Genomic DNA, 273,632 nt, shown 5'->3' on the forward strand with positions numbered 1-273,632 from the left:
GGCCCCCGCCCAGCGCGCCCAGGGGCGGGGCCCGCCCGGGAGCGGGGTGCGGATCGCGGGGTGGGGGGAGCGTGGCGGCCGGGGCAGCCCCCGCGCAGTGCCCGCTCCCGAGCCGGGACACAGCCCCGCGTCCCCCCACAACACCCGGCCGGGGAGCGGGCGGCGGGGCCTCGCTGCGCGGCGCAGGCCTGCCCCGGGGCGCCCGCCGCCGCCGACCCCGCCCCTCGGCCGCCTCCCCCGCCTCCCCCGCCTCCGCCTCCTCGCGGCCCGGGACGCGCCCGGCCGGCCACCGAGCGGCGGGGACTGCGTCCGGCGCGCTCACTTCCGCGTCCCGCCGCCCTCCGGCCCGCGCGCGCCCGGTCGCCGCCGCCATCGGACAATAGGCCGCCCGCCGCGGCCGCCGTGGACTTCCTGCCCGGCCCGGGCCGGCCGGTGCGCCGCTCCCCGCGCCCCTCTCCGCGCCGGTCGGGGAGCCGCGAGCGCCCGGCGCCCGGGACGTGCCTGCGCCTCCGGCCGCCGCGCCTCTGCCGCGGCCGGTCCGGCGGCCTCCACCCTCTCCCGCCGAGCCGGCTTCACTCCGGCTCCCTCCAGAGGCTGCGCTCTCGTCCCGTTTCCGACTTTGATTGCTTACGGAGGGGATTTGTGTTTTTCTATTTCTTTTTCCTTTTACGATTTGAAAAGGAGAAAAGAACGCACGGCAAGCTGGGACGGTGAAGCGCCACCAGCTGCCCCCACGTGGACACCTCCGAGGCGAAAGGGAGTTGGACGCACACTTGGGCCGGCCGGCCTTGAGGCCTCCACTTCGGCCGGACTCCCAGGCCTGGGGTCATGACTCTCAGGCCCGGCAGGTGGAAGGCGTTGACTGTCCTGGGCTGGACCTGAGCCCCGGCCCCCGCTGCAACAACCCGCACCCCCGCCCCGAGCTCACCGACACACCGGCCACCTGGGCTAGGCTCTGACTCGCGCCTGCGACATGGATAAGTACGGCGACCTGGGCCTGGAGGCCAGCAAATTCATTGAGGACCTGAACATGTACGAGGCCTCCAAGGATGGACTCTTCCGAGTGGACAAGGGGGCAGGCAACAACCCTGAGTTTGAGGAAACGCGCAGGGTGTTTGCCACCAAGATGGCCAAGATCCACCGCCAGCAGCAGCAACAGCTTCTGCAGGAGGAGACCTTGCCCAGAGGGGGCAGAGGTCCGGTCAACGGCGGGGGCCCCCCAGGCCCACAGGTCCGACGGGATGCCGCTGGGGGCCACAAGCTGACCCCGGATGGTGCTACCAAGCCCCCTCTCGCTGCCTCGACAGCGGGTCCTGGGACGGCCAGCGCCGTCGCCTCTGGGCAGCCCTTGTATCCACCCCAGGACCAGAGGGCCAGGCCGTATGTCCGCAGCGGAAGCCACGGCAGCCAGGACTGTGGCTCCAGGGAGAGCCTGGCACGCTGGGAGATGTCTGCTTTCCGCCAGCCCGGCCCCTGCGAGGATCCTTCCTGCCTCACCCACGGAGACTATTATGACAACCTCTCTTTGGCGAGCCCAAAGTGGGCTGATGAACCGGGAGTGTCCCCCAGCATCAGGGTGGGTGTCGGGAGTGGGTGGCCTGGCACCCCAGGGACTACTGAAGCACCACTGTCCAAACCCTCCGGGGACCATCCCCTGTACCAGCCTCAGCTGGCCCCAAGCTCCAGCCAGTCGTCAGAGACCGGCCAGGATGGCGGTGTTGGTGGCCGCGGCTGCGAGAAGCCAGCCGGGCTTTGGACTACCGCCTCTTCCCAGCGGGTGAGCCCCGGCCTTTCTTCCCCCGGCCCGGAGAACGGGGCCCTCAGGGGGCCCACTCAGCCCAGGACCCCTTCTTTTTTGGCACCCTTGGCCCAGAGCTGCCCCAGCCAAGGAGCTCTTCCCAGAACAAACTTGGGCGTGGGGAGCGAGGTATCGGGCACCACGCCCAAACCCACTGTGGACCCTCAAGCCTGGTTCCAAGATGGACCCAAGTCTTACCTTTCTAGTTCCGCCCCATCATCCTCACCAGCCAGCGCGGACGGCTTGCCGTCGGGTGCGGCCCCTGGACTGGGTCCCAAGCCTGTCTGCACGGACCCTGGCGTTGGTCCCAAGCTCAGCCCCACCAGCCTTGTCCATCCGGTGATGTCCACCCCGCCTGAGTTATCTTGTAAAGAAGGCCCTTCCGGCTGGTCATCTGATGGCAGCCTGGGGCCTGGGCTCCGGGAGAGCCCCAGTCCCCCCAGGGTGAGGCTGCCCTGCCAGACCCTCATCCCGGGCCCCGAGCTTGGGCCCTCCGCCGCTGAACTGAAGTTAGAAGCCCTCACTCAGCGTCTGGAGCGTGAGATGGATGGTCACCCGAAGGCCGATTACTTTGGTGAGTGAGAGATTGGTGGCATTGCCCACCTGGGGTGATAAGGTCCTGCGTTTGGGGGAGGGGCTCCCCGTCGGGGATGCCGTCGCTCTCCTTGAGTGGCACTCTTTTTTTGGGGGGGGGTGTGGCTTCCTCTCTCAGCTGCATCTCCTGATTCAGAAACTTGAAAGCATCCCTGAACAGAAAGCGGATCTTGCAGCTGAGGCGTTACGCACGTGCAAAAGGCGAAGCGGGGCGGGGTTGCCCACGACCGCTCTCAAAAAAGGGAAATGCCGGGACGTCGGATTTCAGAGCCTCTTGGCAGTGACTGGCTCACGCAGGACTTGAATGGACAAGCGTCTGGGGGCCCGTGCTTCTGGGCCAGGCTGGTCTGGCTATTTGAAGACCAGTGGTTGGGCAGGGGCTCTCTCTGGCCGTGTGTGTGTGTGTGTGTGTGTGTGCACGCGCAGTTGCACTACTAACACAGAAGACTGTTCTCGAGCCGTGGTTCTCAAAGTGTAGTCCCCGGACCAGCCGGACCCCTTCACTTGGGGACTGGTTAGAAATGCAAACGATACAGGGCCCCACCCCACACCTGCTGAAACTTGGAGGGGGGACGGGGCGCGGGGGAGAAGGGGCCGGACACCTGTGCGCTAGGTGTCTCCTAACTCAGCCCCCACCCGAGGTTCCAGCCCCGCAGCCAGGCGACATCCACAGCCACGGCGCCCAGTGGGGTGGAAGACGCTCCTTACTGGTTTTTACTCACAGTTTCTGGTTTTGTTTTATTCTCTTTTTGGAATCTCAAACTCTCGGAGACTGCGGGCTTCAGCTTTTTCTTTTTCTCTGTGCAGGGTTTGGAGGCAGCTGTCTTGCCCTGTGGGGTAACGACGTCGTGGTCTCATGGGAGAACTAACTAGAAAGCCTGTTTTTAGAAGAGTCTGAGGGTTGTTTTTGTCTTTTTTTTTTTCTTCCGTTTTTGAGCTCTGAATAATTGGGGTCTTGATTTCCCCATCTGAGGGCTGAGAGCCTTGGGAAGCTGAGTCCCGTGAGGGTGGCCGCTGTGCCCCACGGAGGAGGGCAGGGCACTGGGAAAGGCCTACCTGTTTTTAGCCTGCCCTGTTCTCCGTGAATGACCGGCTCTGGCCTAGGGTGCCTGGAGGGACGGGGTCCCAGGGGCCCATGGGTGCACTGTGCTCCTTATCCTCCTGAAGGCTCATGGGACCAGCTCTCATGACACAGTGGGCGCTCGGAAACTGGGGTGACTTCTTTGGTTTATGTTTCAGAGCGCATGGCACTGTCTTACGGCTCTCTTCCTTTGCAGATTCCCCCCTTGGGAAATAATACTTAGCTGGAAACACTGGTTTTTAAATGTAAACTTATGCTTAATTAAAAAAAAAATTGTTTTTAATCTTTATTTTTGAGAGAGGGAGAGAGACAGAGCGGGAGAGAGAGAGGGAGACACAGAATCCGAAGCAGGCTCCAGGCTCTGAGCTGTCAGCACAGAGCCCGATGCGGGGCTCAAACACATGAACCATGAGATTGTGACCTGAGCTGAAGTCAGATGCTCAACCGACTGAGCCATCCAGGCACCTCGCTTAGGTTTAATTTTTATTTTCAAGGTCGTTAGACAACAAAACAGCAGTTTTATTTTGTCAGGGAGGTAGGCTTACACACCGGGTCGGGACCAAGGTATTCGCTAACACCAGTCATTCAACATGTATTTACTGATCACCTGCCTCGGGATGTGCTCTGTTCGAGGCCTTGGCCTACATAATGAACAGGACAGACGGTGCAGTGGAAGGAGACAGGAGATGGACCAAATAAGTAATCAAGCCCTGGGGAGAGACAGGGGTGGAGAAGGAGACGGAACCCCGGGGCGGGTGTTGGCAGGGCGGTTTCCGGTTTTAACTCAGGGGGTCAAGGAACGCCCCATCAGGAAGGTGGCATTTGAGGAAAGGCCTGAAGGAGCAGCATTTGTCCCAGGAAAGGGCGTTCTCGCTGGGCAGATGGCAGGGGCAAAGGCCCTGGGGCCAGTCTGTGCTGCGCCCTGTGCTGGACGCTTGCCTTCTACCATTTTATTTACTGGTTGAAAGCACCCTGGGAAGCAGGTTCTGTCATTACGCCTGTCTCACCAACTAGGACGGTAAAGCTCAGGGAAGTTAGATTACTTAACCGAGGCCTCCCAGGTGACGCCGGGTGGGGCTGGCAGTTGAGCCCTGCAGTTCAGCCGTGATGCCCATGCCTCTAACCAGCGTTGCCAAGCTGCCTCCCAAGCACAGATGGGGAAAACTGTTTTATGTCGGTACTTATTTACTCGTCTGCCCTTGTTTTTGTTTTTGTTTTTAAATTGCAGCTAATGTCACTGTAAAATTAACCATTTTAAAGTACACGGTTCAGCGGCATTTGGTACACTCACGGTGTTTTCCAAACACCAACTCTGATAGTTTTCAAAACCTTTTTGTCACCCCGAAAGGACACCCCATCCCCCCACGAAGCAATTAATTGCTCCTCACTCTCCGCCCCTCCCAGCCCCCGGCAACCGCCAATATGCGTCCTGTGTCTATGGGTTTACCTATCCTGGATCATTCACATAAGCGGGATCGTAGTTTCCTTTTGGACGAAGCGTCACATTTGTGTGTAGAAAATTCAAAAGACACAAAAACACGCACAGTGAAAAATTCGTATGCTTCCTACCTGGGCTTCTGGTTGAGCGTCCTGGGTGTAATGAGTGTGTGTGTGTGTGTGTGTGTGTGTGTGTGTGTGTGTGTGGGAGAGAGAGAGAGAGAGACTGAGCCGTGGTGCTCCGTGCTGTCCATCTGCTCTCTGTCTTTGCCACTGAAACCGTGCATCTTGGCAGCTGTCATACATCGGCACGTGTGGAGTTGGCTCAGCATCACCACTGTAGAGACGTGCCCCGGGTCACGTAAACGGTCCCCTCTGGTGGCCTGTGAGACGGGCCCGTGTGTAGGACGCAGGCCCAGCTTTGGGATAAACTCCCCGGGGGGTGGGGTTGCAGGGCTGGGGCCTTGGGCCCTTTCTGTGTTGCCTGGCTGCTGTCTGCAGAGATTGTGCGGGGAGCACAGTGTCCCCCACCCGGGGGGAGGGGCCCCGCACTTGCTTTGACAACTGGGGTGCCACTCGCTCTTCCGTGACCAGCCGTGTGGCCGAGGAGGAAGTCTCTCACCGGAGCCTCTGGCGGTCAGTTCTTGGTCCAGCCCTGCCACGTGACCTTGAACAAACTCGGTTCCCTTCCAGGCCTCACCGCTTCATCCGTAGCGCGAACCAGCTGAGGGGCTCACCACACGGATGCCTCCCCTTCCTTAGATCTGGTGTTATTTGGAAGATTGTGTCTGCCCCACATGCGGCATTTCTTACGTTACGATGCACTTTTATTTGCAAATAGAAGAATATCTTTCGAGACGGGGCTCTCGCCAGAGACTCAGGGTAATGTAACCATTACCATCAGAGTGGATGTGGTTCCAGCCGGAAGCCAAGCAAAGTAGATGTTTGGGTTGGTTACTTAGGCCGTTTCCTGGGTCTCACAAAGGCATCCCTTTGGGCGTTTACACTGTGGGAAGGGCTCGTGAATCCCTGCTGTTGCCTTTGAGAACACTTAGGTCTGAAGACACCTCAGTTTCCAGTAATTGGTCAACTCCTCTCCAAGGACGCTTCTGGCACTTTCCTTGGCCGTCTTTGTGGGCTTGGTACGACGTGGTCCTAGCCACTGCTTCTCCCTGCTCTTTCTTCTGTGTTCCTCGGTGGCCCCTTTGTGTCTTTCCGTCTGTGCAGAGAGAGGCAAGGACGGACGGACTCTCGACGCTGCTTGGAGAGTGTTAGTGGTTTGCCCGGTGCAGTGTGGCTCCTGTTTTAACACCGCTGTTTATACGGCAGAGGAAGAGAAGAGGTCACCGTGCCTTTTGTTGGCTCTTCCTGGCCTCTTCCTCCATGGTATCCAGTGTCTTCCTCACACTGGTTCCCTCCCCACTTCCCAAGGAAAAAGGGTACAAATAAGCCACCTGTCACAGCCTGGGTTTCCCAGGAAGCTGACTCAGACAGTTTAGAGGACAGGGGGCTCCCCAGGGGGTGCCCTTGGAAGGAGGGGAAGGATGCAGGCGTGGGTAGAGGAGGGCTTCAGCTGCAGTGCGGGCCTGACAGGCCTGGGCCCACCCCGCAGGGAGCTCGGGAGCTGGAAAAGCCCTTCAGAGCTGTCCCGAGTTGGGGCAAGATCGCCAGGCCTTCACGCTCCCCCGTAGATCAGTCATCCATGGTGGGCCGCCCTGGGAAGCACTTGAACTTGGGCGAGGCGGCCCCTTGTGGCTCGGACAGAGCCCGAGGGGTGGACAGGCGAGGCCTCCCTCCGGCTGCACCCCCGGCAGCCAGGCCACAGCCCCTTCGGTGAAGGGGGATCTGGGCAGCCCAGGGCCACCGCAAGCCCCCGGCATCAGGCAGACCAGACCCCTTTTACAGTGACTTTGGGCCCCGTGGTTCTAATCCTAGCGACCGTCCGTCGAGTGCCCGTGACGCAGCTGTCGTTGGGTATGTGCTCTGTGTTGACTTTCACAGACGCCGGTAGTCTCTGTTCGCAGTTGGGAAACTGAGGCTCGGGACTTGCTCAGGACCACACAGGCGTCAGTGGTGGTGCTTCCACCCCGTTTGGGCTCTGACGGCTCCCCTGGTGGGACCGGGCCGTCTCTTAGCTCTGTGTTTGTCGCTCCGTCGCCCTCTCCAGATTCACTCCCCACCCAGCTGCTGCGGGGGCATCAGTTGCCTCTGGGCCTGTAGACCCCCCCCCTCCGCCGCCATGCTTTCCCTCCCGGTGGTGGGTCTGGGGGTCAGAGAGAAGCCCACTGAAGCCCTGCAGGGGAAGGGGCTCTGCCAGACTCGGTCAGGCACCAGGGGCTGCAGAGGCAAGAAGAGGTTCGTGGTAGGGTCTCCAACACCCAGTGAATGGATGGAGCCCCCCCGCCCTGCCCCGCATGGATACAGAGAAGAGGCCGGCTCTGCCCTGAGTTTTCCAGTCTCCCCTGGACCCTCCTTTTCTTTTTTTATTGTTTTTTTTTTAACGTTTATTTATTTTTGAGAGACAGCAGGAGCGAGGGAGGGAGACACGGAATCCGAAGGAGGCTCCAGGCTCCGAGCTGTCAGCACAGAGCCCAACGCAGGTCTTGAACTCACGAGCCGTGAGATCATGACCTGAGCCGAAGTCGGCTGCTCAACCGACTGAGCCACCCAGGCGTCCCATCCTGTGGACCTTCCTGATGCAGCGGCCAACCCGCCTTTGCCCAGGAGCCTATAACCAGCCTACAACCTCCTCCCGAGAATGGCCCTGCCTGCGTGCCTGGTCTTTAGTAGACCAGGTAACCTTCTCAAAATCAGGAAGGCACGTGTATTTTGAAAAAAATGTTTACTTATTTATTTTGAGGGAGAGAGAGAGAGCATGAGCAAGGTAGGGGCAGAGAGAGAGAGAGAGAGGATCCTAAGCAGGCTCCGACGTGGGGCTCGAACCCACGAACCTTGAGATCACGACCTGAGCCGAAATCAGGAGTCGGATACTTAATGGACTGAGCCTCCCAGGTGCCCCAGGAAGGCATATGTTTTGTAACTTTTTATCGACGTGTAGTATACACATAGGGTAGGTGCCCACAAAGTGAACGCACCCGCGTGAGCACCCGCGTGACCAGATCGAGGCAAGAACGTGAGTGGCGGTGACAGCACACGGCTTGCACTGTAGCCATCGGGCCCACACTCGGGCTCTGCCCTGCCGTACTGTGCTCACCAGCCCCATCACACCGGCCTCGCTGCTGGTCCCCGAGCTCCTGGAACTCCTCCCTCACAGGGTCCCTGTCCTCAGGGACTTCCCCAGCCGGCGCCCTTGTGGCACACAGAGCTGCCTGCCCCTGTGACCCTACTCAGGGAGGGGGTCTCCAGCTGAGCCCTGATGAACCCTGACGAGCCCTGACCTTGGTTTCCCACAGCGTGTGCCGTGACCCTCTGCGGTCCTCCCTCTTTGGGATAGTATGTTTCTCCTCTATTCCTCTGTGGCCAGGAAGGAATGTCTTGTTTTTTCCATTAATAGTTGACAGCATGGGAGCACTTGGGTGGCTCAGTCGGTTGAGCGCCCAACTTCGGCTCAGGTCGTGGTCTCGCAGTCCGTGAGTTCAAGCCCCGCGTCGGGCTCTGTGCTGACAGCTCAGAGCCTGGAGCCTGCTTCGGATTCTGTGTCTCCCTCTCTCTCTCTGCCCTCTCCCTGGCGCTCTCTCTCTCTCTCTCTCTCAAAAATAAACATTAAAAAAAAAAAAACTTAAAAAAAACGAATCCACAGCATGAAATGGACCTTACGATGTGGCACTTGTTGCCGGAGTGTTTTGGTTTTTTTTTTTTTTTTAAGTTATATTTCTTTACGTTTTTTGGCTTATGACTCCCAACCAGGACGCAGAACTGGGCAAGAGAGGCCCAATCTGGGAAGTGAGGAAAGCGGGCGTCCCGCGCCTGATTTACCAGTGGCCCCGGGTGGGACACCGGGCACGCCGCTCTCCCTCAGCGCGGAGACAAAGCTGACCTCGGAGGGCTCGTCCCGGCCCGAAGGGCTGTGGCTGTGGCTTTGGGGGCCCTCGGGTGCCTGGATTTTAGCGGACCGAGTAACCGGGCACAGCACTGTCAGCGGTGGTGGGAGCCCAGCCAGCCTGGCGTGCCCCGCCCCGTCCGGGCCTCTGGGGAAGCAGAGTGCTTCCGTGTCTTAAGTTACGCTTGCGTTTGCTACGGCGAATGGTAATCGTTTTCATTTTAGGGGATCTGGAAAATACATCCAGTGGAAACGGGAGCCGTAAATCCCTGCCATGCCGGCCACCCTTGGAATAATCGGCGTTACAATTTTCTGCAGAGGTTCCGGTGCACGGTCGTGGCTAGAGCCCGCCGCGATTCGGGGCGCGTCACGTGCTGTCATTCTTGGCTCCTGGGCCGGACGCAGAAGCCTTCGCTTGGCTGGAGGTCCCTTTGCTCCGCAGAGTGCAGCTGAGGAGAGTGAGATTCGGAAGGAAAGGTCTCTAGGAGGGCGAGCCACTGGTGTCACACCGGTCGCCCACCCTGAGGCCTTTTGAGGCTCTCACTCTAATTAAAAACTCGGGGTCCTCAACTTAGGGGGACAGTAAGTAGCACTGGCTGCAGGGTTCGCTGACCTTGTTTTTGCTGGCGTGGCCCAGGCTTCCTCCCTGGACTCCTGTGATGTCCTTGGTGGTGCTGGGTCATCGGACACTGGAGAGTGGCCTCAGGGCCCGGCACTGTCAGGGCCCCACAAAGTGGGTGCTCGGTGGCCGTCTGCTGGAGGAGTGGAGGGCCTTCCGCTGGGGTGTGAAGGGAGCAGGGAAGGGATTTGTAGCTGGGGTTATGGCCTTGAGATGGTTTTGCTAAAGCGTATTGCCCTGTGCCAGGCACTTTTCCGTCATCTTACGTGCGTCGGCTTGTTCGACCCTTCCGATAACTGTATTTCACTAGCCCCGTTTTATAGGTGGGCAAACTGAGGTCAGGTACCCTGCTGAATACATTTGTTGAGGAGCGTGGCTGACGGAGGGCTGGTTCACCTGCTTCAGGTGAGCTCGAGCCCCACTTTGGGTGAGCCCTGCTTCCCTCTCTCTCTGTCTCTCTCTCTGTGCCTCTTTCTCTCTCCCTCTGCCTCTCCTGGGATTCTGTCTCTCTTTGCCCCTTGCTCACTTGCACCCCCCCTCAAAAAAATAATAAATAAAGAAGGATCAGTGTCAACCCCAGACTGTGTGTGATGCTTAGAAGCAAACGTTGGACGAAATGATGCTTCGGGCCCATCGGGCAAACTGAACAGAAACCTTTCCCGAAAACAAAGCAGGCCTCCAAAATTCCCAAGGCCCATCAATGGCAGGGGTTGTACTTGCCAGCAAATATTTATATCTGCTTCAGGTTTTGTTTTTCACTTGTCCCCTCCCAGGGAAGCCAGCTGGACACGGAATGTCAGGGTCACGTTGGAAGGCTGGAGACTTTCTGCTCGAATGTTTCAAAGGGAATACTTTAGGGTCCACAGCCGGGCTATTTTTAAGTTTTGAGAGCCATGAGTTTAGACTTGGCCAAGTTCCCTCCTCATCTTTCTTGGTCTGTGACTCAACTCTGCCCCAGGAGAGCGAGGACTGGTTACTCCCGGTTACTGGAAGTCTGTTGGGAGCATATCAGGGACCTTCATCTTTTCTCCCCCACGCACGTATCCGCAGCATATAAAAGGTTCTGGAAGCCTGCCCTGCCGCTGTCACTGGAGAGGAGGGGCCTCGAGTTCAGTGTGCGTCTGCCCTTCAGCCAACCCTGGGAAATGTAAAGACCCAGGTAATTTGAGGATGGGTGGCTGAGGCAGCCCGCTAATAATGCAGGCCCTGAGTCTGGGGGCGCACACACATCCCAGCGGGCTTTGGCCCTGACAGCATGTGACGGTCATTTCGGCATGCACACGGTAGCACGCTTGCTTGCCTTTTGCTGACCAAAGTCCCTCTGACCATAATAGCAGCCTCCCTGTTCTCTCGAGCCCCCCTTCCGGCAGGGTGGGACCAAGTTGTGGCCGTGTTTGCTCACACGATGGTCAGGGCTCGCCCAGGGCATCCGGGTGGAGCTCTCGCGTCTGCTGAAACATCGCCCGGCCCGTTCTCTCTCCCCCCTCTGTGCCTTGCGTCGCTTCCTGATGAGGCAGGGAGGTGGCGAATTTGGAAAGATGGGCTCGGGGGGCAGCCCCGCTGACCGCTGGCCACGGTGGACTCCAGGGCGTCTGCTGACAGAGTCCCCATCACCGTCAACGTGCTGGCGGCCGGCCTGCCTGTGCCACTCACCGACGGTGCCAGTTTGGGCATCTGGCTTCTCGTTTTTTGCCCTCGGTTTCCTCACCTCATGGGGACTGGATGTCCTGTGCTCTTTATCATTCTGTTCCCCTCCCCGTGCCGCGAGCCAGTGACAGGTTCAGGGCTCTTGGCAGAGAAGCCCGGGATGGAGAGCGCGTGAAAAAAACGTGTGTGTGAGCGCACACTCCCTGGGCAGCAGGTGAGTGGTTGGTGACGGCAGGCACTTCTTTGAGTTGGTCCTGCTGGGTCCCTCCTCCAGGTCACTGTCCCCAACCCGGGGGACCCTGAAATGCCCTTCTCCCACTAATAATGCTCTTAACTGACTTCACTCATGAGATCAAAACCACATTCTTGGGGGAAAAACACTTAAGCTCATACAAAGTGGCACTTGAGAATAATAAGGAAAATGAGGAAGTAAAATCCAACACCGAATTAATGATAAGACTCGAAGTACAAAACACAGGGCCTGGTGTGTAGAAGAATAAAAAGTTAAGACGTCTCGGGGGCGCCTGGGTGGCTCAGCTGGTGAAGCGTCCGACTTCGGCTCAGGTCATGATCTCGAGGTCTTGGGTGCGAGCCCCGCGTCGGACTCTGTGCTGACAGCTCGGAGCCTGGAGCCTGCTTCGGATTCTGTGTCTCCCCCTCTGTCTGCCCCTAACCCACTCGCTCGCATGTTTTCTCTCTCGATCTCTCTCTCTCTCTCAAAAATAAATAAAAACTTAGAGACGTTAAGATCTTTCAGTCACAAATCCACCGTTGGCTCAGCAGCAGTGGACTGGGAAACCGTGGAGGCCACAATGCCATTGCTCTGTCCCCTTGTGCCCGGCGGCGGTTGTGACGCTCTGACAGCCGATCAGGGCGGAAGGCTGAGCTGCTCGGGCCGGGACTTGGGTGCGCCACGCGTCTGAACCTTGGAGGTGCTGAACCCCCGGTGCCTTCTAAACTTGGGAGACGCTCTGGACCTTGGGGTGGACTTGACACTTGGCCACGTTTTGAGAAGGGAATTTCAGCCAGAGAGCACGAAACCGGGGTGAGTCTCTGGACCGCTCTTGCCTTAGCTTGGCCGGGTGGGGCTCTGGAGTCCTGAGGCTAGGCTTGTGGGCGTTACCGTGACCCCCCCCCCCAGCGACCGGGTCACTGGCTCTCCTGCTGGGTCCCCGGGGCTCTCGGCTGCCCCTCCCCCACCTCTGTCCGTCACCACATCCAGTTCCAGGCCCAGATGACATACTCCCTCCACGGTCATTAGGGAACACCTACTGTATACAGGAGGCGGAATTAGGATTTGCGGGGCTTGCTTTGTGCCCAGACCTGTTGCTTAGCTCCACTTGCTGGGATGTGGGCTCCATGAGCGGGGGCGGGGGGCGTCCCTTCTGTTCGTCCTTGTGTGCCGGGGCCCAGGGCAGTGGCTGGCACCCGGCAGGCGTGCGGCAAAGACTTGCTGAAATCAATGAATGAACACCGTGGCCAGCAGAGGGATGAGGAGAGTCCCCGACTCCCTCCCAAGTGCCGGCCCTTTGAGTGGGGACGTTCCTGCTGTGGTGCACGCACACCCCGGGGCCCCTCCACACCCCACGTGCACATGCCAGGGCGTGCGTGGGAGGCAGGCACACCTCACCCTGACCCGGAGGCACCCGGACAAGGTGCTGCCCGGGTAGAAGATGCTCCGGGTGGCCCAGGACCGGAGTGGCCGGAAGAGGCTGGGATGCCGCGGTCCGGGTGGCGGAACTGCGGGGCCCAGAGTCCCGGGGAAGTTTGGACAGGAGCAGGGGGAGGTGCCGGCAGGCAGATGTGTGTGTTCTTATCTGAGAGGGCGTTCATCTTCTCCTGAAATCAGAATTTGCGGAACTGCTTGTGGCTCTCGATCGGCCCCGGGCCGACTCTTCGAAGGCCTTTTGTGCCTCAGTTTCCCCGTCAGCAAAGCGCGGGCATGGCTGGTGGGAAGACTTAATTAATTAACGTAGATCTGCACCGCCCAGCAGCTGGGAAGGACTTCAGAGTGTGCCGGTCCCCGTGAGATGTGCTCTAAGGGTGAGATCTCCTCTGGGCCAGACTTGATATGGTGAAAAAAATGTCAAACAGCTCATCAATATTTTTACATTAGTTCTGTGTTTAGTGTTTGTTACTTTGTTTGTTTGTTTGTTTATATTTGAGAGTGCAAGCGGGGACAGGCAGAGGGAGAGGGGGGACAGAGGATCCCAAGCAGGCTCTGCACTGACAGGAGAGAGCCCGATGCGGGGCTCCAACTCACGGACCGCGAGATCATGACCCGAGCCAAAGTGAGATGCTCAACCCACTGAACCACCCAGGCGCCCCAAGCCCACAGGTGCTTAAGATGTAGTCTGTCCGGTCGCCACCGCCCCGACACGAGCGCACTGAGGCCGTGTGCCCGCCGCAGAAGGAGACGAGACGGCCCTCACAGCCCCTTGAAGCATGTCTGTTCTGATGGAGGAAGAAGGTACTCTGCGATCTGAGCAGGTGGTCCTCGTAGCTGAGCCAACGTTCCAGGACCTTAAAAACACACTCAGTTTCGCGAGGACAGGAGGGACATCCAGGGGGACTGCACGTCCCCTCGCTGTCCTTCGAGAAAGGAAAGATGGTGTTTCTAGTAAGAGAGGTGGCAGAAGGCCCCCCGGGACTGGGCTCCTCTGGGCCCCGGCCAACAGGGGCCCGCACCCCGCGCCTCTGGCTGGGCTGTGGAGGCCTCGCCTGGGTGGTGTAGGGAGGGGAGCCGAGATGGGTGGCTTTCCCAAGGAGCCTCCAAAGGCCCGATTGTCTGCGGCCTGTTCCGGCGTGGCCGATGCCGTCCTCTCTGGCGGTGGGGCTTAGACAGAGGCCCTTTGGTGGCTGGCCTCGGAGGTCAGTGCAGTGTTAGAGCCAGCCCTCCCTCCTCGGCCTGTGGCCCCCGGCTGCCACCCCTCGGTGTCAGTGGCTGTGTGGGTGTGGGGCGAGGCAGCCCTGCCCTAGTTTAGAGCCAGAGAGCAAAGGAAGGGAAGGGGGAGGGCAGCAGGAAGAAGGGATCCGATGCTGAGTAAGCCAGTGGGGCCTCAGCCCAGCTGTGTGCTTTGTTTGTGGGGTTTCAGTCTCCGCACTGGGTATTGGAGGGCAGGCCCGGGCCTTTCTGCCGCGTGGCCTTTTCTGACCCAGCCCTGGTAGTGGCTTTGTGTCACTTCTGCTGCACACCGTTGGCGAAAGCAGTCACCTGTGCCTGAATGGGGGAGGGGTGGCAGACTCCCCACCTGTGGATGGAAGGAGCGTCGAGGAATTTGTGTCTGTGTTTTTATTTTATTTTATTTTATATTTTATATTTTATTTTATTTTATTTTATTTTATTTTATTTTATTTTATTTTATTTTATTTTATTTTATTTTATTTTATTTTAATTTTATATTTTAAAGTCCACTTATTTATTTTTGAGAGAGAGAGAGCGTGCGCCTGAGTTGGGGAGGGGCAGAGGGAGAGAATCCCAAGCAGGCTCCGCACTGTCGGTGTGGAGCCCAACGTGGGGCTCAAACTCAAGAACCGCGAGGTCATGACCTGAGCCGAAACCAAGAGCCGGACGCTTAACCGGCTGAGCCACCCACGCGCCCCGGGTGGCTGTGATTTTAAAAAGTTACACGTAAGCACAGCCTGGAATGTGTCGTTGGGTGAGTTGTAACAGATGCTGGCGCCCGTGTAGCCCGCCCTCCTGTCAAGGTATAGTAGAGTTCCAGCCCCAGGAAGTTCCCTCCTGCCTCTTCCAGTCCGTGCCCACCCCCCCGCCGAGCACTTTTCTCATTTTTTTCATCGTTTCTTAGTTTCGCCTGCCCTAAAACACAGCATAAATGGATTCGTGCGGTGTTCGTATTCAGCCAATATCCTCACTATTCACGGATTCTGTATTTGCGAGTTTGCCTAATTGCTAAGATTTATTTGTCACGCCAGAATCGACTCGTAGCGCTTTGGCGGTCATTTGGGGACACGTGCGGAGGGATGAAAAATGTGAGTGGCCCCCCACACACATTCCCCGCTGAGGGTGAGCGGGGCGTTGCTCTGCCTGCTTGTTTTAGCTCTCACACTGTAAACAAGTGTCTTTTTTGTGGTCGTTTTAGTGCCATGGTTTTTGCATTTTTGTGCTCTTGGTGATTTTTCTGTATAAAATGTTCCTCAGGGACAGTGCTGAAGTGCTGGGTGATATTGGTAAACTCGAGAAGGCTGTGATGTGCTTTAACAGAGAAAATACCTGTGTTTGATAAGTTTCGTTCAGGCATATGTCCTGATGCTGTTGGACGTGAGTTCAGTGTTAATGAAGTCAACAATATATGTTAAATAAGTCATCTTTAGGGGCGCCTGGGTGGCTCAGTCAGTTGAGTGTCCGACTTTGGCTCAGGTCATGATCTCATAGTTTGTGGGTTCGAGCCCCTCATCGGGCTCTGTGCTGACAGCTCAGAGCCTGGAGCCTGCTTCGGATTCTGTGTCTCCCTCTCTCCGTGTCCCTCCCCTGCTTGTTCGTGCATTGTCTCTCTCCTTCTCTTCCTCTTTCTCACTCTCTCTCAAAAATAAACATTAAACAATTTTAAATAAGGTGTCTTTAAACAGAAACACAGATAAAGCGAGGTTATGTACTGACTGGTTGATGCCAGTGTTACGACCAGAGGCTGGCGGGAACCTAACCCTGTATTTCCTCCAGGGGGGGCGATGTTCACTATTCGATAATTCGGCATTTGCGGTGACTTCACGGAACATTATGCCGCGAATATCGAGCATCGACTGTAGTACTCTTTTGTCTGGCACCGTTCACGCAGAGAATGTCTGTGAAATTCATCTCTGTTGCTTCTGTGTGTCAGGTGTTTGTCTTTTTTTCTTTTTCTTTTTTTTTTTTTAACCAAGTAGCATTCCATTCGGTGAGTACACCACACTTTATTTTTCCATTTCCCTATTGAGGAACGTTTGTCTTTCCTTCTGGGGCCGAAGGAGAAGTCGGCTATGGTCATTTGTGTCGAGATACGCTTTCACTTCTGCTGGGTAAATACCTAGGAGGGGAGTTGCTGGCTCATAGAGTAGGAGTGTGTTTAACTTTTTCAGCAGCTGCCAAAAAGTTTTCTGAAGGGACTGGGCCATTTAGCCTTCCCCCAAACAGTATGTGAGAGCCCCTGCCCCCTTTCCTTCTTGATGCGCTGTTTCGGGGGTTTCTTTGGGCTCCGCTGGCTACTTTCTAAACTGGCTCCTCTGTGAGGAGGGCACTTGGCTGACACCCTTCTAATTCCTTCTGTTAAAATAACTGTCTTCACAGCCGATTTTTCAACCCTTTTTTGGTAGTTACTATGGTCTCAGCAGGGTTGTTTTTTTTTTTTCCCACCAGCTTTCACTAACGCGGAACACTTGCATGGTTTTGCCATTTCCAAAAACTCACGCGCAACTGACTGTGGGAAAGTCAGAAACTCTGTGCCGACAAAAATGATGTACAAGGGACCGATCGTTCCACTTGGGGGTAATCACTGTTAAGAGAGACTTTTGTTCTGACACACAGCTGTTTAATTTTTAGGCATCTGAGGGAACGAGAGTGAACTTTGTTGGAGCAGTGAGTCCCTGGTGAGAATTATACTGGTGAAGGGCCCCAGGGGAGGACACACAGCTAGAACTCAGAAGCCAACGAATGAAGCCTTTTCCTCTTGAGTTGCTTGTTTCTGGTTCTTGCTGGGAGACTTCGTGTCACCCTGGTGGCTTGATTTTTTTGAAGGCCGGCCAGAGTTTAATTTTTTGCAGGTGATCATAGGGTCAGAATGGAGAGCTGGGGGCCCCTCCTCCCCCTGGGCCTCGGGAAGCTCTTCTCCAGGCCCTCCGAACAACCCCTCTTTGTTCCTCTGGGGAACCAGCAGTGGGAGGGGGCTCTCTCTCAGGGGCAGCCAGAGTGGGAGATCGCTTCTGGTGGTTAGAGAGTCTTTCCTTCTGGGGGCACCTGAGTGGCTCCGTCGGCTCAGGTCATGAGCTCACGGTTCATGAGTTCAAGCCTCGCATCGTGCTCTGTGCTGACAGCGTGGAGCCTGCTTGGGGTTCTCTCGCTCCCTCTTTCTCTGCTTCTCCCCTGCTTGCTCTCACTCTCTCCCTCTCTTTTTCTCAAAATAAATAAAAAACCTAAAAGAAAAAAAAAAAAGAATTTTCTTCTGTCTGGCCAGCAAGCAGTCTAATTTAGGATCTGATCCCGTCAGCAGCTGGGACGATCCCGTGAAAACAAAACCAGGTCCTGTCACTCCTGAGCCCAGAAGGAATCCTCATGCCCTTCTTCCCGTTCCTCACTCAGCAAAATCACGTCTGTGTCTGTACTGCAGATGGCTGGCCTACTCTGCAGATTCTAAACGACATAGTCTTCAGAAGCAATGTTTGTGTCTTTGATCAGAAAGGGGAATTGACGATGTGCCCCGTCTTAGCCTCTCGGTCAAGCAGCAGACAGGTGCGAAGGCCCCTGGTTTGTGGCGGGGACTCGGACCCAGTCCCCCCACGTTGTTCCCACGCAAGGCGTGGGGCCGGTTACGGAAGGAGGGCTGTGCCCGGCGCTTTACCAGCACCATCTCACGTTTCCGGCGGCCCGCAGAACGCCCAGTATTGTTTCCTGATTCGAAGATGGGGACAGAGCAAGGAGGTCACTCATCCAAGGCCGTGCATGGGGTTAGCTGCAGAATCGAGAGAAGCGTGCTTCCAGACGCTGTGTTTGTCCCAGGGGCAAAGTGTGGCTGGTGGTACCTCCCAGCTGGCACGGGAGGGGGAGACCCTCCCCAGCCCGCGGTCTCCTGCTCCTGACTCCCTGGGGCAGCGGGCGGAAGAGAAGGAGCCAGGGCTCTGGAAATTGGAGAGCACCGACATCCCTCCCAGCTTGAAGTTTCCACCACCTTCGTGTTCTTTTCCTTCTCTGTGACACCCTTTTTCCTTCTTTGGTGAATGCGTATTTAAAGCATCTCTAAATCAGCCTTGTGTTCATCTAAAATCTTTTTTTTTTAAGTGTTTGCTTATGTATTTATTTTAAAAATTTTTAATGTTTATTTATTTTTGAGAGAGACAGGGTGAGTGGGGGAGGGGCAGAGAGAGAGGGAGACACAGAATCCAAAGCAGGGTCCGGGCTCTGAGCTGTCGGCACAGAGCCCGACGCGGGGCTCGAACCCACGAACCGTGAGATCACGACCTGAGCCGAAGTCGGACACTCAATCGACTGAGCCACCCAGGCGCCCCCAGCCTTGTGTTACAATGAAAAAAGTTTAGGATTTTATTTTTCCTTAAAAAAAAAAAAAAAAAAAAAAAAGTCTTTTCTTTCTGGTTCCACTTGGATAGCTGTGGCTGTGGCATTGGGCTATTGTCTGAGGTGGGGGTGTCTCGCTCTGGAGTGAACTTACGTCAAAGCCTCTCTGTGCCTCAGTATCCCTTCTGAACCCAGTGTGCATCCTGCACTCAGCCTTGCTCTGTCGTCTGTGGTTGGGGTGTGGGATGGGATCCTGGTCCAGATAAAAGGACATTAGTGGGACAGTTGGTAAAATTTGTAAGATTTGAATGAGGTCTGTAGATTAATACATATACGCATATCCATATATGTGTGTATGCACACATACATGTATAGGCAGGTATGGGTTTTATCAGCGTTAATTTTCTGAATTTTGGTGATTGGAATCATATAAATACTAACATTTGGGAAATCTGGATAAAGGGTATATAGGAAGCTTTTGCAGTACTTAAAAAAATTTTTTTTGTAAGTCTGAAATCACATGAGAAGACCCTGGAAGGTGAACAGTCTTGGGGGTGGCGGGGTGGGTGTGGGGTCAGCAACTCCATGCATAGGCTGGCTGTGAGGCCACAGGGTGCTCTGAGGACTTTGAACTCTTCCCGTAGGTGTCAGAGACTGAGCATTTTTGAGCAGGAATATGATGTGGTGAATACATATTAAATTTAAAACATTCTTTAAGTCTTAAAAAAAAAATCCCACCACTATTTCTGAATATGAAGGTACTATATCTTCATTGTAGAATGTTCTAAAAAATGCGTAAGAGCTTAGGAAAAAGGGGTGCGTGGTGGCTCAGTCAGTTAAGCATCCAACTCTTGATTTAGGCTCAGGTCATGATCTCACGGTTCGGGAGTTCGAGCCCCGCGTCGGGCTCTGTGCCAACAGCTCAGAGGCTGGAGCCTGCTTCGGGTTCTGTGTCTCCCTCTCTCTCTGCCCCTTCCCTGCTCATGCTCTGTCTCTCTCTGTCTCTCAAAATAAAACGTTAAAAAAAATTAAAAAATAAAATAAAATAAAAACCACTCATAACCGCTCTTCATAGCGTATCTGCATGTGTAAATATATTAAAGAAAAAGAAAAGAAAGCAACCTATTACGTACTGGGTGGTGGTCTCCTCTCCCTTTGTTTCATTTAACATTGTATGACGAACATTTTTCACGTCTTAAGATGAATTGGGCGGGACTGTGTTGTCCGCCACATGGGGCTATTTAAAATTAAGTTTAAGTTAATCAAGATTAAATGTAAATTAATTAAAATGAAATGAAATTACAGATTCAGTGACTTATGTGTCCTAGCCACATTGCTCAGTAGCTGCCAGAGCTGCCATCGTAGACAGTGCGGATAGAACATTCTCATCACCGCGGAAAAGGCCCTATTGGACGGTGCTGCTCTCGAATAGTTAAAACTTCTAGAATACGTAAAAGTTGCCCAGCGTTTCTTTAGCTCTACCTCTGCATTTGGGGTTTTATATTCTTTTCTGGTTGGCACACTTCGGCGTCTTAATAACATTTTCGTGAGCTTGCTTGTTTCTTTCCCAACAGCTTCGTGGAGATGTAATTCACATCCCATAACCCACCCTTTGAAAGTCGACAACTTAGCGGTTTTTAGGATGGTCAGAGTTGTGCGGCCGTCCCCAGTATCTGATTTTAGAACACCTTTATCGCCCCCAAAAGCAAGACCCCACCATTAACAGATGTCTCCCTGCTCCCACTCCCCCCATGCCAGGCAGCTGCTAAGCTACTCACCGCCCCTGTGCACGCCCATCTTTGGCCGCATGTTTTTTTTTTTTTTTTTTTTTGCTTAGGAAAAATCGTCTTAAATTGCTGGGTCAAGTGGTGTGAAGGTTTTTTAAGGCTTTGGGTACGTTGTGCCGCCCTGCCCTCCGGAAGGTGTTGTCCACATGCAGACTTGCCCCCGCAGCGAACAGAGATGCCCTTTTCTCGGCATGCTGGGCGACACCGTCGTTCTCATTGCTTTTCCTCTTTGCCGGTGGCCCAGTGCACGTGGCTCCTGACAAGGTAGAACACGGTTTCCTGTGCTGAGTGGCCGTTACGCATCAGATCAGATTTGGGAAAGGTTGCTGGGGGGTGTGTCTTGAACCCTGTGTACCCCTGGGGAGCGGAGGGCAGGGAAGGTTGGAGGCCAGAGAGTGGGGGGTGCCCTGGGGCAGGCGCGAACCCGCAGGCAGTCTGGCAAGGCTCGCTCTAGTCTGCAGTGATTGGGAAGCTGATGGAAACTTCCTTCCCCACCGCGATGCAGCGAAGCCATCGCTGGTTTTGAGCAGCTTTCGGAGTGAAGAAAGCGGACTGGCGCAATGACCCCGTAGCCCAGAGTGGCCTTAAATACTTCCTTTGTGGCTTGGGGGGAGTTCCCTCCGCCTGACCCTGGAGCTTCGGGGTGCATGGGAGAGAAGGCAGAGGCAGGAGAGGCCCGGGAGCCTGGTGGAATGCAGTTGGTTGTGTTACCTGCATCCATGGCTCTTGACCTTGGCTGTTCCCTTAGACTCATCTGAGGTGCTTTGGCCACGCCCCCAGACTGGCACCAGAGTCTCAGAGGTCATGGTGGGCATCTGCACTGAGCGGCATAGCCAGACTAGAGAAGTGACCGTCTGCACGGGCCAGAGGACCCCGCACCCACTGCCTCTGGGGGTTTTTGTGAGCTTACGTGGGGCCAGGAGGGAGACTGTTGCCGGGGTCATTGGTCCAGCTCTGCCCCAAAAGCTTGGCCCCTCTTCCAGAACCTGTTGACTCCCAGAGCCACCCAGGTCCACAGGCTGCAACCTTCGGCTGAAGACAAGACCTTGCTCGACTTGTGTCCAGAGTAACTTGTTCAGATGTGCCCCCAGGGAGACCTGCCCCCTCCCTGCCAACCCCCAAGCTTTGATCGGATGCCCTGACCCTTGCCTGGATCCCTTTCCAGCACTGTAGGTGGTTCGTGGCTGTGCGATCCCACATGACACGCAGCATCCGGGTGGAGTAGAGAGGATGTCCTGTGATGGCCACAGCGGGGTCGGGCGGCTCCCAGACGCGTCCCTTCCTAACTGAGAGAGGGGTACTCACCGGGATGGGACGAGGCCCAGGTGTGAGCTGGGGGGGTGCCTTCCCCATGGGCTAGCCCGGTGGAGCCTTCTTATTTCAAACCTTATCATAACAACAAAAGGTGCCAACCTGGTCATCACCCGGGTTGGCTGTGCGTTCAGGTAAGGGAAGGCTGCGGGGTCCTCTGTCTGGCTGTCCGTAGGAAGGAGGCAGGAATCCTGTTGCCAAACCTCGCGCTAAGGCTGCTTTGCTGGCCTCCTTGTTTGTGAATCCAGCCTCTGCAAGGAGTGGGGAAGGTGCCGTGGCCCTAAACCTGGTTTGTCTTTTGGCTGTGGGTGCGCGAGAGATCAGTCAATACCAGTTTGGAATAACCCACTTCGCGTGGAGCACTGCCCAGGCTGGGTGGTGTCTGTATTCGGTCAGTTATCCTGTGTAATTGGTTCTCAAATAGCCTTCCTGGAACTTGTGGACAGGGGCTGAAACGTTCCAGGAGGCAGAGGGAGAGTAGGCCCTGTCCCACCCAGACCAGAGTGGTTTTCCTAGTGTCTGTTATATGTAGTTGAGTTTCCACTGTGTTTTTTTGTTTTTTTTGTTTGTCTCTTTTTTTTTGAGAAAAGTTTCTCCTGCTTTAAGCATTTTGAGAACCACTGCTGTGCGCACAGAGAGGCCAGCCTGAATTGTGTTTCTCCAGTGCCGGTAACCTGCGGCTAAAACAACGGCAGTGGTGGTAATGGTAATAATAAAATGTCAAATTGCTGTAGTAGTAAAACTTGTTTGTTTCCTTCTGGAGAGTTGGAAAGCTCTTAGGAAGGCCTGTTTTATTGCTTTGGCTTCTTAAGGACATCACGATCCGTCATAGCGTTAGTAGGGGTTGTCGCTGGTGCCCGGTTTTTCCGCTGATCACCTGGAAGACCGGAGAGAAAGCTCTGGACGAGGGCTCAGTCGGTTAAGCATCTGATTCTCGGTTTCGGCTCAGGTCACCATCTCGTGGTTCGTGAGTTCAAGCCCCACGTCGGGCTCTGTGCTGGCAGCACGGAGCCTGCTGGGGATTCTCACTTTCCCCTTCTCTCTCTGCCCCTCCCCCCCAAAATAAATAAATAAACTTAAAAAATTAAAAAAAAAAAAAAAAGAGAAAGCTCTGGACAACCGCCCAAGGCCCTGGCCCGCCCACTATGGCCTCCCGGATGACAGCCGGGCTAGCCTGGGAGGGGCAGATCCTGTGTCGAGGTAGGGGCCCTGTCTTCCAGGAGGTTCTGGTGGGGAAGTGGCTCAGGACGTCTGAGCCACATGGGTCCGTGACCGTCTTGGAGCCTCCATGGAGGAAACCTTGGCCCCTTGCAGCCCCTGGTGAATCCTGCCTCCTACCTTAGGTGTGCAGAGTATCCTCCTTCTCCAACACCACACACACCTCCTGGGTCAGAACTTCACTTCCTGTCACTTCCCATGTCCCAGGGGGCCCTCCGGGAGTTTCCCTGCGTCCTGTCCCCGCCTCCGGGCCCTGCTGGCTCGTTGCCCATTAATCATCCCACAGTTGTGCGCGTGTCTCTGGCTTTCCTGTTTCTGCGCCTTCTCTTACCTTTTCCTGAACCTGGCTCACCCTCCCCTCCCCTCCCCTGCCTCTGCCGTTTGAATGCATTCAGCGTTTATCTGGCACCTGCCGTGTATGGGGCACTCTGCTGTCCTTGTGTTTGTGGGGATGCTAAAGTAGAAAGCCAGGCCTCTGCCCTCAGCAGGCTTATTTTCCAATAGGTAAGAGGAGACGTATACTGCAAGCCCTACCTGGGCCACAGGCCACAACAGACGGGCGGATGAAGTGCTTGAATAATCCTCGGTGGCTCTTTGCCTCCCGTTGTACATCATTTAAAACAGGAAACTGTCCCTAGTCCTTGCCCTTTCCTGTGGGAATATTATGATCTTTAAAAGAATCCCATACAGCCACTTTGGAAGACAGTTGGATGGTTCGTTTTTTTTTTTTTTTTTAAACCAAACTAAACATATTCTTACCATACAACCCAACAGTCTTGCTCCGTGGTATTTCTCCAAATGAACTGAAACTTACGTCCACGCCAGCATCCGCTACGTGAATATTAATAGCAGCTGTATTCGTAATTGGCCAAGCTTGAAGGTGACCCAGATGTCCTTCAGGGGGTGAACGGACGGTCCATCCTTGGCCCTTGGAAGGATGGAGGTCCATGGAACTGTGGTCCATCCAGACAATGGAATCTTATTCGGCGCTGAACAGAAATGAGCTATCAAACCGTGGGAAAACATGGAGGAACCGTAAATGCGCATTACCGAGCAAGAGATACCGATCTGAAAAGGCTACATACTGTACGATTCCACTCCCATGACGTTCTGGAAAAGTAAAACTATGGGGGCAGTGAGAAGATCGGTGGCTGCCAGGGGTTGGGGGAGGGAGGGAGCACTAGGTGGAACACGGAAGATGTTTAGGGCAGCGAGACTCTCCTGTATGATGCTGTAATGGTGGTTACGTGTCATTCTCCTTTTGTCCAAACCCACTGGATGGTCAACACCTCCTGTAAACTACGGACTTTGGGTGATGATGTGTCAGCGTAGGTCCATCAGTTGGAACCAATGTAGCGCTGTGGTGGGGGGATGGTGATAGTGGGGGAGGCCGAGCATGTGAGGGGGGCAGGAAAATATGGAGACTCTCTGTACCTTCTGCTCAATTTTATTTTTATTTTTATTAAAAAAAAAAGTTTTAATGTTTACTTATGTTTGAGAGAGAGAGACAGACAGAGCGTGAGCAGGGGAGGGGCAGAGAGGGAGACACAGAATCCAAAGCAGGCTCCAGGCCCTGAGCTGTCAGCACAGAGCCCAGTGCAGGCTTCGAACCCACGAATCGGGAGATCACGACCTGAGCCGAAGTCGGACGCTTAACCAACTGAGCCTCCCAGGCGCGCCCCCTTCTGCTCAATTTTAATGTGAACCTAAAACTGGTCTCACAAATAAATTCTATTAACAAAAGTGCCAGAAACAAATAAGCCAAACTGATAAATGTCATGTTAAAAAAAAATCACCCCGATCTATTGTTTTTTTTTTTTAAGATTTGTTTTAGGTTTATTTATTTTGAGAGAGGGCAAGCATGAGCAGGGGAGGGGCAGAGAGAGAGGAGAGAGAGAGAGAGAGAGAGAGAGAGAGAGAGAGAGAGAGAGAGAAAGAGAATCCCAAGCAGGCTCCATACTGCCAGCACAGAGCTGACTCTGGGCTTGAACCCACGAACTGTGAGACCATGACCTGAGATGAAACCAAGAGTCAGACGCTTAACCGACTGAGCCCCCCGGGCGTCCCCAGGGTGGTGATTTTTGAGAGACGGGAAGGAAATGAGACGAGCCCTCTGGTTGTTGCAGCGTGCTGGCTTGAGAGAGTGTCCACACTGCACACAGGGAGGGAGAAGTTGAGGCAGAGCCCGGTGAACTCCGTGTGTTGAAATGCAGCTGACAGTCTGAGGAGACAAAGGCAGCGACAGTTCATAGGACTCTAGCAAAATCTTTACCAGGCGTGTGTCTGATAAAGGGCTCATAGCCCCATTATAAAGGGAATCTTCACAGCTCAACAAAAAGAAGAAAAATGGGCCAAAGATTGGGACAGAGCCTTCACCAGAGAAGGTGCAGGATGGTAAATCAACACACGCAGAGGTGCTCAGGTGCGACACCGTTAGTCAGTAGGAAAAAGAAAATGAAACCACAAGGAGACAGCACTATGGACCTCTTAGAATGGATGAAATTAAAAAGACTGTCATTCCAAGTGTTGGCAAGGATGCAGAGAAATTAGAACTCTAACAAGCTGCTGGTGGGGCTGTAAGATGTTAGAATTTCTCTGGAAAAACAGTCTGGCGTCTTCTTGAGAGGTTAAACATACGCTTATCGTAAGACCCAGCCGTTCCACTCCTAGGTCTTTCTTTACCCGAGAAAAAAAGGAAATACATTTCTATACAGACACTTGTATACAAGCAGCTTTTTTTGTAACAGCCCCCAACTGGAGACGCCACAGACCTCTGTCATCAGGGGAGCGGATAAACAGGCCGTGGTATATCCAGGTAATGGAATACTACTCAGCGCCGAGAAAGAATGAACTCTTCGTGTGACGACACGGGTGAATCTCAAAATAATTATGCCGAGTGAAGGAAACCGGATAAGAAAAGAGTACATATTCTAGAGTCCACTTGTAGAACCTCTAGAAAACACAAACTGAGGGGCGCCTGGGTGGCTCAGTCGGTTAAGCGGCCGACTTCGGCTCAGGTCATGATCTCACGGTCCGTGAGTTCGAGCCCCGTGTCGGGCTCTGTGCTGACAGCTCGGAGCCTGGAGCCCATCGGATTCTGTGTCTCCCTCTCTCTCTGCCCCCTCCCCACCCACCACTCGCACTCAGTCTCTCTCTGTCTCTCAAAAATAAACATTAAAATTTTTTTTTAATCTTATCAACTTGTACACTTTAGATGTGTGACATTTATGATATGTAACTGCTACCTCCTGAAAGCTGTTTTCAAAGAGGTCCCTCCGGCCATGGTTTGGGGAACGGGTTTCAGGCAGTAAAGTCTAACTGCAGGGGGAGAAATGCATATCCCTTCCTCTCTTCTAAATATTTGGTTCCTTCTTTCCCTCCCTTTCTTCCTAGTTGACGCGCTCCGATGATGATAGTGACACCTGATGACATTTTCTTTTGTTGTTGTTGTTGTTGTTGGACATTTCTCTAAAATCCTATAGCTGAGGGGCCACGTGAAAGCAGAGGGGTCTGGTGGCCTTTCTTCTTGCTGAGCCCTGCTTTGTAAGAACTCACTTGCGTTTCTTCCCTCTACCTGCTGCCACTCATACTCGTGACGCCGGCACATCAGGTCTGGGGACCCTTCCCACCCCGACCCGCTGGCCGTCGCAAGATTCCTTTCAATTCTGACACCATCTACCTGTCGGTAATAAATCCGAGTCCCCACGGCCCCCTCCTCAGGTTTGATCATTCGCTAGCACAGCTCACAGAACTCAGGGAAGCATGCCTGCCAGTTTATTTTATAATAACATGCATGATAAAGGATACGGATGAACAGTGGGATGAAGGGATACATAAGGCGGGGTCCGGGAGGGGCCCGAGCCCAGGAGCCCCTGCCCTGTGGAGTCAGCCCAGAAGCTCTCTGAACCCCGTGCTTTGGGGAATTTTATGGCAGCTTCACGTAGGCAGGATGGATCGTTAACTCGTTTTCCAGCCCCTCTGTCCTCTCTGAAGGATGGGGCTGGGGCAGAAAGTTCCGAGCTTCTTATCACGGCTCGGTCTTTCCAGTGACCAGCCCCCATCCAGGAGCCCACCGAGAGTTGCCTGGTTAGAACAAAAGACGTTCCCGCCACCCAAGAAACTCCAAGGGATTTAGGGGCTCTGTGTCAGGAACTGGGGTCATAGACCCAGTGTTAGAAGGAACGGGGACAGAGACCAGTATATATATATATATATATATATATATGTATATATATATATACGTATGTATACACATACGTGTGTGTATATATATATATATATATGTGTGTGTATATATATATACATGTATATATATACACACACATATATATACGTGTGTGTATATGTATATATATACGTATATGTACACACATATATATACGTGTATATATACATATATACATATACACACACGTATATATATACGTGTGCGTATACATATATATATATATATATCTGATACGTATCTGATACATATACACACGTATATATATATGTATACATATGTATATATGTATCTGATTTATATATACATGATTTATATATATATATGATATATATGTATATATACGTATATCTGATTTCATGAGCTGGAGCCTGTCCCCAGCCCTGGGCACTTAGTGAACTCACAGTGCAGGACCGTAGGTGGGATTGGTCAGCTCAGCTATCAGAGGTGGCACATTCTGGTTCCCCGCATCCCTGGGTGACGGCTCCCTGAGGACTGTCACCTTGCTCACTGTCATCTTGCCGGCATCTAGCGGGAGCCTGGTTCTGAGTGAGTGACAGAGAAGTATCTGTGGGCTGAATGCTTCGGTGGCAGTGTCCCTCCAGGAGGGCAGGAGGAGCTAAGTGAGGGTCTGCACTGCAAAGGGAGGCGGCGGGGGGTGGGGGTGGGGGGGCTGTGGCTGGGGTCCCAGGCGGGAAGACAGCCTGGGCACTTGGGGATAGGGCAGAATGAGTGGTGGGCCAGGGTGGTCAGTGGGAGCTCCGGGGCCGGGCTGGGCTTGGGGCCGCATCCCGGAGCATGTGGTTTGTTGAGGGTGAGGAAGGAGCCCTCTTTTTTTCTGAGTGTGGCAGGAACCCCCACAGCCTCCAACGCGGCAGGGATAATGGGACCTTTGAGTTAGAACGTGGGCTCATGTCACATCTCCCAGACCGTGTGCTCTTCTGCAAGTTACAGCACTTTTCTAGAACTTGGCTTTGAGAAAGGGATGAAAACTCCCAGCGCAGGGTCTGGTAGGTACATTATTCCCTAGAATATGAAATTTACTTTTTTGCCCCTCGCGAAGGAAGACTAGATCTATTTCCTGCCCGTGAAGTACTTTTTTATTTTCTTTTTTTTTCCCCCTCTCTTTCTTTTTACATTTTCTTTATTTTTGAGAGAGAGCGAGCAGGGAGAGGAACAGAGGGAGGGGGCAGAGGATCCAAAGCAGGCTCTGTGCTGACAGCGGTGAGCCCGACGTGGGGCTCCAACTCACCAACCGGGAGATCATGAGCTGAGCCGAGGTCGGCGCTCACCGGGCTGAGCCACCCAGGCGCCCCCGTGAAGTACTTTTCTGTGCATTTACCACAAGGCACGAGGATGAAATGCTTTCCCACCTGCCTGGCTTCTTATGGGCTCTTCCTCGCTCTGTGACTGACGGCTTGGAGCATCAACGCCTTCCTTCCTTGCTTTGTGTCGGTGCTGGATGATCCGAGTGGCGGGAAAGGAGGTCAGCAGCCCGGAGGACGCGGGCTGCTGGAGTAAGACAAAGTTCCCGGGAAGCAGAAGTCAGTAGGTCAGAGCCCTCGGGCGAAGAGGAAACCAGAGGAGAGCGTTGCTGTGCCGGCTTCGGGGAGCGAGAAAGACCTGAGCCACCGTGATAAAGTAGCAGGAAACCCCCGGGTGGCCCGTGCACCTGTTCTTGTCCACTCGATGACGCTGTCCTCCTGCCATTGGCTTTACGAGCAGGGGTGGGAGAGGGCATCTGATCCCATTCCCCAGATCCAAACAAGATGAGCTCACGTCCTCGATGGGAGGCTGGCCTCTTCCCGCGTCCGCCCCGTGCACAGGTAGAAGGGCTGCCCACACCGCTGCGTCTCACCCTCCTCCGCTCTCTGCATCGCTACGGTGGCTTAAGCCACGAGGTCACCGTGGTTGACGGGGAAGAAGTGATGCTGCCTCGGCCGTGGTTTTGTTCCGTGTTTGTGAACAGAGTTATAGTCCCGGGGCTTTGACCCTTCCATCCGGTCCGTGGATGGTCTGCTTTGACTGTGCTTTCGCGGCTGCCTGACGCACCAGCCTTTGTTGCTTGTCGTAGCGAGCTCCGGTCAGGTCGGTCAGCGGGCTTGGGACACTTGTCTGGAAGTGGATCGCGGGATCACCGAGTGGTATAGTTAATACCATCCCGTGGCCTGATATTTGATGGTTTTTTTTTTTTTTTTTAGAGAGCGTTTCTTCTTCAGGATCACATTTGCTGAAGATGGACGGGAAGGGCACTGGGGAGTTTGCGAGGGTGTTGGAAATATTCTGTATCTTGGCCGGGGCTTGCCTGATGTAGGTCATTTGTCAAAACTCATTGGACGGTAGACTTTCCGTTTGTGCATTTCGCTGTTTGTGAATTTTCTCTTGAAAAAAAACCAAAAAACAACTGTCAGCAAATAATGAAGTCTTCTTAATGGTTTGCAGGCTGACATGTTTGGGGCCGAGGCGGACTGCTCTCTGCACCTTACTTCGACATGCATCAAAAATAAGAAGGGTTGTTGGGCTGACTGACAGCAGAATGATCACACCCGGAGAATTGGGGTGGTGGGCGTATGGGTGTTTCCCCCACGATTCTTTCAGCTTTTCTGCGTGGTTGAAAATTTCATAATAAAGTGGCGGAACAGAAGAACCGTAGGTAACTACTACTTGTGTTCTCCAGCCCTTTCCATAAACAACTTCCCGCCAACAGCTACTTTTCCTGGCTGTTCCTACAAACGGCCTCGCCTACTTCTTGAAGGCAGTGTTGGTGAAGTGAGTTGAGGGCCCTGGGCTTGGTGAGCCCTCTGTGAACCTGGTGTGTGTGCTTTCACAAAGCATGTGTTAGCTTTGAGGTCGACACAGTTCGTCAACTTGAATCGATAGGGCTCTGAAACACAGGGTTTTCCATCCTGTAGGCGGAAGGCTGGGCATTTGCAGCCTGAGAACTGCCCGACACCAGCATTAGGAAAGGGTGCTTGAGCCCCCGCCGACCGAGAACACAGGCTGGTTGCCAGCTGGACACTGGGGAAGCTCCGCATGTGTATGTGTTCAAAATTTTAAGGTTATACCATATATTTAAACATATGCAGACGGCTTTGACACTAGACCTTTTCTAGTCTAGAGAGAGCACTTGCTCTTGTAAGACCTTTTTTAATGTTTATATTTGAGACAGACAGAGAGAGAGAGAGAGAGAGAGAGAGACAGAGTGCAAGTGGGGGAGGGGCAGAGAGAGAGGGAGACACAGAATCCGAAGCAGGCTCCAGGCTCCGAGCTGTCAGCACAGAGCCCGACGCGGGGCTCGAACTCACAAGCCGTGAGATCATGACCTGAGCCCAAGTCAGATGCTTAACCGACTGAGCCACACAGGCGCCCCAGATCTGTTTTTAATTGAGAAGATGCAAGAAGTAAAACCAACAATAATTTTATAAGAAACCACTCTTTTTTTAAAAATCTTTTTTAGGGGCGCCTGGGTGGCTCAGTTGGTTAAGCGTCCGACTTTGGCTCACGTCATGATCTCACAGTCCGTGAGTTCGAGCCCCGCGTCGGGCTCTGTGCTGACAGCTCAGAGCCTGGAGCCTGCTTCAGATTCTGTGTCTCCCCCTCTCTCTGACCCTCCCCCATTCATGCTCTGTCTCTCTCTGTCTCAAAAATAAATAAACATTAAAAAAAATAAATTAAAAAAATAAAAAACTTTTTTTAATGTTTATTCTTGAGAGAGAGAGAGAGAACGAGTGCAAGTGGGGGAGGGGCAGAGAGAGAGAAAAACAGAGTCGGAAGCAGGCTCCAGGCTCCGAGCTGTCAGCACAGAGCCCGACGCGGGGCTCGAACTCACAAACCGTAAGATCACGACCAGAGGCGAAGTCGGACACTCAACCGACTGAGCCACCCAGGCGCCCCAAGCAATCCCTCTTTGTATTTTGGCATATTTACTCCCTGAATTTTTGTTTTAATTTCATGCATCATTTACATAACTGATGTTTTTCATTCGCCTGCAATGAAGTTCTTTGAAAAGGAAGCCCCAGCAACTCCTTTATGTGGACTGGCCCAGAGCCTGGGCTACAGCCGCAGAGATTCTGGGTTGGTCTAGACAGAGAGACTTCCCGCTTACTCACAGAGTACGATCCTGGGACGACTGGAACTTCTTAAAGAGCCCGTTTGACGTGGAAGCAACTTTTTGCTGAACACAGTAGCGTTATTGCATCCTTGTTACGTGTGTGCCTGGCCATTGAACGTCTGCCAAGTGGAGGGTGCTGTACCAGGTACTCTTGGCGTGTCCTCTCCCCGTAAACCTGCCAGGGGCTGCCATCATCCCACCCTACGGGTGAAACCCCAGACGGCGGGGAGTTCAAATGATCTGCCCTAGTCACATAGTGCATGGATTGTGGGGTTCTAGTTCGGGAGCGGGCTCGATAGACAGCTTTGTAGCTGAGGCAGGACCAACTCCAGTGAACTTGGTGGTTTGCAGAGTGGCCTTTACAGCCGTCGGCCACTCCTGGGAACACGCAGGTGTTCCTAATTGAGAAGTGATGCTCCCAGAAGTTTCCAGGTTAACTCACGCCGCGTGGGAATCGAGTGGGCGGGGAGGCTAAAGGTTAGAGGCTAATTTCTGTTTCATCACGTTGCCGTCAGAGCCGGAGAGGGGAGAGGGAGGGAGGCCTGGGGACTTGAAAGGACAAAGGGTGGGTGTAGGGTGCCCGGCAGGGGAGCCTGTAAGCAAAGGCTGGGAGCTGGGACCCTGGGGGGAGCTTGTTTGGAGGTGAGGGGCAGGGAAGGGCCATGGCCTTGCGGCCTGCCAGACATGGGGCTGGTGGCCTGATACGTCTGCAAAAAGTGAGGCTCATCAGGGCACCTGGGTGGCTCAGTAGTGTCTGACTCATGATTTCAGCTCAGGTCATGATCTCACAGTTCATAAGTTCGAGCCCCACGCCGGGCTCTGTGCCGGCAGAGCCTGCTTGGGATTCTCTGTCTCCTTCTCAAAATACATGAATATACTTAAAAAAAAAAAAAAAAAAAAAAAGTGAGGATTGTCAACCTTAGTTGGTTCCCATTGAGAATTGAAGGAAAGGATTTTGTTGAAATCGCCCGACCCGCATGCTTGGCAGGTTATGATCGTGGTGCGGTGTTTTTGGATGCATCTGATAAACAGTGGGGGCCTTTGAAAGCTTTGGGCTGGGGCGTAGATCGGCAAAGCAGAGATTTTTCTGAATATCAGCACGCCATTATGGAGGTCGGCATGGGGCTCGGGAGTGGGGTTCTGAAGGCCAGCTCCTGGAGTTGAAAAGCTGATGGAGAGAGAGAGAGAGAGAGCGATCTCAAGGGAGTAATCCACTGGATTTGGTGATGGTCCGGTTATGGGGAGGGACAGGCATCTCGCTTTGTTCATTGGCTTTTCTATGACTCAGTTTACTCTGTCTCTCGCCCTGACTCACTGGCGTGTTCTTACTTTGCAGGAGCCTGTGTAAAATGCAGCAAAGGGGTGTTCGGGGCCGGCCAGGCCTGCCAGGCCATGGGGAACCTCTACCACGATGCGTGCTTCACCTGTGCGGCCTGCAGTAAGTGTGGGGCACGTGGGGGGACAGGGACCATGGGGACCAAGAAAGGGAGGACAGGGGAGAGCATCCATCCTCGAGACACTTGACCCAGGCCTTCCACAGTGCCACAGAAGGGCAGGTCGGGGGCCTCGGGAGCCCCCAGCACAGGGCCCATCGGAGGGAGGAGATGTGCCAACGATTGCCCGGGGCCGGCCTTGGTGAAGCGATGAGTGGGTTCCAAGCAATCTGTGATAACGTCAGGTTTGTAACACCTATCAGAGGTCTCAGAAGGGTTGAGGGGGAAAGCGTTGGGATCGTCCATCATCTGCCCCATTGTCCGTCACCTCCCCCACCGTGGGACCAGCCCATCGAAAGTCCGTCAGTTACTCCAGTGGGAGGCGGGCCCTTTTATAATTCTGGGACCCCACTCTTTGATTTGGAGGCTCCTCTGTGGGTGTGAAGTGTGAGCGTGTGCGTGAATGCCCGTGTGTGCACCAAGGCGTCAGTGCCTGTGAGCGCACACGCCTAAAGGCCTCTCCACTCCGTACACGCAAATTAGGAGACCAGGCCTGTGCTCAGCCCCGCGGACTGCTCATTGGGTTGATGGCAAGCGCAGTGGAAGATTCTAGCACATTCGGGATGTTTGCCAAGTCTGACCAGGTCAGGAATTGTGCTTGTTTTATGGTCTCTACCGAAGGTTAATTTTGAGGAGGATTTTTTAGAAAACGCCCCGCTGATGTTCTCTGGTCCTATGCTGAGGCTAGCGGCTATCAATGACAAGGAAACAGTACAATAAAGCCAGAGCGTCTGGGACAAAGGGGTCTTGTTATCTGGCCCAGTGGTTCTCAATCCTGGCTCTTCACCTGAATCCCCTAGGAGATTTTCTTTCTTTTTCTTTTTTTTAAAGTTTATTTATTTATTTTTGAGAGAGAGAGAAAGAGAGATAGCGAGCACACAGGGGAGGGGCAGGGAGAAAGGAGAGAGAATCCCAAAAAGGCTCCATGATGCCAGCCCAGAGCCTGATGGGGGGCTCAAACTCATGAACCATGAGATCATGACCTGACCTGAGATCAAGAGTTGGACTGAGCCACCCAGGTGCCCCTCCCCTAGGGGCTTAAAAAAATTTTTTTTTAATGTTTATTTGTTTTTGAGAGAAAGAGAGAAAGAGAATGAGCCAGGGAGGGGCAGAGAGAGGGGGAGACACAGAATCCAAAACAGGCTCCAGGCTCTGAGCTGTCAGCCCAGAGCCTGACGTGGGGCCCCAACCCATGAACTGTGAGACCATGTCCTGAGCCGAGATCAAGAATCCGACACTTCACTGACTGAGGCACCCAGGCGCCCCTCCCCAGGGGATTTTAAAAGCCAGTGATGCACCAGTCCCATGCTGAGCAGCAAAATCAGGAGCCGTGGGGGTGGAGTTTCTAGAATGGGCAAGAGTGCTCTTCCTGTCTCCTCAGGCGACTCCGGGGTGTGGTCAGGCCTGAGTGTCTGGATTAGTGCCAGCGGAGAAAGGAGGGGGAGAGATTTGCTCTTGGCTGGTTTGCGGCACCCTGAGAGCCTCCTGCTTCCCACTCTAAAGTCAGCCAGCTGGGTACGGACCCGGCTCCCAGCCTGCCAAGCTGTGATGATGGCTAGGCACACGCCCGGGTTCGAAACCTCATACGTGCGTCCTCACTGCGGTTTCCCCTAAGATGCGTGCCGGAGAGGCCACGGTTTGTGCGTTGATGAGTATTCCCCTTTGCGGGGAAAACGTGAAAGCCTTGGAGGTGAGTCGGAATTCTGCTGAGCATCTGCAGTGGAAATGTGGGCGTCGTCCGGGGATCGGTTTCCCTGGGCCCCTGGCTTCTCCTTGTCTTTGAGCCACACCACACCGTGTAAGTTGTAGAATCCTGGTGGCGACCACGATTCTTGTCCCTAACGATGCAGACTGTGTCTGGTGGAGGGTGCAATTGCCAGTCGCCCTGTGGAGGTTGGTTTCCCTTCTGCTGAAGCAAGTGTATTTCAGCACTTCTGATGGCCACGTAGCCGGCGTTCTCTGCGCTATCCCAGATGTAACGTCTTCCTGCTGCCCGCGTTAACTGATCAGTTAAATTAAATCTTTGGCCATGTGTTTGGGTCTTATCTGTACAAGAGTTGGGGTCCTGCCTCTTGCTAAAAAAATTATCTTTGGGGCGCCTGAGTGACTCAGTCGGTTGAGCGTCCGACTTCGGCTCGGGTCACGATCTCACGGTTCATGGGTTCGAGCCCCGCGTCGGGCTCTGTGCTGACAGCTCGGAGCCTGGAGCCTGCTTCGGATTCTGTGCCTCCCTCTCTCTCTTTGCCAGTCCCCTGCTTGTGCACTCACTCACTCTCTCTCTCTCTCAAAAATAAATAAACATAAAAAAAAATTATCTTTGCCTTTTGGCTCCTACAACTGGTTCTCAATATTTGCTGTTTTCCGGGGAAAAAAGAAAATATTAAGTGGAAGCTGTCTTTCGTCTCAAGCAATTGCCATTTGAACAAAGAAAGGTTCTCGGGGGTCAGGGGTGGGCACCGAAAAGTCAGTGGGTGCCACTTGTGGCTGCCTGACCACCTGTCGGTTCCATGACGGGTTGAATTTATCGTCAGATGATGGCAGGAGCAAACACTTCAGGCAAACACAGCTGGTTGGGGATTTTCTTGGTGTAGCCTCTAAGGCCCTTGTGGTCTGCTCTCTGGCTTAATGCTTCCCGTAATTTATCACAAACTGAACTCTCTTTTCTACTTCCTTCTCCCTGATCACACTGCCCCCTAGGTCTGCTCTCCCCACTCACTTCATACATGTAAATTCTGTCCAGCCGTTAGAGCAGCCACCTCAAAGGCTGCCTCTTCCAGGAAGTCTTCCCCGTTCCCCTAGCAGGAAGAAACCGTCCTCCCCCCACCCCCCTTGAACTTGAACTTGGCACGCCCTGCTTTCTGACTGGTGCCGTCCTGTAGACCGTGAGGTCGCTCTCTGTGACTTTGGAGCCGGCAGGCCAGGCCCTGGAACAGAGTCGTTGAAGAGGTGAGGACAGGACTCCTTCAGAAAGCGAGTGCCAACATTCCTGTTGGCCAAGGGCCTGCACGCTCCTGTGGTGCGTGAACAGACAGCTTCCCCTGCGCCCGCCGGGAGCGGTTGGAGACCCAGGCATGCGTCTGAGCGGCGTCTCTTGGGCACTAGAGGTGATTTGCCCTTGTGCGGTTGACTTATCGCCACCCTGTGACTATTTTCAGCAGCAGGAGTCACCTGGGTGCTCCGTGTCCTGGCCCTGCCAGTCCTCAGGTGCATCTCTGGGAACACCGGCCCTGCGCAGATGGCTCGGCCGGGGCTGGGCCCGGTCCCCCCCACCCCCCCCACCCCCCCGTCGCTGGTAGAAGAGAACATGGGGGCCCAGAGAGGGGAAGAGAATTTCTCAAGATTGAAGACCTACCAACAGAGCTGGCACCGGAATCCAGGGCTCCTGGATCTAATTAGCTTTGCATATCCCACTTTCTCTGGTCGGTTAGTGTATATGTTAGTGAGTATACAGGTGTGTGTTTTCTGTCTTCCCATTTCATTATGAAGATGATCTAGCTTGGGGCACCTGGGTGGCTCATTTGGGTAAGCATCCCACTCTTTTTTTTTTTTTAATTTTGAGAGAGACAGACATTGTGAGTGGGGGAGGGGCAGAGAGCAAGAGCGAGAGAGCGAGCAAGAGAGGGAGAATTCCAAGCAGGCTCCATACTGTCAGCACAGAGCCCCATGCGGGGCTTGAACTCACGAAACCGTAAGATCATGGTCTGAAACTGAGTCGGACGCTTAACCGACTGAGCCACCCAGGCACTCGCCCCCCCCCCCCCCCCCTGAGAATTTCAAGGGCAGAGACCTGGGTGTGTGATTCTAGCACAGGTGTTTTTACTCGTATGTTTTCCCTTCCAGGTTTTGCCCAGAGGTATACTCGGCTTGTAGACCTGTGATCATAGCATATAAGTCATGCTCTGTCCTTTGTGATCGAACGTGCCGTGGACCCATCCGCGTCTCTGCAGTCTGGATCACGATGATTTTAACAGTCGCAGAGCAATCGGCTGCGTTGTGCCGTAGGTCTATGGCACTCAGCTCGTGTGGGGTTCGCCGGTTGTTCTGCAGAGCCCGCCCCCTGCCTGCACCCCCTTTTTCCTCTGCTGAATTGTTTCCTTGGTGTCCTGCCCGGAAGCAAGCATTCAGGGTGCGGCGTGTGGACCTTTGTGTGGTCTGCTCAAGCCCCTCCTTTCTCAACTGCTCCTCCGGGGGCAGGGGGGGCCAGTGTGTGTGGTTGCCATGGCGATGTGGGGCGTCTCCCTTCTCCCCGCCTCGGGTCCTGCTCTCAAGTGGCTGTGCCCTCAGCGGGATGCCCCGAGAAAGCCATTGGCACAGCGTGGAGCAGGAGGAGGGTCAGCGCAGGGGGCAGGCATGGCCTTGGCCAGCGGCCACGCCGTGTCTGACGCCGGGTGTCGAGTGGCCCGAGGAGAAGCTGGCGCCCGGCTGTGGCTGAGAGAGGTAGAATGAGGCGGAAGGAAAGGTGTGGGTCTGGACGTGTGGGTCAAGAGGGGCTCTCCAGAGTGGGGCTCTGGCACCTTCCAGAACAGACGGTGAGGGAGAAGGAAGGCAAGGCTCTGTGTCCTTGCTGCAGGCGGTTTTAGATCTAAAACGTCAGCTTTTGTTGTTCCTAGACAGCCCCCATCCTGGAGTCCAGGTGAAGCCTGTTGGCCATGTGCAAGTTCGTGTCTGCTCTGATGTTTCGTCTGTACCGGCTGGAAATGAGAGATCAGATAGGAGATTCCATGCGTGTTCTCTCCCTCCCTCGGGCCCAGAGAACACGAGGGCCCAGGCCTGGGCGTGGGATGGGGGGGCAGGTCCAGGTGGACAGAAACTGTTGCCCACATAGGCCTGGGCTCAGAGAAGGACCCCTGTGAGTCAACGGCGTCCACTCAGGGGACAGTGTTGGGATGTGCAAGTCACGGCCAGAACAGGTGGCTTTCAGTGCCATATCTAGTGCTTCTACCCTGGGGGGGGGGGGGGGGCGTGCACGGTGACCTGCCCGTCATGCCTCGGGGAAAGCACACCGTAAAGTGAGGACCGTATGCCGTTGCCCGTCCCACCTTCCAAAAACCAAACACTGGTGGAGGTTAAAGATTGCGAGTGAATTTCATAGTGAACTCTTACCCCTTTAGACCCAGTCATGGGAGTCTGAGTTACGAAAAATCTGTATCTAGAAGTCTAAAAAAAGCACCTCGTCATTACTGCAGGTAAGGAAAACAGCCAGAATTAAGCCCAGCGTCGTGGAACAGGGGTTCTTGAGTAAGTCGGTGTTTGGTGATTGGTGGTCCATCATCCAGTAGGTTCTAGAATTGGGAGGGTGCTCGTCAGCTATTTAGTTTTCTTAGGAAGTTTAAATGCTGCCTCTGAGATCATGGGTACTTTCTTTTTTTGATGTTTTCATATTTATTTTTGGGAGAGAGAGAGAGCCCGAGTGGCAGCGGGCAGACAGAGAGCAGAGAGGAAGACAGAGGATCCCAAACGGGCTCTGTGCTATCAGCACAGAGCCCGACGTGGGGCTCGAACTCACGCTGTGAGATCATGACCTGAGCCAAAGTCGGACGCTCAACCGACTGAGCCACCCAGGCGCCCCATGTTTCCTTTCTTTGTTGACTTTGTATGCAACCTCATCCACCCAGCGTTTGAAAACGCTCACAGATTCTGAAATAGCGGAGCCAGCACTAGGGAGGTCTTGCTTTAATTCACAGCTGGACTGCTTCCTTAAACCAGTAATCACAATATTTATAAGTAGCTTGTAGATGAGCTGCCCAGCTTGCTGTTGACCTGCCCCCACACCAAGCCTTCCACCCACGGGAGCTCGCTAAATCTGGAACAGTCCAGTGAGTTCAGCATTATTATCGGCCTCCTTTTACAGGCAGGCAGACAGGGGCTTGGGAGTGTAGTTTGCTTGTGGCTGGTGACCTTGCTGTTAAGTAGCGTGCTCCGCGCCCGAGCCCAGGACGGTGTGGACCCACAGCCTTTGCTCCTGCCACCGCGTTAGTGTCAGATTACCCCTTGCTCGGAGAGAACGCGTGTCAGAGACAGGACGCTGGCCGCGCATTGCACTCTTGTGTTGGGGGCTGTGCGATGGCAAAAGCTGGGTTTTCAGAGATTCTCTGGTTGTGAACGCAGGAGAACAGCCTGAGGCTTGGAAGAGGGGAGATACGAGAGACCTGGATTAAAGGCTTTGATGCCTGAATTTCTGAGCCGTTGACTCACGCCAGTGTTTCTCGCCACATTCAGCAGTTGTGAGTAAGCCGCATGAGTCAGCTGGATCCAAGGAAAGCGCCGGGGATCAAGAATGTGAGAAAGGAAGAGTAGGCACGGGCTCAAGGAAGCCAGTGGGCGAGGAAGAAGTCAGGAAGCAGCCAAAGGGCTGTGTGGGTCGGCAGAGGGCAGAGGGGCAACATCGACTTGGTGCGTTGTTACAAGGGTCTCTTGTGTTCGTCTCTAGCAAAGCCGGTTCTGCCGAGGCCCCTGACTCGGGGCCAGACTTGGTTTCCCAGATCAAACTTTGTGGGTCCAGAGGCCGTGAGGTCCCTGACATTGGAAAACATCAGATTCTTCGTGCCTGTGACATTAGCAGGGTCTGGGGTATTGGAGCCCTGTACTGTAGGGGGTGACTCCTGCGTAACCCACGCCTACTTGCGACACGTATGTTCCAGGTGCGTGACAGCACACACACACGGTTTGGGTGGGTGTTCCGGTACGTGGGGGGGGCACCGCGCCCTAATTAGCATGAAGACATTGTACCCGGTGCCTCATCTCTGAGCCAGAATTCTGGGTTTGGGGAATAAGGTCTTTTTTGGAGGTCTGAACTTTACTCTGGCACCATAGACGCTACTTGGGTCTCTGGCTCTCTTGCCAAGAGTGTCTGTGCTTTGCTTTCTTAAATGTTCTGTCTCTCAAATATTCTCTTAAATTTCTGTCCCCAACCCTGGCCCCGTGGTGGTGAATTCAGTGTGTCGGCTGGAATGGGCCACAGGTGCCCGGGCGTTTGGTCAAACATTATTCTGAGTATGTCTGTGAGGATGTTTCTGGAGGAGAGTAACAATTGGTAGGCCGAGTGAGTGAAGCAGATTTTTTTTCCCCCCTGACACGGGTGGTCCTTGCCCAATCGGTTGAAGGCCCGCACGGAACCAGAAAAGCTGACCTTCCCACAAGTCAGGGATTTCTTCGTGCCTGACTGTCTTGAGCACGGACATCCATTCTCCCTGCTTTCGGACTGGAATGACACCATCAGCTCTTCCAGGGCCTGTGGCTTGCCTACTGCTGATCTTGGTGCCCTTGTCAGCCTCCATAATCATGTGACCCAGTTCCTTTTTTTTCTTTTTTTAATTTTTTTTAAGTGTTTATTTATATTTGAGAGAGAGAGAGAGAGACCAAAACAGAGCATGAGCAGGAAAGGGGCAGAGAGAGAGGGAGACACAGAATCCGAGGCAGGCTCCAGGCTCTGAGCTGTCAGCACAGAGCCCGATGTGGGGATCAAACTCACGAACCACGAGATCATGACCTGAGCCGAAGTCGGACGCTTAACCGACCGAGCCACCCAGACACCCCTGAACCAATTCCTTTTAATAAATCTCTCTGTTTCTGTCTGTACATATACACATGGGCACGTGCATACACATGCATGCACACACATATGCATATACCCTCCAGGTTCCATGCCTCTGCAGACCCCTGGCTAATAAGGACCCTTTCGTATTTCCTCTGCATTGTCTTCCCTTCCCTCCCTACTTTCTCCCTCCTTTGTGTCCCCTCACTGACGATTTCTTTGCACCCACAGCCTTCATCATGGAGTCCATGGGGCTTCTGTGCTCCTGTACGATGCAGACCCTTGACTGCACCTGCACGGATCCTGCTTCCGAGGCCTGTGTGCATGTGCATGATGGACATCCCGGGGGATCTGCCACAGTCACCTGGGAATGTGTCTGTGTTTGCCTCACCACCCACCCCCCTTTACCTTCCTTTGGCCTGTAGCTCCCTATCTCCTGAACTCTAGATTCGAAGCATCCACTGTGGCAGCCAATGGCCACACGTGACTTTTGAGCACTTGAAATGTGGCCAGTGTGACTGAGGAATCGAATATCGTATTTTATTTTGTTTTCTCTTGAGAAAATTGTTTAATGTTTATTTATTTTTGAGAGAGAGAGAGAGGCCGATGCAAGGGGCGGGGAGGGGCAGAGAGAGAGGGAGACACAGAATCTGAAGCAGGCTTCACCAGCGCGGGGCTTGAACTCCCGCAGCCTGAGATCATGACCTGAGCTGAAGTCGGACGCTTAACCCACTGAGCCACCCAGGCGCCCCTACATCATATTTTGTTTTAATTGAAGTTTTTTTTTTTTTTTTTTAATTTTTTTCAACGTTTTTATTTATTTTTGGGACAGAGAGAGACAGAGCATGAACGGGCGAGGGGCAGAGAGAGAGGGAGACACAGAATCGGAAACAGGCTCCAGGCTCCGAGCCATCAGCCCAGAGCCTGACGCGGGGCTCGAACTCACGGACCGCGAGATCGTGACCTGGCTGAAGTCGGACGCTTAACCGACTGCGCCACCCAGGCGCCCCGTGTTTTAATTGAAGTTTTAAATGTAAATAGCCACATGTGGCCAGTGGCTACCATATCGCACAGTGCAGGTAAAGTCTCTCATTCCTAAACCTTATTAATTCCCTTATGGATATGAGATGATCAGTGAAGCTTATTATGTTTCGTACTTTATACATCGCAAAGGTAACATAGTCACACGGAAAAAGAAAATACATACGGGAGAAGAAAGTTACCTATCGCCAAATACCGAAACAAGACCAAAACACGTCTGCCGTGCCCGCAGAGCTGTGCCCGAGCTCGTTGCTGTCTCCCTGTGTTCACTCTGCTGCCCCGCTTTTTCCATTTAGAAGTATATACATCCTATGCCTTCTTCCTCATTGTTCTGCGTGCTGCATAAGATCCTGTTGCCTTTGATGAGTCAAAATCAGCACAGCCTTCCTGCCCGTTGAGTTCAAAGGGGAGGAGAACCCTCACCACGTGGCTGCCAGACTCTGTTCCGAGAAGGCACCAAGGCTGGGTGGCGATCCCGTGGCCCGGTTTTCAAGGACCGGATGCACCTCCAGGGCACCGACCGGCCTGGGAATCCGGCAGGTGCGGTGCTGGAGCAGAGAGTGCAGGCTTCCCTGTGATCAGGGCAGTGGGGACAGCTGTGCCCAAGCAGAGCAGCACAGCCACCGTTGTTGGGTTGAACGATGCCAGCAGGGTCCCGGGAGGCCCCATTTGGGGAAGACCCTTCTGGTTCTTATGTGGATCCCTGCTGATCCCTCCCGACTGTCTTGGGTCCTGTTCGCTGGCCTGCCATCTCCATCCACACAGCCGGCCTTTGAGCACAGCTTTGTGGGGACCAGTCCCCGGCTCGGAGGCCTCCACCACTTCCTGCCTTAACAGCACAGTCCAGTTCCTTCGCTTAGCATTGAACCCATTCCTTAAGCCAGCTCCGACTCCTTGCCTGTCTTCCGTCTCGCCGCTGCCCCCTCCACCCGCCATCCCGCAGAGCCTCCTGGCCCCACGGAACACGCCCGCCCTTCCTGGTGCCCGTCACCCTCACCTTTCAGCCCCACCTTGGTGAATGCCGCTCTCCAAGGTGCTGTCCTCCTGTGTTTAATTTTTTGAGGAATTGTTTCGCAAAGTGGCTGCAGCATTTTGCATTCCTACCAGCAGTGTGTGAGGATTTCGGTATCCCCACATCCTTGCCAACACTTGTGATTATCTGACCCTTTGATTCTTAACCATCCTAATGTGAAGTTGAATCTCAGTGCGGTTTCGTTTGCGTTTCTCTGCCTAATGATGTTGAGTACCTTTCTTTAAAACATTTATGTTTTGGGAGAGTGCAGGTAGAGGAGGGGCAGAGAGGGGGGGGACAGAGGATCTGAAACAGGCTCTGTGCTGACAGCAGCGAGCTGGTGCGGGGCTCGAACTCACAAACCGTGAGATCATGACCTGAGCCCAAGTCAGACGCTCAACTGAGCCACTCAGGTGCCCTGATGTTGAGCATCTTTTCATGGACTGATTTGCATGTCTTATTTGGAGAAATGTCTGTTCAGATCCTTTACCCATTTTTTCATTGGGTTTTTAATCTCTTTATTTTTGAGTTTTGACAGATTTTATATGTGTTGCATATGAGTCTCTAGTATATGATTTGTAAATATTTTCTCTCCTTCTATGCACTGTCATTTCCCTTTCTTGATGTTCTTATTTGCAGCACAAAAGTTTTAAATTTTGATGCAGTCTAATTTATCTATTTTTTTTCTTTTGTTTCTTGTGTTTTTGGTGCTTTGTATAAGAAAACAGTGCCCAACCCAAGGTCATGAAGACTCATGCCCATATTTTCTTCTGAATGTTATAGTCTTAGCTCTTAAGTTGAAGTCTTTAATCTATTTTGAGTTGGTTTTTATATGGTTTGAGGTAGGGGTTCCACTTCATTCTTTTGCACATGGATATGAAGTGTTCCCAGCATTGTTTGTTGAAGAGACCACTATTGGGACATCGGGGTGACTCAGTCGGTTAAGCATCTGATTCTTGGTTTCAGCTTACGTCATGATCTCACAGTTCCATGAGATCAGTGCACAGCCTGCGTGGGGTTCTCTCTCTCCTCTGTCTCTGCCCCTCCCCACTTGTGTGCCCACCCTCGCGCTCTCTCTCTCAAAATAAATAAACATGAAAAAACAAAGAAAAAGAAAAGACTACTCTTTCTCCATTGGATTGTCTTGGCAAATGTGTCCAAAATGAATTGACCCTAAAAGTAAGGGTTAGTTTCTGGTCCCTCAATTGTTTTTTTTCCATTGCTCTAGTCAATTATCTTTGAAAGAGATTTAACTAATAAGAAAAAAATCTCATTTATCCATGCAGTTGTTGCTATTTCTGGTCGTTTTCATTTCTTGTTTAGATCCAGATTTTCATCTGGTACCATTTTCCTTCTGCTTAAAGGCCTTCAACTTTTTTTTTTTTTTAATAGTGCAGATCTGCTGGTAATGAATCCTTTCAGCTTTTGTATGTCTGAATTCATCTTTATTTCATTTTTGAGTTTCAAGAACATTTTTTCTGGGGCTAGAGAATTCTAGGTTGATAATTTTTTCTTCTACTTCTTTAAAGATATTGTTCCAGGGGCGCCTGGGTGGCTCAGTCGGTTAAGCAGCCGACTTTGGCTCAGGTCATAATCTCACGGTCCGTGAGTTCAAGCCCCGCGTCGGGCTCTGTGATGGCAGCTCGGAGCCTGGAGCCTGCTTCGAGTTCTGTGTCTCCCTCTCTTTCTGCCCCTCCCCTGCTCATGCTCTGTCTCTCTCTCTCTCTCTCAAAAATAAATAAACGTTAAAAAAAATTTTTTTTTAATTTCTAAAGATATCGTTCCATGAGGCACCTAGGTGCTCAGTTGGTTAAGCGGCCGACTTCGGCTCAGGTCATGATCTCATGGTTCATGAGTTTGAGCCCCACATCGGGCTCTGTGCTGACAGCTCGGAGCCCGGAGCCTACTTCAGATTCTGTGTCTCCCTCTCTCTCTGCTCCCCCCTGCTCACACTCTCTCTCTCAAAGGTAAATAAACATTTAAAAAAAAATAAAATAAAGATATTGTTTCATTGTTTTCATCAGAAATCCGATGTCCACTTTATCTCTGTTTCTCTATAGGTAACATTCTTCTTTCTCTGTCTGCTTTTAAGTTTTCTGTCATTGATTTTGAGAAATTTGATCATGATGTCTCTTGGTGTCTTTTGTATGTTTCCCATGCTTGGGGTTTGTTGAGCTTTTTGGATGTGTGAGTTTATAGTCTTTGCCAATCGCTTCTCGGCCTTTTGGCTAAGATCAAGTGTAAAGTCTTTGCCAAATCCGGAACATTTCTGGTCGCTGCTTCTTCACGTTTTTCTGCCGCGCCTTCCCCCTGCCCTCTCCTCTCCTTCAGGGACTATGTTACCCCTTTTGACGACTCTTTGTTAAATTTAATAAATTGGCCTGTAAATTAAATCTTAATTAAGGTTGTCTCACAACTCCCTTATGTTCTTCTTATTCTTAAAATTCTTTTACATTTTGAGGAAGAATGTTTCATTCTCAAACGAATGTTTCATTTTGGCCATTGAGCAGCCAGTTTTTATTATTATTAAGCCTTTAGATCCACGTATCTTTTCCCTTGTAGTGTGCAGTGTCCTAATCCCATCCAGAGTGTTTTTCATCTCCGATACTTTAGTTTTCATCTTTGGCCACTCAATTTGGGCATTTTTAAAGATTTTCCATGTCGCTATTTAACTTTTTGGACATATGAAATACGGTAACAATAACTTGTGTCTCTTTTTCTAGTGACGCTAAGATTTGTGTCTGATCTGCCTTGATTTCCGTAGATTGACTGTTTTCTTAATTATGGGTTGTCTGTCTTGCCTTTCTGTGTGCCCGGTAATCTTTGACTGGATGCCAGACATTGTGAATTTCACCTTGTTGAGTCCTGGGTATTTTTGTATTCCTTTGAATCTTCTTGAGCTTTTCAGGGATGCAGGTAAGTTATTTGGAGACAACGATGTTTCTGGAGCAGAGGGCTCCAGGGCAAAACCTTCTTGAGCATTTCAGTCAATACCCAGTACTCACGGATTACGAGTTTTCCCACTCTGGCTGGTGGGAATAGGCACTGTTTTCGGCCCTTGTGGGTGGCTTTCTCCCCCGGGCTTGGTTAGTTTCTTCACAGGCATGTGCTGATCCAAGACCTGCTGAATAGTCAAAGGAGACCCTCTGCAGGTCTCCAGGATTTTTTCTCCGTACAGCGTTCTCTGATCCAGATGATCATTGTCTGGAGTAGTAGGAATGGAAAACAAAAGAGAGATGGGTTTGTAAAACTGTAAGGAAAAAAAAAAAAGACTTGGGAACAGCCAGTGAGAAGAGAATTGGGTTGTGGAGCGGGTCTACTCGTAGCGTGGTCTCCGACAGTGTGGTCAGTAAGGCGAGAAGCGCAGAAATTGTGACCATTTAGAAACGTTTGCAACAATTTGACGGAGTAGATTGGAGCTTGGTTTTGGTGTTTCATTTTCCCACACTGTTGTATTTTCCAAGAAAAGAAGTCTGACAGATGGCAATGAAAAACAAAACAAAAACCTGGCCCTTTACCGCAGGTAAACTGAGAAAGAAGGGGCGACCCGGAGGGTTTGGGCAGAGAGAGATGGGGGCGGATGAGATTTTTAGCTCATGTAGGTTTCTGGTGAGGAAACTGAAGGTCTTGATGGGATCCTGGCAACAGTAACTTTCGCTAAACACTTAGTATGAGCAAGCACCGCATTGGGCTCCCTACTGTGAACCCCCTGCTTTCTCCCTCTCCACAGCACCCTCTACCAAGGAACCCCCAGGGTCAGGTGACCGGCCAACCTCTGGTTTCTGGGAAAGTGGCAAAGTCAAGGACCCTCCCCCGTGTGCTTTTCTGTTTTCCACCTTCTGCCCGGTTCCTCGCCCCCTGAGGCTGCGCGAGCCTAGGAAATCCAGGTTGATCGGTTCATTTGCACTGAACCAATTTGACTGGCTTTTCACTTGGTTGGTATTAGGAGTTCATTAAGGGTTAACCTGTTCTGGACGAAGCTGTTTGAAGAGGCAGATCGGGGAGAATTTTGTGTGATAAAGCAAAAATGTTCCCTAGCTGCCCTGGTCACGAGTGGCCACTGGCTACTTGAAATGTTCTCGTTCAAGTCCTTGAACTGAATGTTAAGTGTTATTTTATTTTTAATTCACTTAGATTTACATAGGAATGGCTACCTAGGGCTGGGGACCAAGGCGACCAAGCTGGTAGAAGTGACCGTCTTGGGACAGCACAATAAAAATAAAATCTAAACAGTTGCTAATTTTTACAATAAAAACGGAATCTAAACAGTTGCTAATGTGTACTTCCTTTCTGCAGGGAACTCCTCTCATTGTCCGGAAAACCTTGCATTTTTACTTTTCTTCGGGAAGGTATTCTGGACACTGAAATTTGTGATGAAGTCTTCCAGCCAAAGGCCAATTACTTTTCCAGAGTAGACAAGCCGTTTCTATTTCTAGAAGGAAAGGAGAACGTTAGGTTTTATTTGTCAGGTCAGACGGCCGCCCTCTCTTTGCGACACCTGTAACTGTTGTCACAGCTACGCTGGCTTCATCCACATTTTTCTCTTTTCAGCTGAAGGGGGCCCTGAAGGCAAATATAAAATAGCCACTTGCTGTCCGTAGGAGGTGGCTTTTTGACGAGTTTGTACACTTATTTGTCAATATTTTGTAAACTGTTGTTGTGATGGAAAAATAAATAGCAACTATGACTCTTCCAGAGCTCTGGGAAAACTGTTTATTTGGTATGGTTTTGGTGTGCACGTGACTAGGTGTTTGACCAGGAGGAATCACGTTAAACGGGAATGCTGGTTCAGAGAGCAGCCCGGGGCAGCCCCTATCGGAGCGGTTCTCAAAGTGTGGTCCGCGGACCAGCGCCTGCAGCGTCACGTGGGAAGGGGCACGTTCTCAGGCCCCTCCCAGACCTGCTACGTCAGAGTCTCCGGGGATGGGGCTCGGCAGGTGGTTCTGAGGCATGGAACTAAGCCCCTCGACCCTTCCATTTTGTCCTCTGTATGAGCACTGACACAGCCACGGCCGGCTCCCTGGTGTCGTGCCTCTAGGCGGGTGCCGCTGTAGGAAGTGAGTGAGGACCGCGGAGCTCATCCCAATGGAGGGCAGTGGAGTGAGGAGGAGGTTTGGTCGGTAAGGCCAGGAGATCCGCCTTTCCCCTGCCTAGTTGACAGATACTCCTTTGGGTTTGTTTGTTTGATTGATTTAATTAAAAAAAATTCATTTATTTTTGAGAGAGAGAGAGAGAGAGAATGAGTGGGGCTGGGGGGGGGGGGCAGACAGCGAGGGAAACACAGAATCCAAAGCAGGTTCCAGGCTCTGACCTATCAGCACGGAGCCCGACGCGGGGCTTGAACCCACAAACTATGAGATCATGATCTGAGCCACGCAGGTGCCCCACTTTTTAAATTTTTTTTTAAACATTTACTTTTTTTTCTCTTCTTTTTTTTTTATATATATATGAAATTTATTGACAAATTGGTTTCCATACAACACCCAGTGCTCATCCGAAAAGGTGCCCTCCTCAATACCCATAACATTTACTTATTTTTTTTTTTTAATTTTTTTTTCAACGTTTATTTATTTTTGGGACAGAGAGAGACAGAGCATGAACGGGGGAGGGGCAGAGAGAGAGGGAGACACAGAATCGGAAACAGGCTCCAGGCTCTGAGCCATCAGCCCAGAGCCTGACGCGGGGCTCGAACTCACGGACCGCGAGATCGTGACCTGGCTGAAGTCGGACGCTTAACCGACTGCGCCACCCAGGCGCCCCACATTTACTTATTTTTGAGAGAGAGAGAGAGCGTGCACATAGGGGAGGGGCAGAGAGCGGGAGAAGGAGGATCCCAGGCAGGCTCTGCGGTGTGACCACGGCACTCGTTGTGGGGCTCGAACTCACGAACCGTAAGATCATGACCTGAGCCTAAATCAAGACTCACCCAGGCGCCCCGAGAGATACTCCTTTGGGGACAAAGAGGGTCTAGTGTGGTGGGAAGTGTGCTTGCTGACTTCGCTCCAGAGAGCCGCGTTCAAGTCCCATCTCTCCTACCTCCTTGTAGCCACAGTAGGTGTTTGCCTGACTGACTTGGCTGTTGCATGAACAGGGTAGGTGGCGCTAAACTGCCTCAAGTACAGGTCACGTTGTTGCAGATGAGTGCGCGACAACGACCCGAGCCAGCTGGCTGCCTCCGCCAGCACCAGCCTGGAGTCCGTGCGCTGTGGGGTCCCACCTGTGCTGGTGCTGGCTGTGGTTTGGTGCCACCTAGTGGTGGTTGGCTGCTCCCAGCGTGTACGTCCGTGGGTTCCGGATCCGGCACCTCAATGGAATTTTGAGGACGGTGAGGGATTCCAGGAATTCTCAGGTTACTTGGTGTCTGTGTCATTGGCCAGATCTGGAGTGAATCAGCCTCAAGAATACTTTTCCTGCCTGGCCCCACCTTCCCCTCGTTGTGCCTGCACTGGAAGATGGGAGCCAGTCACCAAACACATTACAGCCTCGTGAGGGCCGTCACAAGGGACTTTTATAGAATTGTCAAGCCAATGAAGTGAGATACAATGTAAAGTGCCCAGTACATAGAAAGTGCTTTAATATAAGGGTTTTTTTTAATGCTTATTTTTGAGACAGAGAGAGAGAGAGAGAGACAGAGAGAACATGAGTGGGGGAAGGGCAGAGAGAGAGGGAGACACAGAATCCGAAGCAGGCTCTAGGCTCTGAGCTGTCAGCACAGAGCCCAACCCGGGGCTTGAACTCATGAACCGTGAGATCATGGCCTGAACTGAAGTTGGACGCTTAACTGACTATGCCACCCAGGTGGTCCTGTATCACATTTTTATGAAGAGAAAAGGAGGGGCGCCTGGGTGGCTTAGTCAGTTAAGCGTCCGACTCTTGGTTTTGGCTCAGGTCATGATCTCACAGTTCGTGAGTTCAAGCCCTACATCGGGCTCCGTGTTGTTAGCTTGGAGCTTGCTTGGGATTCTCTCTCCTCCTCTCTCTCTGCCCCTCCCCTGCTTGTGCGTGTGCGCATGCTCTCTCTCTCTCTCTCTCTCAAAATAAATTAATAAGCGTTAAAAAGAAAAGGAAACCCAGAAAGTTCGGAGTGGTCCTGGGGTGTCATTTCCAGCGATTCCCAAGGATAATTAATTCCTGTGTATGTGCCCTGCTCCATGATACTGACGCGGGAGTGTTATTTTTGCCTCATTCTGCGCAAATGCCTTCCATGCTTGCTGCAGCCTGCAGGGGGCGGTCGTGCACTTCTCCATAGAAGGCACATGGTAGGACAACGGCAGAAAGGGGGGTGATGATGCCGTGACATGTGGCAATGTTAACGTTTCTTAAACTTGTTAATATAGAGAAGTTCTAAATACGGTACTTGAAACCCAGAAGGCAATCAACAGATGTTAGGTTTGTTTGTGTTTTCTCCTGCTGATAAAATACTACCAAATGTGGTGTGGGACCCAGTTTCTGAACTTAGATGGTCTTTTAAGACTGAGCTAAAAAGTGGAGTTTGAGTCCTTCAGAGCACGCCCACCGTTTTCCTGTGGGGAGCCCTCAGTTATTTTAAGATTTTTTTTTTAAAGTTGATTTTGAGAGAGAGAGAAAGAGAGAGAGAGAGAGTCCCAAGCAGGCTCTGTGCTGTCAGCACAGAGCCCGACGTGGGGCTCAAGCTCTCCCAAACCGTGAGACCATGACCAGAGAAGAAATCAAGAGTCAGACGCTTGGACGCTTAACCGACTGAGCCACCCAGGTGCCCCCTCGATAATAATAATATAAATTATATATTAATAACATAATTGATATATAATTATTATTATATTAATAATATATTATATAATATATGTTAATATATAATTGATATATTAATGTTATTGTATATTAATAATATAATATATTGCATATTAACAATACAATATATTATATATAAGTATATATTATAATGTATTATATTATAATATATATTTTATTTTATTATTATTATTATTATTATTATTATTACTTTTACTACTACTACTATTATTTTGGAATAAAGGAAAAGCAGATGTAGCCTTTAAGCCCTTCCTTTGGCCCCTGGGGTCTGGACACAGGACTTCTCAGCTCTGGGGATTGGCAGCCACACTATTTGTCTAGCCAGCTGGGCAGTTTTGTAAAGGATGATTAGAGTCCTACCTGCTCATTCTTAAAAGTTTGGGGAAGCACAGGAGAGTCTAAAGAAGCAAACAATTAGCAAATACCTTCCTCCTCCCCGCAACCATGCAGTTACCCTGTATGTCCACCAGAGGCACTATTGGTCTTGGGCAGATTTTTTTTTTTCCAGTCTTTTTTTTTTTTTTCTTTGAATTTCTTCTTTACGTAGTTGAAAGACACAGTTTTTAGATCTTGCTTTCTTACTTTTCATGTTATTACTTCAGGGGTTTCTTTCAACAATTACCGTATTCTTTTTCAAATTCCTGAATACAGAATTCCAGAGAAACATGCTATAAGAGCGTATAAAAGCAAACAGTGAAATTCTAATACCATCTACTGGTGTCCCTGATACTAGAAAAAACTTTTCAAATGTTGAAATGTCTAAAGCAGTAAGAGAAATTCCCCTTAATGCAACATACCAGTGCTGCATTTGCTAGGCAGTTTTAAATAATTATCCTCTTGAAAGCACACATGGGGGCGCCTGGGTGGCTCAGTCCACTGAACCACCAACTCTTGGTTTCGGCTCAGGTCATGATCCCACAGTTTGTGGGTTTGAACCCCACATCTGGCCCCGTGCTGGCAGCACAGAGCCTGCTTGGGATTCTCTGTCTCTCTGCCCCGCCCCTGCTTGTGCTGTCTCTGTCTGGTATTTTGAGTAACCTTGTATAGTAAAAGCATTTGCAGCATCACTATAGCAGTTATATGAACCGTATTTTATTTTATTTTTTTTAATTTTTTTTTTAACGTTTATTTATTTTTGAGACAGGGAGAGACAGAGCATGAACGGGGGAGGGTCAGAGAGAGGGAGACACAGAATCTGAAACAGGCTCCAGGCTCTGAGCTGTCAGCACAGAGCCCGACGCGGGGCTCGAACGCATGGACCCCGAGATCATGACCTGAGCTGAAGTCGGCTGCTCAACCGACTGAGCCACCCAGGCGCCCCATTGAACGGTATTTTAAATGAGACATAATATTGCATCATTTAGAGGTACTGTTTTATATAATCATTTCTCCTCAGGTTTCCAATTTGGACCTACGTAAATATTTATCCACATTTCTGATCCTTTCCTGAAGCGAAGTCCCAGACAGCCACAGTGAGTCAGAGAGAAACATTTTAGAGTTGCTTCCCCGGGGGGGCAGTTTATCATTTTACATGCTCATTAAGTAGCTTACAGAAATACGCAGGGACAGCAGTCATAAACGACTGCGGTCATCTGAAAAAATCTTTGTTGATGTTATAAGTGAAAAAGCTCTTGTTTGATTTGTGTTTCTTAGACCACTAGAGCACTCAGTGCTCTGGCGTGTTTAATAATCTTCCTCTATGATTTTGGAACAGAGGTAACATGCCCTCTATTAACACACAAAAAAGTTAATTCCCAGCTCAGGCTCCTTAGAACTTCCTGGACCCTGTTCCTGGAATCAGAGCTCAGTGTTCTCAGCATTGGACCAGAGGCCTCATCTCTGTCTAGGAAGTCCTGTGCTGTTTCCAGATGGCCCACTGCTCTCTTCAGTGGCCGCGTTGGAACCTGCAGCTTCGGCTCTTTTCCTCTCAGAACCCAGGGGCAGCAAAACAAGGGAGCCCCGCTTACCGGGCTGGACTTGGACTTTACTTGTGGTCAGACAGTGTGGGCATCGTCTTCCTTCGTGGTGGTCTCTTTGTGTCCTTGTCGCCTTGGTTGCCAGGGAGGGACTGGAGGCTCTCACCCAGGTGCGTAGTGGGGACAAAGAGTGGAGAGGGGATGCTCTAGTTGGTTATCATTTTCCTTTGTAAAACTTTGAATTCTCTAGAATGTTCCCATAGAGGGGAAAGTTATAAGTAAGTAAAATGATTAAAATGAACTTTCATGGCTATAAAGGGGGTTCTGTTAGTGAACCCTGAAATCACTTAGCTGTAAGTGCTCATTCTTATTACCCTAGTTTCGCAGAGTCAGGAAACACTTGTGAAGGTTCTAGAACCTTCTAGAAGTGAGGGTAACTAGCTTGAGGGAAGGACAGGAGAAAAGGTTTGGAGAACCAGAGACTTGCATTGTGGCCTTCTAGCGTATGTCCCATTGCACGGTATTTTTAACCTTTGCCAGTCTGACAGACAAAGCATTGTATATTCTTTTTTTCTTTAAAAAAATTTTTTTAACGTTTATTTATTTTTGAGAGAGAGAGAAACAGAGCATGGGCAGGGGAGGGGCGGAGAGAAAGGGAGACACAGAATCCGAAACAGGCTCCAGATTCTGAGCTGTCTGCACAGAGCCTGATGCAGGGCTTGAACTCATGGACCAAGAGGTCATGACCTGAGCCGAAGTCAGACGCTCAACCGACTGAGCCACCCAGGGGCCCCATGGAGTGAGTTGTTTTGTGTCCGACTATGCAGACGTTTTCTCTGGTTTGTCATTTGCCTTTTGGTTTATAGTATTTCACCTAAAGAAGGGGTGTGTGTGTGTGTGTGTGTGTGTGTGTGTGTGTGTTTGTATACAGTTTCAAAACTACAGTAGGAAATAACTTATATTTACCTACCATCCAGAATGCACAGACATTTCTGTGTTGTCGTTTTGGCTTATTTCTTATAAAGGAAGTAGGATGTTACAGATGAATTGGAATCGTCCTGACTCCCCTTCCTGTATTCCGTTTCCCCCTCCCCCAGGGCAGCTGCTGTCAAGAATGGAGCGTGTGGATCCTTCTGGTTCCAGTTTGTCTTCTGTTATCACACCTATCAATATCATAAAGGGTCCACAGTACTAGTTTGTGGGTGCAAATGTGTGTTCATGCTTTAACTTGTATGTATATCATGTTAATGCGTCGTTGAGCAATCTGCCTCATTTGCACAGCGGTGTGTTTAGTTCGATGCATAGTGACGTATACAAATCTAGTTCATTCATTTTGACTGCCGTGTAGCGTTGCATCCATTGACTATAACTTCCACAGTGTTGTTTTTTTTTTTAATGTTTACTTATTTTTGAGAGAGAGGATGACAGAGCGGGTCACCGGCAGAGAGAGAGGGAGACACAGAATCCGAAGCAGGCTCCGGGCTCCGAGCTGTCAGCACAGACCCTGACGTGGGGCTTGAACCCATGAACCGCGAGATCATGACCTGAGCCGAAGTCGGACGCTTAACCGACCGAGCCACCCACGTGCCCCTCTTCCTCAATGTGTTTTATCAGTTTTTCTATACGGGTGGACGGGGACGTGGATGGATGCTGCTGGCTGTCTAGGTTTTCACTGCAGTGCTGTAGTGAACAACTGTACATGTCCCTTGGGACATCTTCTCAAGGGGCGTCCTTAGGAGTATGTGGCAGGTAATGTGGATTTTCAGCGATATGGGCTCTTGCCAAATTTTTGCCAAAAGGCTCATGCCAATTGGCACTCCCACCAGCAGCGTGAAAGGCTTTCTGTTGTCCCCACACCTTCATCAAGACTCTGTACTGTCAGGGGGCGCCTGGGTCAGTTAAGCGTCCGACTCTTGATCTCCGCTCAGGTCATGATCTTGTGGTTTGTGGGTTCGAACCCTGCATCCGGCTCTGCGCTGACGGTGCAGAGCCTGCTTAGGATTCTCTCTGTCTGTCTGTCTGTCTCTCTCTCTCTCTCTCTGCCCCTCCCCCACTCGTATGCACGTGCGTGCTCTCTCTCAAAATAAATAAACATTAAAAAAAAAAAGACTCAGGGGGCGCCTGGGTGGCTCCGTCAGTTGAGCGTCAGACTCCGGCTCAGGTCATGATTTCTCAGTCCGTGAGTTCGAGCCCTGCGTCGGGCTCTGTGCTGACAGCTCGGAGCCCGGAGCCTGCTTCGGATTCTGTGTCTCTCCATCTCTCGGTCCCTCCCCTGCTCATGCTCTGTCTCTCTCTCCTTCAAAAATAAATAAACATTAAAAAAAAAAAAAAGACTCAGTACTGTCAGGCTTAGTGATTTTAGCCCATCTGGGAATGAGATAGCATCTCATGGTTTGAATTTGCATATCCTGATTGCTGGTGGGCTTGAACATCTTTTAAAATAGTTACTGCCTAGAGTTTAACAGATTTTCTCTTCTCTGCACCTTGGCTGCTTCTCCTCTGCTCATTTTTTCCGTTGGGTTGTCTTGGTGGGTTGGTGTTCTTTATGTTTTAGATGCCAGTGCCTTGTTACATGTATTGTAGCCATCTTCTGGCTCCCAGCCGGGCTTTCCTTTTCTCTCTTCAACGAAAGCATTCATTGCCTTCCGTTAGACCAGTTGGTAAACCCTCCTCATACGAGGCTCAGTTGAAACTACATTATATCCCCAAGAAGTGCAGCATTAAAATTCAGAGCATTAAAAAGTTCTTTAAAAAAATTTTTTTTTCAATGTTTATTTGTATTTGAGAGACAGAGACAGAACATAAGCGGGGGAGAGGCAGAGCAAGGGAGACACAGAATCCGAAGCAGGCTCCAGGCTTCGAGCTGTCAGCACAGAGCCCGACGCAGGGCTCGAACCCACGGACTGTGAGATCATGACTTGAGCCGAAGTTGGACACTTAACCAACTGAGCCACCCAGGCACCCCACGTTTTCTTACGATACTTTTCCTTTTTTACACTGAGGTCTGTAATCCATCTGGAGGTTTCTTTGCTTTTGTAGTTAAATGCATTTCCTTTTTTGTGACTTTGCCTCTGCACTGATACTCCCCAAGTCCTCTATAAGCTCCAACAGGTCGACATCACCAGGCTTTTCTCCATCACCTGGTGCTCTTTGCTTGCTCTGGGAGTCCCAGGTGAGGCACTCAGTAGTTTATCAAGGTCACGTCTCTGTCTCAAGCACTGTCAGTGTTTGTGACGTTGATGACTTTGCTTTCACGTTGTGGACCCTGGCTCCAAGGGGCGTCATTTCACCAGTGTAGACTTCATTCAGTTTTTGAAACTTCCACGTGTGTGCTTTGTGCCTGGCTCTGGCAGTATTCTCAGATCTGAGAATGCTGCTTGCTGGGTCACAGCCCCAGGGTCTCCCGTAAAAACGCTCCTGCTTCACCTTAAACATGTGACCCTGTATTTTTTCATAAGGGGTCAATGGAATTGATAAAGTATGCTGTTCTTGTCAGCGTCCTAGCTTTACGGAAACTATAAAGCGACATCTAAGGAGCCCAGGGTGCTTTGTATTTTTCCCACTCCTTTTTGCCCCATTTAGATCAGGAGGAAACAGGAAAAGTCATTATCCGTCCAACAATGTGTATTTTCCGTGGTTGAAAAGATGAAAAGATACATGAAAGTAAGGAGAATAAAGTTGAGCTGTTGGGGCGCCTGGGCGGCTCCGTCGGTTAAACATCCAACTTCAGCTCCAGTCATGATCTCGTGGTTCGTGAGTTCGAGGCCCGCGTCGGGCTCTCTGCCCCTCCCCTGCTCGCACGTTCTTTCTCTCAAAAAATATGTAAGCGTTAAAAAAAAAAAAAAGGTAACCAATTTACAGGACTTTCCTGATAGGTTGTCACCAATGTCCCCTGGAGAACCTGTCAAAGATAACGTCCCAAATACCTGTGGGAAACGGCTCCCCAACGGACTATAGCCCGTACCCCCACTGAGTGCACCTCTGTCGTCCTGTCACCAAATGTCTCACTGGTTTCCTCCTCAGCAGAGTAGAAGTGAGGGAAGAGGGTGTGGGATGAGTCCCAAGGCAGTGCTGGGGTCCCCTGCCACACGGCACCCGCCAGGGGCCTGGTCTCCCGGCCTCAGCCTGCCCATCGCCACGGCCACGGCCACGGCCACCGGCGGCTTTCAGCAATCACGGACCGTTATTGACAGTTGACATTTGTTTTGCACGTTTGTTTCTGCTTAAAAACATTTTACCTTTGTTCCTCCTTTTTTCACCTCGTATCAACATTGCGTTTTCTCCTCAGGCCGGAAGCTGAGAGGAAAAGCCTTTTACTTTGTCAACGGCAAAGTGTTTTGCGAGGAGGACTTCCTGGTGAGTTCGTCCCCGGACTTGCCCTGCCCTGAGTCGGGACCGGAGTCAGGGGGAGACTGTGGGGAGGCCCAGGCCGGGTACAACAGTGTGGTTTCTCTCTGGGGTTTCCTGTGCTGGTGGAGAGCGGAGCGCTGCCGGAGAAAGGGGGTCCCGACTTTCCTTCTGAGGATGCCCGGGGTGGTGCTTGTTCCCGAAGTAAAGGACAGACCCCAGAGCTTTGTGCTTGGGAGGGACTCAGGCTCGCTTGGCCTGTCCTCCTGTGCTCTGCTCATTTCCGCCTCCCCCACCGCTCTCTCTTAAACCTGTGCCCTGGGGTTCGGGCCTGCGTTACCTTGTACCCTGTCTGCTGTCTGCGGGCATCCGGCCTCTGTCACGCTTCAGAAGTCCACCCACGGGCCAGGGACTCCCAGACCTGAGCTCCAGCCCTGCCAGCACCTGCCGGCCAGCTGCTGACACCTCAGTGGCCCGAACGGTCCCCCAGCCTTTCCATAACCACTTGTCTGAAGCAGAAACACCAGGTTGCCTTGGGTCCTCATCCCTGAGATCTGTGTCCTAGGTTCGTCCTCGGCCCCTCCTCCTTCCCACCTCTCCCACAACGTGGCCAAGCATTGACCCTTGTGCCACCGTGGCCTCCCTGGGCCCCGCTTAGCTTCCCAAAGTCAGTGTGGCTCAGCCACGCTACCTGTGTGTCAAGCCAGCCCGCCCAGGCCCCACGTCTCCAGGGCTCGAAGCCTGTGCAGAAGCTGTCTGTGGTCCAGAGCCTACCTGGTGTCTCTCGCGTTCCACTGTTTATAGTTGTATGTGCCTGTGTGTTTTGGTAAAGTAAGGTAGAGAGTCTTTACCGAGTTTCTTTGAAACTGAAGGCATTGGCTAACCAGAGCCAGACTTGAATTTGAATCGTATCCTTACCCCTAATAGGCTGTGTGACCTTGTGCAGGTCGCTTACCCTCTCTGAGCTTCCCTTGTTTCCATCTGAGAAATAGTACGGTACATACCTTGTATTAAGAATTGTCTTAAGGGGCGCCTGGGTGGCTCAGTCAGTTAAGTGTCCGACTTCGGCTCAGGTCACGATCTCGCGGCTCGTGAGTTCGAGCCCCGCGTCGGGCCCTGTGCCGACAGCTCGGAGCCTGGAGCCCGCTTCGGATTCTGTGTCTCCTTCTCTCTCTGCCCCTCCTCCACTCACATTCTGTCTCTGTCTCTCTGTCCTTCTCAAAAATAAATAAAACATTAAAAACATAAAAAATGGGTTTAAGGACTAGAGTGCTGGTGTCAGGCTTAAGCCTGTGTCAGAGTCCCCTGCAAGGCTTTGTGAACACGCGGATCACCGGGTCCCACCCCAGAGTTTCCCAGTCAGTGGGTCCGGGATGGAGCCCAAATGTGCATTTCTCACAAGTTCCCAGGTGATTCCGGGGGACTCCTCTTTGAGAACCACTGGCCTAGAGACAGAGCCTGGCATGTCGTGGGTGCCCAGACGCAGCTGTTGTCAGGGCGAGTGGCATCAGCGTTAGCAATGGCTCTGTGGCACGGGATATTTCGTGATTCATCCCACAACCCACATCCCACAACCTGTGTTCTGAGAAATGACAGATTCCGGCCTAGAGGGACACATCTCTCTGCCAAGGTGTCGTCCTCGTGACTGGCGGGCAAGTGGCCGGGCCATCTGTGCCCTGACGGGTTTACCTTTGCTTTCTTTCTCCTCCACAGTACTCCGGGTTCCAGCAATCTGCCGACAGGTGTTTCCTTTGTGGACATCTGATCATGGATATGGTGAGTCAGTCGGGTCACCAAGCGAGATTATGGCAGCGGGGGGAGGGGGGGAGGCGGTCACAGAAAAGAAGAAATCGGTAGTTGAGAACTGTGTTTCCTACCCTTGTTTGTGGTCGCATCTGGTTTCATTAAGAAAAGACCCTGTGTGACACAGGTCTGCTTGTCCTCGGAGAAACCCCGTTGTTGGCTTTGAGCGGCCTCAGCATCCTTAGCCGTGTAGTCCCCACAATGCTGTGTTTCTGATGATGTTCTCTCCTCTGGGCTGTTGGGACCACGCCGGCCTCCCTCTCATTTGCTGTGGTCCTCATGGTGTCCCGGGTGAGACGCCAGATGCCAGACGTCATCTACCTCGGAGTTGGGTACAGAAAGTCGGGTAAACACAGTTCTTGGTCCCCCACGTTCTGCCTGGCTCCGTCTGTTCCTAAGATGAGTTTGGGGGACAGGGGCGGCTGTCTTTAGTTCTGAGACAGCAGAGCAAGAAGCAGCTGGCTCTCTGAGCTTGTCTGGGGCCTCAGTGCGTTTCTCTCTCCAGCGGGGACGGTTTTTCTTTCCTGGTCTCCTTATTGGGTAAGGTTGTGAGGTTAACAGACACAGAATACTTAGTCTGTCTGAGGGATCAAATTGTCCAGCACCGGGGATCAGGCCTTAAGAATTTCTTTAACGCACTAGTCGAAGAAAATCATTGTACGATACTCTTTTTAAAGTTTCTTTGATTTAAAACATTTTTTTTTTTTATTTGAGCAAGAGAGAGAGAATCTTAAGCAGGCTCCGTGGAGCCCGATGCTGGGCTCGATCCCAAGACCCTGGTATCATGATCTGAGCCGGAATCAAGAGTTGAGCCACCCAGGCACCCCTATAATCTTCTTTTAGTTGGAAAGAATTCAGTCTCTCTCTAACCTGACCCATTCATTCCATTCTGGAGAAGGGAATTGCTAATTGTTGCTGTTTTTTCCTTTTACCTTTTTGTTAAGAAACAGCTCACAGAATAAAGGGTGTATGTTTTAAGCGTCCAGGTGAATGAAGTTTTACAGGTGCATATACCTGTGTAACCACCACCCAGGTCAAAATACGGATGTTTCCCACATCCCACACCCCAGAAAGCTCCTTCTTGTCTTCCTCCCAGTCCAGACCCCCTCCTCCAAAGGTCCCCTCTCTTGCTCCAGATTCGTTTTGCTGGTCCTGGAACTTCATATAAATGGAATCATACAGTACCGAGTCCTTTGGGTCTGCGTTTTCTCCCTTAGAAAATGTTTTTGATTGTGGGGAGGGGGGGGGGGCAGGAGCCTGGGTGGCTCAGTCGGTTGAGCATCTGACTCTCGATTTCAGCTCAGGTCGCGATCTCATGGTTTGTGAGTTTGAGCCCCGCATTGGGCTCTGCACTGACAGTGTGGAGCCTGCTTGGGATTCTCGCTCTCTCTCTCTCTCTCTCTCTCTCGCTCTCGCTCTCTCTCTGCCCCTCCCTCACTTGTGCACACATACCTGCGCTCTCACTCTCTCAAAATAAATAAATACACTTAAAAAAAAAAAAAAAAGAAAACGTTTTTGAGGTTCACGCATGTTGTTGCCCGTGTCCGTAGTTCATTTATTTTCATCGCTAGATAAACTCCCATTGTATGGATACAGCAGTTTGGGGCCTATTATCCAGCCGGTGGGGATTTGGATGGTTTCCAGTTTGAAGGCTGTTTATGAATAAAGCTGCTGGGAACACTCTTGGGCGTATTGTTGGACACAAGCGCTCGTTTCTGCCGGCTCTGTGCTAACATGTATAACACAGAGGTGAACTGAGCCCTCCCTGTTCACGAGAAGAAGCCTACCATTGTCCCGGGTCTGACACACGACAGTGGAGCTCAGCCCCTGTGAGAGCTGGGTCCTCGTTAGTAGCCAAGACCTCCCTGGGGAGCATGGCTCTCCACCCACTTCCCCAGGGGAGGCAGCCCACACCCTCACCCCTACCTTCCACGGATGCCAGCCAGTCTCCATAGGGATCTATTTCGTTAGGAGAATTTGTCCTTGATTTTCGAGTCCTTCTAACAAACCCTCTACATACGAGGTCAACAGTGTCCAAAGTTATGAATGCGATTATACCCTATTCTTACTTCTGGGTATCCTAAGCCTTCTTTGGGCCTCAGAGCACCTCATTTACCTATTGCTGCATAGTAAACCACCCCATGATGTGGTGGTTTCAAACAACAGTGATTTGGGGCGCCTGGGTGGCTCAGTGGGTTAAGTGTTGACTTCAGCTCAGGTCACGATCTCATGGTTTATGGGTTTGAGCCCCGCAGGGGGCTCTGTGCTGACAGCTCAGAGCCTGGAGCCTGCTTCGGGTTCTGTGTCTCCCTCTCTCTCTGCCTCTCCCCCGCTCCCACGCACGCTCTCTCTCAAAAATAAACATTAAAAAATTTTTTTAAACTCCAGTGATTTATTTATCGTGATTCACGGAATTAAGTCAGGGCTCAGCGGGATAATTCTTCTGCTCCGTGTGGCGTCGGCTGGGGTCACTCACTCAGCTGCGGTCAGCTGGTGTCACAGTTGAGTGCCAGAGATGGCCTCTCCCCTCCAGGCCTTTCTCTCCGAGGCTGCTGACCTCATTCAGTAGTCTAGCCTGGACAACTTCCCTTCTAGAGAGAGGAAGGGAAGCTGTCAGGCTTCTCAAGTCCTCAGCTCAGAAATTTCTGAACATCATTTCTTCCCCATTCTGTTAATCAAAGAACATCACAAGGCCAGTCTCAATTCACGAGATGGGAAGATCTCCTCCACTTTTTTTTTCTTTTTAAGTTTATTTATTTATTTTAAGAGAAGGGGAGGGAGAGAGCAGGGGAGGGGCAGAGAGAGAGGAGAGAGAGAGAATCCCAAGCAGGCCGTCAGCACAGACAATGTGGGAGCTTGAACCCACGAACCTCGAGATCATGACCTGAGCAGAAACCAAGAGTCGGACACTTCACCGACTGAGCCTCCCAGGCACCCCTCTTCAAAAATTTTTTAACATTTATTTTATTTTTGAGAGAGAGAGAGAGACAGAGTGTGAGCAGGGGAGGGGCAGAGAGAGAGAAAGAGAGACAGAATCTGAAATAGGTTCCAGGCTCCAAGCTGTCAGCACAGAGCCTGACGTGGGGCTCAAAGTCGGGAACGGTGAGATCATGACCTGAGTTGAAGTCGGATGCCTCACCGACTGAGCCATCCAGGCGCCCCTCTCCTCTTCCACTTCTTGAAGTGAGGGCCAGCCTTGCATACAGGAAGGGAAAGAATGAAGCTTTGGAACCATCTCTACCACACGAGGATAATGTGAAGTTGGACCTGGGCCCTTGCCGGTCTTCTCTAGGACTTGGAAACTTTTGGCAAATGCCTGCCCGGTAGTGACCCCCTCTTTTAAAACCAGAACCCTTCACGTGTGCCTGGGTGGCTCAGTCGGTCGAGCGTCCGACTTCGGCTCAGGTCATGATCTCGCAGTTCGTGACTTCGAGCCCCGCATCGGGCTCTGTGCTGATGGCTCAGAGCCTGGAGCCTGCTTCCTATTCGGTGTCTCCCTCCCTCTCTGCCCCTCCCTGCTCATGCTCTGTCTCTCTCTCTCTCAAAAATATATAAACAGTTAAAAAAAATTAAACCAGAACCCTTCACTGTTGCCAAGAGTTTTTACAATGCAGAGAAAGATCCCTTCCAAACCATTCTTGGTTCTCCAAGAGAACCAATCAGTTGTCCAATTCTCTGTATAAACCATCTGTGCCCCTCACCTGCCCCCTTAGTAGAGTGGAATACTCCTAGCCTGCAGGCTGAAACTGGGCATTTTCCCACAGTAAAACGAAAGATCACAGTGAGTCAGAGTGCACTTTAGGCACGTTGGGGGTTAAGTTAATTTCAGGGTCCCTTCTGCCAAGACAGCATTAGCCTGGGAGCAGAATGCATTCCAAGGTCCGGATTGCCAAGTGGACTTTGGAAGCCCGGCTGGTGGTTCTTCCCACTTTGGCAGCTTCCTGCAGATTGAAAGGGGCCCCGAAGGTTAGTGCCACACCGGAGGGAATGAGGAAGCTGGAAAGCTGAGCCTTCAGAGCACACGAAGCCCCCAGCTCGCCCCCTTGGCTGCGGCGTGCGAGGTGTGGCGTTGGCCTTGGCGGGGGAAGCGTCGGGCTCTGGAGCACACCCTTCCTGCAGGTGTCACATGCACCAACAAGGTTTTCCTCAGTCGCAAGCCCCCTTCCTGCTGCCTAGTTGAAAGCATTCTGTGTGGCCCCCCTCCGGGGCGCTGCTAACTGTCTGTGCGTTCCTCGCACCCGGGCATTTTAGCGACATCCTTGCGGGTGTTGACCCCGTAGTTCAGCTGTTCGTGCTACGTTTCGTGGCACGGGTGATCACAGAAGTGAATCTCCTATTGAGTCGGTGAAAATGCTTTCAGCTGCAAATTACAGAAAAACCCAGACTTGTTGGAACGCAGACCAGTGGCTCTCAGACTTTCGCACGCGTTGGAATCATGGTACGAAAACACTACGTGCCAGGGGTTACCCTGGAACTTCTGATTCTGGAGAGCCGGGCTGGGGCCTGGGAATGGACGTTTTTTAACACGTTCCCGGAGGGTGTGGATACTGCGGGTCCAGGGACCACGCTGTGAGATGCGCCGACTTGATAGGAAAGCTGTATTACGTCACCCAGCAACGGGCTTGGAGGCAGGCAGTGCCGCCGGGAGGTAATTTGCTCACCGGCTGACCTCACCAAGGGTGTTCTTCACATCTCTTCTCTCTCCTACCTTGTGTCGGCTCTGTCCTGGTTCCAGGACTGCCTCTTACCTCTCCAGGCATCACAACCAGATCAAATGGCACTAAGGCTTGTGGAGCCTTCTGTCCGTGTCGGGTTTAAAAACAACAGCAACCAAAGAGGCTTTGCTCAGGCTTGGATTTGAAGTCATCCGTGGTCGAGTCACCGTTCATGGATTATCCCGCTGCGGAATGAAAGACGCTTAGAAGGGGCACCTGGGAGGCAGACGCGAAGGGGCTCGGGATGGAGCCCTCCGTGGCCCTGCTTCGCATCCTTTCCTGCAGAGAACTGCGGAAGAGCCCCCTGAATTCTCCCCTGGAGGGTTACGCACGGGAGAAGGATCCTGTCTGACTTCCTCCTGTGGATGCACTTACCTAGATTTGCCTTCCCCGCCCTGCCATCTCTTGACCTTGATCCAAGTGACTCTGGGATGGGCGTGTGCCGTGCAGCGTGATTGCGCCTGCGGTCCCTCGGCCGGCCCGACGCGTTCCTCTCCTTCCCGCCGTCCACGCCTTCTCCAAAATCCCCGCCGAGCCCTGGCCTCTCTTGCCTTCTGCCCTCAGATCCTGCAGGCCCTCGGGAAGTCCTACCACCCCGGCTGCTTCCGCTGCGTCATCTGCAACGAGTGCCTGGACGGGGTGCCCTTCACCGTGGACTCCGAGAACAAGATCTACTGCGTCCGAGATTACCACAAGTGAGGAGGGGTGGGGCGGAGAGGGGCCGCGCGTGCGGGCCACGCTGATCTCACGCAGTCGGGAGGTCGGCTGATGCCGGTGCAGACAGGAGGTGGTTACAGAACCACGTTTACTGGAAAACACAGAGCCCCAAAGCCCTGTGATCAGATCCCCTCGAAGCTCGGGAGGCATCTGTCAGGCCCGGTGGCTCCAGCTTTAACTTCCAAAGGCAGCGATTCGGCGCTGGGCACCGCCACCCTCGATCTGCCTGGGCCTGTGCCGGGCACCCGGAGGGAAGCAAACAGGGCCGTCTCCATCCCTAGTAGGTTGTGGGGAGAGGGTCCGGGTATGCTTGTTGCCGCCGGGGAGCGATCCCGCGGCACGACTGAAACACCTCCCAGAGAATGAGCCGGGCTGCCTGGATGCGAGGGCTGGAGGGGTTCGCCTGACGAGCGATGGGTGGGAGGCCGGCCCGGAGGAAGGCTCCGGGGTCTTGCCTCCCAGAGACAGCACAACACTCCCTTTACTGCTTCTGCGTTTCTCTCGGCAGGGTGCTGGCCCCCAAGTGTGCAGCCTGTGGGCTTCCCATCCTTCCACCCGAGGTAAGGCGCTCTCTCACACCTGCTCCTGGCGGCTCCCTGACGTGAATACGTCCCTCGGGTCGCTTACAAAGATCTGTGTCCTGTCCTTCTACCTTCTAGAAAGTCCTTCTGGGGCGCCTGGGTGGCTCAGTCAGTTCAGCTCGGTCGTGACCTCACAACCTCGGCTCGGGTCGTGATCTCCCAGTTCACGGGTTCGAGCCCCGGGTCGGGCTCTGTGCTGACAGCTCGGAGCCGGGAGCCCGCTTCGGATTCCGTGTCTCCCTCTCTCTCTCTCTCTCTGCCCCTCCCCTGCTTGTACTTGTGCCTGTGCACGCTCTCTCTCACCCTCTCAGAAATAAATAAATAGGGGCGCCTGGGTGGCTCAGTCGGTTGAGCATCCGACTCTTGACTTCGTCTCAGGTCACGATCCCAGGATCACGGGATCGAGCCCCAGGTCGGGTTTCACACGGAGCGTGGAGCCTGCTTGTGATTCTCTCTCTCCCTCTGCTCCTCCCTCTCTCTCTCTCTCTTTCGCTCTCTTTCTCCAAAGTAAATGAATAACTAAAATATTTAAATAAATAAATAAGTAAACATTAAAAAAAAAAAATCAGAAAATCCTTCTGCAATCTCACCTCTGACCCTAATAGTGTCCTCACCAAGAAGGCCCTTTCGTATTAACTGGCTTCCCCAGCCCAGTGCCCTTCTTGTGGCCCATCCGTCCCTACAGTCGTCCAACTGCCTGACTTGATAGTGACTCCTAGATTAGAAGGATGAGCAGAAAGCCTGCCTTTCGTTCATTTTCTCTTTTAAAACCTCACTCTCCATGTCGGTGGTTTTCTCAGGGTTGACCCTGACGTTGCAGAAGGTGTGGCTGCTGTCCCTCCGACTTCCTCTCTCATCGGTTCAAGGTGTCCTTTTTCCAGCCGGTGTGGGACTTCACTACAGAGCTGTGCTCTTCCGAGGCCACCTACTTGTCGCCTTGGGAATCTCACGGGTCCCCCAACCGGCCTCTTGTTCTTACTTTCCTTCCGTCCAGGGCTCAGATGAGACCATCCGCGTCGTGTCCATGGACAGAGACTTCCACGTGGAGTGCTACCACTGCGAGGTAGGCGCCTCCCTGCCCGGACTCCCCAGGCCCGTTTCAACAGTACAAGAGGAAGGCATCCTGGGTCGACTGGGGCCTGAGGTGGTCAGCAGGGTGTGGTCGAGGGCTGCCCTCCAGAGCTGCCCTCCAGGTCAAGGGGTGCAGCCTGATTTGTGGGGGAGGTTGGAGGAGATGCAGGTGTCGGGGACAGGGGGGTCTTTGCTGCCTTCCCCGCATTTGTTAACAGCCGAGTCCGGAAGCCACCGCAGCTGAGCGGTGGGGGGGGGGGGGGGCGCGTGGGGTTTCACGTGCCACATTGTCAGGCAGCTGAGTGACTTGGGGGAATAGACGCCCTCCCCTCCAGCTTGTAGGCTGGTCTGTCTGCCAAGAGCCCGTTTCTGAGCTGAGCCCTGGAGATCACGAAGAATCCCACCCGTCCTTGGAAACAGGCACGTCCCTGGTTGGCGTGGAGTGCGTGCGTGTGGGGCCCATCTGCCCCCTCTCTTAGCTCGTGTCACGCCCGGGCTAAAGAAGCCACGGGCACCCCGTGACCGTCAGGCAGGCCAGGGCTCGCCCCCTCGCCAGCCCTTGTGAAGGGTGCAAACGCTTGAAGCGCCCGCGGAGGTTCAGCCAGGATTAAGCGGATTCAGCCATGGGAGGAGAGGAGAGTTAGCGTGTGACGCCGTGGGTGGGGTGAACGGGAAGCGGGTGAGGTGACAGCGGGAGGCTCCAGTTCACTGCCAGCCCTGGGGACATTTGCTCATCGTCCTCTCCACACGTTCAGTGCCATGCTGTCCCGTAGGAACCCGGGAGCCCCAAATTCAAGTCGTGTGTGTACTTTCGTTTTCTAGTAGCCGCCTTAAAAAAGTAAAAAGGGGGCGCCTGGGTGGCTCAGTCGGTTGAGCGTCTGACTCTTGATTTGGGGTCAGGCCCTGATCCCGGGGTCGTGGGATCGAGCCCCGCATCAGGCTCCGTGCTGAGCGTGTGGATCCTGCTTGAGATTCTCTCCCTCTCCCTCTGCCCTACTCCCCCACTTTCTCTCTCTCTCAAATTAAAAAAGAAGAAAAAAGAAACAGGTGGGATTCATTCTTGCAATATTGTATTCAACCAGTGTATCCAAAACGTTATTTCAATGTGTAATCGATACAAGGGTTTTTCATGAACTGCCTTACATTCAGGTCCTGCCCTAAGTCTTGGGAGTGCGGGGTATGCATTTGCAGACGCCCTTCTTGGTTCTGACCGCCCCGTTTCAAGTGCTCCATAGCGACCTGCCGCACCTCCCCTCTGCTGGACCGCACGACCACGCAGCGCCCTCTGCTGGTTCCCCGGGGCCGCTGGCCTTGGGGTCGGTCTTGCAATCCTTTTGTTCTGTTCTGCTACCCCCTGGACATTTTTGCCTCCCCCCCATCCCCCCAGGACTGCGGCCTGGAACTCAACGACGAAGACGGCCACCGCTGCTACCCCCTGGAAGACCACCTGTTCTGTCACTCCTGCCACGTCAAGAGACTGGAGAAGAGCCCCGCCCCTGCAGCTCTCCACCAGCACCGCTTCTAGCCGGAGCCTCTTCCAGACCTCGCGTTGGCGACCAGAAGCCAGCGTCGCAAAGCCAGACATCTGCCTGCTAATTCCAGTGGCCCCACGGGGTGGTCGCGGGGGTAGGGGGGTGGGGAGGGGGGCCAGGCAGGTAAGTTTCTGTATACGCGTGGGGCGCGGCTCCTTCAACCTCCCTGTCTGGTAGGTGTTACTTTCCAAGTGCCTTTCTCCGCCGCCCCGCCCTCATCGGATTACTCAGGAAGATAACTCTAGCAGGTGCATGGCATGTGACACCCCAAGGAGCCCTCCGGGCCCCTCTGGGAACAGCTCATGCTTTAGAGGGAAAAGTTTGCGCTGAGCGTACTTCTCGGTGTCCTCTGAGGAGGGCTCAGCTGCCGATACCTTCAGCCCCTCCCTGTCCCTTTAGGAAAGCACCCGCATCAGACATTACCCCCGGTGGCCCCCCGCCCCCCCCCCGCCGCCACGCACACGACATGATTTGAGACTGCACCCTCGACACGCACACGCAGCGTTATGGGAGACGTCTCTCCGCCCCAGAGACTCCGCTCTTCTGTCGGATGGCTGCAGATTTTAACCGCATTGTGGCAAGAGGGGAGCTGTGCCCGTGCTCTGTGTCCGAGGAAGAACTGCTTGGTAAACCGGAGCCGAGTTGTGGACTGAGCGAGCCGGGGTTTCCTCCTCGTACGCTGACAACGTCTTGCCTGTTCCTGCAAATCTTCACTCCCTGACAGGCAGCTGGGAGCCCGGGCGGAGGTTTGCCCCGTTCGATAGCGAGGCGTGTTTGGGACGAGAACTTGGGTGCGGGCACCAGGCGTCCTTTGCCCTCCTGTTTGCACCGTCCTCCTCTGGGGCTCTCGAGAGTCTGGGACTTTGGAGTCGCTCCCACAGAGGCAAGTCTCAGGATCCCGTGTGGGGACATCTCTGTGCCTGTCGTAGCTTATCTAACCACGGGCTTTGGGGAAGCCTTGCCCATGTGCTGAGAGCTGGCGCATACACGAGGAGACTGTGTGTGTGTGTGTGTGTGTGTGTGTGTGTGTGTGTGTGTGAGACAGTGACATCTCCAGCCAGCACGAGACGGAGAGCCTCAGGAAAAATCACCATGTTCGTTTTCCACCGTGTCTCGTCTGTCTCTGGCCCAGTGCTTGGCTCGGGCGTGGCCTGCGAAGAAACCCGCAGAAGGTACACTGCTTTGGTCTGTTTCTTTTCTTGTTTTTCGTTGTTTTCCTCCGCTTGCGGTCTTCCACGCGCACAAAGATACCTCACAGGTCAGGGCTTCACCAAATCGTACGTCGGGAGGAACTCGGCCGTCACGCTGAACTCAGAGATGCCTCCGTGGGTGCGTGAGGGGTCTCGGCCTCCACGCGGGCCAGACTCCCGCGGGTCAGGGCGCTGTGATATCAGCTGAAGGTCAGCTGAGAGTGGATCCAGTTGAACGTGGGTGCTGTCGCCTGACGTGTTTCATCATGTCGGTTCCCCAGGGTGGCGAGGGGCTAAGGGAGGGCCGCACCCAGGCAGGATTTCAGGGCCACCTGTGCGCGGACGTGTCACACTTCTGAGGCCAGACGTCAGTACGCCCGGTATTTCAATGAAGAGGCGGTGTAAAAGACTTAAAAAAGGAGGTTGCCTGCCGTTCGCCCTCTCGGCCCGTGGGGAGGGCCCCCTGGCCTCCGTGTTGTTGCCGGAGGTCGGGGGTCACGTCACTGCTGCCAGCTGGTCTGGGAGTATCGCCCTGGCACCCGCTCACCACCGCCTCCCCGCCTCGCACCCAGGGCAGCAGGGGCCACGGAGGGCGGTCACCGGAGCCCGAGGCCCACGGGACTCGCAGACTTTACGGTGGGCCCGGCTCCAGTTCTGCGCCGTGTTTTGACCCGTTTCGGGGGCAGTTGCTACAGGAGGCACAGAATGGGCACCGTGAGTTGCCTCCTATGTTTATTCGGTTCGTTCTGCTAGAATCCTTTGGCCAGATGTCCCTTCAGCCCAGGCTGCGTGCTCTCATCGATCCCATCCCACAGGCCAAACCTCCAGAAGCCTGGCGCCGCGTGGGGCCGGGGGTGGGGAGAGAACCCCTCTCTTCCCAGCTGGGCCCAGGAAGCCAGCCGATGTGTCTCGTCTTTGCCAACCGAGGAACGTCTCTGGCCTTGCTGACACCCCTTTGCTCTGATTGCAAGTCGGGCAGAAAGTGAAGAAAACTGCCTGAGAGCAACTGTCAAAAGCAGATTTGTGTGCAAAGTGGGTAACTAGGTTAGTTTAAAAAAAAAGTCTCGGGATTAAATTTTTTAATTGGGATGTTTTAAGTGGCCTTGATGGACGTGATTGGGACATCTGCCAAAACGGGGTTTTATAGTGTTAAGGAAGGACAGTAAGAGAATTTCCAGGTACCCTAGAAGTCCGAGCAGCAAGTTCTCTTGTGGTCCGGGGCCCCGGGGTGGGGGGGGGGGGGCGCGGGTAGGAATCTCGCACCAGTTCCGCTTCTCGGACTCTTGCGCGAGAGCCGTGAAGAGATGGTCGCCTAGGCGGTTATCTCTACGTTCTGTAAGCTGTTAGCCAAACAGAGTTGTAATGGGGTTGTATTTATAGGCACCTAGAAAGAAGACACAAGCACCTGGTAAACCAGGATGAATCCATTCGTTTGAACAGGTAGAGCGCGTAGCCCTTCCTGAGTTCCCTAGATAGCTCTTGGGCTTCAGATAAACCAGGAGAATTAAGGTTTGATCCCAGACCCCAAAGCCAGCCTCCGGCCTCCTCCCCTGCCTCATTTTGCCATTAGTTGTTTTCTTCCCCACCCCCTGCCCCTTCCCCAGCGAGGGCCATTCAGAAACCGCCAGGGTGCTCCGAGAAAAGCCAAGAACGTAGTTTGGCCTGCTGTTCCCCCTCGCGGTTACTCTCCCACCTGTCGGTGGGTGAAGAGTGCTTTGTTCCTCCCTCATCGCGGAAGCGCGTCTCATCCCGTCTGGGTAATCGCCTGTACGCGGCAGCGGGGTGTCCCCCTTTCTCCGAGGGCAGTGCTCCGGTGCAAACCTCGCTCAGCCGAATCCACCGAGGTTGTGCTGTTGAGTCCTGGGCGGCGAATGCAGTAAGGAGTTCTGATCGCCGTCACCCGCCGCCATCGCCCTGTGGCCGTGGGCTGCAGCCACGCTCACACGAGGAAAAATGTCAGGACCTGAGAGAATGACTTGGAACCCCCCCATGCTTGGCAGGCTGGTTGGGGCGGGCCATTTCCCGTGCGTGGGGAAGTCTGGCAGCCGTGATGCCTGCCGGTTCCCTCGAAACCACGTGTGCAAGACTTGACCCCAAATCCGCCTTGTTGCTGGATGCGCCTGTCGCGGCTCTGTCCGCCTTTGTGCCAGGAATACGTTCTAACTTCCAGGTGATTTGAAGTCAGTCTTAAAAGTAATAGGCTAAAATGAGTAAAATACAGTAGCTATTTGTTCTGAGCCGGAGCTGGACAGGTGTGGGAAATTTCCGTATAGCGTATGAAAATTTCACCGTGCGGGGAAATGATTTTCCACTGTATCTCGTCTTCTACGATGAAAAAAAAAAAAAATTCTTCAAAATTGTACTGTTGCTGTAAGATGATTCAAAATATTGTTACTGCAGAATCTTTCTTCAAAATTGTACCGTTACTGTAAAATGATTCAAAATATCATGACAATAAACTGCATCAATTTGTAGCCTATTAAAGTGCCCTCCAACATGATGGTGGTTAACGGGTTTTCTTTTGTGTGTGTGGAGTGTGCAGACAGTGCTTTCCGCAAACTGGGTTTGGTCTTCTTTTGGAGCTCTGGCTCCTTAAAGGAACGTATGTGTCAAAACTATGAAAGGTCCAAAAGCTAATAAGGTAGCATGACATGCGGTGATGTCAGGGATCCTGCTGGAAGTTACGAGACTCCTAGGTCAGAGACAAACGACAGGTTAATTCAGCACCAGCAGGAGCGTTTTTTGTTTGTTTTTTTGTTTTTGTTTTTTTTTTTGAGAGAGAGAGTGTAAGTGAACAGGGAAAAGGGTCAGAGAGAGAATCTTTTTTCATTAATTTATTTATTTAGAGAGAGAGAGAGCATGAGCAGGGGAGGGACAGAGAGAGAGGGAGAGAGAGAATCTTCAGCAGGCTCTGCGCCTTCAGCACAGAGCCCAACGCGGGGCTTGAACTCACGAACTGTGAGATCGTGACCTGAGCCGAAACCAAGAGTCAGATGTTTAACCAACTGAGCCACCCCAGGTGCCGAGAGACAGAGAGAGAGAGAGAGAGAGAGAGAGAGAGAGAGAGAGAGAGAGAATCTTAAGCAGGCTCTACGCTCAGTGTGGAGCCCAACACAGGGCTGCATCCCAAGACCCTGGGATCATGACCTGAGCCGAAATCAAGAGTGAGACGCTTAACTGACTGAGCCACCCAGGTGCCCCAGTGGCATTTTACTTTATCGGCATTTACGCGGACTCCCTGGGCCCTCGTACCTCTAGGGCCCCATGAAGAGGGCCAGGTGGTCCCTGCACGGGCAGCAGGCTGCATTGCAAGAGGAAACCCAGGCTCAGGAAACCTGAGTCTTACGATGACTGGTAAGCCTGCCTGACTTTGGCTCCAAAGAGAGACACTGTGTCTACCACCCAAGACCATTTACCACACCAACATCCTTGAAAAGACATCTGGAATTGAGGGCGTGCCTAGCTCACAGGAGGTACTGGAATCCAAGCGACCCTTGGAGAATGAAGAATTGGCAGTTTCTTTACCTGGGTCCTTAGTCTTGAGACTGGATGTCGTGGTGCAGTGGTGGTGACTTTGTCTCCTGTGAATGTTTCTTTCGGAGGAGGTACTGATCAAAGCATCCCAGAGGTGAGTGGCCCTCTGGGTGTGAGGCAAGCTTGCAACAGGAAGCACAGGAAGGCAGAGTGAAGGGCTGCGTGTGCGCCTGTAGTCCTTGGGGTGGGAGAGACGGCCCTGGACTTGCCTTTCATGGCTCAGTTCCCGGGCTGCTTCAGGCTTCGGGTGAGTTCTCGTGGCCACCAGGTCTGATGTGCCGGGGACACGGGGAGGCTGAGAACGAGTGCTGACTGTCCTGGTGTCTTACTGGGAAATAAAACCCCTTTTTACGTGATGAGAGAGCACGTATACTGATTTTACAAACACGGGCTGCCATTTTCTTATGACCCTGATGCTACAAGGGATGAAACTATCATCAGGGAACAAGGTGGTTTGGGCCAAGGTGTGCCGGTGCCCCAGCCGTGGGGATTTGTGGTGTTTGATTTGTGGGGGTTTCTGGTTTCTGTGCTGTCCAGACTCCCCGTCACGGCCAAGTTCAGGCTATCAACATGACATCCCTGCCTCTGGAGTTGGGAGGCGATGGCAAGGTCATGAACAAATGACTCCGGCCTCCTGGGCCACGTGGGGCTGAAGCGCTGGGGAAATCTGGCTCGGTTTTCGGTTCTGTGATCAAAGCAGTAACAACAGGAACAGCTGACATTTATCGTGTGCTCGCCATGTACTAGGTGCTGTTCCAAGGACCGTATTCTTTATAACCTTCCCGTTTTATGGACAAGGCAACGGAGTCACGGAAGGGTGAAGTAACTCTCCAGACGTGAAGTACCCAGAAAACTGAGGCAAGACTTCACCCCAGGCCGAGTCTCACCCAGCGGGAGCTGTTGCATCACTGTGGCCGCTGGGAGCAAGAACTTGCCTTTCAGTGGCTTTGTTCAGGAGAGCCACTTGGCCGGAAGCACTCATTGTGAGGGGCAGGAGGGGCCTGCCGCTGCTCTCTGCTGGAGTCTGTATGGGTTTCTTATTGTTCTGGAATAACCAAACGTAGCGGCCTAAAACAACACAAATCTGGGGGCGTCTGGGTGGCTCAGTTGGTTAAGTGTCTGATTCTTGATCTCGGCTCGGGTCACAATCTCACGGTTGGTGAGGTCGAGCCCCGCATTGGGCTCTGCACTGACAGGGAGGAACCTGCTTGGGATTCTCTCTCTCTCTCTGCCCCTCTCCTGCTTGTGCGCACACATGCTCTTTCTCTCCCTTGAGTGTAAGAAAACACACACACACACAAATCCATCATCCTACGGTTCAGGAGAAATGGGCTTTATGGAGCTCAAATCAGGGTGTCAGCAGAGCCGAGTTCCTTCCAGAGGCGCTAGGGGAGAATCTTGCCCCTTGCCCTTCTTCAGCTTCTAGAGGCCGCCCACACTCCTTGGCTTGTGGCTCCGTTCTCTGAAGTCTGTTGTCACACCTCCTCTCTCCCCACCCCTCCCTACTTCTTTCTTGTTCGGCCCCATGTAGGATTACACTGGGCACGCCCATGGGGTGTAGGATAATCCCCTCGTCTGGAGACCCTTCACCACATCTGCAAAGCTTCTTCTGCTTATAGGATAAACTATTCATAGGTTCTGGGGATTAGGCCATGGACATCTTGGTGGGGGAAGCACGACTCAGCTTACTACAGAGCCCAACAAACTTTTCAGATGGAATGACAATATCAGGGGATCATTAGGTGCGGTTTCTTCAAGCATTGCTAAAAGTGGGCTTTGCATTTCCCCTGGATTGAAAACGGAAGTGCTTCATATATAAAAACGACGTGGCCAGGGCGCCTGGGTGGCTCAGTCAGTTGAGCATCTGACTGCGGCTTAGGTCATGATCTCGCAGTTTGTGAGTTCGAGCCCCGCGTCGGGCCCTGTGCCGACAGCTCGGAGCCTGGAGCCTGCTTCGGGTTCCGGGTCTCCCTCTCTCTGCCCCTTCCCCACTCATGCTCTGTCTCTGTCTCTGAAAAATGAATAAACATTTAAAAAAAGTGACGTGGCCCACGGATCCTGGGTGTAGAAACACACCAGAATTGGTCGTACTCTGTGGGAGAAAAGTAAGTCAGTGGTCCGGGCCAGGAGAAGTCCCAGGTCTGTGACACTTGTAGGAGAAGCCCTGGTTACCTGGATGGTCCCGGCAGCCTGAGGCACTTCCATCACTTGGTTATATTCATGCCCCTCCAACTGATCCCGGCCCTCGAGGACAGGCGGCTGTGGGCCCCGAGTTGCCCACGGGACCTTTGCGTTTACACATATAATCTCACTACGGGCAAAACTTAGCTGAAGACGTCAATTTATATTATTTATCCTTGCCTGATTTCTTATTCTGAACATGGTTCTCTCTAGAATCTGATTTGGGCCGGTTAGGCATTTAAAACCCCCAGAAGAAAGTGTTTCTGCCTGGATTCGTTTCCATTTTCCATCCTCGCCGAGTGTTCATAAAGGCCTTGGCTTGTCTTATACAACTGGCAAAGAAAGGCCGACCTTTGTGTCTGTGTTCTGTGGTGAACGGAACTTCCAGCGATGATGTGTTTCGGGTCCAGGGAGGAGCTGTCTGCGGGGCGATGGCTGTTCCTTCTTTTCGTGGAGCCTGAAGAGGTAGGCTGCCGATAGGCTCACAGCTGGCGAGAGGAAGCGTCATCAGGATTAGAGACGAGATCTGACTGCTAACTACCAAGGGAGAAAGGCTGGGGTGCATACGTGATCGCCATTTCATGCCCAGATAGGGAATGACCCTGAGTCCACGCATGTAGTAGCCCTCTGGTGCATAGTAAGCGCAAGGCCAGGATGGCTTTGGGGTCAAGAGCCCAGACCCAAGTTCTAACTCGGGCTCCACCACTTAATTGCCCAATGACCTCCCGCACACGTAAAAATGGGGATCACGACTGAACTTGCCTTATAGGCTTGTTGCAGGATTGATCGAATTAGTCCGAGTAAAGAGCTTAGAGCTTTTAGTTGCTAATAAGGGTGAGAGGCTTTAGGACTTAGTTGATCTTTCCATCGGGAAGAGCGAAAAATAAATTACAAATGGATTAAATGGAAAAAAACAATACAAACATAAAAGAAGGTGAAAAGGCCACGTATGCAATAAAAAAGCCATAAAGTAAAATATTGGTAAATTCGAATATACAGTAGTGGATTTACAGTACTTTAGGTTCAAAAACAGTATAAGGAAAAGGTAAATGATAAACTGGAAGTTTGCAATGTGTTTGAGAGGGAAAGAATATCCTTCATATATTAAAAAGTCTAAAAACACAATGCATACATCAAGAGAAAATAGATATATCAAGTAATGCATGTAAAAGGAAGTTCTGTTTTTTTCTTACAAAGATTGCAAAGAAATCTTAGTGAAATCTGTAATATTTAGTGTTGGTTAGCAAACAAGAAAACTTGCTATTAATGGAAGTGTGTTGGTTTAATTTTTTTGGAGGCAATTTGAAAATATGTTCCAAGTATCATTCCACATCCAGAAACTTAGAAGACATATGAGAAATAACACAGCATTATCTCTAAAAAGCGCTAAGGCTGGGGCGCCTGGGTGGCGCAGTCGGTTAAGCGTCCGACTTCAGCCAGGTCACGATCTCGCGGTCCGTGAGTTCGAGCCCCGCGTCGGGCTCTGGGCTGATGGCTCGGAGCCTGGAGCCTGTTTCCGATTCTGTGTCTCCCTCTCTCTCTGCCCCTCCCCCGTTCATGCTCTCTCTATGTCCCAAAAATAAATAAACGTTGAAAAAAACAATAAAAATAAAAAATAAAAAGCGCTAAGGTGATAATCCAAATTCCCAACTAGAGGGTAATGCTTAAAATTATCTAGTTCTTGGATGGGATAGCTTCCAAGTGTATTTAATGACCTTAAACCTCAGAAAGCTAAGGGGCCCAAACGGGAACACAAAGACATACCTAGTACACGCTCAAATTTGGAAAAATACATGGGTAGGTATATCCATATTAAAAAGCATGGAAAAAAAACCATCTAAAAGGAAAAAATCATATTAACAGTAATGATCTTGGGATGGGAATTATTTTTATTCCAAAATAGTTTTCTGTATTTCACAAATTTTCTGTAACTTCTTCAAAAGGGGGAAAAAAGTGATATTGGAGAGCTTTCATTGATCGATGTCCTATGTCTTGGCCAGTCCACTGGTTCGGGTCCGCTTTCCTCCACAGAGATTTCCAGACCTCAGGTCTTTAAGGCAGGCATAATACTGCACTCTGCTAGGTCACCTGGGGTCATCTCACTGTAAAAACACGCCTGCCTCGGGGCTTCCCGGGGGAATCTGATGGCAGGTGGCCTGTGCACGCGGACCGCTGCGTGGTCAGCGCGCTGCGGCCCGCGCGCAGCCGCACTACAAGCGTCCCGTCCCCCGGCGTGAGAGCGCCGGAGCCCAAGCGGGCCCGTTTCCCACGTCACTTCGGGGCTCTCCGCCCCGGGGAGAGAGGCCAGAACCGTGCCTCGAATGCGCTTTGGTGTCATCAGGTGGCTAACCTCCGGCCACAGCGCGCCCCCCACTCCAAGCTGCCACCTTTCCAGGTGTATCTTCCTTTATGTACCCCTTTTCCAGGGGCTCCTGCATCACCAATGGGAAGCCGTGCACTTTACAAACCACCTCGACTCCTGGTTCCCAACACGGCTGAAAAGATGACGTTTCGGGCAAAGTGGCGGTAAAAGTCAAGATATTTACCCTCACACTCTAGCCAGGGACCTTTGTAGGGACACCCTGTAACTTGATCAAGCCCAAAAGGGGCAAAAAGTGCACCTCGAGCCAGCCAGGAGTCGAACCTAGAATCTTCTGATCCGTAGTCAGACGCGTTATCCATTGCGCCACTGGCCCTGTAGCAGCCCAACCCTCCCTGTGATGTAGATCACCCCTTGCGCAGCTTCCACAGGTTCCCCAGCACTGGCGCAGCATTTCCGCCCCCGGGGACGCGGCGCCCGCCCACGGCTCTCACCGCGCCTCCTTTCCCCAGCAAGCGCCCTCCGCCAATCCACAGCCGCAACGTCACGGCGCTCTCCGGCGCGCTCCAATCCGCGCGCCGTACAGCTTCTCTAGCGGGCGCGGGCGTGCGCACAAGTTTGTCCGCGGCCGCCTCCCGTCCGCTCGGGTCGAATGGGGCGGGGAAAGGGGTGGGGCGAGCCGGGCGCTGCGGCCGCGGAGCTGGGTGAACGGTAGCGCGGTGGAAGAGGCGGCGGCGCGGGGCGGAGCGGGCGGAAAGAGGAAGAAGGAGCTAGTGGTGCGCGATGGCGGCGACGACCTACGAGCGGCTGAAGCTGTGAGTCCCGCGGACCGAAGGGGCCTGAGGGGTGGCGGGCGGGGCGGCAGGTGCGGGCCGCCGCCTCGGGCAGGGCTCCGGAGTCCCGGGGCTGCGGGCCGGGTGTGGGAGCCCCTGGCACCCCTCGCCTTCCCTGCCCGGCGCGGCCCGTCCTGGAGCTTGTAGCTTGCGGCCGCCCGAAGGCCCCGCTGGAGTCGCCACAGGCCCGGGAGCCCGAGGATGACAGTCTCGCCGGCCTTTCTTCGCCCCGCTCGGCCTCAGCGCCCACGGCGGGAGGGCGAAGCTGCAGACCGGCTTCCAGCGAGCCCGGGTCGGCGTTGTGATGCGACAAGCTCGGGGCGTGCTGCACCCCACCCACTTTGTTTGTGGGAGCGGTGGCGGCTAAATTTATCTTTATCGCTTAGTAGAGGAAGAGAGAAGTTTTTTGTGTTGTTTTTTTTTTTTTTTCCTTGTTTAATGGACCCATGACAGCACGTTAGAGTCCACACGCAAATGGACAAACCTTTAACTGGGCATCAAAGCCCGCCCGACCAGCCTTCAGGATGCAGGAAAAAAAGAACCGTCAAATACTCTTGAGATCCTAAAGGGTTTACCTGGTTTCAGCTATTATGCAACTCAAGCACGAAGCAGGTTAAGTTCGTGTTGACAACCAAAGGCTGTTCTCGAGAATTTTGGCAGTGCAGGTGGACTTTTCCGTAAAGCCAAGTTCTTGAGGCTTTGAGAAATAGGCTCTGGTTGTTAAGGTTGTAAATTAAGTGTTTGTAGGTTCTTTTGGCTTGTCCTGGACAAATAAAAACACATTTCCCTTAGCATTACCGTGAGCTCTTTGGTTCTCTTGCGTCTGAATAACTTTCTTCTACTTTGTGTTTCATGCTTTCCCTCTAGACTGAAAGTCCACTTACCCTAGTGTGAGAATGTCCTTGGCCTCAGAAGCTAATGCCATTTTGAGGAAGCTTACCTATCCCTAAATGAGTTAAAATACCTTGGGACTTAGGCAGAGGTATCACATTTCCTTTGTAGGGATAGGAAGACCTCCAAATGTGGTTTGGGCACTTCCTCTGCTCCCTGGAACCTCAAACTCACATAACTTTCTGGAAGGTTCAGTTTAAAGTTAGGGATACAAAAGTGGGAGTGAGGTCATCTACTCGACATGAGGTATTTTGCAGAAAAGGTGATTCCTTTCTCCTCAGCCCGCTCCCTTTGCCCCTTTTGTGTACTGTAATTCTCTTTGAAAACCTCAGCTGCACACTTCCCTCCACATTCTCCTTGCCAGGTTTCCTTATTCTCTCCCAGTTGCCCCTTTGCAAGGTGATCACCTTGCTGGTGAATGAATCCAGCGAAATGTCTGAAATGTCTTTGACTCCGGTACTGGCTGGGCGGGTGTCACGTGTTCTCGGCTGGCTAACTAGGCTATTGTTGACTATCTGAAAGTCACTAAAGGTTTAATATGATCCTACAGCAGGTCTCAAATGTGTTCAAGCAATAGGGAGCCTTGGCTTGTTGCAGCTCAGGGTTAGGTCAGGGAATGCAGTTGAGTTTGTGGCAAAGATTGAATGGGACGGAGAGCTGGAGAACTCTGATGATTGCTTATGTGTTGTCAAGGAGGCACTAAAGTCACCAGTACGATCTTCAAAAAAAAAAAAAAGGCTCTATATCCATAAAAGAGAAAGGAAATTTGGCCCTTAAGTGGTGGGGATGGTGCTTTTGTATTGATTTTTATAGAAGTGGAAACTATGAATTTGAGTGAAAAAGTAAATCTGGGGTTATGTGAAAGTCACTCCTTGATCTGTTGGACCTCAATGTTATACCTCCCTCCCCCCCAACAAAAGTTTTGAGCGCTTGTGTCAATGTGAGGCCACCATTTTTTGTGTGTGTGATTTTTGCATTTCTTACCAAGAAGTTCGTGAGTTGGAGTCTTTCCTCTTCATCCTTCTTTTTGGCCCTTTCTGCTCCAAGGCATGCTGTTCAGGGTTTTTAAATGTGGCCTCTGACCTAAGGGATGGTTTTTTTTAGATGCATTTGGGAGTGGCATTAGTTTCTGACCCATGTAAGAATTAGTAGAACATAATAGCCATTTTTATTTAAAAATTAATTTTTTTAATGTTTATTTAAAAAAAATTTTTTTTAATGTTTGTTTATTTTCGAGACAGAGAGAGACGGAGCGTGAACGGGGGAGGGTCAGAGAGAGAGGGAGACACAGAATCCGAAGCAGGCTCCAGGCTCTGAGCTGTCAGCACAGAGCCCCACGCGGGGCTCGAACTCACGGACCGTGAGATCATGACCTGAGCTGAAGTCGGACACTTAACCGACAGAGCCACCCAGGCGCCCCTAATGTTTATTTTTGAGAGAGAGAGAGAACACAAGCAGGGGAGGGGACAGAAAGAGGGAGGCACAGAATCCGAGGCAGGCTCCAGGCTCCAAGCTGTCAGCACAGAGCTGGATGCAGGGCTTGAACCCATGAACAGTGAGATCATGACCTGAGCCGAAGTCGCAGGCTTAACCGACTGAGCCACCCAGGCATCCCAGACATAATAGCCATTTTTAAAAACATACCTATAGATGTTTCAAGAAAGATCCGTACAAGAGGTGGTTTGATTATTTATTACAAAACTGCTGTTACTGCTCAGTCTGTTACAGTATTGAAGTGCTGGGGATTTTAAATAATAATTTGTTCTGCAAGTATCTCACCCGTTTGCAGTCTGTCTCTGTCCTGCTATGACGTTCACCTTGCCCTGATTTTATCCTCTGCTCCCCTGCTTACAGTCTCCAGTTCCATCTTGCCTATAGGGCTGAGCCCACATTTCCTAGTCATCTGGGTCTGGTCTCTTCCCAAGCTGTCCCTTAACCTTATGTCCCCTGATTGCCCAATGCATTTTTCCCCCTTCCACCACACTTGGCCACCCTCGTTTAGCCTCAGGGTTGGGCTTATTTATTTTAATCCTTCTACCCAAATGCCTTCTTCCTCTCTCCCCTCTTTCCATGCTGATCACATCCATGGGCCCATGGTAGGGCTGAGAGATGGCAGACGGTGTTAGAAGAGACTGAGAATCAGATGCTGACCTTGTTCACATGCTTTATGTTATGGCCACGTTACTTAATCTCTGGATCAGTTTTTCATCTGTAAAATGAGCACAGAACTACCTCACAGGATTATCATAAAGACTGAAAGAGTGTAAATGTAATTAACAGAGACTCACTTTCTCTGAGAAGGCTTTCCCCACGTCTTCCCCTTCACGGAGCTCCCATGACAGTCTGCTGTCATGGAGACCGGACGCCAAATGTGCATCTGGTTTGCACCTTCTACCTGTTAGGATTGACAAGCGGTATATTATTATCTCACGGACGGGAGGGCTGAAAGTAGCATAAGTCTGTCGCGCTGTTTGAACCTCTCACTGCCACCTGGAAATGATGAAATCACTATAGTGCATATTCTTTGTTGCAAATAGCTAGAACATATTAGAAATGCCTTAACGTTGATTCTTGGCTAGTCCTCGGTACCAAGCATAAAGCCTTGTGCAGAGAGACCCTCCTTGAATCACCTGAGTACATGAACTTGGCAGTGTAGAGTGTAGATGTAAGAGTAGACGTACGATGTAAGAGGGAGACGTCACCAGCATTCAAAAAGAACCCAGCCTGGGGTAATTTGGGATGTGTTCTGTTGAAGTAGCAGCAGCTGAGGTCATTCCATGTATATGATGGTCTTTCCAGTGCCTCTGAAGTCATAGGTTGATGTATATCCTCTGTCATCGTTGGAGATGGAGATCATTGCCCTTGGCGAGCCATGCCACGGCAGAACTGGCCTTGGAACACAGCAGGCTCAGAGTCCAGAGATCTTTCCATTACACTGCATTATTCAAATTACCTTTTTTTCTTATCAGATTGCTTTCACTTTAGTCCTTGGATGTGCCTGGTACAGAAGCGAGTCACTTAGGTTTGAAAACAGCTGACGTGTCCATTTGGATTTTTAATATAGAAAACAGAATGTTGATATATTCAGAATTTAAAATTCTTTTTTTAAATGTTATTAATTAAAACAAATTTTTTTAATGTTTATTTTTGAGAGAGAGAGAGAGAGAGAGAGAGAGAGTGCAAGCGGGGAAGGGACAAAGAGAGAGAGGGAGGTACAGAATCCAAAGCAGGCTCCAAGTTCTGAACTGTCAGCATAGAGCCCAACGCGGGCCTCAAACCCACAAACTGTGAGATCATGACCTGAGCCGAAGTTGGACACCCAACCGGCTGATCACCCAGGTGCCCCTTTTAATGTTATTTTTGAGAGAGAGAGAGAGACAGAGAGAGAGAGAGAGAGAGCGAGCAAGCCAGGGAGGAGCAGAGGGAGCAGGGGGCAGAGGATCTGAAGCAGGCTCCGTGCTGACAGCAGAGAGCTGGATGTGGGGCTTGAATTCTTGTTGAACTGTGAGATCATGACCTGAGCCAAATTCGGGTACCCTTGAAACCTGAGCCAGATTAGGACCCTTAACCGACTGAGCCACCCAGGCACCCCTAAAATTCTTTTTAAACATCCAGGCCATTCTAAATAATCTACCTTGTGACTCCTTTTTCTTTTCAAGTTACTGGTGTGAACATGAGTAACGTCAAGCAATGAAAAATGTGAAATTACGACATGATTACAACAGAAATCCACTCTTGGAAACATTTAAGGCACTCCCTGCCCCCCGCCCTTTAAGAGGTCAACTGAAACAGGTGTAAGACAGGAAATCCTTTAGAAAGTGAATTCGGCTGCAGCTTGCCTCTGGAGAAACACTGTTGCCTTGGTTAGCAGGTCCCCTTTCTTCTGACAAGTTGGCCACGGTTGTGAGGTCAGTGGGGCAGATGTGATGCAACCGTGAACAGATATGAACTAAGCTGCACGGCGACGAAGACACAGGCGGTCTGTGCAATACAAGGAACCATCAGCATATTCACACATCTTTTTGTAAGGAGGGATGGAGGGAAGGGAAGGTTATAAATTTGGGCACGGGTAAGCGGAGTTTCTTTCCAAGGTATTAGTTGGGTTGGGGTTCAGGCTAGAGTGTCTAAGTTAGTGCTAGGCTGCGTCAGATCACTTGCTGCTTGTTTTAACTGCCTATTTCAGAGCCTCACATCGAGCCTACTGAGTGAAAACTCTCTGAATGTGGGGTCTGGGAATCTGCGTGTTTAACTAGCTGTCCCAGTGGTTCTTACGCACACTACAGGGTATTTTGGGGCCGTGTGAAGCAGAGTGAGAACTAAAGCATACCGGTTGGTGAGTAGAACAGCATTCTTTGGGAGGCTTGGGGCCCTGGAAGATTTTGCTGTAGATCAGAGCTTTGCAGTAGATTAGAGCTTCAGATTAGGCGGCAGTTAGACCTGGGCCTGTGAAGGAGTCCAGTTTGGGGAGATAATGGGTTTTAGGATGTGCAGAAAATAGGAGGGACCTCAAGGTTCTGAGGAAGAAGATGGAACTAAAATGAATTAGCTTCCTGGAAATATCAACTCTTTGGGATCGTGTTGGGCTCCTGGGTTGTCTGGGATGAACCTGGGTTCTAAGAGAGGTCCTGAGCAGTGGCTCAGTGAGGAGGAAACCCCGGGGCCAAAGGGCAGATGGATGAGGGGTGGTGGGAACACCTTCTGGGTGTATGTGTAGTGGGCTCAGAGGACCGACCCTCTTTACTGTCTGAGTTCTTACTTCTTGCCAGCCAGATCTAGTAAAATGTTACTCGTGTATGTTTGGAACGAGAGATGGGGTAATTTTGATTATGAGGATTTTGATTTCTTTATATACGATTTTTGAGAATATGTTTTTTTGCTACAGTTTTGTGACATGACAGTTGACATGCTTCTGCGGAAATAGTAACGTTATTTTAAATTGTGCTAAAACATACGTAGGATTTATCGTCTTAACCATTTGTAGGTATACACGGGTCAGTGGCATTCACATCGTTCAACCATTTCAGCCACCCATCTCCAGAACTCTTCATCTTGCAGAGCTAAAACTCTGCACTCATTAAACAGCTCTCCGTTCCTCCTCCCCTGGGCTGTGGCAGCCACCGTTCTACTTCGTATGTGTGTGAGTTTGGCCCCTGTAAGTACGGTGGAATCGTCCAGTGTTTGTCCCTTTGAGACTGGCTTATTTCCACTTGGCGTAACGTACTCAGCGTTCCTCCATGTTATAGTGTGTGTCAGAATTTCCTTTCTGAGGCTCAACAATACTCCATTTTATGTATCTGCTACGTTTTGCTTCCCACTCATCCGTGGATGGACGCTGGGGTTGCTTCCACCTTTTTGGCTGTTACGAATACTACTACTGGGAGCATGGGTGTATAAATATCTCTGCGACACCTTGCTTTCAGTCTCTTTGACTGCATACCCAGCAGTGGAATTGCCGGGTCATAAGATACTTCTCTTTTTAATCTTTCTGAGATCGCCGTGCTGTTTTCCCACAGTGGCCACACCGCTTCATGTTCCCACCAGCAGCGCACACTGTTCCAGTTTCTCTACATCCTCACCAACGCTTGTTTTGTTTCTCATACTAGCTATTGTAATGGGTGTGAGGTCAGCAAATGGTAATATTTTGGAAGTGGGTTAATTTTGCCCTCTGGTTGTGACAGGATTTTGAAAAGGTTAGTCGTTGCCTGGAAATGTCACTGTTACGGGGGGAAAGGGGGATGTTTTCAGACACGAGAAAATCATATTGCCAACTCTGAAAAAAAAAAAATTTTGTGTTTATATTATAATTAAATCTGTTGCTTTTAAAATTTGACAAGGGTAGTTTTTAAAAAGCACTCTTAAGAGCTCGTGAATCCCAGTTGGCTATAAGATTAAATGCATTTCTGTTAAGTATAATAGAATTGCCTTCGTTGAGTTCAGCTTGTAGTCCTCTGAATTTTCCTTTTTATCTCATATGTGGGCAGCAATCTATGAAAGCAAAACGGTCAGCCAAATGAAAGTAGTCAAAAGAGGAAGTAATTATTATTTATAAAGTATTCTGCTTTTTCTTTTTTTTTCTTTTTTTTTTTTATAAATTTTTTTTTTTTCAACGTTTATTTATTTTTGGGACAGAGAGAGACAGAGCACGAACGGGGGAGGGGCAGAGAGAGAGGGAGACACAGAATCGGAAACAGGCTCCAGGCTCCGAGCCATCAGCCCAGAGCCTGACGCGGGGCTCGAACTCACGGACCGCGAGATCGTGACCTGGCTGAAGTCGGACGCTTAACCGACTGCGCCACCCAGGCGCCCCAGTATTCTGCTTTTTCGATGGATCTTCCAGAATACGTATCATCTTACTAGAGAGCAGAACTCAGGGTGGAAAGAACCGAGGTAGTTGCCTTGTTCAGTTAGAGTTTTTGGTTCATGCCTGTGGGATCCGGACCACCTCACCAGACAGCGTATATCGGACCAGAGCAATTTTGAGTGTATGATATTACTGTGAACTTCAGACATCTCCTACCATCAGCATAGTTAATGACCAGATAACCTTCTTGGATGGAGTCTTCTTGCCTTGACTTGCAAAATCTAGTTCGTAGAAAAAGTAACGTGAGAGAGTTTAATGAAATGAGAGACTTCACAGCAATTGAGGGCCATTCTTTTGGCTGTAGAGAGAGGACCGTCTCCCAGATTTTCGGTTATCATGGAGTCTTCTGTCTCGGCGTCCATATATTTATTAGGTTGAGAACTCAGTGTAGCCTGTCGACTGGTTAATTTTGAAAAGCTCCGGGCGAGATGGTCAGCGGCGATGCTTTGTGGACTTTCTGATCCGAGAGCCACCGCTTTTGCTCCCTCTTTGTCCTCCCGTTAGTGATACTGTGCCCTCCAATCCAGTTAACATTTGACCTGTCAAGATCTTTCCTTAGCTAGGAGAAAGGAAAACAGTTTTTTAAATCCTTTTTACTCCCCCCCCCCCCCCGCCCCGAGGCAAAGAAAACATGAGTTAAGCACCATAGAAAAAACCCCAACCTAATGTAGGTATTTGCTGACTAATTATGTTACATTCTCTAAGAATACCGAGGGAGCTTCTGCTGTCTTCTTGTGCGAAATACCACGGGGAATGGACAAGCAGAGTCCTTGTCTGCAGAGACTTGGTGGTCTGTTTGGTGGAACTCTAAAAGGAAAAATGATAATGAAACCGCGCACGTCAGCAAAAATTGCCCACCGGATGCTTTACTCCAGTGTTTCTGGTGGTTAGTGCTGGAGAGCCGCAGTTAATTTCACTAGCTTTTGAAATGAAACCCCTGGAGCATAAAACTTACCAAATACAATTTACTGGGTAAAGCTCAGATACTTCAGGTCAGTGTCAAGACCAGTGAGAGAAGGGCGGGAAGAGGCAAAGAAGAGGAAGACAGCAGAGGAACGTGTAGACGTCTCTGAGTTAAGATGACACCTGCTGGGATCCTCGGTGGGGTTCTGAGTCCCCACGCATCCTTACTTTTGGAAATGCCCACCAGCTGGCGGTCACTGTTCATACCTTCATCGCTGCAGTTCGTAAGCCGTTCTCAAGAACATTGTCCGAGCAGGCTGGTGGCAGCACCGGCGGCTTGGATTCTAGCAGCATCCTCTGAGAGGCAAGATCCAGCAACGGTCCGAGCACCATTGGGCCAGAACTGTCTGTCTTGATCCACATAACTCTTATTTTTGTTTTTGCTGTTTTAACACATTTTTAAACTTAAATTTTTATTTTAATATAATACCTGTCTATGGCTCAAAAGTAAACAGTACACAGAGCTTATAATAAAAAAGAGAGCACCCTTCTGCACTTCTAATTCCCACTGTCCCAGAGACCTCGACTTTCAACGTTTTAATCTCTCTCTTTTGGTATTTTACTCCACATTTTTTTTTTTCAAGATTTTATTTTGGGGATGGGGAGAGGCAGAGGGCAGGAGAGAACCTCAGGTAGGTTCCGTGTCCAGTGGGGAGCCTGGTGTGGGGCTCGATCTCCAAACCCCAAGATCATGACCTGAGCCAATCAAGAGTCAGACACTTAACCGACGGAGCCACCCAGGCGTCCCACATGACTTTTTTTTTTTTTTTTAATGTGCCTGTTGCTAATTAATCTTCACTCCCTGTGACAGCAATAAGATTCCTCTCAAACACGCTGGGTAACTATGAACTCAGTTTCTTCTCTGAGATTTACCTCTGGGAGCCCAGTACCCTCTGCTGTAATCTGTGGACTAGTTTTTCTTTAGGCCTGTTGCATAGCTGTTGTTCTGGACAATACCTTTGTTCAGAGAACTTCTTTTGCTTCTTTCCTGTTTTGGATTCTCAGTCTAACTCATTCCATTTTGGTGAAACAAACTTTCCCTTCTTTCTAAGAGTGAATGAAAGGAATCTTTTGAGATGTTGCACATCAAAATGTTTTCATTCTGTCCTCATGCTTATTCGACAGTGTGGGTGAGTATAGAATTCTCAGTCAGAAATTATTATCCTGTAGAATTTTATTTTGTTTTTTTAATGTTTCTTTATTTTTGAGAGAGAGACAAAGTTGTGAGCAGGGGAGGGGCAGAGAGAGGAAGACACGGAATCCAAAGCAGGCTCCAGGCTCCGAGCCGTCAGCACAGAGCCCGACGCGGGGCTCGAACCCACGGACCGCGAGATCATGACCTGAGCCGAAGTCGGACGTTTAACCGACTGAGCCACCCAGGCGCCCCCTTTTTTTTTAATTTTTTTTTTTTAATGTTTATTTATGAGAGAGAGACAGAGTGTGAGCAGGGGAGGGGCAGAGAGAGAGGACAGAATCTGAAGCAGGCCCCGGGCTCTGAGCCGTCAGCACACAGCCCGTATCCTGTAGAATTTTAAAGACCTGCTGTTGATAGTCCAGTGAGTGTGCTGTTGAATATTTCCATGCTTCTCTCTCTTAATTTTTCTTTTTCTGGTAACTTTTGGATTGTCTCTATGGTGTTTAGAAGTTTGGTGCTTACTGTGCCTTTGTGTGTGTGTGTGTGTGTGTTTCCGTTTGGGGTTTATTTATTTTTTTTTTCCTTTGAAATATTTTCTTGCTTCTTTTTCTCGTGTGCTCTTTTGGAATTCCTGCCGTGAATATATGTTGGATATCCTGGATCAGGCTCCTCTCTCTTTCCCCTTCCCTCCCCCCCTCCTTCCTCCCCCTTCCTCCCTCACCCCCTTCTTCCTTCCTGTGCTTTCCTGTTTTATAGCTCTTATCTTTTTATTCTGTTCTCATGGAGCGTTCTTCAGTTTTATCTTCCAGCCTTTCTGCTGAATACTCAAATTATTATTTCTGCTCTCAGTCCAAGAATATGTTCTTGCTTTTTTTTATTTTTGAATAACAATTTATCTGGGCTTTTCTTTCTTTTCTTTTCTTTTTTTTTTTTAATGTTTATTTATTTATTTTGAGAGAAAGAGCATGAACAGGGGAGGGGCAGAGAGAGGGAGAGAGAGCTCCAAACTGTCGGTGCAGAACCCGACGCAGGGCTCCAAGTCATGAACCGTGCGTTCATGAACTGAGCCCAAATCAGGAGTCGGATGCTTAACTGACTGAGCCACCCAGGTGCCCCTGTTCTCCCTTTCTGAACGTGCTTTTTTTTGGTCCCTCTCTGAGGCTCTCGCCTAGAAACGTGTTTTGAAGTTACAGTCTGTTCCCGGCATAGTTTGTTTATCCAGTGTTACTTTTCTGTTTGTTTTGGGCTCTGTCTTATGTGATGGAAGCTTTTCCTAGTATCTGACGACCCTTGGTTGTCATTTCATGTTGAAGAAGGAAATTGATCGGAGGGTCTGCTTGTGGGTCAGGACATTTCAACTGGTGGCCTTCGCTGTAGAGTGATCGCACAGGAACTCGGCTCTTTGATGAAGCCACAGGTCGCAGCTGCTGGTCTGTGCTTTCGGGACAAGTTGATTTAGAGGTGGTGGCAAAGCTCCTGTGGGGGCTCAGGGAGAGGGGTGATGCGAACTGGTCCACCGGCTCTCTGGGAGTCTGACAGAGGAAGAGGGTTGGATGATGTTCCCAGTCTGTGGGTGGACCCTGTCCACGTCTCCTCGTTTCATCTGGCTGTCTCACCCTGGTCCTCAGCTGTGCCTGATGTGTGGAGGCCGGAGAGCACCTTCCGTTAACTGTTCTAAGCATTCAGTCCCAGGGTCGGGGAGGGCAGGCGCCTGCTGTAGGTTTGGGTGGGGGTCTGAGTGCTTCTTACACCCCCCAGGAACCACCTCACCCCCACCCTAGTCCTCACTACCTTTTCCTTCCGGCGCTTGAGGCTTTTCAGCATTCTGCTGCTGGAGTCCGCCTGCTTTGTTGGCTCTCGGCCCATAGGTGATTGGACTCTGCTGATTGGTGAGTCAGGCCATTTCCAAGCACTGTCTGTCTTCCAGACCTGCATTTGAATGGCTAGTGTCTGCCCCACGGCCTGCACCCACCTGTTGGTAACCCTTGGACTCCGTGTTCTCAAAGAATATCTGGGCTTTTTTTTTTTTTTTTATTTTTTTTTTTAACGTTTATTTATTTTTGAGACAGAGAGAGACAGAACATGAATGGGGGAGGGTCAGAGAGAGAGGGAGACACAGAATGTGAAACAGGCTCCAGGCTCTGAGCAGTCAGCACAGAGCCCGACGCGGGGCTCGAACTCACGGACCGCGAGATCATGACCTGGGCTGAAGTCGGACGCTCAACCGACTGAGCCACTCAGGCGCCCCTATCTGGGCTTTTTTTAATGGAGGGTTTTCACTCTTGGAAATTCATTTCACTGTACTTCAGTTAAAATTTTAATTTGTTGATCTCATTTCAGATGTGTCTGTCTAGACTGGAAATGTTATATATGATATTTTTCATATTCTTGTAAAAATTGTCAAGTAGCAAGGTGTAACCAGCACTTCATGCTGTCTTAAAGCCAACGTTGTCTTTTGTACTAAGAGCTTTTTTCTTGTTATAGACTCATATCTACAAATAAGAAAGACATTCATAGTTTTTATTCTCATTCTGTATTCTGAATATTTGATAAATCAGAGGTCTGTTTTATGTGGTCTTCATATTTCGGGGTATATATTTAGTAGAATGTACTTTGATTCCAGCATCTACCTATCAAAGCTAAATTGTTCAGATGGGGTACATGTAGCAAAGATATCAGTACCTTCCGTTGTATTATGTCTTTAAAGTGTGAATTGAATACCATTTCTGGGCCTGTGTCACCATCCTGTCAAGAAAGTTTGCAGCTTTTCTCCCTTCTCTCTTAAAGGATGTTTTTGTTAATAGTAAAAAGTTGTCGTCTCTGTGAGTCAGCCCTTTTATTCTTTGCAAAGGTACTTCGCAAATGCCCGCTTAATTCTCGCTGTTCTGTGAGGTAGTGAGGGTCAGCGTTTGCGTCCCCAGGCTGGATGAAGGGTTGATGTCGAGGGGCGGCGATGGGTGGGGGCAGGGGCCTGGCGGCATTCACCCCAGGCGGAACAGTGACGATGGGAGTTACTGAGACCCACGTGGGCAGGACAGCAGAGGAGAGGCCGTCTGCCAGGAGGCGGTGGTGAGGGGCCATAGTTACAGGGCGACTTGGGGGCGTACGGGGATGTGTGGAATTTTCCCTTTTTCCGTGACCTTAGGCACTGTGCCTGGTTGTAAGTAGCCCATCGGTTACTGAGGGCCTACGGCTCTTTCCAGGTGGGTGGCTTCATAAACCCGTTTGCACCACCCGTCCGCCTTCCGCTGCTGGTGTCTGTGGGCCCTTTTGCCCTGTCAGGTGCCCCTTGCTCAAGCCTGTGGCCTGAAAGCAGCCCGGCCCGGACGGAGATGTCCTGTTGACAGAGATCCCTTGTCTTTGTTCACAGCCGCCAGGAGCGTTTTCACGTTTCATTTAATCCTCAGGAGGATTGATCATCTGCCCCGCATCCCCACCTTGGCCAAGTCACCCTAGATTTATTAATTTATTTTTTATAGCAGTTCCCTCTCAAATCACCGAATTACTTCCTTGCGCACTGATCGTCTCCCATTAGAATGTAGGCTCTGTGAGTCAGGGACTCTGGACTGGTACCCAGAACAAGGGCTGGCAGGAGGTGGACACTCGGAACTTGGCCAGCATTACGTCGCTGGTAGCGGGCAGGGTCAGGGGCAGAACCGCTGTATTTTTGACTGCAGATCTTGAGGCCTTTTCAGTGCGATGCTCCTAACACAGTGCTCTTCTAAAGTGTTGAAGGTAGTGTTTCGATCAGAGGCTTATGGTCAGTTATGTGAGTGCTGGTTTTTGATTTCCCATCCCGACGAGGCCTCCATGTGTGTGTTGACTGGCCGTGCTTCTGGGGGGTTGCTTTGCCACTACTGGGACGAGAACAAGTCACAGGTAGTTCACTTGATGGGGAGGCAGCATTGGTAACAGACTGCTCCTTATCGGTGCTGGAATCATTGTTTTAAAAGTTAAGACCACAGAGGAGAGATTCTTTGTTGTTCCTCAGATACTGGAGGTGGGACAGGAGGTCTCAGGATAGCGCCAGCAATTGTATGAAAGTATTTCACGGGGCTCTCTCAGGTCCTAAGCCTGTTTAAGCCTCAAAGAATGCGGTAGAACACCCGTGCTGCACGGGGAGTCACAGGGTTTAGTGGGTGGAGATTGGGGACTCTTAAGAGTGAGGCTCCGCAGAAAGGCATCTGCTTTGCAGACAGAACTTTCTTTGAAAGTTTTTTTTCTTCTTTTTCTAATGTTTATTTATTTTTGAGAGAGAGAGAGAGAGAGAGAGAGCGAGCAGGGGAGGGACAGAGAGAGGGAGGAGACACAGAATCTGAAGCAGGCTCCAGGCTCTGAGCTGTCAGCACAGAGCCCAATGCGGATTTCGAACTCGCGAACCGTGAGATCATGACCTGAGCCGAAGTCGGATGCTTAACCAACTGAGCCACCCAGGCGCCTCTCTTTGAAAGCTTTTATAAAGAAGTCTTGCTTTTGAGGTCTGTTTTTTTATTAATTTTTTTTCTATTTATTATTTTTACTCTGTTACCCACATCCTAGTCACTCGTGCTTGTGTAATACTTACCACATGGTTAGGTCTTCAGTAAAGTTCTTGAATTACTCTTAGAGGGCGACTTACATTTGCACAAAACATCTGCAGGTAACGACTGGTGTGTTGGTTTTGTTTGGTTTAGTTTCGATGATTTAAGACTAGGTGACTACCCTGTGAGTAGATTGTCCGGAACTTTGTCATAGTCCTGTTGGTTGGTTTCAGGACTCTCACTTTTTTTTGTTTTGTTTTTAATAGCTTTATCGGAAGTACAAAGTTTCCTGACATATAGAGTAAATTCCATATATTTCAGGAGTGCAGTTTGATCCGTTTGGACGTATTTTTACACCCACAAAACCATCCCCAGTCTGAAGATAACGGACACCTCCCTCACCCTGGAAAGTTTTCCTCGTGCCGGCACCGCCTTCCTTTCCCCCTCCGTACGAGTCAAACCCACGACTCCCCTGAGACCCAGCCACATTCCACCTCTAGGCAGTCACCCAGGAGAAACGGAGGGGAGGATACGTCTGCCTTAGACTTGTAGTAGGATGTTCATGGAACCTTTGTTAATATCCCAAACTGGAAGCAGCTCAGATGTCCACCGGCAAGTGAATGGGTCAAGAAGCTGTGATGTGTCCATCCACTGGAACGCTCTTCAGCATCAGGCCAAGGAAGGAACTGCTGTATTTCGTTTGAGTTGAAGACTGCCGTTTTTAAGGCAGATTTGTCTTCTTTGTTGCATTTTGCTTAATCTGTATTGAAATTGATTGATTTTCATTCCCTTAGCAACTCCCCCCCCCCATCCAATGGAGGAAACTAGCCTAATATTAAAAAGTTGGTTATAGATGAAGTATAAAAGGATGTAAGTTGTGTTTGGCTACTTAAAGGTTGAGAACTTGTAGTCAGTAATGGTCAGTACAGTTTCTGTAATCCCACATAGCTTTTTTTTTTATATATACATTTTTTTTTTTAATTTTTTTTTCAACGTTTTTATTTATTTTTGGGACAGAGAGAGACAGAGCATGAACGGGGGAGGGGCAGAGAGAGAGGGAGACACAGAATCGGAAACAGGCTCCAGGCTCCGAGCCATCAGCCCAGAGCCTGACGCGGGGCTCGAACTCACGGACCGCGAATCGTGACCTGGCTGAAGTCGGACGCTTAACCGACTGCGCCACCCAGGCGCCCCTATACATTTTTTTTTTTAATGTTTATTATTGAAAGTCAGAGAGAGTCAGAGCCGTGAGCAGGGGAGGGGCAGGGAGAGAGGGAGACACAGACTCCGAAGCAGGTTCCAGGCTCCAGGCTCCGAGCTGTCAGCACAGAGCCTGATGCGAGGCTCAAACTCACAAACCTCGAGATCATGACCTGAGCCGAAGTTGGATGCTTAACCGAGTGAGCCACCCAGGCACCCCATTTAATGTTTATTTATTTTGAGAGAGGGAGCATGAGAACAGGGGAGATGCAGGGAGAGTGAGAGAGAGAATCGCAATCCAATGCGGGGCGCAAACCCACAACCGCGAGATCATGACCTGAGTTGCTATCAAGAGTTAGATGCTTGGGGCGCCTGGGTGGCGCAGTCGGTTAAGCGGCCGACTTCAGCCAGGTCACGATCTCGCGGTCCGTGAGTTCGAGCCCCGCGTCAGGCTCTGGGCTGATGGCTCAGAGCCTGGAGCCTGTTTCCGATTCTGTGTCTCCCTCTCTCTCTGCCCCTCCCCCATTCATGCTCTGTCTCTCTCTGTCCCAAAAATAAATAAACGTTGAAAAAAAAAAAAAATTTTAAAAATAAAAAAAAAAAAAAAAAAAAAAAAAAAGAGTTAGATGCTTTACCAACTGAACCACTGAGGCATTTCTGTAATCCCACATAGTTTACACACCATCTGTGTATGAGAGACGATGTCAGTGATGGTTGCATGCATTTGTATAAGATTTTTCATGGGCAGGGCAAGTGGAATAGAGGAAGTAGAATTTAAAAGGAAAGGAAAAGGGGTGCCTGGGTGGCTCAGTCGGTTAGGCATCCGGCTTTGGCTCAGGTCGGGATCTCACGGTTCACGGGTTCGGCTCGGAGCCTGGAGCCTGCTTCGGATTCTGTGTCCCCCTCTCTCTCTGCCCCTCCCCCATTCATGCTGTGTGTCTCTCTCTGTCAAAAATAAACATTAAAAAAATTTTTTTAATGTGTTTCTTAGTATTTTTAGCTAATACGTCTTGCTTGCTAGGTGTCAGATGTAATTCTAAGTGCCTCTCACAGAAGCTCATTTTATCCTCACCCCAGTGTTGTTTGCTGTCGGATAGGATCCCTATTTTATGAATAAGGGAACCGAAGAACAGAGGGTGAGTAACTTGCCTGAGGTCACACAGCACACAGTCTGGTTCTGTAGACTGGTCCTGACTACCGTGCTACATTCTGCACCGTGTTGGATATAATAAATAAGAATTTATTATGATTTTCTTGTGGGAGTCAAACAGGGGTTCCCCCCCCCCAAACCTCCTGAGCGTAATACACAAGGGAAAAGAGTTACACCTTATGTGTGAGGACAGCAGAACTGTTCTTCGGTAGCTGGGAAATCAGTGTGATGTCGGATGTAAGCACTGCTGAAATTCTTACAATAAGTAGCTTTTTAAAAAGTATTCCTATTTTTAGAAGTCTCCATTTTGTCTGGTTTAGGTATTTATGGCTTTACGTTTCTTTTTAGGCACATCACACCTGAAAAATTTTATGTGGAAGCTTGTGATGACGGAGCGGATGACGTACTTGTCATCGATCGCGTGTCCACAGAAGTCACCCTGTCAGGTATTTCACAGCCAGGGGCAGAGGCGGCCGGCAGGACTTTGTACCGAAGTTGCCCGTGTGGTCATTAAAGTAAACGCCGCAGGGGTGTGGCTCCCAGAGCTGCAGCGGCGTCTCACATTTTAACCCCTGCCACCTCGTTTGATTTTTATGCATTCATCTCGGGCTTCCTCCATTTCATGAAAAAGGAGGAATGGGCTTGAAAATTTTCCCATCTGTAAGGCTTTAAAAACATAATTATCTCTTGACCTGTTCCCTCTTCTGTGCTCTAACAGGATTGGTTTTGTTGATGTCTTACTTCCTTTCTAGCTGTAAGATTTAGGGTATTTGAGTGTAAGAAAGTTGTTTGAACATTAAGTGTGTGGAATTTTAACAGCTGCTTTTGATTTTGACAATATTCATGACTATGAGGATAATTCAGTAAGTGGAAAATTTTGTGTGTATATATATATATATATATATATATATATATATATGTCTAGATATGTGTCACTGACTAAAACTCACATTTTAGGCAAGTAGTGTTCCTAAGCTGTATCTGTCTATATCTTGTCTGTCTCTCCAGTTATATTTTGGTTTTGGTTCTCTGGGGTGTTGAAAACAATTTTTTTTCCCGATTGTATGGAACACTGATTTCTGATTACATGCGAAATAATTTTGGTGACTAATGTACCAGGTGGTATCACATTTAGAATGTCATATTTCAGTTGTTTAAATATTCACCTCTAGACAGAGTCCTCTGTATGTTTTTTAAGTGTGATATTTGAGTAACCAAAGAGTAAGTGTTCAGTAAACAGTATATATCCTTTGAGTGGAGAAAGTGAAATATGAAAATACAGAGGATAGTAAAGTATAAGAAGGAGATGGCCATAAATTTCTATTTCCTTGGTTACCTGGTCATTTTGATAAGTACCATCCATAGTTTTTCTTTGACCAGATGGAATTAGAGGTCTGTTTTCACTTGATAATTTGGCATTACCTATATCTATTAGCTGGTAGCTGCTTTCTTGAGAGAGTGTGAGCAGGGGAGAGAGGCAGAGGGGGAGAGGGAGGGAGGGAGGGAGGGAGGGAAGGGAGAGAGAGAGAGAGAGAGAGAGAGAGAGAGAGAGAATCTTAAGCAGGCTCCACAGTCAGCACGGAGCCCGATGTGGGGCTCGATCCCATGACCCTGGCATCATGACCTGAGCTAAAACCAAGAGTGAGATGCACAACTGACTGAGCCAGCCAGTCTCCCTTCAATTATTTTTGACCTTTCAGTGACATTTCTTTGTAGGTAGAGACCACAGACCCATTTGAGGGGTCAAAGCTGAAGGTCATGAATAGCTTGGACGTAGGAAGGATACCAAGCGGTCATCAGTAGACATGAGGAGATACTTGGACCTGAAGCCAGTGGTGATGAGGGGCTGACTCACTCACTCTCGCTCTGCTAGTTGTTTCCTGTTGTTTTGTTTTCTTTTTTTTAACTTTTGGGAATCCAGACCATTGCCATGAAAAGAGAGGTTTGTTTGTTTTTTCCCTCCATGAAAAACTAACGTGTATTCTTGGGAATTACCTGTTTTATTGCTTTTGTACTCCAGTTAATGTAACTTAGAGCTCCATCAATCAATAGTACCTTAAGTTTATCAGATGATCTCTGTATATTCAGGATTTTCTCTAAGCTTTTTGGTGCGCTGCCCCATTTGTCATGTTTGGTCGTTGTGGCACTGCTGAGTAAATTGAATCACAGAGAAACAGAGGTGAATCTCAGACCTTATTCAGAATTACTTTGTTCAGGATAACAGGACGCGGATTGGCAGCGGTGTCTCAGAATGAGTTAGTTCTAGGATGGTAATGAAACTAGGACTGGAGGAAACATTGGGCAGCCCCCCCATGGCCGGCCCTGAAGGAAGCTGGGAACAGCTGTGTTTCCCTGTAGGTCTCGCCTCCTTTGTTCGCCCCTGAGGTGTGAGTCTGGCAGAGGGAAGAGAGGTGGATGTGGCAAAGTCAGTCCTTTGATGGGGAGGCCCGGCCTTCCCCGCTTCGGGGGCATTGTTCCCTAGACTTCTACAGGTGTGTTTTGTGAAACACCCAGGCTGAAAGTTGAATAATCATGAAATGAACCCTATCATCGAAGATGCTCTTTTACTAATAAGGGCGTTATTGGTAAAGTCACGGTTAATGGTGGTGCCTCCCTGTGCACCTGTGTTTCCTTCCTCCCTTGTCCCCTTGTCCCTTGGGTTTCGTCTCCCATTTTCCACATTTGTAGAGGCAGATGGGACAGGTCTGTGCCTCCCATTAGTTTCATGTTGAGATTAAATTCATGCCCCCCCCCCCCATTAACTTTCTAACTCTCTTAAATAGACAGGGACTTAAGTTTCTGGCCAAGAGGTTGAATAAATTTGGTCGAAAAATGACCATAGAAGTATCCCACGATTTACCTGATGGGGATCCTGAAGCATGTTACTTTGGGCACCTGCCTCTAGACAGCAGAGGCCTTTACATGTCACATGGACATATGATTTCATATTTGGCCAAAATAGAGGTCTAACACCGATGAAGGACTCCTGTTTCCTTAGCACAAATCATTGTGCTTAGGAATCCTTAGCACAATATTGATTGTGAAGTAACTTCTGAAATCAGATTAAGTTTCCTTTTCTATCAGTGAGCTTTTTCTTTGTGATTTTTCTTTTCTTTTTTTTTCTTTTAAAGTCAAGAAAGATATTCCTCCTTCAGCTGTCACAAGACCAATATTTGGTATCCTGGGCACAATCCATCTGGTGGCAGGTAAGAACATAAGCTAAGACGGGCGGAGAAGGTAATTAAACTGACACGGTAGAAGACGAAGGCACAGTCCCGTTGTGCTCTAGGCAATAATGTGGGTCAGGTATTTGTCATTAATTTCGAGAAGTGACATATTCCAAATGACAGGTGGTTACGTTTATCAGCCTGAGGTTCTGCTAAACAAAACAAAACAAAACAACCCACCGGTTTTGTTTTTGGTTTTATTTCAACTAGAGTTGAAATCCTTAGTCAACTAGACCTTTCCTCGTAAATTCTAAGAGTACTTAAATAAACATTTTCATGTGCTGATGGACCAGAGTATTCTATACCATCGGTCCCATATCGAGGTCGAACATGACATAGTGCATGATGTTGGAGAATATTACTTGGTTCTGAGTTACTAAGGAAAGTGATTTTGTTTACCTAAATGTCGTTTCATTGAACTTAAAAAAAAACTCCTATACTGTCAGGCAGCGTGCTAGAGGTTGAATTAGAGAAGATGCTGGGCCCTTTTGTCCCGCAGTTTACAGTCTAGTGAAAGATGCATGTAAGTAGGGAATTACCACAGTACAGCGTGACTGGTTCTGGGAGAGAGTTGTACAAGGAAGACTTCAGGAAGGGCACTTGTGGGTAGAGCCTTGAACAGGGCTTCAAAATTAATTTCATGGTAAAAGCTTAGTTTGTTTTATTTGCGGGAGGAGGAGGTGGCCAGGATCACGGCTGGGGTTCACGGTGCTGCGATGGCTTCTTAATTCTGGACGGTTCACCTTTGTGATGTTGCAGTGACTGATTATATTGCCCCAGTACGTTTCTCTGCCATTTATAATGACTTCAAGGAGATAGGGGTGGTATAGACGGGACGTTATCTATCCTGCTGTGGTCAGATCTCATGACCCATGATGTTTAGCTACGGACCGGGAAATGCATTAACAGAAGCCTCTATGCCTTGGGGATGGCGAGAGAGAGAAAGAAGTCTTTTACTCTCCATCTGTTAAGATCCCTGCCTTTGCTTTTATGTTTTTGAGAAACAGTTTGACCTTTCAGTAGGAACTTTTCTAAATAATGTGCTGTTCTTTCTAGTCACAAATCATAAGATCCCTTTTTAAAAAAGTATGGGCTTTTTTATCTGTATGGCACAGTGAGGTCTCGCCCTGCCAGCCTTTAGAGTTTAAACAGTAAGGAGTTAGGCTACTTTTGGCTTTAGAGTTGCCTATTTTATACTTCTGTGTGTTTGGCTCTGCTTTTTGCAGGTAATTATCTAATTGTCATTACCAAAAAGACAAAAATAGGTGAATTTTTCAATCATGTAATCTGGAAAGCAACAGATTTTGACGTCCTTTCTTATAAGAAGACAATGTTGCACTTAACTGATATTCAGGTAAGAACTGAACTCACTAATTGCAGAACCGGAAGCAGTACCGTGGGGGGGGAGGGAGGGGAGGGGAGGGCAGAACAAAGGATTTTGATGGATTTCTGTTAAGCCTAATTATTTAAGCAGCGCAGAGAGCGAGGTTCCCCTACATACCTTTATACCTAGCCATAAAATGTACTTTTTAAAAGTCCTTTGTATGTTTTATTGGTCTTTTTTTTTTTTTTTAACTGACTCAAGCTCTTAAATTATGACCTTTCATATGTATAGAAAAGGACAAACAGAAAACGAATCTCTATCCAACAGCCAGATTTAACTTCATATCCTTTCTGCCAAGAAATAAAATATGAGATGCCTTTGAAGTTCCGCTCACTCCATTTCATTCCCTCTTTGTCCGGAGAAAGCTTTCTTTGCTTTTAACACACGTGAATAGAAGTGTGTGTGTGTATATGCCCAAAGAGCCCCCCTTTGCGCGATTCCCGTATGCCCGGATTGCAGTTACTGTGGCGTAGGAATACAGCCCCCAACAGTGCGGTATACATTTCAGTTACCTTGGTATATGAACGAACAGATTCGTCCGGCAAAGATGGGAGTGCAAAGAAACAAAAAGCGGCGACTCTAGAGGTGAATTTCGGGTTGAACATAAGAGGGGTGGAGAGGATGTGGCTGACCCTGGGAACACCGGCCCTTGAGGAGGCTCTCGGCGCTCGGCCAGAAGTCTTAGTGAACGTGAACTTCTCCATGTTCACGGGGAAGCTGTTGTGAAGAAAAGGTTGAGGATGACCCAGAGGAAGCGATGCCGGCGAGAAACTTCACCCGGAAGGAACTCTCCGGGTGTCCCGTGACGTTGGGAGCGCAGGGATGAGGCCTGGGGAGCGGGCTCAGACTTGGAAAGGTGTAGGACGGTTGACCGGGGGTAGAGGAGAGACTCTGCGTCATAGGTTTATGTGAAGAAGGTAAGCACCCTTCAAGCTACTCTTGATAAATGGTTTACAAGAAGGAAAACATTTTTAATTTGCAGCGTTTCTAATGTTTTAAGTTACAGGGTAACTAACTCACCGTGTCGTGTCCCTGAAATTACCGTAACATTGTGTGTCCACTCTACTGGAAGTAAAACTAAAAAGTTAAAAATAAATAAATTACAGTGTACTAAATAAATATTAGCTTCAATACTTTTTCATTTCCCTGTACATTTATAACTTAGAGAAAGAGAGTTTTTAATGTTTTGGTAAAAAATTTTTAAAGCTCACATCACAATTACAATTTTTCTCATTGATTATTAAAGATGGTTAAGGTGATCAACTTTAAGATCGCATGGTCATTCACAGTCCCACCCTCTCATGCAAAATCAAGATCACCTGTATTCATATTCAAACAGTATTTTTGCTTGAAGTCTTTTTTAAAAATTACATGAGTGGCATCACCCTGTTCTAGTTCTTGAAAATTACTTTTTTAAGTCAGTGCTATGTTTAGAGATTGACACTGAGTGTTTGTTTTCTAACTGTGATTTTATTTACAGTGTTTACTTTTTCAAAATTTTAACTTGTGTTTTTAGTCCCAAGATTACAAAAATATTGGCTTCTAAAAGAAAACGTAGGATCCTAAAACATGTAACACGTAACTCTCCCATAGTAGACGTTTCTAAAAATGAGCCCCAGCACTTGCCTTGTTGGCTAAATCAGACTGTAGGATATGCTCCTATACTGTAAACTTAAAATTTCTTTTTTACTAAATATGTTAATATATATTGACATATTCGTTTCCTGTAAGGCATGGTATTTAAGGCAATAAAAATGGTTGTATTTGTTTAATAGCCCAATACCATTGACTTGAACAATTTTTTTCTTGTTGCTGTACTTGGTTGTCAGGCTGTGCAACTAATTTTCACATTGTTCACTGCATATAATTGGCTTATAACTTTTGTTCTTAAAAAAAAAAAGGTATGAGCCCAAATTAAAAATTTTGTAGTATGTAGGTTTGTAACATGCACATTAACGTGTTAATCGTTTGATAGTCCTCAAACATTACCAAACATCAGTTGTTTTGTAAAACAAGGATAAAAATAAACGTCAGTCTGGATATTCATTGGGAAAGCCAGCTAAAATAATTATCAGAAAGTAAAGATCAGTATTATTTTTACTGGACATTTCTTTTTCAAATCTTTGCATTAAAAAAAAAGAATTTAATTCCCTTCGAGCCCAGTGAAGTTTCATAGGAACGAGGACGGTATTATTCCCTTGTTATTTATTCGCTGTGTTATTTGGCCTCTCGTGAGTTTATGTTTTTCATTTGTCAAATGAGGGTAATAACACTAGCCCAGCAGGGGTGTTACGAAGAGGAAAGAATCTGTCTCCAAAGAGTCTGGCAGGAGGTCATAACCTGAGGCGGTGGTGTTGTGTTAAAATAACTTGTGCCCTTTAGAGTAAAGACTGAAGGATACCGAGGGCAGGAGTTCGACCCAGTCATCTAAGGTAACAACACCCTACGCTGTTTATCGAACTTCCTCCGTGTCAGGAAGTGGCCTCAGTCCTGGGGGACGGTGAGCATCGTCCTCCCTGCCAGTCCTTATGCCGGTGACGGTTGACAGGGCCGCACTTAATGTTTCTGGCAGATTCCTTTTCAAGTATGAGACAGACTGATATATTTCTCCCTTTTGTTTATAGTTACAAGATAATAAAACTTTCCTAGCGATGTTAAACCATGTCCTGAACGTGGATGGGTTTTACTTCTCAACGACATATGATTTGACCCACACCTTGCAGCGGCTGTCCAACACGAGCCCAGAATTCCAAGAAATGAGTCTTTTGGAAAGGGTAAGCTTTGTCTTCAGTTATTTTTACTTATTTTAGGGTTCTTAAAAATGTGTGTGTTTTTATTTCTTGCGTTCTTTTCTTTTTTAAAAAATGTTTGAGAGAGAGAAAGTGAGCACAAGTGGGGGAGGGGCAGAGAGAGAGAGAGAGAGAGAGAGAGAGAGAAACTTCCAGCTAACAGTGCAGAGCCCCACAGAGGGCTAGGTCCCATGATCCTGGGATCGTGGCCTGAGCCGAAATCAAGAGCCAGATGCTCAACCAGCTGAGTCACTCAGGTGCCCCTTGGGGTGTTTTTTTTTTAAGGGGCATATCTCTATTTCATCCATAAAAATGTTTATCGATTTTTCTCAATCCTGGCTGTGTCAGGATCCTGTGTGGGGTTGAAAACATACCATGTTCTCAGTATCCATCACAATAGCAAAGTCGGGCTCCCAGAATCTGAACGTGTTACGCAGACAGGATTGAGAACCACCGGTGTAAAGTATTCAGAAATCCAGTCTAAACAGACATGTTGGTAGTTTCCTGGCTCTCAGTGTTGGGTAGCAGAACGGTTGTTCATGTTAACAACATAATTATATTATAAAGTTAATGTTCCAGCAGGCAGCGTTCTTTCTGCAGTGGTGTCATTTGCAGTTTTTGCAACTAGAAAAGTAAGAACTTACTGATTTAAGAGCTTGAAAAATACCTTTTTAAGGTGGAGTTTTTTTGTTGTTTTGCCTTTTTTAAAAAAATTCTTTTTTAATGTTTGTTTTGAGAGTGCGTACATGGGGGGGACAGAGAGAGAGAGAGAGAGAGAGAGAGAGAGAATCCCAAGCAGGCTCTGTGCTTTCCACATAGAGCCTGACGTGGGGCTTGATCCCACGAATCATGAGGTCATGACCTGAGCCAGAATCAAGAGTCGGACACTTAACCGACTGAGCCACGCAGGCGCGCCCTGCCTTTAATTTTTTAACCAGAGTGTATCTTTAAAAGTAGGTCTCAAATGATATCAACCTAAAATTCCTGTTCTTCAGGAACCTGGATAATTGCTGCCTTGATTTTTTTTTTTATTAATAAACCTTAGATGTGTTTAGAGAGTGGACAGAATTTAAAAGGTTGCTGTCTTACCTGTTAGGTTAGACCATATGAAATTGCCAGTAATTGATCATTTTTGACCAATAAAAACGACAATTTCATATAGTTCAGCCTAAATCAGTATTTTAGTTGGCTCTTCTAAGCTATTATATTCTGATCTAGTAAAATCGTATGTGGGCTTGGATGCAAATTTAGATGTAAGCTAAGCAATCGTGAAATTTGGCTGTTAACCACAGAGGCTGTTGCTTTTAGAAGGAGTTGCTCTGTCACGTTCTCCATCTGTTTATCAAATGTCTTGGGATGCCTGCTGTGTACCAGGCACTGTACCAGCCAGTGGGGACACAGAGGGAGAAGGACGGCCCCTCGTGGGAGCCTGCAGTCTCCTGGGGAAGCACAAGTCCGGGCAGTCACAGAACAAGGAACCATAGCTGTCATGGAGCCATGTACCAAAATGGGGTGGCTTCCGAGGGAAACGGTCTCCCTGGGTCTGGGGGAGTTGGGGAGGACTGCAAAGGAAGGTACTCTTGAGCGGACGCTGAATTGCTGAATAGGCCTTGTTGGTCGGGACAGCGGGAGAGGGAGGGTTCCAGGCGGGGATGGTGGCGGTACTGTTGGCGAAACTGAGAGGGAAGCCATCTCACGTGTTGGGACGTGAACTTGTCAGCTACTCAGAGTCCGTTAAAGTCAACGCAGGAAATCGTGAAAGTGACAAATGAGCCATATAGACCTTAAACATTGTATCTAACTTAAAGCATAAAATTTTACCCTGGTCGATTTTTTGATATAGGACTATAAGCTTTCCTTCATTTGGGGTTCCTCGATTCCCGCGTCAAGTACATCCTTAACACTTTCCAGTTTGAGTCTGTAAAGATTCCCGCAGAGTGATCTGTTGGCAGAATCCTGTAGATTCTGTTTCTCTACCTGCCGCTCCTCTGGATCCAACAGCAGCATTATTTTAGCAGCTTGCCTTTTACCACTTTCAATTCCATATCGTTCAGCTGTACATATGTAAAAAGTAGTTTGTTCTTAAGCCCTATTTCCTTGATGTGTAAGACATTTAGTTTTGTAACGATGAATAACAGGTACAGCGGGCACACGGCGATTGGGGCACACGCCTGAACCTGGGAGGTGTGTGCTGAGCGAGGCTGGGTGCGGCTGACTGCCAGAGCCCCCCACCCCCACCCCCCACCTCCCGGGGACTCGGTTGTAGAGGGGCAGGGACAGTGCCAGTGCTGTGTTTTGTAAAGAGAATGGAGAGAATCAGTTAATCCACCGTGTTGCTGAGGGGACCTCTTTCTTCTGCATTTATGGTTTGAAAGAGTGGCTGGAGATGCCCTCAGGGAGTTGACGGAGGGGCTGGCAGAGGTTTGTTCTTCAGGGGACAGCAAGCCACTGAAGGATTCCCAGCAGCCAGGAGACGGGTCCCATTTGAGAGCTCCTGCCCGGCAGCATGCAGAGGGAAGGGTGGGGAGGGCAAGGCTGAGGCTGGAGGTGGGGTGGGGGAGGCTGTTGTAGTAGTTAGATTGGAGTCAAGTGTTGGCCAGGGCAGTGGGAGCAGAGATGCAGGAGATAGGGTGGATTTGGAAGGAGATTTAGGAGGACTTGGCAGTTGACTACAGATAAGAGAAGGACAGATTCCAGAGGACTCATGGGTTTTTCTCTGGGCCCTCATCACTGGCCTGAGCCGGGGAGACCCGAGATACCCCGAGGAGGGGTGGATTTGAGGGGAGGTTCTGCTTGGCCGGTCAACGAGACCTGCGTGTAGCCACCAGGTGGAGACATAGATCGTTTCATAGTTTTCTCTCCGTAGAAACTCAGGTTGGCAGGAGACGTTTTATTAATTTTAAATCTTCTCTCTCAGGCAGATCAGCGGTTTGTATGGAATGGTCATCTTCTAAGAGAACTTTCTGCACAGCCAGAGGTGAGGTCTGCTAGATAAAAGCTGCTTGTCGTAGTCCAAGTTTTAATTGAATACGTATTACAAAATGGCTGCCTAATCACCAGGGATTTTAGTAAACACTTCTCATTGAACTCACTTTATAACTCACAACCTTTGACAGGTCTACCCCCTCCCATTTTCTGGTTTGAAGAAGCCCAGTTAATTTACTCTGATCTCCTACAGAAGCCTTAAAAGAGAAAAAATACTTGCATAAAAATGCATTGCTTTCTATGAGTAAGGAGAGAGAGAGAGAGAGAGAGAGAGAGAATGGGCCTCGGTGGGTGAGTGATGGGAAGTGAGGGGCCCCAGGAGGTCCCTGGGAAAGTGAGAGCTCTGCGTTGGTCTTCAGTCATCCAGGAGAGACACGCACAGATGTCACCTTCCTCTGTCCTTCGTTCGTGCAAATGCGGCGTGAACAGGGAAGCCTAGCCAGGAAGCGTAGCATATTGAATCTGGGTACATAGGTTTGCCCAGTGTCTTTACTTCTTGGCATTTGCTGTGCTTTTTTGGAAGAGGCATATGAGCTTCCAGCAGTTAGCAGGGGTGTCTCTTTTCCCGGGAGCAGTCGAGTCGTCCTCAGCAAAGAGGATGGGAAGGGGGATAAACCTCTTGCAGCTTCACGTAGCTTTGTTAGCGTTCCAGAATCTGAACACTTAGGCCCAAATGATCGTATCATGTTCTTAAACGTTTTTAATTGAAAAGACAAGGGGACATTAGAGACATTTTTTTTTTCTTTAAATAGAAAGTTATCCATAAGCTTCATACCTGGTTGTATTTGCATGTTACCTCCGTGACGTGCAAATATTTTTGTATAGTATGAAAATATTTTATGTAACACCTTTTTGTTTATTTTGAAAGCATATTTATTCCTAAATGTAATGTGTCTCTTCATTTCAGGTCCACCGGTTTGCTCTTCCCGTGTTACATGGCTGTATCCTTACATAGCGTCGCTCCTCGGTTAATGTGGCAGTCTTTATGTCAGTATTTTTCATGGGGCAGATTTAGGAACAATCCCAGTTGTATGAGGAAAGCATTTTCGAATTAATCGAAATTGCTTTTGATAACAAAATCAAACCGCCATTAACATAAAAAAATCTTAGAATAGTGGTTATACATGGGTCCCCTTCCTTTTTTTTTTTTTAAATGAGCTCTTTAGACTGAATTATTCTCTCTGTTCAAGAATTCTGGGGCTGGCGGTTTAAAGAAGGAGTACGCACACTTTGTTTTGTCTTCATTTGATTTTGTCCCAATAAACAAAGTAGTTCAAAGAGTAGTTTGAGCCTGGCTATTAAAAGGAAGACTTCCCCTTCCCCTTAAAAAAGTTAGATTGAGGAACTAGGGTGACCAGCGATGTGGAGAGGAGAACGAACATGAAAAATTATATTGGTTATGCGAAATAACGAATCTGTGAGAATAGATGCTACACAAAGAATAATGCTCACCGGGGAAGGTCTGCGCACATGCAGAATTAATCATGATTATCCAATTGTAAGTTCATTTTATATTTTTTTAATATTTACTTATTTTGTGAGAGAGCGAGTGTGTGCTCATGGGGCAAGGGCAGAGAGAGAGAGAGAGAGAGAGAGAGAGAGAGAGGAGCCCAAGCAGGCCCCGCACTGTCAGCGCAGAGCCCGATGTAGGGTTCAGTAGCAGGAAGAGCAAAATCATGCCCTGAGCCAAGATCAAGAGTCGGCTTAACTCTTAACCGACTGCGCCACCCGGACACCCTGTTGGTTCACTTTAAAAACTTACCAGCGACATCAGGATTAAAATAGGGAAGCAGAGTGAGCTGCCGTTAAAGGAGAAGTCTGCCACTGAGTGCCCATAGTCAGCACTGTGATTTCCCTGCAGAAACGGAGGTGATCTTTGTATCAGGTACCCCCAAGAAGTTTACTAAGGAAACAGTCTGTGGTTTATATGCTCATTACGTTAACATGATGTCTTTAAATTATTCTTGTTATACTTAAAGAAAAGCAGAAAAAGTTTGGAGGAAACATTTTTCACAGTTGTGGGAGAATAAAAATCAGAAACTCTGGGGATAAAAGCTCTTGTTTACTCGGTGTCTGTGCCCCCTCCCCTTCCCCGGAATATTTCTAAGTTCTCCTAAAACTAAAATAAACAACATATCTAGGTAGTGCTTTTAGGGGTTGGGACAGGTGTGTGTGTGTGTGTGTGTGTGTGTGTGTGTGTTTCTAAAATGAGACTGTGAATGGACAGAAGGACAGCAATATCAGATGAGATTACTTTTTCTGGGTGATTTTAGAAACAGCCTATCCGTTTGTTTAGCTTTAAATCTAAAGCCTTAAATTCGCCTTTGTTTAACGCAGTTTCAGTGTTTGACATGCATGGAGAGAGATAGGCGGGAACAGAGGCCTGGAGGCAGGAAAGGGGGAGGTGGGAGCCACTCGGGGGAGGAGCCGAGTCCAGGTTATGCCCGGCCTTGTGGGCTTTGTCTGCACTGTAACCGTGACAAGAAACTTGGGATTCGCCGACAGGACTGGCATGGTGAGACGGTCACTGTGACGGAGACAGAGAACAGGCCAAAGGCGGCCATGGGAGGATACAGGGGATAACTGGGAGATAGTTGCAGTAATCCAGGTGTGAGAGGTCGTGGTACCCGGGACCAGGACGGTAGCAGTGACGCTGGTGGAGGTGGCCAGGTCCTAGAACCTTCTGACAAATTGTACGTGGGGAATGCAAGAAGGGGGTTTAGCATGAATCCGAGGTCCATGGCCAGAGTAAGTGGAAGGGAGCCCTCCTCTGGAGTGTGGAAGAGCCTGGAGGCGGGAGGGAGGCCAGAGGGTCCGGAGTCCCATTGGGACGCGCTGAGCTTGAGGTCTGTGTGGCTTCTAAGTAGGGGTGTCATGGAAGCAGATGGATTCAGGGACTGGCCTCTGCGAGGGAAGTTCACGTTGGAGATGTAAATTTGACAGTCCTCTGGGCACAGACGTCATTTAAAAAGCCACAAAGCTGATGAGCTGATCGAAGGACTACGCGTAGAGAAGAGAAAAGGTCTTGGAGAAACAGAGAAGGTGGCCTGAAGGGAGTTCTAGAGAGTGAGGAAATGCTAGAGCCATGGACTGTAGGCCTCAGTGAGGACAAAGGGCCTGTGGAGTGGGGGCGTCAGGGTGAGGGAGCGCGAAGGGCGGGAGAAATGAAAATGAAGCAGCCAAGGCCAGTGAGGAAGAGGGGACCACGCAAGTGAGCGCGAGGTCCCCGAAGCAAGTGAGAAGACCGTCTGCAGGCACGGGGGTCATCAGGTGCTGGTTGGTCAAATACGGGCATTCGAGAGGGACGTTACGTACCTGCTTCCCCCACCCTCCTCCCCAAATGGGAGATGTTACCAGATGCCGATGAGAAGGATTTGGAGAAGGGGAAAACGGAAGGTGAGAGCACAGTCACACGCTGCAGTGATGTCTGTGAGCGTGTGGCAGGTGGAGGCTAGTGCCCGGGCCCTCTGCCATTGTGGATGGGAAGCAGACGTGTGTATGCAGATGCTAGTTGGCAGACAGGTGTGGTGGGAGCATGTGGGCCTGGCTCTCATTCCCCCAGAGGAACAGGAAACAGTGGTGTGAGTGGAACGAGAGAGGATTGTTGCAGGCTGAGAAAGTGTGGCATGGGCACCCGAGTGGCAGTGGATGGCCCTGGGCGGAACTCACTGGTAAAGACCGGAAGGAAGTAAATGTACTCACGTGGTAGAAGTTACATCATGGTGATGAGATGCCGTATGATTTTTACTTTCTCATTTCTTCCGTGCTCTCTGGATTTTCTAAAGCGTATGTAGATTTGTCTTGTAATCAGAGGAAATGATTCATAAAGCAGTCAGTCATATTCTATGCTACGCTTAGTTCTCTAAGGGCAGGCTCCTGTCTGACTCATCTTTGTGCCCTGGCCCGAAATAGGGAATGGGTGAATGAGGGAAAGAATAAATACTGCCTCGGATTCTTCTTCGGTGCTGTGGGTTCTAAGGAAAAGTGAATTGGGAGCTCAGGATGAGTCAATGTTACGTCTGATGGTGTCAGGTCAAAGAGAGGGATGAATCATTAGGAATTCATACCGCTCGTGTCCCTCAGTACCATCATTTTGAAAGTGACTTGGCATTCTCTTGTGAACTTACCAGAACTTCCCCTGTGCCTACCCAGTAGGTTTATACCAGGAGGTGTTTACGGGAGTGTTCACAGCACCACTTACTAACCTAACGTGAGTTCGTCAAAGAAGAGTTAGGGCTTTTGCAGTGTGGTCCTTACAGATGGCGCAGGGCACTGAGGAGGAGGGGACTACTGGCTCACGCGGTCCCAGCGTGAATCTCGGGAACCTACTGGTGGAAATAAGGGCTGAAGTTTATCAAGAATGTGGTGCTTTTTTATAAAACTCAAATATAAGCAGGCCATGTGTTCTTAAGTCACAGTCGCGGGTGGTGAAATTAAAAAGGCAGGATGAAGGGGTGCCTGGGTGTCTCAGGTGTCCAACTCCTGATTTCAGCTCAGGTCATGAGCTCGTGGTTCGTGAGATCGAGCCCCACGTCAGGCTAGACATGTCTCACGTCTGTGCTGGCAGCGCGGAGCCTGCTTACTTCTGGGCAAGAAGATACTTGGATGAGTTGGAGAAGGAACAGATAATTAGACTCAGGGTTTCGGTACTGTTCTGAAGTTGGACAGTAAGTTCGTAGATAATTTGAGTCAAGTTACATGTTAAAGTGTTACCTATAAAAAAGAAGCATGGGGCAAACCCAAATAAACGAGGAAGGAAGGAAGATAAGGCCGTTGGGACGATGAAAGAAGCCTGTCTTTCTGTTACCCGTACAGACAGATGAAGCATTGGTAGAGACCAAGAGTCAGAGTCGTCCTTTAGAGAACTTGGCACTTCCTGATACAATCAGATGACAAGTATAGCCCGTGGCCTGGCAGTGCCGTCCCCACGTCTGGGTGCAGGGACATTTGCCGCTCCACTGATGCCAGCTAGAACCGGAAGCAGCCTGGACAGTAGGACGGACAAGCCAGTGCAGCCAGTAGGCACGCGGTGGATAGAACACGGCCGTAGCAGCAGGCGAGCCGCACGCGTGTCATGGAACAGTCACGGCGAGCCCGGAGAGCATGCGCAGGAGAGTTCCTTTTATGTGAGAAGGGTTAAAAACGATCCGCCTCGACCACAGATTGCTCGGTGCAGAGCTAGAAAGACCAGCGAGGGAGTGATGGGGCTGAGTGGGTGGTGGTCCTCACTTGGAGGGCGGGATGCAGGGGGGTGACTGACCGCTCTGGGTGCTTGGGGGTGCTGGGGGCACACGCGTGGGTGGGCGTGTGCGTGTATGTGATGGTTTTTGTGACGCTCAGACATCCTTCACTGCGATCGGCCGTGTTGGCCAATTCTAAGCATACGGTTCAGTAGGTGGCATTTCATTCATAATGAGGCACGAAGAGCATCAGACCGTCTCCTTCAGCCCAACCGCAAGTCCTCTGTCCCTGAAGCAGTAGCTCCCCAGACGTGGCTGTTTTTGTAAATACTTCGATACACTGTGTATTTTTTTCTCTTTATGGTATCTCCTAATAACACCATTTTAACGGAAGAGGTCCGCCCTCTCCAGAAGCTCCTTCACCCTGGCCATGAGGTGGAGAGGCCTGTGCCTCGGGAGTTTGCAGGGGTGGAGGCCTCTGCACGGCCAAGCGGGAGCGAGCGAGTGTCCAGCACGTGCCATTGCCGGGTCTGTTGGGGACACAGTTTTTATGTTAGGAAAAGCTTTTGAGGGAGCTGCTCTTTTTCCATCTTCAGTTTCACTTTTCCTGTTTCAGGGAAAAAGTAGAGTCAAGTGTGTTGGTGGATAATCCTTAATTCACAGTTTGATCTGTAAATCTTCACGCGCTTACCGTTGTGGGTACTTTATATTCGTAATTAACAAATATGACGTATTTTTGTTTTTCAAATTGCAGTAGCCAGGTCCCCCCTCCCCCCCTTTTTTTTTCCCCATTTCTTACTTGAAGGCAAAACTATTTTAAAGTTATGTTTTTCATTCAGGGTAGGTTTTTTGGTGATGTGGGTAATACTTTACTTTTAGAAAGCGGCTGAGGCTAGCAGGGAAAGGAAATCATATTATTTAAATAGAAACAGTGTAATGAACCACTTAAACATACTGTCTGTATGTCCTTGTATATAGGCTTGCTGACTTGACCAAACTTCACAATTGAATAGCACAGTGCTAAAGGCTCGTGAATACTCACGAAGAACGCCAAAAGAATGCATATTTTTCACCCTTTTTTCTCCCTAAAGATGGAGTCGTTCTGGCTGGGGTAAATAGACTCAAATGTCACCTGGAAATAATGCATACGATTTCTATAAATGTTATATTTTTCTTAATGGAGCTAAGTTATTACTATGCACTCGTGTTCTATTAACGGAAAATACTTTGATTGGATTCTCATCTCGAGGAGGAGTTGTTTCAGAGCTGGTGTGCGCTATTATGTAAGAGGTGAGGTTAACTTTGTCAGCGTGATTCAGTACCGGGTGGTCTCTATCCCTCATCCATGTTTTGTCCTACGGTGACTCGAATGTAACCTTTCGTATTCTGTTTCCATTATCATTTGATAGCCTCACTAAATATTTATCTCCTGCTTCATTATAATAATTAGGTAGGTCTTCTGTGCTTTAACCCAGCTACTGTAGTTACAGCGGAGATGTTAATGAGACCCTGTAGGCTGCTTCTTACCGCTTTGAGAGGAATTGTTCGTGTTATTTGCTGGATGTCTGAAAGCCAGCTGGACTCTGAGTAGTTCTCAGTAACCTAAACTCAGGTCAGAAAGTATTTTCTCTTAATTGCTTTTGGCTCCTTTGCATGCATAAAGCTAGACCTTTGACCTTATGCCTGCAACTTTAAAGATTTACGTTTTGAGCATTTAGCCCCTAGGGTTTGTACTAGCAACATGCTAATTTGCTTAAACCAAGCTTTTAAAAGCTGCCTTGAAAATTAGGGACATTATGAAAAGGAGTTTCTCTGACTCGTCTTATTTATTTATTTTTTTTTTTTTTATAGGCCAGGCTATATCAGAATGAAATCCTATGGACCATTAGATAAATTGTAGAAGTTTTAGGCCAGGAAGTTGTCAAGGTTCTTCCCTTATTACGGGTGAAATAGCAGAAGAAAGGCACTTAGTAAGTGACCTGGCCAAGATCGCAGAACCAGAATTGGAGTTAGCGACTCCTTCCTGAGTAGATTGTTTTGGATGGAGACATATGTTGAATTAAAATTTTTGAGTAAGTAATGTATTCACATAGTTCAGGTACCAAAAAGTATACGCATATATGCAGCAAAAAACATTTCTCGTTTTTTGAGCCCATGCACTCGATGTTCCTCCACTACCAGCCAATCAGTTGTTAGTTCCTGTTTATCCTTCCAGATCATTTTTACGCTGTTACGGTTGTATGTTCTCCTTCTCCTCTTACAGACATTGATTGTATGCTCTGCCCATTTTCTTGCACCTTGTTTTTTTCTGTTTTTTAAATCCATATATCTTAGAAATCTTTTCATAAAGGTCTGCCTCCTTTTCTGTCTCTCTACCTCCCTCCCTGCACCCTACCCCCTCCATGCACACCGACCTCACTCTCATTTCTAAAAATATTCCTTAATGGGAATTACGGAAAGAACCAAGTATACGATGCTTCTGACAAGTAATTTTAGCAGGTATTGAGTTCTTAAAAAAAAAAAAAAAAAATTAAAAAGCCGGGAGGCACGCCTGGCTGGCTCATCGGTGGAGCAAGCGACTCTTAATCTTGGGGTCATGAGTTCGAGCCCCGTGTTGGGTGTAGAGATTACTGAAAAATAAAATCTTAAGAAAAAGTGTTGAGAAAGCACTTCACTGCTAATTTGATTCAGTAATTTTGTCCCCATCAATATTAACAAAAACAGCTACCTCACCTCAAAATGTTGTTTGATAAGTAGATCAAATAGAAAGGATATTAAGAAATATCTGAGGTGGTTAAAAATAGATCCGATAGGATATTAAGAAATATCTGAGGTGGTTAAAAATCTATTGATTAAAAAAAAATTTTTTTTTTAATGTTTATTCATTATTGAGAGATAGGAACTGAGCATGAGCAGGGGAGGGGCAGAGAGAGCAGGAAACACAGAATCTGAAGCAGGCTCCAGGCTCTGAGCTGTCAGCACAGAGCCCGACGCGGGGCTTGAACTCACCAACCGTGAGATCATGACCTGAGCCGAAGTCGGACGCCCAACCGACGGAGCCACCCAGGCGCCCCAAATCTATTGATTTCTTAATGATAACTTGGTAATTTGAGTTCAAGACTAGCTTGAAAGTTGCCTTTACAAGCTTTTCATAATGAAAATAGTGTATGTAAACAGGATTGTACAGGAAGGTTTCAGGTCATCGGATGGACTAATGTCAAGACTAAACGCTTTGGAGCAGTGCTTTTCAAACTAGGCTTTGTGGGTATGTTCATGAAGTTACAGGGGTTCTAGCACCATACAGGTTTTGTGTTTTCATTTTGATAATTAAAATCATTGTAAATGTTTGTTGGACCATTTGCATTATTATAATGAAATACTGTCGACCTGATGACCCACATTTGCATTTGCTATTTTAACTTTCAAAGTAGTTTTTTTCAAACTGGGATCTATGGACATACTTTCAGGGGTCCTTGAAAATTTGACTCTTAAAAAAATTTTTTTTAACATTTATTTATTTTTGAGAGAGACAGACAGTGTAAGCAGGGGAAGGACAGGGAGAGAGGGAGAGACACAGAATCTGAAGCAGGCTTCGGACTCTGAGCTGTCAGCACAGAATCCGACATGGGGCTCGAACTCACGAACTGTGAGATCATGACCTGAGCCGAAGCTGGACACTCAACTGAGCCACCCAGGTGCCCCAGAGAATTTGTTTTTTCTTGAAAGTATTTCTGAAGTTTGAAGGACGCTGTTTTAGAGGAATTGTGTATGTACAAACAACTGACACATTAGTGACCCACTTCACCTGTTTATCGATCGGTCGTTAATACCCCCCCTTAAGCCTGTTCAACGGAGTGAGCCGCTGGTAGCTTTCTGATCATGGACCATGTGTATGTCCGAAATTTATTTTTACAAGTACTTTCTCACTAACTAGAGTCGACTTAATTCCTTCCAAGTGAAACTGGATGTGTTTCTTACGTCATAAATATCGTTAACTTTAACTTTTTTCCAATTCAGGAATTGATTCTGAAGGCCATGCAGCCAACTTTGTAGAAACAGAGCAAATTGTGCACTACAACGGGAGCAGGGCTTCTTTTGTGCAGGCAAGTGGCAAGTGGATGTGTCTGTGAGGCAGCCCGCCAGCTGCTGCTTTTGCTTGGATCGTAATCTGCGCTGTTGTTGAAATTGCCCTCCTCCTTGCTGCTTTTTAAAGCGGCACCGTCTGCAATGTGGAAAAAGTTCACTCAGTACAAGCTACTCCATTAACCTGGCACTCACCTGCCCTCGAATTGAATCCCGAAGGAGAGGGGAGGGGAGGAGATTCAAAGGTTACGGAAGGGGAGCCGCCTGTCTGCCCCACCCTCCAGACTTCAAGGCGCTGGTGATGGGGCCCCTGCCCGTGTGATGGCTTTTCCCACCCTGCACTTCTTCGTGGGACAGCCTGTCTCTTGTTGTCTCCTTGTGGGGTCATGGGTCATTTGCTGCTCCAGAGGAACAGCAGTGGCTCAGGCTATTCACAGGTTCATGAACTACTCATTCGGGAATGAATAAAGCAGTTTTCTGGTTTTATCATAATATCACATTCTGTAAGACATAACTTGCTAAGTTTTACTTGTGGATAAATTGATTTATCTTAGAGTTTAGGGGAAACAGAACTGTTTGTTGCCCAGGGACCAGGTACATAAAACCAAGGAGAAAAAGTCCTTTCCGAATACGTTCCTACAAAATAGGAACTTGGGGAGTAGGCAAGTTCACAGACTCTTTCATGGTTGTAGGTTGTATTTAATTTTTTTTTCCTTTGTAGTCAGTGACACACACGCGCCCCTGACAGTAAGTTAGCTGAGACAGTAAGTTAGCTGAGACAGGTGTGTGTGTGTATTTTCATATTTTCATATTTCTCTCTCTTTTCTTTTAGACTCGAGGATCAATACCACTTTTCTGGTCTCAGAGACCAAATCTCAAGTACAAACCGCTGCCGCTGATCAACAAAGTAGCAAATCATGTGAGTATCTTCTGTGCTTTTTTCATTGGCTAAAAATAGGAGCTGAGTGGCATCATAGTTTGCATGTGGAGCACATATTTATTTCTTGCACGTCGGAATCCAGCATCTCTGCCGCCTCTTTCCTGGGTTCTGGCGCCCAGTGAACCTCTGACCCACGGGCTGTAGGGACGGCCTGTTGGAAATGCAGAGAACAAGCTGATCGAACGGGATGGCAAATTTAGATTTTTGAGCTCTCGTAACATTTGCCGCTTCGTGCTGTTCCGAGTACCTAGTGTATTCTGTTTGACGTTGTGCACAGAACGAAGGTATAGTATTGCAGCTCAAAATTGAATGGCTTGGAGTTAGTTTATCACACGGTATTTAGGGAACCTGGTCTCAATCGTAGTGCCATTCTCTTGAATATACAAATAGGACGTTTAAGGAGATCCTTTAAAATTTTTATAAATGTTCTTATAGTATAATCTGGTAAAGTGTGTAACCCTTTTTTCTTTCTAGATGGATGGTTTCCAAAGGCATTTTGATTCACAAGTTATTATTTATGGAAAACAAGTAATAATCAATCTGGTATGTGTCTTATATGTTTCTTGGGGGAACAAAACAAAAAACGTCTTAAAATACGTAACATCTATCATTATAACTGGTTTTAAGTGTGCAGTTCAGTGGTATAATGTGTTTTACAGTGTTGTGCAACCATCACAATTGACCGTTGCCAGAAGTTTTCATCATACCAAACAGAAACTCAGTATCCATTAAACAGTAACTTCCTATGATCCTTCTCCCGTCAGCCCCTGGTAATTGTTCTCCCTGCTGTCTGTATATTTTCCTATTCTAGGTACCCCACGTAGGTGGATCATAGAATATTTATTCCTTTGGCTCTTGTTTCTTTTACCGACTTAATGTTTTTAAGGTCTGTCCATGTTACAGCACGTATCAAAATTTCATTCCTTTTCAAGACTGAATGACACTCCATTGTATGTACCATATATCGTTTACCCATTTGTCTGTGGATGGACATGGGGTTGTTTCTGCATTTTAGCTGTTGTGAATAATGCTGCTCTGAACCCTGGTGTGCAAGTATGTAGTTGAGTTTCTGCTTTCAGTCCTTTTAGGGCTACACCTAGAAGTGGAATTGCCGGATTGTATCATAGTTCTAGGTTTAACGTTTTTTGTTTTTTTTTTTTAAACGTTTATTTATTTTTGAGACAGAGAGAGACAGAGCATGAACGGGGGAGGGTCAGAGAGAGGGAGACACAGAATCTGAAACAGGCTCCAGGCTCTGAGCTGTCAGCACAGAGCCCGACGCGGGGCCCGAACTCACGGACCGTGAAATCATGGCCTGAGCGAAGTCGGCCACCTAACCAACTGAGCCACCCAGGCGCCCCTAGGTTTAACGTTTTAAGGAACCGCTGTCCTGTTCTTGACCGTGGCTACACGTTTTACATTCCCACCGGCAGTGCACCCGCATTCCAGTTTCTCCACATCCTTGCCAACACTTGGATTTTTCAGGATTTGTTTTGTTTTTTTGATTATAACCGTCTTTATGGGGGTGGAGTGCTATGTCATAGTGGTTTTGATTGGCATTTCTCTGGTGACTAATGACATTGAGCACCTTTTCATGTGCATTTTGGACATTTGTAGGTCTTAGGAGAAGCATCTTCTCGAGTACTTTTCTCACTTTTAATCAGGTTGTTGTTTTTGTTGTTTTGTTGAGTTACGGTAGTTCTTTATATATTCTGGAACGAATCCCTTTGTAGAGATGCTTTGCAAATATTTTCTCCCATTCTTTGGGTTGTTTTTGAGAACTGCTAGTTGTAGGTCTATCCAGATTTTGTTTTTTCAAGATTAATGTTTTGGTAGATTGTTTCTAGAAATGTGTCCATTTCATGTAGTTGTCCAGTTCATTGACATACAAATGCTCATAGAATTCTCTTATAAACCTTTTTATTTCTTCAGAATTGGTAGTAATGTACTAGAATCATTCCTGATTTTAGTAAGTTGAGTCTCTCTTTTTTTTCTTGGTCATCATAGCTAAAAGTTTGTCAATGTTGTTGATCTTTTCAAAGAACCAAATTTTGGTTTCAATGGTGTCTCTCTGGTTTTCTGTACTTTATTGTATTTATCTCTGCTCTAATCTTCATTTGCTTCCCTTTGCTAGCTTTGAGTTTCATTTGCTCATCTCTTTCTGGTTCTTTAAGGTGAAGTCCTTGATTTAAGGTCTTATTTTTTTAACGTGTATGTTTATAGTTGTAAATTTCCTTTGGTGTACTGCTTTTGCTGTATTTCATAAGTTTTGGTATATTTTCAGTTGTCTCCAGTTATTTTTTAGTTTCTCTTGTGATTTCTTCCTTAACGTAGTGTTTAAGAGTGTGCTGTTTAATTTCCACGTATTTATGAAATTTCTGGTTTTCCTTGTTATGAGGGTTAGCTTCATTCCACCGTGATCAGAAAACATACTTTGTATGACAGTTATTTTAAACATAGTTAAGACTTGTTTTGTGGCCTAAACATAATCTATCTTGGAAACTGTTCATGCATGCACACTTGAGAAAAACGTATCTTCGGTGGTGTTTTGGGTGGAGTGTTTGTTTGCTGGGTCTGATTCGTCTGTGGTGTTTAGCTTCTCTGTTTTCTTGTCGATCTTCCGTCTGGTTGTGCTCTCCATTGTTGAAAGGGAGCTGTTGAAATCTCTAAGTGTTATTGTAGACATGTTTATTTCTCTCTTCAGTTCTTTCAGTGTTCCTTCATGTTTTTGGGCTCTGATGTTTGGTGCATATATATCTCGTGTGTTTGAGCTTTTTGGTGAATTGACTCTTTTATCACTATATAGTGTTCTTCTTTGTCCTTATAACAGGTTTTGACTTAAAGTCTATTTCATCTGATGTTGATAGAGCCACCCCTGCACTGTTTTGATTACTATTTGCACGGACTATCTTTCCATCCTCTCCTTTTCAACTAATTTGTGTCTTTTGATCTAAAGTGAGTGTCTTGTACAGCATATGGTTGGATCAAATTTTTTAATTCATTCTGTCTGTGCCTTTTGATTAGAGAGTTAACCCATTTATATTTAAAGTAATTACTTATTTGTAAAGACTTATTTCTGCCATGTTGCTCTCTGTTTTCTGTATGTCTTTTTTTATCCCTTGTCTCCCTCCATTACTGTCTTCTTTTGTGTTGAAATGTTTTGTACTTCTGTATTTCGATTACCTTCTCGTTTTCTTTTGTGTATATTCTACAGATACTTTCTTTTCGGTTACCGTGAGGATTACATATAATGTCATGAAGTTATAATATTTAATTTGAATTAAAGGTTCAGGTTGATACCAACCTGACTTCAGTTTGCTTACAAAACTCTACTTCTGTAAAGCTTTGTTCCTCCGCTTTATGTTATTAATGTCTCACATTACATCTGTTTCCTTTTTGTTCCCAGTAACATAGATTTATAAATTTCTTTTAACGCATTTGACTTCTGAGTTCTGTAGAATATAAAAAACAAAACAAAACCAGACATACAGACCATTAAGGCTGCCTTTTATATTTGTCTTTGTCTTTACCTTTGTGGGAAATCTAAATACCTTCCCGTGGCTTCCGGCCGCTCTGTATGTTTTTTTCATTTCAACCTGTAGGGGACGCCTTTAGCATTTCTTGAAGGACAGTTTTGCCACATAGAGAATTTTTGGTCTCTGGGTCTCTTCTTCCAGTACTTTATAAAAGTTTATTTATTTTGAGAGCGAGTACGTGAGCACAAGTGGTGGGGGAGGGGCAGAGAGAAAGGGAGAGAGAGAATCCCAAGCAAGCTCCACTCTGTCAGCGTGCTGTCAGTGTGGAGTCCTAGGAGGAGCTCGGACTCCTGGACCGTGAGCTCAAGACCTGAGCGGAGATCAAGAGTCGGACACTTAACCGACTGAGCCACCGGGAGCCCGTCTTTCGGTACTTTAAACATATCAATCCCCCTGCCTTGTGGCCCCCAGGGTTTCTGAAGAGAGACTGACCTGTAATCATATTGAGAATCCCGTGTCTGGGATGCATCTCTTCCCTCTTGTTGCTTTCCAGGTCTCGCTCTGTGTTTCAGTAGTTTGATTATAACGTGCTTAGCGTGGGTTTCTTTGGGCTTAGCATACTTGGAATTGTGTGATCTTCTTGGATTTGAAGATTTATGTCTTTCATCAAATTTGGGAGATGTGGGGCCATTTTTTCTCTTTAAAAAAGATCTTTACTCCTTTCTCTCTGTCTTTTCCTTCTGGGACCCCCATAATGGGTGTGTTATCCCTGGCGGTCCCCAGACATCTCCTGGGCACTGTTCACTTTTCCCCATTCATTTCTCTGTCTGCAGCTCAGACTCGGTTATTCCATCCACGTCTCGTCTTCCAGTGTGCGATTTGATTTTCCTCCCGTGCAAATGTGCTCTTGAACTCCTCTTGTGAATGTTTGGTCTCCGTTTTGTACTTTTCAGCTCTAGGCTTACTGTTTAGCTCCTTCAAAATTTTTGTTTCTTCACTGGTTATCTTATTTTATTCATATACTGTTTTCCTGGTTTCCTTTCATTCCCTCTTTTCCTTGAATTCTGAGCATGTTTAAGACACTGGTTTTAACCTTTTTTCTGATAAGTCTTCTGCAGGGGTGATTTCTGTCACTTTATCCTTTTCCACTGACTAAGCCTTGTTTTTCTATTTTTTGTGTGTGCCTGGATATTTTTGTTGTTGAAAGTTGGGCCCTGGGTGGGTTGTAATGTGGTAACTCTGGAAGTCAGGTTCTCCTCTCCCAGGGTTTTACGGTGTTTTTGTTTTCGTTTTCCTTTCAGTTGTTGAAGGCTGTAGCAATCCATTTGTTTTGAGACCTGTCCAAACCATTTTTGAAAAGACTATCCCCTTGTTGTGTGCGCTCACTGAAGCCTCTGTTCTTTTAGCTCGTGTTCAGCTAGTGTTTTGACAGAGATTGCTTTGAATGCCGGGAACTGAAACAAAGAATAAAACAAAAAAGAGAGAACAGCCCGTTTCCCGGACTGTGCAGACTGGTTCTGTGCTGGAACAGTTTTCCGCTGGCTGCCCAGGCTTGCTCGAGCGCAGGGGGGTCAGTCTGAGGGGAGGGCTGTCCCTAGGTCTTCTCGGGCCTTTGTGAGTGTGCATCTCACCTGGGTGTACACGTGGCTCTCTAAAATCCTCCCCCTACCTGGCTGCTTTGGAAGGTCCTAATTTCTCAAAAAGCGTCACCCCAGCTTCTTTCTCAGGCTGTAGATGGTCTCTTATGTTTCCCAAAACTCCCTGCTCGAGGCATCTGATGGCCTGTGGCGTTCTTGTAGCCTCCGCCTCCCTCCTGCTTGTGTTCCTGGTTACGTGAGACAGAGACAAACAGGCCGGTCCTTCAGGTCAGAACAAAACGCACAGGGCGATTTGCAAACAAGGGCTGGCCCTCTCTCCGGTTGGAGGAGGGGAACTGAGAACCTGGTTGTCGTTTTTTTGAAGTTTATTTATTTTTATTTATCTTGAAAGAGGCAGAGACAGTGCAGCAGGGGAGGGGCAGAGACAGGGAGAGAGAGAATCCCAAGCAGGCTTCACACCGTCAGTGCAGAGCCCGACGCAGGACTCGAACTCATGAACTGCGAGATCATGAGCAGAGTGGAAACCAAGAGCTGGACGCTTAGCTGACTGAGCCGCCCAGGCGTCCCCTGGTTGCCATTTCTTAACATTTAAGATCGAGACCCTCATTGCCCCAGGGATGGGGTGGGGTGAGGGCAAGGAAAAATGGCACAAAACCGTCCCACAGTTTTGAAGAGAGCTTCTTTCTGATTGGGTATTTGCTCAGTTGCCTCTTAAACGTTTGGTTTTCCAGAGCTCCTACAAAGTTGGCTCAGACGGCTTCTGTTGTGTCAGCATTTCTGTGAGAGTACGGAAGCTTGGAGCTTCCCGGTCTTCCGTTTTGCCGATCTCACTCTCCCCTTTTAAAGGAACTTAAAAGAACGCTGTGGTGTTTTTGTTTTTTTACAGGTTAACCAGAAGGGCTCAGAGAAACCGCTGGAACAGGCATTTGCAACAATGGTGTCTTCCTTGGCGAGCGGAATGATCAGGTACCTCCCTAGAAATCTGCGCAGGTCTTTTCAGATCAGATGTGCACATACATGGCCTGCAGCCCCTCCCCATCCCCCCCCCATCCCCGCCCCCCCCCCCCCCAGTGGATGCCTGAACCCGCACGCGGCACCGAAGCCTGTGGGTACTTACATATGCATACCTGTGATAAAGTTGGATACGTAACATAGCACGGTAGGAGATTAAGAGCAGAAAATGCCAGTAACGAGTAATAGATCGTTAAAACAATATGCTGTCATAAAAGCTGCGTGAACGTGGCCTCTCTCAGAACATCTGGCGGTGCTGTGGTCGTGCTCCTTGTGACGCCGTGAGATGCCAGGTGCCCACGTGATGAAGGGCCCTGAAGGTTGTGCCGACCTGACCAAGTGTCAGAAGGAGGGCCATCGGTTGCAGGGGACTAAACGCGTGGAAAGTGAAACCGTGGATGAGGGGAGACTACTGTATCCACGAGTTCGTAGCTCTCACTGGACACACGGGTGTCCCCCGCCCCCCAGAAGTTGGCTTTACACCATCTCGCTTTTACAAGAGCCCTGTTAGTACCTGTGCTCGCCAACAGAAAGAAATCCCAAGACGAGTTTTCCCTTTTACAAGGAAGTCACGACCGTACTGATGAAAGTCTTCCGTAAAACAGCGTGGCCTGGGGCATAAGGCGAACTTCTGGAAAGCAGGGGCTGCCCTTTGCTACTTTAGGCTCCTTCATAGGAAGCCTTCTTCTGGATGGCAGGGGAAACCTGTATTCCATATTTCTGCCTTTTTTTTTTTCCGATGCTAGATCAAAGCATGATTACGTTGGCTTGAAATTTTCTCTGGCATAATTGATATTGCAGAGTAACTTCCTAACGGTCAGATTTTAATGTACTTCTGTGAAAGTTTAGTCCCTGATCACAATCCCCTCCTTGAGGCTTTGTGTTGCCTGGCCACGAGGTCATGAATTTCAGTTCCTCGTGATTGCTTGGTGTGGTGTCTGTGGTCCTGAGCGCCACCCGAGTTGAAGAAACGTCCACTTGCATGGTGGCCTCGTCCGGAGCAGTGGCTTTGCCTCTGCAGGTCACCAGACAGCGGTTGCAGACTCTGTGCAGCCTTGTCCAAAGAGGGGGTCCTGAAACATCAGCAGTTGCGCTGTGGGAAGGTGCAAGGTGGTGAGCCCATTTGGAGCTTTTCTGCAGCAAGAAACTGGGCTGGAGGGGGGGGCGTGTACTGTGGTAGCAGATGGTCACAGGCATGGGGTGGGGAGGGGAGACTTCCCAAAGAAATGGAATTGGGTTATTTGGGGAGAAATGTCTTTAGCCTAAGAGAAATATTTTCCTAATTTTCATCAATGTTTGTTTATTTTTTTTGAGGGAGAGAGCATGCGTGCATGAGTGGGGAAGGGGTGGGCGGGGGGCGGGGGGTGAGACACAGAATCCGAAGCAGCTCCAGGCTCCGAGCTGTCAGCACAGGGCCGGATGTGGGGCTCAAACTCACAAACTGCAAGATCATGACCTGAGCCAAAGTTGGATGCTTAACCGATTGAGCCACCCAGGGCGCCCCTAACCTATGAGCAGTTTTAAACATGCACAAAAATAGAATGATACAGTGACCCTTTGGGGAAGATTTTCAGTGTATTTTGTCCAGCTCAAAAGCTCTGGCAAATTCATCAGACCTCCCTCCCCCCACCACACACACACTCCACGTACACTTCTGCCTTCTCACAGTAGAACTTTCTTTTTTTAAATTTTTTTTTTCAACGTTTATTTATTTATTTTTTGGGGACAGAGAGAGACAGAGCATGAACGGGGGAGGGGCAGAGAGAGAGGGAGACACAGAATCGGAAACAGGCTCCAGGCTCCGAGCCATCAGCCCAGAGCCTGACGCGGGGCTCGAACTCACGGACCGCGAGATCGTGACCTGGCTGAAGTCGGACGCTTAACCGACTGCGCCACCCAGGCGCCCCACACAGTAGAACTTTCTTAAACCCCCTTCAAAGGACTCCGAGGAGGGTTCCTAAGCAGGGTGTGCCTCAGAGCCCTCAGAGGAACTTACTCAAACATACCTTAGACCTGGACAATTATAGTCTCTGGGTTTGGAGTCCAACATGCATATTCTGGGAAAAGTTTGACTTCTGGCTCCTGGGCATACCCCTTGTTCGGGCCCTCTGCCCCAGAGGGCCTCCACAGGCCTGCTTGCCTCCGTGAGTTCGTAGCAGCGGCTAACTTGGGGAACTTGAGGCATAAGTCAGAGTCTTAGGTTATGCCCTTGGTGTTCTGGGGAACTTGGAGGGCACCTACTGCCCGCACCTGAAGAGGGAACACCCAGAGCTATTGTCTTTTCCCTCCCGTGAGGTCTAAACACCACCAGACAGAGGGACATGTTAAAAAGTATATAAGTATATAATTTAGGAAACATAAAATTTTATAATACTTATGTATACACACACACGCACATATATATGTACACATACATATATATATATACACATATACATACATACATATGTATATTATAGATTCGTGGGTTCGAGTCCCACATTGGGCTCTGTGCTGACAGCTCAGAGCCTGGAGCCTGCTTCGGATTCTGTGTCTGCCTCTCTACCCCTTGCCTGCTCACATTCTCTCTCTCTCTCTCTCTCTCTCTCTCTCTCTCTGTCTCTCAAAAATAAACATTAAAGATTAAAAGCCACATATATATAGTTTTTATTTAGTAGATAAGTATTCTGGCAGGGAGAGAAGAGCAGTCTGTTTGTTACAAAGTGAAATTAAATGGTAGACTTTCTGTCCTCTCTCATTTGTCTGTTGGACTTACTCACTTTTGAGTTGTTTAATGATTGTTGCTTTGAGTAAATTAAGTAAATTAAGTTGGTGGATTTGTGAGTGACCCAAGGAGAAAGGTCATACAGTTGCCCTGCTGAGGAATGGTGGGCCTCGTTAGCAGTGGGAAGTTTTTCTTTCGGGAACTGGGTGGGAAAAAATGAGCCGTGCGAGGTAATGTGTCTCTAAGGGTTTCTTCCTAGAACTTTGAAAGAGGTAGAACTGCTGGACTGTCGGGGTCAGAAGCAAAATGATGTATTTATTTATTTATATTTTTTATTTTTTTTTATTTAAAAAAAATTTTTTTTTAACATTTATTTATTTTTGAGACAGAGAGAGACAGAGAATGAACAGGGGAGGGGCAGAGAGAGAGGGAGACACAGAATCTGAAACAGGCTCCAGGCTCTGAGGTGTCAGCACAGAGCCCGACGCGGGGCTCGAACTCACGGACCGCGAGATCATGACCTGAGCCGAAGTCGGACACTTAACCGACTGAGCCACCCAGGCGCCCCAAAATGATGTATTTAAAACCGTTCACTGTCCAACTACAACTGTGCAGCTCATTCTTAGAAGATAGAAATGTGATTTTAGAAGGATAGAAGCTTAAGAATCCAAATGCATTGAGGTGCTGGCGAGCTGCTTCAGTCCTGGAAGCCCGTCCAGGGCCGTTGCTTGTGGGAGCAAGCACTGGGTGGGAGCACTCCAAAGGTGACTGTCACACTGCCGCTCTTGTGAGAGCTGCCTTCGGAAACACCCCCCTCCCCCCCCCCCCCCCCCCCGCCCAGTCTTCTCAGAGTGTGGCCTCTTGGTTTGCTAGCCCCTGTTACTGTACTGATTCCTAAGGATGCCGTTCTCCGCTCGGTGGGAGAACCACTGAAGCAGTAAGAAACCACACCGCCCGGGGTGGGAGCCTCCCTGGATGTGTGGACAAGCCCACGCTCCGCCGACGCTCCTTTGGTCTGTTGGGACTTCGCGGGGGTCACATGAGAGCGGATATGCCTCGTCTGAATTTCACTCTCTGGACCAGAACATTACGCCCTTCCAGGCCTCTTGCTTTATGGCTTGACTTGATTCCTGGCTCCCTTGACTTTCAGGAACTAGTCCGTGATTTTTTGCCCCCTCTCAGTTGGCAACATTTTCCAGCTCGTGGTAGGACACCTTCACCGTCAGAGTGTTCTGACTTTAAGAATTGTGCCTATTAAATATCAGAGAACCGAAAACGACCCGTGACGCATTGACCGAAGGTTCTCTCTACCGCATCTATGCGAGATGTATAGATACTGATAAAGGATGTGAATGGTTTGATTTGTTAAAGCGATGAACAGAAACTAACCAGCCTGGGGACCATGCTGCCTGTGTTCCTCTCACAACCCCTAGGGCAAGTCCGACACTCCGTCTGATCCTCCTTGGACGGAATTGAGCTGGACCATTTTGAACATTTTAATCTGTTTGAAAAATGATAAAAAAAGGACCCCATTCTTTGTACATCGGGGTAGAGAATAAATATACACTGGGTACTCCATACTCATTTGGACAAGGCTCCCTTATACTATATACCCGATGCTGTGCCTGAGCTCACTTCTGCATTTGCAGGACTTCTATACTCCTGTCGGAGGGCCCCTAGAAGAACATGTGAAGATACGTGTGTGTGTGTGTGTGTGTGTGTGTGTGTGTGTGTGTGTGTGTGAGAGAGAGAGAGAGAGAGAGAGAGAGAGAGAGAGAGAGAGAAGGAGGAGCACTCTGCTCCGACAGAGAGAGGAAAGTCAGCTTATGAACACAGTAACGGCGGAAGGAAAAATGGCTCCTCTTTGCTCATTACCTGCGGATCTTTTCTTTCGGCAGATATGTTGCCTTCGACTTCCATAAAGAATGTAAAAATATGAGATGGGACCGACTGAGTATTCTGATGGACCAGGTAGCAGAAATGCAGGATGAGCTAAGGTAAGCTGTATCTTTTCCTGTGGAGGTCGAGGGAGGAGGTCCGCGTGTAGATGGAGCATGTCTAGTGGGCTTACGAACACAGCGTGCCGGGTTGACCGCGCTGGTTTGGACTCTCAGTTTTTAGTCCTTTTTTTATTGGAAAGATGAGACTTAGTGGCTTAAAAATATTTTTAGGTTCTTAAAAACAACCCAAGGCCAGGTATTTTCACATTTTTATGAATCCGCTTCCACATTTACAAAGTTTCCCTAATTGGAGCTAGCGTACTACTATTTTATATTCCGTTGTTTTGACTAAACATTCCATCACGGATACTTAGATACTGCGTCGTTACCCTACCTGGTCTTTGTAATGATGGTGTTTAACGGCTTTTCTGTACTCCCCCGCGTCACCCTACAGGCTCAGCTAAGTGTTCTTTTTCATCCTAGGCATCCTGGCTTGTTTCCTTGTCTCTTCCCCCCACAAAACATGTGCTGCAGCGAATCACTCTGGGCGTGTCTATTCTCACTTCTGTTCGGTGATTCCCTAAAATAAAGTCTTGAGAGCAGGGCTAATAGTTCAAAGGGTCCGAATAACTTCATGGTACTTTCCGAACGTGTTTGGCAAGTTATTTGACGTGTTGGCCTACGGGTTTACTGTCCTCTAAGCATAGGTCAATCTTTACTGATTCTACACTTGATCTTAGCCAAAAGGCCGAGAAGCAATCTTTACTGATTCTAAAGACAGAAGAAGGGATCTCTAAGTCGCTCTGTCATTTTGTTCCACCTGGGCATATTTCTGACCCCGGCAACCCCCATGCGTTTTCTCGTGTCAGTTCCACAGTAACACAGTAAACCCTGTTGTGTAGGCATTTCTCAGTTTTTAAAAATGTTTCTTATGCCTATTAAGTAGTCGGCGACGGTTAGTTAAATCTGCTCTTTTTCTGTGCGGTTTTGTCATGAGCAGCTAGTGAAGGGCAGTTGACGTGCACCATTATTGGGCTGCAGTGACACTGACCGGACCTGGGACGCTATCGGAGGAGGTGGCTCCTGGGGTTCGCCCATGAATCACTGCCCCACAAGAGCGTGAGAAAAGACGCCAGAGTCTGTCCCCCACCGCGCTCTGTGTCCCACAGGGACAGTGGAACTTTCCCCAGTGCCCTGCACAGGGCCTCTCTGGACACTTTCTCCTGGGGTTTTGGGGAAGGTGGAAAGAATCTGGGCTTTGGGGTATGACCTGTCTCGTTTTGAAATGTTTGCTTCTTATCAGCCATGTGACCAAGACAGTTGTCTTCAAACCTTGGTTTCTCCGTTTGTAAAGTGCAGATAATAATACCTACCTCATAGACTTAGTGTGTAGTTTAAGAAACGATATTTATCAAACACCCAGGACATACTCTGTAAGTACTAACAGCATGCTAACACCCATGTGCACTCATGCACACCTGTGTATATACACCAGCTCTAAACGAACCTCACCAAGTCTGCGTGAATCTCATGCAGATTTTTAGCCTAAACGCATTCTTTTAGGCCTTTATTTTTAAGGTCGTAATTTGTATTTGGCCTGTGGTGAGTCTGTTGTGTTTCCCGGCTCCATTTCAATTTGAGGGAGTAATTACAACGAGATTACTTCGTGGTGTTCATCGTTTGCTCGGTCCCACACGCTCCGTTCAGCGCTGCGTGTGTTACGCATTCCCGTGGGGACCGGGAGCGGCGAGACGGGGTGCCGTCCCCTCCACCCTGTGGGTGAGAATTTTGGTTCTGAGAGATCAGGGCAATGGCGTGAAGTTACACAGCCAGCGAGTGGCCTAAGTGGAGCTCGTTGCTCACTGCCAGAGTCCACGCTCTTCCCCGCTACGCTGCGCGTTGTCCAGAGTTTGAGTTCAGAGCATTATCTGAGGAAATTGTTAAAAGTGAATGAGACACAGGAACTGAGAACCGTGATTGGCTCCGGGGTGGACATGTGGGTGGTGAAGGGGAGAAAGGGAACCTCATTTTTCAAGTAACACCCTTTTGAACTTTATAAACTCCGTACTTTTGCATATTTAACCCAGGATTCTTTTTTTTTTTTTTTAATTTTTTTTTTTTCAACGTTTATTTATTTTTGGGACAGAGAGAGACAGAGCATGAACGGGGGAGGGTCAGAGAGAGAGGGAGACACAGAATCGGAAACAGGTTCCAGGCTCCGAGCCATCAGCCCAGAGCCCGACGCGGGGCTCGAACTCACGGACCGCGAGATCGTGACCTGGCTGAAGTCGGACGCTTAACCGACTGCGCCACCCAGGTGCCCCTAACCCAGGATTCTTAACGCACAGTTTCCAGCCTTTGCTTGAGAGATGCTGACTTGAGTTCATCTCGAGGCCGAGTGCGTTCGGTTTTAAAAAAAAAAACAGCTCAGGGAATTCCGATACAGACGGTGTAGGGACCGTGCTTCGAGAAGTCTGATCTACAGGATGTAGATGAACAGCTGTGTCGGAGGGGGCCTGCTCTGGCCTCGGGGACGCCCCTCGGCCCTGCCGGTTCGTGTCTCGGCGTGTTTGGACAGGGGCTGTCTCGCCTCGGCTTTTCAGACGTGTTTTTTTTTTTTTTTTTTTGCTCTGTACTAATCAAATACCCCCCGGGCCACACGTTGCCCTTCCGAACTTCTCATTTGCCAGTTGTCCACAATGTTGCAGACCATCAGCAGCAGGGCGCTCGTGCGTCGGACTGCCTTTGCTATGAGGGTGTTTATACAAATATGTTGTAGTTATTTTCTAGTGGACTCCGCCGGCATGGTGGTGGCAAGCCAGGAGGGCGTGTTCCGCAGCAACTGCATGGACTGTCTGGACAGGACCAACGTGATCCAGAGCCTGCTGGCCCGCCGCTCGCTCCAGGCCCAGCTCCAGGTGCAAACGCTTTTTTCCTTCTGTGAAGTCAACAGTGCAGCCCCGAAGTAGCGAAGCTACATTGACGAAATCGTCACCAGCCAAAACAAACAACAGAAAACATTTCACCTTGCTCCCCACCCTAAACCACCTGTTTTCGGTTTTGTGTCTTTCCACCCGTGGGCGTGCACATTTCTGTACCTGCGGTCGGTACGTGTGTACATGGTGTCGTTTGTGCGTTCAGATTTTGATTTTAAGTCAGCTCTACACCCGACATGGGGCTCGAACCCACAACCCGGAGGTCAAGAGTCGCAGGCTCCACCTGCTGAGCCAGCCAGGCGCCCCGTACAGTTTCTGATATTTCCTTTTCCTCCAGCTCCAGCGTTATACACAGCCATCATTTTTAAGAGTTGCACTTACTAGGTTGTTGCATTTTCGGCTTATAAGTAACACTGCAGAGAATATATCTGGGTGTGTTATTTTTAGCTCGAATGCTTCCCTTGCGGTTCATTCCTAGAAGTAGAATTTGCTGCGTCAAAGAGAATACGCTCTCCGAGAGGGTCATGGCACTTTACCCTGGTAAACTGCTCAGCATGGTTGGTGAATCCGGTTCACGGAACTCTTGCCGGCCTTACGTGTTCTTATTTAAAACTTTGTTTTCTGTTTTAATAGTCAGAGTGGTGCCTCAAGGTGAAGTTTTCGTTTGCATCTCTTTTATTACTGAAGCTCAGAGTTCAGATAACATTGGCATTTATTATGAGGGGGCAAACAGAATGCATGCCAAATGGCTTCCTGCCCCCGATGGTAAGCTTTGTTTATGACAGTCCAACTTCGTTTATGGTAATTTTATGATACCAGGAATTGTGGAAGCAAAACACCTCCTTTAAAATGAATTGTCCTTGACTCCTAGTAGGTAACACAGGCCAGAGGAGCGGTTTCCCTGTTGGAGCATGATCTACTTTGTATTGTACCTTGTCCTCGTTCATCTGATGGATTTACTTCAGAGTGTATTTTTTGATGGAAACAATGGTAGCAAAGAAAGAAAAAGAAACAATAGTAACAGTGGTTGTTTCCAAGTCCGATAAACAGAAACCTATTTAATAGGTTCTATAATCGGTACTTAACTATTTCACATGCTAAATGCAGTACTAAACAACCTAAGCCACATTTCCAAGACTCTACGCATCAGTTCGGCTCTGGTGGGGACTCCAGGCATACCTCCCCCCCCCCCCCGCCCCCGCCACCACCAGCTAAAGGTCATGGAGGGCAGGTGGAAAGGCCATTCTGGGGTAGAAATGGGGAGGTGTGGTCTCAGGTGAACAGTGAAGATGGGGGTTCTGAGAGGGCTGAGGTCCAAGACAAAGACCAGGGCAGGGGGTCCTGATCTGTGGTCAGTGACCCCTGAAGGGGGGTCCGCGGCAGGCAGGATTCGGGATGCCAGGGAATCCTCTGAGATCCTCTGAGTCTGTGGGGAGGAAAGGGAAGGCTGGAGGTGACGGGAACAGCAGGGAGGCTAGTGGGTGCAGGCAGTGGGAGGTGGGGGTTGGCAGGGAAGGACGAGGTGATGGCTGGGATGCTGCCGCTGCCTTCCCTTTCCCTCCCCCTTTCCCTCTGCCCCTCTTCCTGCAGGGCCGGGCGAGTGCTGGGGCCCCGGGGTGAGTGGGGGCTGCGGGACAAGGAGCCCTCAGAGGCTCTGTGGCCTGGCCAGGGGCACGGGTGGGGGGACGTAGGGAACTGGAGCGCCCCCTGTGTGCAAGGACAGCATCTCTACCTGCAGCCGGGAACCGCGTGCTACCAGCCGGGACTGTCTGCTCTTCTTCCCGAGCTGTGTGTGCGAAACCCGTTACGCTTGAGCACGGTGTGCTTCTTATTCCAGAGACTGGGAGTGTTGCACGTGGGACAGAAGCTTGAAGAACAACACGATTTTGAGAAGATTTACAAAAACGGTAGGTAACTTCTTTAATAGGGGCCGGGTTACTCACGTTGTGAAATAGATTAATAATTTGGATTTAGAGACTCTGGCTCTCACGTTCGTCATTGTCAGTTGACTTTTCCTTGTTCTCACAGCCTGGGCCGACAACGCAAATGCGTGTGCCAAGCAGTACGCGGGCACTGGCGCCTTGAAGACGGACTTCACCAGGCAAGCCGTGCTTTTCAGCTAGCACTCAGACCCGCGGCTCTCGCGTCTGGTGCACACGTTAGGATCACCCGGCAGCTTTGGGACGGTGGCCAAAGCCCAGCGCCCGGGGCCTCGGTTCACAGCAGTCAAGTCGGGCTTGGTGGGGGGGTGAGGCCCAGGCGCCGGTGGCTTCCCGGCCTGCCTGTGGTTCTGCTGCGTGGAGAGCGAACGGCGGCCCCTCGGCCCTTCCCGAGCCCTGCGGAGCCCCTGGGTCAGTGGGGTCTGATTCGGCAGGGGCGGGGGCGGGGCCTGAGGTTCTGTGCCTCAGGGAAGCTGCCGGGGATGCCGATGCCACGTTCAAGGGCCACGCTGCCAGTGAGAGGTTAAGACCTGGTGAGTTTGGTTTTCTGCCAGACGGATTCTCTGGGAACAAGTGAAGATTCCTAGACTCTGCTGTTCTAACCACCTCACCTGGGCCTCTCATCTCATTTTTTTCTTTCTTTTTTTTTTCTTCTTTAATGTTTATTTATTTTGAAAGAGAGCATGAGCGGGGGAGGGGCAGAGAGACAAGGAGACACAGAACCCCAAGCAGGCTCTGCGCTGTCAGCACAGAGCCCGACACGGGACTCCGTCTCCCGAACCCTGAGATCATGACCTGAGCTGAAATCAAGAGTCGGACACTTAACGCACTGAGCCACCAGCGCCCCTCAGGGATGATTTTTTCTTTAATGTTTTTATTTTTGAAGGAGAGAGAGACAGAGCATGAGCGGGGGAGGAGCAGAGAGAGAGAGGGAGACATAGAATTTTGAAGCAGGCTCCAGGCTCTGAGCTGTCAGCACAGAGCCTGACGTGTGGCTCGAACCCACAGACCGCGAGATCATGACCTGAGCCGAAGTCGGACGCTTAACCGGCTGAACCACCCAGGCACCCCGGGATGATTTTTAAAATCTCTGTAATTCACTTTACGCCCGTACCACATACTTTCCAGCCATAAAACTGGGGAAGAACGTAATATACAAATCTGTAATTTGAGATTCACCTCTTTTGACCAGAACCGGGAAGAGAACGCAGCTGGGACTGGTCATGGACGGCTGGAACTCGCTAATACGCTATTACAAGAACAACTTCTCCGATGGCTTCAGGCAGGTAAGTCTGTATTTGCTGCTCGTCTTTGCTCATCCGGCCGCTGCGTCTTTGTACTGTCCCTGAGTAATGTAACTACATCCAAGTGGGGAGTTCTTAATCTCCTTTTTTCTGTTCTAGGATTCCATAGACTTATTTCTTGGGAACTACTCAGTGGACGAATTAGAATCTCATAGTCCTTTAAGTGTTCCACGGGATTTGAAATTCCTGGCTGTAAGAAACCTTTCTGTTTTTCAAGTTTGCAAAAGCACTGTGTCTGATTTGATTTGAAACCTAATGTGTGGTCCTAAAGGGACTGTAGATACTCGGTTTCCCTGAGGAGAAGACGAGGGAGAGGAGTAAAATAACTTTGGTGTCTGTGTTCCTGCACACTCGACTGCCTTCCTGAGAGCACACGAGCCCGAGGGAGGGTGGAGGGTCTCTCGTTCCAGGAAGATTCTACTCCCCTTTACGCTGGGGGGTTGTGGGAGGCACACCTGACATGTGGAAGGCAGGGTATGTTTTTGACGCTTGTCCCCTTTGTGACTCCTCTGTTCACCAGACTTAGCTGGGGCTTCTCTGGGGTCTCCTCCAGTGGGCAGAGGGTCCCGGAATGGAGGGGGCTGGCGCCTCCCTCACTTGTCAGGGCCATCGCCACGCTTCTTCAGCTCTTGTGACCTGACAGTCTGGCGACTTGGGCAGTTGGGGTCCCACCGCCTAAGTAATGATGTTTTGCTAGAAAAAGATACTTTGTGTGTTAGATTGCAGAAGAGTCTTACTTACCCTTTTTCAAGCAAAGACCCCCGCCGGTCGAGCAGAATTCTCGCCTGATGGTCTCTCTCTCTCTCTCTCCGTTTGCCTTTCCAGTTGCCTATTATCATGGTTGTTGCCTTCTCGATGTGCATTATCTGTTTGCTGATGGCTGGTGAGTCTGCCCTTATTTCACATTCTTGCATTAACTTCTGAGAACGTGGGGCTTCCTTGTACAGCATCTTGAGATCGTGAGTCTGCTCAGCCCTTGATGTCCCCTGCTGGGTTCAGTGAGCCGAGCGAGCAGCTGTGACTGGTCCTTACATGTGACGGAGGAAAAACACATACTCACTTTTACTGATAATTGGTGTTGATTTATTTAAGATTTTAAAATATTTTTCTTTTTTTTTTTTTTAAGTTTATTTTGAGAGAGTGAGCAAGTGCACACACGTGTACGTGCGAGCGGGGGAGGGGCAGAGAGAGGGAGAGAGAATCCGAAGCAGGCTCCAGGCTCTGAGCGTCAGCACAGAGCCGGATGCAGGGCTCGAACTCACAAACTGTGAGATCATGCCCTGAGCTCAAGTTGGACGCTTGATTGACTGATCCACCCGGGTGCCCCTGATGTTTTAATCTTCATAACTGTGTGTGATTTTTTTTCACAAGTGAAATATTATACATTTTTTGTAACCTTTTTTTTTTTTTCACTGAACAATGTAAACATTTCCCTGCATTCTTTATTTTTTTGTTGTTTTTTTATTTAAAAAAAAATTTTTTTTTTAATGTTTATTTATTTTTGAGACAGAGACAGAGCATGAACGGGGGAGGGGCAGAGAGAGAGGGAGACACAGAATCTGAAGCAGGCTCCAGGCTCTGAGCCATCAGCCCAGAGCCGGACGCGGGGCTCGAACTCACAGACCGCGAGATCGTGACCTGAGCCGAAGTCGGACGCTTAACCGACTGCGCCACCCAGGCGCCCCATATTTTTAATGGCTGCATTAAAATCCATTTATGAGGGCGCCCTGGTGGCTCAGCCGGTTGAGTGTCTGACTCTTGATTTTGGCTCAGGTTGTAATCCCAGCGTCGTGGGATCGAGCCCCACGTTGGGCTCAGCACGGGGCGTGGAGCCTGTGTAAGATTGTCTCCCTGCTCGCACTCTGTCTCTGCCTAAAATTAAAACAAAAGGGAGGGAGGAAGGAAGGAAAAGAAACCCATTTATGGGTACGTAGTTTATTTAAACAACCACCTACTAGTAGACAAATAAATGTTAATAAGTTAATACACTATCACTAAATTTTATCACATGGTGAGCAGAATTCCCCAAGAACTTGTGCTTAGGCATCTTTGCTGTTTTTCTCTTCTCTCATTATTTTCCTGTGTCACTGAAGCTGATGAGCACTTGGGACTAAAGTGTCTCCGTCGAGTGTGGTGCGGTGCTGTGGCAGTTGGAGGCTGGGACTCGGTTGCACTGGGCTCTGAGGGGCGGCCTTGGCGGCTCTGGAGGCGGGCCTCCTCCGGCCTTCCTCCTCCGTCCGGGTCTGCGGGCCGGCTTGTCGGGACGCCGCCTGGATGTCCCCTCCTCACCGCCGTCTCAGATCACGGCAGAAGTCTGTGAGCTGAGGACCCTTAACCGCCAGCCCCCTTACACGCACGCGCACACCTTCTTGCTGGTGTGGTCCCTGTAATCCCCTCTGTGTTCGGCACCGTGGACGGTCCCGACGTGGGGGAGGGAGCCCCTCTTGTTACTCTAGGGCAGGGGTTAGCAAGCGTTTTCTGTAAGAGCAAGATAGTGAATAGTTTAGACTTCCCAAACTACATGGGGTCTCTGGGGCACATCGCATGTTACCACTCTTTAAAAATGTAAAGGGGCGCCTGGGTGGCGCAGTCGGTTAAGCGTCCGACTTCAGCCAGGTCACGATCTCGCGGTCCGTGAGTTCGAGCCCCGCGTCAGGCTCTGGGCTGATGGCTCGGAGCCTGGAGCCTGTTTCCGATTCTGTGTCTCCCTCTCTCTCTGCCCCTCCCCCGTTCATGCTCTGTCTCTCTCTGTCCCAAAAATAAATAAACGTTGAAAAAAAAAAAAAAATTTAAAAATGTAAAAACCGTTCTTGTTCATGGCACGAAAACAGGCTGCGGGCTCCAGAGCACAGGGAGTGCCGTGCGGCATAACTTGGCTCCCGTGTCCGGTTCGGGGGCAGGAAGGACGAGGCTGGGGTCGGCCAGCACGTGCGTCCCACGAGTCCTCAGACGCCCACCCTCTTCACTCCCTACGCGCTGGCTTTAAAGCACCGCCTCGCGGATGCCCCTTTCCGGGAGCCAGTCAGTCCGCTGTTGAATTCGTTTTGTTGCTTTGATCTGTTCTGTGTCTTCTTGCCTCTACACCCGCGTGTCCCCGTAGAACCTCAGCGAGCTCAGCCTGCACAGACGGACAGGTCCTTTGGGGAATGTCCCGAGGCGGGCTCGGGAGGACCTGCCTTTCTTCTTTGTCCAAGAAGAATGTTCAAACTCAGAGGGGTGAAAATTAGCAAGTGTATCAGTTTGCGCATGTTTTTGAGTAAAAAGAGACTGCTGCTATGGTTGGCAACGACTCCCGGCAGTTCATCGCTATAAAATCGTGGATTGGTGCACCTGGGTGGCTCGGTCGGTTAAGCGTCCGACTTCGGCTCAGGTCATGATCTCGCGGTCCGTGGGTTCGAGCCCCGTGTCGGGCTCTGTTCTGACAGCTCAGAGCCTGAGGCCTGCTTCGGATTCTGTGTCTCCCTCTCTCTGACCCTCCCCCGTTCGTGCTCTGTCTCTCTCTCTGTCTCAAAAATAAACGTTAAAAAAAAAAAATCATGGGCATTGTGTCTGGTTTCTAGCCCATGAATGGGAAGTAAGTGAGCGGGACCCCTGACCGCTCACTAGGAGCCTGTGTTTCTTCCCTGGCGCCCTCTCCCCGTCCCTCGGCCTGCGCCCGCGCCTCCCCGCCCGCAGGTGCCGACGGTCCTATTGCAGGGGAGAAACAACACCAGGTTCAGGTCAAGTTGGAGAGCACACAGTAGGTCTTTTCCCACTGCTGCCAACCTTCGTGAATTCTATGCGTTGTACCAGGAGAGTTGTGTGAAATACGTCCTTAATGTGATATTGCGGAGTTTTGCTTTATACGCTTTGACACGTTTTCTGAAGCGTGTATGTGTTTGTGAGGTTACTTTTCGTGCAGGTGTTTTGATTGTAGCGAATGTATTAGTAATGGCTTCTTGTGATATAAAGTATATAATCTAAAAGGGATAATTATTTGCGTGATGTAACGTGGAATAGTTTAGTCAGGTGCTTCTTCTCAAGGTGTTGCTCCTGGACCAGCGGCATCAGCGTTATCTGGGAACTTGTTAGAAATGCAGATTCTTGGGCCCTGGCCCAGACCTGCTGAGTCGGAATCGCGGTTGGGCCCAGCAGCTGATGCCTTACGGGGCCCCCGCCGGGACTCTGATGCCAGCCAGAGTTCGAGAACCGCCGGTTCAAACCTTAGTTGAGAGGTTCTTGTATTTTTCCTGTAGATGTGCTCATAAACTTTAATGACGTGCGATCAGTAACATGGCTTTTATTTATCAACTCTGTTTGTTTATATCAACAGGTGACACTTGGACAGAAACACTGGCCTATGTGCTCTTCTGGGGAGTCGCAAGCATTGGAACATTTTTTATTATTCTTTATAATGGCAAAGATTTTGTCGATGCTCCCAGATTGGTCCAGAAAGAAAAGATGGACTGAATTTGTGTCTGTGGAAAGCGGCTCGGCTTAGAAGATTCCATCATGCAGAACTGGAGTCTTTACTGACCCGCTTTCCACATCAGCCTGAGGTCCTTTTAAAGCCTCTCTCCAGAAGCACACCTTGTGCTCCGTGTGGGGGGAGGGGGGGTGACCTAGAATCAGCCTGACGTTCCTGCCTCGGCGACCTCTTCACTACTGGGATGGCTCTGTTTATAATTTGAAGCTCTTCTGTAATTAAGGGGTGACCCGAATTCAGCTCCTGGAATGGAAGGAATCTATTCCTTGTCGATTCGATCAACTTTTGCAGGATAAGTAATATATTTAAGAAATCTAGCTTCTTTCGTTATTTAAAATGGTAAAATTATTTTTCTAGCTCAGTTTCCTTATGGTCGTTGTAGAGGCCGTCGCTGTTAGCAAGCGGACTTCGCCACACCTCTTTGGACTTTCTTCAGAGTTTGAGAATCCGCTAGCTCGACTGTTGGTGCAGAGCACGTCTTTCGCAGCCGTCGCGCAGTTTGACGGAACAGCCTGAGACTTCAAGGAGTCGGGTCTGGCGTTCTTCTGAAGTTTCAGTTGGGCTGTCCTCTGAGTTCAGCTTGAACTTGCGTATGAAGAAGAAGTCCAGATAGTACTTTATCTTTTGTTAAAGGTGTAAATGAAATCAAAGAATGTAAAGCCTGTGTCTTACGCTAAAGGTCCAAAGCCGCCTCTGTTTTCAGGATTTGCCTCCGTGTGGAGGATACCCCTCGACTGGCCAGCGGTCCCTCCCGGGCGTGCTGGTTTCTTTGGGGGTCGTTCGTCGAGACACGCAGGCCTCCGAGAGGTGCTCGTGCTGGACTTGGGGTTGCCCTTGGAGGCCGCAGCTGCTTCCCACGCATGGCACCACCCGCGCTCTCCTCTCCGTCAAGGTTTTGTTAGCTCCCGATCAATAAGTGTGTCTGCAGTTTTGCGCTTCTGGTAGTTAAGTTAGCGTTCTCCAAATCAAGGACCAATTTCAGTGTTAATTTTTGTGCAAAAACAAACCTGAAAAATCTGCTTTAGAAGCTGTGCATAGTTCTAATTATAAGTTGGACTGTGTATTCAAACTGTAATTATGAGGTTTAAATATTAGAAAAGTATGTAGGGTAGTATAATCGCCACTATTTTAAGGCAGTTCAATTAAATACGGCTACGGTATTTGTGTTGTGCTTGAAAATATGTACAGTTTATTTCAACTTCAATAGTAATACCTTATGTTGTCCTTAAATATCTCTCAAAGCGCCTTGATTTCAACATGACTTTTTTCCCCCCCGTTATCTTTTATAAACATTAATAAGAGACGTTGCTTCTAGAAACTCTAAAAGAGATAATAGCTGGAAACCCTCTCTAGCTTAAAACTCAGTCACTAAAATTCACAGTAGGGCAAGTACTTCTTAGAACTACCTATTCCTGACACGTACATAACCGTAATCTGTTCCAAAGATGGAATGTGTGAAACTTGGTTCGTGTCTACTGTGTTCCATGACTCGAGTGCTACCGGGCATTTCACGGGAAGGACTTCCTCCCACGACCACAGCAGAGACCACCTGAGAGCCGCCGGTGCCCACGGACTGATGCTGGCGTGTCCGATCTGAAGGCGTCCGTGTTCCAGAAGCCTGCGGCGATTGCATTTCTGAATTCGTGTACTGTGCACCCATACGTGAAAATAAACGTCCTATTCTTTTCTAGCCACCGTTGCTGTCGTTCCCACACTTGGTCTCGAAAGGGGTGTTCTTTTTTACCAGAGAACTTTTAAATCATGCCAGGCAGCGCGTGCTTGGGCTTCATAGAAAATCGGGGCAATGCAAGTGAGCAAGAAAATTAATGGCTTCTGAAATCTGGCTTTTCAGTGGTCGCTTGAGAAATTGTGCTCCTCCTTATTTTTTAGTTACAGATAAAAACAGGGAAACATTGGGGCACCTGGGTGGTTCAGTCAGTCGAGCGTCTGATCTGGGCTCAGGTTATGAACCCGTGGCTGGTGAGTTCGAGCCCCACGTCGGGCTCTGTGCTGACAGCTCGGCACCTGGAGCCTGCTTGGGATTCTGTGTCTCCTCCTCTCTCTGCCCCTCCCCCGCGTGTGCTCTGTCTCTCAAAAATGAATAAATGTTAAAAAAAAAAAAACAAACAGGGAAATAATTTAGTAACGTATGATGTCCATAAAAAGGTGTTCCCTGCCCGCCCCCCCACCTCTTGAGTTGTGGTCTGTTTTTCAAAATGATACAGGTCTCAGCTGGGAAGTAGGACTGTGTTGCGTATTAGAAAGTGGTCTCTGGGGCTGGGGATGTGTCTGAATGAGGCGGGAAACAACTCGGCGCCTAGGAGGCCCTTGCGCACGGGAGCGAGGCAGGAGTCCCTGGGGATGTTACGTGGGTACGCCGTCCCCCTCTGAACCGAGCAGAGCTGCCTCAGGCTGCGCCAGGCCGTCCCTGGGGTCGGCTCTCTGCGTGGGCTACTGCGGCTCCTTCCCCGCACATACGGGTGAAGACAGCTGTCCCTGTGGCTTCCTGCAAAGGGGCTTTCAAGAATCTCTCCCACCTGTTCCCTGTGACCTTCTGTCCTTCCCTGATACCCCAGCCGGTGTTTCGTGCCTGGTAATCTCTAGCTCCTTCCTTCCGTGGGGCGAAGAAAAAGGGTATGCTTCTGATTGTACTTCAGTACGAGAGAGATTTCGTAGTGTGTTACCCAAGGAATCTGTGCTCTGTCTTATTTGTAGCTACAGAATGACCAGCTTTGTCCCATTCGGGATTCAGGGACCACGGGTGGGGGTGGGGAGAGGCGGGGAAGGTCCCCAAAGTTATGTGATGCAGATTCCTCAGTCCTGATGGAATGGGATTTACTTTTGGTATCAAGATTGGAATTGGAGGTGTGCCAAACCCAGAGCCTGGATAAGAGGGCAAGAAGAATGTAGGGGTGTGTGTACAGAGGGGTGGCTTAATAGCCTTTTAAAAAAATGTTTATCTATCTTTGAGAGAGAGACACAGAATCCGAAGCAGGCTCCAGGCTCTGAGCTGTCAGCACAGAGCCCGACGCGGGCCTCGAACCCACAAACCAGGAGATCATGACCCAAGCCGAAGTCAGAGGCTCAACGGACTGAGCCACCCAGGCGGCCTGGGGAAGCAACTTAAACAAATTAGGGTCTTGGGGTTTTATCATCCAAGGGTCCTGATGTCAGAAGAAAGCATCCTAATACAGATAAGTTACGGTAGGTTTTTAAAATCTGCTCCTTGCCTCGGGAGGCTATCCCGACATGGCAGCCTGGCTCATCAAAGCCAGCAAGACCGAAGTGCCAGGCTTCCGTGACCTAATCTCGGACGTCGTGTCTGCCGTATTCTCTGCAGCAGTTCTGGCAAGCTCATTCTGCAGAGCAGACCAGCGCCCTGAGTGGCACAGCACCCGGGTGACATGGGCTTTGCTCACAAGACCCTGCGGTTTGGGCAGGGCCTCGTAGGCATCCCTCATCTCAGCTGGGTAGCCCCTGGGGCCCGCAGCTGGCTCTCACCTGGGAGGAGGGGAGGGGAGAGGGGAGCTAGGAGGTGGAGGGAGGAGGGTGCAAAGATGTCCCCGTCGTCCCTGCTCCCCATAGCTCCCGTCCGCCTTCCCTCTGCCAGTAGGAGAATCACGAGCCGTGAAGGTACAAGGTAACACGGAATTGTTCTCTAAACCGGTTGTGCCGTTTAGAGGCCTAGTGGCTCCCGTGACTACCAATGCTCGGGAAGCCAGACTTCCTGACTTTTTAATCCACCGGGTATAAAACGGCATCCCATTCCAGCATCTCTCCGATCACTGGTGAGACGGGAGCATCTTTTCATAATTCTTTGTTGGGTCGTTGCTGTTCCTGTTCTGCGCCTTGTTGGGGTCTCTTGCCGGCTGCTGTTAGGTTGTTTGTCCTTACCGATTTGTGGATGTTCTTTATATTCTAGAGAGTAGTTCTTTGTTGGTTTTACGTGCTACACACTTACGTCTTCTCCCGGCAGCTCATGCAGGGAGGGCCCCCGTGTTCACCCCTCAGTGGGGTTCCGGTGCTCTTTGAAGACCATCTAAGCTCCTTGCCTGGCCCACAAGGTCTTTCTGACCAGACCCTGTTCACTCCCACCCCCGATCACTCTCCCCATCACAACCGCAGGCCTCCTTCCTGCCCTTTCCCACCTCCGGGCCTTTGCACATGCTGTTGCCTCCTCCCGGACAGACATTCGGTCCGCAAAGCTCCTCAACCACCAGACTGACGCACTGTCCCTGCCACACCACCACTTGACCCATGTATTGGCTTCTTAGAAACGGTCACCATCTGTAGTCATCTCGTTTGTTACCTTCACTGTGACTCTCCCCACCCCCACCCCCCAGAATGTAAGTGCCATAAAGTCCAGGGGCCGTGTCTGTCCTGTTCAGCACTGTCCCCAGCACCTGCCTCCGGACCGACTTGTAAGATCTCAATAAAGGCTGATCCTGTCCACGTGGGCAATAGAAGAGAAGTGATTCCCATGTCAGAGGCTGGTCGAGACATTCTGGTTAAGAATTTCCTATTTGTCGGGGCACCTGGGCAGCTCAGTCAGTTAGCATTCAACTCTTGATTTCGGCTCAGGCCATGATCTCACGGTCCACAGGCTTGAGGCCCACGAGGGGCTCTGAGCCGACAGTGCGGAGCCTGCGTGGGATTCTCTCTCTCCCTCTCTCTGCCCCTCCTCACTCACGAGCTTTCTCTCAAACTCAAAAAAAAAAAAAAAAAAAAAAGAATTTCCCATTCGTCAATGATGGTTTTTTTCTGCAGCAATTTAGAAGGGCTTATACCCTGTTTTAAACCCATCGAATTAGACCTTTATGATTTTTCTCTTAATTTTGTTTATAGTTTATTTTTTGAGAGGGGGGGGGGTTGGGGAGAGAGAGAATCCCAAGCAGGCTCTACACTGTCAGCGAAGAGCCCAGTGTGGGGCTTGAACTCAGGAACCGTGCGGTCATGACCTGAGCCGAAACCAAGAGTCAGGCGCTTAACTGACTGAGCCACCCAGGCGCCCTTTTCTGATTTTTCTTACGGACTCTAACCATCACCTCCCGTGAGGGTCACACTGCGTCAGTGTGGCTTCTCTGGCTGCCTGAGGAGGGAAACGTGGGGAAGGTGACAGAAACGAGAGACTGGGTGGATTCTCTTTTATTTGCCATGTTTTCAAAATTAGCTCATCTATTTACATAATGTGGGCATATCTCGTGTTACGAGAGGGGGCTCAAAACTACAGCCAGTACGTGACAAAAACCTACAGAGACACTTGTCAAAGGTTTTATCTATGACAACAATTGCTGAGCACCCAACCATCTCCCTCCCTGATTTCTTAGAGCTAACTAAGTCAAGGACCGTTATGTCTCCAGCATAAATAGAAAACTCTCTGGAGTCCGTGATCTGGCCACGACGTCATGGTGACTGTTACGTGGATGTGGGTGGCACATCCCTTTCTCTCTCCAGCCTAATGGAGGAAGGTGGACAGGTGTCAGATGACCACTTTGGTGCAGCACCGAGAAAACAGTCAACAAAGAATTTTTTTGAGACACGACTCATTCCTGGTTCAAGAGGACTATTGAAGAGTGCTCTGTTCTTCATGAAGTTCACAGAAACCAGAATAAAACTGAATGGGAAACCTGAGGCATTTTCACCTGGAGCACGTTATTCTAGAACACTGTGACCTCATCCATCCGACTTCCATGCAATTGGAAGTGCACAAAAATACTTTCAAACGTTTTGAAAAAATTTGTTTTAACTTTTACTTATTGTTGAGAGACAGAGAAAGAGTGTGAGTGGGCGAGGGGCGGAAAGAGAGGGAGACACAGAATCCGAAGCAGGCTCCACGCTCCGAGCCGTCAGCGCACGGAGCCCGACGCGGGGCTTGAACTCACGAACTGTGAGATCGTGACCTGAGGTGAAGTCAGACGCTTAACCGACTGAGCCACGCAGGTGCCCCTAAAGGTCACTTTGGACGTAAATGTTCCTACGTGTGTGACACATTACGGAGCCCTGGTCCTCCGGGTGTGGCCCGGGTGGGGCGTTGGGAGTTTTACATGCTCACAGGCTGTTCGAATGGGAGGCGAGGTGTGGAAACACAGAATAAAGGAATGATTTAGGACAACATTTGTCTCCACGGTCCTGAGGATACTTGGCAGTTGGGGCTGAGGCACCCTGCTGATGACGGACCCCAGGAGGGGCGGCCCATGTTGTAAGACCGTGACCATGACTGGGGCCCGAGGGGGACCCGCTCCGCAAGGATTCAGGAACGGAGGGCTGTGTGTTTGCCACTGAGTGTACCTACTCTTCAAGCCTTGACATCTACAGTTTTTCAACGCTAGACCCTCTGCTGAGAAGTCCGAAGGCTGAGTATTTGTGCTTGATAAATGCTGGTGCATTTTGAAGGCTAGTGATGACCTCCTCATAAGTGGCCATCAGGTGAAACGGGGAAGCAGTGACAAGACGGCTTGTAAAAGCAGAAGACCTTTCTGGTGCCTATGTTTGTTATCTGGGCATTTATAAATACACGAAAAAGAAGTCAAAACAAAACAAAACACTCCAGCCGACGTCCCAGGGGAGTGTTTCAGTGTCTTCGAAGATGTCTGTACAAATCTTACCCAAAGAAACTCGTGAATTCTGTATGTCGGTGAAGCACAGAAGGTTTGTGGGGGGGCCCTCCCCCTCAGGAATAACCTTGACCTGCTGATTGCCGTGAAAAAAGACAGGAGACCCTAGCCGGGTAGACTAATGCTGCATCATAAATACAGTGCCTTCAGTTACAAGATGCTCTGTTTGAGTTACATATATATACGCTTTAGAAGACTTCCGTACAGGGGCGCCTGGGTGGCTCAGTCGGTTAAGCATCTGACTCAGGTCATGATCCCATGGTTCCGAGGGTTCGGGCCCCGCATCGGTCTCTGCGCTGACAGTGTGCAGCCTGCTTGGGATTCTTTCTCTCCCTCTCTCTCTGCCCCTCCCCTGCTCATGTTCTCTCTCTCTCTTTCTCTCTCTCTCAAAATAAATGGATAAACTTTACAAAATGTACAAATATTTTAAAATCGATTGTAAGTGATGCTCGTGGTCTTTGCTATAAAGAGTTGGCCACCGTGTCCAGGTATAACGTCATCTGTGGGAACGTTAGATTTACTTTCACCCTCAAAGCGGCTCTGACACCTTTCCTAACGCGTAAGGCACTGGGGCAGGGGGCGGCTGCACGGACTGCTCACGGGACCACGCCCGGGGCTTTGGGGTCGCACCCTGTGGTTGGGGTGACGGGTCCTCGACCCGCTGTGAGAGACCTCAGATCACAGGAGCGACCCCAAACAAAGGCCTCCCTTCTTCGTGGCCAGCCAGTCCTCTTAGTGAGAAACACAGTCCTGGCGTATTCAGTATGACTGAAAAAAGAGAACTGATTTTGCACCAGTGACATTCAGATGGCTCATCTCAGGGCGCTTAAAAAACCTCTCTTCACACTGATCTAAAAGCACCTGCCCTCTGTTATGTTGGGATTTCTTCAGGAAGAAAAAAATTGCTTAAATTTTATTCCATAAAAATTATAGTCGAATTTCAGCCCACGGTGTGCCCGGATTCTGGGGCTTCCCTAGAATCGAGAAAGCAATGGTCTTCAAGACTGGCCTTGAAAAGCCCGTGTCTTTGGCGGAAAGGAGCCAGCTCGGTGCGACCTTGGGGGCAGGCAGAGGGGAGCAGGGGCCGCTCCGTGGATGGGCGTGGGTCCTCCCGAGGGAGCCTTCTTCCTCCACACCCTCCTAATTCTTCTTGATGGGCTCAGGAAGATGACGGGTTGAGTATTTCTGGAGTAAATATGTTTAAAGGCAGCCAAGGAGATTCCACCTATAAATACAGCCGCAGAACAGTGAGCGGCCGACCGGAGTCTCTGGGAAGCCCAGTCCTCAGGCCACGGGAGGCGTGTCTCCCCTCTTGAGGCGGCGCACGATGAAGGTCCCCAGGGCCACCAGGGGGATACACATGGTGGAAGAGGCCACGAGCAGGCCGATGATGGCCAGTGCGTAGAGGGGGTAATCCTTGGTCACAAGCTGACCCTGAAAGGAGAAGCCGAGGGTCAGCGGGAAGAGCCACCATAGGCAGAGCCCCGCTTGGCGGAGAGCATCTGGGGCTGGGCATCCTTACATCTGGGGCCACCTAAATGGAGGGGGCTTAACCTCAGCCCCGTGCTGCCCAACAGGACCTTGTATGATGATGGAAAGCTCCATCTGGGCGCTGTCCGACATGGTAGCTAACAGACACAGGTGGCTGCTGAGCCCTTGAAACGTGGCCAGTGGGCGTGAAGCACGGAACTTTACATTGTACTGAATATTCACGAATTGAAATATTAATCACCACCTGTGGTGGTTGGCCGCCATCTTGAACGGCACAGCCCTAGTCTTGGGAGGAGGCTTGGCGGACGTCTGGATTGAGTTGGGGGATGCTTCCCTGAATGCAGATGCGTTAAAGCTGATGAGAAAGGAGGCCAAAAAGCCAATAAATGCCACCATTCCACGAGGGGGCCGCCGAACAGCTACGGCCCAGGGATCACAGGCCAACCGCGCGTGGCTTGTAAACCAAAACACGCTCGGAGTGAGGTGTGGGAACCAGCCCACAGACTTCCTGTTAGTCGTCCTATGACTTGTGGTTGCTATTGTTGTTCTGTACTGACCGGTACAGAAACCGGGGGAAGCGTTTAGAAGCTGTTTTAGCAATGTGACAGCTTCGTCTCGTATCTGTTGATACAAGAAATAATGGGAGCTTGTAGTCCATACGTGGTTTTGTGTGTACATTCTCCCTTTTCAAGGGATTCACTGCTACTGCTTTTGACAGAAGCATCAGTCTGCTCTGGGTTGGAGAAGACACCCCGGTCCTTCTCCTGCCGGGAGGCAGGTGCGGGGGCGCCTCGCAGCCACCATCAGTCACCTGCTCACTTGGAGCGGCGTCCTTCACGGCCACCATGCACGCTGGGTGCTAAGGGACAGCGTCTTCTACCCATAGGAAAGCAACTGCCAACTGGCCTGCAGGATTACTTTCCTCCCAGCGTAAATGTTCGCTGTGAGAGTCTGCCTGTGTGTAAGGGCAGCCAAGGCTGGCCCTGAGGCCAAGTGCATTGACACGGCCGCCCTGGTTGTCAAAATGCTGACACACGGCGCTTCTGGTCGGTGAACGGCAGTTGCCTGTGGCCTGAGTGAGCCTGTTGTGTCCCAGCCACACACACACCCAGAGCCAGACCCTCCCGGGATGCGGTGACTCGAGCGCTAAGACGGGTCCTCTCGGGCGCCTTCCGGGGCTCAGGGATCATGCCCCGGAGGCTGGCTCTGCCTTTCCCCAGGAGGCTAAGTGGACAGAGGTCGGAGGGCCTGAGGCTGAGGAGGAGGGAGGAGGGCGCAGCCCCGGGGGCAGGAACCAGCGCCTCTGCAGGGGGCTTTCTCCCAACCCCCGGGAAAGGCCCCCTGGGAAGTTCTAGGAGGAATCTTACTCTTTACAGGAGCGCACGTCGCAAAACTCAAAGCCCAGGTCTGCTCTCCTGGGCTGTTTTTAAATACCCGGGTGGTGTTTCCATGCCGCGACAAATAACCTGCCCACGCCGCGGAAGCGGATCTTTGGTTTCAGGAAACTTAAAGCCGCTTCTGGAGAGTGAGCCCGGGGGCCCCGAGACAGGGAGTACCTGGGAAGCGTCCCAGGCTTGGTATTGCAGCGTCCCCGTGAGGATGTAGTCACTCAGGTAGAAAACAAAGAGGCTGATGATGAGGAGCGGGCTCACGCCGGCCCACATGGCCTTCCAGTACCAGTTCAGGGTGCGGCCAGTCATGGCCTTGAGGTCACTTTCAAATCTATTTGGGGAGAAAGTCTGGATTATGCACGCTGTCGGGGCTGGGCGGTGGGGGGGGGGGGGAACTCCAGCGTCCACATCCCTGTTTGTTTAGGAAGATTCTGTTCTGAGCGCCACTGAGCCTTGGGCACGACCCCTCCGGGGTGTCTCTCTGACCCCTCCTGGGCAGAGGGGGTGTGGGGTGGGGCAGGGGGAGGAGCCGAGGCCACCACAGAGCAGGGGAGCAGAACAGTCCCCCCAGAAGTCAGGTGCACGTCAGGAGATAATCTTCCCGGGGCCACCTCCAGATGAAGGCTGCCGGTGTGGACCAGAGGGCAGTTCCCGGAGATAGCAGAAGCCAACAGCCTCGAGGGTCACTTATCAAGCCAGACCTCCACGCTCGGGGACCCCGAGGAGCAGCTCTGCCCCCACCCCTCCCATCCTGGTATCAGCGACTCTACTGCCCATGAAAACGCCCCTAAGAGAGGAATCTCTTTTGTACCCTGGAGCCACAGCAGGTTCTGGGACAGAGGGAGAGCCAAACCTGGGAATGCAGCACTCTGGCCAAGACCCGCCGGAGCGGGCGTAGAGAGAAGCCAGAGCAGTGCCCCCCAAAGGTGGCTGCTCTGGGATTTCGATCGTGTCTGCACACTACGTCTCCCCCCCCCCCCCCGCTTTTAAAGAGCTAATCACGTTTCCTAACACAGACTCAAGTATGGAAAGTGTCTTCAGCACTTTAGGAAATACTGACCCAGCCATCATCACCCCCATTTAACGGCAGCAGGCACCGAGGCCCGGGCTGTGAGGTCACTTGCCCCAGGGCACCTGGGTAGCGGCAGACCCAGGCCCAGACCCGGCTTGGCCTGCTGTCTCCCGTCCAGGGCCTTGAAACCGCACCCAAAGCAGAAGTGGCCCTGAAGAGGGGCGGGGGTGGGGTGGGGTGAGACGGTCACCAGCTGCAACCGCAGCCACCTGCCACACTGGGGCCTGGGGCTTGTCCTGAGCTCCCACCTGACATGGCGCTGTTGCTAGATGTTCACTAGATGGCGCTGTCTCCCTCCCCGTCACTCCCGGATCCTGCCACTTCCACACTCTATAGGAGACGCCTTTTTGGTTCTCCCTCCCTCCAGCCTCACCACTTAGCACCACCCCTTTGCATGGACTTGTGCCCTTTCTCCAGCACCTCCAGTGGGCCCTGGGTTCTGTTCCTCTTTCCTCCGCCTTCTCCCTTCCTGGGAAACACCTACCCTCTCAGGTGACCCATCTGTTTCTCCCTCTAGACTGGCATTTCCCGGGTGACCAACTTGTCCCAGTTTACCCAGGACTTCCCCAGTGTTAGCACTGGACAGCCCGCACCCTGGGAAAGCCCTCGGTCCTGGGAAAGTAGAGTGGGTCACTCTAGCTCGAATGTCCCCAGTAGGTAGCAAATGGGAGGTAGGCTGAAAAAAGGCTTCCTTGACCAAAACGGTTTTGGCAAGGCTACCATTTATACCCCGTCTTTGAGATTCGCAATCGTCTTCATGGCTCCAGGAAGTCCTAGAGGAAAGAAATTCTGACTCTGTTTAACTTACGTCTTGCAAGTTATTTGATCATGGACGTCCTTCAGCATGGCACGGGACCCCAGTGCTTCTGGGGACACGGTGGGAAACGTGGCTCAAAGGGGTCTGGTTTCTAGAATGTCATGGCTGGTGCTGCTCCCTACCCCCACCCCCCTCCAAACCAACGTGGAGGGTGGGAAAAGACTGAGGATGGGGGGGCACAACTTGGCTCACCTGTCTGATCGGCTCATATCTGAGCAGTGCTTCCCAAATGCTCATGTGGACCCCTCCCATGTGAACGTGTAGGATCTGACTCACCGGGCCTGGGAGGGCCCGGGGTCCCGCATGTACGGTGAGGCTCCCCCCTGGGCCCACGCGGAGGAGCAAGTCTCTCTAAACCAGTGGCCTCAGCCCGGCGGCACAGCCCGTCACCCAGGGGGGGATCTACAACATTCCAGTGCCCGGCCGTGCTCCGGGATCGAGAGCCTGACATCCTGAATCGGCCACGTTTTTTTTTGGTTTTAAGTTATCAACTGGACTTTGGTCAGCGTGCCCGAAAAATACTGATGTTCACCGAGGGTCAGAGTATGTGGTGCCTGGAGGTAACGGATCCCTGCCCCCCTAAGCCGCTGGGGCCCGGCACGATCAGCAGGCGAACGTCCTATAATAAAAAGTAAAACCACGGGAAATGGGGAGAGGAGGTGTTTGCGGCAGGTCGAGCGAGGCCGAGAATGAGCTGAGAGATGAGGGCAGAGGGAAAAGCGATGCCAAGTAGAAAGGGGAAGGCCAAGTGCACGTGGGAAGGGGCTGCTTTCCCGGTGGGGCATGGCCTTCGGGGCATCCCCACCCCCTGCAGGCGTTGGGGGCGGGGCCTCCTCACCGCCTCAGCCCGAACACGTAACACACGGCGACGATCTCCACCAGGACTATGAACAGCAGGGGCAGCGTGGCAGCGTAGTCGTTGAATATGTCGAACCAGTAATTGCCGGCCTCCATGGTGAACACCAAGCCGATGACGCAGTTGACGAGGCACACCAGACCTGGGGCCACGAGACGCACGCTCACCTGTCTGCCACGCCCCCCCGCTCATCCAGTTTCCTGGGTGGCCGCAGAGCCGCCGACCCCGAGGGGACTCTGCCGGGGACCGGCCTCTCTGCGTGTTTCCCACGGGCGCGTGTGTTCCGGGAGGGGTGGGGGACAGCAAAGGTGTCCCGGGGAATGTGTGTCAGATGTCACTGATGTTAATTCTCGGCGCTGTCCTGCAGGGGGGCCCTCAAACTCGAGGGGGAAAGAAAGTTGTGGGCATGGCTATCTGCGGGGGGGGGGGCCCACCCAGCCTGTGGGTCTGGTGATTCTGTTTATCCCAACTCAGCCCCTGAGCTCCCGGGAGGTGAGTCGGGGCAGAGGGTTTGCCCTGCAGGGCATCCCGAGGACTCCCGTGTGGCGGGAAGAGGGAGGAGGGAGAGGAGGGGCAGATGGGAATGTTTACCCAGCTCCCACTACGTGCACCCCAGGCACCTGTCAGGCATTGGATCCAAAAGCCTCAGGAGCCCCCTTTACAGATGGGAAAGCCAAGGGCTCAGAGATACAGAGTAAATTTCCCAACATCCCACAGCAGGTCAGCGACGGACTCTGGGCTCAGACACTGGCCCTTCTGCCTCCAGAACCCGGGCCCTTGTCCCGGTCTCCTTTGGCTGACTCCCTCGGGCGCTCCACAAAGTATCTGACTCGCAAGTTCCCACCTCCCACCTGCCCGTCGCGCCATCATACCATGTGCCGTCACTCACCAAACCCCAGTGCCATCTTGAGGGGACACACAAGGAGAAGGGGCTACGTGCTGGCCGGGAGCTAACGGCACACAGGGTGCTGCTGCTACAGAGACCAGGTGCAAGGGGAGATGCTAAGTGCTAGAAGGTTCCGACGAAGGGTGGGCAGCTCCGCCCAGGCGGTCAGGGCTTTAAGGCGATGGGGTGGGAACTGGATTGGATTTGGGCTGGGAGAGGGAATGTCCCGGATGCAGTGGGATGGCGCCATCGTGGGTAGGGTGGGGGCCTAGGCGGTGGGGGGGAGGAGGGGTGGCCACGTACTGATGGGAAGGGGTGGGAAGGGGCTCTCGGGGCAGGGGCAGGGGCTGGAAATGTCCTGTGTCTTGACCTAGGCCGTGGTTACTTGAGCGGGAACGTGTGAAAATGATTGAGTTTGTGTTTAAGAAATGTACACGTTCTGTTAACACGGCAGTGGGAACAAAGGCAGGAGCAGGTTCCCTCCTGGCCGGGAGAGTTCTGAGCGCCAGGTCGGTGAGTCCGGCCTCTCCTGGCGCTGGGGCGGCCACTGCGCTGCCTCGTGAGGGAGAACCAGATGCGCGGGCGAGACGCACACGTGCCAGGTCCCGACTGCCCGAGAGGCGGCGAGAGCCACGGCAGGACCGCTAGGAGGTCGCCACCTCCACCAGCACACAGGCCCCGCGGCAGCTTGTACGTCTGCTCGCAGCCCACGCCCCGCCCTCCCCGACCCCCATGTCCTCTGCGGATTGGCCCACTCACCGGAGATGGCCTCCTTGGGCAGGTGGCTGGAGATGACCTTGCTGTCGGTCAGGGGCGTGAGGATGGCCGCCGTGTTCCCCAGCATGCTCCCGATGCCCAGCATCAACAACATGAAGAAATAGAGGACCGACCACAGCTGGGATGCCGCCATGTTCTTAATGGCCTCGGTGTAGACGATGAAGGACAGGCCAGTGCCCTGGACCGCCTGCCCGTGTGAGAAGACACCAGTTAGACACCCCAGCGGACTTACGGCTCCTTGAGCACGCCCAGTGCTAAGCATCCTGGGGGGACCTGGGGACTGGCCACGAGAAGCCACATGCTGAGGCTGGGCTTTCCGTCTGCAGACCAGCCCCTCGGGCTTAGCTGGGCTGGATAGAAACGTGAGTCGTCGGGAGTCCGTATTTGCAAAGCGCGAGGAGCACTGGGTTCCCGCACGTCTGTTCGGGATGAAATACAACAAAGATAATTTCTGCTCCCGGTATCATGACTGACTAGGTGCTCCGAGGCCTCGGTGGCTGGGAGCTGAGGTGGGAGGGGGGAGTCAGAGCAAGAGGAGCCCGTAAGGTGGGGAGCTGGCCTGGCCAGCAGGTGACCCGGAGGGCAGTTGTCCCGTGGCCAGATCCCCGCCGCGACAACACCGTTGTGGGGATACTGAACCGCGGAGACAGAACCTAGAGCTCCCTGCTTAAAGACAAACCCCAGAAGGGGTCGAAAGAGGTCATGAGCTGGGGTGCCCCCTGGCTACCGGCAGCAGAAGCAAACCCTCTCTGGGGGACACCTCCCCCGATTTAGACCCGCAGGACCACCGGAGTTGATCAAGCGGCGAGCTTGCAAACGGGTTTGTAAACCCACGAGAAGACAAGCCACCATAAGTAGTCAGCGGGACTAAGGTTTAGAACGCCCTTCCCCAAGAATGGCAGACGCTGGGGCAGCAGATTCAGAACATAGGTCAGCTCCATGGCAAACCGGTGAGCACAGTGGGATTCGCCAGCGCTGGGTGCAGACGAGAGGGGGTGATCGCTCGTAGGGAATTTACAAACAGTAATGAAATTACTCAGGTTGGCTTTTTATCATTACTATGAGCCAACACATTCTCAACAGTGATCAAACATTCCTCCCCTTGAGGACAGACTGCCTTCCACTCTCCTGTCCAAGGCCACCAGTGGATCAGCTATGTATGACGTGTTTTTCTCGGAGAGAGACAGAGAAAGAGCAGGGAAGGGGCAGAGAGACAGGGAGCGAGAGAGAATCCCCAGCAGGCTCCACGCTATTAGTGCGGGGCCCGCCGTAGGGCCCCGTCCCACAAATCTTGAGATCGTGACCTGAGCCGAAATCAAGAGTTGGGCGCTCAACTGACTGACCCACCCGGGCACCCCTATGCGTGACATTTTTAAAGAAACAGAAGATATAATGACCAAGATAAATGTATGACTAGAAACCATTGGAATGAAAAGCAAATTTGAGAGTAAATAGCATCTAAAAACATACTGGATGAAAAGACCACTGACAGCTAAGGACTGCTTGCACCTGAAGAGAAAATTAGTGGACTTGGAAATATATCCCAGGGAGGAATCCATAATGAAGGAAAAAAAAAAAGATAAGAAGGTGGGAAAACATCAAAGAGTGGCCTTGCAGGGTGGGATGAGAAGGTCCAGCTGGAATTCCGAACGGGGAAGACAGGCGGAAGTCAAGGCGATGATTACGAGGACATAGGTATGAATGTTCCAGAACTGGTAAGATACACGGGTCCGTGGATCCAGGAAGCCCAAGGTCACCCAAGCCCACACTGGATAAATAAAAATGCATCCACGCTTGGATTGCAGAGGCCAGAGTCCAAGAGAAGATGACAGAGAAATCGGAGGGAAGCCGGGTCCTTTGAAGAAGGACGTTCGAAGAGCAGCGATGGAAGCCAGAATCACAAGGCAAAGATCTCCAATGTGTCAAAAGAAAAGAGCTGTACACCTGGAATATGACACTGTATGTTAATTAGACTGAGATTAAAATTAAAAGCAAAAAAAAAAAGTTTATGTATTTTAACAGAGAGACAGAGCGAACATGAGCGGGGAGGGGCAGAGAGGGAGGGAGATGCCAAATCCCAGGCAGGCTCCAGGCTCTGAACGGTCAGCACAGAGCCCAACATGGGGCTCGAACCCACGAATGGCGAGATCATGACCTGAGCCAAAGTCAGATGCTTAACGACTGAGCCACCCAGGCACCCCTAAAGGAAGGCATTTTTTTTTTAATTTTTTTTCAACGTTTATTTATTTTTGGGACAGAGAGAGACAGAGCATGAACGGGGGAGGGGCAGAGAGAGAGGGAGACACAGAATCGGAAACAGGCTCCAGGCTCTGAGCCATCAGCACAGAGCCCGACGCGGGGCTCGAACTCACGGACCACGAGATCGTGACCTGGCTGAAGTCGGACACTTAACCGACCGCGCCACCCAGGTGCCCCATAAAGGAAGGCATTTTAAGGGGCTGCTTGGAATTCTCTCTCTCCCTCTCTCCCTCTGCCCCTCCCCTGCTTGCTCTCTGTCTCTCAAACACGCATTTAAAAAAGTGTATTTTATTTATAAAAAAATAAATAAATAAAATCAGGTGGACAAGGTGAAAGCGTTCTAAAAATCCTTGTTCTTTCTGTTTGGGTGGGAAGTCACGATATTGTTAAATTTCAGATTTTGTTAAGTACGCACAGGAAAAATTCGGAAGGAGAAATACACTGTGTCCCTTCCAAACAGTAGAGAATAAAGTGGAATGAGGGGGAGAGACGAACAAGAACAAACACAATGGGGGGAGAAAAAAGCCCCAGGTTGAATAAAGGAATAACCACGTAATTCTTGGACGCTGAGCCAAGCTTCAAAGTAAGTCAGGAAAACCCCCAAGTGTCCAAAACAAAAAGGAAATTTGAAATGAGTTCACGGAACAGGAACCGAAGCCCACGGAACCAATCAAGGCCTTGAGGGCTGCGGCTTGAGGGCTGGGGCTGTGACACCTGCCCAGGAGGGGGTCAGGCCACAGGCCGGTGTGAGCAGGCAGCCGGGAAAGACTAAGCGTGGCCCCACCCGTGAAATGACCTGATAAGCGAACGCGATGCAAGCCGGATTCCAGAACCAGAGCCAACGTTCCCCGGGAAGTTGGTGCCAGTGGACAAGCCACCAAATGCAGGTGCGGTGGGGACTGGCCTTTGAAGCTCCTGAGCCGTGGAAAAGTAGCTCTGGGGGCCTCATGACGAGCTGTTTAAGCTCTTGAGCTACATCTTTGGTTGAGGAACCAGACATCGTGAGCCACGTCTTAAGAGAAGAATGCACATGATCCCGGCGTGAAGGCGATAGAAACCACTCTAGGCCCGGGATCCTCAAACAGGGCCCCCGTGGATGGACTTGGGGGGGGAGGAAAGTTAGTAACAAAGGCCTCTCGCTGGGTCAGAACCAGTAGGTCCTCGCCCCCCCCCCCCCGCCCCCCGGGGGGAGTGGCTGCCGAATCGAACAGGCGGCATCTGGGAGGTAACGCACAGGTCTGACACCAAAGGCTGACCGGAGAATCTTCCTTGGCTTCTCTCAGAGGAGAGAAGCGGGCCGAGATCCTGCCTTACCGTGGCCAGCTCTGATTCCAAGCTGCAGTTCCTAATTTGTGGGAGCACCTCGCTGTATTTGCCGGGGAAGGCCGAGGCTAGGTAGCCCTTCACCTGCTCCAGGTTGCTGGTTGTCAGAAAGCCATCTTCAAGGTCAAAGGAGTTGGTCAGCAGCAGAATCACCCTGCAGAGCGGAATGCCAGGTTGACCTTCACTGAGTAGAAAGGCCACGGTGGCCAACCCCTCTCTCGGAAGCCGGGGTGCTGGGGTTCCCTCCCCTCGGATTGGGCAAGGTCTCTCCAACAAAGGGAATCTGTTGATGGGTGACCTTTTTTTCTTTTTTTTAATTTTTTGATGTTTTTAAAAAGTTTACTTTTGAGAAGAAGAGAGCAAGCAAGCAGGGGAGGGGCAGAGAGGGGGAGAGAGAGAGAATCCCAAGCAGGCTCGCGCTGTCAGCATAGAGCCTGACGCAGGGCTCCATCCACAAACCACGAGCCGAAATCAAGAGTCGGACCCCTGACCATGTCACCCAGACACCCCGGTTGGTGACCTTTTAAAGTCCGGGGTGACCGTGGGGCGCCTGGGTGGCGCAGTCGGTTAAAGCGTCCGACTTCAGCCAGGTCACGATCTCGCGGTCCGTGAGTTCGAGCCCCGCGTCGGGCTCTGGGCTGATGGCTCAGAGCCTGGAGCCTGTTTCCGATTCTGTGTCTCCCTCTCTCTCTGCCCCTCCCCTGTTCATGCTCTGTCTCTCTCTGTCCCAAAAATTAAAAAAAACGTTGAAAAAAAAGAAAAAAAAATTAAAAAAAAAAATAAAGTCCGGGGTGACCTTGAATGGCTTTGAGGGAGCCTGAAAGAGGACCAGAGATGAGAAACCAACCCACACAGCTAGGCCACTTAAACCTCTGGGCCCGCATTGTCCGACAGAAATTTTGCGATGATGGGACCGTTGCGCGTCTGTGCCGTCCCACGTGGCGGCTGAAGCCTTGAAGGCGGCGGGTGTGACGGAGAGACCGACTTAAATTCATTTACATTTCAGTGGAAACCGGTTTAAACAAAAGTGCAATGAACTGATTGGATGTAACTAACATTAATTAAACCAGTCCACATTTAAATCTGTAGGTGGCCCCTTGGGGCTAGTGACTGCCGAATGGGACAGCCTAATCTGGATGATGTTTATTATATGTTGGATAAGGCGGGAGGGTGGGGGTGGGTGGGGGGCAGACAGGAGATTCTGTAATGGCCCTGGCTCACCCAGAGGGCTCTGGGTTACTTCCAAGGTCAGGGAGACGGGGCAGAAGAAACCGAGGTTTGGCTGTTCAGTGCCTCCCTGTGCTAAGAGCTTTGGACGTACGAAGCTGCCCTCAGCCCTCCGGCGGGGTGCCCGGGGTTGGGCCCGGGTGGAGAGCCGCAAAGCCGGTGTCCTCTGTCCCACGCCCCTTGACTTCCCTGTGCCATCTCTTCCCAGGCGGCTCTCAGAGCTTGGGGGACGGCGGGACGCACCCCCAACCCGAGGCCCCGGGGCTCACGGGGCGGCTTACTTGTTCAAGCAGCTCTCATAGTTGAAGGTGGCCTTGAAGCCATAGATGGAGAAGGTCACGACGCTGGCAAAGATGGAGGTCGAGCTGTTGATGAGGGACACGATGATGGCGTGCTGCTGGCAGTTGGTGGAGGGCTGGTTGTAGCTGGCAAAGGCGATCAGGCTGCCGAAGCCCAGGCCGAGGGAGAAGAAGATCTGGGTGGCCGCGTTGATCCAGGCCTTGGGGTTGGCCAGCTGCTCCAACTGCAAAGCCGGCAGGGACGGGGCTGGGGGACCCGGCCGGGTGGCGCTCCCCCGCCCCGTAAACCCACCGACCGGCAGAGGGCGGGAGGCCCGGGGAGGGGGAGTGATATGTGAAAGGAGCCCCTGACCCATGACCAGGCACTGTGCGGGCCCGGGCCCCCACGAGATGGAGGCGGTGTGGGCTGGGGCTGGAGCTCTAGGTCTGGGATGACGGTGGGGGGTCATTTGGAATGTGGGGGGCATTTGCGGGGGCGGGGGGGGGCTACCACAGCCATCTTGTTTCCAGGCACCTGATTTGCCAAATGAACTTGTCCCAAAGGCGATAGTGCCCCCCCCCCACCCTCTGGCGACTGATGAGCGTTGGCTGTGGGGCGTCGGGGAGCGGGGGGCTAGGGAGGGATCACAGAAAACCCTGCGGGGTGTGGATTCACCTCTGTAAGGGAAGGGGTGCGGGCAGGTGTGCGGGAGGGAGAGAGGTGGCTGGGTGGTAAATCCGTAGACTGCCAGGAGGGTGTGGGGTGCGAGTGGGGGCCGGGAGGCCACATGCGGGGCTGGGGTAGCAGTCACTTGGGGTGGGGGGGGTGCTGAAGAGGAGGAAGGTGGGTGGACCAAAGACTCAGTGTCCCAGAATGAACAGGGCTTGGGGTCGGCCTGGCTGAGGAGGTGACCCAGTGCCCGTAGGTAATCCACACCGCCCCCACCCACCTCCCTGGGTCTTCCCCTCTTTCCACCCATCCTGGAAGATCGGAGGTCCCCTTCCCTCCAGCCCGTACCTTGGGGGTGAACATGTACGCCAGGCCGTTGGTGGCTCCGTGGAGCGTGAGGCCCCTGACCAGGTAGATGATGAGCACACAGTAGGGCAGCAGCGCGGTAAAATACACCACCTGCGGGCGCCAGAGGGCAGAGTCAGCATCCTGGAGACACGGTGCCCACAGTGCCCCTCTTGTCCCTGCGACAGACCTGAAGGCCTCACGAAGCACCACACTGTTACACTGTCCGGCTGGCAAGGCATCAGTGCAGGGGGGCTGGGTTTGAGTTTGGGCCGGCGGAGAAAGTGGGGAGGTGGGATGCATTTGCCCACCTCCGTAACTGCCGGGCAATCTGCTTCAGGAGAAACAGGAGACCTCTGCCTGCCACTCTCCCTTCAACCGGACCTTATTCCAGAAAGGATTTGAGGCCGGGGCGCCTGGGGGGTTCGGTCAGTTAAGCGTCTGACTTCGGCTCGGGTCACGGTCTCACGGTTTAGGAGTTCGAGCCCCGCGTCGGGCTCTGGGCTGACAGCTCGGAGCCTGGAGCCTGCTTCGGATTCTGTGTCTCCCTCTCTCTCTGCTCCTCCCCCACTCATTCTCTCTCTCTCTCCAAATAAACATAAAAAGTTAAAACAGGAAAGAAAGGGTTTGAGGCAGCCCACAAAAATATACCTAGCACATTAACATTAAAAAAATGTTATTTTTTTAAGTTTATTTATTTATTTTGAGAGAGAGAGCGAGGGGAGGGGCAGAGAGAGAGACAGAGAGACAGAGAGAGAGTCCCAAGCAGGCTCCACAGTCAGCACAGAGCTCTCCCCGGGACTCGAACTCACGAACCGGGAGATCATGACCTAAGCCGACCTAAGTCAGACGCTTAACCGACTGAGGCGCCCTGCTTTACATTGTCTTTAAAAGAAAAAACAAAACCAAGAGAAACCCCCAAAAAACCCGGGGGCTGGGAGCAAGGCACGTCTCTCCAGAACGGAGCCCCGAGAGAAACTTGGCCCTGAGAGGAGCTTGTAAGGGAAACGTGATGACGTGGGCGTGGGGAGCGTGTCCCCATCAGGAATATGACACAAATTCGATGAGCTGATATTTTATGAGCGGCTTCGCTGTCGCGGGGTTGAACGCTGGACGTGAATGGCATTTCTGGTCGACCTAATCGTGATCCCGCGGACACGACACGTATCACGAGTCCGGTGGTGTTCGTGGTGGCTTGGGCGACCGCCTCACGCTCTGGTCCTGCTGGCTCTTACACGGCTTCGAACAGGGATCTGCTGGTGCCTGGATGCCCGTCCGGGAACTGGCGCTTTTCCTCCCTATCGACTGCGTATGCGCCCCAGAGCCCCTTTACTTAAAGCCCAGAAGTACTTCGCAAAAAGAATCTTGCGAAGGCGGTTTTTGCTTAAGGTGTGGGTCCTCCGGTGAGAAATGTGACTGGGGGCCCATGTCCAGATGGGCCCGGATCGCACTGGGCCCTCCCCTCCCGCTGAGGCATTGGTGCCACCTTCCCGGCCACTCCCGAGGCCACCAGAGGAACAGTTTGTGCCCGGCAAGCAGAGGTGGGGCGTGTCTTTTATCACTGATCCCTCACTGAGGTCATCGGGACTTGAGAAGTCATCAACCCAGCTGGGATGACGGGTATGGGGTGGAGACAGATGAGGGCGAGGGCATCGGCCAGCGCGCTGAAGGACATCAAGGGCAAGAGAGGAGGGGTGACCGATGTTCACAGCCAGGGGTCACTTTGAGGACACGGAAGGCAGGTCCCTGGAACTTCCCTCCTTCCCCTCAGGTAAACAAGTGTCCTGGGGGGGGGGAGGGGCTCTCCGGGCTCCCTCCTCCCTCATCAGAGAAGCTGGGCATGTGGCCCAGCCTACACCACCGGGAGAAACCATTTCTGACCAGTCTGCAACAATTCATTGGAGGGGAAAAAAAGGAGATTCCAAGAGAAGAGGCCAGGAAATGGTACACCGTTTTTAACAGAATTAATCCCCATAAATAAAGCGGTGGGGGCGCTCTGTCATGGAGACGGGGTGTGGCTTGAGCAGAGGCAATGGAATAAGTGTTCGTGGCATGGCATGACCTCATGCGACACTTGCATAAATGATCTGGGAAAGAGTTGACAGATACTGCCCTCGGATCTTCTGTATCACGCTCATAATCATCTGGCAGAGACAAATGGCAAAACCCATGTTTTTATGAGCATAAAATACTAGCCAAGCTTGAGGTGGGACAGAGTGAGTAGCTGCGGGCTCTAAGTTCTTCCAGAGAAGGTTCACTAGTCTTTTAGCTTGGCCGTGGGACGGGGCGCTGTTGGGGCTACGATGCTGGCCGTCACGGAGTCTTGGAGACCAACAGAAGACGCCAGGCACAGTACTGGGCTCGTCGCAGGGTGCCTAAGATACTATGGGTCATTCTGGTCCTGCTGCCTCAAGAGAAACACGGTGGGGCTGGAGGAGGCGACGCAGGTGGTCAAGACGGTGAGGGCAGGTGGCCTCTTAGGAACTTCTGAAGGGAAAAGTTGGGATGGATCAAGTCACCAAAGGTATGGAGAGAGCAAACAGGAGGAGATTCACCGGACAAGAGGATGGGGAGTCTTAGGGACAAAGCTGGGTGTGTCCCAGCTCTGCCCCACTGGTTGGTGCCCCGGGGCAGGCTCCTTTGCCCCTCCACACCTCGGGTGAGTGGGATAATGAAATCCACTCCGAAGGGCTTTTGCAAGACTGAGGCAAGGCGCACGCCCAGCCCGCAGGGGACCGGCTAGGAGTGAATGGGTATGAATGAGGCGGGTGTCACCGGGGGTCCAGGGCGCCTGCCGCAGCTTGAGAAAGATGGCAGGTGCTGGAAACACTGCAGGAAAAGCTTTCTACCTGGGGCAGATTAGAGCTCAAGAGCATCTCAGCCCCCTCCCGCGCCCCCGGAAGGAATATAAAGCTGGGGGTGCACCAAGGAGAGAAGGTTTGGAAATCAGACCTGACAAGCAGCTCAGAGCAAAGGTTCTCAGACTCAGCAGCAGATTAGAACCCTCCCGGGGGAAGCTTTTAACATCCCGAGGCTCAAGTCCCTCCCTGCCCTGATCACTCCAGGGCCTCTTGGGGGAGGACCTGAGATACCAGAGTCCTAGAAGCTCTCCAGGTGACCCGGATGTGCCGTCCAGTTTGAGAGCCAGCGGCCAGGGTGTCTGGGGGACGTGCGCAGTCACTTAAGGCTTTTAAAGAAGGGAAGACTCACTGTCGAGGTGCTCGGTGCCGCTCGGGTGGTGTGGCTTTGGGGACAGCTGCCTGGCACAGACATGCTCATCCGTGTAGGGACCGGGAACGCCCCCACTTCAAGACCGCAACTTCGAGCACCTCCGGCCACGTCCACGGTCGCCTCGCGGGGGATTCGTGCCGGTGACGTCGCCGCTGCCCTCCCCCCTCCCCCAGCACGGCTTCTGCGCCCTCGCGAGCACCGCCCAGGTGCCGGGCGGGGGGCGCTGTGCGGACCCACCTTGCCGGTGGACTCGGTGCCCCGCAGGATGCAGAGGTACACCACGAGCCAGGCCAGGAGGAGGCAGAGCGCCTGCTCCCACTGCACGCCCCCGCTGTCCTGGATGGACGGCGAGATGTTGAGGGTCTTCCGGTACCAGAAGTACTGCGTCGAGGACGCCTTCTCGCACTCCTCGTCGTAGCCTGTGCGGTTGCCGTTCAGCGGGCACACGGACCACGGCAGGGGATCCTTGGGGATCAGAACAAGCACACGGCCAGGTGAGGGCTGGGGCCAAAGGGCAGAGCGGGGAAGGACGGGAGTGGGCCTGACGGGAAGGGTGCCTGGTCCCCAAAGGACAGGAGCATCCGAAGGCAGACAGGGACCAGGAGGGCCGGTCAGGGGCACAGACGGGCTTGGGGGGAGGAGAGAGGCGGGGAGAGGGCTTTGCGCACCTTGCAACCCCACGGGAGTTTGTTGAGGATCACCTGGCTCTGCCGTGGGTCCGAGACACTGGACCAGACAGACGACGGCCAGACCGTCTACGAGAATAGAACCCACAACCTCTGCAGCAATGAGCCCACGGACTCCAGCCACAGCATCTTGTAGGGAGTGGCCTGGAGTGGGGTGGGCAGGACCTGGGCAGTGACAGCCAGTGTCCCTAACTCACGTGCTCCCCGACCCCAGACCAACCGGAGAAAGCCCAATCTGCTCCCCTCACCGCACAGATAGCCCCCCCCACCCCAGTCCGGGCACAACGGAAGCCGTGCCTTTTTTCCCACTGACACACCTTCCCCATTCCTCTGCCTGCCCTGGGGTCTCCGCCGAAGGCAACGATCGCAAGCTCTGGATAAATTGCCTCAGTCTGTTCTCATTTGGGTGGACTTGGCTTATTTTCACACATTCCTAGCAAGTCCTGGCTTGAACGAGACTCAGGTCCTTCCCTCACTAACAGGCGGTGGGGACTGGCTTCTCCCAGGACGGACGCTGGGTTTCGAAGTCAGGCAGGGGTGAGGTTCAGCCTCCCTGACTTCAGTGGAGCCTGGGTCAAGCTATACCTGAAGCAGTTCCCCTCCTGGACTTTGTAGATAGAGTCAGGAAGAGCCTCTTCTGCTTCAGCCAGTTTGAACTGGGTTGTCTGTCACTCAGGAACAAAAGAGCCGAGAGATGTGTGCACAATGAACAGGATGGAAGTGGGAGCTGAGGAAGGGGGGGGCGGTGGATTTAATTCTGGCTCTGGGGGCAGGGGGCAGGGGTTAGGAGTCCCACCTCCACTCTGCCAAGCCCCACATCCATCACTTTTGCTTGTTTCTGGGTCCCGTAAGCTCAGATGTCATTAGACAAAAGTTCTCCACTGACAGAAGCAAGTCCTGGCCCACTGGGTTCCAACTGTGTGTTTCAGGGGAAACAGACGTCACCTCATGGGCCAGGGCCACTCTACCGATGAGCACCTGGAGCCCAGCTTTGTCCACCTGGAAAATGCTCGGGACCTGTGCAGGGGTCGGGGGTGGACCCCTGGCCTGTTGAAATTCGAGTCCGTTTCTAGCTTTGACCAGAATAGTTCTGAAGATGGTCCCCAGCAGTTCCTTGCATGGAAGGGCGGCATTTACGGCCCCTCCCCGTGAATCTGGGCTGGCCTGTGACAGAATGCGGTGACGTGACGCAGTGCCCCTTCCCAGCCAGGGCTTCCTGGGGCCTCGCAGCCCTCATTGCCACGCTCCTGGAAACCAGCTGATGTGTAAAGACCTTTGGCCATACCGCTGGGCAACAGAGACTCATGGAGAGAATGGCCACGTAGAGCCAACTGAGATGCTCGGCGGCAAACCAGCGCCATGCCCCGGGCAGGTGGGAGGGGCCCTCGTGGGCTTGGAGTCTGGTGGAGCTACCCAGCCCACAGCCCCTTGGGCCACTGGTCCGTCCACTGGACCACTGCTGAGTCAGCCTGGGCTGGCGTGGTTCCCAGCCTCGGCTACATGACTGAATCCCGGGGAGAAGGGAGGCTTTAACAAAAATACGGTGCCCAGGCTGCACCCCCAGTGACTCTGACTGCATCGGTCTGGGTGGGGCCCGGGCCTTGGAGGTTTGAAAGCTCCCCCAGGGGGAGGAATTTAAGCGAGTGCAAGGACTTACGAAACTGACCATTTCCCAGCAGCCAGCCTCCCCTCCTCGGAATCAGTGGGTCAGGCTGGCGTTTTGTATCTGGTTTTCTAACAGCCCCCGGTGCTCCTTGTGGGCAAGGTCCTAGACAGGAGGCTGGGAAGCCTGGTAGGGGGATGGACAGGCTTCAGCCCCTGAGGCCAGGCTGCTGGCGTCCAGTCTCACAGCTACTCAGTTCCCCTCCGCTGATGCGGGGCACCCCACATCGCAGGGCTGTGGTGACGGTTCCTGGGTGATTACCTCTAAAGTGCTTGCAACTGTGCAGGGCCCTGAGCTGGCTTTGAGGGAGCGACCGCTGCTTCGGGTACTATTATTACGTGACCACGGAGGAGGGCTCCAGAGTGGGGGAACTAAAGGAGAAGTCCACGGGGCCTGGGAAGGGGAGAAGTCCACGGGGCCTGGGAAGGACAGACCGAATGGATAGTCGAGTGATTTTCAGGAGTTGCTGGTCCTTGCACTTCTGAGACTTAGGAAAACGTGTCTCATTTCTTGAGACAACCTTATTTTCACCCTGGGAAGATGGTCAAATATTCCTGATTTTGTTAGAACAGGACATGTTGCTTCTACCTTTGGAAAACTGTTTCTATAAGTATACAGAGGCATAATGCTGGCAATGCATATGGCAACTCTTCAGTTGGAGTTCCATTGTGCAGTGCACCACCCGCCCAACTGTACATGATAGCTCTGCACAGAGGAGGAGGAGTGGCCACCAGGGGGGAGAGTCAGAGGAGCTGCTGTTTCCACCCAGAAGGTAGGGGAGAGGCAGAGCTGTGGCCAGTCTTCATGGAGTCAGGGAGAAGATGGGGGCTGCAGTTAAGCTCAGAGCAGAGAGCCCTTCCTGTCAGGGATGCACACGAGGCATTTCCCCATGGGGCGACCCGGGTAGGGTTGACCGGGTGGCCAGAGTGGGGCGTGGATGTAGCATCTTCCGAGTGTAGATGCCACGTTCTGATTCCTGAAGTCATTCACCCGGGCATTCCTTGGGGCGCCAAAGGCTCACGGCTGTGCCCAAGTGCTCCAGAGCGTGGCCCCACAAGTTGGGGTTAATCCACAGTCCCTGGTCGGCCCTGCCTTGCTTTTGGACCCTGGGGACAGTGTCTGTCCTGCAAAGGCCGGGTTCGGTGGCAAGGGGCGTGGCGTCTTCCCCGGGGAGCTTCTGTCTGAGACGGAGGAGGCTGCTGGAAGGCAAGCCGGGGGCAGCGGGGAGGGGGTCCCCGAGAGTGAAAGGCAGGTGCCGAGGAAGAGCCGTGAGCACGGGCGGCAGAAGGGAAGACTCCTCTCGGCTTGGACACAAAGAGCGCCTCTCAGTGAGGAGTTAGGGTTCTCGCTTCTCTACGATGTTCGGCCCCTTCCCATTTTCTGCCACGAGCGTCAGCAATGGCCGTGAATCAGAAATAAGGTTTAAAGGGTTCCTCTTTGGGAGTAGCCCCTGCTGTGTTACAGGGGTGCCGACGCTCGTTCTAGAAGAACTTTGGTCTGCAGGGAAATGTGGGGGCTCCGCCTGGAGCCAGGAGGCTGGGAGGACAAGCGACCAGAGCTGGAAGGGGGAGGAGGAGGGGAAGGGGGCATGAGTGGGGGTGAGGGGCGTGGCAGGGGAAGTCCTCCTGCTCTTACTGGGTCGGTGGCTCTCTCCATCCACACATCCTCCCCTGGAGCATCTGACGGTGCTTCATACTTTGGGGGGGGGTCACATCTTTCAGAACGTGACGCAAGCCAGAAACCCGCTCCCCAGAAACGCGCACACACGCGCGCACACACCCACAATGGCAGGGTCCCGTGGATGCCTGGCTCGGGAGCCCTCCGCTCGCGTGGGGTGCTCAGCCTCCCCCAGCCCCTGAGGCCGCCGCCCCCCCATCCTCACCCCTGTCCCCCCCCTCGGGGCGTGGCCTTGCTCTCCTCTCCCTGCCCCGCTCCCCGCGCCCGCTCTGGCACGGGCTCGCTCACCTGGAAGGAGTGGAAGAGGTACCAGAAGGCCCAGGCGTTGATGATATTGTAGTACGTGGAGAGAAAGAAAGACACCACCACGCTGGCGAGGCCTGGGAGGGGGCAGACGCGCGCTGAGGACTCCCGCGTCCGCCTCTCTCTCTCTGCCCCTCCCCGGCTCGCCCTCTGTCTCTGTTTCTCTCTCTCTCTCTCTCTCAAAAATACATAATAAAAAAGCATTAAAAAAGCAAACTTAGCATGAGAGGCAGGCCGTCATTGACAAGTGCCACCCTGATGCTAGACGTCACAGGTGCTCCCCCCTTGGCTTCCCTGACGCTGAGTCACTTGTGCCAAACCCTGCTTCGCGGTGGCGGGGGACGGGGGTACGTGGAGGGGTGTCTGGAGTGGAGGGGCCTGGAGCCCACACCGGCCCCCCCCCACCCACCAACCCAGAGCCACCGTGCGCACCTCCGCCCACCCCCACCCTCGGGGACATCTGGTTGGCCGTCTGAAACTGGCCGGGGCGGAAGTGTTTACACCACGGGTATCAGGGGATGCCGCAAACAGGCCTCCCCTCCCCCGCCCACCCAGAGAGCTGGCCGTTAAACATTCACCAGCGCCCCTGCTTGGCACACACATCCGGTATCTTTCCTATTAGGCAGCAAATGCCACCTCTGAGAAGCCCTCTGCGATTGATCACTCGGGCGGATCGTAAAACCACACACCTCCTTGTTAAAAAGTAACAGCCCTTCGCGATGAGGAGGCAGTTCGGGTTCAGAGATGATGCCCGAGGCCACGGACACACTTCTTCTGCCTCCGAGACTACATGCCACGCCAAGCGCACACCCTCCTTGCTCCTGAAACACCGCTCTGCTTCCCTGCCTACCCGGCTGGAGGCGGGCGGGCTGAGCGGAAGAGACCGTGGCCAAGGGCTGGCCAAAGTTCCTCCCCCCCACAGGCAGCCCTGGAACGTGAGGGTTGTGCAGGGCGGGTTAACTAACCATCGCCGAGAGGCGCCGGGGACGCACCAGCTCGGAGGAACTCAGGGGACACGGGATGCACAGCACGCCCAGCGCGCCACCCATGTGCCCCTCTGCTTCCCCGCACCGGAGACATTAACGGGCCACCCCACGGGCCCTCGGTGGTGCGACAGATAACACGAGCTCGTGTGCAGGTATCATACAGGCTGGCACCCGGCACGTAGTAGGTGCTCACGAGAAGGAGCCATTATTAATCATTAGCAAGGAGCAGTTAGAGCTCCCAGAGCGGTAGTTGCTGGGAGACTGAGTTGCAGCTCCTTGGCTGGGCAGCTATTTCCTTTTACAGAAGAGCCAGCTGTGGCTCACGGAAGAGAAGCAGTGTGGTATCGGCCCCCCAGAGGGTGTGCCTCCCCCCCTTCTTCACCGACCTGCGGGTAAGGGATCCAGCCCCCGTCGGCCGACATCCCGCGGCACCCCCTCCAGGGCTCTCTCTTGGGCCTTGCGCTCGCCCCTTGCTCCGGCTGCCCTGCCAGCCAACGGGCTCCCACCCACACCCCCTGCTGTCCAGGATCCAGGAGAGTGCCCACTTACCAACACCACCAAGGTAGGGGCTGATGGTCCTCCAGGCACCGATGCTGCCCTGCCGCATGCGCTGGCCCACTGCCAGCTCCAGGTACAGGAGGGGCATGCCCTCTACAACAAGCATGATGAAGTAGGGCACCAGGAAACTACCTGCGGGTGTCCAGAGCCAACACCAGGCCATCACCGATGAGTTTAACTCTGGAGCCCACCTGACCTCCATGCACACCCACCCTCCCTCCCTTCCTTCCGTCTTTCCACTTGTCCATTCATCTTTCTACCTTTCCACCCACTCATCCTCCCACATCTCCACTCATCCTCCATCCTTCTGCCCTCACTCTCTCACACCTTTTCCACAACCCACTGTTCTTTCATTCCCCTCGCTCGTACGTCACGTATCCATTTTCTTCTATTCATCCATCCACCCATCCAAGCATCCATCCATCCACCCACCCATCCACCCACCATCCAACCATCCAGCCAGCCAGCCACCCAGCCACCCATCCATCCAGCCAACCAACCATCCATCCATCCACCCACCCATTCAACCACCCAGCCACCATCCATCCATCCGTCATCCACCCAGCCACCCACCCATCCAACCAACCATCCACCACCCATCCAACCATCCACTCATCCATTCATCCCCCCACCCACCCACCCACCCAAGCATCCATCCATCCACCCACCCATCCATCTATCCACCTACCCATGCACCCATTCAACCACCCACCCACCATCCAACCATCCGTCCGTCCACCCACCATCCATCCATCCATCCATCCATCCAGCTATCCAAGTATCCATCCACCTATCCACTTACCCACCCATCTATCTACCCATTCACCCATCCACCCACCCCCCACCCATCCATCCACCCATTCACCCATCCACCCAACCAACCATCCATCCACCCATCTACCCACCCACCCACCCACCCACCCAAGCATCCATCCATCCACCCACCCATCCATCTATCCACCTACCCATGCACCCATTCAACCACCCACCCACCATCCAACCATCCGTCCGTCCACCCACCATCCATCCATCCATCCATCCAGCTATCCAAGTATCCATCCACCCATCCACTTACCCACCCATCTATCTACCCATTCACCCATCCACTCACCCACCCACCCATCCATCCAACCAACCATCCATCCATCCATCTACCCACCCACCCATCCATCCATCCACCCATCCAAGCATCCATCCACCACCCAACCATCCATCCACCCACCCACCCATTCAACCATCCACCCACCATCCAACCATCCATCCATCCATTCACCATCCAACCATCCATCCATCCATCTACCCATCCATCCATCCATCCATCCTTCTATCCTTTCTATCTTTCTCTTTCTCCATCCAGCCATTCATCCATCTGTGATAACATGCAGACTTGCTAGTTAAAAACTTTAAATACTTCCATCCTGGGTGGTAAACTGCCATTGTCCCAAGCCCCTTGAGTGCCTCCCTCAATGCCTCAGCTGCCCCAGCCCCTCTGCCAGAAACCCTATTCCATCTTCTGTGGTAGTAACCAATGGCAGAGGCAGGGGCTTGGTGTCTGTGTATGGGGAGACAAGCGGTCCTCAACAGACAGAGCCTAGGCCACCATCTCCTTTTACGGAGCACCTCCATTGTATGTGTATCTGTTTTATACAGTGGCCCTCAGCTTAACATTTTGTTTTAATAAAGAGTACTATGGCTAACGCAAATTTAAAACCCACCGGTTCCTCGGGGCCGTCTGCAGATAAGAGCCTGTGGTGATAGTACGGAGCCAGGGGGTGTGGATGGAGTATGGAAGCCCTCCCCACTGCTGGCACCTGGACAGAGGCGGGCAGCCTGCTGGGGGCTCCCCACACCCCTGCCCTGCACAGCACTGCCCAAAGCTTCTCCTGTGGGCCCCGCCCCTCCTTCCCTGAAGTCCTGCTCATCCCTCCCCCCTGCTCCCAGCAACTTGGCAGAGAACCCGGGAAAAGGTCCCAGAGGAGAAGAGGGCAGGACTCCTGATTAAAATAAAACCCTGACATTACAGCTGCAGGGATTAAGGGCAGGTTACAGAAGGAACTGGTTCCAAAAGTGTTCAGGTAAAGAATGAAATACGTATGCTTCCGTGAACATCGAATATTTACGAAAATGCCTCCGTCGTGCTTACGTGTTGCCCCAGAGCCTGCTTTCCCCCCCCGACCACAACACGACCATTTGTGTCACCCTCGTGTAGCTGTACGTCATCCCACTTGGAAAACACACCCAGATTCATTTCATTGGTCCTCGGACACTGGGCTGTAGCTAGGTCCCTGCTATCATGTAAAAAAAAATTGTTTTAAATGTTTTTATTTATTTTTGAAGGAGAGAGAGACAGAGCATGAGCGGGGAAAGACCAGAGAGAGAGGGAGACACAGAATCCGAAGCAGGCTCCAGGCTCCGAGCTGTCAGCACAGAGCCCGACGCGGGGCTTGAACTCATGAACCGTGAGATCATGACCTGAGCTGAAATCGGTCGCTTAACCGACTGAGCCACCCAGGCGCCCCGGGTCCCTGCCATCCTCAACAGAGCAGTGGGACCGAGCTTGGTCCACGTGTTCGGTTCTCTCCTCGGGACAGAGATCCCAGAAGGAGAGTGGCTGGCACCAGGGCCACGCAGAGATCAGAGTCAGCTCCCACCGTGGAGAGAAAGCCACGGCCGTGCGCGTGGGACCACCGGGCCTCACATTCCCGGCCTCGTCCTCCCTGCTCACACGGGGGCCTACGACAAGCGCTACCCCCTCACTTCTGGACTCTGTTCTGATGACTGCCAGGCCCCGCCCCCTGCCTGCCCCAGGGAAACGTGTTTGGACGTCTTACCAGGTGCCTCTCAGCAGCAGAGAGTCCAAGAGGCCGGCTGCTCTCGGACTGGAAGGGGGCTGCCACCTACCAACCCAGCAACATTCAAACCCTCAGTGGTTCTAAGAAAAAGCTCATTTTCCCCCAAGGCGTTAAACAGTAACCACAGGAGGCCTGGCAAGGTCTTTGACAGGGCCAGGCTGATGGCCCGGTGCCCACGGGAAGCTGGAAATCCAAGGCCCGTGCCCAGGTGGTAGCATGGGGGCTCTTGAGGCCTGCCCATCGGTCATTTCCATTATCCATCCTCCGAGTATCCAAACGCACGATCCCAGCGAATCTGCTCGGCCACTATTTTCTTAACGAGTGATGTCAGAACAACTGAACGCCCACATGCAGAAAAAAACGAATCTCCACCCCCATCTCCCATTTTATACCTCCTCCCCCAAATCTCAAAATGGATCACAGACCTATGCGCACAGCTCAAAACTATAAAGCTTCTAGAAGATAGCCCAGGAGAACATCCCTCTGACCGTAAGGCGAGGCAAAGATCTCTTGGCTACCACGTCGAAAGCACTGTCTATGAAAGAAAAGTGCTGATGAGTTAGATCTCATTTGAAAACGGTGTTCCGTGAAAGGCACGGTTAAGAAAGTGAAAAAGGCAAGCTAAAAGGCTGGGGGGGACTTCTGCAAAACACGTGTCTGGAAAGGACTTGGTGCCTAGAATTTATAAAAGACTCTCAAAACTCAACAATGATGAAAAAGAAAAAAAGAAACCCGTTCAAAGAAGGTACAAAAAAATACACGCATGGCAAATTAGCCCACGAAAAGATGCTCAACACCAGCTTGTATTCTGAAAACGAGCAAATGTCAACCAAATGAGGCGCCACCACACACCTCTTGGGATGAAACGGCTAAAGTAAGAAAAGGCTGAAAGCACAAAGTGCTGGCGAGGCCCCGGGGGGAACCCACCCGCGCGTCGCTAGTGGAATGCTTAAAATGGTGTAGACACTCTGGGAAGCGGTTTGGCAGTTTCTTGTGAGGCTAAGCACTCACTCACCGACCCTACAGCTCAGCGAGTTGACTCCAGCGTGTTTACTCTAGAAAAATGACAACGTATGCTCACACAAAAACCTGTATGTGAATGTTTACAGCAGCTCCCTTCAGAGTTGTCGGAAACCGGAAACAACTTAATTGGCATCCAGCGGGTCAGTGGATAAGTAAATTCTGGGACATCCACACGATGAAATACTACTCAGCCAGTACAAAGGAACAGACTACTAATTCCCGCAACATCGGAGATTCTGAGAAGCATGATGCCGAGTTAAAGATGCCAGATTCAAAAGGCTACAGACTGGGGCGCCTGGGTGGCTCAGTCGGTTAAGCGGCCGACTTCGGCTCAGGTCATGTTCTCACGGTCCGTGAGTTCGAGCCCCGCGTCGGGCTCTGTGCTGACCGCTCGGAGCCTGGAGCCTGTTTCGGATTCTGTGTCTCCCTCTCTCTGACCCTCCCCCGTTCATGCTCTGTCTCTGTCTCAAAAATAAATAAATGTTAAAAAAAGAAAAAAAGGCTACAGGCTGTACGACTCCATTTATGTGACATTCTGGGAAAGGCAAGCCTGGGGGGGACAGAAAACAGACCTGTGGCCGCGGGCCGTTGGGAATGGGAGGGCTGACAGTAAGGGGTGTTACTTGGTGGTGGGAATACAACCATACGTTCATCAAAATTCATAAAACTACACCAACAAAAGTATTTTTCCGCACGTAAATATATCTCGCTAAGAGAAAAATCAGTTTTGTGATCAGTTGGAAAACGAGCCCACTAACCAACCCTCTTCCCACTGGAGTGCTCCCCATGCTCCTTTGATGTAAAACCTCTGAGGGGCACCTGGGTGGCTCAGTCGGTTAAGCGTCTGACTCTTGATCTCAGGGTTGTGAGTTCAAGCCCTGTGTTGGGCTCTGCACTGGGTGTGAAGCTTACTAAATTAAATTAGATTAAATTAAATTAAATTATAAAATAAAACCTCTGACACTGCCTTAGCATGAGGAGACCCTATCATCAGGGAGAGGCAAAGGCCTTCACTCCCATGTGTCTGGATGGGGCACGTTGTGAGAGATTCAATATGGCCGCACATTCCCTGAAGCGGCTCCTGTGAACGGATTCCTGTCTCCCCCGCCCGTGAATCTGGGCTGCTCTTGGGACCAGCTCTGTCCAACAGGATGTGGGGGAAAGGACGCCATGATGGTTCCAGAGCCTGGGCCTCAGGACGCCCTACAGCCTCACCACCACCTCTTGGAGTGCGTGCCCTGAGGCTGACACGTTTGGAAGCCGGTCCAGGGGACCCGGGGATGAAAAGCCCCACTGGAGGAGAACCGAGGGCCCATCCAACTCAGCACCAAGCGCGCGCGTGTGAGGGCTTTCCAGCCGCCAGTGGATGCCACCATGAGAGCCAGGCCCGATGAAGCCGGCAGAGAACTTCCCAGGCACCCACAGAACTGTGAGAAAGAATTCACTGTTTCAGCCACTACTCCCCCCCACCCCTATTGCAATTTGACCAACGACCCCACCCCTGCCCTCCCTCCAGTCTCACCATCACGCATGGCATCTAAGGTCACATCTCGTCTGTCGGCTTTGACAGGACGGCCTCCCAGGCTCTCTTTGTCTCTCATGACCTTGACCTGTTGGACGGTACTAGCCAGTTATTCTGTGGAGTGTCCCTCGCTTTGGGTTTTGGCAGGAACCCTGAAGCGATCTGGGTCTTTGATGCTTTGCCCCATTCCCGGCCAGGTTAACTTTGCTCACTTGGCCAAGGTGGGGTCTGCCAGGTATCTCTGGGGAAAGTTCCTGTGTGCCCCTTAGAAACGATTCCGTGTCTTGCCGGGAGATATTCTGAGATGAGATAGCCATCCTATTGCCCACCAGACCTGTGCCCTCTAGATTTAGCTGGAATCTTGCCGGGAACAACAGTCTCCGTGTTGGTTGTTGCTCGGCGACTTTCTAATTCCATCCTTCCTTCTAAGTCCTTAAGTTCTAGGGTGGCCTGTTGAGCCGAGATGGGTCACGACAAGCGGGTGGCCCGGCCCCGTGGGCGTCTGCATCACTCTGGGTGAGGTGGATGTTCACAGTCACTGAGGACACATATTCCGAGGATATAAAGACAGTTCTGAGCCTGGAGAACTCTTGCTCGCGGCCAACTCCCCAGCACCCGCCATGATGTCTCGGCCGCAGTCCTCTTGGTGGTTTTCTCGCGTCCGCTCTACAGCTGCCCGCGACAGCTTATTGTCAGAGAAGCCCCCTGCCCTCCCACTTGGGCAAACCGTCTTTGGCTTCTCCTCACACCTAGAATAACACCAGCACTCCCGCCCCTGGCCTCTGCGGCACGGGGCCGGTGGCCTCCCTCACACCGCTGCAGCCACGGGGCCCTTCCTGTGGGGCCGGCCTCTGCACGCTCGCCCTGGCTGTTCCCTCAGCCTGGACCGCTCTCTCCCTTCTCTCATTTCTCTGCCGAACCTGCCTTCCTCAGAGGGGCCTTCCCGGTCTGCCTCAGTGACAGCAGTCCCCACGCCACAGTGAGCCTTCAACCCCTCACCCCGCTGGACCTTCCTTCTGAGCAGTTACCCACGTGAAATTCGGCTGTGACTTTGACTAGTTGGTGTCTGTCTCCCCTTAGCACGGATGTTCTTGCTCCCTGGTCTGTGCAGAACAGAGCGAGCGGCGCTGGGCAGAGAGCAGAGCCCCGGGAATATTTGTTGGAGGCAGGACAGAATCCTTCAGGCCTCACCAGAACTTCCACGCACATCACTTCCTCCAGAAACCTTTGCAGGTCACCCAAAGGTAAGTGGGGTGCCCCCCTCACAGTCCCTGCTCACTGTCTACCGCTCTCTCCACCCCTACTTCCCTAAACAGCTTCCAAGTGCAGAGACGGGGTCTGCCTGGCTCACAGTTGGATCTCCAGCCCCTAACAGGGCCGGATATGGAGTAGGGGGTCAGTAAGTGTTTGCTGAGTGACTGCTTGATGGTAAGTGGCTCTCTGATGGTGGTTCTACTTGGGTGGGCAATATGGGAAGCTATTACCAGAGAGAGTTGACAGGCCTGGTACAGTTCATCATGTTGCTAAAATTTCATCCAAGATTCCTCTGAACTCTTGCTTTGTTTTGTGGCTGTATTAATATAGACCTTGGGCAAGTCTGTATTGGCCTGCACCTCCCTCAGAAAGGCTGAGCCTTCAGAAGGAAGCCTTTGTACCTACGATAATACACTGTAGATCAAAATACAAGGGCCACTCTAAGGCATCAGAGCAATTGTCTTCCTCTGAAATTGATTTGCCATGAGAAACAGAAGAAATGTGTTAGCAAATTTCTAGTACCTTCTCTTAGGAGAGCCAAGAGGACCCCGTGTTTATGGAACAGCATTGGACGATGATGAAGGATAATCTAAGAAGAAGAAGAAATGTCTGAAGATGAAAAACATACGGCAGGTGAATTTAAAGCCAATGGAGGCAATAAGCAGAAACAAACAAAAAACAAGCAAAAACAAAACAAAAAAACCCAACAAACAACAACAACAAAAAAAACCCCACAACCTTTAGAAATTACCCTGTAGCTCAAGGAGAAAGGAGAAAGTGGAAAGGACAGGCGATGAGGCACGGATGGCAAGCCCAAGCACTTCCTGTGTCTCTAGGGAGAACCACGCAGGACAGAAGGCTGCCAAGACAGCATCCGGAACAGTAACAAATTCTACCAGACACTTCCCTGGCTGCGTTCCTGAAAGGCCCCACTAGTCCCAGGTTAAAAAAAAAAGAAAAATTAAGTTTTGTGAGCTCTCGTGTCCTATGCACCAGGGAGCAAAAACGGTGGGCTGTCTGGAGGTCCGGAGACACAGGTCTGAGTGTTCCAGCCTGGAAGATTCGCCCCACGGAACACGACGGTCGTTCAGCCCCACCTGCAGCTGAGAAGTTAGACCTGACAGAGTGGCCAACTGCGGGAAGTTTATGCCCATCTCCCAGAATCCGAGGGAAAATCGGGCAGGGGGAGGAGAGAGGCACCCTGAGAGGAGAAGGGCACCCCAGGGGACAGAGCAGCCCTTTCTAGCAGGGTGGACACCTGTCCCTCTCGCCAGGGAAGCCCACCCCCCTGAGGTGGGGGTTTCACCACGTCGGGCAGCCCCAGCGGCCATTCACAAGGACAAGTTGGCTGATATCTACAAAAAGTACTTACTTCCCAGAAAGACCTCTGGTGCACCCTCCGGGGGGTCAAGAGCAAGGCTCAAGACATTTGTAATCAGCAGAGGACATGGGGGAGGGTCTCTAGCTGGCCCTCTCCCCCTTCGTGCTAGGAGCCATACGGTCCCGAGGCACCACTGATGCAAATGTATTTCCCACCTAGACATACAGCTTGCAAGTTGTGCGAGACGAAGTTCCACACTGGAGAATGGGTACATAAGCTGTTCCGTATGTCCACGGACCCGCACGGAGCTGTTTTAAGTTCATAGCTTCAAAGAGTATCGAACAGTTTTGGATATGATGGTCAGAGGTGAGGTAAGAAATAGCAAGACACTAAATTACATACAAAACACGCTCTTAATTTTTTTTAAGAAAAAAAAGTGTAACGGCATGACCTTGGGTACTGGAATTGGGGACGGTTTTGTATTTTCTTTCTTTGTATATTTCTCTAATTTTCCAAATGTTCTACCATGAACACGTATCACATTTGGGACCCCCCCCCAACACACACACACGCGCGTATGTCCTTCTAGAACACGTTGCTGCTTATTTTTCTAATTATCACGGCCAGCGCCGTATCTGTTTGCTGCTCCCAAGAGGCTCACGACAAAGAGAAAATCCTCTCTCTGTATGGCATTTATGTCCGCGAATCTCGCTCTGGCCTTTGAGACCAACAAAGACCCAAACAATCAGATGCAGCCACTTTCAGGGGAAGGTTTGCTCGGACGCATGCTTTCTTCCTACTTAGACACCTTGGTCTCTACCAAACCACACGAGGACTTTTTAACCTGATTTTTTTTTTCTTCTTGGGGTGTGTACGTGTTCAGTTTAAGGGGCACGGATCACACATCCCCAGGGGAGGCTGAAGCTGCTGGCGTGGGGACCACACTTTGAGGAGCGCTGTCCTATCCTCTGCGCCCCTCCACCCCAAGGCCTTCTCCTCCTCCTCATTGACCCCTTCCATCTTGGCTTTCCCCCAAAAGTTTGTTATTTGGAGTCGACACCAGTCAACTTTTGGGAAACGGAGAAGGAAGACACAAGTAAGAAAAATGAAAAGTACCCACCCCCCGCCCCCGCCCTTACCCTGCCTGACGCCTTGGTCTAAAACTTGCTCGTCTGCCCCCACCCCTCCTTGCCCACCCCCTGTGCCAGCATGGCCCCGGCCCCTGGCCCCGTCTCTGTAAACTATGGCTCTGAGGGTACCGCTCCCCACCTGAGATCCTGGTTCTGCTCCCCAAGGGAAGTTCTAACTTCCCAGCGAAGCTATTGAGGGTTCTTTGGTTTGGGTTCATGCTGGAACCTTCCTCGCCTTCCTCCTCTCCCCTCCCGCCTTTGCCCCGGCGCCCACCCCATACGTCCGGGCCACGTAGAGTTTCCAGCCATTCCCCTCGGATGCATACCCTTCTGTGTCTTTGGCACACGGGGGTTTCTTCTGCCTGGAAGGTTTTTGTCCCTAAATCTACCTGATGAGCTCGGACTCCTCTGTCAAGGCCTAGATGAAGTGCCACCACGGCCGGGAGCCTTCCTGGGTTCTCTCGGGCAGTGAGTCCTTCCTCGAGTCATTTCAGTGAAGCCTCCCAAAGAACCGTCCGCGGAAGCTCTTGCTGTCCCCCGTGTGGAAGGGCCATTTCCACGGTGCCGCCCCCTTAAGGGCGATGACCACCTTTGCCCCTGGCTTGCAGCAGATACTCAATACTTGTTGAAGGACTGAAATTAATTCCTAGGACGTTTATATCGCTGAGCGTGTACTTCTCTATTCTCCTTCCTGTTTGGTACAGGATAGACGACGGCGGTTCTCATCCCCGTGCACAGTAGGATCCCCTGGGGAGCTTTAAAACTAATGTTCAGGCCACACATGAGACCGGCTCAATCAGGATCTGGGGAGGGACAGACGTCGGCGTGTTTCACAGCTCCCGGGTGATGCTAACGTGTAGACGGGTTTGAGGCTTCTCCACGGGCAGGTGGGCACTGTATCCTGGCTGTTCCTCCCCACCATGGGGGACGGGGGTGAGCCGTGTCTGAGCCCACGGTGCTGTGCACGGTAAGACATGGCTTCAGAGTCCCTTTTAACTGAGGGAGGAGGAGGTCTCCTGGAGAGGATGAGGAGTACAGGGTACGCCCAGCAGAGGGAGGGCAGCAGACATTTGGGGGGAGGGCAGAGGCGCAGAGGGGGTTGGCCTGACAGCCACCTATGGCCCCTAGGGCTTCCCCTGGGGACACTGCAGACAGCAGGTGCTGGGCCAGGCCCCCTCCGTGGTTGAGCGTCACAGCAGACCGTGCGGGAAAGTAAAGTGCCCTGAGTCACGGCGAGTCCGGGCCTGGGACTCCCATCTACCGCAGTCGCTCCTGGCCTGCTCGGATCAGAAGATGAGACCCCGACGTGGGGGGCCTAGAGAGAGCCCTGGCTCGGACGCAGGAGTGGCCTGAGCCCCAGCTACACCTCCAGGAGCCCCTTTTTTCTTCTCTGGACTTGTCCCCCACCTCTAAGTGGCGGTGACAGCACCGACCGCCGGAAACGCTTCGCACGCTGCTGTCTCCCGGGGCACCGAGTCCCGAAACCCCAGCCCGGGCACCAGACGTGGCTCCTCAAGGGACTCGCTGACCACACTGCCTCACGGCCGGAACCCAGCCTCGGGAGCCGACCTTGGAACCTTCATGTGTTCGACAGACGACAAAGCCCTGAAACTCAGCTTCCCGCCCCACGCGGGCACCCACACGCGCGCACATACGTGTGGGCTCGGTCCCAGACCAGGCGCTGGCCTGGAGGGCTGCGGCTGCAGGGGCGCGCGGGGCCGCTGGGGCCAGCTCACGCACCAGAGCCAGCTGCCCACATCTCTGCCACCGCCACCTGCTGGGACCTTACGTGGGGACATCACGGTGTGAAATCGGCCCTGGAGGGAGCGTTTGCACTGCGATTATCATCAAATGCTACACTTGAGGTCTTACTTCCTCCCCTCCCCTCCCCCCCCACCCTGTCCCCGGCAGCTGATCAACATTTCCCAGCACCCGACTACCTGGCTCCCAGCAGCTGGTGGCCCTGGGGGGCACAGGAGCAACCCTGACCTTCGTCCAGGTTGTGCTCCGTGGTCCCGCAGCATCCGTACCCCTTAGGCGCTGGTTAGAAAGGCAGATCCCGTCCCTGCCTCACCGCAGGTCTGAGTCAGGGTCTCAGGGGGCAGGGGCCACAGACCTGCACTTTATGGGGCTCCCCAGGGAGGCTACAGTTGGAGACGCACAGCTCTAAGGACCAGAGAGGAGGGAAGGGAGGTGCAGGAGGGGCTTCGGGGGGACATGGGACATCCAGTCTGGGTGTCATCCAACCACAACACAGGCAGGTGTCCTCCGATTTCTTCCTCTTCACGGTTCAAATATAATCGAAGACTTAGGGGAAAAACGTCCACGTTGCCACCAGCCACACCACTGTTCTCAGGCGTCCCCGTTTCTTCCGCGACTCGAGCGCCTTCACGTACAAATCAGGCGCTGGGGTATCTAGTTTCCCCACGGGTGTGCGCAGCGCGTTCGTGTCCCGGCTCCGTTCTGGAACCACACGGTCTCCCACCCTGACACGGTCGCCGAGGCCAGGGGACTCGCTCAAGGTGGGGTTTTGTGCTGTCTTTTACGTCTGCCAAGCGCCGGGGCGCTGAACGGCGGGGGTTGGTACCCGGAATGTAATCTTCCGAATTAACATTCCTCGTGCCGGGCCTGGCTCGGAAGGGCAGGACGGGAACAAGCCTCCGGGTCACAGGCACAGCCCCGTGGAAGGGCGCACGGACCCCTAATCCGTTTTATTCCGGGAAGTATTTCGGCACAGCCTGGCTCTGTAGTTTATAAACAAGCTCTTTGTTGGCGGGAGGTGGTGGGTCATTTAGAAGGTTAAACGCTCCTCTGGAGCCTCTCATGAGGTGCTTGACTTCCCTTTTAGCTTTAGGGAAGACAGCGGGTCTGCAAACGGCCTGGATTTGGGGCCACATATGTCACCTATCAGCAGGTGACACTGCCGGGCGGGGCAAGGCTTGGGGAAAACCACCGGCAACCCCACCTCGCGTCTCCTGCGCTTTTCCTAACAGAGCTTGCTCATCCGTCCAACAAATACTCACCGGCGCCTCTTCTGACCCGGCTGCTTCACAGCGTGGGGCTGGGGGGAGACCGGGAAAGGGGGCTCCAGGCTAAGGGCGGCTTCCCAGGGGGAGGAAATAACCTCGTGCAAAGTGTAGAGGCAGGGAATACCCATTCTCTGGACAGAGAAGTGGTCCAGAATAGTTGGCGGGACTAGAAGATGAACGGATAGCAGACGATGGGGTGGAAATAGGGGCCGGTGTCGGGTGACGAAGTCCTAACTGTGCCTGGATAAGCTGTTTCGTCTTTTATTCTGTAGACACTTATGCTTAAGGGGGTGCCACCGGCCCAGCCTGTACCTGCCCACCTCGGACGCCTCCAGCCGGCCACCCACCCGTCCTCTCCTCCGTGCCCGCCCATCCATCAGCCAGCATTTATCCATCCACCCATCCAGCCCAAGTATACACTATGTACCAGACCCAGGATTTCTTCTTCCCTTTTTTTTTTTTAAATTTATTCATTTATGTTGAAAGAAAGAGAGAGCGAGCGAGAGAGGGGCAGAGAGGGAGAGGGACACGCAGAGAATCCCAAGTAGGCTCTGCTCTGCACTGTCAGCACGGAGCCCGACACGGGGCTCGAACTCATGAACCGTGAGATCATGACCTGAGCCGAAATCAAGAGTCAGAGGCTCAACCGACTGAGCCACCCAGGCGCCCCTAGGGTTTCTTCTTCTTTCCTTTTCTGGGTCCCGGAGGGCTTGAGGTGTCCCCAGCAACTCCCTCCATATATTCTGTTCCAGAACGACTCCAGCCTACCTGTGTCACCTGCAGACGATTCAGGGGACGGTGTTGTTATTAACAAGGAATTAAACAGTCATGTGACAGCAAGGCTCACCTGGGCCGATGGCTGGAAAACACGCAGCCAGGAAAGAGGTCTCATGGCTGGGTGTGCCGAGCACAGCAGGACGAGGAAACCTCATGCTGACAATTCTTTGAAAAGTCAGTTATGAAGCTGTTACAACATATGGCAACACAGGCCCTTCGAAGAATTATAATGTATTTATGTCCTTCAAATGAATAAAGGAATCAGAGAAGGGCACCTGGGTGGCTCAGTCACTTGAGCGGCCAACTTCGGCTCAGGTCACGATCTCGCGGTCTGTGAGTTCGAGCCCCCGCGTCGGGCTCTGTGCTGACGGCTCAGAGCCTGGAGCCTGCTTCGGATTCTGTGTCTCCCTCTCTCTCTGACCCTCCCCTGTTCACACTCTGTCTCCCTCTCTCTCTCAAAAATAAAAAGTAAATGTTAAAAATGTTTTAAAAATTGTTTTAATTAAAAATAAATAAATAAGTAAACATTAAAAAATTTTAATAAAGGAATCAGAGAGTTAAGATTCGCTATGTAAAAAAAAAAAACAAACCAAACAACTCCATGGATTGACTTTTTGTCAAGTTTTGGGTTTTTGTTTTGTTTTTGAGCTGGTGGGGAAAGGGGAGGGGGAGCAGTGTTTTACGTCTTGGTCCTTCTTACACGGGTTACGCTTTGTGAATCCTTTGGTCTAACATCTCTTATTGTCCTTCATGGTGAAAAACATTTCTGATTATAGAAGGCATCACACACACGCACACGCACGCACACACACACACACACACACACACACACTCACATGCACACACACAGTACAAAGCAGAGAAAAATCACTCTAACTATTATTAATATTTTGGAGTGTTTTTTTCCTCGTCTCTTTTCTTGGCATATTTTTCAACATAATTGAGATCATCCCTTTTACACAATTTTGATTCTGACTTCCCCTCCCTCCACTGAATATGACAGGAGAAAACTTACACGAAAGTTCTGAAAACTCCTTCTTAGTGGCTGCAAAGAACACCATTACATGGATGTTCCATAATTTACTGAACCAACCCCTTTAGTTGACAGCTCGGAAGTTTCTTTTCTTCGTCTTCTTCTTCTTTTTTTAAGTTTATTTATTTTTGAGTGAGAGAGAGAGAGAGAGAGAGAGAGAATCCCAAGCAGGCTCTGAGCTGTCAGCACAGAACCCGATGCGGGGCTCAAACCCACAAACCGTGAGATCCTGACCTGAGCTGAAGTCGGCCGCTTAACCGACTGAGCCACCCAGGTGCCCCAAGGGCTTAGGACGTTTCCAACATTTTACTCTTATTAAAAGATGGAGACCAGGGGCACGTGGGTGGCTCAGTCGGTTAAGCAACTGACCTCGGCTCAGGTCACCACCTTGCGATTCATGGGTTCGGGCCCAGCATCGGGCTCTGTGCTGACAGCTCGGAGCCTGGAGCCTGCTTCGGATTCTGTGTCTTCCTCTCTCTCTCTGCCCCTCCCCCACTTGTGCTCTGACTCTGTCTCTGTCTCTCTCTCAAAAATAAATAAAATGTGAAAAAAAAAAAAAAGATCGAGACCATCCTTCCACCCTCGGTCAGAACTCTGATCATTTCCTTCAGGTAGAATTCTAGAAATGGAACCGAGGAGGAAAAACTGTTCAATGCTGAGGCTTGAACCCCTCTTGCCACACTGCCTTCCAAAGCGACAACCGCATGCACAGAGGCTCCGTGGCATGTCACGAAGGTGTCCCCGGCGCTCTGTAACGTTAAGGGAAAATGAGGTGCGTGTGTTGGTCTAGCTGGTGAGTGTGCATGATGCGTCAGAGGAAGCACTTGTCAAATCAAACCAAACCCGAAACAACAGAATTGCAATGACTTGCCTGTCCTGTCACCTGCGGTTCCAAACCCAAACCAATGCTGTAACAAAAAGATTTAAACAGCTGGCTGAAGACCCTTTGACCCGGAGTTTCAAATCGCGCTGCTGGGAATACGCTTCTGATTTGAAAACTGGTGTCAGGAGTTTCTGTGGAGCAAGCCAATTTCCTGCTCACTGTTCCCAGGTAAAGGGAAGGCTTGCTCAGACTACTGCCCCAGGGAGAAAACGCTCCCCGGCCCTCCTAGGGCTCTCAGCAAGGGTGTGAGGCGCTGGGCCGCCCCTGGGATGGGATTGGGGGCTTGCAGAGAGCATCCCCCCCGCCACGAGGGCGGCTCTGGGGGAAGAGCTGGGCAGCGGCGCGCCTCAGTTTACCGGCCGGGAGCACGGGCCCAGCGCCGGCTGGCGCGCACCCCCTCCGGCGCACTCACCTCCGCCGTACATCTGGCACAGGTAGGGGAAGCGCCACACGTTGCCCAGGCCCACGGCGTACGAGATGCAGGCAAAGACGAACTGCAGCGGGTTGGCCCACAGCGGCCGCGCCTTCTCCATGGCCGCGGGCTCGGCGTGGGGCTGCTTCGGAGCGCGGCTGCCGCGCGCGTCCCGCCCGCTCGGCCCTGTGGTGGCGCCGCCGCCGCCGCCGCCGCCGCCACAGGCTCGCTCGCTTTTTAATTGCTAATCTCATTAACGCGCGCCCGCCGAGGGGCGAGGCTGGTAAATGGATGACGGCGGGCCCCACCCCGCCCGGGGCCGCCGCGGCCGGGAAGGTGCCCGGGATTGCGCGGCACGGGGGCGGCGCCCGGGGTGTGTTGCTGCGCGGCGGCTCTTGGGAGCCGTCGGGTTCTCCCAGCCCACCTACCCGTCGTTTCCTGGGTGCCTGCCGGGTGCTGGGCTTGGGCTGCGGATGAGGCTGTGAACAACAGACATCCCCGACCCTCCCTCCGGGACCGGGTGTTCGGGCATTCCCCGCAGGGAAAGGCTTACATTCATTGGACAGGATAAAATGTCCCATTTTCAACTACCGTTGAAATTGAAAGGACAATTTCATATGGTTCATTTTAGTCCATATAAAAGCCTGAGGCACGAAGAAGACAACTAAGGCAAAGGAAAAGGGTGAGCAGTACTGGGGTATAGGCTGGGGTGGTCAGGGAGGGCTTCCCAGAGGAGGAGATGTAACATTGCCCAGAAACTGGGAGGAAGGGAGCGAGGGAGGGAGGCACTTTCCACCCTCCTCCACCGTCCAAAGACACACACTTCTTGGAGGAAGAGCCACCCAGGCGGCCAGGTTTCCCTCCATCTGCAGACAGGCCCTACTTGCCTACTGTGTGTAGGGTGGGGAGTCCGGCTCTGTGGTGCAGGGTGGGGCCAGGAATCCGGTTTTGAACAACCTCTGTGATTCTGATTCATGACACTGGCATTGAGGCCTAAGAGACCAGTCTGGAAAGTTTATTTGGTTCACGGTGGTCACTAGACCTGTCTAAGCATGGTGCTTTGGAGAAATGCTTCTGTCACTGACTTAGCTGTGTGACCTTGGACAAGTCACTTAACCTCTCTGAACCACTGTTGCCTCATTGAAACAATTGAAACAAACCTCTCCCCCTCCCGAGGGCCCATGTGAGAATTAATTGATAGCTTACTAAGTGGCATTATAGTAAGTGCTCGATACAGGGGCCACTGTTATAAGTCCCCAGGGGTCTGGATGAATGAATGCGTAACACGCTAAATCAGTTCATTAATATTATACTTTGAACAGTGCCTGGTACACAGTGAGTGCTATGAAAATTCTTGATATATGATTAAAATTAAAAAGAGATGAAAGGTGGAGTCGCCAGTGGAAATCTTCCTTGAAGCCAAAATGAAATCATTACTCTGGTGTCCCCAGCGCTCCTGCCCGGCCGGTGGCTGACAAAGGGCAGTGTGGTCAGGAAGGTAGGGGCTTCTCGGACGTGCTACCCGTCCTTGAAGTTTCTGTCTCCAAAAGGCAGAGCAGGAAAAGTCCACAGTGCGGCAAGGGGCGGGGGACCATTTTGGTTTTTAAACTTTGGATTCTGGTGAGTGTTTTTTCTACAACTGGCCTCCTCCCCAGAGGGACCCGCCAGCCCAGGCTAGTTTCCGCTGCTTTTGCACGTGAACTACATCACACACGTGGACTCGTGCGGCATGCGCTCTATGGTGCCTGGCTTCCTTGTGGGATTCAGTCCGCGGCAGCGTGTGGTTCTAAGGCTGTTCTTTCTCACGGCTACATAGTATTCTATGCAGTAAACATACCCTAGTCAATGACCGCAGGACGTTTGGGGCTGCTGTGAATAAAGCAGTGAGGAACATTCTAGTACTTGCCCTCGGGCAGGCAACGCTGGGAACTTCCGGGCCGGACGGCAAGTATGTGCGCGGCCTTGGCAGGTGTTGCCAAACTCTTTTCTAGAGAGGTGGTACCAGTTTATACTCCCACAAGAGTTTCGGTTGTCCTGGGTCCTCACCAACGTCTGTCATTCTGTTCTCAGAGTGCTACCCGGCTTTGTGGGCGTGTGGTGATAGTTCACCGTGACTTTTAATTGTCACTTCCCGGATACTAATGAGGCTGCATACCTTTCCACAGGCGAACTGGGTCATCTGGAGAACCTCTTTCGCGAAGCGCACGTGCCTTTGCTGCTCTGCAATTCACTTGTCTGTCTTTTCCTTCTGACCCAGGGTTCCCTGCACATTCTGGATACGAGCCCCCTGTCAGTTTTATGCGGGACAGATTTCTTCCCTCCGTCTGCGAGCTGCCTTTTTCTTCCATCGGTGCTGTCTTCTGATGAACAGACGTCCTTGAATTTAACAAAGTGCAATTGGCCAATCCTCCCCTTTCGGGGTTCTCTGTTAGTTTTTTGGTTTTGGTTTTCTTTTGTTTTGTTTTAGACAAATGTCCTGTTTGAGACACGTCTCCCTTGGCAACTCCAAGGTCACGAAGGTATTCCTGAGAATTTAAATCTGTGGCAAGAGGAGTCTCGGCAGTCTGTAGACGGGGCCGCCTTTTTAGTGTTGCTGACTGGTTTAGACAGAAGGCACGTTGCCGCCTCCAGCTGTCTGCTTGGCGCGGTCTTGTCCTTGGAAAGGAGTTTTCCCTGGAGGGTGCCCGGCCGCACGGTGGCATTCAGGAACCGGGCACCCTGGAGGGACGCCCAGCACGGTCGCCTGCCACCTAGAATGTGAGGCTGTGCTGTTTGCGGGTTGTTGGCTTGACCAGGCAAGGCCCCTCTGCCATTTCCCTCTTCCAGGGCTCGGGCACTCACACTGCCAGACGCCCCGGGAGGCTGTCCGGGGTGTGAGGTCCTGGGTGGGGTTTGTGGGAAGCACGGGGAGATGCCCCACAGCAGGACTGAGTGACTCTTCAGGGGCAGACGCTCAGGACTCCCGCCAGGGTCCCCACACCTTCCTGACACCCACCTGCGAGCTAATCTGCCAAGAGTAGTTGTGTTGCTAGAAGGGTGAAGAACAGGCCTGAGGGGGGCGGGGTGTGCTTTCATGGGAGCCAGCGAAGGGGGGGGTGGGGTGGAGGTTAGTGGTGTAGCGATGGCAAATGCTTCACACCCAGCTCTCTGCGAACCCTGGCTTGCGGCCCTCGCCGATCTCGCTGTTGTCAATACTCCCACCGGGGCCGATTCCAGGCTTCCCACGGGGGGGGCCGCTGAACGTGGCGCTTCGCGGGGACGTGCAGGAGCGCACTGTTGGAGGGCTCTCCATTCTCCACACGCGGTGCACACGGCCTCAACGGCATGATGGAAGGGCAGTAGATCATTAGGAAGTGGGGGCGGGGGGGGTTGAGTATTTGTTATTTCTGTTTTAGATCATTTAACTGTAGTTTATATAACTTAAGTTTTAATAATGGCTCTGTGCTTTTTTTTTTTTTAATGTTCATTTATTTATTTGGAGAAAGAGACAGAGAGAGAGAGGCCCAAGCAGGCTCCCTGGCTTCAGTGCAGAGCCTGACGTGGGGCTCGAACCCACGAACCGTGAGATCATGACCTGAGCCAAGATCAAGAGTCAGATGTTTAACCAACTGAGCCACCCAGGCACCCCGACAAGGGTTCTGTTTGGCAATCAGCTCACGGTCTCGCAGTCCGCGGGTTCGAGCCCCGGGTCGGGCTCTGTGCTGACAGCTCCGGGCCTGAAGCCTGCTTCGGATTCTGTGTCTCCCTCTCTCTCTCTCTCTCTCTGCCCCTCCCCTGCTTGCACTCTGTCTCTGTCTCTCTCTCAAAAATAAGTAAACTTTAAAAAAAAAAAATCAGCTCATAAAAATCTGGAAAAGGTACCAGCTGGCACTCGCAAGCCCGTGGGACCTGGCTCCAGCACCCCATAGGTTCTTGGGGCTGGGGGGGCAACCTCTGTGTCACGGAGAGCGAGTTCAAGTGCCCAAGGGCAACAAGGTTCTAGGCTTGGTGAAGCCCTGCCCTGAGTGCTCCCCAGTGCTCCCTGACAGAATGGAAGAAATCTTCCCCTCTGACCAGAGGACCTGTCCCGTCTTAGCCTGCCACGTGTCAATGAGGCTTCAGAAGGAGAGAAGGCCAGCCTACCAGAATTATCTGGCTCAGGGAAGAGGGTGGAGAAGGAAGGGGCGGTCCTGACTCAGTTGCATAGGTGTGGTCACAGATTTCCAGGATTCCAGATTCTTACCCCACCGATCGCAGCCAGGCCACTTTCAATCATGTGCTCACCCCAGCGATAATGCTGTTACTTACCCCCACCAGTCCCCGGTTCCCCACGAGATAAAGTCCAAACTCCTCAGCCTGTTCTGTAAGGCCCTGAGGAATTTATTTTTTAATGGGGCCAAGAGGAATTTGATCCTTGCTCACCTAGGTTCCAGAGAAACTAGGCTTTTCACCTTCTGGAATATAATGTGCTTTTTTATACCCGTGGGCAGTTCCCTAGACCAGGAACACCTTCCCCCTTCTTGACCTGGGAAAAGCCTCCCCCTGCTTCCTGACCCAGGTGGAACACTACCGTTTCTGGGAAGCCCAGCACCCCAGCCTTGGCCAGACTCTGTTGCTCTCTCTTTCCTGCTCCCAGCCTGGGGCGCACATCTGGTTTCTAATGCTCTCCGCGTGGCCCTGTCACGAAGAACGCAAGATCTGTGTCCCCTCTGCTCCGTGGCTGGGTCACGTCTTACCCACCGTTTTCTCCCCAGCCCAGGTGCGTGCTTGAGTCTCAGTAAAGGTTCGCTGATACGTGAAAAGGCTGCCACAGAATCTGGGCACTTCGGTGTCAGTCCATAATCGACAGCCCGGGGGCCCACATTTCAGGAAGTTTCTTCAGACATTCGAGCTTTTATGGCTCCCCTATGGCGTGCCAGGGGCCCGCTCGGCTTGGGGACTGGAGGCACGGCTCTGGGTGGGATGGCGCCCCCTCCCTGCTGCCCAAGGTACCTGCTCGTTGTTCCTGGGGTGGCACAGAGACACGCACCTCGAGATCTGGGGGAGCCTCTGCCTCTGGGCTGAGCGTGTGCATGCATGTGTATGTGTGTGCACATGCCTCTATGTGGGGGGGGGAGTGCGTGTGTGTGCTTGTGTGTGTGCACGTCGTGTTGAAGAGGCAGGAATTCCCATGAGACCTGAGCCTTTCCTGGCTGCAAAGGGAGCTCCTGGGCTCGACCCCTGGACTCTCAGCGCAGCCAGCCCCTTCGACTGTGCTCTGCAAGCACCCATGTGCCCACAGATGCCCTGGGTTATCGTTAAAATGCAGGTCTTGGGGCGCCTGGGTGGCTCAGTCGGCTGAGTGTCCGACTTCAGCTCAGGTCATGATCTCACGGTCCATGAGTTCGAGCCCCGCGTCGGGCTCTGGGCTGACAGCTCGGAGCCTGGAGCCTGCTTCGGATTCCATGTCTCCCTCCCTCTCTGCCCCTAACCCACTCGCATTCTGTCTCTGTCTCTCCCAAAAGTAAATAAACATTAAAAAAAATTTTTTTTTTAAATGAAGCTTTATATCATTGCCCTTACAGGCAAAGCAGGGGCTTTCCTCATGCATTTTGACAGAAGCTGATAATTAAGGTTGTAAAAGTCTTCGTGTCTTCCCAGTGCTGTGTGTGCCATGGTGGCGGGGTGGGGGGGTGGGGGCGCCACGGACCTTGCCCACACTCTGTGCCCACACAGCCCCAGAACGCTGAGGACGTGTGTCCAGGGCTTGGGAAGCAGGAGTGGGACCCCGAATGGAGCCGCCCCGCCATGATGTTTCTATATATTGGGTGTCCGTGCCGAACTCTGGCAAAAGAGTTAAGGTCCGAAGAAAGTTCTAGAGCCCCACTGCCAAGCCCATGCCTTTAAAACACTGTTTTTTTTTATTTTTAAATAATTTTTTTTTTTTTAACGTCTACTGATTTTGAGAGAGAGCGAGCAAGCACGAGGCGGGGAGGAGCAGAGAGAGGCGGGGAGAGAGAGAGACAATCCCAAGCAGGTTTGACGCTCAGCCCGATGCGGGGCTCGATCCCAGAAACCATGAGATCAAGACCTGAGCCGAAATCAAGAGTCGGACGCTGAACCGACCGAGCCCCCCAGGCGCCCCCCAAGCCCACGCCTCTGTTTTAGAGGAGGGGTCCGGAGCCGGGCTGCCCAACGTGGCAGATAGCTTTTCTCCTTCACCTCTTACAAGGGAATGATGTGCCACCTAAATTATACTGAGCCCGCCGGGTCCATCCCTTCCGCTTTCCCCCTGTGATGATGGAGACCCCTCCTCCTCGCTAAGCCCCCTCCAGCGCCAGGACTGTGTGCGCGCCCAGCTCCCCCTGTGACCTCCCGTGCCCAGACCCACACCGAGGATACAGCAACTTTGAAGACTAGACGACTCAGTGAAAGGATGTCACCGTGGCAGTGAAAGCGGAGGTTTGGGAGATGATGGTGAGTAAGTAGAAAAAAAAGCTACTGGGGCACCTGGGTGGCTCAGTCGGTTGAGCGTCCGACTTCAGCCCAGGTCATGATCTCAAGGTCCGTGAGTTCGAGCCCCGTGTCGGGCTCTGTGCTGACGGCTCAGAGCCTGGAGCCTGTTTCCAATTCTGTGTCTCCCTCTCTCTCTGACCCTCCCCCGTTCGTGCTCTGTCTCTCTCTGTCTCAAAAATAAATAAACATTAAAAAAGAAAAAAGAGCTACTGATGAACGATATTCCTTTTTTTCCCTCTTTTCACAGCGAAATATAATACCCATTCAGACAACTGCACGCGAAGATACACGGCTCAGAAATGACCGTTTCACCCAGGTCACGAAAGGGATGGCCAGCGCCCCAGCGGTCCCTTCACCGACCCTGCGCGTCGCACCCGCGCCCTCCCTGCAGAAGTGACCCTGTGCTGACACCGTCTTGCTTTCCTGTATGGTTTTACGCCCCGGGCGTGAATCCGACTCCAGTTCTGTTTTGTCTGGGTTTAAACTTTGTATCAGGAAAAAATATAATGGCTATTCTTCGGTGTTTGATTTCTTTTCACATCACATTATTATTTTCAGTTTCCTCCAAGTTGGTATGTGTAGCTGTGCTTAATTCCTTTTTTTTTTTTCTGGCCACTCAGTTGTATTTTCCGTATGATTGTAACTGCAGATCACTTATCCACATTTGGATTATTTTTGGATTTGGCTCTTACGAAGAAGGCTGTTGGGCTGTTGGGCATTGAGGTACGTGTGTCCTACGGGCGTGTGGACAAGCGTTTCTGTGGGTGGATTTGCTGAAACAGAGGCGTGTGTATTTTTAACTTGGGTAGATGAACCTTAGAATGGTTGCTGCCGATTCGTGTGTATGTGTCAAAACTCTACAGCAGCCTGGACTTCTGGTTGCTTTATATTCTCGCGTGGTCTGGTGAAAGTAAAAAACAAACGAACCAACAAACAAAAACAAAACAAAACAAAACAACGGGGGAGGGGGAGCATTAGTACCAATTCAGAACAAATGGAAAGCAAGAAGTCAAATGGGGAAAGAAGTCCAAATGTGTCCGTAATTATCGTAAATATAAATGGAGTAAATGGACCGGGTGAAAGACGGGAGTAAAAAGTTCATTTATAAGACACACACTACACATAACAGAAAAACTTATAGTAAATGGGTGAAGGGGAGATACCAGGAAAACATCATTCAAAAGAAAGTCACGGAGAGCTGGGTTGCATCAGACAAAACAGACTCGAAACCAGAAAGTGTTATGAGTGACAGAAAGGACATCTATCACTGGCAACATGTGACATTTTCAAAGTTGAATACAGTGAATCAACTAGCTTCAAAAAACTGGAAGCAAAACTTGGTAGGGCCACAGGGAGAAACTGACAGGTCTACCGTCAGGAGAGAGATTTCGGCCCTTGTCTGTCCATGATGGATTGTCAAAGCGGAAAATAGAAAGTGAGGAGCAGAGAATGGAAAATGATACAGATCATTGGAATAAAAACCAAGTGGAACTTCTGAAACGAAAAATGCCATAAAATGAGACACCGGAAACTCCGTGGATGGGTTTAAAAGTGGGTGAGACGCAATCAGGGAGAGATTCGATGAACTCGAAGGTATGTCAGAAAGAATTTTCTGGAACCCTGCTCAGAGAGACAAAGAGGTTAAAAGACTACGAGAAAGGTTAAGGTATGTAGAACAATGAAGTAGTAACCTATGCCTCCTTAGTATTCTAGAAGAAGGAGAGGGAGAAATTGAGGCAGAGCAGTAAAGTACTAAGAGCTCAGCATTTCCCACTACAGATTCACGCAGCCTAACGAATCCCGTGTAGGGGTTAAAAAAAAGAAAAACGTATGTCAAGATGCATCATGACGCCAGGACATCATGGTGAGCCCTGAATCCACGCCAAAGAGCTCACTGCCGAGGAATGTTTACTGCATGGGATTTTGAAAAAGTAAAAAGGTACAAGTTAAATCCTGGGCCGGCAGCTTGGCGCGACAAGAGTTGAAATGTGCTGGGGAGGTAACTTCAGACTTGGTCGAAGCATGCAAAGTGACAATTTCAGGGAGTTGACCCCAAATGCCGTTTTTTTAGCCACCCAGGAACTGGTCAGGGTTCAGACATCGCGTTTAGTTGTTACGCATACAGCTGCTTTTAGGACGGCCTCCCCACCTTTTTAGTTTCACGACACAGACTTTCCGGAGAGGCCGGGCCAATCGTTCTAATTGCAGAACGGCCTGCGCTCAGGATTTGTCACATTGTTTCACTGGGGGTCATTCAAGACTGTGTTTTTTCTCCCCCTCCCCGCCTAGCAGTGACGTAGGGAAATGCCGAAGTGAACGGTGTGAATTCGTACACTTTAGAGTGTATACTGTTGAAAACGCAGAGCCTGGAGGGACGCGGAACAAGGTTAGAGGAAACAAGGAATTTAGCACCCGGGGGTCCCTTTGTCCGTATGACCACTTCCAAAGGACAGGGCCTTCAACAGAGTAACCCGGAGGGATCGTCTGTAAATTAATTGCTGACTTTCCGTGTCTAGAGTAGCTAATTTGCGTGAACACCACCAAGTGGGCGTCCTTTAGGAAAGGCCTGAGTGGAACCGACAGGATTTTTCAGGCCAGAGAAAACAGATGCGGAAACGAGTTTATGGGAACATATTGCGGCCTCTCCCCACGACGACTCGGCTGGTCACCCGTTGGGAGAGGCAGCCGCGTGCTCTGTAAACACCGGGCCCCGGGGAGCGGTGGAGAGGCCCCTCCGTCCTTTCTGTTGGTGTTGGCCAAGGTTATCTCTTCGCCCCACATATTTGTGCCGGGAACAAACAGCCGAGACCAGCAAGAAGGCGTGATCTGCTGAGGAAGAACAGACGGGGCATTGTGAAAATATTTTCCAGGGCCAGAACAGACCTGGGGCCACACTGTCCCGATCCGTGACCCCTTGAGGACCTGTCCTGTGTCCCGCTGTGTTGCTTTGTGCTTGTGCTTTCCTTTCATAGCAGGAGGTGGCCCTACGAATCGCGCTCTGCCAGGAAACACACGTGCTTCATTTCACAAGCTCAATAGTTCAGATTATATTGGATTTCTTTGGTCTGTTGATACTCAGAACGTGGTCTGTGGATGAGCAGGGGCACCCCCGGGGAGGCTGTGAGAAAGGCAGACCCGTGGGTCCCTCCCCAGGCCTCTTAAGTCAAAACCCACATGCTCTTGTGGGACCCCTGGGGCGGGGGACGTGGGCACGTTAAAGTCTCCAGAGCACATTGGTTCTTAAACCTAGCTGCCCATCAGGATCATTTGTGGAGCTTTTTTTTTTTTTTAATGAAAAAAATATATTTTTTAGAGAGAGAGTGTGTGAGCAAGTGGGGGTCGGGGGGGGGGCGGCAGTGGAGAGAGAGAGAGAGAGAGAGAGAATGAATCTCAAGCAGCCTCCATGCTAAATGCAGAGCCCGACTTGGGACTCGATGCCACGCCCCTGGGATCATGACCTGCGCCGAATTCAAGAGTCACATGCTCAGCCGACTGAGCCACCCCAGTGCCCCATCTGTGGAGCTTTAAAGCACAGATACCCCCTGGGGTGCCTGGGTGGCTCTGCTGGTTGACCCTCTGACTTTGGCCCAGGTCGTGACCTCACGATTCATGAGTTCAAGCCCCGCGTCGGGCTCTGCGCCGAACAGCTCAGAGCCCGGAGCCTGCCTCCGATTCTGTGTCTCCCTCCCTCTCTGCTCCTCCCCTGCTCACACTCGGTCTCTCTCTCAAAAATGAATAAATGTTTTAAAAAAAGTTGTTTTAAACACAGATTCCCCCTCCGTTTTCCTTTTCCCGCCATTCCGAGCGCTCCTCTGTGAATGGTCCCCTTCTGCCCGCTTTTTCCCACCTTTTCAACTTCCGCTAAAATACATTCAGAGTCGACAAAACGATGTCGGGCGTGCGCTCTGCGGGGGAGAAGACCAACCACACGGGGCCCTCACACAGTCCCTTTGCTTGTTACCACTTCCCCCTCCGGCTTCTGCCCTGTTTGTTCTTGTTTTTATATTGGCTTCCTCGACAGCAAGACTCCTCAAGAGGCATCGATACTCACTCCAGGCTTCTCTCCTCCCCGGACGCGCCGCACTGTCACCTGCACCGGGCCTACCTCCCCCCGTCTAACGGAACTGTCTTGTCAAGGTCACCCGTGACCCCTTGTGGCTCAGGCCAAGGTTGGCTCTCAGCATCCCCTTCTTGCCCTCTCTGCCGTGTCTGCCCGGGGTGATGACTGCTTCCTGGGGCGCATCTCCCCGGAGGCCTTCTGGACGGCCCCGGCGTGGGCTCCCGGGTCCCTGCCGTGGCTGCTGGTCTCCTCTGCTGAGTCTTTCTATTCTCCGTGATCTCACAATCTCGCAGCGCCCCGGCTTCTCACCCACGCTCGCCTCTTCCGCGCAGCGATCTCGTGGCTTCAAGAGATCTACACACTTGTGACTCCCACGCTGTCTCTCCGGCCCCCGTCGGGCCTCAGACGTCTGTCTAGATGGACGTCTGCCGTCTCCCCATTGTCCTCATCGGGATGTCTGCGAGGCACAGACAGGCTTCCTGCACTTCACCTCCCCGGCACCTACCAGGTGGTGAGTGAGCCGTGGAAGGTTCACGTGAGCAAACACCAGCTGGGGTGACAAGGACCGTCCATGCTCCAGGTGTGTGGGTGACGCATGCACAATGTACACGCGGTGACTCCGTGTATGTGACGTTCAACAGCAGCCACGGGGACCTTGGATGCTGGAAGCCAGGAGAGTGGCGGCCTCTGGGCAGAGATGGGGCCACGGCGGAGGCGGGGGCACAGGAGGCCTCTCGGGGCAGAGAATGGGCGAGCCTTCATCTGGGTGCCGGTTAAACCAAGCGTTTCCCCCACGAATGTGCCCTGAGCCGGACACTAGGATCCGTGCACCTTTGCTCCAAGTTTGCCTTCGATTCAAAACACCCAGACTCAACCGCTCTTCACCGCTCCTCTCTCGATCGAAGCCCCGGGCTCTCACCTGGATGACTCCTAAGCTGTCCCCTGCTCCCAGTCTTGACGGAGGATGTCCGCTCTCAACGCAGCCACAGGCCGGTCGGGTTTTCTCCTTCCAAAGCTCACCCGTGCCACGTTTCCTTCCGAGGAAAGTCTCAGCTCTTCCCTGTCGCCCGCTCCTTGCCGCCCTTCCACAGGTCGGGCCTCTCCTGTCCCAGGCCCTTGTCCGCTCTTCCCTCGGCCTGGGGGTGCTCGTCGGCCAGGACCGACCCCTCGAGGAGGGAGCCGGCCTACTGAGCTTGCGCTCGACACCCCCAGCTCTCTTTCTCTTCCTTATTCGACTCTACTGTCGTTCCTTTACCCTAGAACCTTCTTTTCCAACACACCGCATGGTCTGAATGGCCGTCCCCCCCTCTCCCGCCCCAAAATGTCCACCCAGAACCCAGGGCTGTGACCTCCCTTGGAAAAGAGCCTTTGCAGGAGTAACTAGGTGTTTGGAGATGAGAGCATCCTGGTTAGGGAGGACGCTAACCCCGATGATAAGTGTCCAAGGGGATGTGAAGACAGGGGCAGAGATAGAGGTGATGGGTCTACCAGCAAGAGTTGCAGAGCAGAAGGGGCCAGATATAAGAGAGAGCATATGGTACAATACCATCTGAGCTATCACGAGAGAGAGCAGATCCGTGAGGGACCCAGAGCCCAGGGCCCAGGAGAGTCCCAGTATGGGAAGCCGTGCAACTTTTGGGGGTCGATGAGAATGGCCTATGTCTTGGCTGTCGTGGTGCATACACGGGTGCCCGCGTTTGTCCAGACGCGTCGAGCCGCGCCCTTAATACGGGGGCATGTTCTTGCATGTAAATTCTATCTCCAAAAGGGGGCAGAAGGAGGTGGTTGCTTTGTCTAGAAAAGACGTAATAATTATCTAAAGCCAATACCCACCGTGGAGCCTGAGGCAGGTCTAAAGATGTGATTTTAGAATCTCAAAACATGTGGCAAGATGAGGCGCCTGGGTGGCGCAGTCGGTTAAGCGTCCGACTTCAGCCAGGTCACGATCTCGCGGTCCGTGAGTTCGAGCCCCGCGTCGGGCTCTGGGCTGATGGCTCAGAGCCTGGAGCCTGTTTCCGATTCTGTGTCTCCCTCTCTCTCTGCCCCTCCCCCGTTCATGCTCTGTCTCTCTCTGTCCCAAAAATAAATAAACGTTGAAAAAAAAAGAAAAAAAAAAAAAACAAAACATGTGGCAAGAATGTACAGTGCCAGGAGGCAGAAAATATAAAACCGAAGGGACTGAGGAACAGACGGCGCGGGCTGTTTGGAGCGAGACGGCACCCCCGGCAGAGCCCACGTTTCAGACCACGCGCCCCCAGCCTCGCACCTGCCGCTTCAAGCTTCTGGACCGTGTCAGCAGCCGCAGCCAGGCCGGAAGACCTTTACTGAGTTAGCAGGGCAGCTGTCCTGGGGGACCCTGGCGGGGGGGGGGGGGGGGCGGGGGGGCTTATCAACCCCGCCCACTTCTCTATCTGTTCTCTCCTTGGGGGGCGGGGCCCAACTCCGATAACAGATCACTGATTTTAGTTACAAAGTGAGATAAGCGCAGGTCAAAGGGTTCAAAGGTTTTGTTGAATACGAACCAGTGACCGGTTCGGAAACGCCGTTGGTGGCTTTCCAACAACAGCTGTTTTACAAGGAAGGAAAATCCCACACCCGTCTCTGACGGGAATAGGGACGCAAACCCCCCAAACAAGATGTCGACTAATAGGAACCAGTAAGATATGAAAGGATAGTGCCTTGTGACCGCTGCGGGCCGGGCCCCTCGGGAAGCAGACTGAGACAGAGGTCGGTGTGCAGGACCCCAGTTGGGGAGGGTCCCGGGCAGGCCCGGTGGAAAGGCTCTTGACCCAGGGAGGGGGTGTTCTGAAGGGGGCGGGAGGGCCTGGCCTTTATGCTTTTGCACTGACCACTGTCGGATGCTGTCGCCCTGTCGGGCATGTAAACCCAGGCCACGTGGTTCCCTTTAGTTGGGCAGTTTGCAAAGGGCGGACAGCTGAGGACCAGTGACATTGCCAGCAGCTAGGGTCATGGTCCTTTCTTTATCCTGAAGGGGATTACAAAGCACGCAGCAGCAGCCAAGGTGGGGCTGAGTCAGAGAGTGAAGATACAATTTAGAATCAGGCAGTGTAGACAGTGAAAGGAAGAGAGCAACGCAAAGGTGCCGGCTCCCTGGGTCCTTCTCCCTCGGGTCCGAAGGGGCAGGATGGCCGCCACACGAGCTGGGGGACGCCGCGTTGCTAGACTGAGTTCATCTTGTGGGTCTATCGTGAGCTCATCTGAACCCTCCCAGGGGAGGTGGGCAGGCGAGGGGGAGGTGGCTTTAGAGTAGTTCCTCACTAGCCTCGCGCCCCCTCTCCCCTCATCAACTGGGAGAATAGAAAGACGTCCTGCTAGGACTCAGATGAGCTGTGGTTCAAACTTGCCCGAGGGGCTGCTGTGCCGGTGTGCCTACAGCACCCATCAGTGACCAGGTGACATGGTTACAGGACTCTGAGGACAGCTGAACACCAGAAAATTAAGTGCTGTACTTTGCAGTATTAACAGAAGAGAGAGAGAGGGAGAGGGAGAGAGAGAGAGAAAGTCCATCACCTCAATAGATGCAGAAAAGACATCTGGCCAACTTCAATACCCATTTCTAATTTGTATCAATGCTCTTAGCAAACTGGGGATAGAAAAGAATGTCTCTAATCTAGTACGGGATATTGCAAACGTTGTTCTTATTCATGAAGTTATTTAGAGTGTTGCCCCGGAGGCGGGGAACGAGGCAATCATGGCCTCCGTTGCCTTCTATTCAACATTGTACTAGAGGTCCCGGCCAGTGCAATAAGGCAAGAGAAATAAATAAAAGACATAATTTCCTACTTATCCAGGCCTAACAAGGACGGGAATTATGCTCTGTATGAAAGATTTTTCTCGTGGCTGAGTTTTCAACAAGTTTGGTCACCGGTATGGGGGACATTTTGGCATTAGAAAACTTATAGGTAACATCTGATATCTTGAACAGTCTACCCAAGGGTTTCCATGGCTTAAGCAATGCTTGTGCAGAAAGTGGAGGTTCAGTCTCACAAACATTGGGATTGAGCTCGTATAAGGGGCCCTCACGCTTGAGTCCCAATGGGGAGGTCTGGTCTGGTGCTCAGTCCGGGGATATCCTTTCTCTCAAGAGCTGTTACTATTTAAAGGCAGCTGTGGCCTGGCCACGTGAGCGCACTGGGCTGAAGAGGCCGAGCAGGGTGTGAGTTTGCCCTCTGATAAGGAAGGACTGACAGCATAGAACATCCATGGCGTCTACCCTTCGGTCTCCTCAGTTCATCGTGGGACCACATGCTGTCAATGCCCCACAGACATCCACTTCTCCTCGCCAGGAGGTGACCGGCGCAAGGTTCTTTGTGTCTCTTCACCTGGAGGTCTTTCTTGGACACCGGAGCCTGCTCAACCCAGGCACGAGAAGTGTCGGGAGTTGATGCCCCGGGAGCAAGGCGCAACCCGAGAAGCAGGGAGCTGGTGGGTGACGCCCTGACCCCCCACTCCGGAGAGGGATGGGGCTTGGCGGAGCACCGTGGCACCCTGCACGTGAGCACGCCCTTTCCCGCCTCGTGCCCCCGCGCCCTCACCGTGCTTCCTGGGGTCCCCTCCCAAGTGAGTTGCCTGAACCAAAACTCTTGTCTCGGGGAAAGCCAACTACTGGACCTGGATACCAGCCAGAGGACAACGGGATCCCAGGGCTGACGTTGAGTGGGGTGGTAAGACTCCAGCACGCTGCTGGGCCAGTCACCAAACTCCAACCGGGGCAGGACTAGGGTGAGGAAGACAGCAGCAGGCTCTGGTCGACCAACTGCCACCACTGGAGGTGCCGTGACAGTGAGGATGCCCTATGGCACATGCAGAAGAACAGGCCGAGACGCAGGCCAAGGTGGGATCCCGGGTGGCGTGATCAGGAAGTGGACCATATTCAGAGGCCTGGAAAGTCCCCTTGGCTCAAGCCACGCCCTGATTAGGAAGGAAGGGGACTCTGGATGGGACATGGGCCCGTCTGGGCGGATGCCCTCAGGAGCCTTGACACCCCACCCCCCTGAATGCTTGGGTCTTAGCAAGTGGCTCATGGCCGTCGTAGAGGGCAGCTGCCTTGACTGGAAATCGTTTGGAGGCCTCTCTCGAAGAGAAGAGTGGCCAGATAACCTCTGTCCCCCCAAGATCTGCCGTCACTTGCACTCAGTGCTCCTCGATCAGACCACAGGGGCGAGTATCAGCATGGCCTGTGGAGAGAATTACTGTCCTGCTTGGAAAGAAAGTGAATCATTCCCCCAAAGCGCTGAAGGAGCTGGCTAGTGCGGACCGCCAGGGGCCGGAAGGGCATGTACGGGCACGGAACTCGAGGATGCTGGCCCAGTGGGCGATGGAACAGAAGCCGGCTAAGGAGAGCTATTGACAGAGGGCTTCTCCTCTGGGACTCGGTGTTCGGCACCCGGGCAAGGACCCGTGAATCCAGTCCTAAGGCACTGCTGAGTGGTTCCCGGGAGGCTGGAGACCGTGGCGCACTGAAGTGGGACACGAAGGCTCGGAGGGAGGGCCTCTCCCTCCTGGGACGGATCGCAGGTGGGCGAGCCCCCCTCCTGGAACAGCGAGGGCGGCAACGTTAGTCCTGGCGAGGAGCTGGGCGGGCCGCTGTCCTCTGCTGGCCAGAGCACGCAGGGGACGCTGCTTACACCGGCTTCCCAGGACTTCTGATTCACACACAGCCTGACGTGGGGCTCGAACCCACGAACCGCAAGATCAAGACCTGAGCCGAAGTCGGACGCTTAACCGACTGAGCCACCCGGGCACCCTCTTATCGTCTTTTACTTTTTTTTTTTTTAAATATAATTTATTGTCAAATTGGTTTCCATACAACACCCAGCTATTGTCTTTTACTTTCAAAAGACTTGCTTACGTGAGAGAAATTAGGCCTTGAACTTCTAACGGAAAAGCTTTAGAATATAAGCATTTCTACATCAGCGAAAGAATCATTAGTGTCCAATGTGTGCATGCCATTTAAAAATGTAAGCATCTCTACGGATCGTTTCGGTTCGTAAGAATAGACATAACGAAGAGCAAAGTTTTTTATCAAATAGGGTTACTCACTCTAGACTCAGAATGTACTGCATACTGAGAAAAAACAAGCCCTTAAATGTTGAACAAAACCCCTTTATGCTTCTTCTGTCATCAAAAGGTCTGAGCCATAACTGAGCAGGGGCCTTGAATTTTTAAGCTGAGCCAAAGCTGCGTCCTGACAGCCAGGGATGCACCATCTAGACAGCTCAGCACAATCAAAAGTTCAGTCAAGGCTCGAGCCAACATTCTTAGGAACCCAGAATATATAGGCCAAAGAGGCTTGCTTTCCTGGTCAAATGAGGGAAATCTCAAAACTAGGTAAATGTGCAAAAAATAAACGTTGAAAACTTCATTTTGCTAAAGGCAGGAGTTAAACAGACACGCGAAAAGCAGCAAAAGCAGGGCACGAAGTATTTGTATGTGGAAGAGTCGTCATGTTGGTTTATGTCAAAGAATATCGTATTTATTTATCTGCACGTGGGACAGTTAGGTTTTAAGGTTTCAAGGTTTCGGCAATGCTTTTGACTTTATTATTGATCTGGAACACACTATACAGAATATTTCAAAGTCGTCACCGAAAACCAAGTTGAAATCTTACTTAGCGATACAGGATTCTCAACACCTCTTCCTTCCCTGTGGGCATCAAACTAAGGAAGACGCAGGGAGAACATGATTAAATGCCTTCTGACCAATAGACTAGCAAGTTCTGTTTCCAAATACCCCGGTCCTTAAGTAACGGAATAGATTTTCGGAAAGAATATCAATTCTGGGCTAAAGAAATATGTGGGGACACTGGAATCCTCACTGAAAGCTCTAGAAGGAACAGAGATTGAGTGACATCCATGGTGAGAGGTAGGTGCGGAAGGAATGCACTATGGAGGCTGGCCTGTCGGATTTGTCCCTCCCTTCTCTCACTCGTTTTTTTGTTTTGTTTTTTTTTTTTTACATTTACTTATTTTTGAGAGACCGAGAGACAGAGCATGAGCAGCGGAGGGGCAGAGAGAGAGAGGAAGACACAGAATCCGAAGCAGGCTCCAGGCTCCGAGCTGTCGGCACAGAGCCCGATGCGGGGCTCGAACTCACGAACTGTGAGATCATGACCTGAGCTGATGTTGGATGCTCAACTGACTGAGCCCCCCAGGCGCCCCAGTGAGCCCAGATACTTTAACTGGGCGGCACGGGATGGATCTGACTGCTCCATCAGTAACCCAGTAATCCAATGGTAAATTGGGTTGCAAAAAATGTCTGCCCTCCTCTGATAAACACAGCGTTTAGCTAGAGAGACGGAAGTTAATCGAATCCTCATGTTTGCTGTTCGTTTTCCTTTTAACTGGTAAAAATACTGCCTATAAAAGTTGCTGGTCACATTTTCAGGGCATTTGTATCTTTTTTTTTTTTGTGATGAAACAGAGAAAATGAATTAGATTTTGAAAAATAAGGTTTATTTGTAGTAACTATCTTTAATAACTGTTTTTATTTTTAACATTTACTGAAATGGTATATGCTCTGTGCTAATGCGGAAGGAGAAGGCTCTTCTTCCCGCTCTAAAATCTCTTCTTTACCACAAAGAGTTCTCACCGCGTCGGAACGGAGGCCCTGGAATGCTCGCAGAGGGGTCTGGGCCGGCCGGCCGGGATCAGGCAGCAGGCTCCCCTCTGCTCAATCAGGTAGCTGCAATAGGGAGTCTAGTTCTAAATAGTAGAAGCAAAGTCTACATATTAGAAAAATAAAGAGAGGGAATATAACAAACTGCTTCAAAATACGTGTCTGAGGTGAGAAACAGCTTGTACTTTTATGCTGTGGCAGCTTCCAGAAGAAATCTTCTTTGGGTTTTAATCTTCGGGTTCGTATCTGGAAAGAGATAAGAGAATTCAGGGAAGACCATAACGTCATGATACTTTTTGTCGTTGTCGTTACCAAATGAGCTTACGCGAAACATCTCTGCTGACCAAACCAGCAGCGTTGCGTTTTTCACTCGAAGTTACTGCTCCGCTGGGAGCCGGGCCCGGTCAAGGCAGTGTGACGGTGACGCGGAGGCGGCTCTGGCAGCAGGTGGGAGAAAGGGGCAACCGAGCGTGAAGACGCTTCTGGACTCTAAGTCTCTACAGCTGGCGCTTAGACCCACGGCAGCTGAGCAGAGCAGAAACTCAGTCACCACCCGAACTGTCAGATGGACGCGGGGTGCTGATACGACCGCGCGAGAAGGTTAACCAACCCCCTTCTCTAAAGAACTAGATCTTGGATTTACTTCCCAGCTCTGTTCCCCTGGAATCCAGGTAACATGTCCGCTGAGTTTCCAGGTGAACCCGCCGAGGACAGAAATGAGCCTGAAGAGCAGACCACGTCCGGACCGGGACGGCTGTGGGTGCACCGTGACCGCGTGGCGGGGGCCACGGCTGCAGGCATCCCCCCACGTGGTGAGCTCCCGGAACCGGACACGGCCCTCCCTGGGTGTCGCGCGGAACATGAACTCCTAGGCCACGCCGGCTACGGCGCCCATCTGCAGGGACCGCATTCTCTGGCACCTCAACTGTCACGGAGGGCACAGTGTGGCCGGGTCTTAGGCTCCTGTGAGAACACTCCTGAGGAGAAACGCCAAGGCCGCCCGTAAGCTGGCTGGGTTTCCTTTCTGATATCCCGCTTAAATGACCGTTGCCAAGAGCGGCCTAGCGTAGCCGTGTGTCTGAAGTCCCAGCCCTGGCGGGCAGTACGGACAACGCTTTCCTCAGACGCAGGCTTCTGGACTAAATGACAGAGCAGCTAACTACCCACTGGCCTGACCTCTCCGGACACAGGCTGAGATTTCACGAAGAACAAACATCAACCCGGCAGTGACGCAAACCCGAGAGCCGCGCGGGATCAGCAAGGCTTACTTGGCCAGTCTTCTCCTCAGGTCTTTGATTTGGTCATTCTTCCTGGTGAGAATCTCTTTCATGTTTCGATAAGCTGCTGTCTGTTGGAATTTCTTGTCTAATTCCTGTGCGGTGAAAAAGGTCAGCCCGTTACTGAGAAACGGCGAAGGAGAGGAAGAACCACCTGATAAAAACGTGTATTTTGGCTTTATTTTTACTAATATTCTGCTTATGTTATTTTCTAATTTCTTTTTAAAATTTCCTTACGTAACATTAAGATTGTTCGAACTTAAAAGTGCATTCCTTCAAATGAGAAGTCAAAGAGCAACACTGTCAACCCATAACCGTGTACAATGTTAGCGTAGGACTGAAGCATACTGTGCCCTAGACGTGGGACGTCTGTTTGAGACAGTAAACTCATTCTCAGGTGAAATAAGCATGAGCTTTTCCCCAAATCCCCAAGTAGTGTCAGTATTCTGGGAGGAGGATTTTTCATTCAGTTACATTTTAGCCCCTGTATGCTTAAGAGTCTCATCCCTAAACTGAAGAACACAGTTTTCTACGCATTTCATGTAAGTTAAGAACAAGGCATAGTATCCTTTAAAGTTTGTTTGTTTTTGGAGAGAGAGAGAGAGAGAGAGAGAGAGAGAGCAAGGGAGGGGCAGAGAGGAGAGAGAGAATCCCAAGCAGGCTCTGCACTGTCAGCATGGAGCCTGATGCGGGGCTCGAACTCACAAACCGTGAGATCGTGACCTGAGCCGAATCCGAGAGTCGGACGCTTCACCAACTGAGCCCCCAGGTGCCCCGAGGCATAGAATCCTTTAAAGAGAAGTCACCTATCCCTTTGCCAGGCAACGTGGGGCTGGGCATCGCAGGGCACAGGGCAGCACACGTAAGCCGTCCGTGCAGGAGTATTTTACCAAACCAGAGGAAGGAGTGGAGATTTTTTTATTTCCACAGATAGTTTAGTGCCAAAGACAGAAGATTCTCTCAATGCCCAGAAATGACTGATCTCTAACACGCACTGACTGACACCTTGAGAAAAAACAAGGTAAATCCGCAGCTGTCCTCCAGCATCACCCTCAGTTCCCCCTCCTCCCCACTTGGGCAGACACACGCGGACAAGTCTGACCTTTTCAGCCATGCTCAGCTGCTCCTGGACCCTGAGTAGGTCGTGCTTGGCTGTTGCCAGATTCTCCTCCAGGGACTTCTGGTTTTCTGTCTTGTCGTTAAGTGTCTTCTGAAACTCACTCTTTAAAGCAGCAACTGTGTTTTCCAGGTCGTTCAAGTCTTGGGTCTTTATAAAATCCTACGGAAAACACATGCACTGACATAATTTCATGTTGACATCCGAACCGGCAACTGTTCTACGACAGTCATTCAACCTCGTGACATGAGAGCAAATGTTTTGGGCATGCACGTCGGCCTCCCCGGCCGGCCTGGGTAAGCTCCAGATCCCTGAGGGTCACCGGCGCGCCCAGTCACCCTCGGCCCTAGAGCACGCTGTACTGCACACGGCAGACACTCAGTGGCCGCTGATCTCCAAATGTGCGAATTGTCATGTATGCGTTGCTGGAACTCCACAGAGGGACAGGAGAGAGGTGAGATCTCAAATCTGACAAGGTTGTGTGCGCCCCGGCGTAGGGAGCGCAGACGGGTTTCCGTTTTGAAAAGTCAACTTAGAAAACATCCTGAAGAAATGTTGAGTAACACAGATGGTAAAATAATCAACTTAATACAAAAACTTTATATCAAAAATTTAATAGACGTAGGTCTTAGTCATTATTTACATTAAAATATCATGAGAGCCTAATTCATGCTTACTGGTTATATGGTTTGCTAAATTTAGAAGATCTTAAGTTTTTGTTTTTTATTTTTTTTATTTTTTTTATTTTTTTCAATGTTTATTTATTTTTCTTGGGACAGAGAGAGACAGAGCATGAACGGGGGAGGGGCAGAGAGAGAGGGAGACACAGAATCGGAAACAGGCTCCAGGCTCTGAGCCATCAGCCCAGAGCCCGACGCGGGGCTCGAACTCACGGACCGCGAGATCGTGACCTGGCTGAAGTCGGACGCTTAACCGACTGCGCCACCCAGGCGCCCCTGTTTTTTAAAGCAATATGCATGTTTGCGCACCCTGTCGGCACAACAAAAAGCAGCTGGATCTTGTTTTTGACTGGATAAACTTATAACGGAAAAAGCTGTATTACTAGGCCAGGAAAATGGTCGATAATTGCTAAATACGAAGACGGAACAGAACTACCAACGACAAACTCCTCACTCACGTTTGAAGTCTGGTCCTTACGAAGGTTTTATTTCTGCACAGCTAGTGAAAGCGTGCACATATTTTCTTTTGCCCAGATCTTAAAAGTAATTTTAAGAGAAATTCTTCATCCAAAAATGTTTGCAATTGTTTTGAGAAATTATGAAGCTGCTCTGGAGTGTTTAGCTCTGTTTTCTAAATCTACAGTCCTTGATACAGGATTGAAAATCATAGATCTCTCCTTTGTTATTTTTGTAGCCATCTAAGAATTATCCTATTTTATTTTTACTTATTATTTTTTTATTATTTTGTAAATGTTTATTTTTGAGAGAGACAGAGCACGAGGGGCGGGGAGGGGCAGAGACACAGAATCCGAAGCAGGCTCCAGGCTCCGAGCTGTCAGCACACAGCCCCACCAGGGGCTCGAACTCATGAATCATGAGATCTTGACCTGAGCCGAAATCGGACGCTTAACCGACTGCCACCCAGGCGCCCCAGAATTATCCTATTTTAAAGACGTCTCCAGATGAAATGACTTCACGGCTGAGATTTGCCTCAAAGAAACGTGAAGGGAGGGGCGATGGAGGGGAAGCGGGAAGGCAGCCTGGCCAACCCTAGGGGACCGGGAGGCTGAGTGACGGGCACCGGGGTGCATGACACCATACCCTCTACTTCTGTATGAGTTTGAAGTTTTCCATAAGGAAACCACAGAAGTGCAATGAAGCAAGTCGGGGACTGTTTGGCGGACATCAGCAATGACGGTACAACCACTGGAAACGCCGGAGCTACGCTGAAAACTCCCTCCAGCGGCCCCGCTGACAGGAAGTCTGTGGCAGCGTCTAGCGTCCACGGCAAGGCCACCTGTGCACGCGAGAACCTCCCGCGGGCAGAGCCATCCTCGGTCACGCCCCTCGGACAGGCCTGGAGAGCCACCACCGGATTTGGGTGCGTTACACAAGTGCCACCAGACGGAGGCGGGTTTGAAGACGCAGACCGAGTAAATTCACCCTATTCTGTCACACTCGCCAAAGGCCGACTTAATCAGAAGTTCTATATAATAACGCCAAATACCAATCCGATGAACTAAAAACCCCTCCTTTCGTCATTTCCTTTCCCCCCATTGTAGTTGGAAGGTCAAGGTAAAAGGGCGAAGAGCTAAAAAAAAAAAAATAAACTTGAGAATATCTTGTATGCTGGCGGGCTCTGGGGACCGTGAGGCGGGTGAGCGGCAGGCCTGCCCCTTCGGCCCTCTCCCGGCCCCTGGACAGGGATGGACCGTGGTGGCATCCCTCTCAGGGAGTGGCAGAGGAGGGGCAGAACGAACAGTAACTAAGCCTTCACGTTAAGGTTGCACTTTTAGTCTATTTATTCTATTAGAAAACCACGACAAAGATAGCTAAACTTATTCCGCCTCTTCAAAAAATGGAAGGGTAACTGACATGTAATATCCTATCAGCCTCAGGCAGACATCGTATTGATCCGAGATTTCTGTACCGCTCAAAGTGATCCTCGTGATAAGCGTGGTTACCAACTGTCAAGATCATTACAGTGTCACCGACTGCATTTCAAACGTCTTTCACCTTTTGATTTCCTTGGTCAAGCTGTAAGTCCTGCAGTGCTCTTTCCAGTTTTGACTTCTCATCTAATGCCTGTGTTGCCTGTAATCAGATTTAAACAAAACACCCTCAGTATTTATTCTGTAAGCAGCTCTTTCAAGAATTTTGGTGAAGTATTTCTCGGTTACCTGTATTTCAATGGTCTTCAGCCTCGACTTCAATTTCTCATTCTCTTCTTGAAGTCGTTCAATTTCCTTTGTGAGTAAATTTAAGGTTTATTATTTTAGCTACGGTCTTTTCAATACTTGAAGTTGTTTCGCTTCAAAGTTTAATTTCAAAACTAAATTTAATTATTTGTCAGCTCAAACATCTGTGTGCCCTGGTTCCTGGTGACATCCAGTCCCACCCAGCCCATTGGCCTCCACAGCTGTGTGTCACTTGCGGTCTCTAAGCCTCCTTCACAGTCTCTCAGGCTCCCTTCAGGCCTCCGTTCTCAGCCTTCTTCCAAAGTCTCCCTCTCCTGCCATCTCTCACCTAGCTGATCCTGCAACTCTTGGGGCTTTTCACGGCCAACACCTGCACTTATCCTAGAAACACAGCCTTTTTTTTTTTTTTTAAGTTTTAAAATTTTATTTATTTTGAGAGAGAGAGGGAGGGGAGGAGCAGAGAGAGAGGGAGAGAGAATCCCAAGCAGGCTCCACGCTGTCAGCAGAGAGCCTGATGCGGGGTCAATCTCACAAACGGTAAGATCATGACCTGAGCCGAAATTAAGAGTCGGACGCTTAACCGACTGAGCCCCCCCCCCAGACACCCCCTAAAAACACAGTCTTTATCAGTGCAACGCTCTACACCCAAGCCGCTAGGCGCTTCTGAACTTGGCCAGAGGCCTTGGCTCCAAGCAGCTCCATCCGAGGGTCGGCAGGGAGGCCAGTCCCTACGCTCAACACACGCATCGGGCCCGAGAGCACCGCACTCCGTGCCTAATCACGCCAGCTCCCCTTCCGGCCCTCACTGCTGCCCACGCCTTTTCTTCCCACAGACAATTTAATCTGCCTTTAACCTTCAGCGCAGCTCAGGAACCACCTTCCCCCAAATCTGTCCTCAACCACTTGGATCCGGAACTGCCTTCTCTGCCACCCTGAGGCACAGACGTTAGCATTCTCCTATCTGTTTCTAGACTGTTAATTCTCCCTTCTCAATGAGACCACAAGGTTTTGGAGGGAGACTAGGGACGACACTGCTTTTTATCTAACAGCATCCAGCATAATGTGGGGAACACAGGAGCCATGAAAATTGTTCGCAGATTAGTAATTAATTTTTATTAACCTTCCTAATAAAAAAATCCCATCGTTGTAATTGCAGACTGTAAACTTCAAATGTCCTTCAATAAACACTGTCCAAAATGCCATGCCCTTTGCTTCGCCATCCAAAGACACAATTAAGAGCTGCTTCAGACTTTCTGGAAGGTGAGTGCCCTCTCCTGGCCCACTGGAACCACGAAATCAAGTGACTACAGTGGACTGATTATCCTCCATGGACCCGAGCCCCAGTCAAACCCCCCTCCCTCAGGGTCTCCCCTCTACAGTTGTGCAGGCACCGAACGAGAGGGTCTGCCTCTCTCCAAGTGAGGGCAGCGTTACCTTGTTCAGGAGTTCTGTTCCGCCCTCATTTAGTGGAGCAAGCTTTGGCTTCAGGGCATCTAGGATGGGCTGACACAGAAGAAAGAAACCAAACCAAAATCACCACAGAAGAAATCACATGTAATCACTCAACATTTGCACTTTCTTTCTTTTTAAAAAAAACTTTTAAGTTTATTTATTTATTTTTGAGAGAGAGAGTGGGAGGGGCAGAGAGAGGGAGAGGGAGAGAGAGAGGGAGAGGATCCCAAGCAGGCGCCACAGCATCAACACCGAGCCTGAGGTGGGGCTCAAACTCATTACCACGAGACCATGACCTGAGCCAAAGTCGGACGCTCAACGGACTGAGCCACCCAGGCGCCCCTCGACATTGCACTTTCTAAGTGGAAAACACCGTGTAAACATGTCCACTGGATGTCGGCTCCACAGGGTGGGTGGGGGTTTCTGTTGGTTTGGTTCTCTGCTACATCCCGTGACTACGACAGTGCCTGGCCCACAGTGCCCAAACAAATCAGAAACGCACATGAAACCCACCCTCCCCAAATCCTTTAAAGAGCTACAGACGGAAGGGAAAGGCGGGAAGAAAGGAAGAAGGGAAGGTGCTCGAAGCCAGAGCGGACAGAGGTCCCAGCCTCTGCGGATAGGAATTTTCCCCGGTTTCAGGGAGTTGAAACAGATGTGCGCAGGAGCCCGGGTCTGGGAAAAGTGCACGAGTGCAGCTACCCCACAGGCGAAGGAGAACTTGGCCCAAGTACCCTGGCAGTTTGGCGATGCGCATTAACAAGTGAATCCATGCCCTCTGACCTGGAAACGCGCTCCAGGGGAATAAGGGGCAAATTGTTTTGTAAGGAAGGGTATGGCGTATGTCCGTGGATTCAGCTCGGCGGTATCCTTCTATCAGGCGCCAGGGAGCGTTCGGGGTGCGGCTGGTTAAGGGCTCGTTGCAAATACCGAGAATGAGTGAAAAGAGAAGTAGGTCACTGGTCACTACTAGGGTCGTCTCCACTGGGCAGAGGAGCACAACAGGGCCCGGCTGCCTCAGGCAACCCGCTCAAGGTCACTCGGCGAGAGAGCCAGAGCCGGGACGAATGCCCGTGCTCTGCACCATCTGGGCGAAGAGCTTATATGGCAGGGAGCGGGGTGGACGGCAGGGATTCCGTGTGTGAGTGTGTGAATGTGTGTGTGTGAGTGTGTGTGTGTAGAGGGGGGAGACAGAAGCAAGTGTTCACGGTTACTTTTTCCAAAGCTCTCCTTCTTTTGCCTGAAAACAGGAATGTTTGAATTCTGCTCTTGAATTAAACGCGTTCCTTTGAGGGTTTGCACTTGTACCTCTGAACCGCTCTGAGCACCTCGAGGATACTAAACGCCGGCCACTAGGGTGTGGGCTTAGGACGACGCCAAATTACCTTTTTATTCGAAGACGTAAATTCTGCTTTTTCGAATTCTGCAACTTGTTCTAATAATTCTCTGGAAGATAAAGATGTGAAAAAAAATCCATTTAAAATAGATTTGCATCCCAGACACAGAAGAATAAAGTCACTGGCACCGACCTCCCACAACACGCCGGAGAGAACAGAGCACCCTGTCGAAAATGATTCCTAGTTACCAATGGCCCAGAGTCCAAACCCAGGGACCGGATTTGAATATTCCACGGCACCTAGGATCGTGCGCCTACTGAGCATACGCTCTAATCGCCAGAACGAAACTACAGTGTCAGTTCAAATCTGGCACAACTTGTCCTCAATTCCGTATTTCTGAGGTGTTAGAGGGAGACTGCTCTCAGACATGATTTACATCGATCGTTAGCTAGTGAATGTTCAAGAAACGCAGACTGGCTCTCATAGAGTAAGTAGCCTCGGAGACATGGGATCAGTTCCGTGATACCTACTGAGAAAAGACTATCACCCCTACTGGGAAGGAATATGCTGTACCTCTGAGGAAGAAAGCTGGTTCGGGAATGAACCAACCACCTGACTGTTCCCTTTCCCTGCCCCGGTGTGGTCCCAGTCTGGATCCCGGGGGTGGCCCACGCGGGCGCCTGGGAGGGGACGTGGTAACCACTCTCCCAAGCTTACTGTGGCGCTTTCTCCAAGTTTTCTCAGCGGCTCTCCCTGGCGGCCAGTGGACCGAACCGGTTTTCCTCCCCGGTTCAGGAAGGCCATCCCAGGGTGGTTCACCACTCTGCTGCCGTGCCTGGGGGCGGTCAGTCTTTCCTCATTTCTGGCCCGGCTTCTCTTAGACTTTTGAATTTCATTTTACTTTTTTTTTTCTAGTTTTGAATTTTTTTTCACGTTTATTCATTTTTGAGAGACAGAGACAGAGCAAGAGAGGAAGGGGCAGAAAGAGAGGGAGACACAGAATCCGAAGCAGGCTCCAGGCTCCGAGCTGTCAGCACAGAGCCCGACGCGGGGCTTGAACCCACGGACCATGAGATCATGACCTGAGCAGAAGTCGGATGCTTAACCGACTGAGCCACCCAGGCGCCCCTACTTTATTTGTTGTTGTTGTTAATGTTTATTTATTTATTTTAAGAGAGAAAGAGAATGAGGGTGTGCATGTGCGAGTGGGGAGGTGGGTAGGGGCAGAGAAGGAGAGAGAGACACACGACAGAGAGAGAGAGAGAGAGACAAAGAGAGAGACAGAGAATCCCAAGCAGATTCTTGTCAGTGCAGAGCCTGACGTGGGGCTCGAACCCGTGAATTGTGAGATCATGACTGAGCTGAAAACAAGAGTCGGATGCTTAACCAACTGAGTCACCCAGGCACCCATTTTACCTTGTTTAAATTAATGAGCTCTTTGATACCTTCGAGATTACAAAACAGTTTTGTTTTTTGTTTACATTTCCTATTTTAAAGTAAGTGTATAACTTAAAATGTAATTATAGAAAAAACCGCAATCCTCCCGGTCTGAATTGACGGTATTCGAATGCATCTTTCAGGTGTTTCATAATCTTCATCCCCTCATCGACCTATTATGCCTAAAGACTCATTATAATACAATGCGACCAATAAAGAAATGGGCAGGGATCATTAGTAACAGCCCGAAAAGCAATTCCATGAATCTCAAACGCCTCTATAACACCCGGGATTCGGAGAAACAGAATTCTGAAGGGGACACCGAGCGGCACCTAAGAGATCACTCGGTGGGTACCCAGAGGCCGTCCTGCTGCCCACCCCACGCTTCCTCAGGCCCCGGCCCTGAGAGCAGAAGCGGCGAAGACGTCCGCTAACTTCTGAGACCGTGCTGGGGCCTCTACCGTCCTAGCCGCAGAGACGAACGTGTCACCTGTTTTCAAGTTCCGAGATGTCCGTCTGCAGCTTGAGGTACCACTTCTCGGCTTGGGAGAAGAGCTGCCGCAGGAGTAACACGTTGGTGTGCGCCGTGTTGATGAGCTCAGACTCCACCTCGCTGTAGACCACGGCCTGCAGCCCGCTCAGGACCTCGGACACCTCGTCCACGGTGAAGGTCTCCTCCACTAGCCTGCGGAACAACCACAGTCCCAGACTTCCGGATGAACGACCCAAACCGTTTACAAAACAAAACAAGACTAAGAGACCCACATTCGGGTCAACCGAGGGGGTGACGGGGTTATTGGGAAAATCTCTTCGGGAACGATCTTCTTTATGAATAAACCGTACTGAAGATACCTGAAGCTCAGTTCACTTTTGCTGTCCGTCTGAATGACCCAATTGCGGGTGTACGTGCCCTCTAATACAAAGTAGGTGCTCAGAAACATTCCCCCAAACGTTTACTTTTTTCTTTACGTTCTCGGTTGAAACATTTTTTTTATTTTAATCTCCGCTAAAATCAGTCTTCTCACATTTAGCAGTTTCAAGAGTCCCCTAGAAGGTAGTGTTTTTCCTTTCCTTTCCTTTTGTCTAGCATTTCAATAATTGTATGAACTACTCCAATGGTAGCAAATGATTATAAGAAAATAATTATGTGCTGCTTCTCTTGGCATTCCTTTTTTTTAAAGTTTATTTATTTATTTTGTGAGAGGCAGAGACAGTGTGAGCAGGGGAGGGGCAGAGAGAGAGGCAGAGACAGTGTGAGCAGGGGAGGGGCAGAGAGAGAGGCAGAGACAGTATGAGCAGCGGAGGGGCAGAGAGAGAGGCAGAGAGAATCCCAAGCAGGCTCCGCACTGTCAGCGCAGCCTCGAGACCTCGAGATCATGACCTGAGCCGAAGCCGAGAGTTGGACGCTTAGCTGACTGAGCCACCCAGGTGCCCCTTTCTCTTGGCATTCTTGAGGCCCAAATGAAAAAACAACAAAAAACAACTAACTTATCTTAGGTGCAGCTCCTCTGAGCACTGACCATTCCCTAAAAAGGAAGTCATCATCAACAACAGCATTAAAACCCACTCTCCCACGGGGAAGGTTTAGGTTGGGAGGGACCTCAGAGCCATTTTCTTCAACCCCCTGGCGTTCCAGATGGGGGCGGGGGATGCAGGCTCAGAGGGCAGGGGTGACATGGCCCTGGTCCCACGGTGGGGGTGACTCAAGCCCACAATCATTTCCGGGAGTCTCAGCAACATGCCCAACAACCGAATCCCGAAAAAGCTCCTAATTTAAAGGACAGTTTGACAGTAAGACCGTCTCTCCCCTCCTGGCCCCAACCCTCAGCCGCTCAGGGGACAGGAGTGATGGCCCCATCACTCCTCACTTCCAAAAGGACAGAATTAAGGAGCCCACCAGTTTGACCAGAGTTATACTCAAGTTAGTAGTATTTGTTACCATTCTTCATTGTTTCATTTAGCCAGAATGAGCCAGTCTAAAAAAACCACAACTTCAACTATTTTTGGGGAACACCCTTATTCAATACATCAACCATCTTCCTCTATTCTTTAGAGAGAACAAACCAAATCTGCTTCCACTTTTTTTTTTTTTTTGGCAACCCAAGTTCATGCTTATGAACAGCAATTAAGGCACTCGCTGTATAAAGTGAGTGATGAAGTATCTTCCGTGGCTCACAGCCGGGCCAGTGCAATTGTTGCTTTCATCTGCTGGGGGTCAGGAGACCAGCTGACCAGGTTACATCGGTGGGTCGAACACGTAACGGTCTACAGCTGGTGGCGTCCCCTATCGTGTGCCGCGCGTGGCTTTGCGACACCTGTCGCTCATGCGGAGGCCTTTCTCATTTCCATCTCATCTGACATTTAGCCGTGCCAAAGTCTGATCCCCGAGTAATCTGGGGTCTCTTTACTACTTAGTCCTTTCCTTTCATTGGTTTCCCTATGTTTCTCCAGATCAAACATGAATTTTCCACGGACTTTAATTACATCCCACGACAGGCTCAACCAAACTAATGATCATCTCTTGCCGTATACCCACGTACCAGCGCAAGCTTGCTGTGGCTTCCTGCTGTTTTCCCCCCTCCCAGTTCTTCAGTATCAACGGCGTAGGTGTCTTCTTGCTAACTGCCACGCTTTATGGCTCGAATCCTTTCATTAATAGCTCAGGTAATCCAAGTTCTGGGATCTTTAATACAGCAAGGCAATCATTAACCTACAAGCACTTCGCCATTTCCTGACGGCCCTTTCGAAACTTTGCAATCTCATCATTATCCTATGTGTACGTTTGGTAACAGATTGCTCCCACCACAACCCGGTTTCCCGAATTTCACCTATCCACGGGGCTTGGTGGAGTCACTCTCAGGGGGGACCCGATCATGATAACCCGGCAAAGGACTGTATGGCCTCCGCAGCCATATCCCCACACCGGCTACCAGAGAGGATCCAGGTTTCCCCTGGGGTTCCCTTTGGGTCCTCTGATACCTGCTCTCCTTGAGGTCTTGGAAGCAGGAATCGACAGTTTTGAGTCTCAAGCCTCTTCTGGAACGAGCAAAACGCATGTAGTTAATAACTTCGTTTTGATGGTGTTCATTTAGGCCCAACTCTGCCTAAAAGAGAGAAAAGCAGATGTTAGTCTTGGAGGTGTGATGAAGGAACCAACGATGAAGATACAGAAGGGACCGCTACATGTCCACCAAATTCCATTCTTCCCTTCCTCCCGGGGAAATGGCTGCCCAACTGGAGGACGCTTCCCAGCCCTTCCTGCGGCCACTCGATTGCTGCTCGGTACTGGATGTGAGCGGAAGAGGTGAAGCCTACTCCAGAGCATGGGCTTTGGAGTCGGGTCTTTGCCACACCTATTTCCCTGAGACCTGGAGCGGGGGAGTGGCTCAGCTGAACCTCACAGACAGTGCTCTGGGGGTTGGGTGGACAGCACGATGAAAGGGACCCTTATCCCGACCCAATGTTGTGGAGCAGCACTGACCTACAGACCTAGATGAGCAGGGAAACGGCTGCTAAGTGAGAAACACACTTAGGTATTCTTGAAGCCACTGTTTTTTTGTTTGTTTGTTTGTTTTGATATATATGATAGCGACTTAACCTTACCCTGGCTAATGCAGCTTTAAGAAATGTACTGGGTTTTTGAAATAGTCATGAAGCGGTCTTTATTTTAAACCAGCTGAGAGCTGGACAACTATGAGCTAGAAATTAGTGAAGTTTTTTGTTTTTTGTTTTTTTGTTTTTTTTTTCAGTTTATAGCCACGCTGAAAAGAAAAGGATACTACACAATTGAATATCTAATGTAGGGACTCTATGAGTCAGGAACGATCTTTATTTTAAGAGCAATGATCTACCATGGCCTTCCTGTGGGAGACTAAGGTCTAACTTACGAGCCTCTGTCTCAGGCTTGTCACCCTCTCCACAGTGTTGGAAGCAAACACCAAGGCCATCGGGCATGATCTCCTTCAGCCCCCAGTCCCTCACGGTGGCTTTTCTGCATCCACACGGCTCCCGTCTGCAGTCTCAACTTTCTCAGGACACGGGTCTCTGAAGGTCAGGACCTTGCCCACCTGGTTCCCTAAGGTACCGCCATCCCCGGTACTAAGCACGGGGCCTCACAAGCAACAGACAGGTGGCAACAAATGAACTTAAAGAGCTTTCCTCCTTTTGAAGGTCACGTCTTCATCGGGCCTTAATCGGTTCTTTCAAACTCCCGGAGGACTTTATTTAACCAATTATTCCTCCGTCTCAACATTCCATGGGTTCCTTCCCCCCTTCAGACTACAGGGAAGACTATACATATAAACCGTATTCAAAACCACACAAAACCCCTCAACCCTGAGATTCCCTTTAACTACCCTTGCAACCCCCACCCCTTCTACCCTTGCTATGCCATCACCTAGCCCTTAAACCCATACCTACTCAAATTGCCTTTGTAAAGCTCACCAGCAACTTTTTTTCTTTTCTTTTTTTTTTTTTTTTTTTTTATTTATTTTTGGGACAGAGAGAGAGACAGAGCATGAACGGGGGAGGGGCAGAGAGAGAGGGAGACACAGAATCGGAAACAGGCTCCAGGCTCCGAGCCATCAGCCCAGAGCCTGACGCGGGGCTCGAACTCACAGACCGCGAGATCGTGACCTGGCTGAAGTCGGCCGCTTAACCGACTGCGCCACCCAGGCGCCCCACTTTTTTTCTTTTCTATCTTTTCCTTCCTTCCTTCCTTCCTTCCTTCCTTCCTTCCTTCCTTCCTTCCTTCCTTCTTTCCTTCCCTCCTTCCTTCCTTCCTTTCTAGAATTACCAGGGGCTTTTATTTATTTATTTAGAAAACTTTTTAAATCTGGGGCGCCTAGGTGGCTCAGTCGGTTAAGCATCCGACATCGCCCCACGGTGGGCTCTGTGCTGACAGCTCGGGGCCTGGAGCCTCCTTCAGATTCTGTGTCTCCCTCCCTCCCTGCCCCTCCCCCAAGAGAGACTCTGTCTCTCAAAAATAAATAAAACATTAAAATAATTTTTTTTTTAATTTGAGTACAGCTGACACACAATGTTACACTCGTTTCACTGCCGAGGTATTTCAGTGCCCCATGGCAATGGTGCCCCCCAGCTCTGGCATCATGCTTTCTTCCGAACCTAACTTTAGGACTGTGCATTGTTCTAAGCACGGCTGCCATGCCATATCCGCTGGAAAGAGGAATGGATCTGTTTCTGCATACAGGCCTGGCCTCTTCGGAGCAGGTCAAAACAAAAGAAGTTACACCACCCCAGTTCCTTCAGCTGTACAATGGAGGGCTTGGACTCTTAAAGTCGCTCTCGCATCCGAAAGCTGGATTCAATCACGCTCTCGCTCCTCAACTCGTTAAAGTACACAACTGTTCCTGCCGTCAAAGGGGTGTGGGTGTGAAAACTTGGGAGTTTTAGGACCGGAGCGAGAATCCCGCCCTGCCCCGTGGGCTGGCAGCAGTTCCCCGCAGCTCCCCCGACCTTAGAGATGTGACTGGGCCGGGCCCGCCCAGGTAGGGGTGAGGCCTGACCCGACGCGGGGGAGAGAGGCGGCCAGTACGCCGAAGGGGCTTGGGCCTTGGTTAACGGAGCCTCGGCGGCCGGGAGGCCCAGGGGCCGGACTGGGCCCGGTGGCAGCCACGCCCTCCCTCGGCCCCGGCTCGGCGTCTCCTCCGCGCGGGGCGGCGGCGCCCGGCCGGCTACTCACCATGGCGGCGGCGGGAGTCGCAGCCCGGAGGAGCGGGAGAGGCCAGGCGGAGCCCCGTCAAGCGCGGGGATCGCCGAGGGAGGCTGGGCCGCAGAAGATGCGGAGGGCGGGCAGCTTGTTTGGAAGCCTCCGGTTGCTAATGGGAACGGAGACACGTGACCCCAAGTGATACACTTTTATTGGTCCTCGAGATCACGCGACAGGAAGTGCCGCCTGACCCGCCGACTGCCGCATGCGCATTGGCTTCCAGAGCCCGGAAGTCCCACCTACTCGCGCCACGCCGACTCTGGCGGCCTGTGCCGTTGCCAATGGTAACGGGAGAGGAGAGGTAGCCAGGACCCCCGAGGTCTGGCGCGCACCACCCCGCCGGTCCTCCCAGACCCCCGTCCACGGAGCCTCGGGTTGCAGGGAAGGGCTGGCGCGCTCTTCCCGGGCTTGGTGATGCCGAGGGCGGTGGCTTGGACGTCTGACTCCCCACCTTTCAGTGGTCTCAGGGGGCCTGGCGTGGGCGCCCAGGACTGACTTCTTGTCTCTCCCGGGGAGCCTGCGTGGCTGGGATAGGCCGGCAGCCCCAGCGCTGCCAGGTGCCAGGATAGAGCTTTGCACGGCCGTCTCCCCGCCACGCTCATCCCTCCCCCCGCCCCCAGTCCTGGTTAAACTAATAGCACCTTTATCGTTAACAAATAAGCGCAAAAAGATTGATGACAGAGCAGCAAATTTCAAACTGTTATGCCTAGAATCACCAGGGAAGCTTGCTGAACAAATGCTTCCCAGGTCTCACCGCCAGAAAGTGGGAGTCAGGAAGTCTAGCTTGGGGGCTTGGAATCTGCAGTTTTTATCGCATAGGAGTGGTCGGGCACCACGCTTTAAGAAACGCTGTCCTAAATCATCAAGGAAATGCAAATCAAAACCGCAAGGAGGTAACACCTCACATCTGTCCCAGTGGCTAGTCCAGTGAAAAATACCAAGCGTTGGCCAGGATGTGGAGAAAAAGAAACCCTCGTGCACTGTTGGTGGGAGCGTAAATTGGTACACGGTGCCCTGTGAAAAACAGTATGGGGGTTACTCAAAAATTAAAGACAAATATCCTATGAGCCAGTGATTCCACCGTTGGGTATTACCCAGAGAAAGCCAAAACATTAATTCCAAAAGATATATGCACTCCTGTGTTTATTGCAGCATTATTTACAATAGCCAAGATATAGAAGCAACCCAGTGTCCGCCAACAGATGAATGGATAAAGACAATATGGTACACACATACATATGCGCACTGGAATATTATGCAACCATAAAAAATGACAAGATTTTGCCATTTGGGACAACATGGATGGACCGACAGGGTATTAGGTATGCTAGGTGAAATAGCACGAGAGAAAGACATAATGCGTAGTATTACTTACATGGAGAATTGGGGAGAAAAAGTCAAACTCCTAGAAACAGAGTAGAAAAGTGCTTGGCGGGGGGCTGGGAGGTGGGGGAAAATAAGGAGATGCTGGCAAAAGGGTACAAACTTTCATTTATAAAACGAGTAAGTTCCGAGGATCTAACGTATAACACGGTAACATGGGGACTATAGTTGATAACACTGCATTGGATCATTGGAATTTGCTAGAGTGGAGCTTAAGTGTTCTCACCAAGAAGAAAGAGAGGAAGAGAAAGAGGAAGAGGAAGAAGAAGAAAAGAAAGAAAAATATAAGTAAATGTGTGAGGTGACGAGGGGGTGGCCTTGTTGGTTAATTCAAAGAAGGGAATCCTTTTCAATGCATATGTATAACAAATTATCAAGTTGCACACTAAATATATTAGAATTTTCTTTGTCAATTTTACCTTAAAAAAGCTGAAAGAAAGAGAAAGAAAGGGAGAAAGGAAGAGAAAGAAAGGAAAGAAAGAGGAGGGAGGGAGGGAGGGAGGGAGGGAGGGAAGAAATCTTAGCAGAGGCAAAGTTGCAAGGTGAAACAGATTACTACGGATACCAGGCGCTCGGGGCTGGGTGGGTGAAGGCAGTTGAGTGGGCACAGGCCACCGAGTGGGCGTTTCAGCAGGCTCAGAAGACAGAAGCGTGACCCAGATACACTAAGGAGGGAACGAACAAGCTAAAAAGCCAGCTTAGCCTGGTAGACCCTGAAGGAGAAGGAGAACAGAGTGGGGACCTTCCTGAGAATCTGGGAGACTTAAAACAGAGGAGCGTCCAGAAAGGATTTGACACTCCTGCTTCTATCTGCTTAATTTACGGATACAGAGATGGAGAGCAAAGGCTACGCGTCCAAGTCCTCAGAGGGCCAGGTGGAGGTGTCTGAAGTGGGAGTCTGTGATAAAGCGAATACAAATATGTTTTCAGGAGAAAAACCAGAGGGCAGGTGTGAACTATTCTGGCCCGGGAGGTGTTAAATCATATTCTGGTTTTGAGAATCACATTTTGCTTTTCATCTCTCGCCACCTTCGTTTAATTCAAAATACAGCACGTACCACATTATGCACGAGGCTTGGTTGTCCCGAGGAGGGAGCTCAGGGCTCTTAAAACTAAACTTGAAACTTTCATCGCTAGAACAGAGTGGTGGCGGATAGATTCTGTAGAATTTACAAAGGGATGTGAGCTTGAGAAAGAGAGGCAGGGCAATGAACACACATTTGTCAAGTTAAATGGCCAATACGGCGAAGTGGCAATGACCTGAGTGGGTGAGTTTCAAGTCAGGCAAAACAAGAGTTAGGAGGAAACAGCATTTTCAGATGAGGAAAGACAGCTCAGAGAAGTAAAGGGTTTGGCCCAGGAGCAGAGGCAACAGAGCTGGGACTGGAATCCAAATCTCATGAGCAGAGTGGTGAGAGTTTCTCAACCACTTTGACCCACCCAAATGTAGCTGCCAGGGCTTTCTCTCGCAACTTTATCCCCACGCCTGTGACTGGAAGTTTCCTCACCCTCTATTTAGGGGAGCTTCTGAGTGTCCCATGGCTGTTGAAAAGCAGTGGAAGAAGGTGTGGTTTTCCAGTTTGGAGGAGCCTTGGCAAAGCCTTGGTGAGCGGCCAGGAGCCCTTCATGCACACGGTCAAGGGATGATATGCATGCAGTTGACCACGGAAGGACCGTGAACCTGAGGGACGAGAAGAACAGCTGGCAGGGAGCCCCTGTGTATAACCCGGAGCACTCCCAGGCACGGTGGAATGTTCTGGAGGCACCAGCTTGGCTGCCCCGCCTCACCATGGCCTCCTAGGGGCATCTGGACACGGACACGATCTCAGTCTCCCTGCAAGGCCCGTAAGGGCAGGTTCTCAACACCCACCCACTGCAGTGTGACCCCCTCCAAACTCAGTTCAACGTCCCCTGTATCAGGCCATCTCTCCCATTCCCGTTGAGTGAGTGTTTGTTGAATTTGACAGTGGTGTCCATTTTTTAGTGCCAACTACGGGCTAGGCGTACTCCGGTCCAATAGTTCATCCTCGCCATCTGGCTCTTTCTTGCTACCGTAGACATTCATGAGTTCACATACGGGGAAGGTCACTTTGCTGGGTGCTGTGGAGGCGAGATAAAGAATGGATTTCATAACCACTTTTATGACATTTAAGTAAAGGTGTTCAGCACTGTGCCTATCTAAGGAAACTGAAGTGTGTTTTCATGCGATCTCCTGTGTTCGCTAAATGCTCGTTAATGCTGGGGGACAGAAAGAGTGGGTAGATAATGCACATGTGTCACTTGTGAGTATGTTTGTGGCTTGGGGATTTTTCAAGTTGTTCTGGGAAGCTGCATCAGGTAGTCGTTTTAGTTGAAAATTCCATCTGAATCTAAAATCTTCGGCACCGAGGATGTTACAACGATCACAGTTAGCCCATCTACCCAGCTGGGTTGATCGTTGTTACATAAGCTGTCCAAATAGTGTCAGCAAATGTGAACATGCGTTTTTGGCCCTAACTTGATGAACTTGGCTCACGAAGAGGCTGAGCTTGTTGTTTACAAGCTTGGGTTGATTACCAGAGCAAACAATTCGAGCTGCGGGGGAGAAGAACTCCGCCCTACTTTGATAGCGAACTTCTTAGCCTCACCCTATTTTTTTTTTCATTGCTGTGACCATTTAAAAAGTGTGTGTGTGTGTGTGTGTGTGTGTGTGTGTGAATCTGGAAGGAGTAGATAGGAGGCATCCAAACGAGGTCATTATATACTTTTCAGCAGAGTTCAACATAAATAAAATGAAGATCAGCTCTTTTTGGATTCTTAGAAAATGAGACCCTTTGTGAGTTCGCAGGTTACCAACCCAACACGCTGGCACCACAAATTTCGGGGCATTTGCAACCCACACTAGGAAAAGGAGGGCTGGGAAGATAATGGTGGGCTTCTTAGCGGTGTTGACAGATTCACTCATTCTGCCACTATTTACAGAGCTCCCTGCGCTCGTGGGTGCAAGATTCTGAGGTTGTGATGGTGAGGATGGGAGGGGAGAAATGGGGGATTCAGGAGGCCCCGGCTTTCCCTCCTCTATAGATTTTTGCCGAAGCTCGGGATGGGGAGGGCGAGACAAAATAGTAGAAAAAAGGATTTAGTGAAACATGATACAGGTGGGACACAGAAAAGGCAAAAATCTTAAGATGATGTGGGGAAGGGGAAAGTCGGAGAGACACCGACCTTGTAGTGGGTGAGGAGTGGTTAGGGGAAAATCGTTGTGGGGGATTCTCTTGAATAAGGCAGAGTCTTTGGAAGAGGGCTTCTTTTTTTTTTTTTTAATTTTTTTTAACGTTTATTTATTTTTGAGACAGAGACAGAGCATGAACGGGGGAGGGTCAGAGAGAGAGGGAGACACAGAATCCGAAACAGGCTCCAGGCTCTGAGCTGTCAGCACAGAGCCCGACGCGGGGCTCGAACTCACGGACCGCGAGATCATGACCTGAGCCGAAGTCGGACGCTTAACCGACTGAGCCACCCAGGCACCCCGGAAGAGGGCTTCTTGTACGTAACCGGTCCTCTCCAGTTTCCCCAACGTGACCCAGTTACGGCTGAGAAAGTACCCAAGACTTTGAAGAAGGGAAGAAGCCAGGATTGAAAGAGACTTTACGGGACTGATGGCCTCTGCGTGGGTCTCTTGCGGGCGAGAGATTATTTTTCAGTTCTTCCGCTTGTTTACTCCCTCAGTCGGTTGGTTTCAGAATGCTCTAGTGACTGGCCGAGGAGTGGAGGACACTGACAAATTCGACCAGTGAAATCACTATCACATGCATTAAAAGAGGTCAGGCAAGGAAGTGGTTCACCATAAAATACTACAACTCGCTTTACGATTATGTAGATGACAGCAATTTCTTAGCCCAAAGGATAGATTTCTTTCAGCGATTATCTCCATGTACTGAAACACCCCACAGGAAACGAACACCCAAACCATCAAACAAGGAAAGCCTACCCAAAGAAAATGTTAGGAATTGGTTGTGGAGAATGCCTTCTCGGGAAGTCCAAGAGACATTGGTTGTCAACCTGGGGGCATGCCCCTAATCCTTATTCCACAGCCCCGCATGCACATATCCGTTTGCGTTAGATCTCCAGGCTCACCTCAAAGCAATTGAGGTCACTTAAGGTCATTTAAGTACAGGTGGTGGTCACCTCCAGCACTTGTTCGTGGAAGACCGTGAAATGCATTGTGGGGAAGGGAACAGTAAGCCAGACGGAGTTTGTCCCTTTCAGGTCTGGGTGGGTGGGGGAACGCGGTAGGGGCCGTTTATAAAATCCTCTACAAACCAACCTGTGTGTGTGTGTGTGGGGGGGCAGGGCGGATGACTTTGAACGTGGAACACACGGGATGGATGCCCTTATGGTTAGATCGGAGATAAATGGTCTCGAATCGCCCTCAGCTGATAAAATTTGGTCTTTTCTTCACAACAGTGAGATGTGCGCGTAAACCAAAAGACAGCACAAACTTTAGTATCTGTCTGCACAGTATAGAAACACGTGTGCATTTTAAGAAATTTAAAGTATGAATTTCTACGTGTGATTTTGTGCGACACACTGGGGAGATCACGGAGTTCGTTTTTTACTAGGGTCTCTGCTTGTATCCAATAAGCAGATTCTTCTGTCTGTGTGTTGAGAGACTGTCCATATGCTCAATGTGTCTTGTAAAGACTCAGAACTTATAATATTGTGAATATTTGCTTCTTTAAAATGGATATATATTTAAACCCTCTGCGAAGGGAATCATAGCTGTCATTTGTTGTATACTTACTGTGTCCCAGTAACAAGCGCCTCCTATCTAAAATGCAGTATTTTTTTAAGTTTATTTCTTTATTTGGAGAGAGACAGAGAGACCACGAGTGGGAGAGGGGCAGAGAGAGAGAGAATCCCAAGCAGGCTCTGAGCGCAGTCAGTGCACAGAGCCTGACGCGGGGCTCGAACCCACAAAATTGTGAGATCGTGACCTCAGCCAGAATCAAGAGTTGGATGCTCAACTGACTGAGCCACCCAGGCACCCCTTAAATGCAGTATTTAATGGAATCCTCAAAAGAACTCCATGAGATAGATACCATGATTCCTCTCCTTCTCGAAGGGACAAAATCGAGGCTGAGTGGGCATAGGTAACTTTTGTGGGGTTGAGCGGCTAGTTGACGGCGAGGCTGGGACATGGATGGATCTGTGGAGGACAGCAGCCAGGAGCACGGTCTCCCAGCCCCTCCAGAACGTGTCACTGTCACACCTCCCGATGGCACGGCCACAGCGGGGCACCAGGACACCTTCGCCCGGAAGCGCCACGTGGATTATTCCTTCCTTCCATCCCTTTTCTGATACTCTGATTCCCAAACCCCTTGATCCACGTTTGATCCACAGTCAAGCATTTCAGGGCCCCTAACTTGCTTGTTATCTATCCTCATCAACACTTGACTTCCCCAGCAGGCTCTGTGCCTTCTAGAATACGCTTTCCGTTTCTTGGTGCCCTAAGAGTCCCAGCTTTTTCCTCAGATGTTCCTCGTCCAAGGGGGGGGGGGCTTCTTCTTCCCACGGCTCCTCCCCTCAAGTCACATCTCCAGGGCAGGACGGGTGGTCTGTGCCTCCTTTGCGGTCACTTACAGACCCTCAAACTGAGCTTCCCTCAACCGGCCTTTGTCTCCAGGGACCCCACTGCCACCTGTCTTCCATCCACTGCCTTCCACCACCCCCCGGATCGTTCATTGGCTCCCACACACTCCTGGTGGCCTGTGACATCTGGCCCCAGCCTGTCCTGCCGTCCCTGGTACTGCCTCTTCCGGGCTCTGCGAGCTGCAGCCCTGTGTCACGTTAGCACCCGCTCTGCTCCCACACCCCCTCGGCACTGGCAGCTGTCCCAGCGCGGCGCTCAAGGCTTGAACTCAGACACGTCCCTCTGGGGTCCTCAGCGGCCATCTGAGCGCTGCTCCGTTCTGTCACTGCCCTCCAGCCCTCCTCCCCCGCCCGGTCGTTTCAACCTTCGCTTTTCTTCTTCTCTGTCCTCCTTTCTCCTTGACTCGCTTCTCTGGGTCCCGGCTCGGAAGGGCTGTGTCATCACCCAAGCACAAGAAGTTTCTGTTTCTCACCAGATGAGTCACTGTTAACAACCCCAACCTGAGCAATTCCAGCTTTAAATTCGTGTCGGCCCATAACCCACTGTATTGGCTTCATAAATGCTTTTTAACCTCCCCCCTCCCTGTCCCCAGTGTTCTGTGGGCCTTTCAGCTGCTTAAGACATTTTGGGTCAGCTCCCGTCCCCGCTTCACCCACGGGGCTGTCTCTTAAAGTTTTCCTGGTCCTCAAATATCCTTCTGTCTCTCCCTCTTCACTCCCAACGGACAATTCCCCTTCTGCGTTTCTGGAAGGGTAAGCTTCCTTGATGAACCTGCATTTCCATTCAAAGTGAGTTCCCTCATCAACAAGGGTGGAAACACTTCCGGATCATGAAGGCTCAGTATGGCCTGGGGCATGAGAGAAAAAAAAAAAAGAAAACCAAACAAACATTGAAAAAAAAATTGACAGGAGGATAAACTAATATGGCTTCCTTTGGGGGGGCGGGGGACAAACTGGAACTTCGTATCAAAACTGAAAATGCACACGCCCTTTGACCCAGAGATTTGCCTTCACGTCTAAGCACTTAAGAAAAAACAAGCATGCAGAGATGTGTGTACGGAGATGTTTACTGTGGTTTTGATGTGGTTACGATCTTGAGGGGGTGTGAGTGTTTCTCTTTTGGGGGGATGCCTAAAGCATGCTGCAGACAAGTGGAATCTTCCGCCGCTGTCACAAAAGTATGAGGAAGAGTCCATGTGAGCTGCCGGGGAAAGGTGTCTGTAATACACAACAAGACGAAAACTGTCACGCTGGGGACCGGTGGTCACGGGGAGGTCTCGCTTACTTGGTTATTCATGCGCACACGCATTCGGAGAGGTAAAGCCAAAAAGTAACTACGCTCCAATCTGGGCTGGCTGATAGATTGGGGACAGGCGTGGGGGGGCGGGGGGATGGCTGGCCTCTGCTGTATTTGAATCGTGTTATTACGTGGGCATTCCTTATGTCATTCGATGACGTAAAGAGAAAATAAAATCACAAGCCGGTGCAAAAACACCCTTTGTCACAGCCGCCATTGTGTTCATGCGCTCACCACGGTCAAGGCGCCTTCCTAGGGGCCAGGCCTCATTTCTGTTCCCTTTAAAGAAGCAACTTCAGGTCAGAGATTCCAGGGTAGAGACCACCCGAAGAACCACATCCCTTTTTTTTTTTTTTTTTAAATTCTTCACTCCAAATGCTATTGCTAATGTTTTAGATGTTTTCGCTTTGGTTGGAGCCCTCTGCTGTCTGCTTTTTTCCTTTTTCTCCAGATGGCCTCGCAGACCCAGGCCTTCCACACTGGTCTGGTGGGGGGGTCAGGGGGGAGAGCCAACGGGAGGGCTCCACCTGCCCTGGACTGTTTCATAACCTTGTTCACGACCTCTCTGAGGAGGAACGTCAAGTTTCTATCTGATTTGAATTGGGTTCACTGGGCGCTTCCCATTCAGGTATCTTATAGCAAAATCAGAATCAAACAGGAAGCTCGCATACGTCTTTGGATACAAAGCTATACCTTATGTGAACAGTACAAGCATTAGGGTCATTTTCTTTACTGCCTTATGGGGAATGTCTTTGATGGGAAAGGTGTATTTCAATTTTGGTGTGACTTACTTTGAGAACAATGATTATCAATCATGATTTATTATTGTCAGTCTTTTTTTTAAAAGTTTATTTATTCATTTATTTATTTATTAGTGTTTATTTTTGAGAAAGAGAGAGAGAGAGAGAGAGAGAGACAGAGCATGAGTGGGGGAGGGGGCAGAGAGAGAGGGAGACACAGAATCCAAAGCAGGCTCCAGGCTCTGAGCTGTCAGCACAGAGCCCGATGCGGGGCTCGAACCCACGGACCGTGAGATCATGACCTGAGCTGAAGTCGGACACTTAACCGACTGAGCCACCCAGGCGCCCCTATTTATTTATTCTTTGAGAGAGAGAGAAAGAGAGAGAGAGAGAGAGAGAACACAAGTGGGGAAGGGGTAGAGAGAGAGAGAGGGAGAGACAAAATCCCAAGCAGGCTCCGCACTGTCAGTGCAGAGCAGACGTGGGGCTCGAATTCACAAACCATGAGATCGCGACCTGAGCTGAAGTCAGACTCTTAACCGAGTGAGCCACCCAGGTGCCCCGTTATCGTCAGTCTTTTTCCAGAAATAGAAGACACAATTATTCGATGTATGGCAAGTATCACAGGGGCTACCCAGAGAATCCAGGCTCTCATCCAATCTTCTAGAACACCCATGTACTTCTCCTTGCCTCACTGGTTCTCAGAGGGACTCCCGTCCAGGGCTGTGATCCACTTCTGGCCCCTTTCAAGCCCTTCTGCTTCTGCAGGGACTCAACTCCACCAACTATCCTTAAAGATTTTTTTTGCGTGAAAGTTCCTATGCTGTCATTTTGTTCCTCTCTCTTTGACTCCTCCTCAGTTTAAAATCGTGCTCATGTTCTCCTGCACCACAAAAATGGTCCGAAACAGGGGTGCCTGGGTGGCTCAGTTGGTTAAGACTCTGACTCTTGGTTTCGGCTCAGGTCGTGATCGCATGGTTCGTGGGTTCGAGGCCCGCATCGGGCTCCATGCTGACAACATGGAACCTGCTTGGGATCCTCCCTCTACCTCTCCCTCGCTCTCTCTCTCTCTTTCCCTCTCAAAGTAAATAAATAAACTTTAAAAAAATGAACCAAAACAACGACAAACATTAACCCCAAACCCACCCTCCCTGTGTTCAAACGTTTCCTATCACTGGCTGCCCTCGCCTGTTCCTTCTGTTTATTGCTGAACCCCCGGAGAGAAGCTCCCTGGTGGCTATTCACACCCCACCTGTCACCCGCAGCCTGGCTTTCCCCCTCGCCTCCCCCCGACACAGATTTCTCCCAAGCCCCACCCCCCCCGCCCGAGTGATCATGTGATCATTGAATGATCTCCTGGTTGCTGAATCTGATGTCTGGTGCCTCCACAGCCTTTCCGAGTTGAACCACCTCCTTCTTTACACTTCCCTTGGCTTCCACTGCTCTCTCCTTTCTGTCCCTCCTCACCCTCAGGGTTGGGTCCCCCTCTGCTCACCTCTCACAACGGGGTCCCTTGGAAGTCTGTCCTCAGCGGCTCTGTGTGCCCATGGTGCCCTCCTGGTCCGTGTCACTCCACTGACGCTCAGGGTTCCGCGTGTCATATAGGGGCTTCTATCCCCCGGAGCGTGATCTGTGAACGACACGATACACCTGCTTTGACACTTTTACCTCGGGTCACGGAGGTAACCAATTTCTACCCCTAATTATCGTTTCTATCCTTTGTTAAAGTGGCAATCCCATGGCGTATTTCGTTTCTGTTGTCGTTGTGGCTTACTAAAGTTTATCTTTTTATTTATTTTCGAGAGAGAGCGCGTGAGCAGGGGAGGGGCAGAGAGAGAGAGAGAGAGGGAGAGAGAGAATCCCAAGCAGGCTCTCTGAGCACAGAGCCTGACGCCGGGCTCGAACCCACAAACCGTGAGATCTTGACCTGAGACAAAATCAAGAGTCAGAGGCTCAAGTCACCGAGCCACCCAGGCGCCTCTCACACCTCATATTTTGTAAACTCAACATGTCTGCTATATAGGCTATAGAAACACACACACACACACACACACACACACACAAGCCGCCTCAACTGAAAAGAAATAGAAACCTTGAGAGAATGAGGAGGTGTAGGTGCTACTTCTCTGCAAGGGCCTTTGTTCAGATCCAAAGGAAAAGGGAATTGTGTTCAATTTTGATTCCTCTTTTGTCTCATCATCAAAAGGTTGAGTCAGTCTCTACTAAAGGAGCGAAGACTTTTCTCGTAAGGCTATCATTAAAAAAATAGTTCTAAGAATGGTTGATCTGCACCTTGAGGTTGCATTTTTTAAATGGGATGTTGACTTCAGAGATCGGTGTTTGCTCACTTCACGTTATAAATTGTGGTTCTCAGAGAGGGTTGATTCACTTCATCATCGCTGAGATGAGCCCACCGACTATAGACAGTGAGCCTCCGGGAAGCTCTCTGAGAAGTAGGGACAGAGGTGGAAATTTTGTTCCCCGTAAAAATTATTCCCAGGTGAAAATAAACAGGGCTCTGACAGTCGAATTGAAAAACAAGATGCAGGAAAAACCCCCAACAAACCCAAAATGCAGGATCTTGCTTCATTGGACAGTAGAAGTTGACAATTCAGCCTACAGGTCAGAAATGGGAACTGATCTCTTCCTGTATTTTATTTTCTATTTTTTTCTGGTTTTATTTAAATTTCAGTTAGTTAACATACAGTGTGATCTTAGTTTCGGGTGTGTGCCTGTATTTTAGAAGAGTTTGCTGTGCAGAAGTAATCGTTCATCTTGTGATTAACCTGCATGCCTGATCGAATTGTTTTACTCTGCTCACACCATACCTATCAGAAGGACCTGTGACCTGGGTCCCCGGTTTATGCTGACACTCGTATCTTTCACTGACAAAAGACACCACTGGACTAAGTTTTCATTTTCAAGTGGGAGAAGTTAATAAATGAAGGAATGTGGATCTTTCGCAGAACCTTACATGAAATACTCACTAAAAAGTGTAAAGGATTGAAATGAAGTTCACTTCTTTCTTGATAAGTAAGGAAAGAACGAAATCTTGCCATTTACAACGACGTGGATGCGGCTAGAGAGTATTTTGCGGAGCAAAGTCAGTCCGGGAAAGACAAATACCATATGATTTCAATCATGTGTGGAATTTAAGAAACAAAGCAAATGAATGTAGTTGGGGGTGGGGAAGAGAGGCAAACCAGGAAACAGACTCTTAATGGCAGAGAACAAACTAAGGGTTCCTGGAGGGGAGGGGGGAGGAGATGGGCCAAATGGGTGATGGGCATTAAGGAGGACACTTGCTGTGATGGGCCCTGGGTGTCGTATGTAAGTGATGAGTCACTAAATGCTAGTCCTGAAACTAATATATGACACAGTATGTTAACTAACTGGAACTTATTTTTTTACTTTTTAAAAGTTTTATGTACTTATTTTGAGAGAAAGAGAGAGAGCATGAGCAGGGGAAGGGCAGAGAGAGCGTGAGCAGAGAGAGAGAGAGCGTGAACAGAGAGAGGGAGAGAGAGAGAATCCCAAGCAGCCAGACATACCGTCAGTGTGGAGCCGGATTCAGGGCTTGAACTCACAAACCGTTGAGATCGTGACCTGAGCTGAAATCAGGAGTTGGACGCTTAACTGCCTGAGCCACCCAGGCATCCCACCGCCTAACTGGAATTTAACCAAAAACTGGAAAAAAGAGAAAACAAGAATTGGGGAAGCTCGAAAGGGAGTGACGTATTAATTGTATATTAATCACGGAATATGGTGCTAATGGTCTTTAAGGATCGTGGCATGAGAAACAGACACTGTTGTTTTATTTTTTTTTATTTTTTATTTAAAAAAAATTTTTTTAACCTTTATTTATTTTTGAGACAGAGAGAGACAGAGCATGAACGGGGGAGGGTCAGAGAGAGGGAGACACAGAATCGGAAACAGGCTCCAGGCTCTGAGCCATCAGCCCAGAGCCCGACGCGGGGCTCGAACTCACGAACCGCGAGATCATGACCTGAGCTAAAGTCGGCCGCTTAACTGACTGAGCCACCCAGGCGCCCCAGACACTGTTGTTTTAGAGGGAGAAAATGAACATTAACGTGGACTTAAAACTTTGCACCTATGGGTAGTACTTTATTCAAGAAATTATACCAGGAGAACGAAAGAAGAGTGTGTGTCCCTGAGTGTGTGGGCGTGCACGCATGTGTGTGTATGTGTTGTGTGGGCGCGTCTAAGTGTGTGTGAGTGTGTGCACGCATGTGTGTGTGTGTGCGCTGTGTGTGGATGTGTGTGGGGTGTGTTGTGTGGGGGTGTGCGCGTGTGTGTTGCATACAGGCGTGTGTGTTACGGCGCTTGTGTGAATGTGTGTGTATGCGTGTGCACGAGTGTATGGGGGTGTGTGTACGTGTGTGTCAGCGGGGAAGAGCAGAAAAGAAGAGGGAAGGACTCCGGGGCCCTAAGATAAATCAGACGGGGGATGAGCATTTATCACAAACTTACGTTAATACGCGCTTTTTGCGGGACGTGAGCGTAAGCGCATCAGCAACTGTGATGAATCTACTTATCTGGTGATAGAGTCACGGGGTTCTTCTCTCTGGCAGGCGAAGCCTTTCTTTGCCTGAAATTAACCTTTTATAGTTTTAGATGTTGGCAGTGTAGCCAGGCCAGGCTCATATTCTTCTGTAAAAAAAACCGCCCTGCGCCTTTCTAAGCACGGGGAGCACACGAGCCATGTGAGAAGGGGCTCCTGGGGCCAGGGTGGGGGGAGTGGGGCACAGGGAAGGCTGGTCTCATCAGGGGCCTCGGCTCACGGGGTTTACACACTAAATATGGAGCAGGGGGGCCGGTTAGCAACACGCAAACCGGGTTCGTCTTTTCCCACCTTCCTGTTAAACTGCTTCAACCTCTCCGCTGATTTCTGGACCAATCCATTGCCAACCGTTGTTGTTGTCATCGTTGTTTTGGTTTTGGTTTCTTGCTCATCTTTCCTTTGGGCATGTTTCTTCTGGGTCTTTTTTTAAAGTGTTTATTTTTGAGGGACAGAGACAGAGTACAAGCAGGGGAGGAGAAGAGACAGAGCCCAAGCCCGACGCGGGCCTGAACTCACGAACCATGCGATCATGACCTGAGCCAAAGTGGGACGCTTAACTGATGGAGCCACCCAGGCGCCCCTCTTCTGGGTCTTTTATTGGGGATTATCTTTGGACCCTGTTGAGCACAGGGTCCAAGCACGCTGGCCTTGCAGGAGTGCGCTGGGGCTGGAGAGGCAGACATCATTTCTGGGAAACCAGAGAGAGGGCCCAAGAGGAGTATTTCTTACAAACCGCTTAATCTCGGTACAGACACCACTTGTGGGTATTACAGTTATTTTGAAAGAATGTAGAGGAGCAGAAAGAAAAAAAAAAACACCCTCCAGAGATCAAACCTACAGAGGGCAAAAGTTCAAGGCGGGGTGGGAGGGGGATTTATTTTTAATGTTAAAAGGGAAGATGGATGGTGAGTGAATTCGAGAACACTGATAAAAATGTGAAAGCTCAGAAAAGCCCCAAAGTGCTGTTTGGTTTGCTAAGTGTTTGTTTTTTCTGAGCCAGAAGCTAGCCCAACATATCTGCCTGATTCCTAAAAGGTTTTTTTCTAAGTGGCTGCTAGCCTCAGATGAAAACCATTTACTGAACAGCTTCAACCTGTACAGAAGTGTGTGTGTGTGTGTGTGTGTGTGTGTGTGTGTGTGTGATGCCTGTTTATTTGTCGACACAGGAACAGAATCACAGATGAGTAAGATCCTGGGCAAGACCACAGCCTAACACAAGCTAAAGCATATGACCGATTTGAGGTCCATCACTTTCTTAGGCTTCCCCAGTCATCCCTCTCGGTGTAACGGACTGGAAGCCTTTCCTCACCCCTTCCTAAGCGAGACCTCTCTTTCCAGAAGCTGGAAGCCATGAGGCACATTCATGTCATTTATTACGCACCTGTCTTGGGGGACGGCGGAGGGCTGAGACAGCCCCACGACTTGCCTAAGGGGCCCCGTCACGGCCAGACGGTTTATTCCCCACTCGGTGGTTTTTACGATCATCACTGTTTTCTGGAGCTCATTTGTCGTGAGAAGGCAAAAATGATACATGGCCGGCTGTGGACTTTTGGACGCCAAGTTCATCGAGGTGTTCATCAAGTGTGTACCGAAACCCAGCATGTATGTCGGGCGCACCTTAGGTTGTGGGGTCGCAACAGTAAGGAAAACAGACGCGCTCTCTGCTCTTGGGGGGCATAGCGGGTCTTAACGCCGCGTTGCACGAGGCGGGGAGGCTGGGATGTGCGGCTTCTCTTTGCCAGGTGGATCTGCTCCCCAGGGAAGGGGCTGGCGGTGGCCCAGGACAAAATGAAAAGGCAGACCGGCGAGGTCATGCTGGCTGTCGAGGAGAGAGGGTTCCACGATGCCCCCTCCCCGGTGGTTCTTGCGACAAAAACCACAACGTCGTGTCCCCTCCTCGTTTCTTCCACAAACCCTGGTGGGGAGACCGGGACGTGGTGAGGATGGGCTCTGAACCTGTTGTTTCTACCATCTGTTACACGAGAAAGAAAAGAGCCTAGCCTGGGTGCAGGTGAAGAAAAAATTAGTGGCTCTTGTGGCTCGGACGCATCTTAAAGTACGGCTCAGTCGATCGTCTCGAATAGGAGGGTGTCTGAGCTACGCTGGTCACAGCTCACGCCTAGGTCGCCGACCGTCAGGAACGTGACACAAGTGTGCAGCCTCCCTTCAGGCGCACATTTGGATTCTCCCGCATCTTGGAGAGGAGGCGAGAACGTAAATACGAGTAAAAATGATAACGATAACGTATTAGGTTATCTCGCCACTGGTCTCTTAGAAAGTAGCGCTTCCTCTTTCCAGAATGTGTGAAGGTTATATTTGGACCCACGCTTGTTTTGAAACTTTGTCTTAAATTGAACTTAGTTTAGGCTGGGCTGGGTTCTGATGAGAATAGTCTTATCCTGGTGGCCAAGAATAGCTCAACAAAAACACGCCCAGTGAATACATGAAAATTCGCGAATCCATAGTGATCCTCGAGAGAAAGCCAAAAGAAATCATCTGAGGCAGCCGGTACCGACTCCTTATTTGGAAACTACGTAACTAAGGGGAAGCACGTTTCACGTCTTTGCAGCAGGAGCTATATGTCAGGGTAACCAACCAGCTCCAGGTGACAAGATGCAACTATTTTACGGGCGAACGCCAGCCAACTGTGGAAGGATGCTAGGCTTAGAAAATCATCATCTTGCAATCCCACTGAGAGTGTAGATCCTAGAAAGGACCATCAGCTTGTGTGAAGGACATTAGGTGGCTAGCTGATGGCATCCGGGCATTTACACGGATCCAAAGTAACACCACGGCGATGAGGTTTGGGTCATCAGGAGAGAAACACAATTGTACAACGCGTGGCTCAGACTGCCATCACCCTAACTAATGACTGATCTTAGCATCAGAAATGGTGGCACAATCACATACTACACGTTCTCCTGGTGTCGTGTAGCTGAGGTCCCAGAATCACCTGGGATGCGGTCTAGCCAAAGAAATTTACCTGGGGTCTAATCACCCTGTCAATGTAACTTCTGGGAAGTACAGAGAAGAGAGGAAGAAGTTAAACGATACTACAGGTTAAGCAAGCAGGTATGTGTGTTTGGGGGGGGGGTCTCTAATCTGGTCCACCGGCTGCAGTACGAAGATTCCATAATGAGAGACTAGTGCCTCGGTTAAATGACAGTGAGGGGAGCGCCTGCATGGCTCAGTCGGTCAAGCGTCCGGCTCTCGATTTCGCCTCCGATCACGACCTCACGGTTTCGTGGGACCGATCCCCGCGTCGGGCTCTGCGCTGACAGCATGGAGCCTGCTTGGGATTCTCTCTCTCCCTCTCTCTGTCCCTCCCCTGCTCGTCTTCTGTCTTTCTCAAAATAAATAAATAAACATTAAAAAAAAAAAAGGACAACGAGAGCACGTAACAACCAGATGCAATATGTAGTTTGAGACTGGTTTCTGGTATGAACCAAAAGGCTATGAAGGATACTTGGAGGGACATTTGGGGAATTTGAAGATATATTGGCTATTAGGTGATGTAAGAGTATGATTGCTAATTTTAGGTGTATTGTTTTTTGTGACATGGGCAAGCATTACTAATTTATTAGAAATGCATTTTGAAATACTTAGGGGGTTATGTCAGGATGCCTCTGATTTATTCTTCACACACACACTGTTTGTCCTACACAGCGGGACACTCTGTGTGAAACGGTGACCCGCAGGTGCCCCATGGAATGGCTGAACATACACAGACTTTTAACCCCCCACACTTGTAGAGATCGGCAAGTAACGGGTCATTGTAAATTGTTATCAAACAATGAGGAAGAGTTTTTACAACATCTTCTGAAGATCAAAGTCTGTAAAGTGAGTCATGTGAAAATGGCTAGGGTGAATATTTATTCGAAATAATGAGGAAGGCATTATCCTAAGAAGATAAGTAAAGGGGCGCCTGACTGGCTCAGTCAGGGGCGGGTGACTCTTGATCTCGGGGTTGTGAGTTCGAGCCCCACGTTGGCTGTAGAGATGACTTACAACGACAACCTTTAAAAAATAAAAGAAGATAAGTAAAAAAAGAAAATGAAGACCCGAAAACTAACTTAATTTTAGTGTTGCCACTAAAACCTAATTTCCCCTGGTTGCAATTAATGATTTTTTAAAAATAACTTTTATTCACTTAGCTGCTCAAAATGTTCACCTACTAGTAAAAATCCGTCAGTCGTAACGGAATGGTTAGATCAACGATGGCATGTCTATATCAGAAATATTGCGAAGTCATCACCAGTTAAGATTTGGATTTAACTCTTGGATTAATATTTAACAACATGAACATGTTTACGATACAACATCGAGTGCAGGAGATACGACTACATCTCAAAGGAGTCATGATTTTATGGAAGGGTAAATGATTGAGCCCCACGTAATTGCTAAAAGAGGATAAAGAGTGGCATCTCGTGTGGTCCCAGTAACATTGTGACCGTCACAAGAAAAAGAGGGGGGGAGAAAAGCCCACAGAGGAGACAGGACAAAACTGTAATGCTCACCAGGCATGGGTTACATCGTTGTCTGTTTCGAACAAGAAAGCATCTCTCACCACATTGGACAGATGTGGTAAATTTCCTGACATGAGAAAAAGAAACCCCTAATTTTACTCATCTCCAAAACTGAAAGTTGAAGAGGTGAAGCCCTTTTGCCCTTCAGAACAACTAAACTCAAGAGAGCCTCCTTGCCACCAGGCACAGGACCGGATGGTGGACTGGATAAGGCAATTCTGGTCTGACAAACACGGGAGAAGCATGTGCCATGCACATGGCACACGGCAGAGCTGTTTAAACGTGTGGCCAAACCATCATCACGTTGTCAGTGAACATTCTCTCACTCTCCAGGAGGGTGGGCAAGCCGATGGTGCCACCAGCATCAACCAAAAGAAATGGAATCCTTTCTGGGTGGGAAAAAAAAGGAAATTCACCGAGTGTCACATTCATTTAGAATTTTGAGGAGACCTGCTTCTCTCATGGGATGCACATATAAAAGTCTGGCTCAGTGGGTTAAGCGTCCAACTGTTGGTCTCAGCTCAGATCTTGATCTCATGGTCATGAGTTCAAGCCCTGCGTTGGACTCCACACTGGGCATGAAACCTACTTAAAAAAAAAAAAAAGCCTAACCGTGTTAAACAACCCCATGTTAAATAATCCTAATTATTGAAGTAGGATTCTTAGCAACGATTCAAAAGATTGAGGTAGAGCTATGTGCATTAAGGCAAGATCTCTAGGCTTCACTGTGCATCGGGTGACCCCAGAACCAGAGTGGAAGATCTCACAGAATCCCACTTACACACCCAAATGCACATGCAAAGAAAAGCCTCTCAGTGAATGCACGCCAATTTTTTTAATAATAAATATGTATGAAGAACTAGGAAAGGAAGGGAATAAAAGAGAAATTTACTTTTTCTTCCTCTATATATTTCTGAATTAAAATTTTTTTTCTCTTTAGAGCAGTAGATACTTATTTCTTATGTAGTTAAAAAAAAAGGTGGGGGGGGGTGTCTGCCTGGCTCAGTCGGAAGAGCATATGATCTTGATCAAATGTCCACCCACTGCTGAGTGGACAAGACTGTTATCTGCGTCGTTGAAAATGGTTCAGCAAGAATAAGAAACAACAACGTAGCCCCTTGGATGAATCTCAAAATAGTGACGCTCAGTCCAAGAAGCCAGACAAAAAAGAATATGTGCCAATTTTGTATCCAAAATTCTAGAAATGCAGACCAAACTAGGGTGACAGAAAGCAGATTGATGGTTGACTGGGGAGGAGAGGCGGGGCGAGAATAGAGGAGGGAATTAATCACGAAGGATCACAAAGAAAGTTTCGAGAGTGATGGATGTGACCGCACCCTGCACTGGGCTGATGGTCTCACTGCTGAATGTAGTACCAAAATTTATCCAACTGAACACTTCATTATTTTATTTTTTTTAATGTCTATTTATTTATGAGACAGAGAGAGAGACAGGGCAGGAGTGGGAGAGGGGCAGAGAGAGAAGGAGACACAGAATCTGAAGCAGGCTCCAGGCTCTGAGCTGTCAGCACACAGCCCGACGTGGGGCTCAAACCCACGAACCGTGAGATCATGACCTGAGTGAAAGTCGGATGCTTAACCGACTGAGCCACGCAGGGGGCCCCCCAACTGCACACTTTAAATAGGTACAATTAATAGTGTACCAATTACACCTCAATGAATCTGTTTTAAAAAAAAGCTGCACATGTTTAATATAGAAAATTTGGAAATAACCTAAGAGTGAAGAAGAAAACTAAATAGCACCCTTACTCCCATGAGAAGACAACGACTGACAGGAGGGGGCTTTTCCTTCCCAGCAATTTTCATACCAGACTGTTAGCCCCTCAAGGTCAGGTCCGCCCCATCCACTGGCTGTATTCCCAGCACGGTCCTGGCAAAGCAAATGTTCGACAACTATTGTGAGTAACTAAGTGAACAGGTAAATAACTTGCTCTATTTCAAATCCTCTCATTAGAGCTTCTTCATGTCACTAAAAAGTCTTTGAAAATGTATTTGTGGCTCCAAGTCCTTCCATTGTCTGGATATAGATTAGTTTTGATTTGACACTGGGTTGTTTACCAGTTTTCAATGTAACCAATAGCGTGCTGTGATATCCCACTCCGTGTACACACCTTTGGATGTATCGTGGAAGGCTTGTCTATAGCAGGGACAACTCCCAAACAACGAACGGACCCAATTAAACAGGCTAACAGCTTAATTTACATCGCGCGTGGGGGCACCTGGGTGGCTCAATTAGTTAACGTCCAACTTAGGCTCAGGTCGTGATCTTGAGGTTCATGAATTCAAGCCCCGTGTTGGGCTCCGTGCTGACAGCTCGGAGCCTGGAGCCTGCTTCTGATTCTATGTCTCCCTTTCTCTCTGCCCCTCCCCTGCTCAGGCTCTGTCTCTCTTTCAAAAATAAATAAACTTTAAAAAAAATTTACATCACACAGATACAAGTAAGGCAGTTAAGTTTTCTACCTTTTAAGTGTGCTTGTCGATTCACTTCTCCTTTCCTCAGTTTGCTCGTCTATAAAATGGAAGTCTAATCGTCTCCACCTGTCCAGGTGACTGAGGATTCAAGGCAAGGGTGCGACCCGGGCGCCCAAGACAATGCCGGCACAGCACAGTTTAGGGCTGGCACATACGGGCATTCTTGGGCCGCCGGCGCTGTCCATGGTTCCTGCTCAGTTCCCTCTATGCAAGTTCTTTTTCTTGGGATCTGCCAGTTGAAAAGCACCTGTCAGCCTGGCTGGAAGAGCCCTTTGGAGAGGTTGGAATTAAGTACTAAGCCCTGCAGTTTACATTGTTACCATTTAGCACCTCTTTAGATGAACATTGGCCCCAGTGGAATGGATTCCAAGTTCCAGAGAACTCTGGTGATGGGAAGGGTTCGGTGAAGCAATTTTCTTTCGAGTGGATTTCCCCAGCTTTCTGCTGAATTTCAGGGCTAAGTGACTCCGGACTGAAACCAGTAGCTTCATCAGGTTGTGGTGGCCACCTGTAAATCATTCTGGGTTTCTCGGGCTCTGTAAACCTTAGAAAACCAGACGACTCTTAACAGAGCTGTTGGATTTAACAGTTTTGGAGTGGATTTTTAGTCAACCTCTGGTTGCAGCTCCCCAGCATTTAGCAGAAACCTTTAGTGAGTTAAACACACACACAGATAAACACAGAGAAGATGAATATATAACTATATATTGACTCAGACTATCTATGACTGTGTCTTTACTGAAACAACACCCTCCCATTTTATAGCTAGTGAAACTGAGGCTTAACGAAATGGTGTGGCTTGCCCAAACTGCTACTTAGTAAGTGGCCAGAGGACTAAATCCAGCTCTCTCTGAAGCCAGGGTAAGTGAGTAATTTATATAGCAGAAAGCAATAGCAGTCAACGTTTTCCTTGCCCACCACAGTTTGCAAACCCCTTTAGGTACACTGTTTGGACCCTGACACTGTTCTCTGCTAGGTGGCCACCGAGAGGCAGCGTGTCTTGCTCCAAATGTAGAAATAAGAAGAAGTAAGAGCGTTCTCCGACTTCGTGCCATGCCAAGCGTGGTCCTGGCCCAGCCGCATGGACATCGCCTGGAAGCTTAGAAGAAATGCAGGCTCTCAGCTCCCTCCAGACCTGCCAAGTCAAAACCTGCGTTTTAACAAGATCCCCAGGTGACTTGTGGGCACGCGACCGCTTGCAAAGCCCTCTCATCAAGAGAGCCGTCGAAGCTACGCGTCCTGATCAGAGCAGAGACACACAGAGTCATGGAGACAGAGGGTCCCCCAGGCCAGCCGGTCTTGGGTGACGCTGGTCGAAGAGCTGAAGAAAGCATGTGTGCAAAGAAGATGCCATGCCTGCTAGATAAGTTCCTCTTTGCTTACCAATCACGTTTCTTTCCTCTTTTATGTCTCTCTTGGAGAATACTGCCAATGTCTCCAGTGACGTGAGTGTCGGATATCCCCTTGCGCCCTGCCTGTGGTAAGGACACAGCCACAAGAGGGAGCGTACCTCCCGTGGCTTGCCTCTCCTTTTTAAGGGAATGTGTCCAACTCCGAGCTTACGATTTGCTCCTATCATCGATGATCTCCTCCTTGGGGGCAGGTGGCGGGAGGCCGCGTGGGGAATGTCTGGAGGTGGTTTGGCCACTGCACTGGTAGAAAAAAACGAAGATCCCAAGAAGGCTTTGACGGGTCTCTTTTTGGTACCCTAAAATCCCCATCTCCTCTAAACAAAAAAAAATTTAGAGATGTCAGATCCAGAGAGGGGAGGTCATCCCAAAGTCTCGTAGATCCCAAGATGACACTGAAGTCTTCTTCTTACCTCTTTTTTATTCTAAAATTTTCTTAAAGTTTATTTACTTTTGAGAAGAGAGAGACAGCATGAGCGGGGGAGGAGAGAGAAAGAGGGAGACACAGAATCCGAAACAGGCTCCGGGCTCTGAGCTGAGCACAGAGTCCACCGCGGGGCTCGAACTCACAGACCGCGAGATCATGACCTGAGCCGAAGTTGGAAGCTCAACACACTGAGCCACCCAGGCGCCCCCTCTTCTTTGCCTCTTAAACCATTTCTTCAAGGCTTCTCTTTTGGCTTCTCCATCGGGTCTGCCCGTGGAGTGCGGTTCCGCCCAGAAAAGTACTCAAGTTTGTGTGACCTCTGGTCTTAGACATTTGCCCCCAAATATACAACTGCCTTCTGAAATGGGGTATAAATTGGAGTGTTGAAATGAGGATATTTCTGGATGACTTCTGCCAGACCAGTAACCCCGTAGGACTTCTGTTAACACCCCAGTGCCCCTTCTGAAGCCCAGGCTGTTGGGAGGGATGGGCTAGAATGTTACAAGGGATGCTCGCGAGGCCTTGTGGGGAGTCATGTGGTTTGGGGTCAGGAAACCAGGTGCCTGCTGTCAGGCTACACCCACAAACTTAGGCACCAAGCCGGGCGTCTCTTCAGTTCGCAGCTCAGAAATTACAAGCTGCCAGTCAGGTGGCCCGGAAATCTGTAAACAAAGTTATCAGCTAATCAGAGAAATCTGCTTGGATGTGGTTTTAGATATCCTGAAAGTTAGCCCAATGTGGCATAAGGGTGGAAATTGCTGTGCCCAGGGTGTGTGTGTGTGTGTATGTGTGTGTGTGTGTGTGTGTGTGTTTGTGGTTGGACCCAGAGAACCAACCTCTGTTCTTAACTCCCAGCTGAGCGAAGGGAGATGCTGACAAATGGAATAGTTTGGTAATAACTTTCTGCAGAGAACTAATCATATATTTGCACCAATTCGAAGTCTACACTCAAGACAAGCTACAGAGGTTTTGGGCCCCCCAACAGATGGGAACACTTATTAGAATACTAAAATGTTTAATGTTAATTACATCATTATGCAGTCTGTTCCTAAATACACTGTCATAGGAAAAGATTCAGTGATTATAGACAAAGCTAAACTCTTTCTTGGCCCCCCCACCCCCCACCCCGTAACTTCTTTCCGGAGGTAAGCAGTGTGATCATTTGGGCATGAAAGTCTTTTCCTTGCAGTGATAAAACATGTCTATGCTCCTAGACAGATAGTCATTTTGGTGTTTTGTTTTGTTCCCAACAGCAATACCATCACATCGAATCTATCATCTACGATTTGCTCTGTCCCTTCAGAGATCTCAACAACCTGGAGATCTCTCCATGCTAATATGTATATATACATCCAATTTTTTTTTTTGAGAGAGAGCGAGAGAGCACAGAGCGCAAGCAGGGGAGGGGCAGAGAGAGAGAGGGAGGCACAGAATCGGAAGCAGGCTCCAGGCTCTGAGCGGTCAGCACGGAGCCAAACGTGGGGCTTGAACCCACAGACCACGAGATCATGATGTGAGCTGAAGTCGGACACTCAACCGACTGAGCCACCCAGGCGCCCCTCGATCCACCGGATTCTTTTATAACCTTTGCATCGAATTCCAGAGAATGAATAGACCATCCTTTACGCAATCAATGTCTTATTGATGGACACGGAGGTTGTTTTCCATTTTCACCAACACAAGTACCTTTGTTGTGATTCAGCCTCGAGGGCACGCGTGGATGTTCTCTAAAGAGGGCACCATCCTGGAATGGCCGAGACACAGGGACGCAAACTTTGTATGTTAGCACACCCTCCCATCATCTCCTTGCAATGGCTGAACCAATTCACACACGCTGGGAGGGTGAGAGCGCCTGGTGCCCCTCCCCCATGCTCAGTATTCAACTTGTAGAGCTCTGCCTTTTGAAGAGTGAAAATACTGCTGTTTAATGTGCACTTCCCCGGTTATGAGTTAGAGCATCTTTTCAGATGTTTTTCTTCCCTCGGTTGGGAAAAGCCTCTGCATATTTTTGCGCATTTTCAAATTGGGGTTATTTGTCTTTTTCATTTGGGTTTGTAGAAGCGATGCTTCTTTTCTAAGAGGTATTGCAAAAAGCAAGTAGTAACAGACAGTTTCTTTCTTTCGGAAAGTCATAAAAGCATCTGCTTGTGTAGAAACGGAGGGAAAAAAAAAAGCCTGTGGTGTGTCTGTGCATGTGTTTTTTTCCATAGCGTGGCTTTAACACCCACACACCTTTGGTAAACGGAGTGAAGCCCCCCAAAGATTGCAGCGGCAAAGATGAAAAACAAAGAAAAGTAAGGTAGTCCCTACCAGACGCTTACTAACGAGAAGGGCAGTTTCCAGTTAACAGCTGAAATATGGCTTTCACCTTCTGCAGAAGGCTGGGTTTGCAATCCCGGGGCCAGCTCTTTCCCGTAGACATCTTTTCTCTAGCGGCCGCTTGGGATTTTGGTTTGCGCTCATCGGTTGCCCATCTGAGGAAGTGATGTAAGCCCGTGGCCCTTGTCTGGGTTATCTGAGGGGCTCATCGCTCCTGGTCGTGACAGAGGGGTGCCAGGTGATAGATAACAAGGAGTTAGCAGCCCAAGTTTCTTGACTTACCCTCAACCGCAAGGGAACTTATCTCCAGAGGGCATCTTCCTGGGTGAGAGCTGAAGTCTCGAGAAAGCAGGGCACTTATGGGGCGCAAAGGGGCTGGGGAGGGAGGGGGCAGGAGATCCGTCCTTTCTGTAGGCGGTTCTGGTATGTGTGTGGATGAAGCCAAGGAGCAGATTTAAAGATCATCTCCAAAGATGGGGGAGGTGTGGAGTAGAGAGCTGGATAGGTGTGACACAACCCTTCTAGCCTGCCCATGTTATACAGCCTCCAAAAAGAGTCAATCGGGGGAGGCTCTAGACATTTTACAAAAAACAGGCTTGAGGGTGGCAATGCTTCCAGCCTCTGTGAAAATGACTCGTGAAACAAAACCATCGCTGGGAACCCCAGGCAACGTGTGCAGCGAACAGACGTGGAAGCGGGGGCAGCTTGAGGGCAGCAGGATCCCCCGGACAGCCTGCTGAAACACACATGGCCCTGCCAGGCCCCACAGTTTCTGACCCGGCGGGTGTGACGTGCCCCACAGCTGTAACGAATGTCTGGGCGCCGCTGCTGATCCGGGGAACACACTTTGACGACCACTGGGCAAGAGAGAAGTTGCCCTTTAAACAGGGAGAAAACAGATGCCAGGAGGTGCTTTAGACAGTTGCGTCTGTGGTCTCTCCTTAGGCTGCTGGGGGAGGGGAGTCAGAGGAGAAAGATCAACGGAAACAAATGCTCTATGGCAAAGTCTGCAGGTGGTGGGTGAGGGACTGTGTCTGCCTGACAAGCTTCTAAAGGCAAGTGAGGTTCAAGTCCTTGGTGGTACCGGCTGTGGGGCTGTGATGCCTTAGAAGGATCTCCCTAGGTGAAGGCCAGGGCCAGCATTAGATTAAGCTGGGATGGAGAATAAATATTAGTGAGAAAGAGACCACATTCTACCTAGGTGTTTATTAATTTTTTTAACGTTTATTCATTTTTTTTTGATAGGGGAGGAGAGGCAGAGAGAGAGGGAGACACAGAATCCGAAGCAGGTTCCAGGCTCTGAGTGTCAGCACAGAGCCCGACGAGGGGCTTGAACTCACAAACTGTGAGATCATGATCTGAGCCGAAGTCGGACATTTAACCGACTGAACCACCCAGATGCCCCCATTTCGTTTCTTAAAAAGCCTTTTGTTTTGCCCAGAGTTTTGGATTGTCTTTCTTTTCTTCATACAACATCTTGCTCATAATCATCCTCTGTTTCTCTTCCAAAAGCTCACAGTAACAGACACTCTATGAAGTCCGCTTTTCTCTTGAAGACGTCCCTACCTCCACTCACTTTAATTCTTCCCCAAACTCAAAAACAAATCCTTCCTACCTCTGAGCAGCCCTCAAGTCATTCATGCCTCCTAGAAAATCATCCCCCTGCCTACAGTCTCCCATGTGCAACTCGTTGCTCAATCGTAACACAATCTTCCAAAGCCATTTAACTTTTTTACCCCTATCAGTAGAAATGTGTCTCTGTGCTTTTCTTTATCTCCCTTATTCCTCCATTGTGCATCTGCGTGTGTATGTGCTTAGGCACACACACCAGTATATTTGCATACATACATGTGTGTATACATATATGCGCATACCTCATGATGGTTTCCTATTCTGTCTTAGGTTAATTATTTGGCATCTGCTTTTTCTCACGCAGTAGACAGTGACCCCATCCACTCATGGATTCTTCAAGAATCTACCAACGGCTTACTGCATGTCAGGGTTGTTTCTACCCTTCTCCTTCTGGCTCTTCCCCCTTTCTTGTTATCATTCTCCCCTGTCTGCATTCTTCATGAAGGCACTTTTTTTGCTTCGTTCTTTCTTGCATGTCCCTATTTTAAGAGACATCTTTTTCTTTGGAACCAAAGCTAACTTATGAAAGTAAAAGCCACTGAAAAAAACCTTCAGGCTTTCAGTAGCCAGGTGGCGGAAGAGGGAGGTGAAGGGAACGTGATGATGCCATGTTTATGCTATGCTGCTCACCTGCGAGCCCGCTGTTCGGTCCTTCATCTAGTATATGTCTTCCCAGTAGATCTGTGTGCAGGATACGGACATTTGGCTGTAGGGATTGTATCTTTCATAATAACTTCTTAGAGGAAGGTCCTCCCTGCATCTTATTTTTTAAAAAAATTTTTTTAACGTTTATTTATTTTTGAGGCAGAGCGAGACAGAGCATGAACTGGGGAGGGATAGAGAGAGAGGGAGACACAGAATCGGAAGCAGGCTCCAGGCTCTGAGCCATCAGCCCAGAGCCCGACACGGGCCTCGAACTCATGGACCGCGAGATCGTGACCTGAGCTGAAGTCGGATGCTTAACCGACTGAGCCACCCAGGTGCCCCGTCCCTGAATCTTAGAATGGCTCTTGTTTTCATACTTCAGCATAAATATCATCACCTTGGAGAAGGCTTCTCTGTCCTGCCCTCTATCCCAAAGTAGCCCTATCCTCTCCCTTTCCCATCAGCCAGCCACACTCTCGCACATCAGCCTGTGTGGTAGGTTAATTTCATTGAGGTCCCCAATCAGTAGTGTCTCTTTATGCCTACCTGCCCTTTGGAATGGACTTTGCAGCTCTCTGCATCCAGAGGTCGAGTCTCCTTCCTCACTACTTGAATCTGGGCTAAACTTGTGACTTTGGCCATTAGGATGTGACAGAGGTGACAGCGGCCCGTTCTGAACCCAGACCTTGAGAGGCCTTGTGCACGTCTAACTCTTTCTCTTAGGACCTCAGCATCAGCGTGTGGACAGACCCAGGCTGGCCGGCCGCAGGATGGGGGACCACGTGGATGAGACCTCAGGCCATCCTGTACAGCCAGCCCTGGTCAGCTTGTTAGTGGACACAGACATATGAGCCGTCCTGGCTTTGGTCAGTTGAGGGTGGTTGAGACCAGAACTGTCCACCTGAGCCCAGGTTTAAACTGTAACTTACAGAATCAAGAGCTAAATAATAAACATTGTGGTAAGCCCCTAAACTGCGGAGTGGTTATTCAGCAATAACCAACTGATACACCTTGTTTATTTCCTTTAGAGCACTCCTCAGGAAATCCAGCTAGCCGCTCAAAGACTCTGCGTCCTCATCTTTATAAAGGACGCACTCTTTCTTGTAGAATTGTTATGGGATTCCATGGGATGATGTTTGTAAAGCTCCTGCACAAACTAGGTGCCCAGGACATTTGTTTATTTTCTCTTTCCCTGGAAAAGAGCCGAGATCACAGGCAAGAGGAAGCCTGACCCGTTCTCCCCCAAGAACAGGAGAGAAAGCCCCAAGAAAGCCCGAGAGACCTTGGAGCCACAGGAAGAAAGGTTGTTGGAAAGGGGAGGCCAGACAAACAAACAAAAAGCAGAAAGAGGCCCATAAGTACAGAGGAAGGTGATGGTTGCCGGAAGGAAGGGGGTGGGGGGGGTTGGACATGATGGGTGAAAGAGAGCTGGGCGGGGGGGGGGGAGGAGAAAGGGGAGCCCAAGGCCTGCTAATTCCGTTGAATTTGAGTGATGTTCCTGTATTGTCATTTATGGGATTTCTCTGTAGTGTTTAGAAATGAAGTCTCTTAACAGAAAAACAGCCAGCACTATTGCTTGGCACCTGCAGAATTCCAGGAGCCCCCTAGAGCAATCCTAGGGCATAGATACCAATGTCCTGTTTTACAAAAGAGTAAACTGCGGCTCTGAGACAAAGAACACGCTGTGAGTAAGCGCAGCGTGGGACAGACCCAGATATAACGGTAACACTGTGACGACAGCGTTCAGCAGCAGTTACTGCTCACGGAGCATGGGCCAGGGGCCCCGGCTGGGCTCTTGCCCGAGTTAGCTCTTTTTGCCCTGACGGCAACCCTCCCAGGGGCTGCTAGTCCCACGTTTTACGGATAAGGAAAGTACTTCCCGGGACACACGGTCCACGGCCGTCGCCCAGCACTGCTCTGCTAAGTGTGGACCTTTCACTCTCTTTCTGGGCCATCTGGGGGAAGGTTGGGGGTTGGTTCGAGAAACTAGGTAGGCAGTAGGAGCCTTAGAAAGGAACGAGAAATGAGCAAAGTCTTTGAAGGCAGCAGGAAGGAAGAACGGGTCGTCTCAGTGGTAGCGGCAGGACCGAGGAGGAGAAGGGGACCTGTCCCCCAGCCTCTCCTCAGAGCTCCCTGGTTGGTGGACAGCAGACGTCTCCCTCTCGTGTCGTCTGGCGTACAGGGGAAAAGGCTTCATCAATACACGTCAGAGAGGGAGACGAGACTAGGGGTCCCAAAGTCCTACAGCATGAGATACGCTGAAGAAACCACTCAACACTACTGAAAAACAAGTTCCGAGTTTAAAAACTGTCAAGCAGGTTTCTTTTCTGCAGGGCTCCTCCGAACCTTCAAAATGCTGCTTTGCCCGTTCTGCAAACCGTTTCACATTTTGCTGAGCACCTACCCACACTCTGGGCCGTCGGACTCCGATAGGTTGTTCTGGGACATACTTTTTCGAAATGTGGTTCGCATCAAACACTGGATGACTGTTTCTTAGATGGAACCCTGCAAATAATCTGAGGCCCAGGATGGCGACTTAATTCGTGGTTTCCCGCCGGAGGCTCAATAAGGGACTGCGTGCTTGACAGGTGTGCTGCTGAGAGGGAAACGGGGGCCCAGAGGCCTCAGGCCAACGGCCCCCCCCACCCCCAAGAAGGTCTACTTTGGGCTCCGTTGCAGGGACCTGATCTTTTCATGTGGTTGTTTTGATGTGGCCATTTTGAAACTGAGGACATTTTGACACAGCTATTTTAATGCCCTGGAAATTTTCTGACTTTTAAAAAACACCAGCCATTTTGAACGTTCAAAAATGTATCACGTATCAGTGCGTCATGGGGTCAGGGACAGGGCGAGAGTCGACATCATGGAGAAAACAGGGGACAGGATGAAGCTGTGGGATGGGGGGGGCCCACTTTTATTTACATTTCTTATAAGGAAAACAAGTTAAAAGTTTAATGGTCTGATTTTTTTTAGGGTCACCCAAAAGCCCCCAAGTTTATAAAGCCTGTCAGTAATCCAGACCGTGTGGTATTGGTGGGAAGAATAAACGAATAGATCAACGGAACACAGTAGAGAGCCCGGTGATGAGACCCCCATAAATACAGTCAAATAGCAAATAATCATGGGTCGTCGGCAAACTGTCAATAAAAACGACGCGGCATTACCACACGGCGACAGGAACGCTTGCTCGTGGCTGACGGGAATGCAAGATGGGTACAGCCGCTTTGGAAGACAGTTTGGGGGTTTCTTAAAAAGCCAAACGTGTTCTTAACGTCTCCTCCGGCCATCGAGCTCTTTGGTATTTACCCAGAGGAGCTGGAGATTGTGTCCACCCAGAACCCAGTGCATGGACGCTTACGACCGCTTTGCTCGTAACTGCCCAAACGTGGAAGGAACCACGATGTCCTTTGGTGTAGGTGAACGGGCAAACGAGCTGCGGTCCATCCAGATGGTGGAGTATTTTTCAGTGCTAAAGAGAAAGGAGCCGGGAAGCCTTGAAAAGACGGGTGGGGCACTTAAACATATTTTACTCAGCGAAAGAAGCCAATCTGCAAAGGCGACACGAGGGAGGCTTCCAACTGTAGGACACTGTGGAAAAGGCACATTAGGGAGACCACGAAGGGATCACGGTTTGCCAGGGCTCGTGGGGAGGGAGGGATGAACAGGGGGAGCACAGAGGATTTTTAGGACAGTGAGACTGTTCTGGACGATACCGTAAAGGCGCTTACGTATCATCACAGGGTTCATTTGTCCAAACCCATAGAGTGTGCAACACCAGGGGGACGCTAAAGTAAACTACAGATGTAGAGTGATCATGATATGTCCATGTGGGTTCATTGACTGCAGTAAACGTACCCTCTGGGGCTCCTCTGTGGAAGAGGGGATACGTAGGGACTCTCTGTACCTTCCGTTCGATTTTGCCGTGAACTTAAAAGTGCTGCAAAAAATAGTCTTTTTATAAAAAAGAAAAAGCGCCTCCAGCACATCTGGCTGTAGAAGTTGTCATCGTTTATTGCACAGACCGGCCCTCCCTGCATCTGGGGTGTGGGGAGGGAGGGCGGAGGTGAGGACTCTGAATTCACCCAGATGCCTCCCCGGAGGCGGAAGTCGGTGGAGGGACAGTGGTGGCAGGGCCGGGGGGTTCTGGCTCCTGCAGTGGCCCAGCTAAGGGGAAGCTGTGATGCCTCTGGCCGGGGGTGCTCAGCCGACGGCCCCCACACAAACCTGGCCTCGCCGTTTCTCCTGAGGTTTCCCACACCACAGCCTGTGATCTGTTAGAAGTGGAACTTGGGTCGCGACGTGGCCTACGTGAATCCCTTCGGGGACTTTCCGTCACCCCGGGCATCAGATCAAAACTACGGCCTCTTGGCCTCCAGTCCCCACAAGATCGGGCCCTTCCTGCTTCTCTGGCTACAGACACTTCCTGCCACCTGTTCCCCCCCGCTGGGAATGGCCAACCCAATCCCCACCTTCATGGGAATGCCCTGGGATTCGGGTCTTAAATGTCGCCTCCTTAGTGAGCCCTACCTCATCACCCCTCACCACTCCCGCATTTCTGCCATTTTACACCCCACGCCATGTGCGTCGCTGTCTGCTCAAACCCACGTTTCCGCTCACGGGCCCTCTCCGTCAGAGGCATCTGCGTGTTTCCAGGGCCTCCCCATGACCTTGCTCCCCCACCCCTGCAACATCCCATCGTTCGCCAGCTCCTGTGGGTCACACGTCTCTCCCTCCCTCTCTTTCCTTCTGCTGCTGCGTGGTGTGGACCCCGCACCTTCTCCCCCCCACTCCCCCGTTCCTTCATCTCTCTGTGTCTCTCTCTCCAAACACGAACAATTTAAAGAATCTACAGGTGTCCTGCAAAACCAATGGTGTGAAAGCCTGTGCTGGATTTAAGGCTGCTGGGGCAGAAGGGACTCCCCTTCAAGCCCCTCTGTGCTCTAGGAGAGGAGAGTGGTCTGCCCTGGGCCGGCTGCCCCCGTCTTGTGTCAGACTGAGCCATCCCAAGGTACAGATACTAGCTGCAGCGTCGACCTGTCCTGTCCTGGCCGCTATGGTGGCCACTAGCCCTGTGGAGTTATTTGAATTTAAATTTAAACCCACGGCAATAAAGTAAATACAGTGCAATGCAACATATCAGTTTCTTAGGCACGCTGACTGCCGTTTAGACCCGCATCAGCCACCTGTGGCTGGCGGCTGCCCGCTGAACGGTAGAGATCTAGAACGTTCCCGCCACCGTGGAAAAGCTCAATCATTGGATGCCACTGTTCGACACCCCCAGCACTTCCGTGAGGCTTGTCTTTTCCATTAATGTAGTCAAAAGATGATTAGTAAGCCCCTAGACGCACCACGGGCAAGATGCCACGGGCCCCGTCCTCACGGAGTTAGCAGACAAAGAGAGAAATGCCCGCCGTGAAAGGGAGTCGGCAACCTCAGAAGCACCCAGCTCTGAATTCTAGCTGCACGTGGCGAAACAGGGAGAGGGAACAGAAAAGTCAGGGGTGCTCCCTGCAAGGAATACACCCACGCTGGGTGGCGGCCAAAAGAATCACGTTGGTCTTGGCTCCTTTGAGAAGTCGGCTCTCTCTTCTCCTTCTTCACGCCTCCCTGCCTTCCCAGCCTCTGGCCTCCTCTCGGCCGCGCCTTGGTGCTGCCCGAGCCTCCCTACCTCACCTGGACCACGAGGGTCCACACAGAGGAGGACGTCTCCCCACGACAGCACGTTTAGCCCTCTCTTCTTCCCTGAACTTCCCTTCCTCTCGCCAGCCTCACCCCGCCCATCTGCCTGGTGGCCGGCCGTGTCTACCCGGGATGCCCTTACCTGGCGAAGAGACAGCTTGAGTCGGGGGGACGTGGAAACACGACATCTTCTTCGCCCCGGGGGGCTCTTGCATCTATAGCGGTGTCTCAGCCTCCTGGGACTCCCCCAGGCCCCGGTCCCACCCTGGGGACAAGCAAGTGCCCTGCTCCGCCTGCCCGAAAGACAGCCAAAGATCAGCTCAGGGAGCATTTTCCCCTCTCCATTGCCCCTTCCTTTTCCATCAACGATTGCCAATGTAGAAGTGAGAGAGCCAGAGCCCTTGGCTGGTCTACCCTTTTAGGCATGACGTTCAACGAATATGGGCCAAGAGCAGGGAACCCACGGCTCCCTCGAGGCTGCTGAATCAACCATTGCTTTCGTTCTTACAGCTCACGGTCTGTAACTTTCGGATGCGCTGTTCATTGGCCTTTCCCATTTAGATAATCAGTCCAGATGCATCGAATGCGTCACTTTATTCTGTATGAATGGACGGTGATTGAGGGGCCACGCGTCCGGGGAGACCCACTCTGCCAGAGGGCACCGGTGGGTCCGCAGGACGACAAAAGTACCGCAAAGAGGAAATCGGTCTTCACTCGTGATTGTACCCCGCAACAAAAATGAGACAGAGGCCTCTGTTGCAATAACGACAAGGGACGGACTGGGGTCTTTTCTCTGTTACAGACAGTAGAAGTCACGGGCTGTGGCTTCCAGGCCATGATCATCCCCTAAACACCCTTCAACTACCAGGCACAGCACCTGACCCTGGGGCCCAGAAGGGGGTGTGACCGTGTTGTGACGGAGGGCCCTACCATAGCGGTGGGCCGGAAAACTTCACCTGTGAGCTTCATTAAGAATAGAACTTCACGTATGCTTAGGCTTTTTTTTTAATGCTTTTTTTAATGTTTTTATTTTATTTTTGAGAGAGAGAGAGACAAGGTGCAAGTGGGGGAGGGGCAGAGCGAGAGGGAGACACGGAATCCGAAGCAGGCTCCGGGCTCCGAGCCGTCCGCACAGAGCCTGACGCGGGGTTCGAACTCACGAACCGTGAGATCATGACTTGAGCTGCAGTCGGACGCTCAACCGACCGAGCCACCCGGCTGCCCCTGTGTGTGCTTAGGTTTTTTAAACAAATGTCATCGAAACACCCAACCTTAATCAGATGAAACGTGTTGTCAGGGTCTACGTACCTGATGTATGGTAGTTACGTGAAAATAAAATCTTACCGTATCTGACCCCAGTTTTAAGGTGTTTGTGACCCTCCAGCATTCCCCGTGTTCCTGGGTGTGTATCACATCCATGATTTTCTAAAGGAGTGCCACCGTTCAATAGGATTTTTAGACATCTGTGCTGCCTGCCATGGAAGCCACCAGCTACGGGTGGCCATCCAGATCTTATAATGTGGTTGGTGCGACTACGGGACTAGTTTCATTTCAATTAGTTTGAACTGAAAAAGGCACACGTGGCCACTAGCTACCGCATCGGCTGGCCCAGCTCTGTGGGTTGAGGTCCACCTGTCAAGGCCAAAAGGGGGTTACGTGGTAGTAGATGGAGCTGGGGGTGACGGTCCCACATCGGCCTGTCCAGGCAACACCGCCCGAGCAAACCTTGCACACCCACACCAGTAGCCTGGCAAGGCTTGTTTTTCCACAGCCCCTCCTTGCCCCTTTTCCCTGGAGTGGCCGTGCTGTCTAGGAAAAGACCTTTGTGTAGACCATCGGTCTGCGTGTGCGTCTTCAGAGAAGATGGTTTCCCTTAGCCCAGCACGTCTTGGCTTTTCACTTCTGGTTGCAAATCATCGATTCTGCTGATTGCTGAGGTTGCAGCTGGTGACTCCCTGCTCCCCACCCTCCCAGGCCACCCCACCAGTGACAACGCAGGTAGGGGTGGCCTGACTTCCTCTCTGGTGTTTTTACCGATATTGCCTGCACAACACTCGTAGAAGCCTTGCCCCTCATCCCAGGCAGAGAGCAGGCCAGCCCTTGCCCCCCGACGGAGCTGGTGGGACCCACCTTCTCCCGGAGCATCTCCCGCTGCCCTCCACAGTGAGTATCACCCTTCTCGGTGTCTCCTGTGCCCCTCACTCTTGTGTTTCCTCGATGGCTTCTAAAACCCAGGCTCTCACTCATTTGTTCAGTGGTCGTGAGCCCCAGGCACTTTGCTAGAAGCTTCCAGGAAGGCAAAGGCGAGTCCGGTAGTGGCCTGCCCAGGTTTCCAGGGATGAGTCAGAAGACTCCCTCCCACCCACACGTGTGAAGTAAAGGTTCGAGGCAGTGAGTTCTGTGATTTGTGACTTACAGGAGGGAGAAGCAGGTGCTCGGGACAGGTGACAAGAAGGGGGTCAGGACTGGGAAAGCGAAGCCCCCAGGAGGTCCTCGGGTCCGAGAGGCAGCCCCGCGGGACGGATGTTTGGGGCAGCCTTCTCCGTAGCAGGGAAAAATCGGAAACAAGCAAACTCCGCTCTAAGCGGTGACTGGTTAAGTGAAGTGTGGCATCGCCAGACAACAGAACACCCCCCAGCCATCCAGTCCGATGACAGCCCCGCGGTCACTGGTGTGAAACGTGAACCAGAAAGAGGGGCAACGAGAACGTAAGATAGAAAATGGGTTGTGTGGTCCGATTCCCTTCCCACTAAGGGTGCGTGTGTGGGAAAAAGTGCAAAGAAAGTGAACAGAGGCTGACCCAAGCCAGGGGTGTTTGAGCAGTGTTTATTTTCTTCCCCGTATACATTTGCTTTGGGTTTTTTTTTTTTTGGTTTTTCTGGTACATTACGAAACGTGCAAAATCTCCTTTATAATCGGAAGAAAAGCAAAGCTGCTTCGTTTTCAGTGACCCATCCGTGACTACGGCTGTGTCCTTCCAAACACCCCAACACTCTCCAGTTCTCTGTTCGCTATTGCTCTGCACCTGCCGTAGCTGCCAGGCCGGAAGGGCCACCGAGGAGCCCAGAGCTGGAAACGCGGGGCAACCACCAGCCCCCCAGGGCCCGTCTCCTCCTCCCCCTGCTGAACAGGCCCAAGTCCATCTGCCCTTTCAGCCCCTGGAGCTCGAAGCCTCTTTTCTCCATATCCGTCTATCTGCTCTGAAGGCTTCCTCCACACCCCCCCCCGCCCCCTCCCTCCCCTCCCAGCCAAGTTCAAGGACTCCCCACTCACAGGCTGCAGCGTCTACTGGGGGGCAGGGAGGCGGGCGCCCGACCCAGGCTTGGCGAGCAGCAGGCCCGAGAGACGGCTCAGAGACCCCACTTTCGTACGGGGGGTGGGGGGCGGGGTGGGGTGGCGGGCAGAGCTACCAACAAATAGATGATTCAGTCTCAGTGTAGCGAGTCGGACAAACGTGGAAATGAGACCTGAATTCCTGACTCCCGTCAGTATCTGTATCCAATTCACTGGCTACAGGGAGCAGGGACGGGAAAATGCTGCAGCCGCAGACGCTCCGCGATGGTTTTGTTTTATTTATTCACTTACGGAGAGCGAGCGAGCAGGGGAGGGGCAGAGAGAGAGAGAGAGAGACAGAGGATCCAAAGCGGGCTCTGCGCTGACAGGCTGACAGCAGTGAGCCCGATGCGGGGCTCAAACTCACGAACTGTGAGATCATGACCCGAACCAGAGTCGGAGGCTCAACCCACGGAGCCAAAGAGGTGCCCCTCCGTGATGATCTTCGTGGTGATTATCTAAGGACGGCAGGGAGCAAAAACGCATGGCCGGGGGCAGTAACGGATGCCAGCCCAACTTTTCTCATAGGTTCTTTTTTTTTTTTTTTTTTTAATGAATTAGCAGCCCTCCCTTCCCCCCCACCCCCACCAAGGTTCCTGTACACGCTTCCTGTTTTCTGGCCTTCATGCCTTTGTTGATATGTTTCCCTGTCCTCGAGCAGGGTTCCCTCCCCTCATTGCATGTCTCCATGCTCTCCAGCCTTCAAGGGGTCAGCAAAAATGTCACCTCCTCAGGGAAGCCCTCCCGAGTTGCACTGGAGTCATGACTTCTGCCTCCTAATTCCCAAAGCGACTCGTAGCATTTAGCCTTGCTGGTATTTTGCAGCGATGAGGAGCTCATTACCCTTGAATGTGAGCTTCTGGTCGACTTGGATCATGTCTCATACAGAGTTCAAGCCAGCAGGTGTTTCAGGTGTCAAGACACATTGCAGGGGTGAGCCGGGGCGGGGGGGGATGAAGCATGTTCCCTCTCCTTCCCACAGAGCTCTCTGCATTCCGCAAAGAGCATTGCACTTGACCTTTGCCACGGGGCCCTGCAGGAGGCTGGGCTCTCACCTCCATTTTACAGCTGAGGAAACTAGGCATGTCACTTCTTGCCAAGGTCTCCCAGGCAGAAAGGGCTGGACCAAGGGACAGACGGGGGCTTTCAAATGGGGGTCCATCGTGCTCCCCCCACCTCAGCCCATTATGCTACAGCACAGGGGCAGGCTTCGCAGATCCCAGCGGTTGCAGAACCGTAATGGGGCCACCGGGAGCACCACCGGGGAGAGACTGGGGCCACACTGAGCCAGACGCCAAAGAGCACTCCCAGCAGACCGGAGAGGGGCCTGCTTTCAGGACGCTTTGTTGTGTGTGGGTGTTTGCCTCCTTCTCAGGGCCGAAGAGAAAATGAAAGCGAGCTTGGAGACTTCGCAACTGGTGCAATGAAATCTTTGGAAAGTATTCTGATGGAGGAGAGAGGGGATACGTGGAGAGCCGTCAGCAGCGTCTTTCTTTTAAAAAAAATTTTTTTTTAACATCCATTTATTCTTGAGAGAGAGAGAGAGAGTACAAGCCGGGGAGGGGCACAGAGAGAGGGAGACACAGAATCTGAGGCAGGCTCCAGGCTCCGAGCTGTCAGCGCAGAGCCCGACACGGGGTTTGAACCCACGAACTATGAGATCATGACCTGAGCTGAAGTCGGACGCTTGACCGACTGAGCCACCCAGGGGCCCCTATTAGCAGTGTCTCCGTGAGCCAGAAACGCATTTATCATAGCAGAAAAAGAAACCTTCACGGAAAGCTGATGGAGGCTCTCAAAGTTGCAAACCGAAGCTGCCGAGAATTTGATTACTAGTCCTGACTGCCTTCCAGTCCCTTCACTGGGGCAGCTGCGGGTACCTCCTGGGGATGAGATCTGCAAACAGGTGTATGGAAGGGAAGAGAACTGGGGCTTCTTAAAAAAAAAAAAAAAGGTTGGCAAGTTATTTTTATGATAGTTCTTAAAATAAAATTTCATGCACAAAGGAACATATTTAAATAGTTTACATAACCTAAAGGAAAAAAAAACGAAAGTCTCAGTTTCCACGGGTCATAATTGTTCAAGCTCCTTGCAGAAAATGTTTCAGTACTGATGAGCAGTGAAGTGTGTAACTTTTACATTTTTTTTTTCTTAAAGACCGTGCAACACAGTCTTCTACCTTGCCTTTCTACCTAATACTCTTGGTGACCTCCTTATATCAGCGTGAGGTCTATTTTATTCCATTTATGGGTGACTTCTGTAGGTTTTTTTTTTAATGTTCACTTATTTAGTTTGAGAGAGAGTGAGTGAGTAGGGGAGAAGCAGAGAGAGAGGGAGAGAGAGAAAATCCCAAGGAGGCTCCGTGCTGTCAGCACAGAGCTCGAGGTGGGGCTCGAACTCACGAGCCGAGAGATCATGACCTGAGCTGAGATCGAGAGTCCGACGTTTAACTGACCGAGCCCCCCAGGCGCCCCCAGGCTCCTTGTGTTTTATTGAAAGCTGTATCAGAATATTGCCAATTGTTGGGTATTTAGGTTGTTTCCGTTTTTTTTTTGTTCTGCAAAAAAATTGCCACATACATCTCCATATACGTATCTTTATTTAGGCTCTTTTGTGAAAACAGCAATAGAACATGTTCCCAGCAGATGAAGTGCTGAGTCAGGGCTGTTGTGCTTTGTAAATTTGACAGATGTAGCTTAATACTCCGAGAAGGTTGCACAGGGCAAGAGGGCAGGAGAGGTGCAAATGTCAACCATCCTGTCTCCAGCATCGGGGAAACCCAGGAGGGCTTCATTAAGGAGGTGACTTTTTTTTTTTTTTATTTGCTGGCCCTTGAAGGCTGGAGAGCACGGGGACACGCAATTTATACTCCCCACAGCAATGTGGAGGTCTCTTCCCCAAACCCTTACCAATATCATCATTAGTCTTTATTTTCAACCTAAAACTAACTAGCTATAATGAACCATAACCAAAGCCACTCTTTCTTCTTTATGTGGCTTCTTTCCTTGGGAGCTTGTTTTCGTTGATATTATCTGGCGAATATTCAAGTCTTTATTTAAATTTCTTTTTTAACGTTTATTCATTTTTGAGAGACCGAGAGACAAGAGTATGAGCAGGGGAGGGGCGGAGAAAGAGGGAGACACAGAATCTGAAGCAGGCTCCAGGCTCTGAGCTGTCAGCACAGAGCCCGGACGCAGGGCTCAAACCCATGAACAGTGACATCATGACCTGAGCCGAAGTTGGGTGCTCAACCGACTGAGCCCCCCAGGCTCCCGAATATTCAAGTCTTTTTATGCAGCTACTAGAAATATATGTGGTTTTTTTCTGGCTAATTAATGTCTCGAAAACCAATCTCTCTGTTCCCCAAGCTGTAATAAAATTAAACGAGCTGAGTGAGGAAGATCCAAAGTTAACTGGGCATTTCAAAAAAATGATTTATTGGTTCAGAGCATGATTCAGGGAGGAAAAAAAAGAGGATGGTAAAGTCAACGGGATCGTATGTAATTTGGGGAGTCGCCCTCTGAGAGGAGGTAAACACCCTTTCCTCATCAAACATCCACCCGCTAATTTCAGCAGCCATTGGCGAGTTTCTAATCCCAGGATTCCTTTATATATGTATTAGTTGGCACTGCGAGAAGAGGTTTTTCACCTCTTTGTTCATGTTTTCATTTATTTTCATTAGTACGGACTCCTGGATCCTCACGTAGTTGGGCGTGCTACGAGGATGGCCATCGTGATTTAATTTGGTGCCCAAGTTGCCTCTGATTTGGCTGGCGGGAGCCCCATCGAGTTGGCAGCTATGTCCTTTTGGCGGGTCCTCCTGGTCCTTTGAACACCTGCTTGCTTCCTGATGCAAAAAATCAGTTCTGGGTGCATCTTGCAATTGCCCTAGCTGTGGAATCAGACATTTCTCCAGAGTCCTGCTTCCTTTCGGTGGAAGAAGGTATTTAGAGACCAAGATCAGGGCACTAGGTGCTTGTCTGCTGGGTCATTGTTTTGGGGCCCTCGGGGGACAGTGCCAGGAAATGTGTGTGAAACACAAATACATGTGCATATACACATAAATTATCTGTCTCTATCATCTATCATCTATCATCTATCATCTATCAATCTGTCAGTCTAATCTGTCTATTATCTATCTATCCACCTATTATCTATCAATCTATCAATCAATCTATGTATCTGTCTATAATATGTCTATTATCTATTATCTATCTGTATATCTATCTCATCTATCATCTATCTGTCATCTATCTATCCATCTATCATCTATCAATCTATCAGTCTATCTATTTATCTATCTCTAATCTGTCTATTATCTATCTCTCCACCTATTATCTATCTATCTATCATCTATGTATCTGTCATCTATAAATCTATCAATCTATCTGTCTACAATCGATTATCTATCTATTATCTATCTATCTATCTCATCTATCATCTATCTATCAATCATCTGTCTATTATCTATTTATCATCTATGTGTCTATCATCTATCAATCTATCAGTCTATTTATTTATCTATCTCTAATCTATTATCTATATATCCACCTATTATCTATCTATCTATCTATCTATCATCTATCTATGTATCTGCCATCTATCAATCTATCAATCAAACAATCTATGTATCTGTCTATAATATGTCTATTATCTATCTATCTATTATCTATCTATCTATCTATCTCATCTATCATCTATCAATCATTTATCTTCTATTATCTATCTATCTATCTATCTATCTATCTATCTATCATCTATGTGTCTATCATCTATCTGTCTATCTCTCTAATCTAAGCTTGAAAACCCGAGTTCATCTTGAGCCCTCAGTTCCGTGAGAATGGCACAAGGCACTCCAAGGCATTTTCAAGAAGCAGCTGGCAAGAAGGTTTCAAGGAAGAAGTTCTGGCTGCCTTCCTCCCCACCTGCTAAAGGCCAGATAGGACTCTGAGGAGGGAAGAAGCCAGAAAATTTCCATTAGCTCTCACTCACTTTCTTTTCTTAACTTGAATCATTTTACTGAGGTCCAACTACAAAAGACTACATTTACAGTGCAGACTACAAGCTCTGACATACGTATACCCGTGAAACTTGCACGTAATGAGTATCATGAGTATATGTGTCACCCCCGAAGGCTTCCTTGTGAGCCTTTGTGCCCTCGCTCACCTCACACCCTCCCCCGCCTCTTCTCCCTCTCTCACCAGGAAATCACTGGTCTGTGTTCTCTCACGCTAGATTAGTTTGCATTTTCTAGAATTTTATGTAAGTGGAATCACGCTGTATGCGTGCTTTGGTCTGGCTTCTTTATGTGGCATAATTATTTTGAGATTCATTCGTATGACTGTGAGTATCAGTTGTTCATTCTGATTCCATTGTGTGGCTATGCCCACGGTCCACGTATCCCTTCCTGATAATGGATAGGGTATCCAGTATTTGGGTTATTTCCAGTAATTGCTATTGCAATAGAGCAGCTATGAACATTCCTGCATCAGTCTTTGTGTGGACAATGCTTGCCTTTTTCTTAGGGAAGGACATCGCAGGGGGATGGTTAGGTCACGTGCTGGGTGGATCTATAACTTTTTTTTTTAATGTTTATTTACTTATTTTTGAGAGAGAGTGAGAACACAAGCAAGGGAGGGGCAGAGAGAGAGGGAGACACAGAATCCCAAGCAGGCTCCAAGCTCTGAGCTGTCAGCACAGAGCCTGACATGGGGCTTGAACTCACGAACTCTGACCTCATGACACGAGCTGAAGTCGGACGCTTAACCGACTGAGCCACCCAGGCGCCCTTATGTTTAACTTTTTAAGAAACTGACAAACGGTTTTCCAAAGTGGTTGTACCACCGTTAGGTGCTCAAAACCACCACACTCTCAGAAAAGGAGGATGAGTCATGATGTTGTGTTGTAGAAAGGAAACCAACAGGTGAGGGTTGAATCTATGAAGGAGAATTGTTTTATTCTGAAAACTTGGGGTGTGGTACTAGACGTGTTTCTTGGGAACTTTTCCTTGCTAAAAATATAAAAAGAAATGCCCGGCTCAGGCTGAGACACGTCCTCGAGTGCAGTAAGCTATTGTTCCCTTAGTCATACAGGGGTGGGTTTACAGAGATTCAAAACACATACGCACAACAGCCGAGATTTATGGAAGTCAGCTTGGAGGCCCTTTGCATTAGGGAACTACCTTTTTTTTTTTTTGCTAAACCAAATCTGGGACTTCCAGGAAATAGGGCCCCTTTTCCCATCCTGGGCTTACAAATGAAGCATGTAGGTAGGTGCTGGGGCCCAGAGAGGTCTCAAGCCAACCTCTGTCCTGTGATCTTCAGGAGCCCTCTGGTTGCTAAAATAAGGAGGGGGCATTTAGCAAAACAGATCCTGAGAAGTGGAGTCGAGAGCAAATGAACTCAGGTAAAAAGAACGCTGGGAAAACATGAAGTCCCCAAAAGGGCTCTTAGGGGAGAGGTTTCTCTCGTTTCTATGTTGACAACCAAGATCATTTTGGAATCTAGAATATTTGGCTTGGTGTCGATGTAATATGGACTGTAACTCTCGCCTGGGATTTTTATATTTTTTGCACGAGGACAAACAGATATAACCTCCAGTCTCCATCGTTAGGCGTTTATTACTGTTCATTTATAAGACAGACCTCTTTTTGATTTTTGCCTTCTCTTCCTAGAAGCAAGCTTGCATCTGACCCATCATGGTGCCCACAGAACTCACAGTGAGTATCGCCATGTTCCTCAGGCTCCTCGAAATGCACTGTCAGAAAGTGGTCCAGGTTCATTCTTCTGCATGTCTCCGTCCAGTTTTCCCAGCACCACTTGCTGAAGAGACTGTCTTGATTCCATTGGATATTCTTTCCTGCTTTGTCAGAGATGAGTTGGCCATACGTTTGTGGGTCCATGTCTGGGTTCCCTATTCTGTTCCATGGATCTGAGTGTCTGTTTTTGTGCCAATACCACACTGTCTTGATGATTACAACTTTGTAGCATAGCCGGAAGTCCGGGATTGTGATGCCTCCTGCTTTGGTTTTCTTTTTCAAGATTGCTTTGGCTCTTCGGGGTCTTTTCTGGTTCCATACAAATTGTAGGCTTATTTGTTCCAGCTCTGTGAAGAATGTTGGTGTTATTTTGATAGGGATTGCATTGAATGTGTAGATTGCTTTGGGTAGTATCGACATTTTAACAATATTTGTTCTTGTAATCAATGAGCATGGAATAGTTTCCCCCCACCCTTTTTTTTTGTGGAAATGCACTGTCATCTTGCCTGTTTTTTTGGAGGGCGGCAGTGTGGGAAGGAACCTGCTGTGGAGGAGAGATTTCTCTGTGTGGGTTCCCAGGGGTAAGGTCTCTGCCGAGCAGTGCCCCATATGGGTGGCCAATGCCAGCACAGAGGGCTTTACAAACTTGAAAAACCGGAAGAGCCTCAGGGTTTGTGGTGAAGTGAGAGGAACACACTATTTTAGATCTCATTAACAGGTAAGAGTTTTTATGATTGGATGTGTCTGTTCTGAAACTAAGACAAAGGAGGATATGGGACAACCCTGAATTTGTGGGGGTTTTTAAATGTTTATTTATTTTTGAGAGAGCATGAGTAGGGAAGGGGCAGAGAGAGAGAGAGAGAGACATGTCGGGAGAGGGAGAGGGAGAGAGAGAATCCCAGGCAGGCTCCTTGCTGTCGACACGGGGCTTGAACTCACAAACCGTGAGATCATGACCTGAGCCAAGATCAAGAGTCGGATGCTTAACCGACTGAGCCACCCAGGTGCCCTCATCATTTGTTTCGAATAAACCTGTGGTGAGCACATCAGTTCTGTCTCTTACACAACAGGACATAGGCTTTTCAAAAACCACATAAGAGCCTATATTTCTCTAAATGAGACAAAGAGGCTAACGAAAATACTGGGTAAAGCCATCATCCAGAGAGTCATTTGGGATTTTGTAGCCAAATGTAATCAAGGACAGAATCACATCAAATTGCTCCGTTTTTTGCCGTCCTCATAAACGCCTCACAGAAATATCTAACTGGTTTAATTTTGCTTTTCTCAAAGAGAAAGTCTGGGTTTTACAAGTCGGTGGTTGAAATCAAGCCTTCTTAGTGGGGCTAACAGACTGCCCTTCAAGGTACACTGGTCTAGGAGTTCCAAGGTCCACGGAGCTTGGTGGTCACAATTGTTGACCTTAGACAAGTCGGCGATGCCACGCTAATGATGTTTAGTATTGCATGTGTATTGTTGCATATACCTAACAAAAAAAGAGACGATTAACTTGGATCTGCTGAAGTAAACGAGGTAAGTCTACTTTTCTGACCAGAATCAGACCCTTCGTTTCTCCTGTAGTTAGAATTTGCCTTTCATCCCGGATGCGGTGGAAACAGCTAGGTTGGGGCAGCCGAGTCGGGGCTGTGTCTCAGCCCGATTCGGTTTTGTCGTCTGGGATCTCGGAAGCTATCTAGACCCTGCAAGGCAGGCCCAGAGAGGAAGAAAAATACACCCCGATGATGACCTCTTATGGTCAAGAGGTGCCCAGCAGCATCTAAATGGGGAAAAGATGGGGCTCTTAATGGCTATTGGCAAACAGCCCATGACATCCCAGTGGCCACTCTTCCAAGGAAGGGCTGTGCGCCGGTCAGTACCCAGGACGCCGCCTTCCTTCGACCTCACAGCGAAGGCAGAGCCATGTTTGCGGATGAGGAAACCGAGGCTGGGAGGGTGGGGGAGGGGTCAGGGTCATGGCGAATTGGAGGAGGAGACCTGCAGAATGCTCTCAGTGCCCACAGTATCCCCGGGGTGCTCCCTGTAGACAATTGTCAAAGGCGCTGAGATTCAGGTCTTACTGTTTGGAAGTCTTACTTCCTCAAGTGTGGGGACAGGGCGCCCTAGAGACGGAGGGCGGCCATTCCCGCTCCTCCTGACCAGCTCACGTCCCTCCCTCCCTCCCTCCCTCCCTCCCTCCATCTTCCCTCCCGCACCCCTTCCCCCACGCAAGTGCCCACTTTGGTGCTGAGAAGAAATAAGGGATGTGGCCTCGCAGGACACGGGCTTTGCCCTTGGCCCTGTTCTCTGCCTAGAGGTGCAGGCGACGGGCCTGGGGCTGATAGAAGCCTTCCAGCCTTCCGGAGATAACCTGAGTCAATGCAGGAGGCTCCTGAAAATCCGGAGGCCTTCTTCCTGCCCCAGAAGATGCTTAGCCCTTGATGCTTGGCCCTGCTTCTTCTTCTTCTTCTTTTTTTAAAAAAAATTTTTTTTTACATTTATTTATTGTTGAGAGACAGAGTGCAAGCAGGGGAGGGGCAGAGCGAGAGGGAGACCCAGAATCAGAAGCAGGCTCCAGGCTCTGAGCTGTGAGCACAGCCCCGATGTGGGGCTTGAACTCATGAACCGTGAGATCATGACCTGAGCCGAAGTTGGACGCTTAACTGACCGAGCCACCGAGGTGCCCCTCTTTTTGCTTCTTTAACCAAGCTTAGCCTGGGGTTTCTGTACGTTTCTACTGTGCAGAGCTGGCCTAAGGGGTCTTGTCTGGTGACTGTAACTGGGCTACAAGCTTGGCCGAGCTTCCCAATTAGAAAGGGGCCCTGATATGGTTCACGAGGGAAAAAGAGACCCTTCCCTATTCTTCAAGAGATACGAAAGCCTTTCTTCACATCTCCTTTGTATTTAAAGGCCTAACGTCTTGGGTAGGTCTTAGTGAGTAGGACAGAGATGTCTATGAAGAAGCCCCTGGAGGCCCTGCTCTCAGGGGAGAGAGTGGACCCCACGAGGGCTCCTTAGACACCACCTTGATGGAGACTTTAGGAAGGGTGCCCGGGAGAATGTGGGAAGTTGTTCTAGGCATTGCCCAAACTAGAAGGTTCTGGCATGGGCTCCTGGATGGGAAATAGACTGGAAACATGCAGATTAGCCTGTCATTCCACCGATTCTCTCCTGGGATCTCTTCCTGCTGTGCAAGGCTCCGAGAGCAGCCTGCCTAGGTAGCTTCTCCAGCAAGAACAGTGTCTCTAGGACGGCTCAGAGAGCAGGTGAGCTGGAAGGAAGGAATTCATTATCTCAGAGTCCTCATGGAAGCCTGAGCCCTCATCTGAGAGAGGTCTTCCTGTCCTGGAAATGTGAGGATTACGTCACACACGCACGTCACGGCGTCGGCACTGGGTCTGGCATGCACTAGGCACCCCAGCTATGGCGAATAAAATACGTTGGTAAATAGTGCCGTTTACGTCTGCTGGGAAGTTTTCGAAGGATACCGTGTCTAACATCCAAAGGATATATACCCATCACGCATGTCCAGAGCTAGAAGCGCGAGTCCCAGCATGCTGGGGGGACACGTTTGCCCAGGACTCCCCTAGCCTGGGAGGTGGACTCTTCCTCATAAAGGCAGCCAAACCTTTCATCTTGTATGGATGATGTAGGCCTACCTTGGTCTTCACAACAAATGTGGCCTTGACGACACGTATATAAATCTAGGTTTTTTGTGTGTGTGAGTCAAACCACTTTTAAAATACGCCTGCGGGGGGTGGGGGGGAGTCCCTAACTAAATATAGTTCTATGCTGGACCACCGGGCCCTCCACCCTCAGCCAACCGGAGAACACACGCCTTGGGCTTCAAGCGGGACACATTCTGGGGGTCAGCGCTGGGGAGTGGTGGTCGTGCCCGCTTACTGGGCAGTGGAGAAGGCTGGGTCTCCTGGGGCACTGGAAATGCTGAGGTCCCCCCTTCCCCCCGCCACCCCCTGGGGCTGTATCTGTGGATGGGGACGCTGTTTCCCTCCCGGATTTATAGCTTGGGGCTCAGGTGCATGTGACAGTCTGTTAAAAGTATTTGATCACCCCCAAAAAACGTAAAAAAGAAATAAAAGAAGGAAGGAAGGAAGGAAGGAAGGAAGGAAGGAAGGAAGAAGAGAAAAGGGAAGGGAAGGGAAGAAAAGAAAAAAAAAAAGAAGAGAAAAGAAAAAAGAAAAGAACCTCTACAAAAGCAGTTTCACGCTTACTCATTGTGTGGATTCACAGTTAACACCTGCTCATCTGCACGAGCAGATGACTTTTCCCCAAAATGTCACCGTGCCGACCCATTAAAGCTACACTGATCCCCATCTTGGGGTCTCTGTGTTCTTCATATTCTTCCTTCCCACCCTAAAAGTTCTTTTTGCTCCAAGTCTACGCAAGCCCCACCTCTCAGGGGACAACCTCCCTGGGGGGCCACGACGATGCCAGGCTGCCAGGTTTGGCTTTGGGAGAAGTCTCCCGGCATCCTCACCAAAATATGTGTCTCCCAGGGAATCTGTCCTCCCAAGACACTGGGTTTCTGGGTAATGGCTGAAGCTGGAGGGAAATCTTTATTTTTTTTATTAAAAAATTTTTTTAATGTTTATTTATTTTTGAGAGGGAGAGAGAGAGAGTGTGAGCAGGGGAGGGGCAGAGAGAGAGGGAGACACAGAATCTGAAATGGGCTCCAGGCTCTGAGCTGTCAGCACAGAGCCCGACACGGGGCTCAAACTCACAAACCATGAGATCATGACCTGAGCTGAAGTCGGATGCTTAACCGACTGAGCCACCCAGGCGCCCCTTAGAATTCTTAACAAAGTTTGAATAAGGGATCCTGAAAGCTATGTAACCTGTCCCAGTGCTTGTGCATGTATGTGAAAGGGTATGAATGAGTGTGTGCATGTGAGTGTGTGTGTGTGTGTGTGTTGCTGTTTCAGGAGCAGAGGATACATAGTTTGCAGGAGGCTCAGAAGAATCTGGACCCAGAAAAGTTTAGGAGCCTCTGAGGACCTTTATGGAAGAATGGAATAGAGAGGAGAGGGGTGCCTGGGTGGCTCAGTCAGTTAGGCGTCCGACTTCAGCTCAGGTCATGATCTCACTGTTCGTGAGTTCGAGCCCCGCGTCAGGCTCTGTGCGGACAGCTCGGAGCCTAGAACCTGCTTCGGATTCTGTGTCTCCCTTTCTCTCTCTGCCCCTCCCCAGCTCGCACTCTGTCTCTCCCTCTCTCAAAAATACATAAATATTAAAAAAAAAGTTTTAAAAACTTAAAAAAAATGGAATAGAGAGGAGAAATCAGAATCATTCAGAGTTCAATACAGGTTTGTGCCCATCATTGGTCCCAAGGGGGTCCTACCACATCCGATCACTTGTCATGTGTCCTGTAACTGTTCATGTGTGCCCTCCACCAGCAGGTGGGTTCCACGAGAGCTGGAACCACATCTGACTTACCCACTACTGTGTTTTTGGCATGCATGCGGTACCTGACACGGAATAGGCGTGCGAGAGATAGTCATGGACTGTATAAATCTGTTGTGATGTGGGCAGATGCCCTCAGAAATGCCTGCTTGCCCTGCATGCATTTCTCTGTCTCGTCGCAGATTTTGGGGGCTGGGAGGGTCACGGGGTCCGGGCCCCCGCCGTTCTGAGATCCTCCGAAGGATCGTCCTTGACCTGATGGTGTCTGGTGTCTCCTTGCAGGGTCTTGTCTCTAACATGTCTGACGATTACAGCTACCATCCCACGTCTCCTCTGGATGACTACCTAAACCTCCCTGAACTTTACTGTAAGAAAAACAACGTCCGGCAGTTTGCGAGCTACTTCCTCCCGCCCTTGTACTGGCTCGTGTTCATCGCGGGCGCCTTGGGCAACAGTCTGGTCGTCCTTGTCTACTGGTACTGCACGAGAGTGAAGACCATGACCGACATGTTCCTCCTGAATCTGGCAATTGCTGACCTCCTCTTTCTCACCACGCTTCCTTTCTGGGCCATTGCCACTGCGGACCAGTGGAGATTCCACACCTTCCTGTGCAAAGTGGTCAACAGCATGTACAAGATGAACTTCTACAGCTGCGTGCTGCTGATCATGTGCATCAGCGTGGACAGGTACATTGCCATCGCTCAGGCCATGAAAGCGCAGACCTGGAGGCAGAAAAGGCTCGTGTACAGCAAAATGGTCTGCTTTGCTGTCTGGGTGCTGGCGGCCATGCTCTGCATCCCCGAAATCCTGTATAGTCAACTCAAGAAGGAATCTGGCATTACCATTTGCACCATGGTTTACCTTAGTGACGAGAGCACCAAAGTGAAGTCGGTGGTCTTAACCTTGAAGGTCGTCCTGGGCTTTTTCCTTCCTTTCGTGGTCATGGCCTGCTGCTACACCATTATCATCCACACTCTGTTACAAGCCAAGAAGTCATCCAAGCACAAGGCCCTGAAGGTGACCGTCACCGTCCTTACTGTCTTCTTCCTATCTCAGTTCCCCTACAACTGCATTCTGTTGGTGCAGACCATCGATGCCTACGCCACGTTCATTTCCAACTGTGCCATTTCCACCAATATTGACATCTGCTTCCAGGTCACTCAAACCATCGCCTTCTTCCACAGTTGCCTGAACCCCGTGCTCTATGTTTTTGTGGGCGAGAGATTCCGCCGGGATCTTATGAAGACCCTGAAGAACTTGGGTTGCATCAGCCAGGCGCAGTGGGTCTCGTTCACGAGGAGAGAGGGAAGCGTGAAGCTGTCGTCCATGCTGCTGGAGACGACCTCGGGAGCGCTGTCCTACTGAGGGGTCTTGGCTCCGACGTGGAGGGCCCTCTCGGAAGTAATGAGAAATACAAGTACAGCTTCTCCACTGATGGGACCAGAAGGAAACCAATGAAGAAAAAGAAAAAGGAAATGGGGGGTGGGGGGAGAAAAAGCCCAGAAAGGGATGAATTTGGACAATTACTTTAGTTAGAATTTCTAAGTCAGAGTTTTCCACATGGACTGGCCATCCCGTGAGACCATGGACTGACTCTTGGCTGCAATGTGTACAATTTTCAGAGAAGGACCAACAGACAGCTCTTTAGACCACCCTGGCTTCGTCCCTCGTCTGAGCATTAATGCAACTGGAAAAGGCGTTCGATTTTCCCAGTATACTGCGGATGGCTGTGGCTTCGGTTCTGAAGCCACCCCTTCCAAAAGGAGACACGGACCCACTGGCCGCTGCCACCAGGAGTCCACAAAAGCACAAGGTTTCCTGAAAACTTCCATCTTGGGGGGGGAATTTCTGCCGTGACTTTGGGGCCTGGTGCCCATGCCAGGTCTTCTAGATTCTTGATCAGAATCTTTTCAAACAACCTCAGATCGTCTCCTCTGGTCTCCTTGATCTGTTCTGGGCCAGGGAGGGACCCTGAGCCTCTTTTGAACTACCTGCTTGACTAGCCAGTGAGCCCCTGGACTAGTAGCCATATCTGAACGTCATCCCTATTCTCTCGGTGCTCCCGTGTCCATTTCTGGGTCCTGCCGGGGGGTTCTGTGACTCCACAGAGTCTGCACAAGGACTCCGCGTATCCACTCGTGTCACGGGGGCGGTCAGCCTGTGCGGGGACTCTGAGAACCCGAGCGCCCTGGCTCTGTTGTGGGCTCAGTCTGCCAGGTAGCTTTTGTGATGGTCCACTTTTCCACTTCCCATAAAACGGGTTGGTTTTACGGACCCTCTTGTTTCTCAGGCGGCTGGGAGGAGACCTGCGTCCACGCCGCTCCTTTTCTTAATGGATAGCGCTCACATGTTCAAAAGCTTTCGATTTAGAGATTAGGCTGGAAAAAAGTAATAGAATTCACTTTTGCTTTGTTTCTTTTAACTATTTGGCTAGCACATTTGAAAACATTTTATAAGGGCCCCTGGGTGGCTCAGTCGGTTGAGCATCCGACTTCGGCTCAGGTCACGATCTCACAGTTTGTGGGTTCGAGCCCTTCATAGGGCTCTGTGCTGACAGCTTGGAGCTTGGAGCCTGCTTTGGATTCTGTGTCTCCCTCTCTTTCCTGTTTGTGCTCTCTCTGTCAAAAATAAGTAAAAATTAAAAAACATTTGTATATTAGAAAAGTGTTTTTTAATGATCATTACAAAAATACCCATACTTGTCACTTTCTTCACTGTCTCTGTATTTTAAATGTGTCCAACTGAAGATCCAAAAGCCATGTTAGAGGGTGAGGAATAAAGGTGGGATAAGGAAATAAAATCTCCAAAATACTTTAAAGCCATCTTGGCTGCCTGGTCTTCCTCTCTCCTCTGGTCAAACTTATTTCCCAGGCTTGTCCCAGTTAGCCCAGTGGGATTTCCAAGGGGGGGGGGGGCATTCGAGCAGCCCACGAATCACCCTGGCTTTGCTACTTGCTCTAGAGGAAGCATCTGATTTTCTAGGTGTGCTATGAATTACTGTGGTTTCAGTCCCAAGACCATGGCTTCCAAAGGTGGCACCGAAGCCTGGACTCTGCCACCTCATCTTCGCCCTCCCTGTCCACGTTTCAAGTGTGCATCAGCGAGAAATGAAGGGAGCAGAACATGGGCAGTGACACAAAGACCTTGCTAACCTACCCTGCGTGCAGGAGGCTGGAGGTAAACAAGCATTGGTCTGGGACCAGCCCAACGATGTGGGCCCCAGTCCAAGAAACACCACTTACAGTAGAGGGGAGGGTGATGTCCCCAAGGCCACTGTATGGACAGAGCCATCGCTCGGCTACCATTTCCAGGAGACCCAGGCGGCTTTGAAGGAACCCAGGAGAATAAGCAACAAGTATGGGCCAAACCTAAATAACATTGCACAGTTAGGTGGAAAGAACACGATCTAGTTTGGCTTTGCCATTCAGCGCCCTTCTGATACTGTGCTTCTGATATGTGTCACGGGGGCCCTGGTGGAGCTGAGGAAGTGGGGAGAGATGGAGGGAGAAAGGGGTGAGCCATGATGTGCTTGCTGGGTCTACGCTGGCTCAGATTTACCTAAGAGACACTGTAATGGAGATTTAGTGAGAGTTGAGACATAATGTACATTTGGCCAATGCCCATGAGTTGGAAAAAATGCCGGGGACTATACTTTTCCCCTCTCTGATTTTTAAGGAGGGGGATTTCCCCTCTCTGATTTTTAAGGAGGGGGATGTGGGACACCATGAGAATGCCAAACCCTGGGTCGCACTCGGACGCATGGTGGTCGTGCTTAGTCCCAAGGGTTTCCTTTAGGACATGACTGTCACTGTTGCATCATCCCAGACCTAACAGCTCCAAAGGAGGATTAAAGACAGGCTGCGATTGAATCGTATGGCAAAGACTGAAAGTATGTTTTGTGGAAAACTGTTTTCATTTTTAAATGATTGCATAAATAGGACCATTTTACATTCAAACTAATCTAGGTGTTGGTAGCAGATTTAAGCCATTCAACACTTCGAGAGAATACGCAGTGTGAGTACCTTTTGAAATAAAGATAAAAGAGGGTTATCATATATGATTTCGTTTGACTAGAACTTTATAAAGGAGAACAACCAAGAAACTGAACGAAATGTGATGTGTTTTCATTGCCAAAAGAGAGATTGTCTTTTTTACCAAAAATTTTTTTTAGAAAACTAATTTTAAGTCCATACATCACAACATGTACATCCAAGTGGGGTTGTTGTTTTGATGTAGTTGACTTGGATGACTGGAGATTTGGTGTCTTGGGCTGTCTTTCAGGCCTGCAGAATGCTAATTCACTCAGCAAACATTTGTGTCTATACTAGGAGCCAGACCCTCTCTACTCACCCAACAGGGTTACAATATGCTTTCCCTCAAGATGCTTACACTCTAGCAATGTGGAAAAGCCAAGCGCCATGTGGCCTCCAACACGGAAGATAGTATGGAAGGCTCTATCAGGTGATATCCCTTGGCTGACAAACATGAGGTGTCCTTGTATGGCTTAAAGACTGGTGTGTAGATAGTTCCCAGGACAAGTTGCATATGGCGACCTCGTTAGGTTGCCCAAGAGCAAGGATGTTATGTCCTTAGGGTAGTAATGCAGTCCTGTTGTCTATGGGCAGCCTGAGAGGAGCCAGTGGTCAAGGGTGGGCGGGCTGAGCAGGACTGGACACAGTGCTTTCCCACGGCCTGGTGAGTGGCCTGGGTTGCTGCCTGTTGGCTTTTGCAAGACAGGTGTGCAGTTATAATGTCTTCCATTTGCCCATAGCAGTTGTTACAAATAGTCCTGCTCAAGGAAGCAACCAGCTCCAGTGGGCTCCTTCCCTGGATCTGGTCCCCCTTCTCTGGAGGCCATCACCACTGCAGTGTGGTGGTGATGGGTAGTGGCTCCACGATGGGCTTAAATACCCAGCAAAGGCTGTCACGAAGCATGAAACCTTTGGACATCATCGACTTTTGGCTCCAAGAAATGAAAAGCTGTCACACGTGTCCACACGGCCCTTTTGTGTTTATAATCTTTGAATGCTGTGCTTGGTTCTCTAATTCTGATTTGGCCTCATAAGTTGGAGCTTCCCATGGGGTCCAGGGCAAAGGAAGGGCAAAAGTATCCCCCACCTCCCCTGGTTCGGTGCCTGAGGATTTCTGTCCCGCACTGGACTTGACCTCTCTCCATTGGAGCATCTCCTCCTTCTCCTACACTCTGGTCAAGGGGCTTCAGCACACTCACCTTATTTATTTATTTATTTATTTATTTGGGTCATGAGCAACAGAGGGGCAGAGGGAGAGGGAGAGAATCCCAAGCAGACTCCAAGCCCAGCACGGAGTCTGATGCAGGGCTTGATCCCATGAACCATGAGAGATCATGACATGAGCTGAAATCAAGAGTCAGATGCTCAAGTGGCTGAGCCACCCAGGTGCCCCAACCTTATGCATGTTAGATGCTCAAGAGAAATCTCTCTTTATTCAAGTTGTTTACTGTGCATGATCAGTAAGCACCGTGGCTGTAGAGTGCGGTTGCCATCACAACCAAGAGGCAATGGTGCTTCTGCCATACCATCCTTTCTCCCCCATCCCGTCGGCCCCTCCCGTTGCAGCTGAGTGAGGTCTGAGCCTGCATCCTCCCGGACCGGGACTGTTTCTCTAATCAGGTCTATTTTATGGGTACAGGTGCCCCAAGAGCCAATGTCCCATTCCATGCCTTTCTTTGCTTTTATATAATTAAAACCTACAAAAGATATGCAAATGTATCTCTCCAACATTAGACTCTCGATGAGCTCTCTTCCACCCTTAACGTGCTTCCTTGTTACACTCGATTGTGGTACCAGGGGCGAAGTAAGAAGTCCCTCTGGTTGGGTGGAGGTTCCCCCTCAAGGGCTTGCAGCGAATGTGGTCTGCACATAATCGCCAGCTGGCAGCTCCTCCAGGGTCCGCCTGTGCTCACCTGTGCTGCAGAGAGCAGCTCTGGCCAGAGCCGTGTCACCCCAGGCCACTGCAGCCAGTGCCTGAGAGGCGGGGGATAGAGGGCGTCAGGCTGCCGGGCGCTCTGATAGGCGCAGCTGCTCCAGAGCTCCCTGCCTGCCTGGCCCGCTGGCGGAGGATCGTCAGCCTCGCATCGCCGTTGAGCCTCCTTCTGCTCAATCCCGCCTCTTCCCACCTCCTTCCGTGGGTGTTGATCCCTGATCAACATCTTGCACCTTGAACTCCAGCTCAGTGTCTGCTTCTAGAGAAGTCAGCCCGTAACAATCTTTCACCGGGGGCTACCCATCCTGAGAGCCCATCTAAGACCTGATGGGTGCAGAGCACGGGGTGTCTGAGAGCAACGGGCGGTGAGCACTTGTCACAGAACCCATCTCAGAAGGCTGGGGGCTCAGGCTGTGTCTGATGTTAATTGAGTCGTCAGAGATCTTGTGCACCAACGACAGGTCAGGGTCTCGGTGTGCAGGACAGACACGGTCTCCCCCCAGCCCAGGACCTTTCAGCCATTGTCCCCTGCTCACTCTCTCCAGGCCTGGGGCTGAGCCTCAGATGTGTTAGTAACTTGCCCAAGGTCACGCAGTTCACGACAGGGTATGCCAGGCTCTCAAGCCTTGGCTTCTGCCCCGTGTTGCCATCCCGCCTTGCCTGCTATGGTCAAACCAGCCATTGCTTTGGAGCGTTGACCAACACTTGGCCAAATACCAGGCCGAGTTCCAGGGAGCACAAGGACAGATGGACAGATACCATCGCACACAATCTCTAACTGATGCCGTGTGACCGCCGAGGCCCAGCTGACACCTCCCTCAAAACATGGTCCGGGGGGCGAACCAGCAACAGACCATGTCATCAGCCTCACAGAATCGAAAAAGGTTCCCACCTGCTCCCTCTCTTCAGGCTCCACCCCAAACACATACAGCCGTGGACCCTCAAACTCTGCCGGAGGTGTGTGTGTGTGTGTGTGTGTGTGTGTGTGCACGTGCGTGTGCACACAGGTGCAAGAGCACTGTACCCAAGCCCGGGCAGACACCTGGAACACAGAGCACCTGGTGGTGGCTTGTCCTCCCTCCCCTGACCCCGGCTTTCCTGACTACTTCCTCCCAAACAGACCTGCCCATCTGCCCCCTGAATACCACTGAGCGGCCTCCATCAAGACCACATAGAACGGAAGAATCACCCAGCTGAGCCCTGCTCACTCTCCTGATCCACAGAATCCTGGCATGTGATAAAATCGTTACCATTTTCTTAAGCCATTGAGTTTTGGGGTAACTGATTTTGTAATATTTAAAAATTTTGTAAGTTTATTTACTTATTTTGAGAGACACAGAGACAACATGAGTGAGGGAAGGGGGCAGAGAGGGAGAGAGAGAGAATCCCAAGCAGGCTCCTCATGCGGGGCTCGAACTTACCAACCGTGAGATCATGACCTGAGCCGAAGCCAAGAGTTGGACGCTTAACCGACTGGGCCACCCAGGTGCCCCATGATTTCCTAATATTTCTTTGGCATAAAATTCTCTTTGGCTCACTCACAAGTCTGTGAAGAGAAGTGATTTTACAAATGGAGTTGAATGGGCTCCATTCAGCTGTGGTCTTGTTACGGCTGCCACAAAACTTAGTGATCTAAAGCAGCAATCACTTAATTGCGTTCCCCATTTTGTGGCTCACCAATTTAGAAACGACTGGGCATCTGGGGCGTGGCATCTGTCACGTGGTTGCAGTCAGACGTTGGCTGGGGTTGCGGTCACCTGAAAGCTTGACCAAGAGCTCTCCATCTTTCCATCTGTATGTGGGCTGTAAGTGGGGCGCCCACAGATGGCCTCTTCAGCATGGGGGTCATGGTACTCGGTTTCCACGGCCCTTGGTTTTCCCTGGGCAAGGGTCCAAGAGCACCAGGGGGAAGTTGCCTGTCTTTTTATGACCTGGCTCTGGCTGTTCCCCGCTGGTCAGAACGATGCCAGGCTGGCCCAGAGTCCTGGGGAGCAGCCACAGGCCCCCACCTCTTATGGGAAGAGTGCCATATAACTTTGGGGTCATGTGTTAAAACCACCACAAACTACTCTGTAAGTTGTCTTTCAACGACCCCAGTCACTCAATCCCCCAACTGCCTAGCTGACCAGTGCCCAGGGACAAAAGGGCCTAGGAGAGGAAGAGGTATATGTAGGCAACTTTCTCAAGAACTGCTGTCACATTTTTGGGTGATTCTTATGGGAACCGCTACGCAAGGACCTTTGTTTTGCAAGTGATCTCTACACCCATTGTGGGGCTCGAACCCACAACCCCAAGATCAAGAGGTGCACACTCCACTGACTGAGCCAGCCAGGTGCCCCAGCAAGGCCCTTTTCCGATCTTATGTGGTCTCCACAGCATCCTTCTGAAGCAGCTGCTGTCAGGTCTCCCATTCAACAGGTGGAGAAACTGAGGCACCGAGTGACTCAGTCACTTGCCTCAAGCCATAGCCAGTAGGTAGTGGCACCAGGAATCCAGGCATGTTTTTCTGATACTAGAATCTGACCTCTGAGATGCTCTGTTGCATTTTCTCCTCCATTGGAGTTCAAGTACATTTAAATTTTTGTTAACATTTATTTATTCTTGAGAGAGAGAGAGAGAGAGAGAGAGAGAGCAAGCCAGGGGAATGGCAGAGAGAGAGGGAGACACAGAATCCGAAGCAGGCTCCAGGCTCCGAGCTGTCAGCACAGAGCCCGGTGCGGGTCTCAAACTCGTGAACTGTGAGATCATGACCTGAGCCAAAGTCAGATGCTTAACCGACGGAGCCATCCAGGTGCCCCGGAGTTCAAGCACATTTAGTTCCAGTGGTCCATTCACACCGTGGAATCCAGGCATGGCTCTGTTCCCGCACAGGCCCTGAGTCAGGAGGGTGGGGTGGCCCTAGACGGGCTGGTCCCCGGACAGGGGAGCAGGAATCCTGCCCAGGCTTCGGCTTCCTCCCAGGCTCTCCCTTCCTGGCTTCATGTGGTCATGCTTGCTGTTGAGTAGGTGACCCTTTGGGTGAACGTAGAGACGTTAACTTCATTATGACTCGAGCTTGTAGGAACTGGGCATTTGGTTGTTTACTGGGAAATTGAGTGTCGTCATGAGCTGATGTGAATTTGTCCTTTTTGGAAATTAGTTTTCAGGGGCGCCTGGGTGGCCCAGTCGGTTAAGTGTCCGACTCTCGACGTCGGCCCAGGTCATGACCTCAGGTTTGCGAGCACGAGCCCCGAGCTGGGCTCTGCGTGGACGGCGTGGAGCCTGCTTGGGATTCCCTCTCTCCTTTTCTCTCTGCCCCTCCCCTGCTCTCTCTCTCTCAGAATAAATAAACTCAAAAAAAAAAGAAAGAAATTTGTTTAAAAAATTTTAAAGTTAGACTGGTGTGTAACAAAAATAAGTCTGTGGTATAGAAGGGTATAACGAGAAAAGCAAAATTGTGCCTCCCCCCAGCACCACCTCCAAAGCCTGGACAGACCCTCCCCGCCCCCCCCCCCAGCCCCATTTCCAGGGGAAGCCGCTGTGGAGCGTCTAGCGCCCTCATCCAGAAACACGTGTCTTCTGCGGTGTGGGTGTGCGCTCCTTCCAGCCACCCCCTCTGACGCAGTCTTCCTTGCTTTGCTGTCACAGACGATGAGTCCTTGGAGAGTCTCGTGTGTGCCCTCATGTACCTGGACGGGCGTGTCTGGAGAAGATGGCAAGCGTTTTCCCGAAGGAGGAGAGACTAGGGCGAAAGAGAAAGTGCGAGAACGGGAGATGGTGACTCGGGTGGTCTCCACCCCTGTTGGCCCCGTGCCCTTTACAGAGCCACCTGGCAGTGCTCCCGTCCAGAACGGTCTCTCTTCCCACACCTCAAACCCGGGCTGACCTTGACACTGGCTCCGGGCCAACAGCATACGGCCAGAGTGATGTCGTGCCAAGTTCTGGGAGAGCACACGAGGCTGTGCTTGCCTTCGCTGTCCTGGAAACCTCCCCAGCACTCCGCTGAACGAGCCTGGCTGTCCTGCTGGGGGTGGGGGACGCCGAGGAGCAGGGCTGTCACCTGGCCAAGGCCATCGTAGACAGGCCAGCCCCGCCTTTGACCAAGCAGCTGACCGCAGGCATGGGGGTGAGCCCAGCCGCCACCAGCTGACAGCCAGCCTACCGGCAGACGCGAGAGCGCTCAGGTGACATGTGGCCGGCCAGGGCGGGCGCCTCAGTGACCAGCATGCGTCAATTCACAAGAACGCCCACATCCACCTGCGGGTCTGGGGGCTAAATACATGCTTAGGGTTTAAGCCGCTGGTTTTGAGGTTGCTTGTTTTGCAATGTTATCGTGACCATAAATAACCGATACGGCCCTTCCCGTGGAGGACGATACACGGTTTGAAGGTCAAGGGCTGCCATAGCAAATCCTGGCTAATGAAGGAGTTTGTCTGTTTTGTTTTGTTTTAAATCACTGGAATGTCTACATTCCGGTAAAATGAAAACAGTTTAGAGAAAACCATCCCACAGCCACCTCGGCATGGTGCAGTAGTAGAAACAAGCCCATAAATGGTTCAGACTTAACAGCTCCCCTGGGTCTTGGGCCGACTTATGGCAAGAGCCTGTTAGATTGATTATATTTGCTACTACTGTATTAGTGAACCTGCGAAGCAGGGAGCTGATCTGATCTTCTGCATAAAGACCTGCTGGAAGCCAAAGTTCCTTAACCTTTTTTTTTTTTTTTTTGTCTCATGCTCTCCTCTGGCAATCCTATAAAGCCTTCTGCCCTCTTCTTAGAATGTTTTAAAATGAATAAAATAAAATACATAGGATTCCAAAAAAAAAAAACTCTGTTGAAATACAATCCTCTAAAAATCAGAACAAATTTATGAACCAGTAACAGCTGTGCCTTTTTTTTTTTTCATTATTAATGCATTAAGTACAATCGACCAGCGGGTGTGATGACAACCTTTGTTGTAGAGCGGAGATGAGATTTTGAGAGTCTGTTAAATATGAAAACATCTGTCATTTCCATTGGCGACGAAATCACAGCCCTTGCTGACATGTGCTAGTGTGACACGTTGTTTACATTCACGGTGGGGGGGAAGATCTACATTTTAGTGCAGAGTCAGGGGAAAGAGGCCATTTTCCCCCTATCCAAGTTCCCGGACCTTCTGAGTTCTGTGTATGGACCGGGTGAGGAGCCCACGTTTGACCCGACCTCCCCCATCACGTATCCGTCGGCACTGAACTCCCGTTTCTTCCTGGAACTCTGAAATCTTGGACATGGATGGAGCCACTTTGGATTTGGGGCAGGGGATGTTTCCCCACTGAAGAACGATCTGTCAGTGAGCAACATGTCCTTGAAGGCAAACACGAGCCGTGGAAGAAATGGCGGCTGTGAAAACTTTTGCCCGTAGAACAGTTTCCTCCCCGGTGGTTTGTTTGGAAGTAGCTTCCTCTCCAAGAAGGAAGTCGCTGCCCCTGTGTCCCGGCGCTTGGGCCAACGGGCTGAGGTTGGAGAGGTCCCCGTTCCAAGGTTCAGGGGTCACTGGCGAAGTGAAATTCGAGGACAGATCCATGAGTTCGTTTCACCCCTTTCCTCAAGCTCTGACCGCAGTGGTGACACGGCAGTGACCCTCAAGGACCTCGGGGTGGCCCAGCGGGTCACCTGCGCTGATCCACTAGCAGGCTTCTGGGTGGCTCAGCCTGATGAACCAGAGTTGGCATGGCCGTGAGCGTGTGGTCCTCGTTCTGAGAACACCCAACGGTTCCATGGGGGTCCTTGCTGGTGGAGAAGGGCGGTCCCTGCCAAGACCTCTGGTCCCACACACGGACCCCGTCCCTTGTGCAAAGGCCTGGCGGCGGGGGGAGGACTCTGGCTGCCGTCCCTCCTCAGGGCCTTTCTGTGAGAGCATAGGAAGCCCTGAAGCCAAGCCCAGAGACACAGGAACAAACCCGACTACCTTTCCCGTGTCTCCAGCCACTGCCTTCCGTGTCTTTTTGGCAAACCGTCCAGGTCTTCCTTCTATTTAAATGTTGCCTCTGTTGGATGTGGTGGTTGGCCTTGGCCACACGGACGCTGCCATTTCCTCCGATGAGAAAGGTGAGTTCTGCTAACCCAGACTCCAGCCCGGCCCTCCCCGAGGCCTCTGGGAGGCCCCTCCCATGTACCTCTCTTTCCTCACCACCTCCCCCCGTCTCCCCTCCCCTCACCCCTTCCTTCCTCCTGGGAAGAAGACAGTACCTGTTCCACCGACCTGGCCGACGGGTATCCAGGCCCTTGCGGGAAACTTCCTTCTCTCCTCGTGGCTCAGCCGGAGGCTTCCTCCGCAGCAGAAAGCGAGGGAGGCCCTCCTGACTTGGAATTGCCTTCCCTTTGGTGATTCTAGGGAGCCACAGGCCCGCAAGCCCCACCTGGTCTGGGTCCGAGGCCTTCCTTTTGGTAAGGACGCTCACGTGCGCCGGGTTTGCTGATGGCTGACTTTGTTCTTTTTTTTTTTTTTTTTCTTTTTTAGCAAAGAAGACAGTTCATTCCAGGCTTCAGATGGGGCTGCCGCGTCTGAGACAACCGCAGTCCATACATGCCCGAAGGTGTGAGGAAACCACACCAGGGCCCCGTCCTCCCGCAGAGCGCCGGGGGGAGGGGGGGAGGGCAGGGGGGCTGGGGAGGGACGGGGGTACAGGTATCAAACCCCAGAGGCCGGCGATCACACTTGCGCTCGGGTTCACCCTCCTCCAGAAACCACCTTGTGGGGAACACAGAAGGCTGACCTTTCTGTCAACCCTAACCCACTTTGAACGGCTTTCATGATAGCTGTGCTCTCCGCCCGGCTTCTGATGGCTTCGGCTC

The 273,632-nt window shown here is 50.9% G+C and overlaps 5 protein-coding genes and 1 non-coding gene across 13 annotated transcripts; 3 read left to right on the top strand and 3 right to left on the bottom strand.

Annotated features, from left to right (window-relative positions):
• The first annotated feature begins 525 nt into the window (after window positions 1-525).
• Window positions 526-70,293, top strand: LIMD1 (LIM domain containing 1). Of its 2 annotated transcripts, XR_006965041.1 has the most exons (9): window positions 526-2,372; window positions 32,387-32,488; window positions 56,126-56,193; window positions 57,898-57,960; window positions 63,267-63,397; window positions 63,928-63,979; window positions 64,995-65,063; window positions 66,459-68,837; window positions 69,174-70,293. XR_006965041.1 is itself a non-coding variant. In XM_047095380.1 (8 exons), exons 1-8 carry the CDS (start codon window positions 974-976, stop codon window positions 66,594-66,596), a joined length of 2,022 nt encoding a protein of 673 aa, XP_046951336.1. In that variant the 5' UTR covers window positions 526-973; the 3' UTR covers window positions 66,597-70,293. The 2 variants fall into 2 exon arrangements, 1 of the variants encoding a protein (XP_046951336.1); XM_047095380.1 differs by having other exon boundaries at window positions 66,459-70,293.
• A 5,838-nt stretch (window positions 70,294-76,131) lies between these two features.
• TRNAR-ACG (transfer RNA arginine (anticodon ACG)) lies at window positions 76,132-76,204 on the bottom strand. Its single transcript has one exon. It is a non-coding gene; the product is annotated as a tRNA-Arg (tRNA).
• Window positions 76,205-76,538: 334 nt separating this feature from the next.
• Window positions 76,539-136,533, top strand: SACM1L (SAC1 like phosphatidylinositide phosphatase). Of its 4 annotated transcripts, XM_047096765.1 has the most exons (20): window positions 76,540-76,643; window positions 93,230-93,327; window positions 96,013-96,087; window positions 97,335-97,462; window positions 100,117-100,266; window positions 103,199-103,258; window positions 104,174-104,207; window positions 109,635-109,736; window positions 112,464-112,549; window positions 113,362-113,448; window positions 113,944-114,012; window positions 119,430-119,509; window positions 124,157-124,255; window positions 126,978-127,116; window positions 128,972-129,041; window positions 129,163-129,235; window positions 130,267-130,360; window positions 130,478-130,570; window positions 131,204-131,261; window positions 134,691-136,533. In XM_047096765.1, the coding sequence occupies exons 1-20, from the start codon at window positions 76,612-76,614 to the stop codon at window positions 134,825-134,827; spliced, it is 1,764 nt and encodes a 587-aa protein (XP_046952721.1). In that variant the 5' UTR covers window positions 76,540-76,611; the 3' UTR covers window positions 134,828-136,533. The 4 variants fall into 4 exon arrangements, with proteins under 4 accessions (XP_046952722.1, XP_046952723.1, XP_046952721.1 ...); XM_047096766.1 differs by lacking the exon at window positions 131,204-131,261 and having other exon boundaries at window positions 76,539-76,643; XM_047096767.1 differs by lacking the exons at window positions 130,478-130,570; window positions 131,204-131,261 and having other exon boundaries at window positions 76,539-76,643.
• Window positions 136,534-142,741: 6,208 nt separating this feature from the next.
• On the bottom strand, window positions 142,742-179,310 carry SLC6A20 (solute carrier family 6 member 20). Of its 3 annotated transcripts, none has more exons than XM_047097463.1 (11): window positions 179,190-179,310; window positions 163,945-164,085; window positions 162,395-162,486; window positions 158,318-158,545; window positions 154,854-154,963; window positions 153,838-154,113; window positions 152,321-152,483; window positions 148,730-148,934; window positions 147,067-147,226; window positions 144,505-144,670; window positions 142,742-142,891 (listed from the first exon to the last, which is right to left on the bottom strand). In XM_047097463.1, exons 1-11 carry the CDS (start codon window positions 179,308-179,310, stop codon window positions 142,742-142,744), a joined length of 1,812 nt encoding a protein of 603 aa, XP_046953419.1. The 3 variants fall into 3 exon arrangements, with proteins under 3 accessions (XP_046953419.1, XP_046953420.1, XP_046953421.1); XM_047097464.1 differs by having other exon boundaries at window positions 153,838-154,079; window positions 154,853-154,963; XM_047097465.1 differs by lacking the exon at window positions 154,854-154,963 and having other exon boundaries at window positions 153,838-154,079.
• A 17,891-nt stretch (window positions 179,311-197,201) lies between these two features.
• LZTFL1 (leucine zipper transcription factor like 1) lies at window positions 197,202-212,648 on the bottom strand. Its single transcript, XM_047097405.1, has 11 exons — window positions 212,561-212,648; window positions 209,839-209,963; window positions 207,350-207,544; window positions 205,471-205,531; window positions 204,068-204,136; window positions 202,616-202,681; window positions 202,452-202,529; window positions 199,741-199,917; window positions 198,630-198,733; window positions 197,547-197,607; window positions 197,202-197,447 (listed from the first exon to the last, which is right to left on the bottom strand). Exons 1-10 carry the CDS (start codon window positions 212,561-212,563, stop codon window positions 197,589-197,591), a joined length of 897 nt encoding a protein of 298 aa, XP_046953361.1. The 5' UTR covers window positions 212,564-212,648; the 3' UTR covers window positions 197,202-197,447; window positions 197,547-197,588.
• A 34,763-nt stretch (window positions 212,649-247,411) lies between these two features.
• On the top strand, window positions 247,412-263,317 carry CCR9 (C-C motif chemokine receptor 9). Of its 2 annotated transcripts, none has more exons than XM_047097065.1 (3): window positions 247,412-247,512; window positions 255,356-255,400; window positions 261,137-263,317. In XM_047097065.1, exons 2-3 carry the CDS (start codon window positions 255,380-255,382, stop codon window positions 262,217-262,219), a joined length of 1,104 nt encoding a protein of 367 aa, XP_046953021.1. In that variant the 5' UTR covers window positions 247,412-247,512; window positions 255,356-255,379; the 3' UTR covers window positions 262,220-263,317. The 2 variants fall into 2 exon arrangements, with proteins under 2 accessions (XP_046953021.1, XP_046953022.1); XM_047097066.1 differs by having other exon boundaries at window positions 255,359-255,400.
• Window positions 263,318-273,632: the final 10,315 nt, after the last annotated feature.

The sequence above is a fragment of the Lynx rufus genome, unplaced genomic scaffold, assembly GCF_022079265.1.
Source record: "Lynx rufus isolate CCGP_SWC_20201006 ecotype Redwood Valley unplaced genomic scaffold, mLynRuf1.p SCAF_4, whole genome shotgun sequence".
In the NCBI taxonomy this organism is placed as follows: domain Eukaryota; kingdom Metazoa; phylum Chordata; class Mammalia; order Carnivora; family Felidae; genus Lynx; species Lynx rufus.

Bases quoted from the DNA above. Each gene is read 5' to 3' on its own strand.
- LIMD1 (XM_047095380.1), top strand. From the start codon at position 974: ATGGATAAGTACGGCGACCTGGGCCTGGAGGCCAGCAAATTCATTGAG. The intron at 2,373-32,386 runs GTGAGTGAGAGA...CTTACTTTGCAG, and splicing joins CCCGAAGGCCGATTACTTTG to GAGCCTGTGTAAAATGCAGC. The intron at 32,489-56,125 runs GTAAGTGTGGGG...TTTTCTCCTCAG, and splicing joins CTTCACCTGTGCGGCCTGCA to GCCGGAAGCTGAGAGGAAAA.
- SACM1L (XM_047096765.1), top strand. From the start codon at position 76,612: ATGGCGGCGACGACCTACGAGCGGCTGAAGCT. The intron at 96,088-97,334 runs GTAAGAACATAA...TGCTTTTTGCAG, and splicing joins CACAATCCATCTGGTGGCAG to GTAATTATCTAATTGTCATT. The intron at 129,236-130,266 runs GCAAGCCGTGCT...TCTTTTGACCAG, and splicing joins TTGAAGACGGACTTCACCAG to AACCGGGAAGAGAACGCAGC.
- SLC6A20 (XM_047097463.1), bottom strand. From the start codon at position 179,310: ATGGAGAAGGCGCGGCCGCTGTGGGCCAACCCGCTGCAGTTCGTCTTT. The intron at 162,487-163,944 runs GTAAGTGGGCAC...GCCCCCTCCCAG, and splicing joins CCCCTACCTTGGTGGTGTTG to GCCTCGCCAGCGTGGTGGTG. The intron at 158,546-162,394 runs GTGAGCGAGCCC...CTGATCCCCAAG, and splicing joins ACCTCTTCCACTCCTTCCAG to GATCCCCTGCCGTGGTCCGT.
- LZTFL1 (XM_047097405.1), bottom strand. The intron at 207,545-209,838 runs GTATCAGAGGAC...GTTGTTCCGCAG, and splicing joins CAAGACCTCAAGGAGAGCAG to GCTAGTGGAGGAGACCTTCA. The intron at 205,532-207,349 runs GTGACACGTTCG...TTTATCTTCCAG, and splicing joins ATCTCGGAACTTGAAAACAG to AGAATTATTAGAACAAGTTG.
- CCR9 (XM_047097065.1), top strand. From the start codon at position 255,380: ATGGTGCCCACAGAACTCACA. The intron at 255,401-261,136 runs GTGAGTATCGCC...GTCTCCTTGCAG, and splicing joins TGGTGCCCACAGAACTCACA to GGTCTTGTCTCTAACATGTC.